The 245,615-nt window shown below is 39.8% G+C and overlaps 1 protein-coding gene across 4 annotated transcripts; it reads right to left on the bottom strand.

Annotated features, from left to right (window-relative positions):
• Positions 1-3,928: 3,928 nt before the first annotated feature.
• On the bottom strand, positions 3,929-217,029 carry SCUBE1 (signal peptide, CUB domain and EGF like domain containing 1). 4 transcript variants are annotated; one of them, XM_065673120.1, is made up of 23 exons: positions 216,887-217,029; positions 213,967-214,089; positions 182,863-182,991; positions 161,172-161,306; positions 111,799-111,924; positions 103,075-103,191; positions 100,084-100,173; positions 82,731-82,847; positions 60,752-60,874; positions 35,953-36,069; positions 33,009-33,131; positions 28,393-28,512; positions 26,684-26,776; positions 25,039-25,155; positions 22,615-22,773; positions 21,398-21,601; positions 19,841-20,002; positions 16,568-16,735; positions 15,513-15,674; positions 13,854-14,051; positions 12,813-12,965; positions 11,682-11,761; positions 3,929-10,565 (listed from the first exon to the last, which is right to left on the bottom strand). In XM_065673120.1, exons 1-23 carry the CDS (start codon positions 216,972-216,974, stop codon positions 10,413-10,415), a joined length of 3,057 nt encoding a protein of 1,018 aa, XP_065529192.1. In that variant the 5' UTR covers positions 216,975-217,029; the 3' UTR covers positions 3,929-10,412. The 4 variants fall into 4 exon arrangements, with proteins under 4 accessions (XP_065529192.1, XP_065529203.1, XP_065529211.1 ...); XM_065673131.1 differs by having other exon boundaries at positions 22,615-22,752; XM_065673139.1 differs by lacking the exon at positions 100,084-100,173.
• Between the last annotated feature and the right edge of the window lie 28,586 nt (positions 217,030-245,615).

Raw genomic sequence — 245,615 nt, 5'->3', positions numbered from 1 at the left:
CAGGCAGGTTCTAGACATAGGAATTTAGGGTCAGTAGCTGGTCAGAAAGCCTCAGATTCATGGAGTGCTGGCAGTGGAGGATGTACATGAATACCATGTTGAAGAAATACCTTCTTTCTCACTGCTCTGTCTTGTCTTGCTGAACTGGTGTCCAAGTAACTATCCAGAGCAGCAATCCCTCTCTCCACAAAGTCACAGTTAGCAGGAGGAGGGTCAAAAGCTGCAGTAGCTTGGCCAGGCGCAGGGAAAGTAGAGATTAAAAACAATGCCTACGTGCTGTAATGATACATTGGCGTTCTGCAGCTGAAGATCTAGCATGATCCTCAGGCTGGGGATCTGAATGGTAAATGCAAGCAAATCTTCCTCTTTGCCTGAGACTGTATCTGCCTCACCATGTGCTGTGTTCCCTCACTCCCCAGCATAAAGGCTTTACTGGGTTGTCACTGAGGAGTCCTCCATGATCAAACAGCAGCAGATCAAAAAACAGGTGTATTTCCAGTGCTTCTTGATGGGGCTCCATGCTCTGAGCCTGAGGATGGTTTTGCTAATATCGTGGTTTGGAAGAAGGGGATGCCTGTGGTGGTGATCTTGCACAGGTATTACAAAATGCAGATACTAGATGACTTAGCAGTCCTCACGGGGACCTTACTTACTGAAAAGGTTCCCAGAGACACCCTTCCCTCATTTCTGTCTTTGCCATAGACTGGTACATGTCAGCATGTTATGTATGCACATAACATGATGTGGTTCTACATAGCCTGTATCGAGTATAGCAAGTTACACGACTTGCTTTTTTTTGCATAGATTTTGTTCACCACGCAAAACATTGTCTCGACCCGGGAGAGTTGATTACTGCTAATTTGAACTGGTTGGTTGTTTGCTTCCTTTGTTTTACCAGGTGACTTTATAAAAATGAGAGAGTTCCCAGAAGATACATAATAATGGTTCTATAGTTAAGTCAAACTTTTAATTACCTAAAGAAGTCAATCACTTTTCCCTCAAGAGACCAAGTAAGAGAGGTGGGATGTATTTTCATGTCTTTGTTGTGCAGAGCCATAGTGATCATGCCCTGTCCAGAGGCAAGGGGAACGTGATCCTGCTCCAACATGAGATTTACATAATTCTTGTTCTCACCAAGTGCAGGCAGGTGTTTTCCCACTGCTTGTTTGCACTTCCACCTCACCTTGGTAGGAGTTCTGGCCACCGGCCAGCTGTCTGTGGTTACAGGCTGTTTGGGTGAGCTTGCAGGACTGGGGGAAAGCTGCACTGCTGCTGATAAACTCCAAGTAGTAATAGAACAGTCAGAATCACCAGGGTTAAGAGTAGGTAAGACTGACACTCAGAAGCCACAGTAAGTGGGCTGTTCCCTGACTTTGTCAAAGAGATGCCTAATACATTTTTACTCAGCTGCTGTCCTTGGCAGCTTACCCTACTCTTTTGCTGGTTTTCCACAGCAGGAGTAATTCCTGGAGCAGAGGGTGGATCCCAGTACTCACCACTCCTGTCACAGCTTCAACCACCAGCTACACAGTGAGGCTTTCAGGAGCAGTCATTCCTACTGTGTGGTGTAGATGACCTGTGATGCCAGAACCATAGCCCAGAGATACCACTGTCAGCCTCTCATTATGAAAGCAGGTATTTGTGGATAATCTTTGTAAAGAAAAAATCACCCCAGTATATTATTCTGATTGTTTTCTGAGGAAGAGTGACTAATTTACTAGTGCCGGAACAATGCAGTCCTTACTCAGGCAAAGTGCTTGTTAAATTTAATGGGTTACTTTACATAGGTATTTGTGGAGAATGCAAAAGATTCTCAGCAAGGCTGAGCTTACTTAATGCTACCCTGGGCTATAATAAGAAGATATACCCATCTGGCACTATCTGTAGGGGGCCAACCCATACAGTTGTTGTGCGTCTTTGTCATGGCAGTCCCAATGACTTATCCACCATGACCTCCTTTAGTTCCCACCTTGTATCAGAAGTTTATCACGAGTTAGCGTTATGTGAAGCTGCACTTGCCCCCAGCAAACACAACTGGAGTTTTACAAAGTTTTGTGAGCCTGGCACTTTCTGGCTTTATTCCAAATGCTTATGGCTATTTGATCCTGATAGATCTGATAAGCATTCCCTACTTCATTTTCCTGTTGTTTCATGTTAGAACCTTCCTCTTTGGCAGCATGTCATGAAAACCTTCTATCAAAGAGAGGTTGGGATGTAAAGAGCAGGAGAGACCTAACAATAAAAAGGAGATGAGGGAACATATTTCTGGTGTCTTTTACAGTAAATGCTGTAATATGCTCTCAAATAAACCATTTGCTGAACTTTTAATGGCTTTTGCTATTGCACACAGATACTTCATTAGCAGTAATTAACTTGACTTCCAGTGACTTTTGAGGTCAGCTTTTCCCTGCTGGGAAGGAGGTAGGAAAGTCAGCAGGAGCTGACTTTTCCTGTTACTCCTTTAAAGCTTTGAAGTGATAAAGGCAGCTGAGTGTCATCTCACATGGCACATCTGTATTCCGATTAAAGTGATGCTGTATCTTCTTGGAGTGCAATGAGGATAACTGGCTGTATTACTTGAGTGAGGTGCTACTAGCTGAGAAAGGCAGTAATTGATTTTTTTGTAGCCAGTCAGAATTTATCTCTCTCTTTATACCTTTCAAACCTGCCAGTGACAGGTCATCAGTCATACAGACAGTATTTATATAATTTGCAACATATATAAAATCAGCAGAGCATACTGTCATATGATAAATGTTTTCTCTTAATAAGATAAACTACTTACATGAGAGTATCAGCAGAACACCATGTTGGTAGATGAGCTCTCCTGCCTGTTCTGCAGTAGGTGGCTGCTGTAGTGTTAATAATGCTTGACAGGCTGTGCTCACTTCTGAGCAAGCACTGCTGAGTGGCAAACCTGTTACCAGGTGCTAGTAATTTAATTAACAACACCCATGCTTTTTGTCTGGTCTAGCATGCTGTGTATCCTTAGTGGCAACTTGTACTTCTTGTAGTACAAAAGATGACTTAAATCAGATCTAATTGACCTATGATAGTCTGTTTCCTGTCAGTTTGTCATCATCCATTTTCATCACTGCCAGCATCACTTAGGCCACTGGTTGTACGATTTCTGCTTGCTTCGTAATCTTGGACTGTGAAAATTTATCATTGTAAAATTCAGCAGCAAGGAAGGCCTGGGCAAATACATTTTTACTATGGCAGGGCTAGAGGGAGAAAGGACACTTTTGATCTCTTTTTAAATCATTGGTTCAAACTGCAAGTGTAGTTTCCTTTCAGTTTAGTCCTCAGTGGAACAAGCAGCAGGTGAGTTTGGAAGTCAGGGGTCTTTTCATAGGCAGTTTGTGGTAGGAATAGCCCATCAGGCCACCAGCAGAAGAAAGCTTCCTTCCTCTTTCCTTTGAGGCTGCTTCTCAAGGGAAGGGTGTGGGAAAGGGCACTTGCAGGAGATACAGTAGTAAAATCAGAGTTATTTTAAGAGATGTTAACGGTCCTGAAGGGAGAAGCTTTGGGTGACATGGTTCAGTGTGAGGTCTCCCTGCCCATGGCAGGGGGGTTGGAACTAGATGATCTTAAGGTCCTTTCCAACCCTAACTATTCTATGATTCTATGATGTTGGTGATGCAAGGCTTTGCTGTGGTTAGGGTTTCTTCTTGCTCTGAAAAACTCTCCTTGAAGTCTGTTTGGAAGGCACTTAACTCTGTGCCCCAGGACTCACAAACTCCAGTTGTTTGGTGAGGAAGAGCAATCTCTCTGTTGCGTCAAGATGAAAATCAGACCGGAATATGTGAATGCTATCAAAAGGCGAAGTTCTCTTCTGATTTCTGACTGCATTATCCTGGCGTATGGATGCTTTTACATGTACACAAATAAATGTCAGGCAGGGGCATCCATTCCATTTTACGTTTATTATGAAAGCAATTTTAACAAAAATTTTATTACATGCTTCATTCTTAGCTTTGACATGGAAATCAAAGCTATTAATATACAGAGGCAAAAGGAAATGTATTTTCTCATAAGGTACATTTACAACAACGTTTTCTACTACAAATCTGACAGTATTGTTAAAATACTGGTAAGGCTTAGACCACTGTGTTTTATTTTCTAAGTATCAAATTTTGTACAGTTATTCACTATCTTTGCCCTAAACTACCATGGTACATTTCATATGGAAATAGCTGTTTGTACATAATTTACACTGGTAATAAAGCTTCCGAGTCCCAGCAGCATCTACAAGCATTTAGTTCAAAATGTCACTCTTGCCCAGTGAGTCACACGGAGCAAATCAGTATAGGAACCAATATTACACTCCAGGTATTCTCCCCCAAAACCTAATTACCAGAAATCCCTGCTTAACTGATGATGGATGTGATCATAGTGGATTTTATATAGGTGAAGCTACCACAGACCTCAGTGGCAGTTTTGCCTAAAAAAGGCTCTATGATCTGATCCAGTATGAGGTTTTATCACTTCCACTGCTAGCTGGAAGCACACAGATGCCCTACTTTTCTTTGTCTTTACACTATACTTGGGCATCATCCTTTGGATTCCCTTTTATTTCTGACTTTTGTGTTGTTTCTTATTGTAACAATGGAAGAAGAACTAGTACTAACTTTAAGATATTCTTTATATGTTATGAAAATGATAAGCACTTCAGAATGACACTTGATAGTTCTCTGAAAATCAGCAGGTTAAACTGCCCCATAAAACTCTTCCTATGATGCCAGTGTGACTGCAGAAATAATGAGAGCAGTAACCTGGAAGGATGAATCTGGCTGCTCACCACATCCACCCCAGTCTCCTACAGTACCTTTTTCATCGTTGTGCTCAGTATCTGCTGCTGTCAATGCCAATTAATGGCCTTTCTAAGGTATAAAACATAGAAAACAATATTTACAAAATAATTTTAATTAAAAAGTAACAAAAAAAAACCTCTAAAAAAGATATTTTCACAATCACTAAAATAAGCTTTAATTAAGCAAAGCCACTTCTTTTTCTAGATATTGAGAAATTCAGCTAAAATCGAACTGCAGTCGTTTGTGTGTCTTTAAGCTTGTTATGTCCGCTTTCTGAATACAGATGGTTTAAATTATTACATCTAAAGGTACTTCTGTACATTTTACTCTTGTATATTACATATTAATTTTATAGATTAAAAGCTTAGTGATGAAAAAGAATAAATAAATGAAAGAACAAACTGTAACTGCATATATTCAGATACTTAGATGACAGGTTTTTGACATTCGGAGTTCATCTCCCATTCTGTTTCTATTCAGATGAAAAACGTTATGGTAAAACATGAGACTTCTCTCTGAATCCAAGTCTCAAATTGAGGAATAAGTTCCTACTACCTTACAGAAATTTACTTTCTTCTGTAAATTCTTACTGAAGACAAAAGTCTCCCCCTCCCTGCCAAGTGCTTACAACAGTCTTGCATCCTAGAAAACAGTTTCATTAAAGTCTCAAAGTACTGAGAGTCTACAGAACTTCTCCGGTTAGTACCATCCCTGTCAATCAGTGGTTTTAAACTATGACAAAAATGCAGCTACTTGAACTCATGACACAGGTACAAGTAACTGTGTGTGTTGCTCATTCCCATCACTGGAAAAGGGAAAATCCAGACTCCTGAGGTGGCTGAGAATTCACCACTGGATTCACTTGCTGAAGATTTCATTCCAGCTTCTTTTTTAAGAGCGCTCAAAGGTATTTAAAGTCCAGGCATGGGAACTGTCACAGAGCAGCTGGGTTTTGCTGGCAAATACCAGTCAGCAGTTCTTATGTAAGAATTAAACCAGTGCTTTTGCTCCTGAAGCTCATAACTTGTTATCTGCAAGATTAAAACTGGACTGTTCATATGGATAAGATTAACCTGAGAAATCTGGATCAGTTGGGGGTGCTTACCGGCAGGAGGTGGGGTTTGGCTTTCCTCTTTGAATGTTTAATGCATGTAAGCACGTCCCTTATTCATGTGGCTGTATCTTTGCATTCTGCTTACAGACACAGGGCTGCAGGTGGGCAGCTGACAACTCAGAATGCAGACTCTGAAAACTCTGTGACCAAGCCTGTATGTTTTTAAGATAGTGTAAAATGATACTCACTAAACTAAACCTAGCTTACTAGGTAAGCTAGCTTTAAGTAAGCTTACTTACTTTTAAGTATACACTAGTATGAAGCTAATATATAGGAAAGATAAGTCTAAATCTTTAGCAGTTATATTGTACTGTAATTTAACTTTATCCTATGGGGGAGGCACAACGAGGAAATATGTCTCTTTTGAAAAGTTGGTCTTTAGGTAAAAATCTAATGTTTGCTGGGGGAAGGAAGGCAGGGCAAGAAAATGAGCTGAAAGAAGACTTCAACAGCTTTAAATCCAATTTTGGTGAGCAAAATCATCAGGCAGAATAAATCTTGCTATTGCAAGGTGCAGGTGGCAATGCTGATGGTTCCTGTACTCAAAGGACACACACAGGCACTTTGCCACAGCAGTCACACAGGACTTAGGGCTTGATTAGCAACTTCTGATTGCTGCAGTCTCCTGGCCCACAGCAGGTGTGCAGGCAGTGAGTTGGTGGCACAGGAGAATGTTTAGGGATGATTCACCACCACCTCACTAAAAGTAAGTGCAGTATTTAAAGCAGGAGGAGAGGCTTAAAATTCTAAGTGCTACAGGTGCAGCTTTTAAGCATACAGGCATTTGCAAACTGAAAATGAAAAGCTCATTTTATGATGTGGAATTGGGCAATCACAAATGGACACTTCTTCAGCCTTCCTGTAGTAACACATAAATGTGCTGTTGCACCTATCTGGCACACAACATGTAATTCTGTAAGAGCAGATACAGGGCTGTATTTATTGAATATTTTTAAATGCAATATTTCATGTTTAGGTTAAAAGCCAGAATTTTGTACTCTGTGATGTGTTGATTCATTTCACAAAGCTGGTTTTCTTAAAGGCACCTATATTTCTCCCTCTATGGTTTTTTGATTCCCAAATGTGTCTAGGCTTTCTCCACTGAAGAGGACATTCCTTGTTATACTGTTGTTTTATAGTAGCAACATGTTCTCTTCTGACAATGAAGGCACTCTATACCTACATTAACAAGTGAAGAGCTGAGCTCACCTTCTACTTGGTGACTACCAGTTGCTGTTAACTGTAAATCTAGTGTGAAAGTAAAAGCACTTTTAGCTTTTAGAGCTGGTGTAAAAACACTGTGGTGTTGTAGAGATCAGCTGAAGTCAGTTCAGGCAGTATTACAGACCACCTGTTGTTAATTATTTCATTAGAAATTTGCACATCCATTTCTATGCAGAGCTGCAACATTCAGACCTGACTCATTTTCTAAATACATGTGAAACCCCTGTATATTCTGAAACATTTCACTTTGATGGCCAGATTATTCTCTTTCTTTTACTGATTTCAGCAACACAAAGTCTGCACTTGCTACAGAAATCCTCTAGTGCCCTGTCCTGACTATGTACTCCATGCCCTGATATGGCTCCGGGGAATATGAGCTAACACACACTCTGAGGATGTCTGTCAGGATGAACTAATGTGTTGTAAGTAAGGGCAAGTGGTACCAGAGCTAGATCCCTCCTGTGTTCACCTCTCACAGCTCTACCGAAGCCCCATTAACAGGGGCCATGACCAGGACATGTCCCTCTTGTAGTCGCTAACACTGGGTTCCAATGTAGCTAAAGAACCTGGAAAATGTTAGTGGTTTCAGGATTCGTAATGCAATGACTTTCAGCCCCACTTCAGAGAGGAGGTTTGTTCAGCTTGGCACCAGTGTCATACCGTGGTATTATGTCCAAATATGTGGGCTGTTAAGCAAAAATTTAACAAGGATTTTACTAAACTCACTACACATCAGGTTCCGAAGTTCACTTACTAAAGTTTGAAATACTAATGATTACTGCAAACCATTCAGCAAATGAGTAAGTTATTTTTCTCCATATCTTTCCTATCTTTTCCTTCATATCTTTCAGTAGAGCGGCTGCACTCCTGACCCATTCTGATCATTCTGAACAACCTATCAGACTTTTTGTTCAGCTTAAGTATTTTTTTAGCTATGCACTTTTACATAATTGAGTACCTAAAAAGATCTGTTGCCTTTTTAATTATTTTCTACAAATAACTCCTGTTAAAGAAAAAAATACATACAACTTTCTTTTCATTCCAGACATGCACTGAGTCTAGGACTGCTGAGATGTACTCCTTCAAATGTCCACCCATAGTAACCCATGATGAATACTTAATAAAAATAGTTTCAACATCCTCATAAAAGGTCAGGTTTAACAGCCTTTAACAAAGGACTTTTATGGAGATATTACATTTTAAAATGAGGGTTAATATATGACTATATATATACTAAAGAGAAATTTGTCAAAGACCTAAGATCCATGAGTGGAAAAGATGAGTTGTTAGACCCTAAGTTGAAACTATTCAGGCACAGAAAGAAAAAACCATACTCCTCAACAGAAAAGGAAAGAAGGCAAGCAAAATTACAAGATGGCTAAGTAGGAAACCTCAACAGAATACTTAAGAAATGGAATATTCAACCACTTGTAGCCAACAGAAACCAGATTTGTAAATTTAAACAGTACTTGATCAAAGACAAATATGTAACAAGTTAATCGTAACCACCCTTAATATATGTCTGAGAGCATTCAATCGTATGTTAAACTAAAGGGTAGATAGATATGCAGAAAAACCCCTAAACCCAACAGTGAAGCAAAATGGTGTGCTAGTCTCTTTCTGAGAGTACGCTAATGTGATATTTACTCCATGTAATAAACTTGTAGGATCAAAAGGGAAAGTGATACACAAAAGGAAGGGACTTTAAAGAGGATGAAATAGTATTAAAAAAAGGCCACTCTCTCGTTGAAATTATCTCCTGTGCTAGAAAACACAGGATTTATCATCCTCTCAACCCACCAGTATGTGTCACTCCGTAAGGAAGGCCCGACCACGAGGCTAATGCTCTCTTGCAGTCCCTGTGGCTCCCCTGGTTGCAATTCTGTGACAAAAGGGAGCGCCAGGTCTCTGAAGGCTGCAGGGCCTGCTTCCATCTGCAAAACTGCGTCCTGTTCACCCCTCACCTCCACGGAGCCTGGCCCTGTGACACAGGTCTGTTCCCAGCATTTCAGAGGTGGCAGGTCCAACAGAAATTCCTCCTCAGTGAGGAGTTCCACCTCTATGCGTGGTTAACTTTGTTGGTCTGCATATGAAGGGTGCCCAAAGAAGAGACAACAGCTGACCCCTTACTGGACAGCAGTTGCATCTTAACTGATGTTATTTCTCCTGGAATAATATATGTCAAAAGAGATTGTCCCAGAGCAAACCATTATCCAGTATTACAAAACTCCAAAAGGCTTCAGTTTGTTGTAAACGGAAGTGACAAGTACTTGGAGAAGTCATTTAATCATCTAAGCAAAGTTACAAATAGATATGGGTAAATAGGGTGAGTGGGATTTAAGATTTAAGCATGAATAATATTTACAGTAACTAAAGATAACATTACCAATGTACCCACAAATAGAAGTATATATTTATATATTTATATATTGTAATTAATTAGATGCTCTATTAACAGAAAGAAAAACAAGACTACTACTGTTGTTCATTTCTCACCTATCCTATTGTAAATGCCTTCAAAGGGACCAATTGGTGTATGGAAATCCAGAGCTAAATCTGTTTCAGTGAAGTAACTGATAGTGGAAAACCTCTGAAGAAGTTTAGCAGAGGACAGATAAAAACATTAGGAGACCGCGTCAAGGAACTCAATCTCATGTAAGTCACAAAACAAAATTACACATCTGTGGTTTTTTTTTCCTTTTTTTTTTTTTTCTTTTTCCCCTTTTGATGTCTACCTGGACAGAGGTTCCACTCAGCCACAAAGGAGAGATAGCAAAATTTAGATAGTTTTCTTTTCTTCTAGAGATTCAAATATAAACTTCAAGTGCAATTCAAAATGCAAATATTATTTATACTACATACTTCTTTCTACAACAGAACTTATCTGCAGGTAGTTTAATGCAATTTGAAGAAATTCCTTCTTTGCTTGATGAAAGTTATTGTTGATGAAAAAGAAAAAAGCTAGAAAGAATACTTTCTATCTCATGTAATTTCAAATGGGAAGTGAAGATACACTAGTGCAGACACAAATTTGGATTTTCAACTAGATGTGCTCAAGGATGCACATTTTTTTTCTTTTGTAGTAAAAATCACATTCAGAACATTGGCTTTGAATGCTTATAAAACATTATAGGTATTCTTCAATATACAACTGAAAACAAAGACTGCAAAAAAGAGCCTTCAATTTAGCAAATGTTTCTACTACGGAAAGACAATATTTGACAGGAATGCAAAATAACCAACAACTGAATACCACTGGACTACTTGTATGGTCGTAGAAATCTGGAAACTTTTGATCGCAGTAGCTTTATAAATGATCTTGGAAACATCTCTTTTGACTCTTGTGCTGTGTACTTGAAATAGTTTTGTGGGTGTGCCAGTACATCAAAGAGAGCTTTAATCAGTTTCTTGTCCTGTGGGAGACAACATATATATTAGATAAAATTAGGGTCTGGATTTAGTGCCTGCACAGCTTTCAACGTTAATGAACAACAATCAGGGTTTTTTTGCAAAACTTGATTCTGGGTACAGCACTGTAGGGCAACTACTCCATGTTGCTGTGGAGTTTTATACTGATAAATCTTTCTGCTGTGCTGGATAGTTTTTTTGCAATTAGCATTCCTGGAAGGCCCTGAAAGGGCAGCAGCTAGGTTAACCACAAACTGGTTGCAAAAGTTAGGCATTAGGATTGTAGACGGCCTCTGGCTGCCCTTCCAGCCTGCTCCATGCTGTTGTCCCTTCCCTTCTCAAGCAAGAGAGAAGGCTGGCCTTCCAGTGATGCTCAGCTCCTCTCCCGTACATTGGTAAAGCCTTGGTTCAGAGCCTCAGCTGAGCCTGTGCCTGACCATATGTATCCACTGCAGCTGGGACCTCAGCAACCTCAAAGCTCTAGAGGAAGAATACTGGCAGGGCTGACCAGGGGAGCTGGCTGACACTCAGCTCCTGTCCTTCCAAGCTGGATATTTACATGGCTGAATTTTGCTACCTGAACAGCTTTTTTTTCAATTTGAATTAGTTAATTGTTAGAGGTGGCAGCCTAGCAGCCTTCCTCCACAATTCTCTCCAATGCGTTGCTTGAACCTTTGGAAAACCATTTCATGGACAGCTTACAATGGGACATTATGGTTATGTCTTGTTGAGACAGGTTGGTGATTTAGGCAAATACATTTTTTAAAGCACAGGAAATGCCAACTTAATGACTCATTTAAACACATGCCAGAAGGCAGGTCTTCAAACAATAGTTTCTTTATTCTTGGTTGACTAATTTTTCTAACATACAATCATGTTAGCGTACCTTTACTTTAGTTCCTGATCCAGCAAAGGATTTAAGCCCATGCTCAGCCCAGCTGAGCTACTGAGTTTGTGGTGCTCCAAATACAGGCATAAACTTCGGAAGGCAGAGAATTTAATTTGGGGTCACATTAAAGCTTTAAATATTGTGACCCTGTCAGGGTAATGAGAAGTATCTTGGGAAAATATTTAGTAAAGGGAGTTCTTGCTTAGCCTTGGATAAAGCAGAACTTTCTCACCTTTAGAATTTCTTGATGATTTTCTGATGCATATAATCGTCCATCTCGAACAATGTCTTCTATTAGTTGTTGGTAATCCTCTGAAAAATAAAGATCAGATGAGTGACTGTTTGTGACATCCTTTGGAAGTGTAATAGCCAGACATTAGTTAGAACTTCTCTTCAAGACAGAGTGGGAAAATTTAGTATCCAGTTAATTATTTAGTGTCTCTCAAGCTGCTGTAGTCTAATCTAAACACATTGAAATTTTGTACTGCTTTAGAACACTAATTTTGAATTATCCATATAAATACTAACTTAGCCCCAGAACACTACTCCCTTCAGATAATGTTTTACTATCTACGTTCTAGAGATGAAGAAACAGGACAAGGGATATGAAATAACTGTCAGAGGTTATATGTGAAGTCAGCAGTACAGCCAGAAACAGATCCAGATTTCTGCCCTGAGAACAGCTCTTATTTTGATTTCAGAATGACCAACTTAATCCAGGTTTTCTCACCATTCACAAAATTTCACTGGTGTTTGGAAAAGAGAAGAACTAACAGCTGCCAAAGGTACCACAGAAAAGTCTTTGTTTCATTAAAAGAGAAATCATCCCAAAGTCCAAAATACACAGTTTAATACGTAATTTATGTGACAAACCAGGGTGTTTTAAAATGTGGATTTATGAGAGTGGTTACTGAAAGGATATTTCTTTTTGTATCATTGTCTTTTTTCTTTCTCAGTTGGATTTGTGATTTTATTAATTTATAATTTTCAAAACTGGTTGTGTTACCAATAGGATTGATGAAGGGGCTTCCCAAAATGCACAGCAAATGTTATTCTCATTACGCATATGATAAATGTCAATTAAAAAGAGTCTTATTTAATTCAGTGACATAAGGATTAAGCTTAAAGCATTCTGTGTAATGTGCTGTCCATCCTTAAAGTATTAGGAAAAGTAACAAAAATAAAAGTAGGTATTATTTCAAAGTCTTTGGAAGTAGTTTTAATGTGATTCTCTGGACTAAGAATGAGTTACATCAAGTTTTTCCTCTTTCTCTCTCCCTGTAATCAGTGTATGAGATGTTCTACAAGACGATTTTCTGTAATTCAGATATAACACAATGGTGGAAAACAATGCCCTTCTCACCATCGTAAGTCACGTAGGGGACCTGAAATCCTTTGCCACTGTTTCCTTCATTTGACTTGAACTGAATCCAGAGTTTCCTTGATCTTGAGGTAAATGCAATAGGTCTCTCATAAGTCTGACATGTTTCATATGTGGTAATTGAAGTAGGAGAAGCTAGAAAGAAGGTTAAATAAATAAATGTTCTTTATAAAATAACTTTTTTGCAACCTTCTTGAGAAGTGACAAATGTCAAATTGACACTATGCTTCTCAGCTGACACTGAGAGCAGAAGTTTCTTGTGATAGAAGGGACAGAAGAATCTTGGAGATTCAGCAACAGATCAGCAGCAGCTGGATGCCTGAACATGACTGAAGAAGGAGTGCATCTCATTGGTGCCTTATATTCAGAAGTTGTTGAATTAACTTCCTAAAGACACAACACATAGAATCATAGAATCATAGAATAGTTAGGGTTGGAAAGGGCCTTAAGATCATCTAGTTCCAACCCCCCTGCCATGGGCAGGGACACCTCACACTAAACCATGTCACCCAAGGCTCTGTCCAGCCTGGCCTTGACCACCGCCAGAGATGGAGCATTCACAACTTCCCCACTCCTCATAAAATTGGGAAAACTTTGGATTTCCTGTGGGTGTCAGGTGTACCAACCTGTGTCACTGCCCAGATTCAGCAGTAACTGCAGTGTACACATACTTGCAAAGGCTATGTTAGAGTACAGCTTGTACAGATGACTGGAGATAGCTCTCCCAATATAACTTAGCATAGCTTTGTTGACTTCAGTAATGGCAGTGATTTATCCCATGTCATAACTGGCCCAGACAGAAGCCCATTAACTGCTCTGTGATTCAGCCAAGACACTTGAATAATTAATATAAGTCTGTTAATTGTTATTGGTATACTGTTCTGTTTTAACTTGCTGTGCCAAGTTCATTCAACAATCCTTTTAAAAACACTGGATAAATGAAGAGAGTTCTCCCTTCAGTATGAACTTTCCACTCAGCCAGTTCACAGTTAATATTTCTATGACCCATGTCTGGCAACTTACCACTTTTTCTCATTACTAAAACGTCACCACATTCATCTTCAATTGGGAGAAATATCTCAGGTACTACGATGAGTATTCTCCTCTTTGGGGGTGGGTTTATATTCCAAATGCATTCAACATTAGCTGGGTAGTCTCCAGGATAGTTGGGCGATTCAATGTAGCCAGTATAATCACCAAGTTCTCCTCCACAGTGCTGGTCTGTGGAGAAACATGAATTAGCATTTGTGTTAGCCCATTAGCTAATTTGGGGTGTTCTTCTAGATCTGTCAAGAGCTAGTCTAAACGATTCCTTGTGGCTTTAGAAATGCATACATTCTCCAACTGCCTCTTTGTTTAGCATGGAAAGCCTTTAAAGGAATACGTGATCTGCAGGGCTGTTCCAACTGATTTGCAAAACCTTAATCTCCAGTGTATAGGCTGATTCAACACGTCATCCAGGCTGCTTTAACACTTGATTAAGAAATGAACACAGGTAAGTGAACATGATACCACTGTGGAGTTGCTCACAGAGTGGTTGCCACTGAGACCATCCTGAAATGCAGAAGGTATTCTGGTTTAACTTCACTTGTTTTTTAAGCTGATATAGCTGAATGAGTGTGATGATCTTAATAGCCAACCTGATCTTAATTAAAGATTTGCCTGGCTTTATTTTAGATTAAACAAGTTAATAAAGAATCTCCACTGCTGGGTCAGTTTCACTTTCTGAGTTTTCAAATCTCCTATTGAATTTGCCACAGAAACCTGATTTGGTAAGTTACTTAACCTTGATCTCTCCAGGCCTAGTTATAAAACTAGATACATGTTCAAATATTTTGCTTAATCCAAACCTCAGAGATGATACAAGATCAGAAACTGACTTGCAAACAGGGAATATCTAAGACAGCAAAGTGACAAGGGTGGTTATATTTTATAGGAAAATCATCAAACTCTTCAAATCCCTTACAAATATCTAATATATTCAAATTACATTAGAAATGATGAAGGGCTTCAAAGACATGTGGGACATAATCAGAATAAAAACTTATGACAGACTTGCACATGAATAGTTTGTTTAAATGATGCTACCTAATTATTATAGACACCTTCTCTTAAATTAGCATGGTAGAGATGAAAAAAATTGCTTGCCTAAAAGAATCATTCACAAAGATCAAACAAAATTGCACTGGAATCTTTGGGGATGTTTAAAATGGTAATTGAAGATAGGAGGCTGAGTACTGCAGAAATGCCTGCGAGAGGATTTCACTGTCATAAGCGATTAGCTGGCAGTTGCAGTATGCATGACCATCTCTCCCCGTATTTTATAATTATTATAAAATGGCAGTTGCTTGATAGAAGATACTGTGCTCTGCAGAGACATGGAGGAATATGCATCACTGCAAGATCACTTACAAGATCTGGGAACCCAAAAGTTCTCTACCTTTAACTTGTTGCTGGCACTGTGCCAAATTACATTAAAGCTCAATCAGTCATATGCATCAGGTGGTACTTTTCCAGGCTTTCTTCTCATTGTTTTCCCAATTTTTACTATTCCTTCTGACAGTAGGTGAATGCTAACTAGGAATTAGAGAATTGAAGTCCAGCCTGACAGCTGGAACCTTCAAGCTGCAGTTCAGATCTGAAGATATGCTTCATCTCACAACTTATATAAAAGTAACTTACTTTTGCAATGCGTAACATTAGTGGAACCATCAAAATCTGTACTTGTGTTCCCAGGGCAGGTGATGCAGTAGTTTTGACCAAACTCAGGCTGGTATGTTCCCATAGGGCATCGGATACATCTGTGTGTTGTGGAGTTGTAGTAGTGCCCAGGAGAACAATGAACTGTAAGGTATGAGATGCATTATTTTCAGAAAGTAGCGATCTTCAATGCACAGAAAACTTTCTTCTACCCTGGATATACCTCACAGTCCCAGATCTGCAATATACTTATTAGGCCAGAAAAGGCAAAAGAAGACAACAGCTCCCTGTGTTTCGCATTACAAAGGACCTTCTAACTAGAATTATGTTCCAAAGACTAGAGCTAAACCCTTAGAAACTAGTAACACATGCTACATTTGTCTCTCACTGTATTTAATACAGTGGTTTCCAGTAAGTTTGTAATAAATGGAAGCTGATACGTACCTGCCTAAGCAATAAAAATGCCTTTCACACTAGCAGGAGAGATGTTTCTATCAGTGTCTGTTTGCCAGAGCCACCATGTCATTCCAGTAACTACACCAACATGCATTTGAGCAGATTCCTTCTTCAGCCTTTGCATTGGAAGTTGACATTATGGAACACACAACGTGTTGCGCGCTTACAGTTTCTAGCCCATTAATAATCAGTCCTTAACTTCATGTAACTTCTGTAGTGTTTAGTTTTTCTCATTTGATAAATAAAAATACACAGGATGTGAAAGCTAAAGCATTATCTAATGCAAGTTTGTCTTATTTCTTGCCATGCAGTGGGGCTGATTCACTCACCAGTTGCCATGCTGACCCTGTACCTGCCCATGATAATTCCAAAGAAAGCCATAAAGCCAGTTCAGTCTGTGCAACCTCAGGAAATCATTCATAGTTGACAGATTTCCCAACCATTTATTTTACTTACACACTGTGTTTTCACATGCAGTGACTATGTTTGGTTTGGGACCTTTCAAAGCCCCTTGGTATTGAAGATTACAAACAAAAGGGCAAGCAGCAGGAATATGAATTGTGGAAAGATTTCAAATTCACCTTTGGTTTCACAGTCTTGAAAGGAAACAGCACCTTCATACTTGGTCACAAGCCCACCGCCACACGGAAAGCAGAGGGTCCTTCCTGGTTCAGGCTGGTATGTACCAAGAGGACAGACTCTACAAGGTTTAAAACCATCTGAGGAATAGTGCCCAGGAGAACACTGCCCTAGAAATTGAAAATGATCATCTGTATCAGTGAGCCAACTTTTCTGGACAAAGCATAAAACCCACCAGTAGTTAGCAAAGCTTCCTTTAACTTAAACACATGAGAGCAAGACACCTGCAGATCAGATTCTAATCTTACCTGCTGGTTTTGTATTCTTCCTGTAGCTGCTTCGTAAAACCAGCACCAGTAAATACCACTGGTAGCTCTTTGCTACCTATGTTTCTGTTTGCCTTTTTTTTGGCTTTTTAGCAAGGGCTTTATAAAGACATTAGAACTTTGTGCTTTCACCAAGTCTCTCATCTGAGAATTTCAAAGCACTTTGTAGGAAAAAATTAAATTTTGCACCATATCTATGAAGCAAGTAATTGTTGGTTTTTTTTTTTTTTTTTTTTTTAATCTCCATTTTATAGCTATAGAAGCAGTAGATCATGGGATTTACCAGACTGGATGGGACCAGTCCAGCAGTCTGCCTATGAGAACAGCTGACATCAGCAGCTTTCCAGGTAGCTGTGAAAACCAGTGCTTGTCAGAAGCTCTGGGCTGTGTAAAGCAAAACACTTTATGAATGAGTCTACTGACAGATACGACCTGGTTTCCAAATTTGCTCTCCAAGCAGTTTCTGATAGTCATTTGTTTGGTTTGGTTCTTGCTAGCTTAAGTACTTTACTCCTTAACAGCCTACCTGAGAATCAGGATGTCAAGTTTTTTAAGATTATGGCATTAATGCCTATCTGGGAGTCCAGCACTTTGAGATGTTTGGTGTTCCCCAAGGTTGCCTAATCCCAAATCTGTAATTTAGCTTCCCTGAGAACTGAACAGCAGGTGGAAACAACTGGCTTGAAAACCTGAAAGTTCTGAGAGCTGTAGTTGGGGTTGGGTTCTCTTAAGAACCCTGATACTTGCTGGGAGATAAATGCTGGGGCATCTAGTAACTGGGGTAACTTGCCACTTTAGATGAACTAGAACTCTTGAACAAAAGCAAAGTTCAAGTTCTGTTCCCACAAAAAGGTCAAACTGCTATGGACGCCTCTGGGATTTAGCTGCACTTCCATCCCAGCTGGCTGGAATATGACTGTACAAGCTGGCTGTTGTGACACAGACCTCTGAGAAATACTGTGATACTGATTTGAAGACAGTTCTGCTATTGTTTTTGTAGCAAGACTGATCCACCTGGTTTGGTCCAGTTTGTCACTGGGCTTTTAACATGAAGGCAGCTAATGAAGTGTGGATTTGGATCTCGATTTTAGTGTGAACATAAAGCATCTATGAGGTGTGGCTTACAGACATCCTTTTAAAGAAGAGGTACAGTTGGGTTTTAGAACTGCTAAATACCTGATGCTTTCAACATGAATATGTCTCAGTCTTTACCTGTACATCAGAGTGAGCTAACTTGCTCCCTTCTTGCTTTCTGTATTGAAATTGCCAAAAAAATAGATCTGAGGGGATTTCTCTGAGAAATGCCCCAAATGGCTAGGTTTCATATTGTGTCTGGCCTTGGACCTACGTGGATGGCATGTATATTAACTACCACAGCATGTTATTCGCTTGCAGCTCCAACACACAGTTCTACACAACAGGCACTTAAAAACTTTTTCCATACTTCTTGTATGTGCCTCACCTGTAGGGGTGAGGATTTCAGTCATACCTTATTTGTTACCACACAGGCATTACTGCTCCAGAAGATATGATGCAAAAACACTATTGCTTACATGTGGTGAGTACATTTCTAACAATATCTGTGTTCACCAAAATACACTGTTTCATCACGTATGCTGACGCATTTTATGGAGACATACTAATTTTGATAAAATCTTTTTGACAGGGAGGTTTATGAAGTCCAAAGCATATTGGACTTCTTCCCTTGCCACTTTCAGAGAAAGAGAAAAGCAGAGAGTTGAGCAGAAAACCAGACTGTTGTGATCTGACAGCAAACATTTTGAGACAGATCCACTCTGCAAAAATAATCAGATGGGTTTCTTTTTGTTGTTGTGCAGAACAGTAATTCAAATGCAAGCCTTGAAACAAACCAGTCTTTTTCCTGCAGTTGACATGCCACTTTGGTCAGTATACTATAGTCAACTTTTAGAAACTCAGATTTGATTTTGGTAACCTATTCTTGTTGGATTTTGGATAAATACAAATCAACATAACAAAGATGCACTGGCATTTCAACAACTTTCCTGTAATAGTTCCTTCATACAGCAAATCAGCTAAAGCTACCGTATGTTTGGAGTGGAGACTATTTTTTATGCAGTGGATGGGGAAAAAGTGGCAGTTTCTCAAGTGACATTCATTGTATGTTCACTGTAGATATCCTTGAAGAAAGCATTAATGTAAACTACATGGATGAATTTTAAAGTTAGATCTTGCATGGCAGATAGGACAGATTTCTTTCAAAGTCAAATTATCTGCTATAAATTACATTTTGCTCATTTGTAATGAAATAAAATAATTAACAGTTGTGTCTTAAAACCTTATCTTGATCAAGTTATAACAGAAGCACAGCTCACTTCTGAAACCAGGTATTATCATCATTATAATCTCATTTATGCATCATGAAATAGAGTCAGAGATACTACATCACTTGCCAAAAGCTACAGTGAATTCAAGCAGCACTGAAACTTGCAGTCATTAGCTCTGAGTCCAGGTTATAGATCCCTGCAGCATAAATATCTCAAAATTATGATTGCTGCTGATTAGACCAGGTAAATTGCATCTCATGCAAAACATTAAATCAACAGGTTCATTAGACTCACCAATACCAGTCCAAAGTAATCCATCCCTTTGGCTCACAGTATATACCTGACGAGTCCTTACAAGTCGAGGTATGGCCAGATTCCATACCTGACTTGAAGCAAAGTGCTTTGCTTGGCTTGCTCATTTCCATACCATAATTCACATTGCTGTAGCAGGTCCCATCTTCTTGTCAGCAATGTCAGTGGATTGAACAAGCCAAAACATTTGGCGTGTCGCTTGTAAGTGCACAGAGATTTCTTCTGTTACCTTTACAAGACAGAAGTGTGGAAGGCTCTCCCCTCTTTTAGCCTCCATGCCTCACATGGTGTGTGGCAACACCTAACCCTTTTATAATCAGATGAAACTTGCCTCCACATTCTGACACATTCCGGGCGCCCGCTATGCCCTGTCCATCATTACTTGGGCAGGGCTCACAGGTAAGTTGACCTTCTGTGTCTTGGTATGTTCCTGGTGAGCAAGGAACGCACTGATTATGTTCTCCGCTATAAAAGGTGCCCGTGCTGCAGGTAACTGAGAAAAGAAAAGGGGAATCTACATAAGGACTTCCATTTTGATCACATTATTTGCCTTTATATCAAACATTTAGAGAAGATGGATCTCTTTGGCCTCAGTATTACAGTGGCATATGTTGTGCATATGTTAGTCCAGGATCCTCACTTAATGTAAACAGGCCCATCTCCACTGTGATCTAGGTCAGTTTACATCAGGGCTTGGTCCTTCTATTGTTTAAGCTATTAAATGGCATTGTACTGCATTGAAGTGTTCATCAGAAATATGTTGTTAATAAAGCTGATGCGGTCTAAAAACCTTGCAGTTTAATTAAAAGAGCGGTGCATAACACATGGGAAGTGATGTGAATTTACATGTTGTTTTTATGGCAGATGACTACAAGAAGTCTGTCTCCTGAGGTCCAGTCTAGAGATTTCTCTGATGGCAATGTATCCCATGTAATATTTTATGTCTCTTGACACTCAAATACCCCATCTGGAAAGTGTTTTAAATACAGATATGAATACACATGCTTTTCTTGCTGAAACAGGGCACATAACTCGATTAAACATTTTTCTCTGCTGGATACAGGTAGTTAAAATGTACAGGTATCTAGACACTAATAGCAACTCTTTCAATAGCTTCTGAATCACTGTTCCTCTGTAATGAAAACAGCCTCTGAACCAACTCATTAAAGGCACCTATCAGATCTGCACTCAACTGTTTCTGTGTGCTTGTAAATAACTTGGAGTTTAAAAGCAGCTGGGAAAATAGATACGCTGATTTTGAAAAGATGATTCTGAGTGATAAGGTAGCTAGCCATACTGAGAGCGCCATTAATAGGTTTGCACTAGCACCTTGCCCCTGGTTGCCTTTGCACTAGCACCTTTACCTCTAGTAAAGCACTAGAGCCTGATAATCTGGGAAAAACGTAAAGAAATTAGGTATTTTACATAAAGTTAAAACAGATTCTTTTTTTTTAATTGGACCTCTTGAGTGTTAAATACAAATATATCCATGGGTCACAGATTACTTGGTGGTGAGGAGTGTGAGAGAGGTGACCATGGCATCTGGGTAAAGACCATATTATTGTTCTATAGAATTGTAATTATGTTTTCATAAGATGCTGGGAACAACTGGGAACTAATTGCCAACATTGCCTTGTGGTAAGCCTTGATACATACCAGCTGACAGCATGGGAATGTAGCCACAGACATGTTTCTTTTCTTTTCCTACAATCATTTCATGAACTCCCTTCAAAGTCTTATTAACTGCCAGTGGTTCATGCCTGTATGTTGAGTGATACTGATCTAAATCATCTGTTATCTCACAGATTTCCTGCCTGGCTCACTAGGAACAAGCTCATTTTGGATTGCTTATTTTGGGGGAAATGCTGAATAGGTTATTGGGACTTACCACATTTTCCATCCTGCAGCACTTGCCCTGTACTGCAAGCTTCATGCCCTTCAGTAGCTTTAGCTGGCTTCTGAGCCACTTCATATTCTGTCCCAGAAAACTGAATGTAAAATTGCTGTTTATTAATAGATTTCCTCAATGTTTTGATTGCAGTTTGCAGCTTCTGCTCCATCCTTTTCCGAACACAGTCAATGTTACAGGTGTCTAGATGGGAAATGATAACAAAACTAGAAGCAATTGAGATTCATGTTTAAAATAAGGTGCTTAACAAAAAGCTGAGCCTGCATCACACTATGACACCTCTATTTGTTTCACTGTCTTCTCCGTATCAATTGTAGAAGCAGCTGACTGTATTCAAAATCAGGCCTTTTAAAGGGACAAGACAGTAGCTGAGGTCCATCACACTGAGTTTCATGGCCTTATAAGTGCACACTGAGTGCTGGCATCTTATCGTTAGCATTAAAAAATCTGGGTACACTGAGTGCATGCACAGGAAAAGGGCTGCAGCAAGCATCCATCTCTCTGTGTTGTACTTCCAGATAATGCGTTCAGTTTGCCCACTACTGTTTCTGAATTTGCTCAGGAATCTTTCACATTTCTCTAACAAAGAAAGATACTTTCTGGCATGATTACTCTTTGAATCACTTGGCTAGTGAGGTACCCCTCAGGGTTAACAAACCTGCCTTTGAGGACTGATGTGTTTATAGAATTCAGCCCACATTTTCTTTGGCTGGAGTTTATAGCATAATATTACAGCCCATGAATAACTTGAAGCTATTTCTTTTTCTTTCTGCAGTTTGTTATAAAAACACGAGTTTTCCAAATGTGTGATAAAAATGTTTGATTCTCAGACTGAAGTTTCAGCAACATACATTTTGAAGCCTATTTTTATCGTTGTTGCAGAACTTCTACCTAGTCCTTACATTCTCTGTGCAGCAATTAGCACTTCTGTTTAAGGAAATCAGACTAAATTAAAGTACATGACTTAAGGCTTTGAAGGAATTTTGCTGCAGGTTCAATCTTTGTTCCTTCATCTTAATTTCATACCTGATTCCTTTCAATTAAATCTGTGAAAATTTGAGTTTGGAAAGGCTGCTGAATGAGGCTTATGCTAAAAAGTTTGCATGGTAGATTGATGAAATAGCATCAAAGAGATTCTAACGACACACAAAGGAACTGAATTCTGATTTCTCTCCACAGACAGATCTTTCACAAACCTGAAACTTCTTCCGACTTCATCTCCACTTCAAACTCTGCGGTGATGTGGGATACCTCTTTTGATGGGGACTTACGGCCTCGACGTTTTTTCTTGGAGGAATCACACTTGAGATTCACAAAGGTCACCTGGCAGTTGTCTGTACAAGGGAATTGACCTCCTTTGCATAAGAGAAGCAACACAGAAAAGAAATCAAGTAGCAAAGTAGTAAGTGACAGGCTAATAAGTGATATCTCAGCTGGGTTATCATGAGTGCAGTGACAAGCTTCACAGCATTTCATGCACATTGTGAGACACCTCCTTCTCTGTGCAATTTTGGGTTTGCTAGTGAATGCAGGGCATGAAAACACAGTGTGGTGGTGCTCAGCTGCACAGTGGTACCTCTAATGCCTACAACTGCCTGTCCCTTTTCTGCATAAGAGTTAGAAAGTTCTTTACAGAAATTCTCTAAGATCAACAGTACTATGTATTTGATGGTTAAACAAAGCAAGACAGTCAATTTTCATAAATTAATGAGAGTGGCAGGCCTAGGCCTCTAGAAAATACCAGCTGGTATTCCATCTCTTTCATCAATCGCCAGATAGCGAATGTTTTAAATCATTTGATTGGGAGGTTATGAAACTATATTGGAAGGCTTTATCTGAGGGGAAGTTATAGAATCATTTTGGTTGGAAAAGACCCTCAAGATCATTTAGTCCAACCATTAACCTAATACTGCCAAGTCCATCACTAAACCATGTCCCTAAGTGCCACATCTATACATCTTTTAAATACCCTCAGGGGTGGGGACTCCACCACTTTCCTGGGCAGCCTGTTGCAGTGCTTGAGAACCCTTTTGATGAAGGCTTTTTTCTTAATATCCAATCTAAACCTCCCCTGGCACAACTTGCGGCTGTTTCATCTTATCAGAAACCAGAGGAACTGAACGCTGTCGCCAATTATGTGGAAAACGCCACAGTCCGCTGGGGCATAATCACATGAGCATTCTTTCCCTATATAAAGAAATCTTAGTGAAAAACATCCTTTTTCTGATAGGCAATGGACCTTCCAGGTCAGGAAGAAATTTCTAGCAGGCAGGCCACGCGGAGGATTTCATTTCAAGCGTGTGGTTGTATTATGTAATCTTTCTGTTAGACTCAAAAGTTTAGATGACATAATAAAAACAAAGCAAAGCAAAGGACAAGCAAATGAATCCACAAAATACGTTCCCATGGTGACTGCATGACTTTAAAAATGAGTCTGAAAATCAAATCTTATTAAAAGAAGACAATCCCTAAAGACAAGGTAAGCATCTTGACAACTAAGACTTGTTTTAAGTGGGTACTTGGAAAATTAGAGTCATAGATGTCTAGATTTCAGGGTGAAGATAAAATACAAGTCTAAATTTAAAACATAAAATCTTCAAACCATTAGCATTTTTTAGGATAGCTATTTTTTACTCTCCTCTATTCAGGGCTCATATATGACTCCCTACTCTCTAGCAAAAGTGGTGGTAAGGCAGAGTCACAACAGAGAATGTATCACCAGTAGAAGTTTGCTGTATGCTGTTACGTTGCAATATGAGCTGTTGCAATTACACCAACACTGTGTATTAAAATCTGGAAAATTCTGAGTTAATATTAAATTTAAGTGAACTCCAAATACTTTTAAGCTGTGGAAAAGCACAGCAGTAACACCCAAACACTCTTTAACTGTCCCTGTCATAGTATCAAGGGGATAGAGGACAAGAAATAAATGTCATGAAGATCGTTCAATACACATAACTTTTCAAGTATCTTTTTTATCCGACTGCAAAAATGATGTTAGAAAACAATAAAACCACATGCTCACTCATACTGAATTTCAAGAACATTTGATTACTTTGATTCATCCTCACATAAACTTTTTTTAATTTCAGAGTTTTGGTAATTATGTCTGAATCTCTTAAAATTTTTTCCTAACATTATAACTACTCACTCCAACATAAGAAAAGATCTAAGGCTGCATAGCACCAATACTACAGATACTAATCCAGAATAAAGCAAGTAACATCTTTTGTTTTCTTTCATAAACCACACTTGGGAAAACTGAACCAAAGCAAACAGGCATTGTTTCACACAACTTCACATAGGTCACAGCTTTTTGCCTCAGGATATTTCTTCTATTACCAGTGCTAGAAAAAGGCTCAGCTGAATTCCAAACTCATGTACTAGTGAACAAAGATTTTTCAAAGCACCTGATGACATTTCAATACTGTCAGATCCAAACCCAAGGCAACGTTCAGCTAGTATGTGAACCTTGACCTGAACTTAAATTCAGATCCAAATATGACAAACATTGTTATGTTTTTTTTTCCTGTCTGCAGTATGAAAACAAAATAGGCAAACAAGCAAGCAAGCAAACGGAAAATTAGAGTGCTGCTTACATGTTAGAAGAAACCACATACCTAAACCAGCTTGCTTCCCAGAATCTTTCGTTTTTTCTTTGCTGCGAGGCCGTAAATGGCATTTTGCATCCTTAATTTTAAAACGAGCTTTCTGCTTGATTGGAGGGGCTAATGAATCTGTTGACGTAAAATAAAAAAGCTATCATTTGGGATGCAGATGAAATGAAATCTGGAACTCATTTTTAAAAACAGACTCAGAAGTCTTCTAGTGACAAAGAAAAGACACAGCCCAAGAGTTACACACTTTGTACAAGAACATCTGTCTCCATAAGTTCATTTTTTTTCGCATAAGCACTTATTCTTGAGGCCATGAAGATCAATGAGCTTGCTGGTGTCACACATGCACTGCACATAGGCTTCCCCTCCAGCAGGCCTGCACATCTCTGTGAAATTTGTGCGAATTTGTCTGCTACTATGAAAAAGAATAATTCCTGCCTTTTTTTTTCCTGAATCTGTCTGTGACTTCCCATGTTACTTGGCTATAGTTCTGCTGTTGTTAATGCCAACCAGGAATAAGATTAATTTAGTGGAGCTACACTGTTGGCAGTTGAAAACCATCCAAAGGAAACATCTTTATTTGACTGCGGTCTATGGCTTGCAAGCTTTATTCTTCAGCTTTAAATCCAAGCCAGTTATGTCTTGTGACTTTAAAGGCTGTTATATAGCCATGCACCACTTAGGAAGTGTGGCTGCTGGCTGACTCCCTTGCAGAGTCCATGGTGGAAAAGGCTGGACCTGGCCCATCACCTGCCAGCTGCTGTGGGCTGCACATGGGACCTGGAGCAGGTGGAGGGGTGGCTGCAGGTAAGTGCTGCAGTGTGGGTCCCTCTTTTCTTGGGAGGGCTTTGCCACAGGCAGACACATCTGCTGCCCTGTTACTGCACTCCTCTGCATCGCACCTCCTCACGCATTTCAAATATATAAGAAATACATGGTTAGAGATCTGGCAAACTGGAGAGAAGTACAGCAGATAATGATACATAAAGTGAGATGACACTTCCCACTGCTGGGTGCTGTTCAAGGTGCTTCTAATTTTGCCAGACCTCAACCATTTTGAGCTGAACTTTATTTTATGCTGAGTATCAGCTTTAAGACACATTTTGAAATGTCTCTGCAAACATAATCCAGTCATTTCTGAGAACAAGATAAAGGAAACAGTATGTGCTCATAAAGTCTCATAACCTTTTTATTGGGAATCCCCAGTAGGAGGATCTATGGTCCTAAGGAAGGGCTTTGCAGGCAAGGCTTAGACCCCACAGTAGCCTTCTGCTCTTGTGCTGATGGGCCCCTCTGGCTCACTTCCAAGTCGGGGAAGAAATGCCATTTTGATATGCTTGCTATTGCCTTGCTGAACTATGGAAAGTAAATTATTCTAAATATCTGTCACTACTGAATACATCTCAAACATCCACCACTGCTATACTGACCTACCAACACATGCCACACCGGAAGGCAACTGTGTACTCTCCGCCCCTCAAGGAGAGGATGCAGAAAAGCAAGTGTGCATGTGACGGAACACAGGATACCTTAATTCTCGTCTTGTGTAACTTGAGTGCTGTAGGACTTGCAACTCCCAAATGGTCTGGAGGACCTCCATGGCCTACCTCCCAGACACCGAGGCCCAGGCGAGCAGGAGAGCACCTACCTGCGCAGCTGGGCAGGGTTGCATTGCGTTTCGGCTGAGCTTTGCCTTGCTGGACAGGAACACCACAGCTTAGCGTGTAGCTGTTCTCCGAATCTGCAGGGCAGAACACAGTGTCAGCACGTGTGGCAACAGCCTCTCAAAGCATTTGCTCTCTCGTCACCCCCCAGCATTAATCTTCAACAAACTGATTAATACTGCTAAAGAAGGAGGCGTTTTAAGTGCTGAACTTGGATTTTAAATGGCTGAAATAGCTTGCCAGAGGCTATGCGTCACTGTTGACTGCAAGTTCTGTTTCTTCCTGCACTGAAATGTTATATTTTATAAACAATTTGGCAGGCGGTTAGCTGCAAATAATTCCATGCTGCCCAAGTAGAAAATAGTTTCTGTTTGTCCGTGGCACAGTCCTTGCGCTTTGATCATCTCTTTAATTTAAAAAATAAACCATGTACTTTCATAATAATTCTAGCTCCCGACTCTGACAGAACTTATTGGCAGAAACAAGAACTAATGTACTTAGAACCATAACAGGGTTTACATATTGCACAGATAAAACTGTGTATCGGTGCATACAAATTAGATAAATGCATGGTTCCACTAATCCCTGCTAAACTGAAAATAAAGTGTGAACAGCTCTACTTCACATAATGCCAGGACTAATAGTCCTTAGACTATTAGTACTAAAAGTAGAGATATTCTTGTGGAAAATAATCCTTTGTCTGAACCAGAACATGTATGAAACAGCAGTATCCAAAAAACCAATCCCCTTCCCCACCTGCCCTGCAAAACTGTAGATGAAAATTACCTGGAGCAAATAATACAAAGCGGGGAGAAGACGAAATGCATGAGTTTCTATAAATAACACTCTGCTAAACTGCTACCAGGAAAATGTATTAAAACTCAGCAACCACAGCAGATAATACTGAGAGATTCTTTTTGCCATAATATAATATAGCCTCCTGAGACAGATTTAGTTGCATCCATTTTGTATGAGACAGTAAGACTGTTTTAAAGGTGTTGCTAGGTCATCCTTTGCTCCACGGTGCCCCTGGCTGAGCTGATAGAAGTTTTATGTCACCCTGGCTGCTCTGGGAGCCTGATCATGTACTGTGGCAGCCACAGCATTAAATTTCCCAGTGTGTCCTACTGGTCCTTTCCTGCCCCTGCCTCAGAGTGTGCTCACCAAGATGAGTTCCTCCCACGGGACTCTCTGCTTTGGGACGCATTTCTGCTCCTGCTCAGTCACACCATTATAGGGTATTTCAGGCCATGATGCAAAGCTCATTTTAAACAGATGGGCACAGGGGACTTGACTCAAAGCTGAGAAACCTGGTACTGAAAATCAGCAGGAATCCACTGAAATCAACTGTCATTTTTTTTTCTCCCTCGCTTTTGACACAGCAGTTCAATACGTTAAAATTCTTCTTTTGCACCTTCCTGGCTAAGGTAGACATGTCTCAGGTTTTTGTTAGAAATTTCTCACCCCTCCAAATGACACCTCAAATTAAATAATGAAGGGCCAAAACTCTAAGTGGTAATCAGCTCTTCTATTTAGTGATGTACTTACCTGGCCCAGTTCAAGCTATAATGATGTTTTTGCTCATTTACAATTGTCCAGAACAAAAACTGAACGTAAGAACTGCAAAGACATTGGCAGAGGAAAATCATCAAGTCACATTCTAGACTTAGGAGCACAAACGTTTTGTACAAACCTGGAACAAAAAGAGTATTGGATGGGCATGACAGGAAGCAGCTTTCTATGCCTCCTGTCTTACTACACACTAGCTGAGCCTTGGGAACTGGTTTGGCATTCGGAAGACATTTCACCATCTCTGAGGAGACAAAAAAGAGAAATGAAAAAAAATCAGACACTGCCCAACCCAGATCCTTGTGCATCCACTTGCATACAGTGCTGAGGAAAGGAAAGTGGAAACAAAGCAAAATCACAAGCTCAGTTAGGGAGAAAGTATCTGGATCTTCAGCTTAGACTTGAAAATTAAACTCCCTCACAGTTTTTGACCTAAACTCTTGATCAATCTTTCCCTCCTATCCTTCACTTAAGGACTGTTCAGCTCCAGGATCTGCATTCTGGAAGGCACGTATCTCTTAAGTACAAGGACAATTCTGTGCCATGCCCAGGATGTAATGGAGAGTTACCCTGGAAGGGCTAGTTCACTGCAGGGTTGGACTAGGTATCGGTCGGTGCTTGGTCGGGTTGGGTGGGGCGAGTTATCGGTCGACTGGTGTTGAGGTGTTGTATTCTCCTCCCTTGTTATTTCCTTTATCATTATCATCATTGGTGGTAGCAGTAGTGATTTGTGTTATACCTTAGTTACTAAACTGTTCTTATCTCAACCCATGGGAGTTGCATTGTTTCCGATTCTCCTCTCTGTCCCTCTGGGAGTACGGGGAGGGCAAGAAGGGGGGGAGTGAGAGAGCGACTGCGTGATTTATGGCTGACTTTATTTAAACCACGACACCAATTACCAACCATGCACAGGAGTCACCCTCACAAGGATCTGTTTATTTAGATGACTGCAAAAGTGGTATTTTTCACTTCTCTAACTCTCAAAGACTTTCTACTTTTAGCTCCATGTTGTAGCCTCGGAAGTAGAAAACTTCCCAGCCAGGCAGGGATGAGGCGGGAGATGCCGGGATGGAGATGGGTAGTCCCACCAGTCATTTCAGCCACTGCTGAAATGCTTCAGGCAGTGCTAGAAGGGACAGTGACACACAGAGACATCAGCCATTTCTCATCAATGTCCACCACATGAGGCACGTTGCAGCTTGTGCAATAGAAATACCCAGCTTCTTCTCTTGGCTTCATGGCAGGATGAAGACAGTATCCTGCAAGTCTCAAACTGCTCTTATTTGGGTAAGGGACTGTTTGTGTTTTAGCTGAAACTACAGAAGGTTGCAATGAACTGTTGGACCAGTCTCTGTACTTCACCCTGAGATGATGGTATGCCACTAATAATTATAATCCTTTACTTATTTTGACATCTTTTGGGACTGAATCATTACTTAAGTACATTCTGCTCCACACAAATGACGACGTTCCTTCAGCTGGTAGGTGCCATCACTACCAGCACTGAGGCACTTCCCTCCTTTCCCCCAGAGATTTAACCTCTGCACTGACTGCAGGCCAAGTGTAGCTGGGCACAGCTTCAAGAAGGTATTTCACACTGCATCTGCTGGTTAAACCGCAGCTAGGCGTCTGTAAAACAGTTCTTGCTTCAGCCCCTTCAGCCTGTTCAGGTATATATGCTTTTTCCCTGACTGTTCCTTGCTACTTCTTCCAAACATGCTCACCTTACAAGATGGATGTGGCTGACTCTTGTTTTGCTCATGGCTGACTGTGCTACTGAAAATGTCATTTTTCCTGTCAGCTCACCACTGAACCACACCAAGGGAGACCAAAGCTGCAGCAGCCAGACTGGTTTGGATCTGTCAGCATTTGGGAAAAGCCCAGTAAGGCTGGGATGAAACAGGGCAATTCAAGTGTGGTAGCTGTAATGAGCCTTGCCTGGTTTGGCTGGAGTGCAGAGGAAGGGTCCCAGCAGCCACCAGCTGGCTTGCATTCCTGGCCTCACTGGTTAAGTATAAATACATACAAGTCCCTTAAACACACCTCATGTTCACATCTTTAATATGGGAATAATAATCCTCCACTTACTTCCCTCCTAAGGTCTTTTATGTGGCTTTGGTGATGGTTTTAAAGAATTTGTTTCTTTGGACTGAGGAAACAATGCAAGCGTAAAGCGTCATTGCTGAGCAAAAGAGGATTTTGGTACTGCAAATATCTCCAAATCATGTGGCATTCAGGATCACTAAATATTGTTCTACTTCTTTTTTGTGCTTTTATAACAATATAGAATAAAGTTACCTCTAAACAATGATGGTAATAAAGGCAAGTGATCAGCAGGGAGATGACACTCATTTTAAGCCTCACTAAATTCATCAAATAAAACAGTGTATACCAATAGTGTTCTATTTTCCATCTTCTGAGTATTACAAATAATGAAGAGAATTTTACAACTAGGAAAATATTTTCAACCAGCCTCTTACCATGGGAACAGCATTCTTAGCAGGCTGAGAGGGAATATAGCACAAAACTTTGGTCTAACTATGAGGTCTAACTGCATAGCAGACCTCAAAAAACTGTAGTCCCTCCTGTTAATTTACAAACTAATTTCCAGAGGAGTAACTGGTACATTGCAAGAGAGACCTGCTGGATAACTAAAACCCACCAGTGTTAACCATTTCTTACTCCTACAGAACTCGATTCTCTATATAATAGGGAAGGTTAATATAGATAAAGCTAAGCAGGAAAAACGAAGTACATAGTTGTGGTTAGGAGAGAAGTCAATGGCAAAGGCTGAAACCCAACCTGAGATACGTACCCACCACCCCACCCTGGCTATATATGGAAGTATATAAAAGACTGTAGTGCTTTTCTTCCATATGTGCAGAGACTCTGTTAAGTCCCTTTCTTGTTCTGTCTTGCTCCCAGTTAGGTATTAGGCCCCAAGTTTATCTATGAGAAATTACTAGTGGTTCAGCCTGGAGAAGAGAAGGCTGCGTGGAGACCTCATAGCAGCCTTCCTGTGTCTGAAGGGTATCTATAAGGATGCTGGGGAGGGACTATTCATTAGGGACTGTAGTGACAGGACAAGGGGTAATGGGTTAAAACTTGAACAGGGGAAGTTTAGATTTGATATAAGGAAAAAGTTCTTTACTGTGAGGGTGGTGAGGCACTGGAATGGGCTGCCCAGGGAAGCTGTGAATGCTCCATCCCTGGCAGTGTTCAAGACCAGGTTGGAGAGAGCCTTGGGTGGGATGGTTTAATGTGAGGTGTCCCTGCCCATGGCAGGGGGGTTGGAACTAGATGATCTTGAGGTCCTTTCCAACCCTAACTGTTCTATGATTCTATAATTCTTAAAAAGCCCTACCCAAACAAACCCCCACAACCTAAATTTGAGAGACCTCAGGTATGCCATTCCCATTAAAAATGTGAAAATGGAATTACAATCTCCCGGAAAATACTTTGAATGGCTGTAGCCACGGCCAAGATGTGTTATGCTTCAAATAAGACCCCAGAAAAGAGTCGTCTACTAGAAGGATACAGAAATTCAGATCTGTCACAAAGTGGCACTAGAAGCAAGTGCTGTAATTTGAATGGTCACAGGATTGTGCTCATTGCAAATAATACACAGCTAGTGTTAGTACTTTATATTAAGCAGGATACCTTTGGAGATAACTTGAAAAACTGGGGTATGGTGCTGTGAATGTAGATTTATTCATTAACGTGAACACTATGTCCTACTTGTAAGTGGTTACATGTTTTGAATATTCTAAATTAGTCTTAAAGGGAAAGAGTTATAGCTGGGGCCACAGAAATGGACAAAGGACAAATTAAGGATGAAAATATAAAATACATAACATAATGTCCTGGGTTCAGCAGTAGCAGTCGGTTTTTTTTCCTTGGTGGCTGGTGCAGCGCTGTATTTTTGATTTTTTGGCCTGCGAACAGTGCTGATAACGCCGAAGTTTTCAGTTGCTGCTCGAATGTTTGGTGTGGCCAAGGACTTTCTGAGCCTCATGCTCTGCCAGGGAGGAGGGGAGGCCGGGAGGCAGCAGAGACAGGACACCTGACCCAAACTGACCAAAGAGGTATTCCATACCACAGCACGTCATGCCCAGGATGTAACGGAGAGTTACCCAGAAGGGCTAGGGACTGCAGGGTTGGACGAGGTATCGGTCAGTGCTCGGTTGGGTGGGGTGGGGCGAGTTATTGGTCGGCTGGTGCTGAGGTGTTGTGTTCTTTCCTCTTGTTATTTCCTTTATCATTATTATTGGTGGTAGCAGCAGTGGTTTGTGTTATACCTTAGTTACTAAACTGTTCTTATCTCAACCCGTGGGAGTTGCATTCTTTTCTGTTCTCCTCTCTGTCCCTCCAGGAGTAGAGGGAGGGAAAGAAGGGGGGAAGTGAGTGAATGAGCTGTGTGACTTTGTTTAAACCACGACACATAATAATAATATGACTTAGATATGTGTGAACTGACTCCCAAAAAACCCCTATCTACACAAAAAAATTCCATCAGACCGCCCATTCTCTAACCCACCTGGAGTTACGTTCTAGTTTACAGACCCCACAGGATCAGGTGTTATTTGACTTTATAAAGTTAATTTGGAGATCTATCTATATTTTCACAATATCTATACTGTGAAAATGCAGCATCCCTCAGGCAAAACCATGGGCTTTTCCACCCTCCTGGAGGACAGGAGCATCACCACAGTCACCTCCGAGTCAGCTTCCCACACTTACCAACGCAGTCCTTTTTATTCCAGTGCAGTTTCTTTCCAGGTGGACAGACACATTCATAGCTCCCCATTGTATTAAGGCACCCATAGTCACAGCTACCATTGCTGATGCTGCACTCATCAATATCTGAAAATGTAATTAAAGTTGAGAAGAGTATTAACCACATGTACACATGTATACTGTGCATTAAGATAGTATGTGCATAAGGATATCTGTTTCTACTATATCTTTGATATTTAAGTCTATAGAAACATGTATAAATGCAGACAATACTCATGTCAGACAATTTTAGTGCATATTGCATGTATCTGTCCTTAGACAGATGTATAGCTCCTACCCTTTCAAGGATTTATGCATATGATACAGTTTACTTGCTAGGGCTATTATACTGAAACTCTTGGAAGTATTCACAAGATGCAAAACATGCTCAAAAGTCTGCAGCATCTGGACAATAGTGTATATTGCATTATATGGAAAAATGTCAAAGGCATAAACTTCTGTTAGATTAGATCTCTTTTGTATAACAGGGAGATAAATTCTCCACAGTGATTCAGAGTTTGCTTTTAGAAATTATTCAGATGGAGAAAGAAACTGCATATTTGATAGGAACCTAGCAGCTGAAGTGTAGTTTATTTAGTCTTCTATTCTTCAAACGAAAACGAAAGGTAAAAGCTTGCAGGAAGGTAAAGCAATTACTGGATATGTTATCACTGATATTCCACATAAAATCTTTCAACTTTTGCTACATTAGAAAAGTATTTTGTCAATGTGAGGTGCACTCTTTTAGTCTATGCAACCAGCATTTATATACTTGTGCTGACATGGCCACTCTCTCATCTCTCTTCCCACAGCCAGAAATGGTGTTTATCCATCATGCTCAACAGGAGTTGTGATGCCATGTACTTGCTTCTGGATCACGCTTAGATGGCACAGGCCAAAACTGTCACATGGCACCAGCGAACTATCAGTTGCACATTGCTGCTCCAGAGTCTTTAATTCACTAATACAGCCATAACCTAAAAGCCCTTGTTATGAACTACAGTCCCATTATTTTAGGCACTACACTAACCTCAATGACAAACGGTTTTTGCCCTTTGAACGCAGCTATGTTCATCTGCTTGCTGAAACAGTAGCATTACTGTAATACTTTTACAAGGCACATAGGTTGTGCCGTTTGACATAAGCTGAAATGAACTAGAATGACATCAAATCAGCGGGAGATAGATACACTGAATTTCTAATACTCTGGCTTAATGGTAGGCCTCAAAATGTAACTGCAGAGGAAAACCATCAGTGTGTCTGGCCATAAATGCTCCCAGGCTGAGTGTCTAACTACTTTTACAAACCATGCCTAGAGTCCAGGCTTGACCTCTGACTGCCGTGTGCTTGGCACTGTGTGAATCCATATTGCACGAACACAGCCGAAGTTCAAGCCAGTTCTCTCCAGGCCCCAGTGTTCCAGCCCAGTGACCCCACCTGAAGCCAGAGTGTGAGGTACAGGTAGGAGGTAGGACTGATGAGTGATTGGCTCAAGCCCTGCATGGTTAACAAATGCACATCCATACACATCAGGCAAGTTTTCCTCTGGCATCTTGGGGCATTTGATGGGAACATGGGAGTATTTACTGGGGTAGCTGCTGGAATCTAGAAATGTCTTTCTTCTTCTGATGCAAGCTTTTAGCCCATGTGGTTAAGTAAAAATCTAGAAAATAGGGAGTATATGCAAAAAATAAACTGAGAAAGACACCCATATATGACAGGCACGTTTCTGGACAATGTTATGATTTTTGGGTCAGAGTCAGAACTTCTGCAGGTCCTGGGTCAGCAGTTCCAAAAATGGACAAGAGAGATAGCCCCAGAAAAAAGCTTTTTTCTGCGAAATTTCGTACATAGAGATGAGGTTTATGCCGAGTGTTCTCTACTTTGAAACACAGATTTAGCCCACAGTGCTCATGTCACTGAACTCTGGCTGAACTGTTTAAACCCAAGCTCTTGCTGTCAGGTACCTCAGCCCAGAACCAAGCTCCTGAAGCAGCAGCCAAATTCCCCAAGGCATTGGATAGCCCTGCAGATTCTACTGACTTTCCTAAGGTCACTTAACAAGGCAATTTATACTGAAAGTAGGGCTTTACATCAACAGGTGGTGTAAGTGCTAGCACTGTCCTAAAAGTTTCCCTTATGACACATGATTTTTACTACAAGAGATGCCATGAAGAAGACACCAGACTGCAACAGGAGCTGTCCTTCAGCATGAAGGCCCAGAACAAGGACATTGCCACATAGTTTATTAATTACTAACAAAGTGGAAGCGAGATGGAGAGAAAGCTTACTAAGAGGTAAGCTTGCACCAAACTTTTTTGAAGGTTCTCATTATTTCTCCCTAGTTTTGACTTCTGCTCAGTGCCACATAGATGGCAGCCAGGGTAAGTTAGTTCTTCCACTATAAACATCACTCTGCAGGGGCTGCCTAAAAGTAATGACAGGCCTGAGCACCAAAGCTCGGGGTGGATTCAGAGCAGTGACTTGGATCTGCCCATTAAGGAAAAAAGCAGGCAGTTTGGATCCGGTCATGTTTTTGTCAGTGGTTCAGCACTGAGCACTTCCAGTTAAGAGTTTTGGTCCTAATTCATTCTTATTTAAAAGACTGAAGCTGAAGCTAGGCTGAATATTATTTAAAGCCTGAGGCTGAACCACAGATGTTGAGGCTTTTCCTAAATTAAGACATATATTAAATCATTAAGGAATTAACAGTGAAACTGAAAATCAGTCTCTCATACCCTGCATAGCACAGGTCCCCAAAACCTCCAGACTCTGCTTTTGCTTTCAGAATTGCCCTTAAGTGGAGTCTTTTCCCAAACTCTTTCCTCAGGTGAACTCCTATTTCTCTTCCTGCCTGCCTCTACTATACAGTGAATTCTTGGTTTCCAAAAAAACTTGGTTTCCAAACCTCCGCAGTGCGTCAGTCCATACAAGGTGTAGCCTTTATGGCAGAGACATTCAAAGCTTCCAGGGTAGTTGATGCAGGTGTGATCACAGGTCCTTTCAAAGGAACACTCGTCGATATCTACATTCACAGAAAAAGCATTAGGAAATTAAAATTCAGTCAAACTGAATGGCTGGAATTTCACATTCAGTTGCAACATCTTGTTACTGATAAAACATCACATATCACCCCGTGTAAAATCTGAGCAAAATATCATTTTCATTCCTCTAGTGCCTTATAAGGAAAGGACTTGCAGGTACATGGAGAAGGGTAAGAAAAGAGAACATAAACAAAACCATGAACACCATATTATACACATTCACCATTAGATGGCAACCTTTAACTTCTGATCATCGTTACCCAGCTGGGCAACGGGGGTATGAAGGTTTTGAGGGGTTAGTGGCACAATGGAAAAAAGTTTCGGGTTGGATCAAGTCCCTCCCTCTTTCACTGACCATTCCTCTGTCATCCTGCCCACCATGACAGGGAGCCTGCTCTGCCTGCACAGAGTACACACAGACTGTACGCAAGGTTGCACATCTACAAGGGGTTAGCACAACATCATCTGAGAACATGCCAGCATCAGGAATGGTCAGGCTGCACCTAAAACACAGGAAATCTTAGTCCAAAGTCACATTCTACCTAATTCAAGAAAATTTGACCTCTTCCCCTTAAGAAAGCCAGGCATCTCTAATTATCACTGCTCACTAATGCAAGACCCTTATTTACATAGTCTCTTCCATCCAGCAGCCTATGAAGAAAGCAATTAACAGCACACTGCTTCAAAGGTAGTACAAAGGTTTTGCTGAGCAGGAGGACATAAAAGCTTTACTTGACAGCTGTCATGATGTAATGGACTTGCTGTAAACCGTTACATTAAAGGTACCTTAGATAGCAATGCATGCAAAACAACACTTTTGAGTGAATTTCATCCTAAAACAATTGTTTGTTAAAAAATCCTCTTCAGTGATTAATTTTTCCATTAAAAGGCCAGAAATATTAATACAATGGCATTATTTGAGAGTGATAATTTCAACCAATCTCACTCCTCCAATATTCCTGAGGTATAAATGAATGAAACAGCATTTTTCTAATAGCTTGCACACTTTCTAAAGTAGCTTATTAAGAACATAATCTGAGCGACACCATTACTATGTATAATTCAGACTTTCATATTGTATATGCTTAGAAAGCTGTGGGTGCTTGAAAAAACCACAAAACTCACCAATACTTAGGGGTGTGCTACCCAATTCCTAGATCCAAGTATTATTTATATAGTTTTGATGTTTAATGAAACATTCTAGAGCTCATCCTGCTGTTATAAATGCAAATACATAACTTCAAGAACTAGAGAAATAAGATTTTGTGTATGTGTACCCAAACCCAAAATCTGTGTGAGTTTCTGCACAAATTTAGAATGTTGTAAACAGCTGTAATTATATGATCTCCAATTTTAAGTGTTTCAAAACATTCATGCAAAAGAGAATTCACAATGTGGAAACCAACTGTTCAGGCAAATGCGTAACATAAAATGAAATGCAAATTATGAACAAAAATCTATGCTATCCAGCTTTATGCGTGCACCACAATCACTTGTTATGATTAAGTAGCTAAAAGAGGAAAAAGATTTTCTCTTTTTTACATCTATTTAATTTTTAATGCATTTTTCTACGCATTTAAAAATCCTGAGTTCTGAAAGTAATTTCTTTTTAAGATTTCCTTTATAGCCTTGGAAATATGCAGCTTTTGAATACATATCAATGGCAAACTGTTTCAGTTTTCTCTAAATAAATACATAAAGTAAAATCATTCTGGAATGAACACTGTAGTTATGCTTTTAAAAGATTTTTAATGCCTAAGAAGCCAAATCATACAACATCGTTTCATTCACGTGTAACCTTGTGCCCTGTATGGTATTGCAGGAAATTTACAAAAGCTGTTAATTTTCTGGCCTCTGACTTACCTCGGAAGGCTCTTTTTCAAAAATAATTTAAGATTTCTCAATAGTGATTTTATCCTGCACTAGTTTAGGCAGTGGGGTTTATGCGTTGCTTTCACACATACCACTTTGTGTTGTTACATATTACAGCTTAGGTTGTTACAGGTTTTTCTTTGCATTAAGAAGGATGCCTCTTTGCCTGTGGAAACAAAGGTCTGCCTATATAACATCACCAGTCATCTGCTTGCCACATAACAGACCCTCAGAATAGACAAATGCATTTCTATTGCACAAAGTATCAGCTACTCATAAACTTATATTGCTTACAGTGGCTGACAGAGACACAGAAACAAAACACTTTTATGATAATACAAAGACTGCTATTAAAAGCTTTTTCACCATGTAAGCCCCTCATCCCACCTCCTGCTGCTGTTCTCATAAATTCAACTCAATAAATTCTCCTGAATTTAGAATCTTGCTTTGGCTGATAGAATGCGGAAAGCCTCCGTGCAGATTCTTCCTTGCTTAACACCAAAGCCCCTTGCCTCCTCTCCTCCTTGCCTGTGGATGGTAGCGCGCGGCTCTGCCCAAGGGACAGAGCTTTCCACAGCGCCCTATCCGCAGAATCACCAGTCCCCTGAGGAATTCAGCACTGGTCATAGAAAAGGGAAAAATATGCACCACATACTCTTCACTAGAAGAAACGGTGGTGTGATACAGGATGCTGAAATACTCTCACTTTGTTTTCTTCTCTAAATCTGTGCTCTGGGCGCTGTTATACCCTGGCTCCCAGAAACTTTGAAGTTGGCCCTTGCACCTTTGTGGTGCTCCACAGTATTTCTGCATATTTACCCTGAAAGGATGTCCTTTTTATCAACAGGACAAGGAGTAATGGTTTTAAACTGACAGAGGGTAGATTTAGACTAGATATAAGGAAGAAATTCTTCACTATGAGGGTGGTGAAACACTGGCACGGGTTGCCCAGAGAAGCTGTGGCTGCCCCATCCCTGGTAGTGCTCAAGGCCACGTCTGACGGAGCTTGGAACACCCTGGTCTAGTGGAAGGTGTCCCTGCCTGTGGTAGGGGGGTTGGTCTTTAAGGTCGCTTCCAACCCAACTATTCTATGATACTTTTTCCCACCACCCTTCAAGATACAGCTATATTGTGTAAAAGATGAAGGAGCAAGAATTTAAACCTGGTTTCACCTACCCAGCACTGGGCTTCAAATCCATACTCAAATTATGGGCTTACCACGTAACTGAGAAGGAAAACAGGTATTTAAATCTTGTCTCCTCTGCACAAACAACACTACACACAATCTACTACACACACATTATCTACTTAAAAAAAGCAAAAAAACCCAAACCCAAACAAACCCAACAGCAGAGATGTGACAGGTTATAGACAGAGAACTGAGAACAAATAATTCCTCTTCCAGTTTTGTGGTCAATCCCCCACCCAACACATGCACACAAACACACACACAGAGTTTTTATTGGGTTGCTCTGAATTCCCCCCCTCCCAAACACCAAAATAAATACAGAGAAATTAACTTTCTGGGTCTGAGGCACTCTTAATTTAAATAACTTTAAATTGGTTTAAGTTTTTAAACTGTTTGAACATGAAAAGTCAAAATGTTCTGTTTTTGAGGAACTTCAGGGGAAAGCTGCAACCTGAGGTTGAAGTTTTATTCTGCTTTTAGCTGAATTTGGCATGAATTCATGAATAGTCCAAGCTGTCTCAGAACATTTCAGATTTGCTAATGCACTTACTTGACATCAAACACATTCTTTTTACTTTCACTTAGTCAAAAATTCGTATCACATTCACTACTGTAATCATCGTATGTGACTGTGTCGTTTCAGCATATTAAGAGATAGATATCTTCACAGTTTAACTATTAGAAGCTTACAAGAAATCTGAGGCTAAATGCATCTCTCGTAGTACATGATTAGCTTCTTACCAGAGGCAGGTTTTTTCATCATTACTAACGGTGCCATATAAATTCTAAGATAAGGACCTCTCTATCTCACAGCAGATGACCCAGTGAAGTGCCTAGTTCAGGGGCTGGAGCAGATGAACTTCAGAGGACCCTTCCAACCTCCACCACTGATTCATATGCACACTGGCAGTCCCAGCCCTCTCTAAAGGCACTCTCCTTATGGGTTTCTGTGCCGCTAAGAGCTCTCCTTCCAGTCGCTGTTTCCATGACATCAATAAAGCCCAACATTTCTTCTACCAATCTATGTTTTCATTTCTAAAGAGAATGTTTCAACAGCGGAATCACTCCTTTATTTTTGCCTAGAATGGATTCTACTCAAAGAGATTGTTCAATGGTTTAATAAAAGAGCAGAATTTCCCTGTGTTTTTCAGAGAAGCAATTATTGCCAGCAGTGGTCATGCTTGATAATATTTGTTTGGCTCTGTTCCTCTAATGTCAAGTCAGCATTTGGATTTTATTGTTGATTTTTCAACCATACTTAGGATTTTTTTTTTCATTTCATGCTTTCATATATTAAATGATCCCATAAAGACCTTTATTTTTCTTGAATATAATGCTTATTAGTGGGAGTCAGATTGTCAGTACTGGGAAGTAAAATCTTCCATCTATCTCCAGACGGGAGCTACCACAGATCAAATTTCTTCTAAGTTTCCTCAAACAGATGTCTCTCAAAGATGACCTGAGGGAGCAGGGAGAAAGCAGCTCATTTCCCTAATCATTCAAATCCCTGTCCTTCCCACTGATGCTGCCAGTAGACTCCCAATTACAGTAGCACCAATTGTTCTCGTGGTTTATGTGATGTGGACACTGACTCACTTGTGGACGTAGGGCACAGGGCACGAAGAAGCCATCACACAGTAATGATTTTTGCTAAGTCTGAAACTGAGCTGGATTGCTACCAGCAGCTCCGAAGAGAAAGGCTCCTTTCTGTACTCTGTTCCTAGTCTTCAAACGCAGACCCCTGTGTTCTTGATGGCCATTGCTTTCTTCTCTAAAATAAATTTCAGAGTAATTAAAATAAACCAATGACCAGGAAATTAAAGTGTAATGCAGGGCATTTCCAAAAAGCATTGGCCTTGCAAGCAAGCAGCTCAACACTAAATATATGCAGATGAGGCTGGTAAATAATAGCACTGGATTTCAAGATATTTGATGACTGCAAGCTGATGTAGACACTGCTGTGACTCCCTGACAGAATGTACACATGCAAAATGCGCTTGCAAAGCGGTACACCTGTGTTTTGGGGGTTGTGATTACAGAACTGAACAATTCAATGCCCAGTTTGCCCAACCTCACATTAAAATATTACTGCAAAAGAAAGGATTTCCCCCTCTCTTTCTTCCTTAGTATCATTTTGTTTGCTAATAACAAGCAAAAAAATTGGTTAGAGAAAACTAATGGTCACCACAACAGCTTTTCTCTGAGACATACATTACTAGGTTAATTCATGAAACTGAGAGCCTCCTTCCAAAACACAGGCCACATGTTAATGGAATAAAAGCTGAGTCTTGCTGCTTGGAGTACTTTTTATGTGGTTTGAAAATAAACATGACCAAGGGGAGATCACTGTTATTTGATGGTGCTATTTATGCTACAGAGAATGTGACAGGAGGAGCTCAAAGACAATCAATAAAAGCTGTAACAGGGATGTGGGACAGAGTGCAGGCTGTAATGGTTCTGGACACTATAAGCAAAGAACCTACCTTGCATTTGATTTGTCTGTGTTCAATGAGGCAAGACATGAAGTATACACTAGACCATTGCATATGCACAAAAAATATACACTAAATTTAAATATACTATTTCAAATAGAAATAAAATAGAAAATAAATACTTTGTGCTTATAAATACAAAGTAAAATAAAATGAAATATCTACCTCTACTATTAATTCCTTCATCAACAGAAGTGACTCATGACACTGAATCCCTTCAAAAATGGTCACAGTATTACAGTAATACTTAGAGATGCTATCACAGTCATGAGTCCATACATGTGCAATCCTCCCAGTTAGCTTAAGTATACCTTCATCATGGCAGCAAAGATTTATATATATATATATCTATCTCCTAATTGCTAGCCAGGATACTGTGAAGAACATCAGCATGGAATCTGTGGTTATCAGATTCACGTGTTAGTAGCGTTTGACCCCAGGCTGGAAACAATGGCCCAGGTATCCCACCGCACTGTGCACAGCAATGCCACTGCTCAATACAGTGGGGTTATCTCCTCATGTGGCCACACCCTCCTAATGTACAATTCCATACTAGATAGTTCTGTTCTGTCTGTCTCGCATAACCTTGGCTTATTTTTAACCCCCAGGCCAAACGCAGACTCAGTGTGGAGTACCCCATTCAACCGATCATGCACACAAGCCAAACCCAAGGCTAGTTAGAATGTTTTGTGTTCGTATTTTTCAGTTTCCAAGTTATCGGCTCCTCTGAGAGAAACAGAGCCTTTCCTTTTTCTCATTCATTAAGCACACATACATAGAAACCCTAAAGGAGTGTTACATGATGTTTTTAAAATAAACACTAATGCTTTTTAATATGTATTTTGGCTGAATGTTATTTTCTGTCTACCCTCCTCCCCTCTGATTTCTGCAGGGAACTGATACCACCCATGTAATGGTGCTCACCTTACAGCCTAGCCAGTGTGGTTCCCAAAAATATTTGACAGACATTAGGGAAACCACAGATCTTAATCTGAGTGGCTGCTGGACCATAGGGAATCATGATTCAAGCTATGTTCTCCAACAAATGCTGATTTAAATTCACTATTGGGAAAGGTATTATTTTGCTACAGCAGCCATATGATGGGGTTTCCACCACATCTCATGTTTTCTGATCCACAGTGACTGACCCCTGTTCACAGTAAGTAAAAATGCATCCTCCATCCGAGAACATAACTCAAATACACATCCAACACTGACCAGAAGGAATGGCTTACAGCTAACTTCTCCTTATGTTTCAAAGTCTACAATAATAAAACCAACAAAGAGGAAGCACGGAAAGATGTAGTAATGTACAAACCTTTTACTTCATTACCTTCCCACTGAGTGCTTCTGGAGCAGGCTAACAAAAAAAGAAGCCATAACCGCAAACCTTTAAAAGTAATTGAAAAACCACTCCCATTTAGACTTACCACTGCATTACTGACTTGCAATCAAGTCAACTTGTTACTGAGACTTAACGATTAATAACATACTAATGACCTGCAGAAAAACAGATCTGGTATTAACTGCTATACTTTTAATGTGAATGTAAGTGCCTAAATGGAACAGTCACATCTTGCATTTCAGAAATTTAAGTGGGAAACTGTCCATTATAACTAATGTTGACTCGGACCAGAGCATTTATTTATTTAAGAACTTTATTGCTCACAGTTAACTATGTGATTAGTGAAGGCCAAATGTAGCACACTAATCAGGGAATGAAAGACTTCTGAAGGAAATTGATTCTGCTTGCAAGGAAATGTGTTTTTTATTAGAGATGATTTGTTCTTAGAATGCAAAGTGGTAATAAAAGAAATAAATGTATATAAACTGCAGTAGAAACCTGCAAAATATACTTGAGACAGAGGCAATAAATAATTGGAAACCTGTGACTTATTATGCAAGCATCCAACAGAGGAGGTATTTTAAGGATTTAGCAGTACGAAATGAAATTACTATTACTCAGCTTCAGGGACAGGCACACAGTAGCAGTTAGTGACAAATTCTGCAGAATCTTTGCTTCCTACTCATTCTAATATAGGTAACACCACTGTTCCATGCATTATTTAAACATGCTGCCACAGTTCAGTTCAGAAACAGAAATTTGCTTGTAACACATTAGAGCTAACCTAGTTTCCCCAGACCAGACAAAGCATTTATTTGTACCCTTGATTCACTCATTCCAGACAGTATGTCTCTGATCTCTAGCAAAGATTTGGGCCGTAATGCTACAAGCAGGTCCATGTCTCGTTCCATGTGGAATCATGGAAATCAGTGAGGACCTGCAGTGGCACCAGTGTCATGCAGATGTGCCTCCAGTCGCATTCTCACTGAAGGAATTTAGGCTCAATTTTGCTTCTGCTCTGCAACCCACAGAAGGTACTTGTTGCCCTGGAGAGCAATACTTTCTAGCTAGCAGTGGCTTAACATGGACTTCAGTAATTGCAACCCATTCCTTCCCCAGGGTTCAACGCACTGAAAAGCCTGCTTTCTTGCAAGCTGCTTAGCAGCCTGAGCTTCTGCCACAGCAACAGGAGTCTCCATGGACCTTGCGCCTGTCAGCTCTTTTCCCATCTGGCTAAGCAAGAAGTGCTCTGCCAAACAGGCAAATGCCCTGAAAGATGCATCTAGGCCACTGATTTCTCCTCTCTCTGTGTGCTCTCACACTTCTGCCACATGTCTGAAGTTGAATTATATCTTCAAAGTTTTAGAAGTGTGGATAGAAACTGGATGTTTATTTTGATAGAATATTTAACACCAACAACATGACTGTACTCATTTAGTCTGACCTCCTGCAATTAAGCAGCCTTTAGCATTTTGCTTGGTAACCTCCAAAAACATCTGTTCCAGAAAGGATTGTCTAGGTGTCTCCTTGGACTGATCTCCAAGTCTTCTCCGTCACTTTATTTTGTAGAGGTCAAATTGGTGTGATCCTTTTTAATTGCCAAATTTGGTACAGGCTGAATAATTTCGCTTAAAAGAGTGTAATGTATATCTGATCCTTCCAGGAATCAGCAAGTACCTCTTGATATATTTCTCATTTATTTTGTTGGGTCTGAGGTTACACACAAGAAAGCAGGATTCCAAGTAAGTAGTTCCCTTGGGCTGGCTGGCTGGCTTTATTAATTGCTCTTGCTGGAGCAGCTCAGTTCAGAAGGCAGTAATCTTTCATTGGCCCCTTCAGTGGTTAGAAGTACTGCAGTAGTCAGACCCTTCTTCGATGCTACGCACCAAGGGGACAACTCTTAACCCAGCAAACTCATCACCCTCATTAACATCAGAGCAACTGATTCCCCACTGTTTACCTAGAAGTTACAGCAAACGGAACTGCCCTTGAGAAGAACAAGACAGTATATTTGGTAGAGTCTTTAAAAGTAAATGGTGGCTCATTTTCTTTATCTCTGCTATCAGACATTATTAAAACAGACCAGTTGCACTTTCTGGGAACCACTGTGCTATCTCTGGGATTTGAAAACAGAAGGAAAGCAGGTTAAAAAATGAGACTTGGTAATAAAATTGTAGGCTGAAACTGTTTGCTCCCTCTCCAGAGTAAACACAATTCCTTCTTTAGGAACTCTTCCAAGGGAGTTTTATGTGATCTCAAGTACCAACAGATTAATTTTCCCTTCTCTTTTCAGTTTCTCTCAAAGATTCCCTATTTAATTTTCTTCCACACAAAGTTCACAAGCTCATTCTCTTCCACAAGCTTCCCTCAGGGCTTCCTCAGAGTCTGCAGATATGGGGCTGCAGAATGAGATCTTAACGCACTAAATACCTATTCCCTATGTGTTCCCTGTGTGTTAACATGTGCCAGGACAACTGACCACCATACATACCTATTCCTGTCAGCACTGCAGAGCCAATTCTGCTCCCAGTCAGTATGGTTTTGTTCTGCCTCATGCATCAGCCACAGAAGTATTTGCTTGCTTTCAGATCACCAAAAGCTTTGCCTGAGGGGCTGGGGAGATTAATGGCTTTGGATGGAAACTGGAGAATTTGGCAATGTCAGCTGTGCAAAAGTTAGTGGTTAACTCTGGGGTCTTTGGGGGTATCTTTGACTATAGTTGGTGGGGTTTGGCCCAAGGGTTTTTACATTTCTATAATGAAATACATCATCATCACCATTATTATTACCTTATTATTTCTCTGCTGTTGTGCAAAGAAAAAGGTTTCCAACATTCTTCCCTGCAGTATTATGAAGGACCCCACCACCTTCTTTTTTTTTTGTTAGCAGCACCAAACTAAAAAACCGAATAATGGAGAGAATTACCTGATAAATTCCCTTTTGGCAGGTAATAATTTCTTCTAAGTTTTTAAACATGGTTGTGCAAAACTACTTGTTAAATCTCAGTACTGCAAGGAGAGCTGGAGAACAGCAGTGGCAGCTTTTGTCCATGGGACTGCTGAGGAGGAAGAGGTGCCAAGCTTCCCTCTTCCTCCATTGCTTCAGCTGAGCTGAACTGCTCAGCATTTCTGAATTTGATCAGCTGTTCTAGCAGAGAGAGGAATGAGAAAATCAGTGCTGGGTCCAGAGGCTTTCTAAGGGGCAGGCAGCAGTACATTTCGTATCTAATGAGGTAAGTTCACTTTATCACTCACACCAGGAAACACATCCAGGACTCTCCCTAGCCTAATGCTCCCTGATCCCTTTCAGCATATTTCAACCAACCCTGCTATGCCTTCTCCCCTAGTTTGTGAAATCACTTGACAGAAAAACTTAGTCAACCTGGTGCTCAATTTAATGACCAGCAGCATCGGATGTATGAGCTTCTGGAGGTGCAGAGAGGCCACAGATTCGTGCTGCAGCTGAGGGCAGATCACCTCCTGTAAGGCTGCACTCCAAGGCACCTATGTATTTGGCTATGCAGCACCCTCTGTACATCCTTTCTCTACAGATACCCGCAGACCGAGTATCCATGTACTCCAAGAGAAGAAACCATGTACTCTCAGATAGCGGAAGGGGGCAGAAAGGCAGAAGAAATCTCAGCTAGGGGAGTCTCTGCAGAGGGTTTGCACAGAGACATGCCAATCATCAGTGACAGCTCTGCAAATACTTTCAAATAGAAAAGTTAAAAAGAGAAAGGAATTTTTATTTTGCAGGTAATAAAGTTTGCTGGATCTTCCATGGAACACCTCCCCCCCCCCCCCCCAGTAACTAGACACAACAGTATTAAATTAGTAAGTCTGCCCAAGGTCACAGACACAAAGGGAGCCAAGGGAGGTGTTCTATAAAGACACTTGGAAAAGAACATTAAAATTGTTACTCGTATTTGGTATCAAGCACATCACTCTTAGCCTCACTATAAGTTCCTGGCAATTGCTCTCATCTTATTTTTTCTCTGTGTTTTTATCCTTGTGAGTAACAATTTTTACAGAATTTCTAAAGGATTTTAAAAGGATTTTTAAAAGATTTAAAATGCACTGTAGGGATCTGAACCTGAGTAAAGCACCACTATCTTCTAAATACAATAAAAATAATAGTACAAAAAGAAGCCTACATACATTTAACAATATTGCGCATTTTTAGAACCTATTACTCTTAGAATCAATAGAAAATTAGTTGAGCTAAGCACTTTGTCAGATCACAGCTTCTTCCTAAGAGCTACAAAATCTATTCACTATTGCATCAGGAAGGGCAGGAACTGCCTGGTGAAAGGCCATGTGCCAAAGAAAGTCTAAGTACATTTGCAACTTCCCAGTGCTAGCAAATCAAAGAAAAGGTCAGCACAGCTGTGATACATGAGACCGACTTAAAAATGTACCTCTGAATGCTCATCATGGATAATGAAAGTGCAGCTACAGTCAGTGGTATTCATGGTAAGTCAAATCTGTTACGAATGCTAGTACCAACAAAGTTGTGGCACTGCATGTGCGCATGTGGATGTGTACCTCTTCTCAGTGCCCTGTATGAGCACTTCAGGCGCACACATGCGCTAACGAAAGCATTGCTGGGGAGATGTGGGGGACCACCATTCCCAACACATCTCTGACATTCACTCTATTTGCTTCATAGCCTCCCCATATTATGTACAGATTGTCACAAGATTTTGTGACAATAAAATCGAAAATAAAATCATCTTGAGCCAACTTGCTTGTATGGGAACTTCTACATGGGACAGTTGGACACAGTTGCTCAGTGGTAACAAAAGGGCCTCCAAGCTTCAAAGGCTGAATCTGCTGTGGTACAAGGCGAAAGAGATATAGAGACAAGAAAGGCAAAAGGCTAAGTTTCTGAGTGATGAAGATTTTGAAATTGGAGACTGAAGTTCTGTCACTGCTTAGACTGCCTGTAGACTTCCCAGATACTACTTTTCCCTTAGATCTATACTTACCTGCCCTAGATCTTTCCCACCCCTCTCTATTACATGAGGGCTTTGTTGTGCTCAGGTTCCTTTATTAGCCTGAGGAACCCAGTAGGAGGCAATTGGCTTTGGCTCCTATTGTGTTTATCCTCTTACCATTGTTTTGCTAGGACAATTTAAAATGCAATTAAAGTCAATAGTTTCCCAACATTTTTTAAGAAAACGAAGTACTTTCATCAAAACATTGCCAAGATTGTATAAGCAAACATGCACCCTTTTCCAAAATCAATCATTTTTCAAGGCAAAGGCAAGTTGAGTTATCTACTGCTATTATGGCAATAAACTGTGCTACTTCTTGAAGTGCTTTATGTAGGAGAAGCATGTATCAAGAGAAGTGCCTTAAAAGAAACTTCAGGTAGGTTTGTTTGTTTTCCTACAAACATAAACATGTTTAGTAGCCTGCTCTCTGCTCGAGCCACTATTTACACAGCAAGGCTGTAAGAGCAGCTTAACAGCCTGATGAGACAACATAATAAAGGTTTTTACCCTCTCTGTGTCAAGCAGAGAACAGTCCCTCTATCCTCCAATACATATCAATAATAATCCAATAATACATTTGATTTTTAGACATATTTCTGAAAAGAGGAAAATATTCTCTTTGCTAAGGTATTTGTCTCCATCACCCGTTAGTGTGAGCTGCTAGTGAGACTTCTTGAAGGAACAAGGGACTAGCCGGGGTGAAAATGTGCCTAATGCTACTTGATGGTGCTGAAAGAGTATGTACAACACAGTTTCAGTTTTCAACTGAAAACTCAGAAGTAACACTTCACCTCCCATGGACCTGACCATGTATTCCCAGCTTCCTTCAATCTCGCTGAAGTCAGTGGCCACTGAACAGATACAAGAATGACTGTTCTCTGGCTCTATTTCAAAGGCTTGCTTTAAAAATTCTGCCTAGACAGGCTGGCCTTCATGGAGTTGATGAACAGAAGGTATCCCTCCAAAAACATCAACAGAAATGTTTTGCAAATACGCATCAAAAAACCTCCAGAAGATGCTCTTCTACTCCACTACCTCTTCATATTTGAGCTTAGATTTTTGTTTTCATGTCCTAAGGCCTCATCTCAAAGTTATCAAAACAAGCAGTAGCAGTTCATAACATAGGTACTGGAAGAAAATCACACCGCTTTGCTTCAACAGGAGACTTGAAAGCCTGCTTTGAATTTGCTCTTCTTAGAGCAAAACAAAACAGTACACTTTAAAAGGCCCAGAAGGGTAGATGCAAGCGCAGGAAAATGAAACTCTTCTGAACATTTGGGATAGGGTTGTCATTTTATTGCAATTTTGTATAGCCCAGTGTAAAGGATATCTGACCTTAACCAACCCGATTAAGTAATTGGGCACAGTAATATGGCACCTCTATGTGCACCACTGCAATAGTGGAAAATACATGCACATATAGTGTTTCTCTGATTCTCTTTAAAAACAATTCCTATTGAATTACAGCTTTCAGCACTATTTATCACCAGATTATTGTTTGTGGAAGAATGCTACCTTCCTGCTCAAACTATTCCAAAGCTGACTCATATCCTGGTAATTCATTAATACATAACATGATTCTGGTCCAGTAAAATCATTTTTGCACTATACACATCATAAATCCTGCAGCATCAACTGAAAAATATATCTCAAATTCTCTTTCTAAACACTAATGGAACATTTTGCTTAGCTTCCCACACGCATCATCAAGGGGAGGGGGCCAGACAAAGCTGTAAAAAGCAATTTGATAGCAGTATACTTTATAGAGTTTAACATACAAATATAAGAGCTACCATACTGAATGAGACCTGAGGTCAAACCAATCTGCCGTCTTACAACAGTAGCCCATCTCAAAAGCTGCATGGGAAAATAGAGGTGGAATAATCTCTCCCATCTGCCCTCCCCACATTAGGTCTCATCCCATTAGAAACTGATTTAAAGCCTAGATTGTGAGGTTTAATATTCTTTTCAGGGAGCAGCAGCCAAAGAAAATTCACCTTTAACTTACGATAACACTGTGCTGCAGAAAGGAGAATTGGAGGTGGGGGTATTTATTTGTTTTCATGTTTCAGCAGACTTAATTGCTACAACCAAAAATAGGAGATACTATCACTTGGCAAACAAACTTGTACTGGCTAGAGCTGTTTTTACTACATGCCTGGGGCATTTATTGTTCCTGGGTATGATCCTGCAACCCTTTTTTTCTCACAAAGGCAGGCTGTACCACTATTCACAATCTCAGTGACACCAAGAGTAAGCACCATGTGGAACAGAAAAGATTTGAGAAGTATTCATTTTATCGACAGTGTAACATGTTGCTTCCCAGCAGAGTATTTTTTAATCTGATGCTAGAAGCAATATGGTGCTTGTCATAAGCAAGATATTTTTGTAAGGCTCAGTGACAAAGAATGCCTAAGAGAAAAGCTACATAGGGAATGAACATCATCAGTGACAGGGAAATCATCCTGAATTTTCTTCTTATGATCTAGTCTGATTTCCACAATCAGCTCCCAATATCTCTTCCAGTGCACCACCAAGTCTCACTGGTTCTTGAGCTGCACTGGGAGCTGAACCAACACTGTTGTTTATATACCAAGTGCCTACACAACTAAACATACTGGGCCAGACTCAGCTGGACTGGCTGAAAATCAGCCTATATCAAGTCAATGCATTTTATATCCTTACATCAGCACACCTATCTGATATGGATGAGTGTTTGAGTTCAGCAAGGCAAAATCATTCTCCTTCATGTGTATCACACAAATGAGTGTTGATAGAGGAATGGCTTGAGTCCCTTCAACCTGTTCTCATTAATCACTCTGCACTGACACTGACTCACTCCATTCAAGTGGTATACGAGAACAAAGACCAGCAGGTTACCTTAGTGTGACAGCACTGTAAATCTGCTGCATATAGCAGCCTTCTCTCTGATATAAATGAAACCCTGGGGATTTTCTCTGACTGCTGAAGACCTTGAATGCACATGCAAACTCAGGCAGAAGTCATTGAAAGGACTTGTAAGCCTGCTTGCACCTCACTCCAGACAGCAAACACGGTCTCTGGTATCCTTGATGCCACCTCCCTTGAAAGGACACAGGTAGCAGCACCTTAATGGTTTGCTAATGCTCTCCCCTGCAACAGTTCAGTCCTGACCATGAGGGTAGCAACATCAGTGAGAGGTTTGTGGGGGTTCAGGTAAAAATGTATTCTACATTAAGGAAAAAAACCACACAAAGCAGTAAAATTTCTGCTGCTCTCTTTATGCTCTCTTACCTGGCTGTGAAGCTGCATGTTATTGCTGCTCTAGAAGGAAGGGGAAGTCTAAATAATGTTACTTTTATTGAACATTTGGTTCTTCTATGTATTTAATTGGAGGAGAAAAGGAAGAGAGGGGTAGACCAATAACAAAAGTTTCTAATGTTTTTCAGTGGAAAGTTGGCTAAACAGTAATGTTGATGCATTGAATCTGAGGGGCCTGGGCCTCACCCATTGTCTTTTAAACTGACTTACATGAAGCATTAGTTCTAGCACTGATACGGATTAGCTGAAGGGTTTAATCGGTCTCTTTACTGCTGTATGGTGCAGCTGTACCCATTTAACATTTTTCACAGCTCACTGCCTCTAGGACTGCACTAGGCTCTACTCAGCTATAACTCAGAGGAAGAAGAGTTTGAGGAGTAGCAGTAAGGTAAAAAGATAGCTTGGCTTGGCTTGGAGAATCATGACATAAAATTCCTGTCCTGCTAGTCCAAGAAATTTCCTCAGCGTTTTAAAACTGCGACAAAGGACATGGGATTCTCCCTGTCCTCTGTTTTCAGTCTGTAATGAGAGCCAGAGGGACAGATACTCCAGCCTTGACTTCTATCCATGCATTTAGTTAAGTAATCTAAGATGGGTGACTGTGTCCTCCATGAATCAATGCAAGGGGTGTATCTTCATCCTGAGACCTTCAGCAGGTAATATGACTGGGACAAGGCCAGTTGCTTTAGAGAGTTACATGATCAAATGTGGGTGGCAGGTCACTGTCGAGTAACCCAAGGGTGCAAATCCTCTTTGTCCCCCTTTTTATTTTTTAATTTGGTCACTCTATGTCAAAGATGTCAGGGGATTCAGTGCTGCTGGTGTAGATGCACTAATTTATTTGGGATTAAACTGGTGCTGTACAGCCACATTTATCATCAATGGTTCCATAGAGAAGAGTATAGTGAGATCTTTGTAGCTAATCTTTGTGGGCTTCTTTAGGCCAAAAATAATTCCCACAAACACTTTCTATCTGTCCTTCCCTGTATGATTAATCCTCATTTCATACCCATTTTCAAACTGGAGATACCATGCTGGGAGATTCAAATCCTGCCCTTGGAAGGCTAATAGTGCGTATTTTGTACAAATAAGTGAAAAGGTGGATGTTATGAGAGGGGATTACATATCCAGTCACTATGGCAATGTTTCAAGACCAAGTCTGTAGGATCCTTGGATCATAGACAGTTACTGTATTTTTCAAGGTGCTATTTTTCTTTCTCTCATTCTGGAATGAATGAAGGCTTCTCTTGACAATTATGCATTGGGAGCCCTATGTAAAGCATCCCTTTAGCAACAGATCCATCATAGGTTCAGCTAGGTCTAGTCACATCAGATTCTCTGGAATGAAGACCTATTTGGCAGTAAAGAAAGGTCAGTCCCTCATTTAACAGTGTTACTTTAGGATTGCATGGATTATAGTTCTGTGGTGCAGCGTGTTAACACAGCAGGCCTGAGGCTGGGTTCAAATCATATTTCAGGTCACAAGTGAAAAGCAGCTGTGGATGGAAAGAGTTGGGAGGTATATCCTGTAAGACATTAGAAAGCTATCACAAAAACTGCTACACTCATCAAGTTTGCTCAGAGACAATCTGAGAAACAAAAAAACAGCTGAACAAGATTTGAGGTGTTTTGCAGGTCAGCAGTGCAATATGCTGGCAGAGTTAGTAAGAAAACCGCCTCAGTGTCTGCTCATAGTACCCTTGGCTCTAGCTATCATTTCCAATTGCTCTACACCATGAGAACTGAGGTTTTGATGAACACTTCGTCTCGAAGCGAAGCTGAGGAGAGAAGAAGCAGGGCTACAGTGGGGCAAATAAGAAACACATTTGTTTTAAAAGACAGAAAAATCCTCATACACAAATATGACAGTGGATATGCTCATGTCTTTCTCTTGAATGAGAGGAAAAAACCACCTCAAATCTGCTATATGTGGACTTCCACTGGATAGCTTTGTAGAGTTAAAAAACCCCAAACTTCTAGCAAGCTGTGCTCACAGAAAATCACTAGAGGGAAAATTCAATATATCATGAACCTACAGGAGCAAATTCTGTTTGGGATCTCCTGTTGTATAAACATGCGTCACTGAATTTCCTTTGGACAGACACTATCATTACCAACAGCAAAGTATAAGGCCCTGTGTTCCAGTGCCTAGTTATAAAAGAGTCAATCACATTTGTTTAAAATCTGGTAGGAAGCTAGTAAAGAATAATCAACAGTGCAACAGGTAATTAACCAGAGCAAATAAAAAATGCTGTCATGTACTGTGTATGAACACATGGCCTTCAAGAAGCCCCCAAAATGCCAGACAGCCCGTGCAGGTATTCCACATGCCCCAGAGTTACTTTCATCTGGTGGACAATCACCTCCTTTCACAGTGGCTGTATCAATTCATATGGTTGGTGAGAAAGCTACTTTGAGCATACTTCATTATGACTGAACATCATGTCTGTGAGATCTAGCAATCATCAAGCCCCACTTAAGCCTGTATTGGAGGCTGAATGATGCAAATGCCTTGAACTGCCCCTTGAAAAGGTTTTAATTCCTCAGTGTAGGATGATTTGGCTCTGTTTAAGACAGAGGTGGTGAGGGGCAGAGGGTGAGAGTGTAGACTTATAAGACCAAAGTATTACGTGTTGATCACTGGATGTTCCCACTAAAAGCACTTTTTTTTTTTCCATAATGTAACTTATCTTTCCAATTCTATCATTCCCTGAAGAGGTTTACCACAAATTTGTGTGCTGTCTCCCCTTGTCTTGCTTTGCAAAAGACAATTCCTATCCCAGGAAGAGAAAATTATTCATGATAGAATTTCACGCATTTTTTCTGGGTGTTTAATGAAGCCTGAACTTGAGTGGAGCAGAGAGAGTGCTTATTGTTGAATTTTTTTTGAGATCACTGCACAACAAACAGAAACTCAATAAGCAATTAAGTTAACTGGCTTTAAAACTCATATTGGCTGAGGATTAAGGTAATTATGTCTGCGCTTACACACATTCATTGCAGCTTTAAACAGTCTTACTTGCTGTTTTGTTGCTGATGTGGTTCTAAAACTAATCTGAGTTGTTGTCCTCCTGTTAATTACCTCAAAGGTTACAAACACAAGCTCTCCTTGCTATAAATATAGCTGTTATTTGTATCACATGCTCAAAAGAGATGCAGACCTCTTTTGCTAGGTTTATACAAACAGATCCAACAGTTTCTTCCTGTACCAAAGAATTTACAATATCTTAGACTTAAGGGATCTGTTAAAATAATACACAATAGATGGCTTTGGTATTGTCATACAGTGATTTCACTGTCAAAGCAGAAAAAGATCTATTTTTAAGTTTGCAGGAAAAGAGAGACTGGGAAAGCGGTATCAGTCTCCACAGTATCACTGGCAGGGGGATGTGGATTCTTCACCTTCTGGGTTACAAATAAGTTTCCTTTTAAAAGGCTGGAATGCAGGGGAGGGGAAAGGAAGGGAAACCCCCACACTCTCCTTGTCTAACAAGGAGCCACAGCGTGAGAACCACTCCCCAGCAGAAGTAATCTGTGATTGACAATGGTTTTCTTTGCAGTCAGGGCTAAAAATGGTTTAGCTGTAAACAGACAAATACAGAACATTTTGATGCCCTTCACATATGCAAAGGCTGCTTACATAAGTACTCTACATGCTGGGCGGCTATATAGTGGCACCAAGCAGGCAGCACACTTCAGAGGTCCTGAAAGTCAATGGATTTTTGTATCAGGGTATGAGCACAAGCACAGGAGAAGAAAACAAATATCTTGTAATAAGCAGATTTGCAGAGGGCAGATTCACCAAAACTGGAGGTTTATTCTCCAGGCAGTCCAGGCATTCATACGTGTGATCTTAGGCAAGCTGCTATATTTGGCTTCACCCTTCCTGCCTGAAAAACTGAGAGAAATACTTGATTCTTCACAGAGAGGATGAATGTGTGTAAGGCACTCAGTATGAAGACACTGGGAGCTCTGCAAACAACCAGGAACAAAGTCTGAGACTTTGATACAATTTCCTTTCAATCTTAAAGTCAGCTCTGAGGTCTACAATGAAAGGACATCAAGGAAATGAGGTCAGGTGGGACAACCTCAGAATTTCACGGGGAATATGAAGGACCTTTTTATTTAAACATGTAAAATTGACTTGTGCTGAAGAAAGTTAAGCAGCAACAGTTTATGTATATTTTTCAACAGTTGGAAAAATGTTGCTTAACATGAACTGTATCTCTGTGGCTTTGTTCTTCCTCACTGATTTTTTCCAGCGAATCAGACATAGTCACAGACTTATCCAGGGGTTCTGCAGGTGGTAAAAGGGCAAGATTACCAGCCTTTTCCATGGCCAATTTGCCTAAGGTTAGCAGAATCTCTTCCTTGATGTTAGCGATGAGCTCATTCGGAGATAAGCTTCCTATGCACTAAGAAGGCCACCTAAACTAAATAGGACTCGGCCCCAAAAAATGCGGACTTCTAAGGTCCTAAAAATGAGTATTTGCTAAACACGTTGATTTGTAACCAAAAGAAATCTTCCTTTTAAAAATGAAAACCAGAAAAAACAAAATGTTGACAGCAAGATCTTAAGTCACAGAAACTCTATTATGAATCAAAACAACAGATGTAACACAAACAACAGCATCTTTTATAAACACAAATTTGACTTTTCTATTTCATGCACTGGAAAAACTAATATGCCCCAAATAAATTCCCCTGAATCCCTCAGTAGTGTTCTATGGTCAGTGTTGACACGCTGTTTCCAAAAAAACCCCATGGATGATTTATATTCCAGCAGTCACTAACCCCAAACCACATATTTCTGTCAGAACTGACATTAATAACTAACTATATTATTTTTGCAGCAGAAGAAGCAAAGTGAAATCACTTGTACTTTGCTTCTTCACAGTGAACCATTAGTGATTTCTTGATCTATATTCACTTTCCTTCTTTCTTTATTAGCAGGCCTACTGACTGCATTATCACCCTAAGCACCAGAGAGAAACTGAATTACCACAGTGCTCTCTCCACAAAGCAGGCATCATACAATGTTTGCTGTAATCAGTCTCTGGGACCAAACACCTCAGATTTCAAACAGGAAATAACTTTGTCCTTCCCATTTCACAGTATGAAGAACCAGTGTTCCTGGGACCGCAGGAACTTTTCCAGGTCAAAAATTCCCTGGATTTGCACTTATCTGTTACTGCAACAGATAAGTTACAACTGATGAATCGGTCAAAGTACCTTGTAGAAGCAGACAGAGTGCCTGCCCTTGCTCACTGAAAATGGGAAAAGTAGAACAGCCATATCATGTTTACATTTCCATGTCTGATCACATGAGGGAGAGAAGAAGCTCAGCTACTGCTTCATTCCTTTCACGGTATGCCCTGTTACTGGCAACTCACTTTTCTGTGTAGCCCAGGCCCATGAAGAAACAAAAGTCCATTGAATAGCATTTACAGAGCTGCTTCTATTTCCCATTATCACGGTAGACATCTAATTATTTATAGGTAGCTTTCAAAGGCTATTACTAAGACTTTGCATAATGAACAAATAAATTTTGCACCAGCTCTAGCCTAACAGGAATGCAGGGCTTGACTTTTCTTTTGCCAGTTTTGCACTGGTGTAATTACACTTAGTCCAGTGGTGAAACCTCTGATACCACAGCGAGAGCATGTCACAACATGACATTCATGAACCAGAAAGTATCCCTAACTATCTCTAAATACATCATGAAGGGAATGCTTCTTTTTAACATTTCGTCCCTATTTTCAGCAGGTATGTCAAAACCTAACAACTTACCCTTGTCTGACATGATTCTACAATGTTATTTCTGCCTAGTCATGTGCACTAACTGTGCCATTCTCTGCTCTTCCCAGCCTGTTCCAGCTTGAAACTAACCTTGCACCGACTCCTTTGTGTCTAATCCACACTCAGGGTGGAGTAGGCTTCTCACATGATGGAAGTCAATAGAGAGTTTGTGGGTCAGGGTTAAAGGGAGAACAGCAATGGGAGACATTACTGTGGGAATCTGTTACAGACCGCCTGATCAAGAGGACTCTGGATGAAGCACTCTACAGACAGATAGGAACAGCCTCACGCTTGCAGGCCCTTGTGCTCATGGGGGACTTCAACCACCATGATACCTGTTGGAGGGACAGTACAGTCCGGCACAAGCAATCCAGGAGGTTCCTTGATTGTGTGGAAGACAGCTTCCTTCTGCAAGTAATAGAGGAGCCGACAAGGAGAGGTGCCATGCTTGACCTTGTGCTCACCAACAGGGAAGGGCTTGTTGAGAATGTGGTGCTCCAGGGCAGCCTTGGATGCAGCGATCACGAGATGGTCGAATTTGAGATCCTCAGGACAGTGAGAAGAGCGTGCAGCAAGCTCACTGCCCTGGACTTCAAGAGAGCAGACTTTGGCCTCTGCAGGAGCCTGCTTAGTAAGGTTCCATGGGATATAGCCATGGAGGGCAGGGGGGCCCAAGACTGTTGGTTGGTATTCAAGGATCACCTACTACAAGCTCAGGAGTGCTGCATCCCAACTAGAAGGAAGTGCAGCAGGAGGGCCAGGAGATTTCCTTGGATGGATAAGGAGCTGCTGAGGAAAATTCAAGGGAAAAAAGAGGCTTATAAAAGGTGGAAGCAAGGACAGGCAGCCTGGGAAGAATACAGGGATGTTGTCCGGAAAGCTAGGGACCAGGTTAGGAAAACTAAGGCCCTGTCAGAATTAAACTTGGCTACGGATGTTAAGGATAACAGGAGGGGATTCTATAGGTATGTAGTGAATAAAAAACAGACTAGGGACAACATGGGCCTTCTCCGGAAGCTCTCGGGAGAACTGGCTATCCTGGATTTGGAGAAGGCTGAGGTTCTTAATGACTTCTTAATGACTTCTTTGCCTCAGTCTTCACTGCAAATGCTCTGATCACACCACCCAAGTCTTGGAAGGCAGACACAGGGACTGTGAGAATGAAGACCTTGGACCCACTGTAGGAGAGGATCTGGTTCAAGACCATCTTAAGAACCTGAATGTGCACAGGACCTGATGAAATCCATCCGCGGGTCCTGAAGGAGCTGGCGAATGAAGTTGCTAAGCCACTGGCCATCATATTTGAAAAATCATGGCAGTCAGGTGAAGCTCCCGATGACTGGAAAAAAAGGAAATATAACCCCCATTTTCAGGGAGTGGAAAATGGAAGACCCGGGGAATTACAGACCAGTCAGTCTCACCTCTGTGTCTGGCAAAATCTTGGAGCACATTCTCCTGGAAGGCATGCTAAGGCACATGAAAAACAACAAGGTGCTTGGTGACAGCCAGCATGGCTTCACTAAGGGGAAATCCTGCCTCACCAATTTGGTGGCCTTCTATGATGGGGCTACGGAACTGATGGACAAGGATACAGCAGTTGATGTCATCTACCTGGACTTGTGCAAAGCGTTTGACACTGTCCCACACAACATCCTTGTCTCTAAATTGGGGAGACATCAGTTTGATAGATGGACCACTCTGTGGATAAAGAACTGGCTGGATGGCCGCACGCAAAGAGTTGTGGTCAATGGCTCCATGTCCAGCTGGAGACTAGTAACGAGTGGTGTCCCTCAGGGATTGGTGTTGGGACCGGTCTTAATCAACATCTCCGTTGGTGACATGGACAGTGGGATTGAGTACGCCCTCAGCAAGTTTGCTGATGACACCAAGCTGTGTGGTTCAGTTGATATGCTGGAGGGAAGGAATGCCATTCAGAGGGACCTTGACAGGCTTGTGAGGTGGGCTGATGCCAACCTCATGAAGTTTAACCAAGCCAACTGCAAGGTCCTACACCTGGGTCAGAGCAATCCCAGGCACAGCTACAGGTTGGGCAGAGAAGAGATCCAGAGCAGCCCTGCGGAGAAGGACTTGGGGGTGTTGGTCGATGAGAAAATGAACATGAGTTGGCTTTAGCGTGCGCTCGCAGCCCAGAAAGCCAACCGTATCCTGGGCTGCATCAAAAGGAGCGTGACCAGCAGGTCGAAGGAGGTGATCCTGCCCCTCTACTCTGCTCTTGTGAGACCTCACCTGGAGTATTGTGTGCAGTTCTGGTGTCCTCAACATAAAAAGGACATGGAACTGTTGGAACAAGTCCAGAGGAGGGCCACGAGGATGATCAGGGGACTGGAGCACATCCCATATGAAGACAGGCTGAGGAAGTTGGGGCTGTTCAGCCTGGAGAAGAGAAAGCTGCGTGGAGACCTCAGAGCAGCCTTCCAGTATCTGAAGGGGGGCTACAGGGATGCTGGGGAGGGACTCTTCATTAGGGACTGTAGTGACAAGACAGGGGGTAACAGGTTCAAACTCAAACAGGGGAAGTTTAGTTTGGATTTAAGGAAGAAGTTCTTCACTGTTAGGGTGGTGAGGCACTGGAATGGGTTGCCCAGGGAGGTTGTGAATGCTCCATCCCTGGCAGTGTTCAAGGCCAGGTTGGACAGAGCCTTGGGTGACATGGTTTAGTGCGAGGTGTCCCTGCCCATGGCAAGGGGTTTGGAACTGGATGATCTTAAGGTCCTTGCCAACCCTAACTATTCTATGATTCTATGATTCTAAGTACCAACGAGATGCAATGGAAAATTTTTTTTACCTTGGTTTCTCTTTTGTTGATGGACAAAGAAGCTCTAAAATACTAATGCTGTTTTGGACTACAAAACTTTTACATGTTTAAAACCCATGCAAATAATTATGTATTGATAAAGAGGCAATTCCTGAACATAATTTTAATTGAATACATCCTCCTTCCCCTTCTCTCTCTGCTGATGCATGCTCATCTCTCTAGCCTTTTCTAGGAGGCTTGTAAAGTTACAGAGCTCAAATGCCTAAAGTATCATTTCTCCAAAGGCACATGGTCAGAACTTAAGTTTGAAATGGTTATGCACTTAATTAGTCATAGAATATATAACATCACATGACTTAGATAACAAATCATGACACACAGAGCAAACAATATAAACCACACATCATTAGATTTCTCACAGAACACTTCCATTATCCCTCCATAAACAGATTCTGCCAGGCAAAGGTGGGCTCACAATTTAGACTCTTGGTTTTTTTTTCAGTTTAAATGTTGCAAATGCTCCATTCCAGTAAATTACTCTAAATGACTCTGGTGTAAGATAAGCCTCTGTCCCATTCAGATCATAGCAAATTAGAGGATCTGCACATAAGACTCTTTGCCTGAGGCTACTCCACTATACCACACAGATTTTCACGCTTCATCAAGACACTGGCATTCCTACTACTATAAACACTGAAACAAGACATTTCCAAAAATCTTCCAACCCACCTCCGAAAGTGGAAATCTAGTAAAGTTTCTAACTTTCCGTCCTATTAAATTACATACATTACGTACAATTAAAACATGTAGTACAAATGACTTAGTTAAAAAAACCCCAAATCCACTGAAAAGAACATCCTCATTATAGAAGAACTAAAAGAAATGAAGTATTACCTTGGCAGGTTCGTTCATCTGTGAGCAGTTTATAGCCTTTTTGGCAGCTGCACTCAAAGCTGCCAACTGTGTTTCGGCAGAAATGGTCACAGCCACCATTGTTTACCAGGCACTCATCAATATCTGCAAAGAATGAATGAGCAAAAATGAGTTCATGACAGGGCAGGAGCACAGAAATTTACTCAGATCCCCAAGAAGGCTGTTAGCCCTCTTAGGATTCAGGTTGGTCAGATGTACCCCTTCCCAAAGCTTTCTTGCTAATTGCAAGTTTACCAAACAGCTATGGGCTGAATTGCTCTGCAGGCAGAGAGACTTCTCTCACAACTGGAACCCCCAGATGACCCAAGTTGAGGCACTCTGATGTTAAAAAACATTTAAAGAAGCTTCTTTGTAGATGCAGCGGTCTGTTTAACAGAAGACTTCAGCCTGTATAAGATGTGAATCCCTTGCCTTGCACAGGAACTATCAAAACCCAAGAACACATGAAAAACTGAAATAACAACAAAGTAAAACATATATGAATTCTGAAAATACTTCCATTATCCCTATATAAACAAATGTAGGAATATAATTTTTTTTTAATTAGCATTATATGCTGTTTTTTCCATTATGAATACAAAGTCACTAAATACCCATCTTCATGTGTCTTGCTTTCTTGATTTGGTATAATAGAAGAGCAACTGCAAGTGCATGTGAAATGTTGCTTTTTCAGTTGTTCTGAAGCCTATATATATATATATATATACGCATGAAGGATGAGATCAACGGCTCTTACTTTACAGAATGATTATGAAGAGCATTGATGACCTTGGTAAGACCTCTGTTCTGAATTTCAGACTGCTGATTCTGCTTCCTCCATCTTATAACTTCTCCCAAAGCTGTTGAAGAACTGGAATGATCAGTCCCTTTTCCGATCAAGAAAAGCTTGCGCAATAAGTATATAACAGGTCACAGAACCTCATTTAAAATATAGGGCATCTTTCCACCCTCCCTTATAAAACCATGGATGCACATTCGTTTGAAAGAGAAAAAAATGTGGTTGGCTTCTTTTTTAAGAATTTTTTTCTTTTTTTGTATGTGTGGGTTTTTTTGTCCTGTTTTGGAGTTTTGTTTTGTTTTTTTTTTTTTTTTTATATTAGGAGTAGGACAGTGCAAAAATAGCTCTTTTTAGGGGTGCACACAGTGAAGAAGTAACATGATATAGAGCCTTGTCGGCCCACTTCTGAGGTGAAAACAGGATCTTTCAGAAAACCAAGTGGAGAGTGATATTTCCTATTGAAAAGCCTCTTGCTATAATGGCTTTGAAACTTTGAGGTAACAGCTGGCCATATAAAAAGCAAAGCTTACAAAATGCAAATCTAGGTGCCAAAAGAGCTAATATGAAGAGACGGAAATTTATCAAACACAGCATGATGCTGGTGAATGAAGGGTGCATTTAAAAACTATTTGAATTTAGGATTACTTTTAGTGGATGTCATTCGTTCATTTTTGAAAACATATTATTACTGACATGGGAGAGTAGTATGGCTCTTACCATGTTTCTGCATGTAAAATATAAACAGAAGCAGGAGGAGCGAGGAGGTAAATCTAGACATTCAATAGCTAAAAGGCAAATTCAGCCATCTTTTCTAAAAGGCACTTTGCTTCACTGACATTGACAGAAATATCCTCAGGAGACCATACTACTCAAATAAGCAAGAACAATGCATATTGTTACAAAGGTTTGCTTATGAGTTGCATATGTGCAAAGAGAAAGCAAATTTGCTCTGAGACTCTCTGAACTAATACTAATCCTTATTACTTTTGTGTCTAGCTCTGCAGAGGAGTGGCTTTTGCACACAGTCCTATTAAAAGCATGAGGGTAAAACGGTAGGTAGCAGCTGTGGTGGTATTCTGCCTTGAGTGCTTTGCACAAAGACAGCTGAAATCTTTATGTCTCGGGTAACAAAGTTCTCAAAGTGATCTGAAACCAGCACTTGTGTTTGTTGTCTGGTCCTCAGTTTTGGTGATCAAGCTAGCCAAGAACAGATAACCTTAGGCTCTCAATCTCATAAATCTGATGAAGAGCACACTGAGGGCTGCTATACATCATACCATGAGACTTGAGGGAGCAACCTATTTGGTTTCAGCTGTGACCACCAGCACAGATCTTGACCTGTCAGTGGCTTCAGACACAAGACTTTGCCTAGTCCTGCAGGCTGGTATTTCCATTGGTAGAAGTGATTCCTCCCAGCCCCAGTACTTGCAACTGGCACAGTGCTGCAGGTCTTCTGATGGATTACAACAGTCCCATGCTTTTGCACAGTGCAGCTGTACCTAACTACCTGACAAAACTGCTGGACAAATGAAATTGTGAATTAAAATTACTAATATATTATGCATCATAAACATGCAGAGCAGTCATCCATCATGAAGAAGATATCTTTTACCCATGATAAAAACAACATGACCTTTGGGCTACTCTGCTGCCTGAGACTGCTTGAAGCAGAAATTACTTGTAGCCTGTCAAACACCATTCTGAAGTAAGGATTGATGTTTTAAATGATGGCTCCTGGATTTCACACATTAAATGCAAAATTCCAGTCTAACTTTCTTTTCAGGGTGTCTGAAGACCATAAGGGACAAAAATGAAACCCTCCTGGCTTCAGAGGGTAGATTTGAAGCTATTATCATTGTTATTCCATTGACAAGGCAGCGCATCAGTTCTACACCAGCAATTCTTTGCAATATTTTGAACCAGGAATATTCTGAACTGGGTAGAAGTTGGGAGAGTCCACAGGAAAAGAAAGTATTGATTCATTTCTTCTAGCTGGAAAACATGATGTGGCCTTTTGAAACCAGGACCATCAAAACAGAATAGAGGTCAAAACTGTTAGCTGCAAAAACATTCTAAATAACACAAACAGTGCCAACGTCTCTCCTTTCACTGTATTTCTTTCCACGGCCACAGTGAGACTGACAAGGCATGTAAAAATTATTTCACTCTATGGAGAGCAGTGCATCGCTGCATTTCACTTGGAAGAGAGCAGTATCCAACCGTATCATGTCTAACTGGTTCTTATAAATTGCACCAAGTCTATATCCCCACTATTTTTCTTTCCACAGCTATAAATAATCCTTGTTATGAGCCATGTGAAAATAAATGATTGCACTGTGTGAGAAGGTGAGGCCCCATTTATCTTTAAACTGACTGGTACCCAACTTCATCAAGTGCCTGTTTGAACTTCACAGAGAGTATGTATGTTTGCCTATCATATAGGGAAGAAAAACACAGTGGAAACCATCATGGTATCTCTTCCAGCTTTGAATGATTTAGTCAAATATCCCTGTACTATTATCAGGATTGTCTGTGGAAGAGATGTAAACTTGATGTCTTAAAACACAGTTCTCAAGTGGCTCCTTTTCAACTGATGATGCAAGCTGCAGAAGAATGGCTCAAACTTTCCACACTGCTCTGCTTCCCTGAATCCCCAGAAATGCAAAAGTATATGAAGAACTGTATGTCTCCATGGGGGATTGCAAATAAAATGTCCTGGTCATAAGTGTTCAGACAATGTGCAGGTCATTTCAGACCAAGAGGTCTGATGGGCTTTCAGTGCATTAGCAATGAAATCCCAAAGGGTTTCTCTTAATGCAATAATCAATATTGTTAAATGATAACTTGCTCATACAAGCTGCCTATCTGGCACAAATACCAACTGATGTGCCCAGCACAAATGGGACACATGCAGAAATGAAAAACACAGGCCAATGAAAAAACACAGAAGCATTAAAATGTACTAGTCAAAATAGCAGGTGAAGGCAACTAAGCACTTAAGCCTCCCATTCCTCCAGAAAATGGTTCACTCCTCGACATACAATTGAAAAAAACCCAAAAGCAAACATAGGATTTGCACAAAAGTACCTAAACCTTCTTACATTTTTTATATTTTGCGGAAAAAAGCAATTGCAAATATTAGTCTGGAGATGGAACTCAGCAACACCATCACAAAAGCTGTGGGTCCATCTGAACCCAGAAACAAACCCTGACTTGCTGTTCACAAAGAGTGGAGAGGTTCCACTCCAGCTTCTGTGACTAGCTGTCATCTCTATGTGCATTGTTAAATGTAAGTCCAGGCTTGCAGCAAATACTGTAAGCAAAGGCCTGGCATCAAGACAGTCACTGTGGTGAAGTTAAGCACAACTACTCTCTGGATCTGCTTATGTTGACTCTAGAGCCTTGTGGAATTTGCTAGTAAGTCACAGTTGTGGCACACAGATCCAAGTACTCTTTTTAAATATCCTTTCTTTGTAGTTATTTTGCAAAGCTCTCCATATTCTTTTTGACACTCAAAAGCTAATTTTTGAAGAATGGAATGGGCAATAATTTTAGAAGAATGAAGGAGGAATAAATAAAATGTTTCTGAAATAAGTTATGCTAAGTTTTCTGAGCATCTCAAAATATGAGGGAGGCAGTGGAATCAGTGTAAAATACAACTTCTCAGCTTTAAATAAAGGAACAGACACTCAGTTGCTTTATGATACGTTGTATAGCCACAATCTGACTAGAAGAAACAGGCAGTCCATTATTTTTCTTTTCACGTCCTTGTGAATATTAATGGGAATGACTGTTCCTGTTCCACTTGTAGATATTTAAGCACTGCTCAGAATAATTCACGTTTGGAAGAACCTGGTTCTGATCAGGGGTGTGTGACCACATGTGTGTGCATGTACGCACATAAATTCACAAAGATTTGCCTTGCCGCATACAAGTCAGAAAACAAATTAAGAAGTAGGGATTTTAGGCAACTTAGAACTTAACATTTCACATAAGCTGCTTAAAGGCAGCTGCAAGGTTAATCAGCCTGCAATCTTCACTTAGCTGTTGAACAATGATGGATATGGAGATTTCCAAAGCCTCATCACAGGCGGAAGTGAGGCTTCTCCTTTCAATGGCTGGACAAATATTTGAACTGATTGCGTCTGTCTAATCCCTTTCAGTTTTAAAATGCTACCTAGCTCCAGGAAAATAATATACACACAGATCAACCTGAAATAATTACAGAAACTTCATACCCTTCTTGTTTGTATTAATGACAGCATGTTAGCATTAATAATGCTATTACCAGCATAGGCTGGACATCTTGTTTTCTACAAAGTGGGCTAGTCTGCTAGCTCTTATTCCCTTCTTTCACAGTTTTCCTTTTCTTTCCTTCTCTTTTCTCATACTTCTACAAACCACCACTGTCCCCTAAACCTTGTAACTAGTGTTGCCTTGTTGACACAGGTATTAGTGTCCTACATGCAGACTACAGAGTGCTTTATAAAGCAGCCACAAAACTTTTTAACCCCACATCAGCAATGGGGAAATAAAGGCACAGAAAAACAATGTGGATTCATCCACACTTGAATCAAAGCCCAGTGCACAACCAGCCAGCTACCTTGCTTAGATAGTGTGTCACTCAGCACAGCCTTGCTCAAAACACGTTATTCTACATGTTGCTCTACACGTTACAAATATTACCAGAGCCACCAATGCTAAGACTGCAATTAGTTTTTAATAGTTGCCTGCTGCCTTGTACTAAATCTTGAAATATATTGAGTAACAGGATTAACATAGCCATAACGTACTGGGCTACACTTGCAATGCTCTAGGTAACATTTTCCATAGAATCTTAATGCATGCCAGGGGTAACCTATTAATGTATCATTTCATATCCTTAGACTCAGGATTCAGTGCCACTGTGAGAAAATATAAATCAAAATAGAACTTAGGTTCTGCTGTTTCCTCCAGAAAACATCAAGCCAGCTGCTGTCTGGTACTTTACAGGGAGTTATAAGTCCTAGTTCCAGTTTTACAACCAGTTTACCTAGTAGTTTGGGCAAATTGCAACATTTCTCTGCTTTACTTCATCTGCACAGTGGGGTATTGGTAATTATCACTTGATATTTTCAGGAACAATGCTTTAAAATGGATTATTATAATTAAACAAAGCATTACAAATTAAAGCCATTTACCATCAGATTTTTTCACTCAAATTACATTTTCTTTTAATTTGTGGTCTGGGCTTCTGAATGGTTTGAGACAGCAGCACGGTCCATGCTGGTTGTGTTTTGCCCTGGAACATTTTGTGAATATGTGCAGAACTGTATGTCGGTCTTTACTTCAGGAAGTACATCCGCTGTTCCACCCCTCTACCTGTAACTGCACAGCTCATTGCCTCCAACATGCTTTGCATGCTTCAGGGAGAAATAATTCTATTTATGCAGTGTCTTCTACTTAAGGATTTCAAAGGCCAACAGCTTATCAACTTCATTACATTAAACCTACACAAAACTTCTGCAGGAGAGATATGTTTAATTAATTCTCCTTTAACAAATGTGAAACTAAGGCAGGTAGGTTAGCGTGTGACTTCCCTGCATCAGATAGCTGCAAAATGAAATAAAGCATATATTACAGCACCTCTAATTTGAGTTTTGCACTTCAGCGACATCCTCATTTTCCCTCCCACAGTGCTAATTAACTGTAATGTATGATAAGCATTACTGAAGTCCCACTAAGTAGCAAATGAAGGTTCTCTGTTTAATTAGCTTTATGGCTAGGTTGTGGGGCAAGGCATTTCCCTAATTAACAGAATTAAAACTAGACTGGGCAGACAGGAATGAATGTAATTAAAAGTTAATCTCCCTCATCCTGAAAACAAGCTGCCCACAAAATAGAGCGCTTTGTGTAAATGCTCTTAGAGCATGGAAAGGTTGAGGCAGGTTTCAACACATTTCCCTCATGTCACTTTCTCCATTTTCACCTGTTATCTTTGCAATTTCACGAAGAAACCTGTCTTCCAACACAGATGGTAATCTGTCACATATGGATTTAGGTGTCAGCTATTCTCCTCCAGGACATATCCACTCTGACATTATCCACCAACCAATCAATAAAAGAGTCTGCCAGGCTGCCAAGAGATCAATCACCTTGTAAAACAAACATTATGTCCTATTATTTTCTTATTACAGTTAATTAGATTTATAAAACACAAAAAGCTTCGAAAGTGAAAAACTTCTAAATGCTGTCAGAATAGGTTAGGCCCTGATTTCTCATTTGTGAAAGGGAAGGGATTTACTAAATCTAATGTGAAAAGAAAGGATTTTCATTTAAAATTTTTGCTGAACACTGAATTCTTTTTAAAACTTACAAACATGTTAGTGCAATGCCACGAACCTAAACACTGCAAGCTGACTTTGGCTGTGACACTAGTGTGAAGTGGACCGGAGACATAAAGAAATGGACTGATAGAGTCTTTTGCTATCTATGCTGAGCTAAATGCAAAGCTAGTACACCCCCTGTCCAAGTCATAGGAATCCCAGAAAATAGTTTTCCTCCTACTGTAACTTCTGATCAATCAAAATGCTTTTTATAAACACTGGTGAGGGAGAAATAAGTGTGCAGTTGAGACTCCCATATGTACTCAGGGACAACAAATAATGTCTCTGTTTTCCAAAGCATGTGGAAAGTACAGTACATCAGATGCTGGGAACCTCAGACAGCAACAGTGACCATGTAAGCATGCACAGACCTGGATGGTGACTGTGGTTAAAATGGTGGTACAGAACTGGGCAGATATAATTGGCTGACTACTTATCTACTTTAATTGTTCACACAGCCACTATGACCACAATAATTCTACGTTTAATGTTTCTGCATTTTATGCAGGAGGAGCTGAGACAGAATAACTATTGGGTTTGGTGAAGGTTACACACATTAGCAACAGTAGTTACAGTAAAGGAGTTGAGTGTTTCTTGAGGTATAAATCTGGGGAGCTGACATCCCAAGGCATCTTCTCTGTACTAGATCTCACTAAAAAAACACGTCCTTGCTCTTACAATCTTCAAATTTTCTGTGTAATCTCAAGGAAGAGCACAGGGGCATGTACACAAGATGTACACTACTGGATGTGCACTACTGAACTAAGGTACAAGAAGTCCCAGACTTGGCATATTAACTCAATTTACCTTTTACTCATAGTTGTTTTCATTTCTCCTACTTGGAACTATTATCTGCTCAGGAAAGCTCTGTGCTTACTCCAAGGATCTCAGTTTGCTTTTGAATGTTTTGTTTAATTAAGCAGAAATTAAAAATAAAATTGGTATTAAGGACAGTTGAAGATACTGATGCTCCCACTAAAATCCAATTGACACTATGCTACCTTTTCCTGTCAAAAAGCTACTCCTGCTGATAAGGGCATCTGAATACAATTAGCCCACGATCATTCAAATGCCTCATAGCTGATAATGAACCAATGAAATCTGGCTGAAGAGTAAAAGTTAACCCTCCAAAACTTTTTAAAGACATGATTTCAACCAACTAGGGATCTGTTCTGTACCAGGGAAGCCAAATAATACTTCACTGAGAGCAGGATCTAGCCATATAAAACACAAGCTGTATTTTATGATGAAAAAAAGCAATAATAAGAGAATAAAAAAATACTGTAAGCTCTGAATATTGGTAGCTACGATTATGTGAGTAGTCAACTCCCAAATTAGAGAAAGCACAGCACACTTTTATATAATAAACTGTGGTTGCTGATCCTCAGGGAGCTTTATATTGTTGAATAAATGCAATGTCTTTTCAACAACTGAAATGCAAAATATGACCCTCCCAAGCATTAATTTAAAGGATTTGGCATTTTCAAAGGGGAGGCTCACAAAGACAAATAACAACTGCAAGTTTCCAGGGAACAGGGATATTGCCTAGTCATGAAAAAAACCTAACTTGGTACACATGAATTTATTTTGTGGGGATAGATGGAACCCTTGGGAGAGAATGAAACTCAGTGAGTTATATGGCAGCTGACCCAAGTCTGCAATTTTTTAATGGAAGATAATCTGTTATATTATATTTGTCTGTCGTGAACAAGTCTACAGCAGACAAATGAACTGTATGTCTTTAACCTAAAAACAAAATAAAAGGCAATCCTCCCCATAATAGGGAAGGGGTAGTGAAAGTTCCACACAGATTCTGGATGAGATAAATCTGCAGCAATGATTAGAAGGCAGATGCTATGCAGAGTCTTATTTCCTGGATTCTGCTCTTTACCTTCTGTATTGTTTTGTTTTCCATTCCATTTTCCTCTTTCTGACAAATTTCACCTGTGTTGGTATCTAAAATTTGCACAATCCCATGTGTTTGTAATTTCATTTTGACTCACTATGGCCTGGAACTTCAATTCTTTCTTAAAAAGTCTGGATCAAATTCTGTCTGCATCTCTAAAATTTGCCATGCTGATGCCCAGTCAACATACAGACCCATCATCGATCAGCATCCAATTGCTTATTTTTCTCATCCCCCCTTGGCTTCTGATCGCTTGCAGCCACCTACCACCAAGAGTTTTCTACCTTTTGCTCCCCTAAATCCCACACATTTTCTGCTGGTGACCAGAATCTTTCTGTCTCTCCAATATCTCATCCACCACCTATGGTTTTACCACCAAACCTACTGACCCTTTTCCTCTCTGTGCCTTCAGTCTCCTCAGTCAGATGCTGTATCATTGTAGCACAGGCCAGATTTGTCTCTGCACTGATGACAGTCAACTCCCTCTCTTGTTTAAGAAAGTGGGGGGAAAAAAAGATTCTCAATTCTGCGTTGCTTCCCAGTTTTACCTGAAACAGTTGTTTCCAGGACAGCAGCAGTGGGACAGATAGTTATGGCCCCCTCACTGGACACAGAGCTTTCTGCTGAGCTGCTGCAGCTGCCTGCCAGATGTTGTTACTGTTTTCCTCACATTGGGTTGATCTTATTTGTTCTTTGTCTTGAGACTGGATAACATTGATGTAAGCACATAAAATGACTGTGGCCTCAGCAGAGAGGCTATTGCAGCCAGACCTTAATGTTTGCTTCTTTAATCCACGTTTAGGTAGTTATTTTGAAAATGTTTTTGTAGGTATCTAGGAGCTTGTGCTCAGGTCTGATTTCCTGGTCTTACCCATCTCTTCTAAAACATGCATCTCTTTTAATAAACTGAACTTGACCATTGGTCTTCCATCAGATACTCAGCTTTCCCTCTCTAAATCCTAATCTTTATGAGGTTTTTTAGAGACACAGATGGTCTTGCATCTTGCTTAAGTCCCACCAAAACAAAAATAAGCTCAGAACTGCCTGTGTTATTTAATATTCCCAATTGGCTTTAGTGTTCCATTTGTCACTCTTATCGAATAAACTTAGAAAATTTCCTTTGCATCTTCTTCATTCATCAACTACAAGTCTACCTGTTATCTCTGCAGCATAGTACATGCCATGTGGTTGGTTCATATGCCAAAGAATTCCACATAGAAGCATTTACTGGGTTGCATCAGAACACAATCTTCACGATACTTTCCAAAGAGGTTTCAAAGTGTGTGTTCTCAGAAACTCTTGCCAGTACTGAAGCACTGAACAGGACAAAAGTCCTGACTTTCCTCTCATTTAGTGCTGGTTTTGTTACTTTTTTCTTTGGTTAGGCAGCTAGATCTATTGTTTCATAGTCCTAAATCACCCACTAGCTGCCTTTGGTTACTTCATTGGCACAAATGCCTCTATTTTCTCAATCATATGGGTTTTGTGAGAAGAGGAATATTAAGAAACGAAAGCAAGATGGAGATCCTTTGCTGCTGTTGTTGCAACATCTACCCAGGAAAACTGTTGGCTTCCATAAATCACTTAAGCAGTTTTGAGATTCACACAAATCTGCATTTACAAAGAAGTGATCTGCCTGTTTCCTGAAAATGGCATGGGATCTCATGATGCCTAAATATGCAGCAGCTTGAAAAATGGTCAGAACTTGTTGCCAGAAAGCAATTTAAAGAAAAATCAGCTATTTTAATTGACCATTTAATTGCACATTTAATCTGTGCATCACACATATATGGAAAATTACTATTTTTATTTCTCCTAAAAGCATTAGTCTAGTTGCTGGAGAACCCACATTTTCACTACCATCATTCTTCATACCAGTCTCATGTTAACTGATTTATTTAGGTGCTGACTTCTCATGAACGGCAAAGATGTTCCTCTGTCCATTCTCCATTCTGTGCCATAGAATTTTTACACATGCAAAGAGAAGAGGCTTGAGGGTTTTTTGTGGGTTTTTTTTTTTTTATTCTTGTTTTTAGGATAAAAGACAGACCAGCCATAAGATTTGTATTTGCCTTGTATTCAGCATGGAGAGGGCATAGGTATTTTTTGTTTTGATACATTACTGTAGCAGCTTGTGATTATGCCTTGACACGCTTGACAGGTGGGCCAGTGCCAACCTCATAAAGTTCAACCAAGCCAACTGAAAGGTCCTAAACCTGGGTCAGAGCAATCCCAGGCACAGCTACAGGCTGGGCAGAGAAGAGATTCAGAGCAGCCCTGCAAAGAAGGACTTGGGGGTGTTGGTCGATGAGAAAATGAACATGAGCCAGCAGCATGTGCTTGCAGCGCAGAAAGCCAACCGTATCCTGGGCTGCATCAAAAGGAGCGTGACCAGCAGGTCGAAGGAGGTGATCCTGCCCCTCTCCTCTGCTCTTGTGAGACCTCACCTGGAGTATTGTGCGCAGTTCTGGTGTCCTCAACATAAAAAGGACATGGAACTGCTGGAACAAGTCCAGAGGAGGGCCACGAGGATGATCAGGGGACTGGAGCACCTCCCGTATGAAGACAGGCTGAGAAAGTTGGGGCTTTTCAGCCTGGAGAAGAGAAGGCTGCGTGGAGACCTCATAGCAGCCTTCCAGTATCTGAAGGAGGCCTATAGGGATGCTGGGGAGGGACTCTTCATTAGGGACTGTAGTGACAGGACAAGAGGTAACAGGTTAAAACTTAAACAGGGGAAGTTCAGGTTAGATATAAGGAAGTTCTTTACTGTGAGGGTGGTGAGGCACTGACACAGGTTGCCCAAAGAAGTGGTAAATGCTCCATCCCTGGCAGAGTCCAAGGCCAGGTTGGACAGAACCATGGGTGACATAGTCAAATGCAGGGAGTCTCTGCCCATGGCAGGGAGCTGGAAGTAGATGAGCTTAAGGTCCTTTCCAACCCAAACCATTCTATGATTCCATATCTGATCTCTTCTGTTTTCTGATATCTCTTTGTTTATATGTACAGAGGAGCAAACTCAAATAACATTTATATTTAAACATGCACTTATTTCTAGTTATAAACACTGGAAGAGTAAGCTGTAGCCTGAAAGCAGAGTCATGTAAGGGGTCTGATGGAAGTACAGTTGCTGCATAATGAATTATGAAAGCTAGATCTTGATTTGAGTATTGGGAAGTTTACTCTTGGTTTAAGTTGATGAGAAACACGGAGAAAGCCATCAGGGAGAGAGAACGGCTCAAAACAAACCACTTCAGTAAACACTCAAGGGTTATTAAAAGACAACACATACTTCAATAACTAATGTCTAAAATTTTATCCTGACTCCAGACAGCTTGTGGGCTGGCTCTGACAACAGGCTATGGCCTGCTGTTGATAAAAATCAAGGAAGTCTGATTCCTCTGGAGTAGGAGGTTTTTCTGAGGGAGTGACGCAGAAGGTAGAAGGAAACCAGAGAGGGATTTGAATTTTGTCTTCCATTGGCTTTCACATGTGATTGGAGAACACAGGCCTCTTTGCACCATTTTTCTTATATTTTGTTTTTATTGTTGAGATATGAAGAGTCACTTTTTTTCCTCACTGGTCAGACTCTGAAGAGAACTGGAATTCGTAACCCAGTTCAGAGATATTTTCAAGGCAAGTAAAGTGGATACCTTATAGGCTAGGATTAGACCATTTGGATGTGCTTATGAGCATATTACTGTGATAGGATATGAATTCAGAGGGTGCCAGCTGTTCCACATTATTTCTCAATGCACATATCTTTCAGCTTGAAAAGCCAAATGATCAGGAACTACCAAGGCTGATGTGCTTATTTTTCCTTGGGGCCACCTATTCTTCTGGCCATATTCTAAAAATGGGACACTGTGGGATTCCTGAGAGAAGAAAAAGGCACAATGTCGAAAATCAAAGTTGGTGCCCACTGAGAGGTGATGCACAGAAGAGAGGACAAACATTCTAATTCAGTATCCATAGCAGGACAATACAGGACTTGCGGATCAAAGGCAGAGTAACAGAAGGTTCAATCTATACAAAGGCCTGAGGATGACAAGCTCTATTTTAAAAATGAAATAGTAATTGTCAATGCCTTTTTTTCTTTTTCTTCTGAGGTTCTTGAATTAAAATCCTACACGGACTCAATTTCCTGAAATGTCTAAGAAATTTTCCCCTAAGAAGTCTGAAGTGTATCTGGCTGATCACCTAAAAAACTTGCATCACACACCACTCCCAGGAATCATGGTTAAAATGTTCTGTCTGCTTGGGTCATTTGCTTCACAGAGGGTTTAAGCACTCAGTGTATCTCAGCCTGTTTCCATATGCAATGTTTTGCATTTTTTTCCAGTGGAGATACCAAAATAGAAAATTAAAGCCTAATGACAATAATTCTGTCTTTCTCTCCGTTACTTCTGACAGACTCTAAGGAACATGCATACTATTGCTCTGGGATATCCCAGAGCAATCCAACCCAGATAGATAGCTTTATTTATCTGCAGCAAGCAAAGAGAAGCTACTTATTAGCTCAAAAGAAAAGCTGCTCTCACTATTCACCACTGTAACTTTGACTGAGAGTAAGGCTAAGGGATGAATTTCCATGTGCTACTTTCCAAACCAAACTATGAATATAAGGCACCGTATCAGCAGAATGTTAACAGAATTTTATGTGCTATACATCAAATTACTCTGACATCAAGCAGCAATGGTATGAACCAGTATTAAAAGAGGGAGTACAACCTCTCTATTAACTACGTATATTATCATACTGTACACTACATATATTATGACATATAAGTAAATAGCTATTTCAGGCGCTGCAGTTATCGAAGGAAATGTAATCAGAAGGGAAACCAAGAAGCAGCAGGTCTCTGCCCCTTCTGGCTTTGCCAGACATCCTCTTCAAAAAAAACCACTGCTGCTTGTAATCTTGTGACTGACATTTATGCTGGCATTTGCTGGTACCACAGCAGCCTGACTGCAGTGGAGGTGATGACTGCCAGCAACTTACTTCATTTGAGTTTATTCTTTCGCACCATTTGGCTTTTTTTTTTTTTGGGGGGGGGGGGGATGTTGTTTTTTTGTTGAGGGAGAGCACTGGAAGATGTTAATGGCTTGTTATGGATAATGGCTCATATTCACAGAATCACAGAATCGTTAGGGTTGGAAGGGACCTTTGGAGATCATCCAGTCCAACCCCCTGCCAAGGCAGGGCCACCTAGAGCAGGTTATACAAGAACACATCATCCAGGCGGGTTTTGAATGTCTCCAGAGAGGGAGACTCCACAAAACCCCTGGGCAGCCCGTTCAATGCTCTGCCAACCTCAATATAAAGAAGTTCTTCCTCATGTTGAGGAAGATATGCTTATGTTCCTCAAAACCTGCATGTGTCTAATGTGGAGGAAGCTGAACTGACCTCTTCACATGTGTTAAAAAAAATCTCATGTTGCTAGAGAAAGGTGAGCTGGAAAAAGCTCTTTTTGTATGACTCAGGACCTGCTCTGGTGGCAATACAATACCTGTTGACACTAATGCTGTGTAACGTAAAGTAGGCACCAATATTCCTTTCACTGTAGAAAGTATCACAGATACACTAAAGGATAATGGTAATAGGAGATTCACAGAAAGCAAGACTGCAGATCTCAAGTAGGAGTAGTCAGGCAGTTATGAAGAGATTTGCCTCTGTAAGTGACCTCTAGAAGTTTAAACTCTTGAGGAGATGATTTAAATTCCTTCTAATTTAAAATGCTGATGTATGTGAATGAATTCAAGAGGGAACATTATTCCAGCTTTACAGCACAGTATCTTAGTGATTCTAAATGCAATATGTTCCTCAAAGTTATGCAGAAGCTAAATATCTAAATTCTGTGTCTGTGCACCTTCAAATGGAAGCTATACACTTCAGCAGGGAACTTAGATGACCTTTCAGCATGTTATTTTAGTGATCTCTTCTCTAATGGTTCTTACACATTTACAAAAAAGTCATGTACGCCTTTCGTAAAATGACGGTCTCAGATGGAAACCTTAAGAATTTTCTGTGGCAACCTAACTGAGGGAAAATTTGTACTTGGGTGACTACCTTCAAGGAGGTCTCTTTATAGCTAAAGAAGAAAACTAGAGCAGTGCCCAAGCCAAAAAATAAAGAAGTTCATTCACATGAATCCATTTCTGCCTGCCTTGAATTCGCCTCTTAGGTGAGACAAATTTTAGTTCAGAAGACCTTCTCCAAACCTACAGACTTGAACCTAAAGGCACTGAGATACCTACATGATATGAAAAAGTATGGTCATATGTGCCACTACAGTTCTATCAGCCCCAGTGTAAGCTTGGCTTGTACATATATTTTACAATATATTGTAAATACATTTGCAGAAGAATATATTTTACTGGGAAACTCTACTGGCATGTAAAACAAAATCAAGTTGATCATATTAATCAGACAAAACCTGAGTTCTTTATAGGTAATTACTCCTACTGCAAAAACTTCTCCATTTAGGCAATCAGTGAAAAAAATACAGCACTCTGAAACCTACCTAATCAAACACAGTCAAACAAAGGTAGCATCACAACTCAAGCAAGCTCATAGTTGATGTACCAGATTAACAACTGCATCTTGGTAATAATAAACAACAAAAATAACCTGCAACTCCTTCTGGTGTTCCTTTCTAAGAAAACAGGAAACATTTTCAGTTTCATATGAATTGATCGGGACTGACAAGATGCAATTCTAAAAGCTTTAGTCAATTTAATCCAATTTAGAGAAAAAAAACTAAAACAAATTTTAAGTAATTTGGGCTAATGGAATGATGGAGGAAATCATAACTGTTCACAGATATTCTGTAGCCAGGAAATGAAGCCAAATTGGCCAGCTAAACTGTTCATTGTGAGCTTTTCACTTAGGATTAGTGTGTTCTGAATGAAAAGAGAGGAAAGCCTTTGACATCTGAGTTATATTCTCATACTAAACTGATGTTAAGTATTTAAACATTTAATTTAATGAAAACTTTCATTTAATGTTTAACAAAACATGACATATTTTCCTTCATTGAAACTCATTCTGTAACAAACAAAGTCTTACAGAAATAATTCCATTTTTAAAATTTCATTCACTTTCAGGGTTTCACTTTTTTGTATCCAAAACCAATTTAAAATGCATTTTCCTGCTGAAATAGGCTGCAATTAAGAAGGATAAAAAGAGCAATTACTATGTCAACCTAATAAAGGCAATGCAAAAATACCCTTTCATTTCAATAAACTCTGATTCAGTCCTTTGACTGAAATTGTTCATTATTCTCTATGCTCCTGTTCTTTTATGGATTGCTTAATGATAAGGAAGGTTACAGAGTTCAGATACTGGACAAATCATTCACAGCTAAGGCATTTCTGATGCTCCCACTGCCGCACAGTCAAGTATTTAAGCATGTAAGTGCCACATTTCTTTGCTACATCTGAATGCAAAAGGATGGGGGCCTGTTTCAAGGAAATAGAGAGCACACCACATTACTGGGTAACCATGACAATGAGACAGCAGGAAGAAGAAATGTTTGCCTAAACAGCATCTAGTCACATAACCCCAGCGTAACACTGCTGTAGTTAAACAATATGCTGGAGGGCTAAGAAGGGCTTTCTTAGTGTTGCACAGCAGATAAAATGCACCATCTCTAGAGGGAGATGTGCAGGAACCATTCTGTTTCCTAATTATATGTCCATGAGATCAGCTAGGCTTGGCAAAGATCTATTTGTGCACATGAATTAATACTGTTGTATTTAACCCCAGCTGGTGTCAGATTATCAATGTAACATCATATTGCTAATAAAACCACTGTCATTCTAGTGCAGCTGAGTGCCTAACACCCCAAGATCCCACTGTCAAGCTTACCTGTGAAAATGATGCAAAATAGGAAGTTAGCTATACAAAATAATACACACCTTGCTATTACAAAACAATTATGGGGCACTGCGAAGTTAGGTGGCACTTTACAGATGCTTATAGAAAAGCCATATTTGAGATGTGGCTTTTGCTCCATAACCCTTAGAAATCCAGTTATGCATCTCCTTCTCCTGCTTAAAACTGGTATTTGCTTTGCCATTTGGCCCCAGGTGTTCAGCAAGTGCTGCACCCTGCACAGTTCCTCTGGCTCTATGTGTACAGTGCTGGGAAGCTGTATTATTCTGGGACAGTTTGTTAAATCACTGAGGCAGAGATGGAGCACATCAGACACACGGTCTGCACCATGCCAGAAGCCTGTGGCCCTTCCTCTTGCTCTAATCCACTTCTTAAGAGAACCTACAAAGAAAGCCCCTGTCTCTCTCTGATGTCTTTTGCAGTTATTCCCAGTTCTTCCCTGCTCTAAGTCCTGGAAGAAGAATGCTGCCTTGCTCAGCTTGTCTTCCATCCTTCTGTAGCTGCCCTTGGGCAGACCAGCCTTTCATTGTTTGATCCAGTTTGGCAGCTGGTTTTAAACAATTGTCAGAATCTGTGCTGAGTCTAATCTATTCTGACTTCACTCCTCTTGAACCCCACAAGTTTTCTGCATATGAGTCTTCTGGTTCATCAGCTATGTAAGTTGCATTTAATTCAATTAAAATGCTGAAATGATCAAGCTTCTCACTGAGGGCAGATTACAGCTGGACTCATGAAAAGGGTACTCAGCAGGAAGGGTGCATAGAAATAAACAAGCAAGGGAGCTAGGGGCCACAGAACCCCTGATAGGCACAATATACGGGATATTAAAAAGCGGGTAGGAGGCAATGAGCAACAAACATCCCAGCCCACTGTCTTTTAATCCTTTAGCTTCCCTTCTGTCTGCACTAGCTGACTTCTGTGGGATGACTGGTTAGGTATTTAAGAAAATGAATAACACTGTTTTGTCATGTGTAGAACAACAACTGAGAGCATCAAATGAACTCAGCACCAAGCTGGGATCACCCAGTTACAATGGTGGGAGAAATTAAATAGCATTAATTAGATGGAACTCTTTCTGCCTGGGGTATGTCTCATCTCTTAGCTGACAAAAGCTTCTGTGGTTTGGCTTATTCAGATCCAAGTTGATAGGAAAGCTGACGGAAAAAAAGGAGCATTGTCCACTGTCCGCCAACTCAGCGGAAGGAAGACTTGAGTTTGAGACTGTCTTCTAAAAAACAGGAGAAGCTTGAATTTTTATCCCAGACACCACTAATACACCTGAAGGTCCCTCTAACTAGACCACAGGCAGCATTTTCACTCTTATTTCACTATGAGATCAGGTAAATAATACATGTAAGGGAGAAAGAATCAGAGAGAGAAAAGATTTTTTCAGCTTTCAGAAACCAAAACGATCATTTTGCTACAGTAGACTTCCCATTGGCTCTGCAGCTACCTGTACGTACTCCATGCAAAAACTTTCTCCACAATAACTTTTTCCTATCTTATTGACATTTGATATAAACCAGACTGCACTCCATATGAACAAAAGGACCTTGATTCTTCAAGGTACAATAAACTCTCGTTTCCCACTGAGCCTATGAATGAGGCTGACATCCAAAACTGCTGAAGGTAGGTCCCTTGCATGATTTGGAAATTGCTTTCCTGCAGCCTCTGCTCTTTGATACATAGGGAAAAGGCCAGGAGAAATACCAGAGCTTCAGTAATGACTCAGTTCTGTACTCTGTGATTTGAATCCATCCCAGTTTTTATGACAGAACTACAAAATATGAATATTGCAAACAAAGTGTAGAACAATTAGTTACATTTAATAGGCTTTATTTGCTGTCATTTGGCAAATAAAGCATGTTTACGTATACTCTTTCTAAAAAAAAATGCCTTTCCTTTTGTACATATATCTGCCTTTTTCTATATTAAACAGTTAATGGAATTCAAACTACTAAATGAAAAACTGTGAACATTTTGGACAGTAAACTCCTTTTCCCACTATATGTTTATACAATGCCCAAACCAGACTAGTCCTGATTTTTTAACAGAATTTCTGTTATTAAAAAAAATTATTTCTATTTATTTCTTTGATTTAAAACAAAATAGTCTTCAATTTACCTGATTACTTCTAAAAATAAGGAAGAAAAGTAGCAATAGATTTCCATAAAATACCAGTATGATAGAATTGTGCTACTGAGGAAGTCACCTACAAGTAAACTAGAATTACATATTAATACATTACGCAATGTGTACCTTGGAGTACTTAAAAGTTCAGATGTTTTTTTGAGTCATATTTAAGCCTCTTGAATCTAAGCAACTACATAATTTCAAATAGTAGCTGCACTATGTAAAACATCTTAGAGAGGAAGATGCCAAAACGAACTGAAAAATCATAGACTTTCCAATAAAAACATTCTTTTTGGTCAACATTATTTGCTATATTCAACCTAAACATGTTAATTGTTTTGGTCAACCCACAATTGCATTTTTTGGTTAATATATCAATTATGTCTCAGCTTTTCTTACATGCCCTGTCTCTCTACTTTCCTTTAATAAATAATGACATATCTTTCTTCTGTATTTAGAAATATAACCTTAAAACGATGCTGCTATGAAAAACATCACTTGGAGATCCTGTGATACTTGATGGACTTGAAAACTTTGCCCAAGAAAGTGTGACAGCTGCATGATCCCTGAAGATGCTTTAAATGGCATCCAATAGATAAATCTAGTGCTCTTACCACACAGATGTAATGTTACAGCCAGAGGCAACAATGAACTATATATACAAGAAATTGTAGACCAGTCAAATCAATGACAGTAAAGAAAAAAAAAGCAATGGAGAAAACTTGAGCTGATAATTATTTTCTTTTGTTTCCTATAGAACTCAGAGCAAGGAATATGCACACACTGGATTTTCCCACCCCAGCCTTTTCCAGGCTTTACCTACAAGCATGAGGAGCAGAGAAGGCATCAATTTCATTCCACCAAAATGCTCACTTTTGTACTCAGAAGATGTAAATCTTAGAGAGCAGTCTGGACTAAGAGCTGCCTGTCTGTGAAAGCTGCGGAAGAAGCTTCACTGGTCAGCTTAAGTGCACGGTCCTTTGTACGCAGATTTAAATGGGAAGTTACTTTAGCTTCAGGGAAGCAGAATCTAGCCCAGAAATCTCACAGTGCAATACATTAAAGAAAAATGATTAATTATAGTTGAATTAAATGCAAAACATATATTTTACCATTTTATGATGATAAGTATTTCCTAAAATGTCAACAAAGGTTAACAGGAAACAGCCTGGTTGACTTGTTAAACCATGCAAGTTAATTTCCAGTTGCTGCTTACTTTAAGAAAGCGAGAAAGAATCTGCAGTATCATAAAAATACAGATTCTGCTTCTTGTATTTTCTTCTCATAAAAAAGAGGAAAAGAAAAAAATGTGAAAGAGCTTAGAGCTAGGGCAGTTGGTTTGAGAATCAGCTGAATATTCTTTTTGTCTGTGGCACTAATTATAGACTTGATCATTATATAAATATTGTTCCATATTAGTTCTATGGCCAAAGGTCTAAATTTAGAATCAATCTTTTTTTTTTTTAATGATGCAGTTTCTATAATAAACATTATGATCGAGTCTAGGTGTACGTTACAGTATTAAAATGCCTTCTTTTTAAGCACTCTTTGGAATCACTGTAACTGGTCTGCTATGGCTTAGCCTGTCTGTCTGTAAAAATGAAGATTTATTTTTGTGTGGCTTGAACTGAACTGACTGATTTTTGATGTGTGCTCACCCTTAGCTATTAACATTGTGTGCAATGGCAGTTTAAATGTTTTATTTTCAAATAAACAGGCAAATGGACTGTTATTTCTATAAATACTAACAGGATCATGCCCAAGCGCTGGGATTTTTCAGCCTGGAGCAAGAGGAAACCACACATTTTCTGTTTATTTTTGTGGGTTTTACTATTTTAAGCAACTTCAAACTCTGGACTGAAAATATTCCGACATTTCTGGTTAATTTGAAGGAAAAAAGTCCCAGTAGTTTCTTAGCAAGTTAGGTCAACTTAGACTAAGTCACTGAGTGATAAAAAATTATATTCTTTGTGACAACAATGTATGCAACGTCCTCCTGGATGTCCATCACCATGTCTCTTGCAATGGAGCTCAAAAGATATACATAGGAAGCTGGGAAAATGGTTGATGGAGGGCCTGGTCCTACTAGCATGTATCCAAATCTACTTATGTGCCACTAAGTGTGATTCTGCAGGATTATTTGAGAACTGTCCCTGTCTCCTTAACTGAGAACAGAGGCTGACAGTGATATCAGATGCTCTTTTCTTTCTTCCCTGACCTCAGTTTTAACACACTCATAAAGGATAAAATGACAAGGCTTTTGTGCTGTCTTTGGAACAGTAAAATCTGAGCATCAGTGTACTGTTTAGACCTGTGCAGTAGTAAATGCTGTTCTGGTTTTCCTTTGCAGCTGGCTACTTATACTTTGAAGTGACAGAAATGGACAATTGTCTGGGTTTTTCTGAGCAATACCTCTGCATCCTTTGCTTGACCTAATAGTAACCAGTTGATTATCTGCAGGTAACAAAGTACTGGTTGAGAATAGTAACTTGCTTTTTTGAACAGACAAATTCAGACACCATTAGATGACAGAAGTTTTACAAGGGTAGCAGACTATCCTTTGAAACTGGAGGCTTTTTGTAGCCAGAGTTGCTCCTCTAAATCTCTGGTCATCTTGAAACAGCTTGACCTCTATATCTCATTTCTCTGCAGTTATAAAACCCTCTAATAAATAGAGAGAAAAAATGATTGAAATGGGTAAACACAGAAAAAGTAGGTAAGGAGAAAGCTAATGAACTCACAATTGCAATCACTATGCCAGTATTGCCTTAACTTAAAAGTATTGATTAAATAACTGAATATTTACATCTTGTACTGGAACCACTGAAGGCAAATGATGCATTGCAAAGCAAACAGAGGCTGACCTTTACACGTTTTCCCATCAGGCTGCAGGGTAAATCCAACTGGGCAACTGCATCGTACCCCTGTCGCGGTATCCTTGCAAGTCCGATCACAGCCTCCATTATTGACAGCACATGTTTCTGCAGAATGAAAGAGAAAGAGAGAGAGAGAGAGGGAGAAAGGGAGTGTAATGAAATGTTCTGGGGGAGGGGAGAGGCACCGACACTTTGGGGCAATATTACAACATTACGAAAGCAATCTAAGTTTAAGCAAGCCAAATGAAGCAAGCTCTCAAGGTCATCAGGCCCCATGTACTGGTTTTGACTGGTAAATCATTTCCACAAGTCACAATTTCTTCCCCCCCGCCCCCCAAGCTGGTGTTTTTATTTATTATATTTAGTTAGTGCTTTTGAACTCTCTTAGACAATAGGATGGGTTATTACATCTGAAACAAGTTTAAAAAGAAAAAAAAAAAGTGATTCTGCCTTTAAAAGCAGAACCAAACATTGTCTGTTTTGTATCAATGTCTAGCTGAGGCTTTTTAAGGTTCATTTTCTTAAAATGATGTTGTAGGCATAATGAACTTTAAAAAGCAGTAGAAAGCAAAGCAGAGTGCTAGACTTGGAACTGAGAATTTAAAATCCTTAGTTAAGAAAGAGTTAATGGAAAATGAACTACATATATCACTTTGACAAGAATCTACATGCCCAATCTGTTCTTACTGAACTACAAGCAAAAGGCATCTGGGTTTTGTCCACTTAAAGCTTTTTGCAAATTGAAAGGAGTTTGGAGTGGGTGGGAGGGCATAATTGAGGTCACTGAACCCATTCCAAGCTGTGTCATTGAAATTTCCCAGTGCTTGTAGTATGTAGAAGGGTGGCTGGGCAAACACAGGCAAGAGAAAGCTGCAATACTTCTAAGCTTTTACAACAGTGGGCAATGGCTATTAGGTACCACCACATTAAAAAAAATCTTCAACTTCATTACAGAAAAAGCAAAAAACCCTCCCTCATTGCCATTATTTTCTGTTACTTGCGTGTGCACATGCGCACACTGTACACATACATACACACACATACCTACACACACATCCATAAAGTAGATAAAAGGCAAGTGAAATGACTAACTTTGCTTTGATCCGGCGAATAGAGTGGATGTAAGGATGCCAATTTAGCGTGTCAGTCTGAACTGTGCATTTATCTGAAAAGTATTTACTTCAGAGAGCAAGTCCTTTTAATAGCATCTTTTTCATTTGCTCTGTCTTTGATTAAATTAAAATACTTCCCTGCCCCCCGAGACTGCCATTATTCTGCTCAGCTCACCTCATTCTGGCTTTCCCTAAAGAAGCTTTGTCATTACTTGCTCAGATTTACAGACTCCTATTGCTGAATATTCACAGCCTGTGTCACAATTGTACCCTGTGGACAGGGTCTGACAATAAGCTATAGGATATGCTAATCGGGAATTGCCTTAGAACAGTACATTGATCAAAAATTATTTACACAGAACAGAAAAGGCTTTCTCTTTCCATTGACTAGTACTGAAAGATTTTATTTTAAAGTAGCCTCTGCTAATGCCCTCAAGGTGAACTCAGACTGGCTCTTTGGAGGGGCATCACTGCTTTGAAATAAGAGAATAAAAGTGTAACTGTTTTTCTTGTTTTGTTTTGCACTAGCACAGACCTCTACATCGGTTGTGGAATAAGCTGTTGGCACTTACGAACAAACCAAAAGCAAGGGGTTGGGGCACACATATACTAACAGCATGGGACAGAACTGCCATTCATATATATTCACACATGCTCTACTAGATAGATCTTAGCGCTTTTTTATGCCATGTGTGCTATGTAATAACATCATGCAGAAAAAGCAATCAGTTATATTTGCATATATCTGCCAGCAAGTACAGCTAACAAATGGATTGACATGTTTTCTGGAACAGCTTTCTGCAAATGGAGCTGAGTCTGCAACTCCTTATTTTCAGGGGGAATTCTTGCTCACCTTAGGAATGACTTGCAGGACCTGAACCTAACTGTTTAAGTAATATACTTCTGATTTTCATTTACTTCCCTGTGAAGGCCTATTTCATAGACTTAGAGGCTGAAACTGCTGCTTGAAGAATTCTGTAAATGACAGTGTTAGCATTTCATTTGTGTGTGAATATGTGTGTCCTCACAGGCCAATGTATCAAACGATTTTATGTTTCAAAGAAGGAAAAAAGTTTCAGGTCATTTAAAACTTTTCTATCAGGGTACAGTTTAATGGTAGGTTGATTTGCCATGAGTAAAAACAGTTAAGGTTAAAAAACAGGAAAAAGTGCTGAAGTTTGGCATGGCACTGCAAAGAGCAGTAAATCTTACGTTAGCAGATTAACTTTGGCATATGAAGAGTCCTTTATTGCAGTTCATCAACACGAGATGAACATAAGCAGTAATATTTCTGCTTTCTGGATGACATCCAGTGAAAATGAATAGACACAACAATTTTTTTTTCCCATGGCATGGATGACTGGATCTATAGGGTAAGGGTCATTCAGTGAACAAGAGTTATTTCTATGTATAAATAGAGTGAATCAAACCAGCTTTTCTTATTTTCACAGAGATTTAGTAACACAAACCAAAAAGGATAAATACCCTTCAACTTTCCTGGTGACTCTAATACATGACAAACCCTAAGAAAATTAAGATCCAAGCAAGCAAGAGGACATCTGACAGTACCTCTAACGTGGATAATTGGCGAGATGTATTAATGAAATTCCTTAAATTCAAGGTCATGAGAAAACACTGGTAAAAGAAAGCGAATTTGTACAGCAGAATGTGGGAAAGAGCTATTATGAGCTACATCAAATAGAATAGCTGAGGTCTATATACAACATAAACTGAAGCATGTCACCACTGTGTTTCTATTAGGAATTACTTCAACTCACCACTATCAAACTTTAGTATATATTTGAACGACAAATACAAGTTTTAGGTCTCAAAGAGCAGAAGTAAATTACTTATTTCATGCTGGAGAATCTATACTTATATGGAATGGATGTTCAAAATGGTGATCAGATCTTCATGATGGTATTGATCCTACAGACCATTTTCCACTTTTTTGTTTGGTTTTGGTTTTTTTTTTCTTCTGTGAAAGGCAACCTCAGCTTATTTTTTTTTTCTTCCATTTCACACTTTTTTCCACAATTTTTGTTCTGATGAGGTAGCAGAATAAAAACTGGAAGACACAAAGCAGTGTCATACAACTGCCATTTAGATTCCTTTCGAATTATGATAAAGCTCATCACTTCAACCTATTAGACTTTACTGTGAATTTAAAGTGATGTTTGCGGCCACATTTACATCTTTATTAAATTCCCACCAGAAACCTCAGACAGAAACAGGGATCTAACAAAAAGGACATCCCCCCAGTCTGGGACAGCTTACATTGTGTTTCTACACTGTGGACAATTCTGGAACAATGTCCCATGAATCCGCTCCCTGGGTCTGTAGACAAGAAGTAACGAAAATCATTACCAACATGCTATAGCTATGATTTCTCAATTAGGGTATTTATTACGAAAGCAGAATCTATACCAGGTGGCAATGGAGCCCGGTCACTTTCTTAAAAAGACTTCTGAGAGCAGACAGGATTTATTTGGCTTTGAATGCTATTAAATGCCTGAAACTCTGAACATGTGCCATGGGTTAGGAATATTTCTGAAAAACTAAATTGCAGCTTCTTTTATAAAACAGGTGAACACAACTGTTCAAAAGGTAAGCTTCTATTCAAATCTGGTGGGTTTTTTTTTGAAGGTGGCAAATTATATCATAAAGCCATTGAAAAACTGCCTTGAAGACAGGTGCCTCTAAAATCTGCCTCCATTTTTTTTGTGATTTCATTTGATCTCTATGATCAAAAGAACATGATGTTATTTTAAGGGTATTAATCAAAACCAGGCAAATCTTGGAATCTTTATTATTCACTTTGGCAGCCTGGGTCAATTTGAGTACTACCCAAACCAAAGGTTTAGGAACTGAGATATGGTGCAAAGCAGAACAAACTTATACAGGTCTATGGGACTAGAAGAGATACCTCTGAAGATCATACAGTAATATATGCCTCAGTGAGATCATGCTCTATAATCTTTGGTAAGTCATGAGGACATGGTAGGGTTCCTGATGACTGGACAAGGTAAACATCAAAAACGCAAAAGGAGAGATCTGGGCAACTACTGGCCAGCCAGCCTCACATCAGACCCCCGTATGTTTATGGAGCAAACCATCCTGGAAGCCATTTGAAGGCACATGAAAGACAAGAAGATGATTGGGAATGGCTAGCATCAACTTACTGAGGGCAAATCATGCCTGATTAACCTGACTGCCTTCTACAATGACATTATTTACACTATGGGTAAGGGGAGAGCTGTGGATGCTCTTCACCTTAAGTTTAGCATGTGCTTTGACATCATCTTCCATAATATCCTTATGGCCACAGTGGTGAGAGAGAGACTGGATAAGTGGATAATACAGGGAGTGGAAGATTGGCTGGACAGCTGAACTCAAAGGACTGAATCAGTGGTACAAGGTCCAACTGGCAGTCTGTCACCAGAGCTATCCCCCAGCCTCAGCTGGTGATATTAAAGTTAGTACTGCCCAATTTCTCTAACAAACTGGACTATGGAACAAATGGTACCCTCTGCAAATTTGTGGGTGATACCAAACTGGAAGAGTGATCAATACACCAGAGAGCCAGGCTGCTACTCAGAGAGGCCTTAACAGGTTGGAAGAAAAGGTCTGAGGGGAACATTAATGACCTTCAATGAAGGGAAACCCAAGTTCTGTGTAGGGGATGCAATATTCCCATACGAAAGAACAGGCTTTGAACTGACTGGCTAGAAAGCAGTGTAGAGAAAAGCCCGGAGTCACTGGTGGACAAGCTGAATGGAAATCAGAAGTATTTCCCTAAGGGAAAGAAGACCAACAGCATCCTGGCTTACATTAGTCAAAGTACAACCAGAATATCAAGAGAAGTGACCCTACCCCTCTATCTGATGCTTGGAGTAACAATATCTGGAGTGCTGTGTCCATTTCTGGGCACTCCAGTGCAAGAAAGACATGGACATACTTTTTACAGGGATAAGAGAATTTCATCTTTTCTATCCATTCTTAAATTCCTTTAGATTAGCATAAAAAGCAACAAGATTTATGGAAAAAAGCATTATATAACAGACAGGTTATGTCTCTGTTTTGCCTTAACCTCAGTCAGTCATTTTAGATTGGCTCTAATTATGATCTACTTGAAAACTTAATCACATAAGCTCTGGAATGTTTGCATATACCTGTACTTATACGCAGAACTCCCCCGGTCTCAGTCAACCTGCTAAAATATTAGGTGCATAGTTCCATGTGATAAAAATATAACATAAATTTTCAAATTATTATCTTAAAAGATAAGAAAGATTAAAAACCCATAAAGATGTTCTACATAGGTATAAGGAAAGAAATGGACAAGTAACAAAGTGATCAATTATATTTTTTAAGAAGACTTAAACAAAGATAAGCTCCTTTGGGTGGTAGGCAAGAAATTAATTTCAGAAAGATGCAAGCACCCTCTTTACACTGTAAGGGTGTAATCCTGCTGATCACACAAAAAGGCTGAGCAGGTGGCAGTCACAAAGAGCCCTCAGGAAAAGACGCTGAGTATAACATAGGCTTGTACTATTATTGTCTAAAAGCACGAATGCCATTTTGCAGTCACTGCGCCATTGTGCAGTGTATTGCTGCTGTGTTGACCTGTGCTGTTGCATCCTGAGCAAGACAGAAGACAGATGAGTGCTACTTGGACCTCTGAATGATGGAGGGTGATCTTCATGTTATGCCCAGAATGTATAAAAAGTATAGGAATATTGCACTAGTGATCAATGTCACTTTCCTTTATCTGATCAACACATATCCCTGGTCATGAAAAGCCTTTAAGCCACAAGGCATGAAAGCAAAAGCAGACCATCTAGCATCAAGGTGCTTTCTTTGGAGATAGAGAGAATTGATTCTCTGATGTTTTCTGTTACCCAGCATGGCAGTCTGCAGTCAATAGGATCCAGAAAGCCCTATTTGGTTTCCAGCTCTTGATCACAACACAATGACTGGAAAGAGAGAAGAACAACTGTAAACGAAAGAGCTATTTTTAATAATGTGTGTATAAATATGCAAAGAAGCCTTAACAGAAGACCAAAAGTGGCCAGTGGTCGTGAAAACAAAAGAATTCATATACAGCCTTAAGTGAAAATGAAGAAGGAAGCCACTTAACTCATCATCTATATTCAACTGAGTCTTGCAGCAGCTGCTGTCTTGATCTCTATCTTATAGAAAAAGCATGAGAGGAACACTTAATGGCACCTTTTCCAACAGAAAAAGTTGTTCCTGTAATAAATGAAATGAAAAAAATCTGTATAGCTAATGCTTGCCATATCCTCTGAATCAGAGAGGAAGGTTGGACTGCCCTCCTGTCTTAAGGCCTTGTGCAGAGGAAAAGGACATTTTGCAGCAACAGGTAGGCAATAAAGATTAGGTTTGGTCACATCTTCAAGTTTATGACATTAGACTCCAAAGAGTGAAATCCGTACGCTGCAAATGTGCAGCATGTTCCCTCTTTTCTTGCTAATTAACAATGATTAGCAATTGGTAACTCGTTTAAAGGCAATTGCTCTTGGAAACATGGAAAAGCAGGTTTGAGCTGATTCTCAAATTTAAAAGGCCATTGAGGTGTTTAATGTTCTCTAGAGACACAAATCTGGGCAGTGTCTGTCTCTAGGACAAAAAGGAGAAGAAATGATAGCAATCCCCAAAACAAAGAATGTTTTCTAAGTTTGCCACATATCTGTAAGCCATTTAGGTTGACATGGTAAGCAGTAAGTACAGCTGAAAGGAGGACATGAAAGGAGAAAATGCTTTTTTGCCCTGCTTACTTCCTATGATTGGCCAAATGATAACACTGACCATAGGGCAAGTTAAAGCAAACCATCAATTCAACTGCCTTTCATTTGGAATTCATTTGCAGTACCCTAAAGCTCACTGAGGTCAGCAGAAATAGGCTTGTTGGGCTTTCCTTCCAAAACCTATGCCACATTAGAGAAACTTATTTTGAGCCAATTTTTATGCCAGCCAAATAGCAATCCATGACGGAGCAGTCTGCAGCTGTGAATTTAAAGTAGCTCTCAGATCCTGTCAGTAGGTCATAGCCCAAGCAAAGTTATAATACCTATAATGAGTGTAATCCTGTCTACTTTTACACTTGGTCTGCATTTTGCACAAGATCTGACCACAGTATCTTATGCTCAGAGTAACTGTCTTAAATTTAGGGCTCAGCCACATGAATGAGTCAATCTTGATGTAACCGAAAGCTAAAGATTGCAAGAAGAATGGGAGCTTTGGAGCACTCACTGTTTTAGCCGATTACCTTAGAGCATTTTTTTCCTAATGAGGTGCCTGTAAAGTAATACTGCCACGCAACTGGAGTGGCAAAAAGGGTTAAACTATTATTAATCTCTGTTCCTCAGAAGATGTGCTGTAACTAAAAGCTATTGTAAACTGCTACCGTGTCTGAACCAGGAGACACCCTGTTTGCCTATCCTGAACACATAAAAACGAGTTGCAGTTCTCTCATTTGCTTTCTGTCCTGCACCAATTCCCAAGAAATTTTACAGTACAACTCAGTAGAAATGAACTTGCAGAACTAGTCCCAGGTGGTGCACGCAGCACATCAGTGAGTCCTATCTTAAACTGGATGTATTTTTTAAGTAAGATTTCAAAGGAAACAGCCGCTTTAAAATGGAAAAAAAGTACATACGATTGGGTTTATTTTGAGAAGACCTAATCCTAAACCATTAATTGCCATCATCTGTAATGATTCTTTGCATCACTGTAGTATTTTTGAGCCCTCCTAAGGACCAACACCAGGACTCCACCGTGCCAGCTAAAATTAAGTTACAGTTATGAAACAGTGATGATCCTAAAGCTATTAAAGCAGTCCTACATGAGGGTCAGATCCTGCCTGGCTGAGTGGCACTGGCTGCCTCAGCTTAAAGAACGTTGATATCATTCAGTTTAACACAGAAAGTATCTAGAATCAAATTAGCCCATAGCTTGTAACTCACCTCCCCTCACACCCAAAAATGCTCTTTGCTCAGTCTGGCTCAAAAGCAGCCTGTGCTGACATCTTATCTGCTTCTTTCATGCTGCTATCACAGCACTATCACAGCACAATCTCCACCAAATACAGCTCCTTCCAAACTACAGGCATACTGGGGTTGTGCATAGTACACTCCTCTTAACATTTATGCTATATAGGAGAATCTTACAGACATAATTCTTATCGCTAGCAGCATCACTGCTGAAGGAATACACAGTATGTGTAAGAAAGTAATGAGACAGAGAACACATGGTAAGACTGCTGCTGCCATCCATAAAAAGAATTTCACTGCAGGCAGCAATACATTCAGTATATGGCATGAGATCAGGGTACAAGGAGGAACCCAAGGGACAACAAACTCAAGGAGAAACTAAAACCACAACTAAAATATTTGAATTTTCAGTTAAGTGAGAACTATGTTATTCTCATGCAAATTATGCTCTGTGATGCTGAAAGGATAGAGAAAGACCATTCAGAAGAGTATAATGAAAGAAACAAATAGCTGTGAACAGATGAAGGAGAAGCTGAAAGAGCTTCATATTCAGGGAATGAAAAAGGTGAGACAGAAAGGGTAACTTGCAGGATGTGGAATTCTTCCCTCCGTTATGCTTGTCTCCTCATTTCCTTGCAATTTCATGATTTGTAGAATTTTATTTGCATGAAAATAGGATGAGAATTCTGCACTGCTACATATGGAATGTGTGAAGAAACAGCTAGGTGAATCTTGCACTGAATCATGAATCCGGCAGCTCTCATTTCAGAAAAGATCTATTCTTCAGGGAACACCACATATTTGGGGAATGTTACTTGATTTGGTATTTTATAAGCACTGGATGAGTCCAGACTGGTCCCTTAAAAACAGCAGTATTGGTTGTATTGTGGTGCTTTTTTTAAGTAGAGCAGCTGTATTAAAGAAAAACTGAAATACTCTAAACACTGCGAAGGAGCATTATCTCCTGACCTTGGACAAATCCTTTCAATTAAAATGGAAAAGCAAAACAATGGAAAGTATTTGTAGGAATTCTGGATAAGGTCAGACTCTTTATCATCAGTGAAGAAACGAAGAAAAGGGATTTTTATAGGAAATAGCACACCATTTCCAAACTCAATGAATAAAAGTGAGGATAACTCAAGATGAAAGGATCTGCCCTTGTGAGAGACAGAATGCATGAATGACCTCAGGGATTCCTTCCCCATTTTCTATAATTTCATACAGCAAAACAGAACTGACAGAAAGAGTTAGAATGAGGTCTTGGTTTCACAGTTAGTAACCGAGTTAGAGATCCCCCTGACAATACACCTGTTAATGTTTTAAATGCTTTATTGATTACAGCACAAAAAAGATTGTGATGCATACAGAGCAGCACACTCGGCTTTCTGACAGTAAGCATTTCTAAGTCAGATAAATGCCATTCATAGAAATAAAGACATATTTTAAGTAATCTGAAAGAGTCCTAGGAGGCAGTACAACGAAGCTAGGAACTAAAGTACACGCTGAAAAGGTGCTCTTGCCTTAAAGTGACCTTTAGTAGGCTGGAACTATGATAGAAGTTAATTGCTTTGGAAGAATACTTGAAAACAAACGCTAGCTTGTCCATCTCCCTCCTCTTCAAAATAGAAAACTGGGTGTAGGATCATTTGGAAACTCTCATTCCAATTTGAAAGAGACCAAAAATGAAGTCTCCAGAATCCATTTTTAATTCACATTGGAACAAAACAGCCTAAGACTTCTGAAAATTTTCTAATAGAAAGCCAGAGCTCACAATACCCTTTATTCCAATGGCTTGGTAGTTAGGCCATTACACGCCATGTTAGAAAACCACGTCCCATTTTCTATTCCTTCATGTTTATTGAAAATGAAGAATCCCAAGCTCTTATCAGGCTATCATTTATCAATGCTGTCCCCAAAGGTAGAGCACCTTCATGAGGCAATAATGACTTAGTCTGGCATTACAGCCCAACACACAAATTTACAGTGTTTCATAGAGAGAGGCAGAAGTAAAATGAAGACTGCATACTAGAGAAATTAGGTTTTTATCTCTTATTTACATACATGTTCATACAGGGCACAGATCCTTGCAAGTTAAGACCTGACATTTTTTTAGCTTTAAGATCTCAGAGCCCTGTACCATCAACTCTTCTCAACTCTGGAATCCCGGTGATTTTGAGGTGGACTAGGAGAAAGAAGGGGAGAAGGGTGGCTGACCATATGAATGTGCATGTGGACAACGCATCTTAAGTAAGCCACCTTGCTTTCTCCTCTCATGATTAACAATATAAAGTTCACACACTGGGTGTGTGCCCTCTGTAGTCCCTATTTTATACAAGCTACTTGAAGGAGAATCTTGGTTCATCAGAAACAGGGAACATAGAGGACTGCTCTGGTAAGGGCTACAAAATGCCCAGAAGGCTCTGTAAGGGGCAATTGCAGAAGCAAGGATAGTGCTTTAGATGGCCTTTCTGCCTTGAACTTGTGGTGAGCAGGTTCAGCTCACATGTGATGTTCTACCCGTTCATTAACAATCTGTCACCTGCAATGATAATCTGTGGTGGAAATAGCTGTAATTAATTACGTTCCTTCCGCTCAGGCAATCGGTGCTCCTAAAGGATCTGCTCCCAGACAAAAGTCAAAGCATGATAGATGTCCAAGGTGAATAGGGTAGCCTAATCCTTAGATAATTGTGGTTTAGGAAAAAATACCATTTGGCTGATTATTAAGCTCAGATGACTCAAGACATATAAAGCTGGGTACAACTTTGGGTTCAAATGGGTAAACTTAGCATAAAGATCAGCTCTAAAGTAAGTCTCTCTATTTGATGTCACAGATGGTAAAACGTTTGCCTTTGCTGCAAATGCAGTAAGTCATGACCATAAACTTAAATATTGGTTTTGATTTGTTTCATTTTTCTTAATATGACCGGAGCAGCTCATTAAAATTCATTGTAGGTACTGGGCTAAAAGTCTCCGGAAATGAAAACAGCTTTGGCCAGGACAGGATAAACACAGTTACTTTGGCTGATGTTTCTAAGTACCTTCAGGAGGCACAAGCCTGGGAAGAAGCGCTGACCAGCACACAGAGGAAGGAGTACTGGCTTGTCATGAAAGCAGACAAAGCAGAAACTGCACTTGTGATCTACTAGTCTGAACTGGCTCCAGCTATCTGGTGCAACATTTGAGATCCTTGGAGTTGAACTGATAGTGGAAGTACATTTTATAAAGCAAGCTCACATTAAGGCAAAAAAATAGATAATTCTGTCCCATATGACATGGAAGTACATTTTATAAAGCAAGCTCACATTAAGGCAAAAAAATAGATAATTCTGTCCCATATGACATGCAGTGATGTTCTCTGTTCTAAGCTAAACCATGGCAGAAATGCCCAAATAGCAATTTCTACAGCTCACATCTCTAGTGATAGCTGTGGAGAGCAAATGGTCTTAGTGGACTGCACACTTGTCTCTCCAGGCAGGTAGCTGGGTGGTCATTATAAATGGATGGAAGGCTACTAGAAATGGAAGAGGAGCCATCTGCAGAAGTCAAATTATTCTAGGCACAACAAGGGAAAGTACAGGAGTAGTGAAAATACTATCTTAAGTGCTGATCATGTGCCATGAGTATAGACAAACCAAAGCCCTGCATGTAAGCCACCCAGGAAATCAGGGATGGAATGTAATATATGTACACATGTAATATAGTCCAGCCTGGCAAAGGTGGTCCTTGTTGGTGTGATTTTCTAGATTACTTGAAGCACTTCCTATGTTACATAAACAAACCAGGCAGAGGTAAACTATAGCAGTAACAAAGTCCAGGACAGTTTCAATGCACTTAACAGTTTACACAAGCACTTCAATTGACAGAAAAATAATTTGTAGGGGTCCTGGGAGCCAGCATCAAGGAAAGAGAAGAGAATTACAACCCTGTATACATCCCTGTATCTTGAGGTAGGCTGCAAACAGCCTTATTGATGACTTGAGATGTCGGTGTCCAATGACAAAACCTTAAGCTGTCCTGACACACGAGTTGACCATGTCTTGTGAAGGAATGAATTTCAGGGTAGAGTTTTGGTTTCTGAAGACACATGCAGTGATGTCATTACTGCCATTTGCACCATTATCCTGGCCTTAAACAGGCAAGAGAAATTACTGCACTTCCTTGACTTCAAATGGGCTCAATGTCCTATTGTTCTTTACTACACTGAAAAGAACTTTGTAAAACTCTGTTCTTGAGACAGTAAGAAACCAACCTTTTATCTTCTGGGGCCAGAGGAAGAACATTTTATTGCCCAAATGAGCTCTTGCAAGTTTCTTCTGTAAAGAATGGAAAAGGTGGATTGAAGGTGAAGAAAATATAGCCTTTTCAGTTGTTCTGAAGTCACCTGAGCTCAAGCCCAAATGCACCTCATCCATTTGGCTACTAAAGAATGGAGGGACGGAAATGAAACATGGTGAGAAATGGGTCAGCCCACCTCTTCAAAAAGTGATGATCAGAGGATAAGAGCTAAGAAGTGCCCTGGATACAACATAATGGTTGTGTTTCTAAACCACCTTCAGGCCTGTGATTATGACAACATAAAAAGTGACTGCATTTTTAAAGACAATATAAAAAATATAAAATTGCTTGGCTTTAAGAGCTGATGCAAACAGGAGCTAGAGCAAAGCATTACCTTTGATTAGGAGATGAGAACTTCTTTACTCTTAAGACCAGAAAGTTCTGGAGTCCTGGTTCCTGAAAGAGGAGGTTTTCAGCTGCATGTTATGTCTTTGTAAGCAGTTGACTTACTTGTAGTGAGGCAGCCCACTGGCATAACCAATGCTATAATATCTATTTTTGTGTCCACAGTATCGAGTTCTACGCAAAAGAAAGTCTCAGGATACCAAAAGACAACTGCTCTATTAAAACCCTGTAGCCTTTAGAAGCAGAAGACAGCACCCAAGAAGATAAACTTGTTAATTTACAGCATGTATGATAAAGTGCTAGACTACTGGATGATGCATCATTACAGTTTGTAGACTGTGGGACTGCTGGACTTACGAATTCTGTCCAAGGCTGCAACAGCAAAAAGAGATTTGGAAACTGGATACATGAAAAGGACATGGAACTGTTGGAACAAGTCCAGAGGAGGGCCACGAGGATGATCAGGGGACTGGAGCACCTCCCGTATGAAGACAGGCTGAGAAAGTTGGGGCTGTTCAGCCTGGAGAAGAGAAGGCTGAGTGAAGACCTCATAGCAGCCTTCCAGTACCTGAAGGCGGGCTATAGGGATGCTGGGGAGGGACTCTTCATTAGGGACTGTAGTGACAGGACAAGGGGTAATGGGTTCAAACTTAAACAGGGGAAGTTTAGATTGGATGTAAGAAAGAAGTTCTTTACTGTGAGGGTGGTGAGCACTGGAATGGGTTGCCCAGGGAAGTTGTGAATGCTCCATCCCTGGCAGTGTTCAAGGCCAGGTTGGACAGAGCCTTGGGTGACACGGTCTAATGTGTGAGGTGTCCCTGTCTATGGCAGGGGGGTTGGAACTAGATGATCTTGAGGTCCTTTCCAACCCTAACTATTCTATGATTCTATGATTCTATGAGTAAGAGCAACTCCCACTGCTGAAGATGTGATACTAGACAAAAAATGTTGAGGATGTGTACTGAATGGGTGGAAATTTGGAACTTCTAAAAGTTGTGTGCTGACACTAGAATGGCTTTTATTCAGGTACGCAGGGCATGATACACAGTGTTTCAAACTGATGCTGGATTAGCACACTCCTCTCATCAAGTAGGGCAGTCTTATGCTATGATGCTATGACAGGAGAAACAGTCCTGGCAAACAGGTTCTTAAGGAAAAGAAGGTAAAGGAAAGTGAGAAGGTCTTTGTGACTGCTCCTAAGAAATACACTGAAAATATTTTCAGAAAAAAATGTGATGTACCACAAAAGCCAGAGACTTGAACATAATCTAAAGAGCTGAAGGCAGTGCTCAGCTAAGTGCAAGATAAACTATACCAGATGTTTAAGAAGACCTGAAGATATTGGTTGTGCCCTGCTGATTTATAGTAAGTGCAAGGTGTTCTGCAACAAGAGAATGCAAACTTACCTTACAGATAATGGTAAGGTTCTGGTTTTAAATACTTGGGTGTGTGCACTTCTGCAGGATGAATGTGCACTTTACTTCCTAATCTACAGAATGCACACGGCTCAATGTCCAGTTTATAATACCCACCACAGACCTCTGGCATATGGCAGAACCTGACCAGAAGCCCACCTGGAGTATAATTAAGACTGTACTCCTTTCCACTCTACAATGGCAATTGACCAAGGAGAAGTAAAGGAAATGTAAATGAGCTGTATGAACAGCAATATGGTGCAACATTGACTCCTCAGAGAAAAGTCATTCAGTGCCATTTCTTTACTAAGAGTGATCTACGCTCTGAATCCAAATGTTTTTCTCTGAACAAGGGAGATAAAGGACAGCTAGAAGCCCTCGAAGTCTTTCTGAACATTATGAAAAAGGTTGGATTCATAGGAATCATTGTATGGCTCTAAAGGAAGGTTTCTTGTAGATCATCAGAGAAGACCAATTTCTCATCTGCCCCACAAGATCTAGATAAAAAATGGATCTAATAGTACGGAAGGAAGTGTATCTTCTTTTCTATATTCAAGATTTAGCCACAAGTCACAGGCCCACACCATGATTAGAACACAGGCCCTTGTAAGAGTCAGTCTAAGCTACAGAGGTGACCAATCTTGCTGTAGCAAAATGGCTGGCATAGGCAGACATGTCTGACAGCAGTCCTGTTCTCATGCAAGCTTTTAATAGCATGCATAAAATAACAGGGGACTAGAAATTATCAGTCATCTACCTTTCCCATTCTCCCAAGTCTGCTTGCAGAAGGGTCAAAAACCACAGTCCATTAACAGAAGCTGCTAACAAAGTTTCCTGAGGAGTTTTCCAGTACTTTCTAAAATAGCTGTTTAGAAAGCATCTTAAGATACATGGAATTCCATGGTAATTAGACTCCATTAAGAAAAGAAATTGTGGATTTTCTGAGCATCAGAAATCATTAGAAATAAACAAGTAGAAAAGCCCCTGTGTAATATGCCACCCACCCAGATCTCACTAATCACATTTCTTTTCAGCTCGAGTTAATGTTTTTCCAAGGAATCAGTTGTAGAAACACAGCATGTCCATAAACTCTCAGCTCTTGGCTGACACCTGCTAATACAGAAGGTATGGAAGAGTTAAAAAATGTATTTTGGAAACTGGATTTTTAATTATCTCCCTAAACCTATTTCTAGAGTCTATGTTCAGCTTGGAACTTACAGACCTGGTATAACTTAAGAAGCTTGTTGCTAACTGTAACTAAAATTCTGTTTGCTTGGACTCTTGTAAGCAGTATGAGCTAATTTTCAGGTTGGATAATTACTTTTATCATAGGGTGAGGCAGTAACACGGTGCACTATGTTGCTTGGTCCCTCTAACCCATATTGTACATACTGCTAGTAGCTGGACAAAGTCACCATTTAGACCTAGAGTACTGGATTTTCCAGTGGTCTAAAGGTCCTTTGCACATTTGTTTTCCTAATTTCCTGTGAGACTATGGATCTTATTGAAATTACAGCTAAAAGTATTAACAGCACCTTTAGAAGCAAGATGAACTGCCTCATAGCTTTTGTTATATTAATTTAAACAGTGCAACATTAAACATTAAATTGATGTGTCACTTGCTAGTTCAGCAAACAAACTGCAAATTAATAATTGTAGATAATCTAACAATACAGGAACATATGTCCAGGTTTTCACATGAGGGAAAAAATTTTACTTCAAGGTTACCACGTAATACCATTACAGAGTTATAAGCCTGTGCCATTTCCTACACACTAGCTGCATGCTGGCCTACGGTTAAGTGAATAGTTTGTAATTGGTGGCAAGATACCAGTGATACGGAAACTTTATAAATATTGTCATTTACTGCAACTATTAGCAATCAACTAAATATTCAAAGTGAGGCTTCTGATCTCCTAAAGGTGGCCCTTCCAGACAGGTGTGGATGCTTACAGCCAGAGCTGAGCTTTCCAAGGGCTAGCAGGAGTGAGTTCGCAATGGACTCAATGGGTTTAAGACATGAAATAGTGACCAGAAGGGAAGAGAACAGAACCTTGTCCTGCCAGAATCTCTCCTGTGGATGAAGAATCCCTATCTTGTAAACATTTCATTTGGTACATTTCACCAATGCTCACTATGTTTAAAACCTAGCGGAAATAATTACACGTGGTGAGCAGGGCATCAGAATGGAAAATACAGCGTAACAAACCATCTGAAAACTTCCAAACCAATGGCATAATCCACCAATCTGGGCTACCCTGTGCTCTTTGTCACACAAAAAGAGACTGGCAGAGGTCCAGCCACTCTACACTTTCTATTCCAAAAAGTCATTTACGGCTAATGGCCACAAACGTAACATGAATTAGACAAGCACAAGGGTGCACAGTAGGTTAACTCAGAGCAACAGGTAGAGAATCATCTTTATTGTTCAATGCACTTCCTCATCTCTTCCACTCTCAGGCTCCAGCAACACAGAGAAACAAACTATGCTTCAGTCTTGAAAGAAGAACATATGGAAGCTCACTAGTCACTAAATAAAGATCTTTCAGTGGTTACTAACATAGCTGCACAAAGTGAAGAAATTAATTTCTACTCACAATATTTACATTTCAATCAAAAATATAGGAACTTTTAAGTAGGCAAACCCAGTTGTTCATTTAATACCACATTTATAATGGAACATGGTTTTACATCATCATCATCATCATCATCATCATCATCATTCACTTTAAAGCCATTAGGCAGGTCTGCAACATGAGGTTTTTCAGGAATCCTACAGCAACACATACGCACAAACACACACAAATCACATGTAAGAAGTAGCTTGCATAAGGTGAGTAAGGTTAATGGCAAAAGCTTCTTTCTATGCAGAAGAAATTGAACATTAAAGCTGCAGCGTTAGGAAAAAAAAAAGTTTAAAAACAAGAAATGAAGTTGTACAAAAGATGAGAACTTAATGAAATTGGTGACCTTTCCACACAGATGAAGTCAGGTTAAAAAAACCAAACCAAACCAAACCAAAACCAAAGGGACCAAATGAGACCAAAAGAGAACCTCCCCCCAACACACATACAGACAAAAGTGAGAGTACAACAAAGGAAGTGGAAGAAAAGTGTTACCCATAAGTAGCCGCCGTTTCACCCGCTTGTCCACATCAGCTACTGACGTGGCATTGTACTCAGAACTCTCAATTGCAGCCTCATCCTTCTCTAAAACACAAGTAAGGGACAAACATGGAGCAGTTGGTTAATCACAAGCCCAATTTTCCGCTGCCTAAGACAGTTTCTTGGCATGGCACAGCCAAAGCCAAGAAGCAAGGCATGAAAGCACTAAATCCCCGTTAGAGAGTTAATTCCCTTTGAGATCCCAGGAAAAAATTAAAGGGTGTTTAGGGAAGGGAGGAAGAAAAGAGGGGGAGAAGGAAGAATGGTCAACTATGAAGTAATTAACCACACACAGGAAGCTGGATTCCTACTGGAGAACAAGACAGCTAACATGAGTGCCCCAGAGAGGTGTTAATGATGAAAATTAAAATTCAGGGATGCTAGTTAAACCAACTACCAAAGACAAACTGCAAAGTGATTCAGGCTAATGGTGGCACCAGGATCTGAAGGTGGTAGGCAGAAGATAGAAAGAACTAGAAGAGTCCGGTGATGGATGGGCAAGGATGCACCATGGTCTTGTACACATCGACACATCGTGAGGAGAAACCAAACAACGGCATGCAAATTAAACAAAAACAACAACAAAAATAAACAAACAACAAACCAAACAAACACAAAAAAAGATCAATTTGGGCAGTGCTGGTTGCCTGCTTGTCTATGGAACACTACTAGCTAAACATTCAATGCTAGGAAAGATGTTGCAAGAACAGGGTTTAGTAATTTTATAAAGCATGCAGTAAGCAAGATGATGTCAGCAAAGGTGGTTTTACAAGGTAGTCTCTGATATCCTACATGTAAGAGCTTCATACAGCATATGAGGACTTTAGTTCAGTTATGCTTTGTTAGAAATACATAGAAACAGTCACAGGTGTGGGAAGAGTTCATCAGTATGTGAAATAAAAATAAAGATTTCTGACACAGGAAAGCAATGGAGAAGCAGCAGCTGGGTAAATAAAATGATTTATACAGAGAGGGAAATGCTTATTAGGAAAACAAAAACCAAAAAGCAGGTGGGGACTTCCACATGCAGCAAACATAAAAAAATAAAGGGATAAGTCAAGCAAACGAAGACAAAATATGTTAGACAAAGGGTCAACAAGTATTTCTCTGGCATTGCAGAAGTTTGCATTCTTGCAGTGATGCCTGGAATATGTACACCACTGAAGACAGCAAACACTAGAGTCACTGAAGTGAGGAGGAGGAGGAGGCTGGCAGGTTTTGTTTGTGGCAACACTACATGGTTGAGTGGTAGCAAGAAGTTGTTTTGCTTTGTTTTTAACAAGTTCTAGATGGGATCAGGCTGCAATAGAGGCTTTTGTTTGAGTTTTTTTATTTTGCTCTGTAAATAATTAATGAACGTCAGTTATCAGACAAGACAGGCAATCAGGAACCATCACCAGAAAGCAGGAAAAAAAATGTAAAAAATAAATAAAAGTTTAAAAGTATTCTAAGAGAAAGAACTACTTAGGAGGAAGAAATCAGCACAGGCAGTAATATGTGACTTACACCACAAGACCAAGGAATGTAAATGGAGTTGTATGCATTACATTACAAAAATGGGAAAAAAAAGTAAACAAGTGCAGTATACACAGCTTTCAAAATCAGTTTACATGCTGAACAAAAGAAAACATCAAGGATATCAGTGAGTGCTAATAAACAGAAGATCAATTATTCATTCAATAAAACCTGCTCTCAAGGCTCTCGCTCTTGTGAATTCTCTGCATCTGGAACTGCCACAGACTTCAAGGACAGTTACTTAAGCAGAGGGGCTGTATGACAAAGCCCTCTGTCTTAACCAAAAGTACTAGCTAAGAGATCCTGTAAGCTGAGACAAACCTTGAAAACTTGTGTATACAGTGCGGCAGAGTCCAGTGCTGAACTTTGTTCAGCTCTACGTCTGCCAGGAGAACCCTCACCCTACCACACAATTTGAGCAATCAGATCCATCAGAAATGAGTGACACACTGGGCAGCCACAGAGTTCCACGCCATGGATCTCACCAAGGGACCACTAAAAACTTCCATGGGTTTCAAGTGCTTTGTCTTGCAGTATTGATAAAAGAGAGAAAAGATGATAAATACATGTCCATGCTTTTTCACCTTAGGAAATTACTAGGAATTTATACCAATTTGAAATAAAATAAAAAAATAATAATAAAAAAACCACAACCCAAAAATAACAACAACAAAAAAGGCAACATGACCACAATGCTAATGAAAACCACTACGGATTTTAGGTTCTGATGTATGAGTAAGATATCTCAAATTTCAATTTGCAGTATGCAAAAATATCCTTTAGGGGAAAAAAAAAAAACACAAAAAAAACAGGAAAAAGCAGAGCAGAAAGAACTGGTGTTAAGCAGATAATGCATTTTATAATCATAAATGTTTGCATAGCATCTTCCAAGATGCTCCACCTCTTTAATGGTTTTGTCCTAATGATACTCTGAGTTAAAGCTTATTCACTACACGTGCTGTGATTTTTAGAAACATAAGGTATATAACAAGGAAGAAAGCTCATAATGATTAATTTTCCCCAGTAACAGCTTAGAAAAGAGGATCATTTTCCTCACCTTGCTTGCGCAAGGAAGTCTTGACTCATGAAAGTGAAAGGAAGAGCTGAACTTTCATTCATCATTATGAATGTTCTACACCTTTTTACTTTCAAAATTGTTAGAGTTATGAAAAGAAATAAAAGTTACACAGGAGTAACAAAGGAATACTTCATTAACAAACATTTTGACAAAACATGCACAAATGCCCTTCTCTCTGTATAGCTTGACCTTAGCTACTACAGCCAGAAACTGCTGTTGGACACATTTCTCAGCAATGGTGCTAAACGCCTGTGAGATACAAACACACACGCGCACACATACACACATACATATGTGCACATATATATTTTATGAGGAATACAAAAGAAAATGCATGACAGAGAAGTACTTACCAATGCAGGTTCGGCCATCTGAATGTAGGGCATACTTCTGATGACAACCACACACAGGACCAGTATCTGTGTCATCACAGGTGTGTTGGCAGCCTCCATTCCCATAGTTACAGGTTACTAGTTAAGCCCCAAATGAATGTGTATATATATATATATAAATAAAATGACAATGAAACCAATTAGTCTTGAGGGTCCTTTTAGAATACAGAAAAAGCAGTAACATACCAAGACATAAGGCAAGATAACATTTGTATTTGCAGTTATTTGCATTTCTTATTCTTTCTGCCACATCTTCCCCTCCTTATCTTGGCCATGCTCCTCTTATACCCTACTCTCAGTCCATGCAGTGAAGAATAAAAGAGAAAGGAAAAAAAAGAAGCATGCTACTTTTCCCCCAGTCTATTTGTATTCATCATTTTAGTATGAGTGGTTAGCCAACTCCATCCTTTCATAAAAGCTGTATGCTTTATATCCATGATGTAAATGGCATGAAGAAATGAGTGGTGTACTAATATGGATGTGTATTTTCAAGTCTATAGACAGCATTTCTCTTTTCCTTCCCCTTCATTTTCTAAGTGGAGGAAGCAGAGACCAGACAGCAAAACCAGAACCCCGTCAGTCTTGAAATCCATTTTTTCATGTACTGGTCCTCTTAAAGCACAAGATTGTTTAAATATAAAACAAGGAAATGTGGTTTGGTGGGTTTTGTTTTTTTTTGTTTTGTTTTCTTCTGTGAAACAAAAAATACATGGTCGTTATGTTCCTGTAGTGCACTGGCCTCAACTAGGAAGGAAACACTGGAGATGTCACTTTAACTTCCAAGCATACAGTGCAAAATGGCTTAGAGCAATTAAAATGTCCTCTGGTGAAAAAAATACTAAAAATACATTAAACATTTTTCATGACAGGTAGTGTTTTAAAGTTTACATGAATTAACAGATCAGATACAATTTCCTTTGTCACATAATGGATTTAATTTCTAACTAATGAGACAAACCAGACAAATATTAAGCTGGCTAGTGATATAAACAGTGCCTCTCATTTGCCCCTGTTCCATTTTATCATTTGTAGTTACATAGCTTAATGCTACACAGCACAATTCTGATCTGATTCTGAATCTGACTGAATTCTGAGCTCAACTGACTATCTTACACACAGGTAATTTGGACCAATTTCTTTACTGATATATGCATACTGGCAGACACAGGAGAAATCCAATATACCATTATTCAGTTGAATTATAATTTCAGAAGACATAATTTCAAAACTTAGTTTTTAAATGTTACAGTAATCTAAATACTGACTCCTACTAATCAGAAGGAACCTGCTCACATTGGTTTTAGCAGAATCTCCCTTCTAGATAAGAGACTATAAAAAAAGTCAGGGTAGTATATTGCAATATAGAATAAAACTATGATGATTGTTAACAGGATTTTATAACCATATATCTAAATCTAAATTGAGGTTCTATCTAGTCCAGCAGGGCCAAGCTCATATAATTTCCCACTGACCTCAGTGTCTCCGCTTTACCACTAGCTTCTTGAAATGGGAGCGGACTGGAATTTGCAGTCACAGTAACTAGCTCTTAAATATCCCACCTCCGGTGTGAGTGTCCCAGTGCTGAACAGCCATACCACTCACAGTAATCACTGAAGTGTTTAGCTTAAAATGGATCAGTTCTAAGAAAAGCAACTGAGGGAGACCCATCACAGCATACCCAACAGATTTCCCACTAAAACCTCCTGCCAGTGTGGGAACTGCAATTTACACCCGCAGTCCCTGAAATCTGGCAGAGATCACAACAGGACTTGTTCATCTCCAGCGTACAGACCAGAGGCCACTACAGGTGCAAGCACCATTGGTCCTTCACATTGCACACTTTGAATAAAATCTCTGCGTTATTCAGAGATCCAGAGGAAACAGTCTTGTGGCCTACTGGTAAGAACATTCCCCAAGAAGAGTGCCCGCCCGGATTCCCACCTCTCCTCCAACTGTTCTATCCAATTGGAAAGAATGCCAGTGAGTAAGATGGAGAGCAGCCTGATCCACATGTCCCTCTTGGAGCAAGACAGCTAGGGCCCTAGGCTGGAAAACGGGAATTGAGGGCTTAGTCTCACCAGACAGAGGAGGGAATTGAATTCATCCCCCAAATCATACGAATCCTAAACTTCCAAGGTATTACATTAAAAAAGCCCCTTAAACAACAATCACCCTCAGGCATTCTTTTTCCTTCTCTAGTTATATAACTTAAATATTAATTTGTTTTTGTGAAAAAATACATGAAGCTAACCATTCTGCTTTGCATCAAATGGAAGCAACATTTCATTCCCTTCAGCACACATTAATATTTTAGCTTTTTTTTCTTTTGATGCAAAACAAACGAATTAAAATTTTATGTCAATTCTCCATTCTTAAACCTCCTACCCCAGGGAGGTGTTCACTCAGACTGAAAAATAATTCTTCTGCTCAACACTAAGCCTGATCTTATTCGCTTCTTTTTGCCCAGTTCTTTGTCTTGCAATTTTGGGGGTTAATCTTTTCCTTGTGGCTGTTTTTCTATGCCATGTTATGTGTCCAGCAGTTACTTCTTGGTTAGCCTGGAGGTGGATGAAATACTGGTTTGCAGCTTAGCTGAGAACTAAAGGAATAGATAGAGGTTGTTTGAATTGGCTGGGTGTAGCCTGATGGCAAACATGAGCTCTCTTCTCCCAGCTGTGCCTGGGATGTGATCAAGCAGGACCAGTAAGTGGTACAGAAAGCAGCTGCTTGCAATATCCACAGTACTGGGCAGAGCTAATCCAGGACACAGTAATTTCTGCTTACCTATCCTCCCCTACTTCTTGACCCCGTGTGGCTCTTGGACTATGTGGAGGTTCATTCAATGTTTCTAGCCCTGTTGGACTGCAGTGCCATCACAAATTAACTTAAAGGTGTTGTTTATGCAAGATGTTTAAATACATTTCTAGCCAACAGTATTTTTATTGTGGATTTTAAAGTGCAATCAGCAACAAAGTGAGTATTTTAAATAACTAGACTGCAGTGGTTATTTTTGGCATTCCTTGCTGAAAGCCTCTGCTGGCAGAGATGAAAATACCTTAACACGGTCACTCCTATCCACGTAATATGAGGGACTTTTCCTTACTATATTTGTCTATAAAAATCACACTAGATTGATGGGGTTTATAGTAAATCCTGTAGAATCACACACTCCTTTTACAGTTTCCCTGTACACTAAAGTTGCTGGATCCTGTTATATACCTAGTCAATTAACACAGATGTAGGTCAGTTCCTTTTCCTGTCTCATACAAATATTAGTAAATCACATTTTTGAAGGATTTGAATTACTGTCTAGACTACAATTTATTTATTTTAAGCAACTTGAGCCAAAATTCTGGAGCTTGACAGCTCTGCAGGTGAAATTGGTACAAAATCCAGTTGTGAAATATATCATTTCAATTTGCTTTCAGCCTCAATTCTGTGGCAGTTACACAGTGAGTAGTTTCTCTTAGAGGAAGAAAACCAAAATTATTCAGAAGCAAACGGACATCCAGATCTACTCCATTTTTGTCAGAAAGCATTAAAGTAATGAAAAATCTCAAAGTGCTCTTTTAAAAATCATTTCTGATACATTTGGACTCTACAGCTTTGCAGAAGACTGTGTGCTCATTCAGAGTCTGTGGCATTAAAGGGGCAAGAGGCAAAATGGTAAATTCTGACACACATCACCTTCAACTATTATAAATCATTTTATAATGAAGGAGATGGAAAATAGTATTTTTTTTCCCAACAAAGGAGAATATATACATGTCTGTTAGAACTCAGATATATTTATCCCCAACATAGCAGACTTAAAACAGAGTAACAGTATTGCTTTTGACACTGCTTCAGCATTAGTGCATGTCTTAAGTGCAATCAAAATTCTGGGCTCTTCCCCATAGTGGGAGAAATACCACAGTACAACTGGCTAAAAACAATGTCTCATAGAGAAGGCTTTGCTTGTGTTGGCTACAAACATAAGTAGGAACAGCACATAAGCCCTACAAAGATGCACACCAGCTGTGTAATGCTGGTGGCCAAGTTACCAGTGTGTTTTCCCAATGCTGCTTCTGCTGTGAATGAAGAGCTATGGGGGGATCACCCTGAGCTGAATCCCTAACACTGGTGCTTCAAAGCATCTTCAGACTGGATTAATTCTTTTCATTGACTATAATGCTGAGGCTCTTGAACTGGAGAGCTCCCTTTCAGGGCCTGCAGGCTGGCAGCATGGCATGATCTCCCTAACTGTCCACCTGCTCATCCTGTAAGCAGCAGCATCTGTACAATTTCACTGGGCTGAGCTAAACACTCCTAAGAGACAGCTTTGCATGTGGGCCAGTGCTTACATCCATAGAAATATAACGACTAATCTTGAAATGACATTTTGCTGATGAAAGACAAGAAATAACTGTCTGGAAAACGAATGACATCTCAAAGAACAAAATCAATTTTAATGTAAGTATTCCACTAAATAATTATAGTGATAGTCCAGAAGACAGAAAATACCAGAATGCAGCCTCACTCTGCAGCCTAAATCCTGCTGTCAGTGTTTCTCTCAACTTTCATATAATCGTTTTTCTGGTTTCTTCCATCCCACATGCCCATAAGAAGGAGTATTTGAAAACATATGGCCAATTATTAAATCCAGTACGTAGTACCTACCTACTCAAAAAACCTCTAAAAACAGTGACGTCCTGCTCTTGTCTGCATGTGAACTGGAATACGTACTGTGGCTCAGATGCCACGGAATTTGCAACAAGACAGATCTTTTTTTTTTTGTAGCATGGCTTTCTGCGATACTTTAAACCAGCACGTTGTAATTCCAGAGAAATTTAAAACTGCACTACTTTTTTAACTAAATAGTACATTAAATATATAATTTGTATAAATATATAGGCATTTATTTCAATGTTATAAAGCTGTGCACACAGTATTGCTTGCATTATTCATTCTACTATGGTCTTACATTTTTAACATTCTGGAGATCTTCATTCTGAGAGCAAACGGTTGCATGAGAACACTGAATGCAGGAGCTGAAAAGCTACCACTTGGCATAGGTGGGACAGAATTTTCTTATAAACTTGTCAGGACTTTTAGAATTGCTTAGCACTAGCCCTCTGGCTCATTTGAACCATCATTATCAGAGGGGTCAGGTAGAAATAGTTGTAGTTAAGCTTATCTAGCATTTTCATTAAAAGATTCAGCTTTTACTCCTTTATAACTCTTTTAGGTTGCAATTTGCAGGTATGCATATCTGCTTTAGCTTTCCCCTTACTTTTCCATTTTTCAGCTAAATTGGTCCAGCTAATACTGAGATTAACAAAAAATGTCTTGGTTTTGTCTTGGCTTGTTTATGTTTGTGGAAAAAAAAATTCAGCATATAAAAAAATTTCTAATGCAATCATGCTCAGCGGTAGGATCTGAAAATCTTATACAGATATAGAAAAAAGAAGGTTATTTCCCCTGTTTTTCCACTATAATCTGGAACCAAATTCACTATGCCTAAGTCTCTTCTTTCTGCTGCCACCAAGTATCTATGAAAATCACTGGCAAAGCATATTCTTCTAATGGCTTGTGTACACAGAAGATGGTGGTTTGCCACTACTTTTGATCTAAAGGATGCAGCTCTTCTCAGAAACTGTGTATGGATCTATATGATTCTGCTTGGTGTATTTCTAGATGACCTCTTGAGGTCCTTTCCAGCCTCAACGCTGGCATGGTGGGCCATGTGAGGGTGCATATTTAAAAATTACACTAAGAAACCTTTAAGGCTGAAAAATTAAGCACTCAAAAGCTACAAAATACCAGACTTTCAGTACACAGACTTATTGTACCAGGATAACCATCCTTAATGACAAATGCAGAAAATACTCCTGTCTGAATGCACAGTGGAGTTGGGGAATGTCAGGTCTGTGGAAACAGGTGGAGAATCTTGTCTCATTTGCTACAGAATGAGTAGCAAATCAGAAAGGGACTGCCAAGACTGGATGCTCTTGTTCAGATACTGAACACAGCCATAAAAATTCTTATACAGTTTTGCCCTGCTACAGAATTCCTATTAGGGCTTCGCAAGTCACTTGAATAACATCTATTACAGGTTACGAATATTATAGTCCTTTCTTCATGGCATTTGCAACTACAGCTGGAGCTACTGAAAGCTTGGCTTTGATCATACTAAAGTGCTATAAATGCTGAGCTGGGTTCTGAGTGTTTCTCATTAATGATTTATCACTACTAAATGACTTTGACATCAACATCTTTATATTCATTTTCCATTTGTAAGATAGGCAAACTAACACTTTTTAACTTGACAAGAATGTTCTGAAAATACATTACCAATGCCTACAAAGCACTTTGATATTAATGAGTATCATGGGAAAATCCAGGAGGAAATTTACACTTTTATGTTCACAATAGGGTTTAAATACTGTGCAGCAGGAAAGGCATGACACTGAATTATGGAGAGGAAGCTAATGAACAAAAGCCTGTTTAACGAGCACTGACCATGGTATATAGTGAAGGAAGCAAGACACCAATAGTGACTGCCTTATTAGCATGCAAGAATACGATCGGGTGATGTGGGATCATGTAATTAGGATGTAATCATAGAATCATAGAATAGTTAGGGTTGGAAAAGACCTTAAGATCATCGACAATCTTCTAATGCATGCATAGAAAGTAGGGAGTCTCCCTCCAATTTTTCATGCTTTCTAACTTACATTAAGATCTTTTTTTCCTTTCAGGAGCATGTCTTATTACTAGTGAACTTGGGACAATATGTCTGAAAACCTCACCCAGTATTCTGATTCAGTTGCAAACTGGCTGATAAAAATTCACTAGTGAGGTATTGTTTTTTTGCCACTTGTTCACATGAGAAAACAGAGAAGCAAGATCTGACAAACCCTGAAAGGCACAGTCTCCTGGAAGGACCATGATAAATCAAAAAAACTGAAAGGGATACAGGGATACCGATATATCAAACCCTACCAGTCCCTGGTATACAGGGCTACAGACCTAGTCCAGGCTGACAAAGGGCAAGTGACTCTTCAGCTCTCTGGCAGAGTTCTACTCAGTCCTTACAAAGCTGCAGCTCAAGATTTAAGCCAATTCCACTGAAACAGTTAGCTGTGAAAAAGCTTTTTTTTTAAAGTCAAGATTTTGTTTCAGAACTAGACCTTTCTAAATAGCTTGCAGTAATCTCACAATTACCGTCCCAGGCTATTCGGCTACAGCGTTGTATTTCTTTGCATTTGGAAGGGCTAGAAGCACACTTATTTTAAATAAGACTGTGGAACATATTTGTGAATGTGCTATGGGTTTAGGTGTACTCTGCAGCCTTGAAAAACTCACCATCCCTACTTACAGGTCTGCCAGCAAAAGTTCATTATACTTCCACTATAATTTAAACACCACAGGGCACAGGATAAATTCAAGTTTTTCATTCTATTAAACCTTGAGGCATTTAGAAACATTGCTCTAGGAAAAACTCTAATCCTCCTGTCACCATCTCATTATGAAAAAGGGTAATATAATTCCTAAGGAATGTTCGAGTTTGTGGAAACAAATAATAAACAGCATAAATAAACATCCTCTCCCACTTTACCGATGCAGCTGATCTTGCATTGCAATTAACAACACACAATGTTCACTTCTAATAAACACTGAGAATGAAAATTACCATAAAGGCATTTTTTCTCTGTGCTTTTGCCTTTGGCTTTGTGTAGCCTCTTAAAACTGAGGAGCAATCAGGCCATACAATATCCTGTGGCATTTCTTGATGATACTCAGAGATGATTCTTTTGACCTTGTACTTGGGAACTGATATCACCTAAGCATGTTTACACAGATCTAATGAATTAAAAAACTGAAGTGGAAGAAAAACTATCACAAAAATACTGGCCCTATGGAAAGCACAAAACATGTTTCATGTCATTTAATGCACTTCCTTTTCTTTTTTTTTTTTTTCTGTCTGTCTCAAAGCTACCAAGCAGGAAAGCAAGATACCAGAGTCAGATCTAACACTCACTGAAGCCATGAGAAAGACATGCTTCTTCCTTTGTAATCAGTGCTAAGTTACAAAGAGTCAATTATTTTAACCTGCATAGAACAATTTCCAATTTTGTGGGCTAATGAGTAACTACAACTTCATCATCCGAGCTTTGAGTATACATCACTGAAGGTTTTCCTTTGAAGACACCGCTGCCTGTTTTCCAAGTAATAGAAAAAAAGTAGTCTGTGGGCAGCAGAATCAGGACTAGAGCAAACATTTCTATTCTTTAAAAAAGAGGAATTCACATTCTTAATTTGATAGCTTTAGTGGGTTTATCATTAGATCCATTACTAGATTCATCAATGGATCTCTTATTGTGGACCTTCGAAATACTGCAAGCCAGGATCCTCTATGCTTTATTTGTTTTGATTTTACAAGGAAAGCCTGGCTCCCCTCACTTTTCTGCATTCATAGGAAGGTAGAAAAGTTGCTATCATTGCCAACAGAGTCACAGCCAACATTCTATTATTCAGTCCCTCTTACCCATCCCAAGTGCACTTTCTACAGCAAACCCACACTACTAAAATTACAAATCACCTTTGGGCAAAACAAAGTTGATTTCTTGTTTCTGGAAAATAACAACAATGAAGAAAATAAGACATTTTGGGGCATTTGAAATTTAATCTTCATCTACCTACATTTGCAGTCCTTCTGGTTTTTGGCAAGTTCAAAGCCAGGCCTACATTCACAGGCAACCCCACCTTTGGGCGTCTCCCGGCAGATGTGTGCACACCCATGATCTTTATTCATACAGTTCATACCCTCTGTAAGAAAAAAAGAAAGAGAAATGGAAAACATCAGTACTGAAATAAAATTATAAAATAATTATACGCATCCAGTTCTCCAGTAATTTTAATTTTAATTTTTATTTTGCCTCTGGATTGTGTTCCACAAGCCAAAAGAATGTAGCTGAAAAGAGGTATACAATCAACAAAAGAGTGTAATAAAGGACAAACCTCTTCAGGGCCAAATGCAATGAGTACTACTGTGGAAGAGTGTCTCTGCTGCTTCTAGAAACCCAGGACTTGTGATTTTCCTACCCTATATCCATATTCTAATCTTTCACAAAAACATCATGGATTTAAAGGATACCCCAGGAAGTTATCTGCCCCACAGGTAATTATCAGAGTTGAATAACTGACCTCACTGTTATTTTTACCTTGTATAAATTTAATCGTTACTGTCTGGTGCATTTTCATCTGCCTGTTAATGTGTTTTGTATTTTCTAATACACAGAATCTACTAAAGATCACATCCTAGCATTTTTGCTTGGATCTGTTTCTTTGCTATTTGTTATATATCTCAATTATCTGTGTCATACACTGTTAGTGTAGCCCATCTCCGACAAACCTACCACTTTTCTCTTTCAGTATTTTAAAGAAAGTGTAAGAGCTGTTCAACAAACGTTCAAGTGCAATAGGTGGATTCCTGCTACTGTTTATGCCAAGGCATAGTATCAACCAGGTCTCTCTTGATCATCATAGGGCCAATTTTAGCTTTCCAAACCATGTAAGTGATTTAGATACTGAATGCGCCTTATGCTCTTAGAGACTTTCATTACTGAGTTAATTCAAACCCCACATATTCACAGAAATCTTGAACTCAGTCCTTATGGGTCAGCATCTAGCATTCCTTGTGTGAACGAAGGCAAGCCAGATTTGCATTACAAAGCCTCCTCAGACTTCCCTTTGGATATCTGACCTGGAAAGGAGAGACAAATTCTCTAAGAGTACACTGACAGAGAATTCACAGTGTAACTTGGCTTACTACTGTGAAAACAGCGTGTATTCTCCAAAACGGGGGTGCATGCAACATCAGTATGGACTCAGCAACTCATTTGTCACTTTGGAACATGGCTACTGCTACCTATTCTGGATAATTTCTCAAAACAGCTCCGGTGTAGAATGTTCACCTTAAACCTGCAGTGACAATGAACTGTAAAGAAATGTTTTCTTCAGGGCTGCTGCAAAGGTTTTGCTTCCAAAGGTAAAAACAATCACTGCCATCCATTTTTATTCTTACAGAAACAGGAACATACCTGCCACCCTGGCATCTACACAAACTGCCTTTAGGATGAGGCTGGTCTCACATTGAACAAAAGTTTCTCTGGATACAAAATAATTTTTAATTGAACACAAGTTAGTGTGTAAATCAGCTACTAAGAAGCTTTGGGTAGAAACTTCTGAGGAGGAAATGCTACAGAAAGTCAGCCAGAGATTCCCTCAGGTTGACAGAAGCTAAAAGCTTCAGGAGTTATTTGCACTGCTCAACTTACCTCAGAAAGGTTTATATTAGCAAAGCAATGAAAAACACACATTACCAAGGTATTTTTGCTCATTTCTCCTACCAAAAATATCAGGATCTCAAATCTCACTGCCTTTGAAAACCAACATTATATTGGTTGTCTAAACACATGCATGTCTGTCTTCTAAATTCTCCTCTGTATTGGCCTTGATGAGTTTAAAAATTTGCCAAAGCACAAAATAACATTATTCTCTGTAAACTGCAACATGGACAACAGATGTTACTGGAAGATACAATACATACTACACACTATAAACTATACACTATACCATAGATTGAAGTGAGGTATTTATGTTTTGTTTGGCTGAACAGACATAAGAAACCTGGGAACGGCCTTATTGAATGTTTTGAGGCATTTTATAATCTCTTTCTCTCCACTTCTCCCAACAAAGGATTTCAGACACAATGTGTTTGACAAACTGCATTCCTGCACACTACACCATGTTCAGAACAGGATCTGGGAAAGATAACACATGGCTGATTGAGTCACACTGCTGAGGTAATGAGAAGAGAGGAATTAGATGAAAGAAGATATTTAAAGGCCCAGAAGTGTAACGAAGCAAGTGATTTTCAGCATTTACTTAAAGATACTGAATATCTGCCATTGTTAAAATCACTTGGAAGACAGAATCTGTGCACTGCTAAAAATAATCAGGAGAAATCAAAGATCACAATTACTGCATTTTGAAGCAAAAGTCAAAGATAAAGCTGAATGTTATGCTGGTATTTGTGTGTAAGAGCACTGTATTTCAGTTATTGTATTAATCATCTCAGTTATTGTATCCATTAAGCAGTTGGAGCTGTAGAAAAAAATATTTGAGTTCCATGTTTAGCTGGAGAAGAACACCATAAAAATCTCCTACACCTGAAAACCATTATTTCAGTAAACATCAGTTTTCTGGTGAAATTAAAGACCATTATTTATCAGACAAGAGCAGGAGCTCATCCACAACAAAACCTCTCATTTTTATTTTAGTATTTTTCCAAATCCCTAAGAATTACAAAAAAGATCCTGAACAAAGTTTTGTTTAAGCCTGAAAAAATATTTAGATAAAAATGCAGCCAATACATATTTTGGCTTGTTTTAAAAATGTTTAATAACAAATTTATGCTAATTTGTAAATAGTTTTAATAATTTGAAATTTTAATTTTTCAGCAAATGCAACAGTTGGCCAGACATCCCTGTATCAATCTACATATATAAATGATTTATGAATCATATACTTTTTTTCAAGCTGTCTCTTCAGATGATACTGAACCTTTTAGGATATATATAAATAGGAGAGACAAATACTCCTAAAATTAATTTTTGCAGTAGTCTCTTTAGTAGGATATGGTCCAAAATGGCACAATCAAAGCCAAAGAGATTGCTATGTAGAAATGGCTGAAAATCGAGTAATTCAAGTAAAAAACACGATCATGGAAAAATTGTTTGGGATTCTTCTGCTCATTTAAATATGTTTGAAGTTTTTCTCTTAATCACCATAAGACCCAATTCAGCAGAGGGGCCCCAGCACCAAGCAGACTGCCCTGTGCTTCACATGTTGCTCCTTCCTAGAGCTGACCAATGTAACGCAGAACCAGGGAAGAGAGGGGAAGCACAGCCCACACAAAATATCAGGCAATGGATCTTCCATCTAAGCCTTAGCCAGGAAGTATTTGCAGAACTACATTTTTTACTGCACTGACTTGTGGCCCCCACTCTCTCTCCCATCATGACTGCAATGACAACACTGGTTTTGAACACAAGAATTTGCCTCTAGCTGCTTCTCTTGATTTCTGCAGTGATATGTGTGTCGCAGCTTCTAGAACTGATGTGACTATGAGTCAAATGAAAACCATAGTTCCTAAATCAAGTGAAATACTAAATGTTGATAAAAGTGAAGTCTGTGCACCAAAAAATCCTTACTTTATTGTCATGACACTAAAATGTCCACCGTTGAAAGGTTCTAGGATTTTTATGTTAGATGTTACTATATGCTGCTACTCAAGGTAGTCTCTAAGGCCAGCACAAAAATGGGTGCATATTCTCTTTGGCGGGGCTGGCAGGCAGCAAAAGAAACTTTTCAAACAAAGACGCATTCTCAGCAAATTCACCTAATAAAAAGAGAGCAAACCAGAATCCAATGGAAAATATAAACAGAAAGAGAAATGCCACTTAAGAAAGGAAAACACGAATCTAATTAGCTTAAATCCTCTCTCAGTGTTTTAGATATGACTCAAGAAACTCTCTCCTATTGCATTCCTGGATTTTCTCTTACTTTCACTTACAAAAGATTGCTCATGGAAGAATGGCAGACATTGTTACATGACCCACAATTCACATTCATTTTTGTTCCTGGGCTAGGAGAGATTTGGGTGTAAGTCTACCACATTAGCCCAGTCTGCCATCTAGTTATCACAAATCTCTTAATAGTGCTGTTCTGCAAAATGTTCAGCCTGATACAATGACCCCTCCATTGTATTATGCTCTAAAAAATGTTTTCAGCTCAGTGGCTCTGAAAGTGCTTAAATCAGGCTGACTGTGACAACTGATGTACTGATGAGCCTTTATTTTTCATTAAGACTGCCTGTTCTCATCTTAATTAAGACTTCTAGCAATTATTTTACTCTGTGTTTCTTCATTTATGCTTACACTATCCACTATGTTGTCATAATTTCACTCTGTATTGATATTGCTATTTTTTATAACTTCCAAATAAAGATGATGATTGCAAACACTATCTGAAAAAGACTCTTTACATTGCACTAAAGATATAATACAGTAATAACTTTTAGAATATTGTCAGACATATATGTGGTTGAATGTGGTAAGAAAATACAAGAATTCTTGAACTTGACACATATATGCACACTTATGCTCAATCCTCAAAACTACATAATTGGATTTTCTTTTTTGTTGATGTTAATTTTAGCACCAGGTACACAGTGAAATCTCTTATTACAGTTGCATTCTTACTTAACAAAAAAGCAAGCTGTATAAAAAATAATCTAAAAAGTTGCAAATATGATTTAGGAAATTCATATATTGCACATTATTTGCATGATTCTGTTCCAAAAACATCCAGAAGAGTTAAAAGACATTAAATATAAGTTATACACATGTCACTGAATTGCTGGACTTAGATAAGCCACAGTGTTTAATTATTTATGAACTGCTTTACACACTTTTAATGAACATACCTTGTATGTAAAGTAAAGCATAAATCTTTATATAAAACAAACAACAAGCAATTGTTGTGGTTAGTTTCTCTCCATCGATTTTAGTTATAGGGATAAACACTTCTGCTTGAGCAGGGGATCCATGTGGTGCTATGAAACTGCTACTGGTAATATTCAGGAATTTCAGGACTTTTCTCTTTTGGAGAACTACCAATTTAAGAAATGGTAGAGTTCAACTGTATCAGGATCAACTGATACAGTTAACTGTGTCAATATGTATTATATGCTATAGCAAAATACAATCATATCAAATATATTTTAATTATAATAGCTATAAAGTAAGAAACAGAATATGGCATGTCTTTAGATCACCTGATTGTCACTTACAGTCATTCTCTCAATGCCCAGTGCTAGAAAGAGGGGAATATATCTTCAGCAGCAGAGAGAGGAAAGAATAGCAGAGGAGACAAGGTTTCTCATTTTAGTTGTTTACTATACTATTAACATGGTGGGGTTTTTTTCAGTTTGTTTTCTTTTTAAAAATTCATGTGAAAAACTACAGTGCTACAATAAAACACACTGCTCAATGACCAAGCAATTTAGAAGACTGACAGAGACAACTCCTCTCCCAGAGTTTTTGTTTTACTCTGTTAGGAATGGAAGCCAAGCCAAACATAACTAAGTTTCTGACGGAGACAGAAACATGATGTTAGCGAAAGTACAAAATGGCTGTTTTAAGCCAAATGTTACATTCTGCACATAAATTTTTGGTCATATAAATGCAGTAGGATAGTGGACTATCAAAAAAACCCCATACTAATTAATTTTTTGGCTGGCTTGTGAAAAGCAGCTCCCCATCTATACCTGTAAGTGTCCCTGCTCTGGCCTACTTCCAGCATCTTGCGTGCTTCACAAGAGTAATAAAATTCAACATTTGGCTAAAGAACCCAGTTATAGTCAACAAATACATATGGACAGATCTTGGCTTCACTGAAGCCAAAGGATTGTTTTCCAGCATCCTGGACCTTTACGCTGCACAGTTGCATCAGATCTTCTGGATGTTTCTGGCTTAATATTAAGGGCCCAATTCTGCGACATGAAGAATGTGTGGGTGAGCTCTGCTCCCCACTGAGAGCCTAAGAAGCTTTCATCTCAAAACTAAGTATGCCCTTATACGAGGATAAAAAAAAACCACCACCAAAAAGTGCTCTCTTCAGTAAGAAAATGAAGGATGAAACTAACTGATTTGAGGCAGCTACCCTTCCTCAGCTGATCACAATGTCATAGGTACAAAGCATCCACCTAGGAAGAGACTCCCATTGGGTATGCTGGAAATGTAATAATCTATGTCATGGTCCACTGCTTTTGGTATGGTTAACTGAATGAACACCAGGTTTTCTCTCCATCCTAACTCCTGAAATAAGTTGCTTGGTTCTGCATAAACCTTTAGGAAAATGCAGGTTTTTTAGTGACTACAACTCACCCCAACAGAGACTGACAAGAAAAGAAAACAAATAGAGCAGGCAAACTGACCCAAGGAAGCAGAAATCTACACTATCAGTAGGGCTGGCTGGAGAAATCCTGGACATCATGCAAGGAAACAGCTGCTGGTATATTACAAAATAAACAAATTCAAGTTTGTTTAGCAATTACATGTGTTTTCAGTTTGGATATAAAATGTGCTTAGGGACAGCATCTTTAGCAGACAGGCTTGCAGTCTGATCTCTGACAAGATGTTCCCCCTCTGAGTGGCAGCCAGAAAACCACGTGTCATCCAGCCCTGTAAAGGGGTTTTGTCTTTAAGATTCAGAAATAGGCATGTGTCAGAAATATAACTTCATTCTGTCAGCAGTAAAAGCAAAGATTTCCAATTCTGCAAAGGTATTGCAATTTCAGAAAAGAGGATAGAAAGACAAAGTGAATGATAGCAGTGAATGGATTAAGTTTAATTTAGCAGAAAACCATGCAGGTAGGGAAAAGAAAAAAATTCAGAAATTTCCAGAAAATGGCAGCAACTCATGGGGGATCAAGAATAGAGAATAAGAAAGACTGGCTGCAATCCAGTCTAGGTTGGTTGCCACTGACTTGGGATTGTGTGATGGCTTTTTGGTGGACCACATGATCTGGCAATCTCAGTCTGTTTCCCACGTTGCAGAGATAACAACAGAAGCTGGTGCACACTGAAACCCCTTCCAAAAGGCTGTGCTACCTTCTCAGACACAGATACGGTTTCTCTTAAACAGAATTCAGCAAGATAGCCCAGGGAACCCGTGCTGCTGCTGCTCTGGCAAAATTTAAGGCTGTCAGTCTCTGCCGGTATCTACTTGGCACCTGACATTACCACTGATTTCACACAAAAGGAAATAAATGGCAAGGGAAGAGAAAAGAAGGACAAGAAAGAAAAGCAAACCAAAACATACCCAACTCTACCACAATTTTGTTTTATCTTTGAATTGCAATTCCTCAAACACTAAAACAAAGCAAAAGAAGTCTGGGTTTTGGGGAGTCACTGTCACACAAAGTTCCCTGAGAGATGGAGGTGACTCTTAGGGCAGACAAGGGCATGCATGAGGCATAGATGAGCAATGAGCTTTCTCCATTTTTGAGTCTTCATCACTGCTGTCCTATTTCTTGGTAGCTTGGTAGGAGCTAATAAATCTCGAGTACTGAGGACCCGGCCCCCAGAGATGTGGTGCTACAGCAGACCTAGCGAATCATCAAGGCATGCTCAAATACCCTCAGAGGGGCAGGAGTTCAGTAACTATAAAGAAGTCCCAAGTTCTCATAAAAATGAGAAACTCCCAGGTTGTTTTTGAAAACACTAGGCCTCTGGGCCTCATAGCATACTCAGAGACACAAAAACCTGGCTCGCTCTTTTCTGAAAGGTTCTCTCTAGGGATAAAAAGTACCTATGTATAACATGGGAAAATGGTAAAGCATTAGACCAGACAATAGCAAGAAAACGTCTTTCCTCCCTGATCAGAGGAAAACTCAGTATTTAAACATACTTCACTTCTACCAGGTGAAACTTCTCATAAACATGTTGCAAAGTTTTTAGTCCTCCAATAAAAAGACTTAAAATAATCTCGGAAGGCAGACACTTTCCACAAATATAAATAATTTAATTGAACATATGGTGGCTTTTCATTAGTGTTTCATGAGAAGGTTTTGAACTGAGTCTAACCAGAGTTTAAATCATTACAGTATCATTTGTGTAAAGATAAGGCAGGAGATGGCATGATGGGATTAAAAAAAGAATACTAAAATCTTGTCTTTCTTTCCTTCTTCTGTAATATGCACAGCTGACATGAGACAGCCTTGGTTTCCAGAAAGAAATATTTCTAATAAAATATTTTAAAAATAAATATTTCTAGAGCACTTTTTCAAACTCATAGAGTATATTCAAAACCAGATAGAGTAACAGTAAATATTTCAACAACACTTTGCTTTGCAGGAACTCCTTCACATCCCAAACTCTTCCCAGGAAAATTTCATAACTTCTTGCAACATCACGTAATTAAACATAAAATGAGTATGTGCTTGATCGGCATCTTTGGAAGCAAGAAGGGACATTTAGATTTTAGGTTTTAGGATACTTAGGTTTACTTTCTGAGCTGCATAGTAAGTAAACTTTGCAAAACAGCAGGATGAAACAGATTCTTCTTTTGCATTCCTATTCAGCTTTAACTGAGACACTTCGTTCCTCATGGAACCAACCAATGATGAAGGGCCCTGGATGTGTGCAAGGGTTTACTTTCAAGCTCCAAGTGGAACACCGACCTCAGCAATGCCTATTCTGCATTGGGAATATTCTTGCAACTCTCAAATTCTTTTTCAGGGAAGTAACAGTCTGCTGCGGCCTTGAGTTATGGCACTACCTTTCTAAGGCATAACTCAGCCCAACTCAGTTGTCTGAAGAAATCTGATACCAATTTTGCTATTCTAGTAGGATTATTTTATTACCATGAACACAACATGTAAAGACATTTCTAAGTGTTTAAGTATGGAAAAAGTGCATGCAACAGACTTTTTCCTATTTTCTTTTTTACATAAACAGAAAATACACTGTAGGACTAATTCGCAAAATGATATATGATATGACATTATATATAATTGTATATATTTTATACTGTTATAGATATTTGTATCATTAGATATGCACTCATTTTTATATATATTGAATATTCATAATTATATACAATGCTAAATGTACTGGTGCATATATAAGCTATTTAAACTCAAAAATACATTTTGCAAGAAATGAAGGCTGTCTGCTGTTCTACAGGTAAAGAAGAAGCACAGATCAAATTATTATGTTCCATCAGGCTTACCATTTTTGTAAGGCTAAACATGACTAAGATTCAAAGCTCAGCCTCTTATTTTGTTCCTTACAAAATAAAACACTGACCAAGATGCTAAGGAATTCGCAGAGTTGCCCCTGTGCAGGAAGGACCATGTAGCACAAAGCTGGTCATGTTTCTCAGGGATATGGGACAAAGCAGTAGAGATTCTAGCCTCCTGTTTTGAGTTTTCTTGGCTTTGTGGTTGTTTCAGCTCTAAAAGCTGAATGTGAAGGAACATTCATATGTAGCTGTGCTACAGGCCCCAGAGCTTCACATTTCCATTAACACTTTGACAGTAGAAAAGTCCAATGCTCTAAGTTTTTGTCCACCAACTAAACAGCTGTGGTGACCTTCAGAAAAATCATATACAACCTGGAACCAAAATCTATCAGTGTATTTGGAGCTACTGAGTCAAATATAGTTGCTCTCAAAATATAAGATTCTGGGTATACTTAAGTAGTATGTCTGCACACAATACAAGTTCTTTTTAGGTGCAAAGCCTTCTTGAGTTCAAACCTCAAGGTTTGTACAGCCCACTTTCATGCACCATTGGTGTGCAGGAAATACTTTGTCCCCTGGCGAAGTCAAGCTGTGACGTGCAAACTTGCATGCCAGAAACAGCATGACAGAGTGCAGAGTGCAGAATGGATTTCAAACTCTTCCCAATTTCAATAGATACCATTCCCCCCCCCCCTTTTTTTTTTAAGAAAAACAGATATATTTCACTGACAAGTATCAGAGAAATGGAGTAATCCAACTCAGAACTGCAGCGGAGTGAAAAAAAAATGAAATAATACCATACTAGAAAATGCTATCGCTTCTAAAATGTTACTCTAGCAACTGTCACTACCTGAGGACAATAGAAAATTGAGTATGAAAGGCAAAATATATGTTTGTGAACTGCCTTGTGAATGAGCAATTCAATTTCCTATCAAAATGTTTTATGGCGTGGGTAGTGGCTGGGGTAAAAGCTATGTCATCTGGAGTATCGTCATAACTAAATACTTTAATAAGCTCTGAGTGTTTGGCTCCTCCATTGTCTTCTGTCTCCTGCTTGATTATTTAGTGGGTCGGGTGCTAGAGCTCATAAATTTCAAAATTCTTTCAAGGTTTTTTTGCACTTCTGATCAAAGAAATGTTTGTGTATCCTTCCCATACTGTGTCTCTTTAAACCACTGGCTTTTTCAAAGTGCCTTTTTTTTTTTTTTAACACCATAATGTGATGTACACAGAGAGGTAAATGATGTCAGAATCCTTTCTGCCCCAAACCAGTCTGTAAATCTTCAGAAAAGCAAAGTTCATGGGTGCATTTAAAAGGGGCACAATCTGTTTGTGCTTAAAAGACAGTCCCCCTTTTTTTTGTGTGTGCAGAATAACAATGCCAGAATGCGTTATTCCAAAGAACTGTTGCCATGGTGATGCCATCAATAACATCATTTTCTGCATCCTTGTCCTTTAAACACATAATGAACGCAACAAGCATTGGTAAATGTGAAAAAAGAACAATTACTTTTTCTCTCTCAATAGCAGAGGAAGCCTTTTTTTCACCTCATCAATAGAAAATTATGTAGAAAGGAATAATAAAGACTGCTACAAGAAGCACCAAGAAGCCTATTAGTGACAAAGGCGCCTTTTTTTTTTTTTTCCCCATGAATAATTACAGCTCTTCAAGAAGAAATCAGCCCAGGCTAAGGACCCTTTGCAAGCTTTAGATGGTAAAACAAACATTTGACTATACAAGGATTTCCCTTTCATGTACCTTTCCAAGGAAAAACAACTAAAATCCAGAGTGAAATGGGAGAGAGAAAACCCAGAGAAACATCTGCTGCAATTAAAGAACCCTGCACATTCACCTAAGAGACTCATATCAAAAGCAACTAGATTAGTGACATAATCAATATAAATTTCAAGCCACCAGGTTAAACTTGTCTGTGGTGGGAAAGTTTGGCTTTTTAAGTAGTATAATAACAGGAAGCTATTCTGATTCTATATGAACAGGGGAAACAGGATTTCAATACTAGATGATTGCCAAAGAGTTGTAAAACATGGTTAAGTTTAAAAGCTCAAAAGACCAAGGCAAAATGGTACATACACTTACTACACAAAGTCAGTTCATAAAGAATGCAACCTTTACCAAAGCAAGATTTGACTGCAGCGACTTTCAAGAGTCATGTAACATGCAATTAGGGAGCCCTTCTGAAACATTAGGCCTTTGTCCTGACTGATGGGTGATGTGCATATGGGAGCTCTGAATGTACTGCTTGGGGTTTTCTACACAAAGTGAAGGTCAGCCTGTTGTGCAATGATTTGTTTATATCTTTGGGCCTTTCCCTACATACCTATAGCCAGAGACTGAGGATGATGGGGAAAAAATGCTTCCTCGTCATTGCCTCTTGGTAGTAAAATGAACTTAAGTAAGAGAAAAGTGCAGAGGGAAGGAAGAAAGGAGGGACAAATTTTAAAGGTGGTTGGAGCATGTGAGTTGGAGATGAGTCTAGGAGTCGGTAATCTCAGACACATATGTCCTATAGTGAGATAAAAGGGCTGTTAGGGTTAACGACAGCAAAGACACAGCAGAAAACTTTAATCAGGTTTAAAGCGGTAAAATGAATTTATTAAGATGAGGCAATTCCAATCTTTAGCTGAGAGTGGTCTATGAGTAAAAGATAACAACTTAACCATATGGCTGCATTTACAATAGAAAGTCTGATCTAAGTTAGGAAGGGGAATTCAAGATGTTCAAATACTTTTCCTGAACACACTATTGTCTTGCATTGTCCTTTGATTTCTCACCACTTCTGTCGCTCCACCTCTAAAGTGAGAGATAATGCTTGCTCATTTTGGATAGCTCCTTCAGTTCTCCACTTGTTACTGTGGAAATCCTAAAGGAATTGTGAGCCAGTAAAGATGAACAACATATGGAGATGGCGGGAACCAATTCTTTTCCTTTCTGTTTCAGAGCCTCTGCAATGTTTCAAAGTACTCACTATTCAACTCAGTTTAAATGCTAACACAGACTGGGTTCTCTTTCATGGAAAAAAAGCTTCCATGCTCTGTCTAGATTTCAACACATTTAAGAATTGTTTAGAAAGCTCTGTTGAAAGGCTTTAATAGGGCAGCTAATAAGCTAATTCAGCTTATCTGAGGGGCTATTCACCAAATTCCCCACAAAACAAAAATTGGCGAAATCTGTTTCCCAGTATCCAAACATCACCCTTTATCTCTCAAGCTGAAGGAATAAAAGACAAATTCTTGGAAGGAAATGTTATGATTCCCTTCCCTTCTGGTTTGTCTGAGACTTGGAAAGAAAATGTCTACTTCTGTAACTTCTTAGCTGGACTCAAGAGGCTGAAAGCTGAATGGCAATTCCCAGTTTACCGGTCCCTCAGATCAACACTTCTGCATGGCTGTCAACAAAACAAACCAATGGTTTTGATGAATTGGTGAGAATCTCCTGAGATGCTTTAAAGGCCACTGGAAGTTTATATGCTCAATTTATGGAGTAAGTATTAAAAGTGAACTGTGTTTTGTTAAGCAACAGTTTCTTAACTCTGTTGGACTCTGTGACTGGAAGGATGCTCAGTAATTTCAATTGCTTAGGGGTTGCCTCAGAATGAGTGCAATACATAAGGGTCACTTCAATGTGAACACATTCTTGCACAGATCTTTTGAGAAAATAATATTTTATTTTTTTTTATGAAGAGAGAAAAAGGCTTCTGAGATGAAAAATTTTAAAAAGCTATGCCACTGCTTACAATATTATTCTCTTTCATCAGTAATAATAACTTAAAAAAATTAAATTCCTTACAATTAACAGGCATTAGCTAAATCGTGCTCTTTTTCTGTCTCCTGAATCCTCAGAAGGAATTCCCTCCACTTGATCATGTAAAATTATACCATTTTTCGATGAAAACGCAGAAGGAATGATGACAAAATTTAAACTCCCCTATGCCAACACATTCTGAATACTAATGGTGCTTCTCAAAAGTGAACGATCTTTCCATTTTAGGGATGCTTGCAGAATAGAAATCTGAACATGAACCCAGAAGTGTGTCTTTGTGGCTATTTCGAATTCATAAAATTTCCACTGTAGCAGAAGCAAACTATCACAAAATAACAAACTGCATCATGCCATATCCCAATTAAAACTTCAGTTGTTTTCATGGCCTCTGCAAGAATGCATCCAGCTCTACATCACCACCATTTCTACTTCATGGGTGCATTTCCCCTACACTTAAATCCTAAGAGTATTTTTGAAATATTCTCAAAGATAGCACTGAAAAGCTTTAGTGACATATTTCTGGCCACAACCTGCACAACAAAAGCTAGCAAGTACGTCATACAGCTGCGCTTTTATCACCACATAGGTGACTTATTGTGACACAGGGTAGACTTTTTGAGACATATCTTTGCTAAGAAACTTGCAGATCCTTGGCTAAGAGAAAAATGAAAGTTGTGAGTGTGTAGGCATTGCTCAGATGGAGAAAGCAAATGAGAGATAGGTCCTGTGGAAGAAGCAAAATAAGGAGATGAAGGAGGCTAGAGAGGAATGAAAGGTCAGCTAGTCATTGCCACTGAGTCAGAGGATTTGGACAGAGGCCTGTAGAGGATATGAGTAATGATGCTGGCAAACAGAACATAAGCAATCAGGAGAGAGGGTCTTCAGTCACAGTCCCGTAATGGAGAAAAAAAGGGTAGTCCCATAAAGGGGAGGAAAGCAAAGCTAGTTTTGATGAAGTCCTGGAAGTGATCTAGTGTGGATATGGGATAGAGAAGGAAGCATGCCGAAAAGACTTGCAAGTTAAATTCCGTGGACCTAGAATAACAGGAAAAAAAAATAACATGGAAAAAGTGGAATAATGAAGAAATGAATGGAAAGGACGTCAGACAGAAGGAATTGATGACTATAGTCTTCAGGCTTACCAGTCAAAGGTGTACCACTCAGTTTTCTTCCATGTTCCCTCAATGACATATCACAATTGCTTGCATGCCACTAATGTTCTTGGCTTGAGAATATGCATGTTTTTCAGCATTTTTAATGGAGTTTTGTGGGAAGGCTTGATTTCCTCTACTACAGTCTTTTTCACCACAGCTCTATCTAACCAGGCTGCTTGTGGGGTGACATCAGACCAAAGAAATATTATGAGCATTCCTCTCTGCCATTGGCATAAGTACCATCATTATCAATATCCAGCAAGCTTAACAGCAGAAACTCTGTATGTTCAGAAGCAAAGTACTGGCCAGTCTATGATACAAACAAGAGTTTCAGTCTCCAGGTGCTATACTGGATGAGCTTAGCATTCTTGAGTACTTATGAAGTTAAGTTTTTTGGCTGTTTATAATAGGTGCCTTATTAAAAAAAAAACCCAAACAACAACAACAAAAAAAGCCACAGCAAAAAAGCCCAACCAACCAACCAAAAAAAAAAAAAAACAACACCAAAACCAAAAACCTGTAATTAGCTGTGTTATTGCCATCCTTTAGAATTCCCTGAGAATAATTTGTGGACCTGGAAAGCTGCCACAGGCTGTGAGTTGTATTCTGCTTTAACATATGTCGCATGTTGGTTTTGGGTATCACGCATTTTTTCTACAGTCGTTGAAACAATAAAGGAAACAAGGAACGTGCACTTAGGGCTGACTTCAAATATAAAAATCTAGTCTGAGGGCAATCCACATCCTTAAAAATTACAGGGTACTCTAATCTGAATTAAACCCAACATATGCACAAACTCCAGCTACCTCACTTGGCCAGCCAAGGAAGGGAACACAATGCATGTTCACAGGATTGGAAGCACTATCCTCCCTTTTTGTGTAGAACTTGTTCTGCCACAATTAATGAAGATAGGCCAAATGCTGGGTGCCAGAAAGCCAAACTGGGACAACACCCTCCAAGCCCCTCAGAGACACTACAGGGAGCATTTCTCCTTTCCCTAATGCCTGCAATTCTTCTGTGAAGCTGCATTTACAACTCGCCTTCACTGCTCAGACACACAAATTCATAAGTCTGGCACATCTGCAAAATACGATTTGTACTACCCCAGCCTAACAACAGTGAGCTTCCCAGCACTAGGAAGCCATTCTACATTATTTATAATGTTGCTGCTCCACGCTGATGCTGCTGAGTTTCCAAATTCAACTTCATGGCATTAGCAAAAGGACAGATATTTTCCTTCCATCTACTGTTGTGAAACCCTATGGACAGCCACTCTGTTTTTTTTCTCCATGATGGTAATTGCCATATTTCATAAGTACTGAGAAGGTTGCTATGTTACTTCTGACCCAGACTTTCGTCTTCCAGGTCTTCTCTCTTGCATGCAAGAGTTATTAACATCAACAGCTTAAGAAATAATAAGGAATCAGACTAATGTTAAGAAAAACTACATAATCTTTTAAATAAATAGTACTTTGTAAGAGCCTTTGCAGTAATGTGTTTTTCTAAGATGACATTTGCAGTTACAGTCCTGCAAAATTGTTGCTTCTTTTTTTTAATGAAACATTGAGTAATCTAAGATTGATAATTTGGAAGAGTCATTGCTCTTCGCATGGAATTTATGATGTTGCAAGAGCTGTCATATCCAAAAGCTATAGTACAGCACAATAATAACAGACAATTATTTTACTCAATACGCAGCCACCACCTTATTTCCTTATTGAAGGAATGGCTAGGAAGGACTCTCCATTTGATCAGAAAAAACTGTCACTGACTTGGTTACCCTAGGGGCTCCAAGCCACTGATGTTAGAACAAAAATTAAACTGTTTGGAAAATGGGTTTGTGGTCATTGTTCAGAACCCATCCTGGAAGTTCCCGAGGAAACTGTGTGAAAGGACTTTGAAATGGCACTGGCTGTCTGGATAGGAAATTATACAGGTTCCTTCTTCTAAGATGATGCAAACTAAACATGCTATCTGCTGGCTGAATGACTACTGCAGCTATTGCTGCTATGTGAATGATATGATGGATTAATTTCTTGTCCTGCTGTATAAATTGCCATTGTTGCTGTTACTGAAAATTATGCAACAGGGACTTTGATAACCTGGCATGGCTTAGTTAGCACAAATTGTGAAAGCTAGTTTTTTCGCAAACTGTGAAGGTTAGTTTTTTAATTATGACCTCTGCATAGGTACCATTTAAAGAGAAACAAGTTGTGGACAGACCTGTCAGGAACAGAAAGTATTATATTTAGTTTAATATCGACAACTTCTTTCATTCTATAACAACTATTCTGAGTTGACAACTGAAGAAGTTTAGTAATCTGTCACCCGCTCAGACAAGGTCAAAGGCCTCAAGTGCTAAACTTAATTTTCTAGGAGTAAGGCTAAATTAATGTGCGTTCCTATGCTACTCAGTGACATGAAGAATCAGTGTTATAGGAACAGTGTCAAGGAGAAAACCCAAAATAGGAAACATAATTTAGCCAGAGTTTTCTAGCATTGAGATTGCTTCATGATAATTACTCCTGGTTTCAACACCTTCAAAAGCTTTCCAAAGATAATAAAGAAGTCTGAAGAAAATTAAGCAGCATTGTTCTCATGGTAAGGCCAGTTAAGCCAACAATTTTAAACGCTGCTTCTCACAGCAAAAATACTGCTTCCCAGAAATCTCTAAATCAACTGCTTCTTACATGAACAAACAATAAACCCACATTTGAGACTACTTAGATTCAGACTCTAGATTATTGTGTTCAACTTCAGTTAAACTAGGATATTCTTGTCCTGTGCAATGTTAAGACTGAAGAAACCTGGTTTCTGAGAAAATCTGAAATGCAGTAAAGGGAACAAAGATGTCCAGACTACTTCTAATGAAAATAAAAATTTCTAAGTGTAATATACTGGCACAGTGGAACAAAAGGCTGATTAGCAAAAGACTTAGCACCTAGACCTACAAACTACAAAACACAGCAGAAAAGCTGACAAATCTATTTCACTCAGAAAGTGCAAAAACTATCTCCAGAGAATCTATCAATGTCTTCTCACAAACTTTACTTTCATCCTATTATTCTCTGCCTCCCTTGCCATCAGTATCACTGGTGACCATTTATGCCATGGTTGTGCCTCAACTTTACATGTTCCCATCAGTCTATGCAAGTACCAAGAAATATAGGTACCAATCACTTCTTAAAGCTGTTGTCTTTCTTCTTGGAGATGCATAGAACCTTCCTTCCACTTTAGCCACTGCACTTTATTACAACAAGCAGGCTTTATTTCTGAGCTGCCACATGCAAACTTAACGAAAATTGGAAATGTAGTACTGAGGATGTCAGGTTTGCTGCTTCAACTGGCTGTTTTCCACAAGGACTGCAGACCAGAAGCATATAATACTAGAGAAAACAAAGTGATTAGAACTACCTGCATGTTGAAGGAAGTGAAAGACAGGAAGATGGATGGCATGGAAGGTTTTTGACCCTTCCCTCAGGATTCTCCTGTGTGAGAAGTGGGCTGAGCCCTTCCTTGGGCAGCTCCAATAAGGATGCAATAGGAAACATGAGCTAAAAACTCAACAAATAGAAGAATTCCAGGAGAAAAACCATGACAAAAGGTAACAGTAATACTTTACATGGAGAGAATGAGCACAGAGTCCTGATGCATATTTAACTTACATGGTAACTATACCAGTAAATATCATAGGTGGGCCTTCACAATAATTACATGTCCTTGCAGCTCACCTGATAATTACTTTCAAATGGACCCCCAAGTATTTACCATGTATCTGCACTGTGGCTTAGCAGATGAGATAGTTATATAAATTCATGGTATTTTTCAGGGCTAAACCCTACTATTACATGGTGCTGTACTTACCACGAGTCATCACCAGTATGGTCTACACAGATGGTGGTTCTGAGCAATACAATCCTGAGTTCGAACACAATAGCTATTTCTTTTTTTTTCTTTTTTAATGTCCAATGCACATTAGAATTTTAAAAGAAATGCCCTTGAATGTTGCATTCTCTTTCTAGGCATGTTTTCAATGAATTTCACACAAATAATTTGCTGGCAAAAGCATCTGCTGAAACAGCGAATTTTAAACTGGAATTACACATTACTTAAGAAAAGAAGTATTTTGAGTGTATGTGAGTAAGAATTCACACCTAAGCTCTGATTTTCAGAAATCCACCTGCCCACCAATGGAAAAGTTTTTTCTTTATGATATGTACTTTTAATCAGAAATCCATTTTAAATATAAAGAAATTGCAAACAGCTGCCAACAAAATAATGCTGCAGATGCAGTAGTATTCAGATAAAGTTGTGCCTTCAAAGGCTGCTTTACTGGACTGAGTACAGGACTACCACTCAGGAAGCCCAATCTCTTGTAATGCTCGAAGGAAATTCACTTAAACTCCCATGCCTCTGTTTCCCTCTTCAGTCCCTTCTGCCTACTTAGATCTTTTGGTCTTTGCTTCAGATCTGTGCTTGCTCACTGCCTGAATGAATGGGGCCAGCTACACAGATGTAGGAAGAGACCCACCACTGCTAGTCATCCTAATAATATAAATCATGAGGATAGGAATTCTAATGGAGCATGTACATATGGACAGAAAAATCTGCTTTAATCTAATAGTCTATGAATGAAGGTTCTGAGCTGTAACTACGGGAGAGACTAAGCCTCCTCTTTGGCGCTACTACAGCACTTGAGGTCCCATAAAGTACTTCTACTAATCATTATTACTACTGGATTACAGCTGGGCCACTGAATTCAATAAAGATCAACTTCATTTCAGTACCCATAATCTACAACCAGAGAAAGAATACCTGCCAATGAGTTTAGTACAGATGATCAGAAATATCCGTCTATGATTTCTGGGGGGTGTGAGACAAATCCTTCCAAATGCTATCCCCTCCAAGCGCATGTGAATTTGCTTTCAGGACACGGCAGTGATTCTTTTAGCCTGGAGATAGTGTTTTGAAGCAAAATCTTGTACATTTGAAGGCAGCTTATTCTTTGTTTGGGAATCTAGTGCCCAACACTGACACACCAAAGTGAGTCCAGAGAGCTGCTATGAATATGATTAAGGTGTTGGAGCGTTTCACATATGAGGAGAAGGGAAGACAGCTGGGTTCATTTAGCCTCAAGAACAGAAGGCTCAGGGGAACTTATCGATGTTTATAAACACCTGACGGGGAAGTAAAGGAGACAGAGCCAGATTCTTCTCAGTGGTGCCCTGTGACAGGACAATAGGCACAAACTGAAATACAGGAAATTTCACTGAAACATAAGAAATGCCATTTTTACTGTGGGATGATCAAACACTGGCACAGGTTATATAGACAGGATGCGGAGTCTTCATCCTTGGGGATATTCAGGACCTGACTGGCCACAGCCCTGAACAACCTACTCTAGCTAATCCTGCTTTAAGCAAAGAGAGGTTGGACCAGATGATCTCCAGAGCTGCCTTCCGACCTTAACTATTCAGTGATTCTGTGAAAATTAAGAGATCCTATTGCCAAGCAGAACTCATGGAACTTGTGTTATGCTTTACTGACATGCATGTGCAAGTCTGCTGAAACAGATATTCAAATAATAATATGTTTGGATTACAGATCTTTGGTGGAAAAAGAAAAAAAAAAGACTTCTGAAGGACGACCTGAAATGAACACATTTAATGTAATATAGATCAAGCAAAATAACCCGCTGTGCATAAGGCTGCACTACAGACTGACTGTATCTATATATTTCTACACATTCTTATGTAGGAAAAATGCACAGTGCATTTTCTTCTTTCCTAATAAGCCCTTGTCACAGTATGACATGCTTGAAATATTTCAATCTTTCAGCTAAGACTGGAAGGGCTGGAAAAGGGTTATGGCCGACTCACTGCCTCTGGATTTAAGGCAGAAAGGAATGGGTCCCTGGGATGCAGTATCTAAGGTATAGGCTGTGCAGTTTTCCAAGTGAAAAGCCACTTGTGGAGAGTTTCAAAATAATATGTATGCTACTTCAGAATTTGTTTTGTAAATAAAATTAGTGAAAGGGAGTGGAAAAGAACTGCTCATGGCACCCTCGTCTGGGAATGTAAAGGAGAATGCATACTGAGAATTCTTACCTTCTCTCTTTATATCCTCCCCTGAACTAATAACTGATCATTGTATGTGGTGACTCCACTGTAAGAGTTTTTAAACAAATTTACCCTAATTCCTGAGCAAGAAACTGAGCTCGAAGGCCACTGGGGAACAGTTTCAGTGTCATGCAGCCAGAGATGATTTTTTTCCATATTCATTCAGGGGCAATTTTAGAAGCACTTACACAGGTGCCTCCAAACAATTTAAAAAAAAGTTTGTCATCTTTTTTTCTCCCCCAGTGCTTCTCCAAAAAGTGACAAATACGGAGAGAAAAGCACATCACATTATTCTGACTTTGCTCTACACATTCATTTTGAGCTACTCCTGAGGTTACGATTGCAACAGAGATACAGAGAACACTCTTCTAGCCCAACCATTTCACACATCTCTCTACATACATACTTACCATCATATCATGAGAACACCAATTATAGTAAACCCTGCTGTCATAAAATTATTGAATAATTTAGATTGGAAAGTGCCTTTAAAGATCACTTGCTCAAAGATTCAAAGTTAGACTGGCTCTTGCATTGCTGGATTTTCCTTTGTTTAAGGTACCTATTTCTTAGCACAGCAACTATGAACCATGCTACGATGAAACTGGTGAAACTGCTTTTTAAAACATCTGAAAATAAATTCCGAGGATTTTTATAATAAAATTGTCAGCCATTTATTATGCAGTTACTGCTGGGCTCATGCTGGTGATATTTGTCACTTGTACTTTTGCCACATTAGCAATATGCTTTTATAAAATAAAAGTAACACAATAAACCAAGTTATCTGCATGGAGAAGATACTGAAACAGTATCACCTGAAGAACAATTACCAGTGTGTCCTCCCCTTCTTTTTCCTCTTTTCTCCCACTGGAGGTAATGACCTTATCACCCTTTCTTCCCCTGATCACTACAGCAAGTGTTTCCCTTGGTGCATCTAGTCAAACATGGAACAATTGTGCTCAGTTCATATTTACTTTTGAACATTCCTGTTTCTGTTCCAGACCTGACGACTTTACATGCTCAAAGCTTGCCAGATCTTCCATGTCTATAGAGTGAGTCTGAAAAAATACTCTCTCTGCTGACAATCCCTAACTTTCTTATGCAATTACATGATCCTAGCTATGACTGCCTTACTATTCTAACAAGACATCTGCTTCACACTGTGAAGTCCTCCGCAGTTTGGGTAAATCCTCAGCTTTAAGACAATGTCAAAATTTGTTGAAAGTTCAATATAACCAAGTTTTTACTGTTGACACTATTTTAAATCCTCCCTATATTTTGCTTAGGAAAAGGATGGAGAGATTCAACATCTGACTCAAGCCAGCTCCTGTTTCTGCAAGCTAGGACATGGCCTTCAGATGCCTTGAAATCTGCCAAAGCAGCTGTCATCGGGGGAGAGTTCAAGTGCCCCTTGCCTATGATTAAGCTCTGCTTGTAGGGTGATGAGAGTTGTAAGAGATCTCCTGGTGCAAAAGAAAAAATATTTTCAACTGATCATCCTAACTTAAGCATTATATCTACACTTCTCTAACCCTGATGCTGCACTGGATTTAAAGCCAGTAAAAAGTCCTATCACCAAAAACCAAAATGCTGTTCTTTGAACCAAAATGAGGTACTTTTCTATGTTTTATCTATTTGTGGGATATTCACTTTCAATTTTTTCATTTAATCTGTTCCAAACACTAGGTCAAATCTATGTGCATCTGACAAGACACTTCCAGCAAGTGAATGTACGCTGTGGTAAGAGCTTTTTCCATCTATTGTTTACATGGTAGAAGAATGTATATGTATATATGCATATACAGATTTATAAAAAGACAGTATTTCTCTGTGCATATGTGGCTAGGTATTTAGGCATGTACAGAACTGGCTTACTGGGAAACTTTTCCTTTATGACCACATAAATCTTTTTCACTAAAATCAGAGTTATTTACGCCTAGGACTACCTGTGCTTGCACCAGACCTGGTGGGCCAGGAGAAAACCCTGCCAAGACCACAGACGAACCTGGGTCTCCAGGGATTCCTAGCCTGCCATAAGGAGTGGCTTAAGAAAGCAGTTTCTGAAGTAAGGTTATGAGTCCCTGTGGGGCCCCTGCTTATTTTATAAAGGAAAAACTCATGCTACCTCTTTACCATACAACCCAACACCCATACACAAGATGAAATACTCTGAGAAATTCACAGGAACTTATCTTTGAAAACTGCAGAATCTTGTACACCTTACTCATGCTTCTGCATGTCCATTAAACAAAAGACAACTCCCTAATATTCTGTGCTGAACAGTATCATTCTAGGAATGAAATACAACAGTAGACATTGAAAATACAACATCCATAAAACCCTGAGCAAATATTTGTGCTAATGAAGGTTAAGGAGTTGGCAGTCCTGAAAACTGTAGTCCTCTATTTATCGACAGCCTAATTTCAATGCAGGCAGCTGGAGTGGAAGCTTCCCTACACTGGCCTGCCAATGCTTTCAACCCTGACCTAAAGAGACCCTCTCTAGAAGCAAGAAATAATTCATTCTTTATGCTTGTTTGGCCCTGGATTTATTTCAAGCAAAGGCTGCCAATTCCACTGAATCTGTACACAGTGGTTTTATAATATGGTCTACAGTCAACTGGGATCTGAACTGAGACCACCTAAGTCATTCCATTAAAACAACATACTGTAGTAGAAATAGAGAGCTGGGAGCAAAAGGCCAGAGCTGTCATCCACTTCAGCTTATTTTTGTGATTGGAAGGTGGTTGCAAAGGAAGAGAAAGCAAGCTGAATCACACCTAATAGCTTTGAAAACTGCATAATAAAAATTAAGAGGAAAGGTCAGAGAAAACTAGAAAATAGTTTGGACCTTTTTATAGTTGCATCACTTATTCTTTTAAACAGAAATATTCCCTGTTGCTTTTATGAAATGAAGTGCATTCTTCTTGATATCAGCATTCACTTGTTATAGGCGTGTTGAGTCTGAGGCAGCATCCATTAGTAATAAGCAGAAGTATTCCCACTGACTGAGACAGTGACTTATCCACTCCCTTTTTATTTAGGCCGGCTTTCAGAAATGGGTATGTCAGTATTTCAGGATCTAACTTTTGGTTTCTGCTTAAGGAGTATGATTTTCAGAAATTACTAAGCACTCTCCTGAAAATTAGCCCATTTAAAGCCAGGCTGTAGCCAACCAGACTTACAGGCACACCTGTCACTTCTGAAGAGCAGAAATTCAAATGGCTCCAATCTGAAGCACAACCCTGCTTTCTTTTGAAGCTGTTAGCAATACTGCTCAGTAAAAGATAGTGCCAAAAGGCCTGCATTAGATAAACAGTATTTGCGTCAGTCCCCAGTACAGCCTTTAATTTATTCTTCTTTAGGTATGCATAGAAACAGAAACTTTCCACTGTTCAGAAGGGTGAAGAATTTACTTGCATTATGCCCATGCATTCTGCTTTAGGAACACACCTGCTACTCCAAAATGTCAGCTGACAACACAGTTCTGTTTTATGAGACTGATTCCTCCTGTAGTTAAAAGCTAATTCCACTGCTGACATGTGCGAAGCACAGGCTCATTTAATGATATAACTAGAAGGGGAAAGAATGAGGTGGTACAACAAAAAAAAGAAGGACAAAAAAAGACATTTGCAAAAAATGGTTTATCGATATAATTCATAGCAAGACCTATTGCTTTCAGAAGCATGCTCATCATAACTTACTAACTCTAACTAAATTATATGACACGATTTTGCAAAGCAAGGCAGGCAACACCCCCTTCCAGTAGAATAGCATGAAAAACTCCTGGGAACTAAAACCCCTCAGTGGTTATGTGTTCAATCCTGCTAAATTCAACTTAAATATGTATTGATATTAGTAGTGTTGGATTAATGCAATAACTGTTTTTACTTGTTCAGAAATATACAGGTCAGATGTAATTCTTTTTTTAAAAAAAAAAAAAAAAAAAAGACAAATTTTCTTTTTTTGTTTTCCATATAATTTCCGTAGCTCCTTTCTTCAGAACTGATTAAGTGCATGACAGAGGCCTTAATACTATCTAGAACACAAGCTACTACTACAGTCAGAACATGACTCCATTAATTTTCTTTTCTATGGATTTAGTTCCTAGAAAGACAACAGACAACTGTGCCAACTTTGAGCAAAGAATCACATTGACATCACATTAAATCATCTTTATGGAGTACAAGTCAGTATGCTTCTAAAAGTCTGCAAGATTGGACCTAAAGTAATGGCTTAATAAAAGGATAATTGAAATTTATTTCTGTAATTCAAACAAAGGAGCGAACAACACCCCAACAAGGCATTTTTAACAACGTATTTCCACCCCTGTTCCCTGGTATTCAAATATCCTGACACAGTTAACAAGTTCTGCTACTTGTATTTTCCACCTGGTATCAGTATAGAGCTGGAGCTTTGATACTCAGTCTAATTGCTTCCTCTTGGCTGAGCCCACACCTGTATCCACTTAATGTCTCAGGAAAGCAATGGAACTGTAGAGTACACTACAGAAAATGATGCACTTAGATTGAAAACAAAACTGTAATATCAGATATATCAGATAGTCTGAAGCACTTGGAAGGAAGAATTACCAGCTGAAAGGTGCCCGAAAGTACCAAAGCACTATGCCTGCCTGGTTAGCAGTACTCAGGCAGAAACCAGCACTGTATCTCTTGAGAAAGTGAGAAAAAGTGACCTTTCTGTACTACCAAGTGCAACAAAAATAATCCTTCTCAATCACAAGCCACCCACATGAAACAGAACTTCATGTCAATTAGTCTGAGAGGGAAATATAGTCACAGGTGGGTTTTTTTTCAGCTACATTCAGTATTTACTTTGAAACATATTTGATGTTTTTGCTAAACAAGTCCTGTTTCAACTACTCAGAAATTTTTCTAATGCTTCATATTTTGTGTGGGTTTCCTTTACTATTTTTTTCAAATACAGAATACCATGTAATATTTAAGCAAGCAAACTCTTCATTATTTCTCATGGCTCTTTCATGCACACCAACATGAATCTCCATTGTTCTAAATTCATCCTAACAAAGGTGGAATCAAAATTAGAAAGAAGTATCCATTTTACCCCTTATAATACATCTGGGCTGACTTATACATGCTATAAAGTTTAAGCCATACATTTCACCTCCTGAGGAAAAAAAACTGAACTACTGAAAGAAAACCTCAATGGACCTCACTTTCCCTTCCTTACGTGGATCCCCTACTTCAAACCCACAGCTAGTAGCAAAACCTCACTGCATTCCTGCATTCTGATAACCACTGGTTAGATATGGGGGGCAAATGGCATCACATGCAAGTAAAATAATCTCCTCTATTTCACTGTTGGCTAGATTTCCAGGTTGAGAATTAGTGAAGCTGCTGATTAATTCAGGTCAGACTAAGCTAACAGCAAAATCATGCAGTATTGTATGCTCACAAGATCATCTTCCACCAGAAGCAATCTGCCCGGTTTTGCATGCTCGGTTGTTCATAAAGTTGACTGTACCTGAGCTAACTTCTGCAGGGACACTCGCAAATCTTTGTACTCAACTTGTGATTGCTCTGGAAGGGTTTTCGGGCTTGTGCACATCATGGTGTGAATGTACAGGGTAGCCCAAGCAGCTCACCTGAGCCTGGAGGACCTGGTAAAGCAACTTCCTTGTTACTAAAGAGAGAATAGCAGGCAAGTTGGACCAATACTTGGAACAGGTACCACCGTTCTTGCTAAGAAGAATGGTGGTACCTGTCCGTTAAGCATGTTCCCTATGGCCTACATACTCTGGGGTTTTGTTGGGTTCTTTTTTTTTCCTATTATTAACAGATTATTCCATTCCACAGTTTTCCTGGATAAATAATTATTTTACTCATAAGGCAGATGAGGTATTTCTTAAGCACTTTCCTTTTTAGCCTTTCTGCTGCTAGTTCTGCTGTTACTTTACAGAAGTAAACTAGCAAGTAAGCACCAGAAGCCACACTTTCATATTTGACTCCCTTTTATCGAACAGCTTTCTGAACTGAAAATGAGACCATTTCTCTAGATCATTAAGGGTGGACTAGACTTATAACGCAGAATACAAAGTTAGGTGTGTATAATGGAAAATACTGGCAAACATTTTTTTAAAGGCTAAGTTGTGAAAGTTTAAAATAATTTGCAACAATTTCCTACCATATAAAATAAAATTTGGGGTGCCATGGACTTTTATATCAGAATTTAAAGGAAAATCTCTTTTCAGTTTTCTCACTGGGGGTTTAATTGCCACTGAGACAAATGTTACATGCATGCTATATATTTTACACATCTATGCATTCTGCTTATATCTGTAATACTGGTGGAATAAATCCTGCTCCTTGCTGCCTTAGTAGACAGATACTAGGATGTAACTGGCTTCTTCTTTTTAACGTAGAAGTAGGCTCATCTTCACAGTTTTGATATTGCATTACAGAATTGAACTCGTATCAAATTCAAAGACAGAAGGATGTATTTGCACTGTTAACTTTAGACATATAATACCAATGTTCCTGTTGTCCTTCTGGAGATGCTTTCTGCTCTCCAGAGAGAGCCTCATCTCCTAAACTCAAGTGGTCTGAATCACTTCTTGGTTAGAGTTCATAGTCATCCTTATTACTCACTTTGGCTGAATGCCGAACAGTCAAAATATGCTTTTTAATCTGCAACTATTTCAGGTATTTTAGCCTTTTTCCGCCCCTAAAATCTAAATGAGATATATGTGCATTTTATTTCCAGATATTGTTTCTCTGCCTGAATAACTTAATCTGATTTCTCTGTGAATTTGCTTATCATTCTACATTACGTAAACATGATTTTTCAACTCATGAGCAGTTTATCTGTGAAAAATTACCCAACACCAGAAGTGAAAGCTAGAAATCTAGTGGGCTAGAAATCAGGAGGCAGCATTCTCTCCCTAGGAAGCCCAACTGAACACCATGCTTCTCTGTCTGTAAAGTAGGGATACACATCTTTTGTCTTGTCTGAATGGCAAGGGGGAGTCTCAACCTCTCAGTCTCTGTGTATAGAGTGCAGAGCAGTTGACACGATAGACCCTGACCTAAAAGCTACTGTAATACAAATTAATACTAGTTTTCCACAAGCACTTCAGTAATGCTGCCTAAATACATTTTTTGGCCACGGTAGCATTTACAAAACAAATGCACTGCATTACAGATTTTCACCACTTGTACTGCAGTTACCACAGAGAAGTAAATCTTTAAAGAATCTTAGCAGTATGAAAAGAAAATAGCATCATCATGTTCAATGCCAGCTCTTCTGCTCAAATATTCATCACTAAAATGATAGTTACATGCTTTTCCAAAGTGCAAAATGTGCAAACTTTGCCACTGACAAACAATGTTTTTAGTGTGTTTAAACCTGTGTAGAACAACCATAATTATTAAGCATGGATGGCCAACAATTACAATAAATAAGACAGCATATATTTTCATTCAAGTTATGTATAGAACTTTAAAGAAAGAAAATTAAGAAAATCTCAGAACTGAGATATGCAAGCCTGGACATCTGACCTTTTCCATTAGCTATTACTTTAAAATAAAATGCAGCTACAATTACGAAATAAATTGACTTATATTTGTTGTTATTACCTGTTACTATTGGTACAGTTCGTTATTATTAATGGACATTTTTCATTATTTTTGTTTACACAGAAATGATGCTCATGCAACTGTGCTGTCTGTCCGTCAACCTTTCCATTTAGTCACTTTTGAACACACTGGCAATCCCAACTCACCTAGCTAGAGGGTAGAGGTATCACAGATAATTACATTCCTACAAGTTCTGAGAAGAGAATTAGATTGGTATTGCTAGCTGGGAAAGACAGCAAGGTTAGTGCAAGAGTTACCTGTTTCACCTGGCATACCACCCGCTCAGTCAGCATGCAGCTAAAAAGTAGGACTTATTGATAAAATCACAGCTGAAAACCCGCCACAGCACACATGGCTTCTGTCTTCACAGGAGACTCGGGACATAGGAAGGGCATGGTTGGGGTCAAAGTCATAAAGGAGACAGAAGTAATAGGTGTTCTTGCAGTAAATAGTGTGTGGTCATGGGTAGGGACAAAGTGTTCCACTGACATGAGACAACAGGTCCTAAACCACAGTTATTTTCTGACTACTGATTCATTCTTCTTGATAACAGAACCATAATGAAGTTCCTTTCTGGACATAACCTGAGCAGTTCCACACAGGAAATCTGAGGAAAAAAGTCAGCAGAGTCCTTCACTAGATGAACTCCTGGATCAAGCAAAAAGTTATAGCAATTTCTGAAAATAAAAGTTGATGAGCAGAACTTGGGAGTGTGTCGTATTAGATAAAAGGACTAATTTCAAACAAGGCATTGTTACATCCTCCTTGGTCATTCTGTTTCTGTAAAGGAGGTAGAATATATCTTAGCAGAATCACCAGTCTTTTGGTATTTGTCTTTCTTATAAAGCCTGTTACTCACTCTGCTGCTTCCAATGATGCAGCAGTTAAGGGTTCAAGTGTCATCAGACGCCCCACACAAACCAAGGTAAAGCGAAGCTGATGAAATTAATGCGCAATTTTCCCTTGAAAGGGCACTGACTTCATACGCTGCCATTTGTGCTCCTGCCAAGAAATCCTGCTCATTTCAGGCCAATGCTCTAGAGATGCAGCGGGTCGAAACCTTGTGGCTTCAAGATACAGTTGCAAGTGTTTCATGAGATCTAATGACATCCAAACGACTCTGCACCTTTCTGCAAAATTGGCTTAGCTCCATTCTGCTCAGGCACTTTGTCCTGAATCCCACTATCTGTACAGGCTGGGTTCTAGGAATTCTCTGAGGCATGTTATAAAACTCCTGGCTTTGCTTGGATATGTAGGAAACAGAGCTTGTGATTCGGTAAGAACATGAAGAATACCATTTAGACTGCATAGGTTTTATTGGTGTTACAATAAATACTCAAAGCACCTGCCAGTGTTTATTGGTACTCTTAATTTTTGACAATGAGGTTTAGGAACTTACTGTAGGTCAGTTCAACAATGGTCATTCTGGATCTACTGTCTTTTATAACTGGGTGCCATTAGAACACTAGGGTTATCTGAGAATTTCATGTATGTTCCCCATGACTCCAAGTGTCTGAGGACCTGGCAATAGCTTGGGTTTTTTTTCTTTTCCTAACTGTGGTAAATTACAGTTGTGGCTTTTGGGGTTCTACTGTAAGTTTTTAATTTATTTTGCTGACAAGCATTTTGTGGCTTGTGGTATTTAATTGCATCTGGAATAGCTGTTTTCTGAACCCTTTGAACTACGTATCTCTTGCAACTGACTTCAGCTGATGGAACTCGTAGTCTTTCCTAGACATATATTGCTATATTCCTGTTATTTGTTGACTGAAGTTGCTCAGACACCACCAGTTCAATGAGGCGTCATGCTACAGAAATCCCTGGAATTAAAAAAAAAAATAAATCTAAAAGCTTTGTAAGAATAAAAGGATCATTGTGTATACTAAAGAACTGAAAATGGTAGCTACAACAGTAGCTAAACATGAATAACTAGTTGTTAAGCAACTGTATTTTTGCAAGTATATTTTCCCTTTTAAATTTTCTAATCAGGCGATAAATGCAAAAATTACTTAAGACTGAATTTGTGCTAAAAAGAACCCAAACCAGCAAACCCAGAGCCTTGATCTGAATAAAATTTTAGCTCTATATGATTTTTATTTTATTTCAAAGTATCTTGCTCTGAGACCTATGAAAACACTCATTATTTCAAGGCACAATGTTTGATGTTTGTAAAGCGTATTAGACAGATACTTACATGCTATATATTAAAAAAGCAATGATTGGCTTCACAAAGAACCATACAAATACCTTTTTAATTGAAATCTTTCCATCTCCACTACTTCCAAGTCTCCAAAGGTACCAAGCTATGAATTTCAATGAGGGCTTTGCAAAAGAGTATTTAATTAGTGCTTTTCTGTCAGCCTTTCTTCCATCACTCACCTAACCATTCTTGCTTCTACACTGACAAGTAACAGCAATTTAATATCATACAAAAGGCGCAACATTCTCTAACAGATAACAAGAGTCTGAAACATATCAATTTAACCTAGTTTTGGTATAGCTGTTTTTCAGACTCATATGGAATAGTGTCTGGTTTTATTATGGAAGTAGCAGATGTTAATTCATTAAAAAAAAAAAAAACTTATTTTGTACCTGAGAGAACCAAAGGCCTAAACACAGAGCTACAAAGCATAATCTGAAAAATCTGAAAATAAATCCCTTGTAGAAATGCATTGCTGAGTAGTTCCTGGTAATTGAAGCAGTCTGTTCTATTGTTATTGCATTTCAGCTAGCAATCTAAAAGTATCACTATGAAAAACTGTGACTTCCAAACAATGCAGCTGGACAAGGATAGTATTTTGACTAGCTTGCAGATATTCTGCAGTCATTTGGTTGAATGTTAACTGGTTGATTCTATCCCTAGCTGAAGAAGCCTCTTGCATTCCTTACCAAGAAAACCCTAACACAGCAAGGCTCACAATTAGCACCTTCTATACCTTCTGGCTAAAAAGGAGACTAGCCACTAACCCTGGTTTCAGTAATTCATGTTGTTCTTCTCTTTCAACAAGGTAATACACGCAGGCTCAAAACCATCAGTGCTTAGGAAATGCTAGTGCTACACTACAAAAAACTGCAGTGCATTACCTAGATTAGGCACAAAAACCATCTCCTCCGTCTTCTATACTGGCTTGCCACCAAAGTGTTATCAAATTTTTGTTTCTTATCTTAAATGATTTCTGCACCTAGTTTCTCATTATCTTCAAAGATGATGAATGGCCCAGTTAAAAACTCACTTATTCATTGAGCTGTAATTCTCCTTGAGAAAAGTAAAGTAGGTTTATGACAGAAACACATCATTCCTGGATGGGAATGGGAAAAGAGGAAATGAATTATGAGATCCTGTACATGCATCTCATGGAAAAGATGAGAATACAAATAAGCAATACACAATAGAAGTAACTGCTACTGATGATGCAGCATAATAGTGCAGTGTTTTTTATGAAGATGATTAGGATACGGCAGAATATATGCAATAGAATAGCATCACACCAGACTAATACAGCTTGATCTACACCCTGGAAATGTAAGTTCAATTCTTGAAGTAAACTGTAGAAAGGGACCATTCAGGTGAGTGTTCCCATACAAAGTCTTTAATTTCAGCACGACTGACAATTTCTTGTTCAGGCAAGGGGTCAGAAATGGAGTAAAAGGGATGCTACCAGCAAATAAGAATAAAGAATTTTGAAAGGTGTGATGAAAAGTAATTATTTATACTATTCCTATCTTTTCATAATATTTCTCTTTTCAAATATCTTCTAAACATTACACTAAACACATTCAGAAACCATATTAAAGTATAAAATATTTTTCAACATCTGATGGTAGACAGATTTGGGAAAAGATATGACAGTATCCAAACAAGAATAAGACCCATGTGGAGCTGACAGTATCACATGAATTGCTCACTACAGTATACCTTTCTCTTTAAGGGAGTCCATCTGCTGTTCAGTCTTTGATCCTGGTTGCTTGTTAGCATACCCACTCTATGGAACATCAAACTTAGGTTTTTTGCCTCCACCTGGAGGCTTTTGCATCCATTTGTCCTTATGCCCTATTACTTGATGAGTTCCACTTGATCTTCAGGGAGATGGTGAAAGCGAAACAATCCCTGCTCCTCCTCCTGTTCACTAGATTCTAGTGTTCATCACTACTGGCAGTATTATGGTTTTCTTCCAGTAAAACCCAGAGCACACTGTATGTCCATCCCACAGTGCCCATGTCTATGAGCATCTTTGCTCAGAGGCAACGGCATTTCATGGGATCACATCTGTAAAGTGCCCTGTCCTTAGTCTTGGCTACAACTTGTGAGTCAGTATCAAGACACAAATTTTGGTATAAAGAGAGGAGAGAAACTGAAATTAGCAGTAAAAGCCACAAGGCACCACAGGAGGGTGCTACACACAGTCACTATTAATCTATCAGGAACAGTGGAAGGCAGCATGACTTTATGCTTTCCATGGAGTCTGAAAGCAGGAATAAGTCCTTTTCCCTCATAGCATCTCAGAGTGAATCCATTTACTTTAGTCAGAGACTCAATACATAAGGGCAACAGTAGTGTTAGCCTGAGATCTGTGTTGGTGGTAACAACACTGCCAACGAGGCTTGTTGCTAACATTATAAGGAGAATTAACTTATCAAATGACCAAACCAATGCAGAGTTTAACACCTGTATAAATATTTCACTGTGCTTACACTGTGTTAGAGAATATCTCCTCTTTAATTCAAAACATCAACAGTTATTCTTCACATGCTTAATATCAATACATCTTCAGAAAACTCTAGGATTCTTAGAATGACATTGCTGTGCGAAGGGATATACACTTTTATGAATCAGCATATAAGAATACACTGACTGTCTATAAGTACAGACGTATTTTACCGTGCACAGATATGTTTTGTTTCACACTTCCCACTTACTCTTCAGTGGATAAACAAACCCACAGCACTGTACTGTATGCTATGCAGTTACCACTACTTTTTTCTGAGGCTGTTTGCAGCAATTTAAAAGACTAATTTAGAACTACTCATCCCCTTCCCTGCTCAGCAGATGAAAGTCAAGTTGTACAGAAGTTAATGAATATAAGAGGGATGGAAAGGACACCAAGAGATTTTTTCCTAACTTTCCAGAGTATAAGTAACTCCCTTCTATATCCCAATGAAGGTAATAGAGCTCACCACAGTGATCGGGTGCATCTTGCAAGTCCCTGGAAATACAAAAATTGCATATACTTTCTTAAAGTATCTTCTAGCATTATGGAGGGTCTGTTGTCCAACTGCCCAAACAAGTGCAACATATCCTGGCAAGGATTGCCCCATCTCAGTGGGGCTTATGTTCAGAGGCCTTGGGTACGTAAAAAAGGGTAAGGTGCACTGAAAGCTGAACTACTTGCCTCCGCTTATGAAGCAAAAGGGAAGATAATGCTAGGGAGACTTCCAAACAGGGATCTGGAATTCTTTCTCTTCCTGCTTATTCCTTTAATATCAAGCATCCTGTTCTCTTCTGTCATTCTCTGACCCCAGTCTAGTTAGATCTCCCTGAGGTGTCTTCTCTCTGTTGTATGGGTTTGTCTTTTTTTTCCTAACACCCTTAATTATAGACTTACATGTCGAGTTGAAAGGAATCCACGAGGATCATTGAATCCACCTCTCAAATTAATGTAACACTGGCCAACAGCTAAAGCCCTGCCAGCTTTCTTCCGTCATAACATCTTTTACAAGTTACCACTTCGATTTTACCTAGAAAGTAGCCAGACAGTAGCTACCACTTACAACTTTGCTGTCTCTATAACAACCCCACCCTGCCCTCCCTGGTCCTTATTTCTATGTTGGAGGAGCTATCACTCTTCAAGGAGTCCATCTACTGTTCAGTCTTTGACCCTGGTTGCTTGTTAGCATACTCACTCTATGGAACATCAAACTTAGGTTTTTTGCCTTCACCTGGAGGCTTTTGCATCCACTTATCTCTATGGCCTATTACTTGACAAGTCCCACTTGATTTTCAGGGAGATGGTGAAGGGAAAACAATCCCTACTCCTCTTCCAGTTCACTTGATTCTAGTGTTCATCACTACTGGCAGTATTACAGTTTGCTTCCAGTAAAGCCCAGAGCACGCGGTACTTCCATCTCACAATGACCATGTCTTCGAGCATCTTTGCTCAGAGGTAATGGCATTTCATGGGATCACATCTGTAAAGCACCCTGGAATACTTCAGGATGAAAGGTGCTCTGTTATAAAACAGCTATCTCAGAACTAGCACTGTGAGAAAACAACACATATCAATGCCTTAAAATTACTGCGTCTACTAGGCTGCTAGTCCACACAGGAACTAAAAGTTAACACAACCAAGCACTGGAGACGGTATCACAGTGCATGAAAGAAAAAGGCCTAGCAGGCTAGGAAATAGTGTTGAGATGCAAGATAAGATGCAGTCAGTAGCATTGCTTCCTGTAAGGTGGAACTCTGGTGCTTTTAGCTTTACAGGGGCATGACCTTCCTTTGAGAAAGCCAGAAAATATTAACCAAAAGTGGAATCCAGTACCCAACACGTGTGTGACACAAAAGGGCTGGTGACTTGACAGCACATGCCACACAAGGCAAAGGAAAAAACTGACAATGAGATGCACAACTACTCTCCCAATCTCCAAGTTGGAAGCAGAGAATTAGACAAATGGTTTTACAGAAGCTTCTATCAGCCTGCACTGAATACCTGTTGCCACTATCACTCTAATTATTTGGAAGTTAAATTCTGTTTCTAACACTGTCTGGGACATACCATGAGAAAAATACGTTCATACATTGCCACTTTTTTAGAAGAAAGTATGGCAACAACGGTCACTACGTACACTTTTGGTAACAGAGTTTGGATGGGAAGAAGAGGGGAAGATAATTCATCTATCAGAAGGCAATGCAGAAATACTAACTACTGAGAAGACATTTTTACATAAAATTTAATAAATAAAGAAAACAGGCTGCTGGTCACCCTATATCCTACACAAATACTGGAAATGTAAACTGTCTGGAAAGAAGAAATAGAATGCTATACCCTGGTATGTGCACTAATTCATTAACTGCTCTGTGGCTCCAATCCAGCAAAACACTTAAGCACATGAATAGTCCCAACAACAAAGGCCTGAAAGCCTGCCCACACATTAAAGTAAAATGCAGTGTAGGCACAAGCCTCTCCCTTGCTTTCACAAAAACCTACAAAACTCAAAGAACAAAATCAATGCTCCCTCCCTTGGGTATAGGAAGCAAAGAGTGGGGTCATAGTAGCCACATTCAAGGACAGCTTAGGAAATGGTATTTGCAAAATGCATATGTATTTGTATATACAAATTTTAAATACACATACATTGGTGGTATTACATATTGTTTTCTAAAAGTTGTAAGAGTCCAGCATATCTGCAATACAAAAGGGCCATTTAGCTATGAAAAAACTTCCAAACTTTCTAATGAGTTTGTTTCTATGGGAAGACAGTTTGCCATTTTGTGGAAATTCTGCTCTGTTTTCCTTAAGTTTTCCTCTGAGAAGGAATCTGAATAAAATATCAGTTAGAGACAGGCAGCAGTCCTTGCTTACACAAATCACAAATCAAATGTCAGGGTTCAAGCAAGCATGATGATAACGTTTGGTGGGGGCACAAGGGAAAGAGATGCATGATTCACAGTCTGGAAGGTGACATCACAGGGTCTAGGTCAGGGTAAAAGTGAGAGCTGCTCAGGAAGGATGGGCGTGAAACGGAGATGATGAATATATTGCTATTTGATAAAAGTTACCTGCTATCAAGATTTGCCCAGATGGCACCAAGAAGACATTCAAAAAACATTTTCTGGTGACCTCAGGCAGCAAAATCCTTTGTTATCTGAGCAAGAATATTACCAAGAGGACCATCTGAAGCACAGTTATAATTTCTCCTCCTCCTATCATTAATATTTATATTCACCAAAATAATCTTCTTGCTTTTCTGTTCAACTGGTACAACCAGCACCAAACTCAGACACACAGCGGGTATGCAGGCAAACGCATTTTCCACACAGCAGCAAATTCGATTCCATTCCTGTCACAAACAGTTAATTTTTTCCTAGGCACACAGCATCAGATTTCATGTGGAGGCACCTGAAATAGCAGTCCTATGTTATTAGGCATTTAAGACCAAATGCTATCACCAACACAGTAAGTGGAAGCCTAATCTGCAAGCTGTACTTCAGAAATGAATGAAATGTTTATAGGGCAACAGTGGTGTGAAAGTGGAAGAACCTGCTTCTCTCAGAAGTCTATATGCTCTGCTGGCACATTCAGGGTGAGAAACATTCTGTGTGTACACAAACCACTGTTACTCTCGTATCATTGCTCTTTTTCTATGGATTGAGGCTTATTTGTCATTGCAGAACAGTTTCTTCAGCTTAAAAATAGCAGGCTCTTCTGTTCCAAAGTCACCTCTCAGCACCTGCTTATTGCTCTGCTACAGTGTGTACTGACTTCTTACCACAGTAACAATCACTAGTAGTGTCTGGGATTAGTAGACTATGTAATTGCCTTGCAAGCATATTCTTCAGTACTGAGCTGCCTTTAATCTACTTATCACCTATTGGTTTCTTTCTGGCACCTTTTACTCTCTCAAAGTTCTGTGTAGGTCCTAGACACTTCTGTCCTATAGATCATTGAAATGATTCGCTACGGTTTTCTGCATGAAACGTTTACGATGGTAGTACAGTTATTCACAGCTTTCTTTACCCGTGTAATGGTGTAACCCAAAGAAATAATCACAGTTTGCATCACCTTGTGATTCAATCTCTGTTGTTAACAGATGTTCATAGTCTCATTATACCGATTCAAATCCTACTGAAACTGCTGGGAGTTTGTGGACTTCCGAATTGGTTTGATCTCATCTCCAATTCAGAGAGAACACAACAGCTGAGACTGGAGTAGTCTTTAGCCTCTACAGACTTCATGATCTAACAAAGCTGTATTATTTCAACCTAGTTGCCATGTATACATGCAACTGGGGTATACATGGCATAAAAGAGCAAGGAGGTGGAAGGATAGGATAACTGAAGATGAAAATACATTGGCAGAGCTGCACATGGAAATAAGCATGACACCTGCTAGCAGCATATCTGATTTGTAGACATCCTCAGCTGTAACCATTTCAGAAAGGTGAAGAAAATCCTTTGGCAGCCATGAGCTGTTTACAAGAAGTCAACAAGACTCTGAGGTAGTAAACAGAGTGCAGTCAGTATTACTGTGCAAAGTTGGACATGGAAAGAAGGAATTCTTGAGAAGCAGCTCTGTCTGATTTCTGCACTTTGATGAAAAGCATCAGCTAAACACTGAATATGGATTTTAATTTGGGCAGTACTCGGTGGTGGTCAAGGTAAGCAAAAAAAAAAATGGAAGTGTTTCTCCTGCTGTCGGGTCCTACTGGAAAGGAAGGAAATCCTGTTTCTGCCTATAGACTCTGTAAGTCTGAGAGAATAAACAGGGAACAGGAAAAATCAGATGTCATTCAAAACAGCCACACTTCCGATCACAGTGCTGCTTTTGAGACAGCTCAGCTTAGTGTAACTCAGCACAGAAGTTTCTCCATGAAGTGAGTCATAATAAACACTAAGAGAAAATGAGGCCTTTACAGGTGTGTTTAGAAGAAACAATGAAAGAAAACAACCCCATAAAATATTTAACCAAATGACACATAAATAAACTTTGAGAGCTTGGAGATACATTTACATTCTGGGTTTGGGCACTTGATAGCTAATAGCAAAAAGTGAATTTGATGAACACTCAGAAGTGGCATTATTTACGCTAGGTCTTGAAAGCCTCAGAGCTCGGAATAACATATCCACAGCCTAGACAACAAGAAAATTCCTTTAGCTACCTAATGTCCCCCTTGCATGAAACTAATAGCAACATAAAAACTCAAAGAGACTTCTCTACTCCAACCAAGGCTGTACTTTTGAAGGATCTAACTACTGAAAATTACCACCCGTGTCCTTCAGTTTATTGTTTTTCTGGCATTTTGCTCTAGCACAGGGCTGTTTCATGAAGCATTTCAATGAGCTCCTGACAAGTAATCCTCCAGATTAATTCAGAGTTCATTTGGCTGATAAGTGGTCAGTTTCTCTGAGAGATAGCATGGGAATGACAGCTCACTATCTCTTTCTGTGAATGCTTGGAAGATTGAACAGGACAAGGTATTTTCAACTAATGCCAAATGCTAAAAAGTCATGTTAAGATCTACAGAAAAAGCCTTCTCAAAATAAATCTCCACGTAAGACTACCATTCAGGATTCAAGAGAGCTTAGATTAGGCTAGGAAAGTGTTGCTCACCAAATCCTGGTTTAAAATGGCTTATTACAGGCTTTTTTTTAATGATACGGTTTTCAGACTCCAATTAGAGCAGAGTAATTAACTGTCCATTAAGGAGGCACTTAGGCCAAATGACAGCTTTTCCTGGAAAGCTTAGAGGGGAGTCTGAAAGCATTTTGGCTGGAGAGAGGAGGAGCAGAAACACAGTACTGGGGAAGAGCATGCAGACATGCAGTTGTTCATAAGGGCAGAGTAGATCAGTCTCACCTCAAGCCCAGCTTATATGCTGCCCTTTGACAGACCTAGCAGGACCCTTTTTTAGTTTGGTTTGCCCTTTTCCTGGAAAGCTCCTCAACATCACTGAAATATTTCACCTTTAAAACGGAAGAGGCAACTCGGGAATGCTACCAGGAATACGCTCCTTCATCTGGCAAATGAGGCTTCATGTTTGAGCTGTTTCTTGCAGTAAGCACCCGATCTCTCCTCTGAATAAGTGAGCTTCATGCTTATAGAGGGAGACAAGGCTGCCTAGCCACCACTACCATAGACTGTCACGGAAAATACCTCTAGGTCTAGATGTTTCAAAGTTTTAATGTTTGGTTTTATTGTTTGATTTTTGGTTGTGGTTTTTTTGTTTGTTTGGTTGGTTTGTTTTTTTGTTTTGTTCGTTTTTCCTGTAAGGTCTTTTTTCTTTATGTAAGTATTATTATTATTATTCCAAGAAAAGCAGCTAGTTCAGAGAACAAAATTTGGTTTAGTGGAAGAATATACTTCCTTCAAAAATAACATTGACAACATTTGGTTGACCTGTTCAGGTAGTTGTTTCCACCTCACTTTCCAGAACCTACAAATTCCCAACTTCAATTTCCCAGTACAAGGACATGGTGCAAAGTCATCAGGCATCGTGAATTTCTGTAAGAAGTCAAGCTGCCTGACACCATCTGAAATTGTTCTATTTACGACAGCAAGCCAATAGAGAACAAACAGAATGAAAAGCATAGGGAGGAAAGGACAGGAGAGGACAGGATTTGCAAAATGCACTGTTATCCACCCAGCTCCCTGTGCTACACTTTGATCTCTGAACATGTACGTGCAATTCATCAATCACTGATGTTAAAACGCACTATGGATGAAAGAAGGGAATTAAATAACAGATCAAAAGAATGGGGCTCAGGGTATCTGCATTCTTTTCCTAGTAGGAGCATACACAAAAACAAATACTCAGTTTTACAAAACAAATTTGGTGAAATCCACACAGTATTGATTAAACTGCATGCTCTTGCCAAATGCTTCCTTAACAGCTTTTCTGGAAGGATCTTGGGATTTCTACAGACTTTCTGTATAACTCTAGGAAAATTATTTTACTTTTCTGCCTCCTGTACATGTACCTTACAGCACATGGCAGAATAGCTTCTATCTCAGAGGGGGTTTAGAGTCCTGAGGTAGTTTTTGTAGACTCCTGCAATATCCTCTAGTGAATTAGTGATTAGAAAAGCAAATAACTAGAAGTTCACTTCTGAAGCAGGCAGAACAAGAAATGCATGACATAAGAACAATTCACATTGCTGCTTCCCCATCTTGGCATTTGTAGTATTCCAAACAAATGTCAGTTTAAATAACCAATTCTGATTACACTAAATACTGAAATGCCAACACTGATCATGTGAATTTCTGTCAAAAATTAATATTTGAGTACAGAGGCTCTTAGTTTTGGCCTGTCTAGTACTTTGCAGTTTGATATAGATTGAAGATAGCAGCTATTATATTATCCTCCGCCCATGTTAACTATAGAAAGAAAACCTGCCAACTCTGGTAAATCACCAATGTAACACAACGCTTGCAGCACACTGTACTGGATACTATTGACTTACATTGCATGTGGAGTGATTTACTCAGCTATAAACACAGAGAAGAACTTTTAAAGGAGCTGTTCCGTATCAAAGAGAGACAAAAGTGCTGTTGCTTTTATTCAAAGGTGAATGAATGCTTTATGTTGGAACAGGAGAAAAAAAGATTTATTTGCAGCTTCTCAGCACTGGTAAGTCAGGCAAAGCCTTCTGAAAATGCTCAATTATACTACACATCATGCACTAAAGGCAGGTAAACTCATTCACTGCACAAGCTCAATGATCTTACCAATGGTGAACACAGTTTAGAGAGTAACTCCAAACCACACACAATGCTTGTCTCTCTGTTAATGCCTCCGTTTCTGCATTTCCTGACTACTGGGAGCAGCAAAGGAGTTGAACCCTTGCAAAGGTATCCTGATGACTTGTGCATGATTGCAGGTTGGGTTTGAAATCTCAGCACACGACCCATTCCACACAGAAAACCATCAGTTTTCAAAGACATTGCTGCAGCTTGATTATACTACGATGGTACTGTGGTTTATACAGGAGAGGACTTACTTAAAGGGAAAGAGAACTATAAGGGAGAAGATACTCAAAAGAAATGGCATCAGCAAGTCTGGGAGTTAAAAAGACAGAGAAGAAGTACAGATTTTGCCTTGTGCTGTTTCACACCTATCTTTTCTTCTTCGGTCTATTGTCCTCCACTTCGTCTCATTCCCACCCGGCTGGCTGTCTCTCTCCCTCCTTCTCTTACTTTCTGTTTATGTGACATACCCTTGTCTCATTCCCTTATTCCTTTGTGCCCCCTCTTAAAAATATCTCATGGTACTACTACAGTGTTTCTGCCAGGAAAGAATTCACAGTGAGTATGTGTTTTGTGCTGTCCTCTGCCCTATGTTTTCTTTGTTTACTTAAGCTGTAAATCTTCCCAGTTTGTACGAGGTCTCTTGAAATCTGGCCCCATTCTTGACTGGTGCTCAAGCAAAAAATTATTAAAATACCATCAAGAATAGTAAAAATCCCAACATTTTTACAACTCAGGTATTTCTAAGATATAAAGCTTAACAGAGTGTGCAAGTAGTCTTACACTTGAAAACATACACCGCTATTAAATACAAGCAGCTTCTTATTTCCATTAACTCCTAAATTATTTCAGAATAGCTCAAAGCAACCTCAAACATAATTACCTGGAATTGAATAATTAACAAAACTCACTAAACGCATAATATGCATACCATATACACGGGAGGATAACGGTATATATAAACAGGTATTTGGCATTCTTATCTTGAATTCCTACCGGTTTCTAGCCAAAAAAACATTGCGGTACCAGCCCTTAGAGAGCTACTGCTGGACCACATCTCTGGTTTGTCATGAATAGCAGGAAAAAGGAACAGTGTCTGAAACATGGGCTGTGGTCGATTTCTCTGCATAATGAAAAATATGAGACATACATGGAGAGACCCACAGTGACTACAGTAGGTATGAAAGATGCTGGCTATCTTCACACGGTATTCAGAGCAGTCCCTGAATTCAGCATTGTATTCCTGATGGCATGAGAGAGACACATCATGACAGATATGACGTATGGTATACCTAAAACACAGACCATTTGTTGTGTGCATGCGTGAATACAAGCTTTTTTCCAGTACATTCTGGCTTAATATACTTCCCAGATCTTTCTCACCTGATGTTTCAGTCAACTGGATGCTAGAGGCCTTTAAAAAACATGTCAGTTCTTTTATTTAGTATAATCCTGCTATATCCAGGGCAGACAGTATGAACAGAACATTGGTTCACTTCCAATGCTATTGAATGATTGAGTGTGAAAGCCCCCTTTGCATATTTTCTCTCTTTCACTTTTTTTCTCAATGTACTACTTTCCAGTGTGTTTTCCCATTCGTGCGTATAACTTTCCCATCTTGTCAGCACTGCCCGTCAGTCAGTTGCTGGGCTACAAACTGTTCATTGCACTTCCTGTCACACAGGTGTGGAGAGATTTTTGATCTGACTTACAAATTCCCTGCTCCCCCTGGCAAGCTGGCTGGCTGTCATGCTGCTGCAGGGTGTTTCAAACAGCTGCTCTTTCCAAGACACACTTTTTTTGCATCTCCAGCTTCATTATTTCGTACACACTTCTTTTCCCCCTTTTGTTTCATCCTTTTCATACCAAAAGGCATTGGCAATGGAGCCATGCAGAAATAACTACCATGCCACTAACTATTTCAGTTTCTGGCTCATTGAGGAATAATCTGCATGTCCTAGTTTCCCATGTAGTTAGTCATGTTCACCTGTGCATCTACTTTTACTACTGTTCAAGCTCTATATGCAAGCTACACATGTGACTTCCAGATTATTTACCAGTTGATGTTTTCTGGGGTTTAAATTTTTAGTATAATTCTCTTTTTCCTTTTTAAAATAGTTATGTCTGTTCTGATCAGTATACGTAAATCTGGGACCTGTTACAGGACACCTTCTGCACAACAGTCTTGGAATACAATTATAGATTTTGGCAAAATCTGGCAATCTGCTATTGTTTCTGAGGTTTGGAAGATTTCTCCTTTGAGTTTCAATGAACTCACCACCACTGCATCCTGCTAAGCAGTTGGTTTACTGCAGCATTCAATCTCACCTGAAGCAAAGCAGCAGTTGGTATTGATTGCTCTACAATTCTTTCTGAATTAAACCTCATTCAAAGTCACAGAAAATTCTGAAGCACAAGATTTTTTTCCTTCAGAAGAGCTATAAAACTAAGGTTGAATATGTAGAGACGTCATCATATTTTGTTGAGTCTAAGTTTGACATGGGTTTGAATTGGTCCCTGGGAACTCAGCAAGGGCTTGCAATCAACTTTACCTGGCTGTATTCAACTCTGCAACTTGGGACATACTGAAAATTTATCTCGATTTCATATCCTATATAATTTCCTCACATCCTGGTTTCTGCCAGGACTGCAGCTGCTCTAATGGAGTGAATCTGCCCTGCAGTTCAAACACAGTCACGAGAGTTTTAGAAAAGACTGTACCATTTACACCTTAATTTTCTTCTTATCTATAAAAGGCAGATTGCAGCCTCAGGTTTCAGATGCGTTTAACATTTTTATAAGCCAAAAGTGACATGCTTTTGCCTCCAACTCTAATGGTCACCATTTAAGCTGACATTTATCGAAGGCCTTAATGTGAAAAGCTGAGGGGAAAAAAACACAGTAACAAAAAACACTGACTATTTTGATACTTAAAACTCTGCTTTTGCAGTTTTATTTGGATAGACTGAGTTTTATGTGGATAGCAAAGAGCAGCTACAAAGAGGATGGAGGCTTTCTTTTCACAGAAGCCACATAAAGAAGAAAAAGGGCAATGGGTACAAGTTGCACTGAGAAGTGTTTTCTTGACATAGAAAGAAATTCACTGGAACAGCCTCCCCAGGGACATAGTAAAGTCCCCATCGTGGATGGTTTTCAAGATGCAATTAGACAGGTCACTCAACAGTCTCATCCAGGCTCCCTGTCCCACAGAAGGTTGGACCACATGATCTGTCAAGGTTTCTTCCAACCCAGGCTGTTCCATGATTCAATCAGACAATTTACCGCCACATCTACTCTTAAACTTTCATTTATTATGATTATATAGTTACTGCTTCCCCTCACAGCTGAACTTGAGTCAGATTAAACCAGTTTCATACCAGCGTAACTTTACTAGTCCTAATCACGATACACCACTGATACATAAGAGAAGGGAGATCAGGTCTAACAGATTTTTCTTTTTTTCACTCATACCATGTGCTTTCACCTGTTGTGTTTTCCCTTCAGACAAATTACAGACTCTCTCCATTTGAGAGGAATAGAGAAAGCCAGTGTAAGTTGCCCTTCACACAGACTGCTGGAGCAAATAAAAATCCCAGAAACCAATTTTGATGGGTTATACACAGCTTTAAAAGGTTACACACTTCTAAAAGGGCACAATATTTCAAATGGTTTATTAAGCCCTTTTTCCTGAATACATTTGGTATCCTATATTCTATGAAAAATAATCAATTGAGCTATTTATTCAAAATGTATGAACAGACAACTTTCTATTACACTTAGGTCATACTGTGTGCAGTTTTAAGAGAAAGCTTCCAAGTTCATAGTATATTTGTCTAGGTAAAACTTGATGCTGCCTGAAAGGTTTTTGTACTATGTTATCCAAAAGCACATTAACAAATTTCCTTAAAACCTGCTTTACGTATATTCCTCTACTTTACAATCATATTAGGATTCCAATTCAAAAAGACAAATAGGACTGTTCTGCTCCAGTGAATGGGATGCCTGTACTCGGGATAGCTATGGCAAAGTATAGTCAAGTAATGAAGTAATTTAACCGGTTACATCACCACGAAAGAGCTTTCATAGTTGAGATGAGAAACCTTTTACTTCATGAAGTCTGGAACAGTGCTGGCAACACTTAATTATTTAAAGTAACCCTTCCACATTAATCTAAATATGAATAGATTATTGTGCTTTCTGTAGAAAAAGCACCTCTGTCCTCTAAAGTGCTTTGCAGAAATTCTGAGTCACAGTAACCTTCTTGCCCAGAGTCCCACAAGGCATCAGTACCAGAAATGGGAATAAAGTTCAGAATCCCAACCTGTAACCTTTTCTGCACTGATTGGGGGTTGTGCTTCCTCCCAAGGATACCTAACACATTATTCTACCACTATAAAATTGCACTGAACTAAGAAAACAGGTAAGAAATAAAAGTAAATCATGGAAAGTAGGAATGAAAAAATTGAACAAAGTGGGATTATAAATCCTCAGAACAAGAAGAAATTTGATAGTTTGCTGTCAGTTTACCAAAGGCGTCCAATGCTACTACTGCAGAATTAACAAGGATTTTAAAATATAATCAAGTTTAACAAGTTACTATGCATCAGTACAAGCCTGGTAAGCCATTTTATAATACCACTTACCCATGACAAATGCCAGACAACTTGGCTAAGCATTTCACTTTCCCCTGGGACTAAACTGTTACACTCCTAGTGTAGAAAGAGAAAAGCTAGTTTTGAGACTGTCTGTAGCACAGTAATTTGCTAAGTTGTGGTAGCTTGACTTTATGTCAGACTTCCTAATTCTGCTAAGAACATAAGGCTAATGGGATAGGGGGAAGTGAAAAAGCCTTGCCAAATGTTTTTTTTAACAGGCTTGAAAATGATAGTGACAACTGTGTAAAAAGCTTTGCCATCATTTGACAACACCGTTGTCATTGCCAGTCTTCTATAGCCTGGTACTTCTCCTCTTCTTGTTCCACTTACAATTGCCACTCGTAATTGTACCTGCCTTTTTAGTTTACTTGGCAATAGCTCAATAAAAACATTGACACTGAATGATTAGCAGATATAAAACCATTAATGTAACTATGTTTTAGATAGACATTCAGGGGATAGAATTTAAAATGACGAATTCTTCCTAGCCACAGAACTGAAGTATCTTGCTTGTAAGCAAACAACCTTTGTGTTTTAAGAGACTTGCCCTCTGGAGGTGGGACAGCAAGAGCTTTCCATAACGCTTCAGCTGAGAATTTTGGTGGTCTGTAGCCAAGACTCCTGATCACAGTACCTTTTGTATTTGTAATGCAAATGTGACATATCATAGCTTTCATTCTGATCACTATGAACTTCAGTGGAGATAGAATCATAGAATCATAGAATAGTTAGGGTTGGAAAGGACCTCAAGATCATCTAGTTCCAACCCTCCTGCCATGGACAGGGACACCTCACACTAAAATGCAGGTATACAGCTGAATTCTGTCTATTTTGAGCTTTTTATGCCCAATTCACATTTTTTACCAACTTTGCTATCACTAGGACTTTAAGGATGTGCCCAGAGGCTTTGCTGAATTGGGGCTTTTGGCTTATCATCAAATTAAGGGAAAAAGTGCTGTAACCCAGTCACCTAACACAGTCACAGCTGTAATGTACCACACTAATCCCCACATTTATTAAACACATGCTCCCTCTGGAGCTGGAGATGATACAGTAACAGCTGCTTTATTCTGGTTTCTTTTTAAGTCATGAGGAAACAAATACAAACGTGCCTGGTATAATTCACCATGTTCACACCTACTATTGCAATTAAGGTGCATCAAGATAAACAACTGTTACGTTCTCCCTAGTTTTTACAATCCATCCCCCTTCCGTTCTTTCTTCCTGTTGCTGCCATCATTACTATGAGTAAACCAGTTCAAAATCTGACTCAGTGAAGGGAAATTAAGTTTTATGCAAAAATAAATGAGGTACGTTGTACTTGGCATAGTATCTTCCCAAAAAGATACTGAGACTAAACATAAGAAATCAAAAGGGCTATAATGAAGACAGTGAAATAAAGCAAATACTGGGAAACCAGGGTTTGCCCTGACTTTAGTGTCAGCCTGGCCTTCCATGGGTATAAAATTTGTATTTCTTTGTGGATCATTAATTTTTCTTGTCCACAGGAAACAACAAGAACAATTCTACATGGCAAGCAAATATCATTTGGGACACAAAGATGACATTAAAAGCCCCTACCATGAACTCTGGTGTGGCTTTTTACCACAGCTTGTGGGTAGGAGCACGATGGTACAATACACCCCTGAAACACTGGCACAGGCACAGGGCATCTCTCGAAGCTGAGGAAATTCACAAAGCAGCCAACAGTTTTTAGGAGGGTACCTCATATGAAAAAACACCTTTCTCGTGGCTGGTTAGTGCAAAAAGGGAGATATTCCTTCCTCTGCTCAACCCCCAAGAGAATATGGAATGCTCTTTTCGATCTCTGAAACTACCACACCATTTGAACGTGTTGATAAGTTTGAAGCATGTGATCAGCACCAGCCATACTGGTGGCTGAGGCAGGTGAGCTGGGCCTGCAGACAGGACATTGCTGAGGCTTGGTACCGCTCCCTTCGTCGTAAACTCATCCCCACTCTGAGTACGTCCTACTTACACCTTGCAATGCTTCCCCACTTTTCCCAAGGCATTTGAAAACAGAGGGGAAAAGGTGGCAGGAAAAGTGCATGAATAACCTTGTGGTTGATTGTTTTAGACTAGCTGAGTCCTTGAAGAGACTTTAGGTAATGTCAAGGACACCAAGATTATGTGACTGCACATGTATTTTTCAGACAGAAAAGTAATCCCACTGCAATTAATGGATCTTATTATGCTCAAAGTCAACAAGCTTGCTAAAGGGCTTTGGTCAGTCAGCACCTCTGTGTTTGGATTGCAGTGCTGGCTGTGTGGTGTGCCTTTGCCTATTTCAGCCTTGTTTACCAACAGAGGTATAGACACAGTCTAGCCCTAGGCACAATTCTGCCTAAATACTTTTGTGTATTTCTGTGTTCCAACAGTTTCTGTAGAGGCACTTAGATGCAAGTCAGATGAAAGTGAGTAAACACAGATATTAAAAAAGCCATTTACTTTCTCACCATGCATGTTTCCTACTTGCAGTTCAGTCACGTCCGACAACTGAAAGAGATCATTTAACCTTATTTCCTTCCTCCAGCATACTCACTCAATATATTTCTGTGGGGCAGCATGGCACTACAGTGTACTGTTTGCTATTACTGCAAATTGGCACTTTATTTTTGAAAAGCTACAAACCGTTTGTTCATAAAACACTTTGCAATCGTCACTGTTCTACTTGGCAGGCTGCTTGGGGTTTTTCAGAGCTAAAATAATTTGATGTTGGTTCAAATTAAATATCCGTGTCTATATGGCATTTTCTTTGTAAACAAGTTAACATAAATATCTGATTCCCATGCATATTTATTATGCGCATATAGCAGTTAGCCTTCAGATCTACTCCCCCAGTCTTTCTGGCAAACTAGGAATCCTCTTTCCCATAAAAAATTACCCTCTCTCACAAATAACCTATTCCTTAGAAGAAGCTTTTGCCTTTACAGTCTCATTTTTCATTTATTTTATTAGTTTCCATCTCAGATAACTAAATTCTCTTTTATTAGACCTGGGAATTTTTACAATGTGCAAATTGAAATAATGATTGTATCACAGTACTCTGCAAGTGGTTTTCATTAAGCCTCCAGCTACTATTCCTTGCTCTGTTGGATATCTTTGTGTCACGGTTACTTTATGCTGCACAGAAATTTGAACAATTTATGTTGAAAAGAATGACTAAAAACCTATTATATAATAACCTTTAAACCACACTGGTTGATAGAGCTTAATTGTATATTCTTGTCTGAATCAAAATACCTCAGTTGCTTAAAACGTAATAATCATGCTAAAGAGTGGAATGTATTCTGGAGATTCACACTTCTGAAAATTAAAATTACTACATTCTGCTTACACAGAATTATGATTCTTTGTAAGCAGACACACAGTGCCAGAAATGTATTTACATTTCTGAGATGCTACACTACGACGTTTTGCTTTCTTGTCAACAGAGTGACTAAATTCATGCTCTTGTGCTCAAGTAGGATTTTCTGGTTAATTCTTGGGACTTAAAATAGTTCAGAACCATTTGTGTGGCTTGCTGAAATTTACAGCGTGCTTACATTGTTGATCACCAGACTCATCTTGCTACTTTGTCATTCTGTATTGCCTGTTAGTAAATGAGTTTGCTAGCATATATTCCCATTGCTGCCAGGGTCACCAGAAGTCTGAATGAATACAGAAAAGAGTCCACTTAATTGCAAAGATTTATAGCTATGCTGTTTTCTTTTCTCCCTTTCCACTCAAACTTGTCTTCCATGTCTGACATGTATAGAAAAGGGAGAGCTGGTTTTTTCTAGTCAAAATCAGCAGCAGACAAGGATCACAGATTTGCAGGGATTCCTTATTTCTACTGCTACTTGCATAGGCAACAGAGAAGCAGTTTTCTAATCCACCCTAGACAGGGTACTGAACCAAAGAAAAATGTTGTGTCAATATAATATCAGCCATCATCAGTCTGCAACGAAGCAGTAAGTTACATGACTGGCAGAAAACCATAACCTGCATAACTTCCAGAAAAAACAAGCTGTTTGTTTTGATTGAAGATACCATGCTCTCTAAGGTAGAAGACAGGTGAACTATTATACAATAAACAGATGAGAAAATTTTAAGTCTTGGAAACTCAGAAGCAGAAAGTTACCATTTGAAAATCTGCCTCTGCCTGTCCAAAGAACCTGCTGTTTGAACCAAGTACAATTTCTATGTCAAACTGAAGTCTTTCCCCCCCATCTTATTTACGGCTCTACTACAAGTTTGGGTAGCAGAAGAATCAACCAATTCCAGCCAACCAGTGAAACAATCTTTCTTGGGAACTCTGGCGATCAAAAAAAAAAAAAAAAAACCAAACAGTTTCTGCATTTCTGATTGAACACAGGTATTCTAAAAAATCACAATTTACACACTGAAAACTTACCAATGGAGCGATGAATGCAGGTATGCTGGTTATCACTCAGAAAAAAGCCCTCTTTGCACTGACATTCATAGCTGCCCATAGTATTTACACAAATCTGCTGGCATCCTCCATTGTTATCCTGACACTCATCAACATCTAGAAGAGAGAAAGAAAAAGAAATGCAAGGTAATGTACAGACTTGGAATATACATCTAGAAGAGCAAGGAATCCATGAAAAGGCACACTGTAAATTAAGTGAATGAAAACTACACAAACCCCATCAGAGTTAATCCAAATTAATCCATCTAATTCTTTTTCTTGCATTCTAGGTTTAAAGTTAACATAAAAAAACAGTGGGGAGGGAAGTCCAGCTAAGACTCCATGCATTCTGAGCCACAAATTGATTTCCAATGCACAATGAATGTTAACGTCCTAAAAAGGCTGTGACCCCATCTGCCAAGTGTGGTGTTGCACTCTGTCATTCCCACTCCACTTGGAAAGACATACTTCAGGCCTACAGTAATTTCTAGCAGGGGTAGCAGGCAAACACAAAGGGCATTACTGGGTGAAAAGAGTCTTTATAGAGTTCTGGTCTTGAACAGAACAGCATGTTTCAATTACTGGAGTCATAACCCCCTACTTTGTCAGTTTGTTTAATGTTGTTTAACGAAAAGAAGGCTTCTTAAATCTAAATGTTCCATGTCTGCATTGTCATTTTAATAGGCAAATATATAAAACCACAAAGGCAGCATTAGCTACTGGCTGTTTTGAGGGTCTCTGCCTATCCCCTATCACCCCTCTTTGGCATAAAGTATAAAAAAGGTTTTTATGCTGTTGTGTTTAACAGAGACATACTCCAGCATTGGGAATCCACTGCCACTGAAAGATGTCTGACCCACATTCAACCTTGCAACTCTCCTGTTTTGCAATAAAAGGTGTATCATACACATTTTCTGTTTTTTCTTTGGATAAAAGCAACCTGCCACCTGAAAACTCCATGCTTTCCTTTTTTACGGAGACTGCAACCAGCTAGTTATTTCACAGGATGTGCCAACAAGTAAGTAAATGAGTTGGTATGTGTTTTGCTTTCATTTTATTTTTGGAGGGTGGGAAAAACACAACAAAGATAAATGACCCACAACAGTCAAAACCTCAGAAGAGCTGGCACAGCTCCTGCAAAACTTAATTCCCCCAAGACTTTTCACAATACGCTAAGGTAAAACCAAGCTGCTTTTGCCAATACCCTTGCAGGCAAGGCCAGGAATCTCTGAAATAATGCAGAAACTCAGCCAGTAACCAATGCAGGAGCTCTGGCTAGTTCTGACAGCTTGCTCAGCTAAGACAGCTATTGCTGTTTGTGCTGATGTGCTGCCTGCACTTCATATGACAGAAACTGTAGGTCTTTCTCACAGAGAAATAAAGCTTGAAGGTAGTTACAGAATTACCCAGGGAAACCAGGCAGCCTCCTCCCGTCTTGAACTACAAGGCAAGGAAACTAAGCATTATTGCCTCCAAATTTCTGTATCAAACCCCTCCCTGTGCTCAGTTCTTACTCTTTCCAGATTTGAACCTTTTCATAACCCATCAGAGCAGTTTGGAAGCACACTGGAAAAAGGGAAGTGAAGACTTTCCTACTGCAGTATAAAAAGGAAAGCCATACAAGACGACTTTGTGAGACCCTTCCTCTGAGAGTCAGCAGGCCTTGCTGTCCTATTAGTGCCATGTTGTTCCTTCAAAACAGCACAGTGGAATATAGATCCTCCTCTCTGGAAAATTATTTGAACTGAAGGAAAAAGTCTTAGTTAATACATGCACAAACCCCAAAATTTCACCACAAAGTACACAGCCTTCTCTGTTTATAGTATCACAAAGTAACTCCAACCATTGCCTTCCAGCTCTGATGAATAATCTGAAACAAATGCAATGATTTATAAACATTATTTTTCTACTCTTCATAGCAACTGCTGGTGATTTACCACTTCTATAAAGAGAGAACTCAATTTACCACCAAGCCCCAGATCCATATGCTGAAATAAAAGTTACTACAATTTAAACTCTTTTAAAAGTTTTACTATGAGGAATTTCTTTCAATTGTTTTCAATTAGTTGACTCAAAATTATTTTAACATGTATTTATGAACAGAGGGAGTTAAGAAAGGCTGCAGCTGAGATCTACGACTACTACAGCCCTATCTCCATATTACATACCTTCCAATAAAACTTGACCTGGTGCTGAAGGCTTAACATTTTCTCTTCTCAGGCCTCAATCCTGGATCAGGCTTTTCAGAGCATTTTGTGTTACTGCAGTCTTAAAAGGCAGTATTGCTTATTAACCACCACACCAAGCAATCTATCAGGCATGGGTGCCTAGAAAATACTTACTGAATTATTTACTTGGCAAACTTTCTTTCCAATAAAGATATTTTATAATCACCCTATTATGACCCAGTTTAGAGGATGGAGTGAAAAACTCTGCCGTTAGGAGAGAGAACTCCAATGATTCCAATGAGTTTGAGCTTTGGCAGATCTAGCAGAATAATTCCTATCTGATTTTGTTCAAAGCTCATGAACTAAACAGCTGCCAAAGGGGCTTTTTTACTTTCATTGTTTGTGCAACTCTTGTTCAATGAAGCTCAAGTTGCACAGCTGAACATGTAAACATCAGTAATGCCGCATATGTGAGATTGCATTTTGGACCAGTTTTTCTAGAGATTAAGTTCCACATAAACACCCACATAAGTAGCCAGGTTTTCAGTAAAACAATTCCGGCTCCAGTTTTGGAGGCTATACATGTCAAATTCAGCTGTTAACTGTTTTGAAAAACTGAGGGTGGATCATCAAGAGCTTTAATTGTTACCACTCCATGTGGCACCTGCTGGAGACCTGTGCCCCAGCACATAACTCTAGATATAGTCACTTAGGATGTAAAACCCCTTCACTCAAACATCTACTGTAAGCCCCAACTAAACCCATTTTAAAAACTTTCAAATTTATTGAGCACAAATGCAAAACTTATTTTATTTATTACTCTACTCTTTATAAAAAGTAATTTTTTTCTTTTTCTAGAGCCAACAGAGATGTCTTTGGCAATCTGTTATACAAAATCATCTACCACTGGTCATCTTATCCAGGACCAGGGTTGCCTCCCCGAGGACAGCAGCCACAAGACAGCAGGTGCAGCCTCCCTTCCTTTAAACTGGTATATGGAAACTCACATCCATTTCCTAGGCTCCTTATCTGGCAAAGTTCTTTCATCCAGGTTAGCCTCACCACCTGACACAGTGTGTTGATTCCTAGAGTACATTATTCACTGCTCATGGGAGAACTGAGCCTCAAAATTCTACTGATGATCCCAAGGTGGAAGCTGGAGCAAGGCTGCAGCAAACCTACACAATCCAAACTCACAGAAGGATGGAAAAAGGTTCTCACCTGAGCTGAGCTCAGATGGTTATCCCACATGGCTGCTCCAACCCTCATTCTCAAAAGAGGAGGAAAAACTAGGAGAAAGTGAATATATGTCCTTAAGCCATTCTGTGTAACATTCACCAAAGTACTGTTCTGTGATCATGTTTACCAAAGACAATACCTGATGAAGGCATTTAGAAATAACTCAGTTTCCACAGCTCTTAACTACTCCTTACCAGTGCAAATAAATAGCTAAGGTGACAATCAACGCAAGAGCTAAATTACTTATACAGAATTTAGTACAGAGTGACAAACCTATGTTTTCAGGGAGATGAGGGCCTGGACTTCAAATTGGCCAGTCATCATCAAGGACAAGAAATAAGGGAAGTGCCAGCTCAGGGAGAGGCTGGGAAAGGAGAAGTATCTTTCAAAAGAGAAGGGAGAGATAAAGGATGCATATATACATACATATATAGATATATCTACAGATCAGAAACATTAGGCAAATTAATGCATATCTGAATTTGCGTAAGACCTCTAGCTTTTTGGCCCACTGCCTTCATATAATTAAACTCGTATTCTGCATCTTGGTAAAATGAGATCCTCTAGAGAGCAGTATTGCGGAACAGTATCAAAGGGTATGAAACATTACAGTTGGTAAAGATGGATGTTTTATTTATTAAATAAACAAATGCTTTTAGTTTATCATTTAATTTATCTGATGAACTTTTCAAACTAGCTCCACTGGAATTTCACTCTGATCTGGCTCAGAGCTTCCTGCAGTATTTGGCCTGAAGAAGTTATTCTGATTGAGTCCTGTTTGGATACCACTGAGACAGAAAGGTCTGCTAAGGGTATCTGAAACCAAAGCCACAAGCAGGAAGATATAAAAGTGGAAACGCTACACAGAGTCAATATCAAGAACAGTTTGTCCACCATCCACTTCCTCCCATGAGCTTCCCTTCCTTCCTTCTGACATTTTTCTTTCATGTCAGCTTTTTCATAAGCACTTAAGCCCTTGGAAATCTGAGTCTCATCTTCAAAATCTCCGAAACACTAGGGAGCCACAGTACAATTCACTCATTATAGCATTAAGATTCTTTGGAGGCTTCTGAAAACAGGACTTTGACTTACGATCCAAGGAGCTGATCCTGCTAGTTTTTCTCTAAGGTAATCTTTGAAAATTTTGGAAGATTTCTCTAAGATGCCTTTTGGACCAGTGCAGAACATAGTGATAAACAGAGGAACTACTGATAACAATACTGCAGACTGTCCTCAAATGGTAGCAACAATACACCACAGAGCATATCTGGTATTCATAAGAGAAATTATTAGCAATGGGAAACTCAAGAGAATCTAAAAGCCTGATTCTGTAATTTTCAAATCATTATATTCTGAATATGAGGCTGAAAGCCTCATTAAAAAATTCTTAAAAAAAAAAAAAAAATCACATTCCTGGGTTTACTACATAGTTATTCTTACACCAGGAGAACATCTAGCCCAGCATGCTCTCTTTGACACTGCCCTGTAGATGACACTCAGGAGAAGACGGTAGAGATGGGACAGAACCACTGCTGGCAGGTTCTTACAGCTTTCAGCAGTCACGTACCTATTAACCTTCCTAAATTACTTGCTAGTCCATTGTCCTGCTGGATCTTTCCTCTACTGATTTCTCTAATCCCCAGTATGATGGAACAGTTATTTCTGCAATTTAATTAGGAGTTACCTAAAAAAGCCATACTTCTGTTTTATTTCAAACGTGCTGCTTCATAGTCTGAATGAATCCCCCCTCATTCCATTATTGTAAGAAACAGTAAATATTCATTTCCTACTTGCCTTTTCTGCATCTTTCTTGATCTTACAGATTCCCCTCATCTATTTTGAGTCCTGAAGCACAGCAATACACAAATATGGTAACTAGAGACAATCTGAATTACCTCAGTGTATCATGTTTAATACAGAAAGTCACCATTTCTAGAAGTAAAACTTAATGACAGCAACATTTAGCACATATTCCTCTCACTTCTTTGTTCCATTCCCTCTAAGCACCATAATGCACTATTGGAATGGGTGTCTTAGAAGATCTGATTTCAAGATACCTGTGGAAGCCCAAAGAGTAAATCTGGCATGTAGGAGTGGAGCAAGTGATACCAGTTTAGAGGCTGTAGGCAGGTGTTCCTGCTGGAATGGTCATACAAGTAGTGACATGCTGTCAAAGTAGGGAGGGTGATACACTGCCTCAGCTGAGGGGGCCATAGAAACAGGAATCATTGCTAACTGAAGTAAAAGCTAAACCATCTTTCTTAGACCAACTTTATATGAACATGCAAAGGGAAATATTAGAAGAGACACCAGTATCTATGTACACAGCATCTGTACCTTCATGAGATCTGAAATCAGACCTCACCAAGAATTTAAAGGCAGGGCCCAAATTTTCTACTATTTGCACATAAGGCTGGAATTCTGCTTTTTATCCTCTTCTTTCAGAAACTGAAAAATCTGGTGAAGAAAGGCAAAAAGAACACCACACCCCTGAATCCAGTAGTTCAGTAGCAGTTTCCAGCTGCAGAAACCTTCATTACAGCCGTTGCTAATGAAAGATCCACTTGCAGAAAAAGAGATCCTGCAGCAGTGAATTCTCACTGGAACACATGTTAAACACAAAACAAAGCAACAAGAAGAGTGAAAGAATTACCTTTCCCTGAAGAATAAAGAATATTTTACAGAAGAGAAATGTAAAGTGCTAATCACAAGGATGCTACTGGGTGATGAACACTAAAATAACTCTAAAATAATCAAAGCATTGACCTCCAAAACCACTCGTCTCTCACATAGAAGGATACAATATCTAAAATGATGCCCATGGTCTGTTCCTGAGAATCCAGTTTCTTAATAGGCTACAATCACCTATCACCTCCACACCCACCAACTAGGCTTCTTGTTTTTCTACACAGTTATAGATGTGTGCACACTGAAAAAGAATACTTAAAATCTTTTTTTCTGTTGCTATTTTGTGACACACAGTGGAAGTCTTTAAATTTCACACTACACAGTGTAGATGTGGCTGCAACAGTCATCTTTGCTGTATGTAGCATAGGAAATATTCACTTAATGCAAGGGCTTAATTCTGCTGCATGTGATGCCTGCCCATTTGCTGAGCTGAAGTAAACAGCCCCACAGACATTGCATGAATGTTGCATCTGAGTTCAAGTCTCTTGGCGTCACTTGTTTATTCCTTTCTTAAACAGCTGGGCACCACTGTCTGTCCTTTTAAGACACCAAAACCCTTTTCACAGCTTCTAGCATTTTCAAAATAAACATCCAAGCCCCTTAATGTGATGTCTTAGTTGCAGCTTCTATCCTCTCATATTTGTTTTTTAGACAGACACATACACATGGTGGCTTCCTTACAGCAGTGCCTAATACAACAAAGTTCAAAATCAATTCTTTTTTAATACATTATTTGTTCTTCTAACAGAGGGCTTTAAAACAAATTTATATGAAGTTTATCCTGCTTTGTTTCATCTGCAGTGCCACTGTCCAGGGAATGCCAGCAGCCTCCAGCTTGACATGAGGCTCAGCCAGCCACAGCCCCATCAGCAATAAGCTTGCAGTTCCTAAAGATATTTAGCTGTGTGTAGGGCACACGAAGATGCAATGCTGGATTAACAATCCTCCATAAACTAAAAGGAGGGAAGTTAATTACAGATGCAAACAAGCAGCAGTCCTGATCAACTGAAGGAAAAATCTGGGACAAACTGAGTAAATTATCAGCCTATTATCATAATGCCCTTAACTCTGTCTTGCCCCTGGGCTTTCTCTGGAGCATCATTAACTGCTGCAGGCTCAAGTGAAGCAATATTCTCTATCCTCCTTCCAGGATAACTACTGCTTACACCTGCTTCCTTTTACACCTACTTAAAGACACTGCCAGGATCAGAAAAATCTGGTTTGGGCTAACTCAAAACTGCTCCTTTGGCTGGTTTGTTTTTTTTCCCTCACAAAAATACAAAAGACTTTGCTGTTTTGTCGAAGTTTTGTCAAACTTGACATACAACTTGACCTGAAAAACTAAACAGTATTTTTGTCTCAAGTTGATAACATTTTCCAGGCCTATGCAACATGATGCATTTTTTTCCTGAGCTCTGGTAATAAAAGCCATGGAAATGGCTAGATTAATGATTTTCTCTGTTACCTATCAGTAACACAGTTAGGGGACTCCCTAGATCCATGTGAGGGATTAACCCAAGCAAATTTCTCTTTAGTGAAAATGTTCTTTTCTTAAGATGGTTTGAAAAAGCTTTAGCGTGATGCTCATTTCTGCTTCTGTCCTACAGCACAATACCATGTGTCATACCAGCCTTATTCATTCAACAATATATTTCAATTGTTTCCAAACATTTCTTTCCATATCCCATATGGTCTTTTAATGATATATTTTGCTTAATCCTAAACCTCCCAAATTCTCTAAATAATCATTCTTCTAAAGTATGTGAAGTGTCTTTTTAATTAATATTTTAATTAATGAGTTATTGCTATTACTATTTAGACATAACCTACAGTCATCACAAAGTCATATTAAAATATGCTACTAACAACTAGTCCATGTTCCTTCCTGCCCCTCTTTTATGCAAAACTACATTTTGTCCTCTGATACAATTCCAGTAAGGAATGTGTACACAGGGAATATATTGAGATACTTGAGAAAGATCTGTACTGAAGTCTGCAGAAGGCAATGTAAGGGCAAAAAATAATCTTCCATTTTAGTTTTGTAGTTTGATTCAAACATTTAAGTCTGCACATTACACACGTAAGTTGAAAGGATAATGTCAAGACGCAGAAATTCATGCAAAGTATTACCAAAAGCAGGGCACTACAGCAAGTTGAGACCCTGGAATCTACTTAACCAGGAAATTTCACTAGCAAACTTTCATCTGGTACCCATCCATACTGGAAAACAGTTTTGTTTTATTTTCTAATACAGTAAGCAACTATGCAGCAGCTATTCTTTTCAATGACTATTTGACTGTATAAATCATAATGTTCATCATAAATCAGTATGACCAAGAATGGATTGTGTTCTAAGCATAGTATGACGACAGCAACTACAGTTGAAACTGGACACCTGATGACTTTGCCGCTCTCCACATTGTCTGATGTCTTTGTGTAATCTATATGAATTCAGTGTTTTAAATGGATCTATGTAATTTCTAGGATAGACAAAACATCATTCCATGAGGAAAGGTGTGAATGTCATCATATACATATGACTGGTAAGCACACCTATTATATGCTGAAATCCTGCACCCTCTGGTGAATACACATTCTCCCTGATTTTAAGTAAGCGCTAAACTCAGTGTGGCTGTCTATAACATTTGATGATGCTATAGTTTGTCTCTTCAGATGTTCATCAAAATGGACCACACTGGCTTAGAAACTTGCTATTATGAAAAACTTTAAATAAAGCAGTAAGGATGCATAATAAATAATGCGGAATAAACGCTGACTATGCTGAACTGATATGGCTAATATCTACAGCCATATGAGACCAAATAAGAGCATCCATATGGGATTTAACTGATTTAACTTATACATACTAACTTCACACTCCAAGCTGATTATTCTTTACTTTCCCAAGTGTTCCACGTAGAGAAATCTTTACTGTGATTGATTACCTCCTCCAGGGAGTAAGTATTTAAAAAAATAAAAAGACTCAGACAACAAGATGACTTGCAGAAACAAGAGACTGAGATTGATGCTGCTGTCACATAGCTCCCAGCTTCTTAATTTATTATGACAGTCTGAGAATCTAACTTCACAGTTGACAGCAACCAAGATTTATTCTACACTCTTGATTATTTCCCCATACCTAACGAAAAACATTAGGACTATGCTGATTTATAACCTCACTTGTTCTGGTACTTTTTAGATCACATTGGCTTAAGAAAGCAAACATAAGGCAAACTAACATGTAAAGAAAGTTATATCTCACTTGAACTCAGAAGATTAATGTGGGGTGACCAAACATTAGGGTACTTTTGAGGGGGAAAACTCAGATACAGAAATAGAAAAAGCAGGATAAGAATAGCAGTGTGCTCAGAACCCAGCTTCAGAGACAGCTGGATATCAGAGGCCATTCCATCACTCAAAATGAGAATTCCATGTTATTGTTGGATTTCCAGAGTGAAGATGGACATAGTTTCAAAATCAGTCTCCAATTTAGGGCTCCAAACTTCTGATAACAACAGTCTTTTATTTTCAAAGGTGTTAACTGAAGTCTATGGGACTGTACCCATGAAAAAACAGGGAGCAGTTAGCTACAGTAAAGAGATGCTTTAGGGTAGTGGCAGTCACATAAACAAAACACCTATCCCTCTCTAATGACTCCAAGGTGAATACAGATACATGGCTTATAAGCAGACATTTACACTCCATCAGCTGAAGCACAGACTACAACTTTTAAAGCGATTCTTGAGGGCTTCATAAACTTTATAGAAATGTAGGGTCTGACTTCTTATTTGTTAAATGTTTTTCAGATTTGTGTGCAAACACCGTAATAATGATTCTCATCTGCCTATCATGGAATCTGCAGGAAAAGAGGAGGCGGCTCAGAGTCTGGAAATTTCTATAGGTGCCATAAAATTAAATCTGAAGTTTAGGAGAGGAAGATCATCTGAACTAACACATTACAATCCCCTCTTGAAAGAGTGATTTAACTTATTTCTACAATTCTCTACCACTTGCACCACAAACTCACAAGATGAAGGCAACCAAGTAACAAAAGTAAACACAGGTACACAGAAGTTATACGTAAACTTTTACAGAAGTCTGTAGAACATTTACTTATCCTCCTAGCTATTCATGTTTCCTCAGCACCTACTCATCGGTTAGCGGAAGGCTACAGTGAAATAGTAGTACATGTTACAAAATCTGATGCATGCCACTGCACCACAAAGACTGGATACTTTAAATTGCTGTGATGAATCACCGCTGTTATCATTAATCTAATGTACAGGCCAAGCAAGACTGATAGAAGATCTGAAAACAGTAATGTAGCAAAAATCAGTTTGCTGAAGAAACATATCAGAATGATAGAACAGAATGATAGAATGGAACTTTCTGTTTCATTTAGGTTTGTATATGAAAAACAAAGAGCTTTAAAAAATGCACTCAAGTTTTTCATCCTGAAAGAAAGCATTCATCACTAAAATTCAGTTGTCTATGCAATTTGCAGTCTGGTTCTTTTGTGTATGTACCCACTGCAGCTTGTCTCAGGGAGGCTCGGCAGCTTAATACATCTGTGCCCCCATTTGCAGGGTTCCTCTAATCCCAAGGTTCTTACTACACAGAAATACAGAACACATAAAAGTTTAAAACATACAGATACATCTATTGTTCAAACTTACATTTCAACACTTTCCATCCTATCTGTAAATATATATTAAATGGTGCCCAATTTCCCTTCTTGTGCTTCGTCCCTTCACATTTAGAGCAGATCCCTGCTACTCAACCACTGAGCCCTGATTTGGGAGTCTGGTCACCTTCTCTTAAACCAACTGCCAAGTCCCGAAGTTCTGCTCAAGCAAAACTTTCACTAGAATCATTGGAAATGAGCAAGAACTTCCAAGATCTAGATTAATAATTTTTCTCTACAAAAATACCATAATTTTACATGTGTTTTAATAAAATTGAAGAATTATGAAAAGGCTATTGGGTGTATTCAACCCTCCTCCGTCTGCAAAGGACGTTAAGATTAGCAACCATGAAAATCTGGAAGAGAGTTTATGACTGATTATATTATCAGAGGCCCAGGTAATGTGCTAGAAGGGGACAATACTTAACCATTGGCTCACCCAATAGTTTCCTGGGATTAGGAAAAAAGGGCAAGACAAACTGGCAGGCCACAAAGAAAATGGACCATTTTTCATAGTTTTACTAAATATTTGTTTTTATGAAACTAAAACCAACTTTCCAGGAGATGTATAGTTTTATATTAAAAATATTCACATTTTAAAAAATGTCTGTTTGAACTGTTGCGAAACGTGAAGAAAAATAAAGATCAGCAGCAGATGCATTTTTCTGGAGTTCAAGCAAGCAACACACTGTGCACAGCTGTCTGGAGAAGAATTAAAATAAAGCTAAACTAAAAGGAAGACACTGGTCTTTTTAATCATACCAGTGATTATGCAATCCTAAATGAGTTATGTACCACTTCTTGACATATGACATCTGGGACCTGTAGAAATGATTCCTCATACACTTGCAACTCTCCTCCCACTTCATGTTGACAGGCAGAACAGGCCATAATCCCCCATCCTAGTGTATACATCGTCACAAACAGAAGGGTAGGAATAGGTTGCTTTTGGGTTCTAACTGTTTGGGTTTTGTTTTGCATTTGTTTAGAAAATAAAACACAGAACACTGGAAAATTCACTGAAAGGGGATGAATGATATGATGTAATACACATACACATGTGTATAAATTTGTTCATCATCTGTGTCAGATTGTAGACTACTACTACCCAATTTGGAATTAAGCCTACATGTCAGGGTTAAAATCTCTCCTCTCTTAAAATCATAGAATAGTTAAGGTTGAAAGGACCTTAAGATCATCTAGTTCCAACACCCTTGCCATGGGCAGAGATTCGTCACCCTAGACCATGTTGCCCAAGGCTCTGTCCAGCCTGGCCTTGAACACTGCCAGGGATGGAGCATTCACAACTTCCTTGGGCAACCTGCTCCAGTGCCTTACCACCCTCACAGTAAAAAACTGCTTCCTTATATCTAACCTGAACTTCCCCTGTTTAAGTTTTAACCCTGGGATTTAAAGCCTGGGATTGCTCCAACCCAGGTGTAGGACCTTGCACTTGTCATGGTTAAACTTCATAAGGTTGGCATCAGCCCACCTCACAAGCGTGTCAAGGTCACCCTGGATGGCATTCCTTCCCTCCAGCATATCAACCAACCCACACAGCTTACTCTCATCAGAAAACCTGCTCAGGGTGCACTCAATCCCACTGTCCATGTCATCAACAAAGATGTTGAACAGGATCAGTCCCAACACCAACCCCTGAGGGACAGCACTCGTTACTGGTCTCCAGCTGGACATCGAGCCATTGACCACAACTCTCTGTGTGCAGACATCCAGCCAATTCCTTATCCACTGAGTGGTCCATCCATCAAATTTGTATCTCTCCAGTTTAGAGACAAGGATGTCATGTGGGAACAAAAGAAAATAAACCAACAGATTTTGAAGGAGCACTGAAAGACAGTAACTTGGGTTTATATCCTAACCTCAGACTTCAGAAGAAAAGAAATTGTGTGATTTCGAACATGAACCTCATTTTTATACTGATTTGGGATCCCAAAGCAAATTTTATAACAGGCAGATGTTACTTCAAGGCCTGTGACCATCTGATCCTTGTTTGTCTCAGAAGTTTCTCCTTTAGTTGCAGACTCACAAATGCCTTATTGCAATTGTTGTTCTGCTCCACCTACCAGAGCTGGCAGACTAGTACCACTCCTGGAGCAAGTTCAGCTGCTCCATGGAAAGTTCCACGCCTCCTCTCCCACAGGGACTTCCATGTGACTTAAGTCACTTTGTCAAGAAATGTAAAACAGCATCTGAGAACAGACAAAACAGGAATGCCCTTTTTCAGGCTGGAAAATAAGGCCTCCAGGCCAAAGCACACCTTCACGATTATGACATAACCAGGACTTTGCTATTCAATTCTTTGCTAAAGAATTAACAGCTGACACTGTGCTTGCATTTTTATCTACTGTACTGCACATTCAGCTCTTGCAGAGACCTCCATGGAATCTATAATGCACACTAGTAATTGCATTTCTGGCTTGATTTATAATCATAAGTTCACTCTGCTTCCTGTGACTTTCTTCAATCAGACACAGGATCAGCTGCTGAAGAACCATGAACTATACTGCATCATCAAAACCTACTTCTATAGTTATTTTCAGGAGGTCTGACATCCAAAATAATTAATTGAGATATCATATTATAAATGTCAGTGACATCAGGACAGTGAGAAGATCGTGCAGCAAGCTCACTGCCCTGGACTTCAAGAGAGCAGACTTCGGCCTCTTCAGGAACCTGCTTAGTAAGGTTCCATGGGATATAGCCATGGAGGGCAGGGGGGCCCAAGACTGTTGGTTGATATTCAAGGATCACCTGTGTATATATCACCTGTATATAGCTCAGGAGTGTTGAGTCCCAACTAGAAGGAAGTGCAGCAGGAGGGCCAGGAAACCTCCTTGGATGGATAAGGAGCTGCTGAGAAAAATTCAAGGGAAAAAAGAGGCTTATAAAAGGTGGAAGCAAGGACAGGTGGGAAGAATACAGGGACGTTGTCCAGGAAGCTAGGGACCAGGTTAGGAAAGCTAAGCCCGGTTAGAATTAAACTTGGCTAGGGATGTGAAAGATAACAGGAAGGGATTCTATAGGTACATTGCAAATAAAAGACAGACTAGGGACAACATGGGCCCTCTCTGGAAGCTCTCAGGAGAACTGGCTACCCTGGATTTGGAGAAGGCTGAGGTTCTTAATGACTTCTTTGCCTCGGTCTTCATTGGCAAATGCTCTGACAACACCATTCAAGTCCTGGAAGGCAGATGCAGGGACTGAAGACCTTGGGGCCACTGTAGGAGAGGATCTGATTTGAGACCATCTTAAGAACCTGAATGTACACAAGTCCATGGGACCTGATGAAACCATTTGCGGGTCCTGAAGGAGCTGGCAAATGAAGTTGCTACGCCACTGGTCATCATATTTGAAAAATCATGGCAGTCAGGTGAAGTTCCCAACAACTGGAAAAAGGGAAATATAACCCCCATTTTCAAGAAGGGGAAAATGGATGACCTGGGGAATTACAGACCAGTCAGTCTTACCTCTCTGCCTGGCAAAATCTTGGAGCACATTCTCCTGGGAGGCATGCTAAGGCACGTGAAAAACAAGGTGCTTGGTGACAGCCAGCATGGCTTCACTAAGGGGAAATCCTGCCTGACCAATTTGGTGGCCTTCTATGATGGGGCTACGGAACTGATGGACAGGGGTAGAGCACCTGACATCATCTACCTGGACTTGTGCAAAGCGTTTGACACTGTCCCACACAACATCCTTCTCTCTAAATTGGAGAGACATCAGTTTGATAGATGGACCACTCGGTGGATAAAGAACTGGCTGGATGGCCGCATGCAAAGAGCTTTGGTCAACGGCTCAATAGCTGGAGACCGGTAACAAGTGGTGTCCCTCAGGGAACGGTGTTGGGGCCGGTCTTGTTCAACATCTTCATTGGTGACATGGACAGTGGGATTGAGTGCGCCCTCAGCAAGTTTGCTGATGACACCAAGCTGTGTGGGTAGGTTGATACGTTGGAGGGAAGGAATGCCATTCAGAGGGACCTTGACACGCTTGTGAGGTGGGCTGATGCCAACCTCATGAAGTTTAACCATGACAAATGCAAGGTCCTACATCTGGGTTGGAGCAATCCCAGGCACAGCTACAGGTTGGGCAGAGAAGAGATTCAGAGCAGCCCTGTGCAGAAGGACTTGGGGGTGCTGGTTGATGAGAAAATGAACATGAGCCGGCTTCAGTGTGTGCTCGCAGCCCAGAAAGCCAACCGTATCCTGGGCTGAATCAAAAGGAGCATGACCAGCAGGTCGAAGGAGGTGATCCTGCCCCTCTACTCTGCTCTTGTGAGACCTCACCTGGAATATTGTGTGCAGTTCTGGTGCCCTCAACATAAAAAGGACGTGGAACTGCTGGAACAAGTCCAGAGGAGGGCCACGAGGATGATCAGGGGACTGGAGCACCTCCCGTATGAAGACAGGCTGAGAAAGTTGGGGCTGTTCAGCCTGGAGAAGAGAAGGCTGCGTGGAGACCTCATAGCAGCCTTCCAGTATCTGAAGGCCAGCTTATAGGGATGCTGGGGAGGGACTCTTCATTAGGGACTGTAGTGACAGGACAAGGGGTAACGGCTTAAAACTTAAACAGGGGAAGTTTAGATTGGATATAAGGAGGAAGTTCTTTACTGTAAAGGTGGTGAGGCACTGGAATGGGTTGCCCAGGGAAGTTGTGAATGCTCCATCCCTGGCGGTGTTCAAAGAAGGGTTGGACAGAGCCTTGGGTGACGTGGTCTAATGTGGGAGGTGTCCCTGCCCAGGGCAGTGCGTTAGAACGAGATGTTGTTAAGGACCTTTCTAACCCTAACTATTCTATGATTTTATGTCCAAATTTAGTAATTGTTATTTTTTGTAAGAGAAACCAAATTTACACTGAATATTTGAAAGATGAATGTGTAAGCAGAGATTCAGAAGGATAAGGGATTCTATTCTTGGCTATGCTGCATACATCCAGATAGTCTGTGTGAAAACTGAGAAGTAACTTAACCTGTTTGCCCAAATTACTCATCTATAAAACAATTAAAATTATGCTTCATTTCCTTACAGGATTTTGTGAGGACAAATCTACTAGTATTTACAAGGTGTTCATGTATGTTTCTATATCACAACTGAAATAACAGAAAAGCCTATAAATAAAATAAATACATCTCTGAATACATTATGATAAATCTTTTGTCCGGGTTCCTTTATATCTTTTTTGATGATTTCTAAGAAGAGTTTAGGACTTTCTTGAGCACACTTATTATTTATAGAAATTATGAAGAGAAATTATGAATTACAGAAATTATGAATACAAAAGTTCCTTTGTATCTTTTTCGATGTTTTCTAAGAAGAGTTTACAACTTTCTTGAGCTCTCTTGTTATTCATAGAAATTATGAAGAGCAGAGGACTTCATGAAACCCATGTTAATCTTTAGAAGAAAGAAGAGTTAAGATGAGTACAACCTGAAAGCAAGAAGTGTTTCTGCAAAACAAAGCAATTCTTGCTCCCTATTCGAAAGGGACAATCACAAATCAGAGCTAAAAAGCAAACAAAAAGAAACCCACACAAAATAGAGATGAGTGGTACTTCATAGCTATTCATATTTGTATTTGAATAGATAAGCAAAAGAAAATCATCAGTCCATGCAATATTATTCTTTAACCCAAAATATCTTTCACACTAGATTTGGTTTGACAAACAAACCAATGAATTGTGTACATTTTCAGAAAGAATTCCGTAACTGTATGTATACAAAAGTCTGCCCCCAGGAAAAAAAAGATAAAAGAGCAGAATTACATGGCTTTCTCAAGTAAGAACCAATGACAGCCAGCTTTTCTTACTACATATTTTTCTTGTGCACTCTTTAATTCCTCTTTTTTTTCACATTCTGATCAGAGATAGGTGAATTACAAAAGACTTGGAACAGCTGGAGTATCAGCTGATATGTGAGTCCTTTGGCAAGGAAATTTTGTGAAGTAGGGCACTCTGCTTTCTCATCTGAATAGTTATGGAACTCGTTTCCACCTTCTATTGGCAGATGCTGAATAAATTTGTAATACTTAGTCAGGAATACCAGCAAGAGCTGCTTTCACCAAGGTTTCTAGCAAGCTTTTCCTGGGTAAATCCCAAGGTTAGTAATCCATGATAAGCTTCAGAACTCTCTTTGCTGGTGATGATTCAGACCAACACAGCCCATAATACTCTCCCAGGAAGCTTACATTTTTATACAGTAGGAGAGAGAGTAATGGAAGATAATAGTACTCCACATGAGAGTCCTTCAGGAGAAGTGAAAAACAATTCGACACTCTTTCTGATTTTCCCAAGTGGAGTAAGCAAATACTCCTGTACTACCTCATTCACTTCTGCAGGGATATAAAACCAAACAGTAAAAATGTAATTCTTCACAGCAGCCTTGTTTTTTGGTTTTTTTTTTTTTTTTTTTTTTTTTTTAATTATTTGATGAGTATTGTATCTTCTTGTTCATCTTCTCTTCTCTAGAATAAAACTATACTTTTCTTTCCTTCTTCTGGCGTTAGCCATGTTAGACTTTACGATCCTTCGGGTCACTTCCAATTCAAGATATTCTGTGCTTTATATTTTCTAGATCACTCACTGTTCTCATTGCTCTCTTCTGACTTCATCCAAGTGCAATGCCCTGAATTGCAGTCCTCCACTAGCTGAAGTCTCACTGCTGCTGAAAGAGCAGGGAGTTTCTTTCCATACACCAATTCTTATCCCAAAGCCTATCCCCACCTTGAAACTAAACTAAAACCCTCAGGAAATTCTCTTTTACCTTCCTGGGTACATTCTGGAGTGACCATAGCGGCAACCATGCCAAGCTTCCTTGAAATTCTCACTAAAAAGGAAGACAAATTCTCAAGCCTTCTCTCTGGTATCCCTATCCATCACATCACATCTCGCTCTGTGTAGAACACCCAGGCTTACAACTCCAGGTGCAATCTACCTCCTCTGTTCTCTGTCCTACTGAAAACCTCCAAGAGAACATGAAGACATAGTACAAGGATACCCAACTGCCAAAGAGGCCTCAAATCAATAATGCACTTACACATACACAGAAGTTCAGTCTTCTTACTTTAAATGACATGCTGGATAAGAGCAGGGAGCATGTTTTGAATGACTAGTTTTAAAGTCTTATCCACTGACACTCTGTAGTATGGATTCACAGATTTTAGCAGATACCTGAGTAGATACTCTGATTTACTATAAATGAGATGGGTAAAGCATTCAGCACTAACAGGAAGCATGCCATAATCTCTCCTAAAGACAAGAGAGAATGGAAATGTATAGCATGCTTCAAAACGTGGAAGACACGAAGAAGGAAAAATCAATTTATTAGTAGTATCATGGAGAAAAAAATGAAACCAGGAAAGAACATCTGGATCAGTGAGCTAACTGCTTATTAAAAGGAAACCCCAGACTGGTATTTCGTATGTTAGAGAGGAAAACATATTTCATGACTGGTTTCAAATGAAGGATAAAGAACACCTATTGCATGAGACCAAATATTAGTCTTGCAGCCACTGAGCAGAATTTAGAGCAATTTTGAAAAAGAAATAGTGCTATTTCAAGTGATTACAGTGCTAAAATATTTTCATCCAGACAAGGACCTCATAAGAGTTTGAATTCCCTGTGGTGTCATTTCACGTTATATTTGAAAAATTCCTCAATAAAAATGTCGAATAGAGAGCAAGTTGAGTTCCCCTGAGGATAGTTTTGGACATTTTCCAGTACAAATTTTAACCAGCAATTCTTAACCGAACACCTTCTCCCAACAAATAAATAAATAAGAAATTTCACCTGATTAGAAAGAATGTTGAAACAAGAACTCAGAAAAAAACAACCTGTCGACTGCAGCTGATCTAATTAGTCATGAATACTCAAAATTTGCTATTTATAATGAAGATTTTAATCATCTTGCTATGCTGATATTATTAGAAAGACATCCAGTGAAGATTTAAGAAGTAATATAAACCCTGATAAGATATCCTTGTTTCAGAAAGGATAGAGTTAATTCTCTTCCTAGAGATGGCTTAAGATTTTGCATAGACTACAGTAAAATGTAGATGCAATCCCGATATAACAGTCTTATCAATTACAACTTGTTTCCTAGATGTCCTAAAGAACTATCAGTGAACTATCATGGGGTCCCATCCCTCGGCCTTCTATCTAAAACCATTAGACAAAGATTTCTAGTGATGTGTGACAAAATGCAGTCCAAGACACTGAGAGAGCAATTCAGGCATCTAAACATTGGAGTCAGATGCCATTTTAGATTCCTAATATTAAGTCTATCTAGCATCCATCTCACTCCAGCTCTACTCCTGTAGTTCTCCGGACTCAATGATCCTTACGGGTCCCTTTCAACTTGAGATATTCTATGATTCTATAACCTCAGAATCACATCTGCCAGCTCCAGCGTGTTCTCAGTGTCATGAGGCTCCTATGTGTGGGCAGTCAAATTGTCCCCTAAGAGTTCTTGCTCTGTGGCTCCCTGTGTGCTGACAAAATGGACCCAAAAGTAGTACCTGGAAGGCCAAAGGATGAGAGAGAAGTAGGAATAGTGTAGTCTGATATTGGGCCACCCCTACCAAGTCTTCTGTCCATGAACACACACATCCACAGTGCTATTTGAGAAGGAGGTTCAGGCAGGTTTTTCAAAACCGACCTGCCCTAAGTTTTATAGGCTCATCTACAAATCCCATGGAAATGACATAATTCTATACAAGATCCACTACAGCCTTACTTAACGTGAATACAAGTTTAATTTCAGCATGTTAATCAATTACAGGCCTTTTCTAGGAGGAGCATCAACTTGATACATAGAATATATGATACGGTATCTAACTCGGCAGTCTTCATTTTGACGGTTCTGTAAAATCCTCATAAAGGTTGGGGAAACAGAGTGAGGAGGGGGAAGGGATTAAAAAAAAAACACAGCAGCAGAATGCATTGAAAGGTGAAAAACATTGTCACTAAGCTTGTGAAGTATACTTTGTCTCCTTATAATCCATGAAAAATAAGTGGTCTCTAAAAGAGCAAGAACATGGGGAAATCAGTGGACTCATCAAAACTTTAATTCTTTCAATGTCTAATTTCCTCACGGGAAAACAAATACTTTGAATAAATTAAACAAGTTTTACATTCTGGGACAATTTTGCAAGAGGTTATGGAAATCCCAATTTAAACGTGCAAATATGAGATCTGTTTCTGATTTGAGATCTCACTGCATCCTCTTAAAAACTGCCAGCTGCATTTACATATTTCTGGTACCCTAAGTGAAAGAGAATGTAACTAGTCCAGACGGGAAAAGACTAGAAATGTCTCCCTTTTCAAAACTGATACTGTGCTAATGGGAACAAACAGGGTATCCCAGCAGTTAGTATAACTGATGTTATGAGAGTCAGCTCACAGTAGACTATGAATATGGGCAGACACGGATTGTACAAAACCTGAAAGATCTCTTGGCAAGCTTTGGATCAATAATTTCAACTGTAGCCACCTGCTTATATTATTATAGGCCTTTCCCCCTCCAAAAAAAAAGAAAAAAACCAAGTGGCTGAACAGTAATTAATGCAAAGAAAATTAGAGATTTGGCTATCTCTGTAGATCCAGCCTGCATGTTTCATGACCAGAGAGGAAAGTCACAGGGCACAGGGGGCCAAAAAAACCTCACAGATCTCCTTTATCTTCCTTTATCAGGTCGCTCCTTTTCCTGTTCATACTTGCTAACTTACTTTTCCCCACTACCATGGGAATCATCTGGAAAGAAAGTTGAAAATAGCAAGTCGTTTGTAACAATGTACATGCACTGTTATTTGAATTCCAAATAGTTGAACTATTTGAACTATTTGATTTGTGTCCTGTTTCATTAAGAGACATTTACGGACACTAGTACAAATAGTTTTTCTTTCTTTTTCAAATGAATGGCGGGCTGCTCTTTGTGTAAGAAATACCTCTTGCACAATTAATCTTTTGACCACCTCAGGCTGAGGCAAATAAATCTATTCAGTCTGTTCTGTAACAAACAAAATTTGAAGTTGAGTCAAAAGCCTGACAATGGTTCCATCTGAACAAACAGTACTCAATTTGAAAATGAACGCAGTAGGAAACACATCTACTGAAAGGCTAACCAAATCCTTGCTGAGAAATTCTAGTTCCATAGCTTCAAAGACTGAAGGCTTGTATTAGTGGACTTCATAATTTCTGGTTCACTACCTGATTTCTTGCCTTTTATTGCAAAGAATCTCAGTTTTTACCACAGTAAAGGTGCTGCATGTCACAGAAAAAAAAACCCACCAAAAACCCAAACCTCCCTCTCCACACAGTTTTATAAACATCACACTGAAATTGATTTGGGACTGTACCAAACACTGGTCATTGCGTTTGCATTGGGAATACTGAGAAAGATATTCCAAATATTCCTTCACTGCACTTGCACTTTTAGCATTCTGTAATTTATGTTCAAAGAGCACATACTAGAACTATGTTAACCTAAAAGAGAAAAAAAGGGAAGGGGCAGCTCTAAGGACATAACTGGAACTACAGAAGTTGGAAGAAACAGACAAAATATATTTAAGTGAACATGACAGATTACTTTCCTTAAAATAGAATCCCAAACATCCAGCACATCCTTACGGGGTGGGGAGCGGGGAGTGAAAGTTTAGCAATGTTAAAGATGGGCAAACTGATCTGAGTCAGCATTAAGAATGCCAATTTTAAGAGTCTAGTCTAAACCACACTAGAGTCAATGGATAGGTTTGAACTTACTCAGTGTGATCTGTATCACATTTTTACTGAAAACATACCAGACGACAAAATGCAGCAAGGGGGTGAGGCCTTCTTACCACAGCCATGAAATGAAAAACTCATGTCAACATTCACTACTTACCAAGACAGTTGTGGCCATCATGGGCTAACATGAACCCATCATAGCATGTACACCTGTAGTTGCCTGGAATGTTGATACACTCGTGGACACAACCCCCATTGTAGAAGTCATTTTCACACTCGTCAATATCTAAAACACAAGAGGAAGAAAAAGAAGCTTTTATAAAAAGAGAAAACTAAGAATACAGAAAAGTTTTTCCAAATGAGCATGGTCTTTGAATATATGCATATTCCTAAAATTTCTATATAATCGTATTGCATATTTAATCCAAAAGATGTCTCAGGGAATTACATCATGATCAGAGTGATAAATACATCAGGGTCATGTGACCAAAAAGCATCAAGCCAATGTATAGAAATCTCCTTCCCCAAATAATAGTGGTATCATCACATTAAGCAACGATATGTTGTCAAAAATTAAGAAGAAACACCTCTTTCGGATTATTTTTAATTTTAATATTTAAAATGTAGGTTTGAAGGTTAGCCTTTAAAATTTTCAAGCAGACGATAAGATAAACCTTTGACTTCGCTGTCACAGCTACTTGAAGTGTGCTATTAACATGGCATAAGAACAAAGTATGCCCTGATTAATAAAAAATTGTTTTCCCCTCAAAATAAACCCTATTTTCATTTTCTGTATTAATTCATGTACAGCAACAATAACAGCAGTAACAAGTCCAATGCTTTATTCTTAGAAGGTATGCTAGAATTATTTTTGTACATTGGCCTGTATGAAAGAGTACCATGAATTACGAGATGCATTTCACTTCAACTACGAACGACCCTATTATGATCTTCCCTCCTTCATACAAAACAAAATTCACTTCTTCACTCATTCTAGAAAGTGCAAACTTTCTTCTTTTTACAGACTGTATCTTGGCTTACACATGGAATGTCAGCATCACAGTCCCTGCTGTGAATGATTCAGTGGTGTGTATCAACCAACTCAAAATGCATTAATAATTATAGACAGCCTCACAGCTTGATAACTATCAGCTCTTTATCTGTGGTGTGCTAGAGCAAAAACCCCAGCTACTGTGCCTTAGACAGCACACGATAAAAGGAAAAGTAACCTTTTAAAAGATCACCTATTAGTACATCAGAGCTATCCTGGCAGCGCATTTCAAACATGCCTTCCATTGCAGAGGGAGTTGAAGTATTTCTGAACTAGGTTCATATTCATACAGCCTTTTTATTTTTTTACTTTTCCAGGAAAAGCTTTGCTATCTGGTATCATACCCAGATGCAATCTCAAGACAGCAAGGTAGTCTGGCAAAACTATATTCTTTGGAAAAGCCACTGAGACTCAGTCACTCAATGCTTTCAGTATTTTTGGCCCTTGGATGGAGTCAGGCTAGGTTTGTCCCTCCTTGCACAATCCCCTGATAAGACTGATCTCTCAGAGCAAGCACAGGTTCTCCCAAGTGTTTTTGCAACCCTTCCCCCTCAGGCTGGTCCCTCCCAAAAACTTACCTTGAACTCAGAATAGCCCAGGTCTCCATTCACCTCCCTCAAACAGCTCTGAAGCCCCCTTTCTACAATCTCCTCAGAAGCTTGAAATGGGAGCTACAAATTTATCTGCAACACTGACGAGGTTTTTTGTATTCAGCACCACAAAAATGCTGGAAATAAGCAGGAGAAAGGAACTTCCTAGCAAAAATACTACCTGTTGTTTGAGATAAATTTCCTAGTATTTCAGCCACTGCTCTATTTCAGAAAGTTCCCATCCTTTACTAATCCATTAGTTGTAAAAGTGCCAAGTCAGGGCAATCTGTTTTGTCAGGACAGATGTGCTCTAACTTATGGAGCACAGTATGACAACAAAAAGATATGGCTGTGATTTTTGCTGAAAACAATAAGCAGCAAATCCATTACAGTGTATTGGGCTCATTCTGAACACACTGCAGGGCAGTGCAAAGCCCCCAAGAAGTTTCCTCCTTTATTTACAGCCCAGTGTGCCTGGGTGCACACTGCCGAAGTGTTCCAGTAAGGTTTCCACTTAGCAGTTATTTGCAGCTTTCATAACCATTTATTAATTGTTCAGAAAATCCCTGTCATCTGCAGGTTACAGGGACAAAAATAGAGCTCTACAGAAACGCCACATTTAAACAGGCCACTCATAATCAAAAAGCATGTAACATGATTTTGATGTCAGATGCGCTGGGCATTCCCTCAGGACACTCAGGAAAAATGGTAACATCATTTTAAGATTTGTCCATAACTTTTATCCAGCACCAAGTTTCTTCACAACAGGGAATTCAGAAGAAACTGTTATCAGTTGTTATGTTACTCAGCACTGGCTGACCAATTCATTCCCTTTTTTCAATGAACCAAATAGGACTATCTGTTTAAATAAGCAATGTGAGAGCCTTCAAAAGGGACGAAAATCAAAGACACATGAAGCCTTTCTAATGTCTGCCTCTTATACTTGATTCTAAAAAGCTGTACTGTGATTAGCAGTTCAAGGTGCTGATGTAATACAGATACTTAAATTCCAGAAAAGGTAATCTAACAGATACATAAACCAGAAAAATGACAAAAGGAACAGATTCTTTTCATCTCTCTCAAGGAGTTCCAGTTACATTAAATTTTGCAAAAGGATTAGAAGATTACTTCTCCCTTTTGTATCCCAACAGCTGTACAAAACTAGGAGCTGAGTCAACCATTCTACCTGATTTTGACAGCTATGTTGTAGGGTTTTTTTGGTGCTTCTTTCCCCTCCAAAACCACACTGCTATTTAAGAAGACTTCGCCTGGCAGGAAGGCTGGAATTTCTATCTCCAGTATTGCTAATAAAACACCAAGTGATAAGACTGCTAAATTTAACACTTTATTTTTTAAAATAAAACCAAACAATCAAACCAAAAGCATACACAAAGGCTGCAATATCCAAATGTTGAACTGTTTTCAAACTCCAGCTGCATCAAGAGAAAAGCAGAATATGTGCCTGCAAACACTTGTGAACATTACCCCATCCTCTCTTTGCACATACCTGGAGGAGGACATTCTTTAAAGAACGCCTCCGTGAAAGTGCTGAACAACTATAATTTACAGGTAGAATATTACACCTGACATGGCAGGATATGGCTTCCTTAGTAAGCTTAATATACTGATAAAAGCAAACACATGAAACCTGCAGTCTTGCTCTTCATTTTATCTATTGTAAAACTCAAAATTTGCAGAGGCCAGCTGTGCTTATTCCCTTTTGGTTAGATCATATCCTACTATTTGTTTTTTCCTGTAATTGGTAGAATTGGGCTCTATCAAAATCAAACAGAACCAATCTTCTGACTCCAAACACCTCTAACTCAGAAAGACAACTCTTCCCACTCATTTTGTAGCTTCAACCATCCATAACATTTTTACTGTTCGATCACTTAAAATTGTCTTTCGCCATGAAAGAATTACCGTAACACAAGAAAGAAACAAGAAAAACAGAGAAATGCTGCCATCTGACCACAAAATTGCTGTGCCGTATGCTGGTGAATACACTGTCGAATTAGCAAGGTTTACCACAGGCTAGCTCTCAACAGGAAACCTAAATTTTTATCTATCCTGGAAAAATATTTACAAGTTTTCACTCCAGTAAAATCTGGCTGTGCAGACAGGCATATCTTGGGGTGTTTAGTCAAGAAAACACCTTAAAAAAAGTATTGCTATTTCCTCTCTAAGAGGAATTCAGTTCATAAGATATTACAATGGCAGCAATTACAGGAGCCCTGGAAAAAAAATGAAATGCATCACAATGATTAAGAAGGCGTAAGGCCATTTATAATAGTGACAGTCTGCCAGGAACCTATCTGGTCTTACTATGTTCAAATGAGACCACAGCTCCCAGCGCCAGACCTGGATGTATGCAACCACATCCCTTACCTGCTGGCAAGATAATTTTGACCACCTCTTTCTGGAACTGGTTTGGGAAATCTCAAAAATCCACTGCTTGTTTCAAAAGTCTTAAAGGAAAAAGTTATTGGGGGAATTAAAAAAAGAGATAAAAAGAAGCTTGCTTACTTGGGTGTACTAGTAACTGTACCGGTTCAGCTATTAGCCAAGGTGAAAGAAGCTTGGAAATCAAATCGTAATTCCTTACGGAAAGCAGAGGTGAATCTTTTGTTACAGCCTGGAAATAACTCTTTCAGCAGCCCGAAGGAACATAGCACTGCCATGTTTTGCTGTTGTCTTCCTCAATGAGCAGTAGTGTTACTTAAAGATTACATACTGTATGAGACTGCAATTATTATTTAAGCATCCAATAACTTTTTTAAAAACCTAGACACATATCCGGGAAAAAATCAAGCATTTGCTACCACATGGAAGTGCTGTTAGTTTACAATCACTATTTCAGTTATAGGAAAAGAATGTCAAATGTCTTAAGTGACCTAATTCTTTTTAGTCTGAGCGGACCTGTATCTACCTCATACATAACTGGGGCTGATTCTTCTTTCATTATCACAAGTAAGAATGACACTATCCCAGAGATTTGTTGCATTTGTATATTCTGCAACAAAGGTATGGCACTCTCATAAGTATCACAAGGGCACCCTGCAGAGATGCAGATGTTCTAGGAGCACATACAACCTGACTAAGAAATGTTCAAAATAAAACAATCTGTCTCTTCTGCTTCCAGTACCACAGCATTTCAGCTTTCTGTTTCAGCAGAGAAGACACATCAGCATGAAATAACTAACATCCAAAAGACAAACCAAACTGTAAAACAGGGTAAGGAAAATGCTAGTCCCCGTTCTGTCTAAACACTTTCAGCAGCAGAAACCGACTGCAGGCTAACCATCTTTTTCCAAGCACTAACAATCTTTGCTAGAAGGTGGCATAGACTATAAGCCAGGAAGGTACAAAATTTACCTCCAGCAAAATCCATTCCCACTCTTCATTATACCAGTTGCCATTCATGAAGTTCCTAAATGTTCCAAAATCATTACAACACATAAAACAAAATTTATTTGTCAACACAGCTACAGATCTTTATGGGGAAACTTACTGAAACCAAAGCAAACATCTGCATGGAGTTGATGAATTTTGGATGAGCGTCACTGCTAAACTGCCACAGAAGCCTTATGGATTTTAACATGCAAAAGGAAGAATGGCTGAGGCCTGAAAGTCAATGAGCCAAATTCAGCTTTTAGTGTTGAATTCCAAAGTTTTCTAGAGAATAAGGGGAAGTGTGCATTGGCACAACCTTTATCTTGGCATCTGCCAAGGCCACATATCCCAACATTTACAGTGCAGCAGAAAATGTTCAAAATAGGAGTAGGATTTGGTAAAATCTGTGGTAATTTTGAAGTATTTCTTGACTACTAATACAACGAAAAGATCTGGAATTAATTTACTGAACACAAATTTCAATTGACTTTGAAAGGAATAATTTATGTGCTTGGACATTTTAAAATAAATAGCCAAAGGAAGCTGTCTGCCCACATCAATTTCTTCTAATTCAGAGAACCACAAACAGAACTTAGCATAACGGTGTATTATGCAGATGTGAACTATTTCTTAAAAGAGATGGATCCATAAAGTAGCTAGAAAAATAAATATTAAAGCCTTTGTAATTGTATCTTGACAAACAAATCCACTTATTCATTCAGTATCTGAAAAAAAAATTATTTTGGCATTCATATTCATCTATTCATCTAGCTGCTTTAACCAAAATACTCCGAAGAGGCATTACAGAGACAGTTAGTACCATTGTCCTTATAAACTTGCCAGCAAAGAAACTGTTTTTACCTTCCTGCTCCATGAGAGGTTGCTGCCAGCTCCCTACAGAGGACAAAGCACACCTCTTGCAGAATTCTCTCAGTTGTCTTCTGCTAAAAAAAAAAGTCACACAACAGTTCTGCTATTGCAACATGTTGCCTGCTTATCCAGAACTGGTACGCAGTAAAAGACATTGTAAAATGCTGGAACACCTATTTCCATGTGTAGTATTTTGCACTTTTATGGCTTCCCTCTTGAAAGCTTTCAAAAATTTTTACTGATAGTTTACTGAGTTTTGGTCACTGTTCCTCCTAGGACTAATGCAATATCCTGATTTCTAAAGAAAAATACAGAAGAGCCCTACCCTAGGTTCAAAATCCTACATAATTAAGAATAGAGCTATAGTATGAACAGAGCTGTCTTCATCACTGTATAGTTTTATGCAACTTTGATGTCAGACGCTAGGGAAAGAAGTGGCCTTGTAATACCCAAAGGTAAATCCTACAAACTCCAAGAGGCATTTTTGCCACTGGCTTTATGGAGCCAGGAAGACAAGTTTCCTGGGTCTCACAATAAGGAGATACGCAAGACAAGATCAGCATTTCAATTTCTTGTTCCCACTTCCAATAGAACAAGCAGCAGTGAGGCATCAACACCATTACTTCTAAGGAAACAGGCAGAAACGAAGTAACATGCACACTGACAAGAACACAAACACAAGTCCTGCATCATAATCAGATCAGCATTTTATTCTTTTTAATTAATGGATGTGGGGACTGTGAAAGCCATTAAAATAAATAAAACCAATATGGGAATATTTATATATACTCTTTGGTAGATTCTACATCTAATGTACTTTCAGCAGTTATACACACACACATTGGATAACCTGAACCTAAGGCATTTGTATTTCTAATATCAAGTTGCACTTTGTTAAGAAGGGAACCAGCTCCAGATCTAAAGGCCAGAAAGAAACCCTCATGCACAGGTTGAAGACTGTTTTGGTTAAGTGCAGAGCAAATTTGCCAAAATCTCAGCTCTCTGGAATGCATTCAGCCCCAGCAAGAATAGTAAAATTATCAGATTCTCCAGAGGAATTTAGCATCAGCACATTTCCACATGTTCAAAATTATTTGAAGCCCACTCAGTTTTGCTATGAAAATTTTCAAGAGTTGACCCAGCTAGATGTGTAAAGAATCAGCTGAGAAAATGTCATCAGTTCCACTCAACCTCATCTGCTAAAATGCTGCTTCCCTCTGAGTTTTGTGATTGCAGAATCTGAGTCCAAATTTTGTGAAGAAAATATTGACATAAAGATTAATTCCATTTTTTTCCTACTCCAAATGAAACCCTGACCTTCACCTCAGAGTAAAGTCCATTTCTGAAAATCCTTTTCCATGAAAAGTTTTATCCCTTTTTCTATGAGAAAAAATCTATCATTTGATATACCTGTTTTTCCTAAGGTACTTTGGGTTTTGACTCATAAACATTAACACTTTTATTCTTTAGATGCTATGACCTTGGAAATGTTACAATTTAATGAATCAGAGGAACACACAGGGCAGCTTTTACAGCTTGCATGTCATCATGATGTTTTCAAGATGCCTGAGCCCAAGAAAACTGTAAAATTTGATAGGCATTAGGACAACTCTGGAAGCCAAGGTCAACGGTGAGCAGGCTGGCAACAGGGTAAAATCATAAAAAGCAGCCTGATGTTTCTTGGTGGAGAAAGGAAAAAAAGCAAGTATAACAGGTTGTTTAGCATTAAGAGTTTATTCAGTGCAAATTTCCCAAGAGCCCTTCCACTGTGGGTACTGCCCCCCCATTAACTCATTCACAAATAAAAAATAAAATTAAGTTTTACAGCTTCCGTCCAAGATGTCATAATCCCCTATTTTCCATTATTAAAACAGCAATAAAATGAAAATAACATGCCAACTTAGTGAAGATGATTTGGATGCAAACTATGATATTGTTGGGGTGTTTTTCTGGGAGCCATTTCATTCAGTTTCCAGAAAACATCAAGTACTCTGTAGCAGCTTTGTTTCCTTTTCTTCTGTGACAGCTGAGCACAAAGTTCATCATGCTATAATTTATACCTTGATACCATGCTTTATACTTATTTGAAAAAAGGAAAGGAGGTGTGTGTGGGGAAACGGAACACAAACCAAACTATGTAGAGGTATATCCAGCTGCTTAAACAGCAAATATGAAGTGTGAACAGATTCATATTTAGAACTGGCATTCCTAAAAATATTTATGATGCATTTAGAAGGGAAGTGAGGCATCATCCCACTTATCCCTGGCTGCAGAATGGGACTTCTTTACTTTCTATTTGTTTAATATCTTTCGTTTGACCACAATTATTACGTCCTAATTTTCAAGAAAGCAGAGAGACCTATTGCAGATGCTTATTTTGTCTTGTGTCTGAATTTCCTATTATTACACTGCTCACAACAAGCATGAATCAAATCTTTGAGTCACACAAAGTAAGGATGTCCTTGTAAGAGTCACCTTTGCTGCTTGGGGAAAAAAAAAAAAAAAAGACAAACTTTCACACACACCTGTTCCAGTTTCTCTTCAAGCTCAGAACAAAGAATTTCTTCTTAATGTCTAATCTGTATCTCTGTCAGTTTCAGTTTAAAGCCACTCCCCCCTGTCCTGTCACTACATGTCCTTGTAAAACATCCCTCTCCAGATTTCTTGTAGGTCCCATCCTTCTCTTCTCCAGGCTGAACAAGAGCAACTCTCTCACCCTGTCAAATCTAGACTCTGAAGACTCCCTTCCTTACATTTTTCCTAAATTCACCTTCCCATCCTCACCTCCCTGTCTGTTCTTTCCTGTTCATTTCCCTCCTTGCTTAAACTCCTAGTTCAAAGACTCAGAAGAGCATTTTTAATGTCTGGACATTGATACCTCAATCAAACTGATAACAGAAAAGAACCTAAATGTTTGATTCACTCTCTCAGGATGCCTGCAGTTCGAGGCAGACATCACTGCTTCATTGTTTATGCACTTTGGCAATGTACTTATCCCTGAAGTACAGGGGAATATAAGAATGTTTAAAAATATAAAAAAACCTACAAAAACGGAAAAGCTGAGATTCTGCATGAAGTTGGTGCAATTTTCCAGCCTCCTAAATACTCTCTATGGTTGTGAACACTCCAGGAGCAGGAATGGAGAGATGATCAAATAAATGACATGGAACACTCCTCATTTAGGACCTTACAGAGTTTTAGACTGCTTAATTGACAGTTCTTCCTATTGCCTTAACAACAGGTTTATAAAGCATTTTTTACCTAGAGTTCTTTTTGAGGGTCTACAATTTTGGAGCTGCAATCATTTATGGAAAAAAACTAAGCAGAATTCTTTCCCTGTGGAAGAGTATATTTTGTTTGTATGTGTGAATATTATCACTATGTGACACTTTCCATCTCAACCAGCACAATGGAAACTCTGGGACCATTGCAGTTTCGTTTATGGTTAATACAGTATTTTAAACCAAATAAAACCCAAATTACTGTTATCCTGCATTACACATCTTGAAGCCTTGATTAGAGTTTTTTGTGGTCTGACATTTTTCTCAATTGGTATTTAAACAGATTGGCAACAAGTTCTTTGAACTGCAAGTGAGATACCCAAATAAAGATGGATACCTGCAGAGCCCATAACAGTTTTAGAGCCTGTCTTTATTTAGTAGCTGCCATGCCCGGCAAGCTCAAGCAGAGAGATTTCCTGTTCACAAGCTGTTATGAATGTGAAACATGACATTTGACAGCATTTTTCCCACCACTTCTAAATCACAGCTATTTTTACCACAATTCCCTCTTTTAATTTAATGGGAAATGTTTGATTCCACATCTGATCTTGTGAGTTCTTGAAGATCTAATGGGAGAATATTTCTGTGTGCCTTACGGCCACAACTGGCACTCATACATCCTGATGATCATCATTTCAGTTAGTCATGGTAGAAGATTATTCCTAGATCTTTAAAATGAAATAATGCATCTAGAAATTTTGAGGGAGAGGTTTAAGACAGTGAAAACAGATCACTGATACAGACACCATTCACATACTTTTTTTCCCAACCTGCATAGGTATCTCCCTCATTCTCAGATTGTGTACTTCCAACCTTCCTTTGCATTTAAGTTTTTAAACTTCTGTCCATTGACAAAACAATCCCAAGCTTCAATTATGAAATAAATTTCCTTATTACCTGTCAGTGGATGAATATTAACTTATTTTCTGTAGCCCTTCAAGTGGGAGAACAGAAGGTGTCTATTCCTTCTTGCTCATTTCAGAACATATCAGTGGCATGAACGCGGGATCACATACTGTAAAAAGGAAGATTTCTTAATATCATACAGCACATACTTCATTAGTCCCTGGCAGACTAATACTGCTGTAGTTTCAGGCTGAGACAGTTAAGGCCACAAGCAGTATGAGAGGCTCTACAGCAGCAGTTTTCGTCCTTCTTGGATATGAGAAACTGCTATGTTTTCCAGCAGAGGTGCAAATCCCTGTATTGCAAATCTATGTCTTCTGACAGCAGGCTTACATTTTCAAACTATTTTTGCCACATGTGCTTTATCAGTATTCCTTGGGTTACTGCAGACTCCTGGCTGAGAACTGCTCTGCTGTGCTGGTTAATCACTTGGGAAATATAATTTATATCACGTAGGATTTGTAAAATGTAGAGCTTCCTGTCATCCTGCATTATTTGGTCAAACTCCCGACTTTGTATGGAACACATATCAGACATTAATTTAACCAGCCTACAGAAACTCCCTGTGAATGTTATATAATCTATCTATGAGCAGAGCAACTCTGTATTATGTATGCTATTGTGCACTGCCATGAGAGAATCATTGCGTATACTCAAAAGGCCTGTTCAGGGCTGCTTTTCATTTCAACATTTACTGAAGTCATGTGGCTCCTTCTAAACATGATACATGGGGATCCATGGATTTGTCTCTACTGGCAATGCCAGACCTAATAGTTACGAAGCACAAGAAACCAACTGTGCTATTATTTTGTCACCTGTTCCCCAAATGCAGGCAAATTCATACAGTTCCCCAATAACATTCTTTATGAAGAGAAGGCCTCCTGGCATTTTGGTTTGCAGCGAACAGCAAAGAGCAGCCTATAAGGGCTGATACTTTAAGTCATTCACAAGTATGGAGACTACAGCTCCTCACCTAATAAACAGCAGCTGACGGAAGGATAACTTGGATCATCAAAGCACAGATCTATCTGTCTGCTTCAGAATCATTACATTTATTTTTGCTGTAAACAGCTTTTCCAACTACAGAAGTGTTTACCTGGACTAGGAAGCTCCACGTGATGGTACAGCAGCAAAAACACACATAGAATGTACTGAAAAATCAAAGAGAAACCCCCTGTCCTACTGATACAAACTGACAATTCTAAAATTTTATTCACAAAGAATGTTCATCAGTTATGATGTACGCTCTTCTTAGCCTTCCAAAAAGCCACACAGAAATTGGGAGCTCTATTTATCACCAAAGACAAATAATAATAGAGCAAACGTGAAAACCAGTGGGGTTTGGCCTGTGGATGTGCAACTGTCCAGCAGAAACATAGATCTACAGATGGCAAACACCAGCATGCCACCCATCATTACATTTTATACTCCAAAACATTGCCTGGAGTCTTTGGCCACTAGAGAAGTAAACAAGAGTAGGGGCTCTCTGAAGAGGAACTAAAGAAGTTACACACACCTCTGCCTGGCACACAGGGGTAAAGGTTTGATGAGGCCAGGGCAGGATGTACAAAACACCTATTTCATAGTTAAGAAAATAAAGAAAAAGTGGTAAGAATGAAATTTAAAATTCAAACATTAAAAACACCACTGCTGTCCTGTGAATCATCAAATACTTTCAATTAAAAACTGTGCTCACACCTGATGATTGGACAAGAAAGAGCAAATAGATGCAATCTTGGATTTGCCAAGAAATTAGATATTTCTGCTCCAGTGTTTAAATATCGTATACTAGAAAGCACACAAAGCTTCCAACACCCTTAATGCTATTCAGTGAAAAAAGAATGAAATTGCAGATATGGAAAATGTAACATGGCCATTTGGTGAAATCTGAAGAGAGCTCATATTCATAGCCTGGAAGTTTTCCTTTGGTAATTTTATGTAATTGTATCTGTTTGTTATGTTTGGGAAAACATTAGGTAGAAAGAACCAAAGAATGCCTACAACTTCTGTGCAGTATTCAAATAATAATATTCATCTGACAGAATTTACAACAGAAAGCCAGTCTAATTGTACCACCCTCCTCCCCACTAGTAAAGGGATAAAAGTGGGTAAGTTTATATAAATATTTGTTTAGTCCTGTAGAGTCGTTCCCAATATTCTCATTTAGATAATTTCTCATGAGATGCCTTTTGCAGCAATACTATTTCATTATGCACAGTTAAGCAAAATGCAGCAATCTCTTGACTAAAGATTTCATAAACAGGTGTTCAGGGTTTTTTCTTTTCTTCTCTTTTAATTGGATAGTACATCCAATATAAAACTAGACGTAAGAGATAATGTTCATGATGACTTTTCCATTCTTACCCTTCCTCCTTCCCATCTTTCTAGACAAACCCTTTTGTAAGGCTATATTTTGTATATATGCATAGTATTTCCAAGAGACATGAAACAAGTCCAGGAGAAAACACAATACAACGTTCTTGGTTATCCACTGAATACAGGACACCAAGGCCTGACAACTTATCTCACTCATAATTAATACAGAACTTCACCCTCAGCATAAGGCTCAAACCAAAATGACAGGGTTCTGGGTGTTTATCCAAGGCACCTGATTTAACAACGTAACCATCTGAAGTTACACTAAACATCCAGGTAAGCTTTTCAAAGTACCTATTCATTTTTCGCAACTGACTTGAGACTCTCCTTACTGAAGTCTCATTTTCAGGTGTCATGGTTTAAGCCCAGCCAGTGCCTCAGCACCACACAGCCGCTCGCTCACCCCTGGCTTCTCCCCTTTCTGAGGTGGGATGGGGAGAAACAAAAGTATGTAAAACCCATTTTGGGTTGAGAAAAGAACAGTTTAATAACTAAAGTAATATAGTGATAATAATATAAATAATACCAAGAATAATAATAGGAAACAACAAGAGAAGAAATGCAAGCTCAGTAAACACAACTGCTGCACAATACAATTGCTCACCACCCACTGACCAATACCCAGCCTGACCCAAGCAGCAACTGGTCCCTTCTGGGTGACTCCCCCCAGTTTATATACCTGGCATGACATGCTGTGGCATGGAATACCCCTTTGGCTAGTTGGGGTCAAGTGTCCTGTCTCTACTTCCTCCTGGCTGCTTGTGTCCTTCCTCACTGGCAGAGCATGAAAGACCGAAAAGCCCTTTATCAGGTAAGTGCTACTGAGCAACAACTAAAACACCGGTGTGTTACCAGCACTGTTCTCAGACTGAAGCCAAAACACAGCAGTGCACCAGCTACTAGGAAGGTAAATAACTGTTACAGCTGAAACCAGGACATCAGGAAAGCAGAAAGGGGAGCCATTCTGAAGATGTTAGCTGCCAAGTCAGAAATTAATGTCTGGTTTTGTAGAGTTTGGCCAAGTAGAGAAATATGATGTAACACTCATGGTAAACAACAGTTGATGGGAGGCTGAAAAGAGGCAGGTGAATACAATCAAATATTCCTGCACAATTCCTTTACAGTCAGTATACTGAGCATGGCTAATCACTTACCTACCAGCTGTGAGTTTTGCCAAACACCTGCACAAACATACTCATTTTCCATTTCTATTCTGAAGACACCATTAAACACAGTAATTTGTATAAAACTTCCAGTTCAAGAAGTCTCTAAATCTCTTATATTTGTAGCATAAAAAAATAATCTACCCTAAGCAATCACTGATGGCCACTGTCAGAGACGGCACATCAAGCTAGACAGACCTTCAGTCAGCCTGGCCAGTTTGCACACGAATATGTCAGTATGTAGGATAGGCAGGGATCAGAGTTTGAACCCATTGTAAAGAGCCCCAGGTTTACCTTCCTGTAACGGGTATAATTTAACAACCTTTGTATACTCCATCAGCACAGAACATAAAACAAACTGGATGCTGGGGAGGGACTCTTCATCAGGGACTGTAGTGACAGGACAAGGGGTAACGAGTTAAAACTTAAACAGGGGAAGTTTAGATTGGATATGAGGAAATTCTTTCCTGTTAGGGTGGTGAGGCACTGGAATTGGTTGCCCAGAGAGGCTGTGAGTGCTCCATCCCTGGCGGTGTTCAAGGCCAGGTTGGATGAAGCCTTGTGTGGGATGGTTTAGTGTGAGGCGTCCCTGTCCATGGCAGGGGGGTTGGAACTAGATGATCTTGAGGTCCTTTCCAACCCTAACTGTTCTATGATTCTATGATTCTATGAATAAGGAGATATTTTTAAAAATGCTTAAGGGGTATTCCAAAGATCTGATAACTAAGCAAATGATACTTCAATCAAGAAGATCTGTCCAACTCCATAACTGGCACAAGTGACTTTTCACAGAAGTTACTTCTAAGTGCATGTAAAGGTCTAGCAGGCTTAGTGTAAATGACTCTTAATTTCAGTTTAGTTTATGCAAGCTGGAAACTCAGCTACTGGAATTAAAAGCAATGCAAGTTAAACAAATGTATGATCACATGGCCTAGCAGGGCTTCCTGAGTAGGATGCATCAAGAAAAATCTTAAAGCTGCGTTCTAAGATAACACAATTTAAAAGTCAGCTTTTTTCCTAAAATGAAGTTCTGGACACTCGTTTTGTTTAGGTTTTTTAGTTTGGTTTGGGTTTTTTTTTTTTTTGTGTTGTTTGGTCGTTTTTTTTAATTATATGTCAGTGCTAAAGAGGTGGGGCCTATTTTAAATTAAAGAATACAAATGTAAAGCTGAGACTGGAAGGATGAATTTCCTAATGACCAAATGATATCCCCTGTCCTGGTTAAATTCAAAGCACAATTAAACACAGAATATCTTCCATTAATTTCAATAAACTTTGACGGCATAGCTGCAGGCTCTTTGGCCCAGATACACCTCATCCAACTTTATATACCTACACTGTAGATGTCCACATGTGTGTTAGAACTGTTATTTTCAGGACATGTTTGATCTATTTTTGTCTCCATTAATACAAGGCAGACTGCACCAAGGAAATTCCTGTTTCTCTCCATCAGCTACATATGGAAAGCAAGGCAAACATCTTAGGTTTATTGAACCGTACTACTGAAATCCAAATTTGGACAGATGAAGTCCACCCCTTCTCCTCTTCAGATACCTCTGAAATGAACAGAAACTCTCTGAGTATACCAAATAGCCAGGGCCTCCCGCCCAAAGTAAGTCGTACAGAAGTTAGGCCTCAGGAAGGAGTGTAATGTAAAGCCCATAACCAACTGTCTGAACACAGTTTAAATGTTAAACTGAATGACAGGATGTATTATTAATGGTTGTAAGCGACTGGCAAGCGTTCACTTGAGGATAGGAAGCTAATGTTTGGATTGATTCACATGTTAATTTTGTAACTCATGACCCCAGAAAACTTTAAAAACAAATGGCAGCAACATGTTTTCAAATTACCACAGGAAAAGTAAAGTAATCCCACCCCCACACCAGTCAAACAATTTTACAGCCAGCAGAAGGCACAAAACCACATGGAGGAGATATTTTTAATTAAGTGCAATAGAAGGAGAATAACGGTTACTCATATTCAGTCCAAACAATTATTATCAAAAGTGCCTTATCATTTTAAAAGAAGCAATTTAAGAAAGGCTTACTGTTTTAACCATAAGCTGTTTCTGATTATAAAGTAGAGCTTTCAATTAAGATTAGTAAGGCCCAATTCAAGCTATAATTTGGTTCCTTTACTTAGCAAATGTCTATTAAAACTGAGCAATTAAGGTTAAATGGGTTGAAGCACTTAAGCACTCCCTCCTGCTTTAAGTACTATTACAGAAAAGGCTATGTGAGTGACTAATTCAGACCAGAAGACATGTATTTCCTTTAAGTTTTATACTTCCTTGTTGATCATAAAGTTTACTAAAGAAGAATCCATTGGGAAACTAGATTTTCAGTGGACTATGACATTGTTATATGTTTGCAAGCTACAGCTTATTGTGCATAATTTAAAAAACAAAACAAAGTACAAATTCTATAATTTTATAAATATAGTATAAGGTTTGCTCCTGTTATGGCTCTTCACCCTTAATTGTATATAGCTCAATAACAAAAATATGCAATAAACTTCCCAACAGCATATTTTTCCCATTGGCTAGTTGGATTCATACTTGGCATAATGGTCTTACTGTGTGTGTACTTCTGACAGGTAAAGAAAGAAGTATACTACGATCTGTATTACTTACATAAACCATCTTTCAAAGCATTCTCACCTTCCCTTCTGTTTCCCATTTTCACAGCTTCCTCAAAGACTGAAATTCTGAATGCTTGGTCTCACCTTTGAGATCAAGTTATTTTAGCAAGTTCAAGCAAAATCAGCTGAGCAAGCCTGAGGACTGTATGACTGAGGGCATTACACATAAACAGACATACCCCTTCCCAGCTGGGCAGAGCCCTTCACCCAACAGGGCCCTCTGTTAATACACCCAAACAGCAAACCTCTCATACGTTTTCTGGATTCCTTAGGACTCCCTCACAAGCACACAAATCTTGCCTATATAAATCAAATAACGTGATCAAGACACTAGGCTACCCTTTTCATTAGGCACAAGACCTACAGAATACGCAGTGTACAAAGAGGACTTCACAATTACAAACGGTGGGACTTTTCCTCAATGAATGGCAACATTATCAAAAACACACCAGTCCTTCTGGAAAGCATCCTTTTCATGCCTCCATCCCTTGAAGCCATCCTCTTGCTTACTCAGGCAATTATATAACACAGTCCTACTCAGGATAAGGACTGATATTTTCTTCCCATTGCGGACTAGGCTACAGCAATTGCCTCTTACCTTCCATACAGATTGCCAAAATACCTGTCTTAAAAATATCTAAAAGACGCCACCAGTGCTTAATCATAACATCAAAATGGTAATGACTAAAAGCATTCCAGGATAAGCAGTACAGGAACATACTGTAGTAGCTCTGTTCTACTCAAGATACAGGCTGACATGCACATTTTCAAGTTCGAACTCAACAAGATACTCAAAGATATTATGATACACTATAACAAAGGTTTTCTGAAGGACTGTGGACACACACACAGGTATTCATATATACATATGCATTCACCTTGTGCAACGAATCCAGTGAAAGCACTCAGAAATGTACATTGGGAACTCTGGTATTAAAGTAAATTATACCAATGAGCTGTTTTAGAGAACGGATACAATTGCTGATCCTATCCTGAACTGATTTGTGTGTATTCTCTATTCAGAATAAATGCTAAAGCTTTTGTTGGTTTGTTTTTTTTTTTCACAAGACCACTTGTGATGCAGTTAAAAGATTTTTTATTTTTTTCTTTTCATAATGTAGTTCTCACATTTTCCTCAAGGAAAAGAATGTTAAAAAGATCTCAAAATAAAACAGTGAAAGGATGGAAAGTGCCAGAAGCATGAAGAAATCCTTTTTATATAGGTTTAGAAGTGACTGTTAACATAAAACTTCAGTGACAACACCTTGGATTTTATACATACCACAAAAAAAAAGTTGTTTCCTAGTCAATTGGAATGGTTAATCATACTATAAACTATTTGAAGGGGTTATTTTCATTCTTAAAGCTTTTCAGAGAACTGTAATAGAAAGTTCTTCCATTCTGAAGCCATAATCTTCTTAAATGTAAAACTGTTTACATACAGAATAAGCTACTTCCATTTTCACATAATGAAACAGTGTATACCTAATGAAACAGACTATACCCAACCAAATCATTTTAGTCTTCAGGTTTTTATTTTGGCAAATCAGGAAAACAGGATGAGGTTCCCTATTCCTGCCTTTTACTTACTCCCTGGCTCACTCTTAGGAGTCAGAACAGTCACAGGTCAGAGCAATTCTGTCAACTCTCCTTCCCTCATTTATTCCATGCACTCTGAATACATCTACACCCTCCAGTCTTGAACAGAGGTAAATTCGCTTTCCTAGGAGTTCAAGCCAGAGGGCTCCACTTGTGTCAGCCCTCTAGTAGCCAAATAGTTCACAGTTAGTCTCCCTAGTGAAGCAGCCTCGTGGCTGTGGGTCAGTCTGCAACACAGGCCAAACAAGACTGTCTGTCCTCACTATACCCATGCACACAAAGCCACTATGAGAGCCTCTGGGAAAATACTCTTGCAGTTAGAAGGAGCAATCAGTTCAGAGCACCTGCCTTCCCAGTGTGTGGTATAGTAAGGCCACTATTAAGGATCAGATGAACTGTATCGCTGTGCAAGCAGTGACTGGGCTAGTTTAAGAGAAAAGTGTCATGTGGAGGGAAGGATGTGGAAAGAGCAACTTTGATCATATTTGTCTTTAGAAAGGTTGGAATGCACCAGAAAAATTGAAACTTCTAAATAAAGTCAGATCTCAGTGCTTTGTAGTTAGATAAAATACAGACATTTCTCCAAGCCATAGTTCTAATGAATCCTTTCCCAAGAAATTTTAGCAAACATAAAAATGCAAGAAGAATAAAGACACAACTCTACTCAATAAAGACACTAACATCTCTAGAGGTATAAATTCAGGTAAAAAAATTCCTCCTACACTCACGACGCCAAACAATTTAGATATGCATTACCTACACTCCCCATTCAGCAAAGGAGCTACCCACTTACTTCAATAACTTTTGCACTGGAACAGGAAGACAACTTCCATATTTTTTTTTCCTATACTTTGGTCACTGAAGGAAGAGCTGTCATCTTCTACAGCTCCAGAGAAGAAGCTTCATAAAGTAAAATAAGAGAGTATCTTCAATTTAATAAAGCACTTAAACAGAATTACTTTAAAGGGTAACAGCTTCTTAAGATTCAGCACATGCTCAGGTACTTTGATGATTCAAGGCATTTGAACAAAACTCTTGAAAATATAATGTAAGTGTATTCCTTTTGCTGAGCATCTTAAATGTGTAGAAAAGTCCTGAAATTTCTAGGGGGTCAGACCCTATCTTCAGTTTCTTATAACTCCGCCAAACATTTATGTATGGGCTAGAATTTTTCATGCAAGGTATCTGCTTTAAAACAGGGTTTTGGTTGGTTGTTTTTTTTTTTTTTTTCCCAGCTGAAATTTAAAACGAATACATACATACTAAAGCCAACAATGAAAAAAAAACCCCAGAATTTTTTTTTTTTCCTAAACTGATTATACTGAAAATTCACCATTTTGCTATGTTAAAAAAAAATCTCCCCCAAATACTTGGACAGATTTAACACTCTCAGATTTTGATTCCTGTAAGGGTGCAGGGAGTTACCTTTTGTAGATTTCTTGGGACAGAAAGAGCTGGCTCAGAAACAGCTGAGCACTCACCAAACAGAAAACAGCCAATAAAAAAATATCATTAAGAGAAAAAAAATACAACAAAACACAAAACCACAATCAAATAAATTCACAAGCTCAGCAGGCATCTGTTGAAATTTAGGTAGCTAAAGTTTCCAAAATGTTCTTCTTGGTTGGTGTTTTTACAGCCCTAGGCTGTGGTTTCACAACACAGTATCTCCAGAAACTAAACCACGTTACGAAATATATTCACCTTGCCCACTACCACCTTCTCCTGTCATGTTTCAGCCTCTGTATCCCCGTTCATTGCCTTTCCATTGTAGAACAGCTTATAGGGCCATGCTGTAATCCACTGTTTTTTCTTCCACTTTTGGGGGGATTTATTCCAGTGATATTCTTCACAGTATAGCCTCACATCAAGTGCCCGTGCGCAAAAAACCCAGCATGATCAAGCAAACAGCAACTTCCTAAATCAGTGCTCTGAGAGAGTATCATGCTTTTTCAGCCAGACTCTACACACATTATTTCTACAACTTCCTGCCATACGTCCTCCATTCAAAGGCTACCTGAAGCTTGGTCAAACTTGCCCTGCAGTTAGTTGCACAGGTATCCTGGTCTAGAACAGCATTTGACTAGTACTATGGGTACAGAAACTATATGCATCATCCTCTTCCACAGGTATGGAGACTGTACCCACCATCCGTCATTCCCATTACCATCACAGTGTCCTAACAGCATCACAGTGAATGCTTCCTGCCTCAAATGCAGAGCAGACAAAAGCCACCTTAGTGGAGTTTATTTAGCAAGGCTTAGGGAAGTAGCAGATCACATTCCTCAACTCCTCTGCCAACAGCCAACCAGAGGCTCCCTGACCACATAATGGATCACCTCACATTTAGCCTCAGAACACACAATGCGTAGAATGTTCATCTGCACACACATGAATACAGTCCCCATAATCAAATGGAAGCTAACAAATAATAGCAAAGAGCCATGCAAAGATGTCTTTCCAGCCAGACACCCGAGGAAAGAGCCATGGCTCTGCAGCAGTGGGAACAGCGGGAATGTGCTGAGGGACAGCTGAACTCTGAACTGGTGGTGGGTGCCAGGAAACAGGTAGGGAAAAAGGAAGGAAAAGGGACAACTGAGATGTAGTAGGAGCTGTTCTGATTTGAAAACAGAAGTCAAGGAAGGTAAAAGGGTCCTCAGAGCTTGCACCAGTCCCAGAGGTCTTGCTGTGCGACACTGGCTCTCAGAATAATACAGCTGTAACTGCAATAAGCCACTGAGAGAGGACAAGGGAAGAAAAAAAATGAATAAAATAAAACAGAAGCTGGTGAAAATATACTAGGAGATGACAAAAGAAAGAGAAGTAGAATTTGCTGTAGGGAAATGACAACGTTTAGAGACAGCTGACTAACAGAACATACAAGACAACATCATGAAGACTGCAAGGAAAGATGCACCAGAAGTAAAGGTGACAGATGGGAAAATGAGGAAAACCAGATAGTGTCTGTCAGATGTAGAAAGAATGAAGGCAAAAGAAGAACAGACTCTTACATATTGAGCTTAGTATATTCTATTTGTGCTCCTTTTTTAATTACAATTTATTTTATTAGAATTTTCCTGTCAGATAATTTACACTGTATATTTTGTGGAAAGAAGTTCCTTCTAAATACCAAGTTTACATCACCACAAGAGGCCACCCTGGGTTCTGCAGCTTAGTAACTGCTAAGACTGGTGAAATTTTATATATATTTATAAGTTCCCAGAGTACCCATAGACCATCCAGTGGACAGGGAGCTTATCAACTATTTAAAGAAGTGTCCTTGGAAAAACACATATTTTGTCCGAATTGAGAATTACACGTAATGCTGTCAAAGAATGAGGCCATATTTCTAGCAGCATGGTATTTGTCTATGCAAAATACAGTGATATTTGTATCCAAGAAGCATTTATGGAGAAAAGAAGAAAAGGGAAGGGAAGGGATTCGGAGAAAACTCCAGGAACAAAACTTTGTTGGCAAGTTTGTTCCTGGAGTTTTTCCGAATTGGAAGGGAAGGGAAGCGAAGGGGTTCGGAGAAAACTCCAGGAACAAAACTTTGTTGGCAAGTTTGTTCCTGGAGTTTTCTCTGAATCAGAAGGAAATGGAAAAAGGGAGGAGAGGAGAGGAGAGGAGAGGAGAGGAGAGGAGAGGAGAGGAGAGGAGAGGAGAGGAGAGGAGAGGAGAGGAGAGGAGAGGAGAGGAGAGGAGAGGAGAGGAGAGGAGAGGAGAGGAGAGGAGAGGAGAGGAGAGGAGAGGAGAGGAGAGGAGAGGAGAGGAGAGGAGAGGAGAGGAGAGGAGAGGAGAGGAGAGGAGAGGAGAGGAGAGGAGAGGAGAGGAGAGGAGAGGAGAGGAGAGGAGAGGAGAGAGAGAGAAGAGAAGAGAAGAGAAGAGAAGAGAAGAGAAGAGAAGAGAAGAGAAGAGAAGAGAAGAGAAGAGAAGAGAAGAGAAGAGAAGAGAAGAGAAGAGAAGAGAAGAGAAGAGGAGAGAAGAGAAGAGGAGAGAAGAGAAAAAAAAAAAAGGAAAGGAAAGAGAAAGGTAAAGGGAAAGGTAAAGGTAAAGGGAAAGGAAAAGAGGAAGGGAAGGGAAGGGAAGGGAAAGGAAAAAGGAAAGGAAAAGGGAAAGGGAAAGGGAAAGGGAAAGAGGAAAAGAAAAGGAAAAGGAAAAGAGGAACGGAAAGGAAAGGAAAGGAAAGGAAAGGAAAGGAAAGGAAAGGAAAGGAAAGGAAAGGAAAGGAAAGGAAAGGAAAGGAAAGGAAAGGAAAGGAAAGGAAAGGAAAGGAAAGGAAAGGAAAGGAAAGGAAAGGAAAGGAAAGGAAAGGAAAGGAAAGGAAAGGAAAGGAAAGGAAAGGAAAGGAGGAAAAGGAAAAGAGGAAAAGAAAGGAAAAGAAAAGAAAGGAAAAGAAAAGAAAGGAAAAGAGAAAAGAAAAGAAAAGAAAAGAAAAGAAAAGAAAAGAAAAGAAAAGAAAAGAAAAGAAAAGAAAAGAAAAGAAAAGAAAAGAAAAGAAAAGAAAAGAAAAGAAAAGAAAAGAAAAGAAAAGAAAAGAAAAGAAAAGAAAAGAAAAGAGGAGAAAAGTTGGAGCAACTGTTCTTTTTCTACTTAAAAATGGAATATTTCCAAACTGGACCACCAGGGAAATTGGTCAGTAAAGGAGTATTTTGGGCTGCCAGGAAGCAGCTCTGAGAGATAAGACAGGGTACAGAAGAAAAGGGAGAGGAGAAAACAACAGGGTGTGTGACACATCAGACCGATGGTACTGTGAGCAGGTAAATGGGCCATGTCATCCCAACTAAGGGATATTCTGGTTTTATTGGATAAACTGCTAAACAAAGTCAGAAAAAGTAAAGCAATCAGTAAGTAAAACACAAAACAAATTCAAGGCCTGATCAAAAGAAAAGCCCTATCCAAGGAACAGAAGAAGCATGAAGGAGGGAAAGAAAAAAATAGTTATTATAATATGTTAATTCACTTTGGCTGTAATAAAACCATCTTCTATTACAGTGTTCTCAGGAGTATTTTCTTGCTTGCTATTTCTTCATTCCCTAAGAAACTCCATTCCCTGATGTAATTCAGAAAACTGGCAAGCTAGGAATTAAGTATTAAATGGTACCAGACAATTAAAAATAATAATAAAAAAAAAAAAGCAGAGATATAAAAGACCTCAGAACTGGATTTTGAGAAACACTTTTACCAGCCTAAACCAAAAAGATGCATCAAGTTAACTAGTCAAATAAGTAGGATTTACAGAGAAAGGAAGAAAAAAAAAAGGAGTTACTAGCTCAAACCGAAGAAGCCAGTTTACATTCTCTCTCTTCCAGTTTTTGACAACATCTGCTGCTTCATTCTGGAAGCCATTCAGTGAAATTAGCACAATGGCTCACCCAGAGCAAAGCTATAATCTGTGTGAATAAAACTGGAAGGAAATTTGACCCTGAAATAAAACCCACCACAAAACTGGGAGTGGGAGGTGGCAGAGTGTTTCTTTCTATTGTCTCCTGCAAGCCAACAGGTCAAAACCAGCATCACGTACTTGTAGCAACAGATCCCATCCAAAACCACAGTCATTATGAGAGGGTGACATGAAGTTCAACACATGACATTAATGACATCTGTTCAGAAATTACAACTGTAAAACTAGAAAGTACAGCAGTTTCAATACCTAATATTCACTACAGACCTCAAGAATACTACAGAACCTGTTCAAAAGTAGTAAGACTAATGTCAAAGCCTCAAGCACTGAACTGAGATCAAGTCTCAAGATGGTTATACAAAATAACAAAATTAAAATAAGGATAACAACAAAGGATGAAACAATATTTAGGAAACATATTCACATTCCATCTTCCTGTAGCTTTTCAGAACAGGCAGACAAAGGGTGTAGATATTTGAGGTGTTTTCAGGGAATCCTTAAAGGAATGAATCCACCTTCTATTGCAATTAGAAGAATCATCAATTAGGAAGAAGTCACTTAAGCTGCCTTGTTCAGTTATTCAGCAGAGAGAGACAGACAGATAGCACAAGCCTGATACCACTAGAATTGTGCAAGCATCAAGATGCCCAGGTTTCAGAAATGAAATGACACCCAACAGTGTTCATTTACTCTCACACACCACCACTGATAAAGATGGTCCACTTAAAGAATTGCTGAGACGGGACTGACAGGACGCCTTGGAGCTCTTAGAAGAAATGGGATCATTGTTCCATTTGAAAGACACCCAGAAGCCCCAGACTTACTTAGCTCTGAAGATAAGAGAAGGCTTCGGTGTGAGATACTGGGAAATGTGAGCTCTGAAACGATCTGTGCTCTCTCCAGGTTGACTGATTCAGAGCAACCCTGTCACAATATTTGGATTCATTTTTGAAGACGATGAGAAGAACACAGCAGATATTCGAAAAACCACAGTAAAATTAAAAAGAAGTCACACCAGCTTCTTAAGAAAACAAAAGATAAAAAAGGTGAACAAGATTAAAATTTTGACAAGAATATTAAGTCAAGCCTGGAGAAACAAAAATTGCTATTCAAATGAAAATGAGCAGGAGATAAACTTCCTGTATGTTTTTCCAATTCCTATGATTTAATATCCTTTAAAAAAAAGATCTAACAAGTAGGTATAAGAAGAAACTTGGCCTCACCCCCATAAAACTTCTGAAGATGATACTGAGTGGTTTATCTATACCATTCCTGATTCATTGTAAATGCAATGAACTCTCATTTTAAACGTTAGTGTATTGCTGCAAACACAGTGAGTAGTTGAAAATTTGGCTTGGGGACATTACTGCACCTGCAGCATGAAGACGGAATTACATGATAGACTCGAGCCTCAAACATTTGCCAAAGGACGAAATTCACTATCCTGTTGTTTCCACAAAATTAGAATTCCTAGTTTAGAAAATGGCTTTTAGCTAACAATTTAGAGATGATATGTAGAGCACTCTGTGCTTTTCTATCTGCAGCAACAGACAATGTCAGAGACAAAGCCAGATGTCACAGAATATGAGTGGAAATAAAATCTAGGTATATCAATGCCAGTATTTTTCCAGATAGCATATTGACTGTTTCCATCCACTGTACACAGACATCAGGAACTATGGCAGAAGTTATGATGAACAGCATCAGCCCCAGATTAGGAGATGCCTTGGTAGCTTGTTTGGTTGTACATTTTCCAGCTAAGCAGACCTTAGATGAGCCCTGGGGTTCAGAAAGGACAATTAGTCTGTTTCTAAATGGACGTACGCAGAATATAACCTGCTGTACGTCTGAATATACCCGTGATTGAGGCCGGAATGGTTTATCTTATTTTGAAGTTGTATCATGCCTAAAACCAGTGAGGTGCTATTAAGAACAAAAGCCCCCTTTGCAGATTTCCATGCCCTGTTTATCTGGAATGGTCATTTACAATAGGAAAAGGTCTGCATGTACATCAACATAGGACAAATTTACACCACTAGCACTGCACAGGCCTGCTCAGCTAGCAGTCAAGCAGAACTGCTGTTGATAGAGCACAAATTTCCAACATGAGCATAAACCTGAAACTCACCCTCTCAAGGCAGATTCTGCTAGGATAGTTTGCCATGGTACAGGTATGTTGCCCTCAGTGAGAAATCCATCAACATTATGAAGCTTTGCAGCAGGAATAAAAAAATAAATTAAAAGTACAGATGAAAGTTGTGAGCATCTGTAGAGAGTTCAAGAAATGTGACAATAACTGCATGAGGCCAATTAATAAAACTCAAGAATTGTTATGCCAGTACTATGAAAGACAGACAAAAAAACGGCACAAAGAGGGAAATCTTATTCTATATGGAAAAATACAGAGCAGAGTTTTGCAACCCAAAAGCAACAGATCCCAGCAAACACAACTTAATGAAAAAATACCTGCCCAGTCACATTCTCTACAAACTACAGAGAAAGACTACTACAAGTAAGGTATCATCCAAAAGATAAACTACAGCTAGAGCAGCTCACTGAAAATACAATTACACTGGAGATAAAAAGTAGCCTGAGGGGAAAAGAATGTTTAAATAAATTGAACACACTAACTGGATATAAAATAGACACAAATAAAGATCAACCAGAAATTATACAATGCATTTTAACAATTAACGGTGTGAGGATTGTAACAGCCTGAGAAGTAGTACCGACAAAAAAATGTTAACCAGGTTTGAGAGCTAAACACCTTCATAAACTGTTCAATGCCAGAGTACCCTACAACAGCATACACCCAACACAGGCATCAGGGACAAAGGAGGCTCTGTCAAGGCCTAGGAAACCTCAGGACTTGGAATCCTTTTGAACCCTTTGGAATTTCCATTACTTTGACAAAATTCTCCAGCTAACAATTTAACTGGACTTGTGCAAAGTGTCAGACACTGTCCCGCATGACATCCTTGTCTCTAAGTTGAAGAGACATCAATTTGATAGGTGGACCACTCAGTGGATAAAGAACTGGCTGGATGGCTGCACACAGAGTTGTGGTCAATTGCTCCATGTCCAGCTGAAGACCAGTAACGAGTGGTGTCCCTCAGGAATCGGTGTAGGGACCAGTCTTATTCAACATCTTTGTCAGTGACATGGACAGTGGGATTGAGTGCGCCCTCAGCAAGTTTGACAATAACACCAAGCTGTGTGGTTTGGTTGATATGCTGGAGGGAAGGAATGCCATCCAGAAAGATCTTGACATGCTTGTGAGGTGGGCTGATGCCAAGTGCAAAGTCCTACAACTGGGTTGGAGCAACCCAGGCACAGCTACAGGTTGAGCAGAGAAGAGATTCAGAACAGCCCTGTGCAAAAGGACTTGGGGGTGTTGATTGATGAGAAAATGAACATGAGCCGGCTTCAGTGTGTGCTCGCAGCCCAGAAAGCCAACTGTATCCTGGGCTGAATCAAAAGGAGCGTGACCAGCAGCTCGAAGGAGGTGATCCTGCTCCTCTACTCTGCTCTCATGAGACCTCACCTGGAGTATTGTGTGCAGTTCTGGTGTCCTCAACATAAAAAGGACATGGAACTGTTGGAACAAGTCCAGAGGAGGGCCACGAGGATGATCAGGGGATTGGAGCACCTCCCGTATGAAGACAGGCTGAGAAAGTTGGGGCTGTTCAGCCTGGAGAAGAGAAGGCTGAGTGGAGACCTCATAGCTGCCTTTCAGTATCTGAAGGGGGCCTATAAGGATGCTGGGGAGGGACTCTTCATTAGGGACTGTAGTGACAGGACAAGGGGTAATGGGTTAAAACTTATACAGGGGAAGTTTAGATTGGATATAACGAAGAAGTTCTTTAGTGTGAGAGTGGTGAGGCACTGGAATGGGTTGCCCAGGGAGGTTGTGAATGCTCCATCCCTGGTGGTGTTCAAGGCCAGGTTGGACAGAGTCTTGGGTGACATGGTCTAATGTGGGAGGTGTCCCTGCCCATGGCAGGGGGGGTGGAACTAGATGATCCTGAGGTACTTTCCAACCCTAACTGTTGTATGATTCTATGATTGAGATATCAGCCTGTGAGGAGATTACCAACCTGTAGTGAGACCGAAAATCAATACAGAGAAGGTAAAGACAAGAAGACAAAAAACACGGGAACATGAAAGAGTTGAATGCAGGTCACTGCATTTGATACACTGACTAAAATCACAGTAAGAAAGATTTCCATTTAATAGTAATCTGCCAGGGCAACTGAATCAGTTTTTGATTAATAGTTTTTGTATATTTAATAGAAATGGACATATGAAAATGCTAGCTAGAAAATTTGTGGTCAAAGCCTATTGATATGTGGTGTTACATGGGGAAATACCATCACAGCAATGCTGACCATATGGCTTGACAAAGCATAGCAGATAGTTGGTTGAAGAAAAACATGGTGAACTGAAATCTACAGAAGGAAGCAGGAGACAGGACACAGAAAGAACAGCTCTTCTGTCTGGATAAATAACCGTGCTCTGTGGAAAGAAACAGGTCAGCTGGTGCAGGCAAGAAGGCTACCCATGAAAAAAAAAAAAGGTACGGTAGATGTGCGAACCGAGAATTCAGCTCAAATCCTCCGAAACTCTGGAGAAACCCAATCCAAAAGACATTTTGGGAGAAAATAAAAGTTCAGAAACAAACTCCCTGCTCAAGGAATTTAAAAGGCTGTCAAGAAAATGTTTTATTTCAGTAGAATTGCTCCTAGAGCTCTCTACATGTGCTTAAAGGAACGTTTCTGTCTTACGTATTTCTCCCCGCCCTTTAGGTCAGAGCAGCAAAACATGCACAAAATCCTACACAAGTGACTGGGCTCCACATTTACTGCACTAGCCCAAAGATCCAATTTTTCAAATAATGTTCTTTGATTAAAAAAATATAAACAATTATACAAAGGTACACAAATACCTATTCACATACTGCACACATCTGTACAAGTATGTCCTCCACTGCTCTTATAAAACTTAAGAATCAACCAAATCATGCTGGTTCCCACACTCTATCCCGTTCTCTAAAAATGTATTTTAAGTGAATGAAAGCAATATTTAAGACTGATATTTAAAATAAATTAACAACCACAAGCTTCTGAATCAATTCTAATGCCCCAGTATAACCCAAACTAGCAGCTCACTAAAATTTATTCAAATAAATTTTATCATATAGGATCATTTCTTTAAGCTCACTGTACTAAACAAATTGCAATTCTGCTTATTTAGTGAAATCTGGCCCTATAAAAGAGCCTGCATTGTAAGGGAGTTACTTATGCTTTAATAAATGTTCTTTAGACATGAAGCAATACAGGTAGAGTGCTACAAACTTCAAGAGAAAAGACACAAAATGTGTACAAAAGACAAGCTTTTCTCATAGGTAACTGGTTTCAGTTGTCAAAAAAGCTTATTTAAAAAAGCTCAGTTATAAAGACTGAGAATTGTTTAACGACCCAGCTTTGTTTTTGGCACAACAAAAAACATTTGGTGTATTTCATGTTTGTTATTACAAGCACAGTAACTTTTATCTTAAAAGGTAATTTTTAATGGCTGATTACCAGTGTTGTCCTGTGACAGAACATTAAATACCAATCAATATTGCTAGTCTGTTTATTTCTGTAGGTTTTGAATACTTGACCTCAGGGTGCAAAATAAACCCACTCTATGTGAACAACAGACATCAGGCAGATCTTAGGTCTGACTTGTATGACCCTTCCTTCACCTCTCTAGTTTTGAGTTTACTCACTTACAGAAAGAACATAATGATATCTGCCTGTCACTGGAGGTACATAATTTCAGTAACAAAGTTTCAAAGTACTCTGGGATCAAATTAAGAGATACTATTTAAGTAATCTAAAATAAGCTTCAGAAAGGAAGCATCTGAAAAAATTTCAAGCTTTCTGCTCATCTCAAAGTTTGATATTAATTATAAATTTAAGGTACAGAGCTGATGCAAAATCTTTCAAACTCTTATTGTAACAGTGTAAAAAAAAAAAAAATATCATGGATAGTAGTACCTGGTTTAGACACTTCATGTCCATTTACCTAACACTGAACAATTAACACCCATGCAGAATGCACTGCAGTCCGCCCCAGCTTACTTTACTTATCAAGCTTGCCAGATACTAAACTTCATTAGATACAAATTTTACATCAACCACAGAAATTCCATGATTCTGTATGTTAATCCGTAGAGAGATCTACTGATCTACTTTTTTACTCCTTACTGAGCTCTCTTTTTTATTGAGCCAACGTAAGTCAGGTAAAGAGAAATATGGGTATTAAATAAGCATGAGTATCAGCCAGGTCTACCATGAAACAGATCAACAGCTAAAACATGAATAGTTAAAGCTTTCAGGAAACTTCAATGTGGAAACCCAACACAAGTGCCACCAATTCTGAGAATGCTGTAGTGTCCACAGCTGTGGCCCTGAGTACATTTTCTCTGCACAGAGCTCTTTCCCTAGAAAGGATGAATAGGGAAAGAAGTGGTGCTGAATGATTATTCTGTTTGCCAGAAAAAATATCTGGCTTTCAAATGAACAGCAGCTAAGAGACACTAGAGCACCAACAGATGGACAGTAGAAATTTGTCGATTTAAGCCCAAGACACAAAAATATGACAACCGCAAAAATGTTTTATGAAGGCACTTGAACAAACACTTTGGAAGTCCATGGAGAATAATACGCGGTTTCAAACTTTTTGAGACTTCAGCAAAGTAATTTCTAGGTCTCTACTCTTTTTAACGGACTGACAATATAGACTTTGAAAAAGTTTCGGACTGCCATAGAGAGACTTGGAAACAGAATTTTTATAGCTGCTAAGCATCTACAAGTAGGAAAAAGAAAAATAATCTTGCATCTTTTATTTGTAAGGCCTTCTGCTGTGATTACAGTATTTGTTCTTTTCACCAGAGAACAATCTCTCTGCTGAAGTCCAATAGCAAGATGGAGTTCATAAAATCTGAAATGAGTGTACACAGCACCTAATAACTCATGCTAGGTCTTTTTCAGCTGCAAGGATTGATGCAAGGACATACAGAATTCAAACAACTTATGTCTATGTAAGTACAATAATCTGAAATAGTTCTTTTAAAAATAATGTTCCGCAGACTAAAATTGGATGACCATGACACATGCAAACTGTCAAAATAAAACAAGCTCCAGTGTCCTATTCAAGTTGACACTGAAAAATATCGACTGTAAATGGCTCAGGGGTGATGAGACCCTCACTGGGAGAGAGGAGTGATGGTAAATCACAAGATAGCCAGGCAGAGGGTGCAAGCTTCCGTGTGCCTCACCGTAATCTATAGAGAGCGACTGGTGCAGCCCGCAACACTGTGCTGGGCCAGGATGGAGAGGCCGCAGACCCCGAGCCGGCAGGCGCGGCCCCACGGCAGAGGGCGGCGGCCCAGTTCCCCGCAGCCCCTCTGACTGGTGCGGCTGCGGGAGAAGGCATGAGGCCACTCCGGGCGCCTGCAGCCGAGGAACAGCCCCACGCAAGCAGGTCCAGCCTACTCACGGCTGCCCGGCCCGCCCTGTGGCTAGGACCGAGTCAGGGGCTCCATCCCAGACCGGGCCGGCCCAGCCCCACGGGCGCGCCCCGGCGGGGCTGAGCCACGTGCTCGGCGCGACGCTTCGAGCCCCCACGGGCAGCGTGCTCAGCGCCGCCAGGGACAAGCTGGTGGGGATCCACGGGTCGCCTCCTCCGTGGGGAACGTCGCGTCTTACCACACTTTATTTTTTGGTTTTAACATCAGGCTCGCGGACAAGGCGTCTGATGCCGGACAATTAGCAAAAGCAGCAGGGGGATGCTTGCCAATAAACACCGAGATTTGAGGTCAAGCAGCTGTAAATCTGCATTAATCGTTTCAGGAATTCAGCTATTTACAAAAGCTTTTAAAGACCAAACAAATAAGAGAAGGGAGGGGAGGAGAGATAGAGGAGCCGAGCTGTACTTACCTTCACATTGTTTCCCCTCGCCTTTATAGCCCGGCTTGCAGATGCATTTGTAGGATTTCGGCGTGTTTTGGCAGATCGCATCGATGTGACAGTCATCCGTAGCTTCTGCGCACTCGTCAACATCTGGAAGTACAGAAGGAACCCCAAGGGGACAGATAAGAATGGAGATCTGAGACACACAAAACCGCCACGAATAGATAGCCCACTTGAAGAAGCTGTTTGCTTGTCTGCCTTCTGAGTGCCGTCCTGGAAATGAGAACATCTGACATTAAGTAACTGAACAAACCAGCGTTATTCCCTTTAAGTCATTTATAAGCACTGCTCCGCCAAGCTGGAGGGACTTGGTCCCACGTTTCTGCATTAGGAAATCATAAGACATACTAAAAATTAGCTCCTGCTCTATAGGTGTGGTGCTGGAGACCCACATCTTAAAAAAGCAAGAAAGCACTTAAATTACCTATAAGAAAAGGGGGGAGGGGGGAAGCTCATTTGCATGTTCTAGCAAAGAGATTTTCTTAAGTTAGAAAGACAGACCCCAGTTTAAATAAACTGTGCTGGCAGGGGAATGAGAAAAAGAAATATTTGAACAGCAAACCCACATTAATCCTTTTTATTAAGAGGAAAAAAAAAAAGTGAAGACCATATTAAACTGAGTAAGTTAGCATGGAGAAAAGCAACCTGCAACAACATCCTCTCCACGAAGCAAAACTCATTTAGAAGGCAGAAGTCCGAGCAGTCCCCCCAGGCCCTGCTCAGGCGGGTGCCGCACTGGTGAGACAGACAGGGGCAGGGGGGACGCAGACCGCTTTCCTTGCTTTCAGGATAGGAAGCCTTTACAAACATTTCAGTGACGGGCAGTCGTTTTCTCCCCCGGATTTAAAGAGGATGGGGGAGGGCGGGGGATGAGAGAGAGTCGAGATTTGGTAGTCGTGGGAATGTTAATGAAGTGAACATAGAAGAAAAAGAAGAAAAAAAAAAAAAAAAGCTCCGACCTATTCAGGGATGGGGTGTGCAGTTAACATGGGAACATTTAAAGCCCTGCCTAACCGGCCCTGCCCCCCGCGCTCCCCACAGATGGTCCCGGCCACCCCAGTCACCCGCAGCCCCCTACGCAAGGGGCTGCGGCGGGGCCGCTGCTGCCAGAGGCCGGCACTGCCTCGGGGAGTCCGGCCGGGCCGGGGCAAGCCGCCGCTGTCAGCCGCGGCCGTCGTGTCAGTAACGCACCTAGCAATGATTTCCTCACATCTGGGGGTCGCAGGAGAGGGCAGGGAGGGGAGCGCTCTGCCCAGAAGGGGCGGGCTAGCAGCCGGTAACAACGAGCAGAGCAGCACACAGCACAGCCTCCGTTTTACTTTTAGGAAGTATCGAGGAGAGAGGGGTACTGCGGAGGGGGAAGGAAGGAGGGCAGAGAGAAAAGGGGGCATCCATTGAGAGACGTGCAGTTGGTTTCATGCCAATTAGATTAACAGATCCTCAAAAAAAGGGGCACCAAAGTGAAAACAGTTTTATTGTTAGCTTGAAATCCCAACGCTAATTGTTTCAGAAGTGCTCACTCAGCCATCTCCAGTGATAACACCCGGATCCTTCAAAGTCACCGGGGACTGGAGGAGGCTATTTAAAGAGAGGAGAATAATCAGACACGGTGCCATGGCACACAGCAGAGGACTGCTCAGAGAGGTGCAGACCAGGACGGCCCCGAAGGGGGCACCTCAAGGACCCCACCAAGAGAGCTGCCTGCATTCTGTATTGTTGTTACATATATATATATATATATATATACATGATTTTTTAAATTTTTTTTTTTTTTTTTTTTAAAGCAAGAGGGGTACTGAACGCAGGGCGTCATATTTTTTGGAGAAACGCAGGGCTGCTGTAATGTTTCCTCCTTTCTTTCCCGTTTATTTTAACCTCTGCGCCGGTTCAGGTCTAGCTATGATTTACACGAATTAGTTTAGGGGCCCGCGGGTGTTGCCCGGATCAGACACAGATCCAGTCAAGCACAAAAAGAAAAGGTTTGAGGTTTGTGGGTTTTTTTTTTTATGTTTTGGTTTATACTTTCGACTCATTAAACCCGCACCCATCTCCCATCAAGATCAGCGAAAGTGACAGCTGGACTCTTTATAATGCCGTCAAAAATTCAAACTACATTGAGCCAAGGGGGACATTTCACAGCAACCAGAGGATGCCTGGGAGTCAGACGTGAATGCCAATGAGTCAAATGAAAGGGCAAAACCAAATATGAGCCCCTGCTCTGCTCCACATCTCACACTGCATTGCTTAGACTTCAAGAACTTCTACGCTGACCTTGTTCATTTTGTTGCATTTAAACTCATGTATCTGAGGGAAAGAGATTTTCCACCGCCCCCTTTTCCCCCCACCTCCCACCACTACTTTACCTTAAAGAATTTCTTCTAGCACAACTTCAGAGACTGCATACACATCTTTAAGAAATTACTTTGGGCTTACAAAATTCCTAGACAGATGGGGGCTTGGGGGGTGTTGGTCTGTTTGTTTGGGTTTTTTTTTTTTCTTAAATACCGTAGCAAAGACTTAATACCATTACTGCTATGTAAGAGATAGGAGCGCGGCTGTGAAGAAACGCCAGTGCTTTAGGTTAATGCGCAGACAGGGAAAACCTGTGAAGATAGAACAGCCAACGCTTCCCCTGCGGAGTCTCTGGGATTCAGCACACATAGTATCTCCTGGGCACTCAAGGAAAGTAACTTTTCTTTCCCCGTCTCTCCCTCCAGACGTCCCTTGGCTCCGGTAGTGTCAAACACGCGAGAAAACGCCGCCCCACCACAACTTCCAACACCCCCAGCGCTACCAGCAGCAAGAAGTAACCTCCCCCTCGGCACCTTACACCCGGGAGAGGAGAGCGGGCAAACACGCTGCCCCCCGGAGAGAAGTCCCCTCTTACCTGCGCCCCCGCTGCCTCCTGCCAACCTGCCGGCCCAGGCGAGAGCAAAGAGCAAACAGCAGCGCCGCGAAAAGCAAACAGTGCCCATGATAAAGATGCGATCCCCGGCCCCCGGTGCCTGTCTGCGATAAGGGACGCGCTCGGGGCCGGCCGCGCGGAGCCGCCGGCGCTGACGCCCTGACAGCGCCCCGCTGATTCGCCGGGGCTCCCGCGGCGGAGGCGGGCCGGGGCGGGCCGAGCCGTCCCCACCGCCCCCGAGACTGCCCCTGAGCCGCGCCGCCGCCGGCGTGGGGGCGGTGGGTGAGGCGGTCGAGCTCTTACCGCCCCAAGAGATGTCTGTTAGGTGCCTACCGGCGTGGCGCCCGCGCCCCCCTTACATCTCCCAGCAGGTAGGAAGCCCGCGGAGCGGCGTCACCGGGCTTCGGCCCCGCCGCCCTCGGCGGCTCCGCTTTGCTGCCCTCAGGCACCGGGGCGCGCGTGCGGACCGTTAACGCTTTCCCCCTACCCCGGCGGGCGCCCCCCCGCGGCCGGGAGCGGCTCTGGGCGGCAGGAGGAGTCGCATCTCCTTCGCAGGGGGCCGCGAGGAAATGGCTCCCCCCCGCTCCGAGGGCAGACAGTCCGGCCGCCCCGGCCGCCCATCTCCTTGACAACCGCTGAGAGGGATTTCTCACCCTCACTAGGCTCAGACTAAAGGAAAACTCCCCCCCCCCACCCCCGACCCGTCCCCCGCCTTCCTCTCAGCCTTAACTAACTCCTAGGAGCGCGGCCGTCCGCGCTCCCCCCGCATCCTGACTAGGCGCCCGGCTGCGGGAGGTGCTTGCCCTAGCCAGAGCCTTCCCCAAGTGGTGCTCCTCCAAACCCTGCTGCACCCGAGTCTCCGCCCGTGACCGTGTGGCCTGGCCTGGGCCAGGCGGTCTCCCCACAATCATCACGGAAGCTGTAAAGTGCTCTTGCTGCAGATGCGAGTTTACGAGTGTGAAAGTCACCACCACTCTGAAGCAGAAATATGTTACTGTTTTAAGCCCAAACATGAACATTTGTCCCCTCAGAGACCAATTTCATCACCCTGAAGTCCTGCAGACTGATGCTTTTTAAAGCACTGACATAGCTTGCAGGCATTCCTCATTATGACTTTGCACCCCTATTCACTTTACACTTTTCATAGATGCCCACCCTCTGATATTACACAATCAACTTGATTGGAAGAGGCCTTTAAGATCATCAAGTCCACCCATGACCCCAGGACTGCTAAGACTACCACTGAACCGTAAGGCCCATAGTGACACCTACATGGGTTTTGAACACTTCCAGGGACTGTGATTCAATACCTGATCACCCTTTTGGTGAAGAAGTTTTCCCTAACACCCAGTCTAAACCTCCCCTGACACAGCTTGAGACCATTGCCTCTTGTCCTTTAGGTTATTTTAACTCCTAACTCCACAGTGAGACTGTATGATGCACTTGTCATCTGGGTGATACATCCCACCATAGCCTTAGATGCCTCCTTTTGTCAAGTTCTTCCCCAAAGTTTGCCTGTTTCAGTACGACACACTTGCCCAGAGAGTAGCACTATTCATTACATTTCAGCCGGAAGGGAAGGGAAGGAAATGTAAAGGAAGTTGCTCAGCCCAGCTGCTTGGTCAGTGAAAGTACATGCCACTCTTTTTCCTTCCTAGAGCTAAGGAACTAGCGCACAGTGCAGAAGCTGTTTGCTTTCTGAATGTTTACACCTCTGCTTTGAGCATTCCCGTTCTTAATCCTCCAGTGGTGGGGCAGGGGTATTATTATTTTAATTCCCGTCCCATATTTTTGTGTGACTACGCTGAGGTGCACTGTGAATTCCATGCTTGAGCCCTCCCATAGATACACTGAGCGTTTCCCCCATGTGGGTCCCCAGAGAGATTACCTGGTACCTTAGAGCTCCACCTAGTGAGTTTTGTGGCATGCTGTAGCAGAGCGACGGGCATCTCCATAGTTGTATCCCCTGGCACCGCGATCTTTAACCTTGTTAAGACCACACGCCGACCTTTCTGGAAAGGCTTCTTTTCAAAGGCTTTAGGTGAAAAATAAGGCTAAGCCTTCTTCCTATTTTTTTTTAATATATATTTCATAATTTGCCTTGACATTCCATTTAATGAAATCATCCTGCAATTTACCATGGGATAATTTGTCCAAAAAGTTTATTTTCCATAAAGGAACTCACTAGAAATGTCTAAAAATGAACTATCTCAACCTTTTTAAAAAGTCACAATGTAATAAAAAGGTTTGCTGAGGCACCAAAACACTCAAACTGCCTTGGAGAGCTGCTCTTTAGAATAAACTGTGGCATGTTAATTGCATCTGTTACGTTACTCTTAGAGAAATCACTACACTTGTGCTTTTTGTCTTCCCTGATTCTATGCATTTATTATCAGCACAGTACTAATACTATCTGTATGACACTTCAAGAAAGGGAGTCACCTTGATTCAAATAACACAGTCTATATATGCCCTTGAGTACTCCAAGGGTGGCATGTAACTGAAAGCTAAAGACTCTTTACATCAGGTGCCCATCTTCTAGCAAGCTCACTTTTCTAAAACCAAGATTCTGACTGACAGAACACGAAGAAATACAGTAGTACAATGTTTTCCAAAAGAGGGCCTGAACCTGAATCAGGATCATCACAGAGAGGAAGGAATATGATCGTCAGTAGCAGGCTGAATATTTCCAGAGGGTCTTTTCAACAGTTGTTCTTGCCAAGGGCTATGTCTTAGAAAATGGATCATTGCAGACTTTCACATTTTCTACTTGTGATTATGCTTCTGTGTTTGCTTATCATCATCTAACGTCATTCCTACATCAATTGCACAGATGCTTCCATGAAAATTTAATATTGGAACTAATGACCAAGCAGCATCTGGTAATGTGGAAACTAAGAGCCAGAGTCATGACTGTAAACCTGCTCTGTATAACCGGGGTAAGTAAGAGCTACTTGAATTGAAGGCAGAGGAGCTGCCTGGGAACCACCGCTGTTATTTTAGCTCTCTGCCAATGTACCTGAACTCTGCTTGAAAACCTCCGGGCGTCCTGCAGCAACATCCTGCATGTTAATGGATTGCATGGGCTTTAAATGTTCTTCCATACCAATGTCTTTAAAGCTTTCAGGAAATATTCCAATAAAATAATAATGCGTTTATTAGGACCATCTCTTTACAGAATAGAAAGTCTGTGATCACCTGCATATCGGGAAGACCAAGGATATAAGTAGAAGCATGGCTGCAGAACAATAGCCTCACCTTCAGAACACCTCTGACAGACATGCACCATTCCAAAAATACTTTGAGAAGACAGAACACCATCTGCAGAGTTATTTGGTTTCCCAGTTTGCTGTTTATGAATACCAATGATGCCTCAGGAGACAATAAAAGCTACAGACAGGGCTAGGAGTCACAGCAATCACTGGTCAGGCTGTGCAAACTTGAGTAAACTGCTGTACCTCTGTGTTTCTGCTTCCCTTTCTTCCTTCTGTCCATCTTGCCCATGTACAGGGCAAGCCCACCATAGCAGAGCCTGCCTATCACTGTATTAATACAGCACCTTACAAAATAACATACTAAACTTATTTCATCTCTCTCCCCAGTTAGGGTGTTCATGAGGCCAGTAAGATATAAACCCTAACAGGAGAATCCTTTTATTTAAGTTCTTCTCTTTTTCTGAAGTATAGTATGAAAAAGTAGTGAGTAGTGAGTGAAAGCAAGTAAAACCTGGCTCCACTGGATAGGGGACAAGAAGGCCATATGACAGAATTTGTGCAGGGAGCATGTATACTTTGAACTTTAAACTGTGTATCTCCAAACTTTATTTAAATATTTTCTATAAAGATGAAAGAAGCAATGTAAAAACAGCTCTTCAAAGCAATATATACTATTTTGAATTGCTGCACATACTTAGGGGAAGCTTTTGAAACTAGAGGCAGTGGAGATGCACAGCACCACATGCTCAATGCTATGTTACTTCTTTCCAGCATCTAAGTTTCCCAGAAGTTAAGTAGCTGCATGCAGCCGAAGAATTTCAATGATACTTGGGAAAAAGAAAAGAACAACAACAAAGTCATCTACCATAATCCATAATAGAAGCTTTGTACAAGAAAACTTGGTGTCTGGGAGGAGGAGGAGAGTTTTTCTTTTTCCTCAGAATGGATGGGGAATTACATAGCAGTGGCTGTTAACAGTTAAGAGGGGGTATTTATCAAATAGCTTTGGTGAGATTAGGCATGTTTTACCAGGATGAAGGTTACATCTCAAAGAGGTGAAGGAGGACTTGATGCATAGAGTTGGGTAAAACTTCATGACCTGCATTATGCAGAAGACTGGTTACAGCAGTCTCCCGTAAAATAAGGGACACCTGTAAAAGCTGCAAGAGAAATTGCACAAAACTATCTGTCATGAGATTACACCACAATAGATGGAGAAAAAGGACAAGGACCTGAGGAAACATGCAGCTGAAAAATATACCTTTCTTAAAGTCCTGTTTAACTCTGTTGCCAAAATGCTTTTAGAGGTGGTGATGTGTGTTTATGTTCAAAGGAGATGAGCAGCAGCATTCTGAAACGGATTGGTTTTAGGAAGTGAAGGCATAGGGAAGCCAAAAGGAAAATATCAAAGCAAAAAAACCCACAAACACCCAAATAAACCAAAGCAACAACAAAACCCCCAAACCAACCCCTCTCCCAACAAAGAAACAAAAATAAAAAAGGAAGACTAAGCAAAGGGCAACTACACCTTCAATTTCTGTGCCAGTAGATGTTATAGAGAAAGAGATCACCACCCCATCTATACCAGCTGACGGAAGTTAAGCCACTGTGTATTTACCTGAACTTCACAGAAAGATGTAGGAGGTGCTAAAAATGCTGCCATTGAATCCTATCCTGACTACAAAGGGGATGAAATGAGCAGGATCTAATTACTCTTTGTTGATCCACTAACTTTAGATCAGAGTATGATCAGAATCTTAACTCAGTAACTCCTCCACAGAAGCCTTCAAAACAGTGAATTTATGCTAGTACAAGTTCTGGCTCCTGATCTGGTACCAAGTACTTACCATTATATTCTTATCATTGGCAGCTCGGTTACTCTCCTAATGAATTTCACTAATTATTATGATTGCAAACAAATGTCTGTAGCTGCTGCTTAACACGCTATCCTCTTGAACTCCCAAGTTTGCACAGTCTAAAAATATCAAGAAACTCCAAATAAAGTGCTGTCTTGGGTATTTTAGGCTTATGCCAGTCACTTCTAATGCTAAATACTGTATAGTCATTTACTGTTGTGACTGCACAGAACAGCAACAAGAATTGTAGCAACCCAACAGATAAGAAAGCTTTTGGGTTGTTTTAGGAGACATAAGCAGCTTTTTAAAAGTGAACCTGTCCTTCAAAAATAGCTACATCTGGCTCTGATTTCTTCTTCAAAGCCCTGATTAAGGCATTCAAACAGAGGCACTTTCTGCTGTTCCCTTTCGTACTGCTACCCACGAGCAGTAGTCAGTTATCTGTGTGCTTTCCCAGTCTAATCAAGGCTCTGAACATGCAAGGTACACAGAAGCATGTACATACTCATCAGCATGACTATACCCACATAGAGACTTCTGCAAAGACTGTCTCATCAGGCTCAGAATCGTATATTGCAAGATAAAGAGAAGGGGCCATAGCCTCTACTCACAAGTCCCTTTATCCTTCAACTTAGCTTGAAACCAGATGTGGGGAATAACATGGCTCTAATCCACATTGGCAAAACTCTGCTTTATAGAACATACCATGACAGCAGTTCAGAGAAAAAAGCTGATTCAACTTCACACAGGATTTAATATTGTGAATTTTTTTATTTTTTTTTCCTCAATTCAGAGCCCTGCCTACTCCACAAATAAAACCCGACCATTCCAAGACTTCCAGAGGCTGCAAATTTCAACTGCAGCCTGGCAGACCAGTTGTAGAGGTGGGTGAGTTGGCAGGACACCTTGACAAGGCATGGTAAGATCCATTAAGACCCCTGCATCAGTTCTTTCGAACCTTTCCTGAACCCAAAATATTTCAGTTTAAACATTAACAGTAGCAAGAAGACTCTAGGAAAATTCCAACAAAATTTCTTTAATCAAAATCTTTCCTGACTCCACAAACAATATAAGATTGTTTCTCAGGACATCTTCATGCAGACAGGAAAGGAAAATATCTGTAATGCAGCCACCTATCTTGCCACTGAGAGCTAGAGGGAGATTTCTGTACCAACTTGTAATTCTGTGTTGTTCAGAGAAGCCCACAGTGCCAAAGCTACTCTCAAGACTCTAACTTGCTGTACTACAACAAGGGTCCAATGCTGCTGAAATGACAATTTTGTACTGCAGCATCCATTCAATATATTACAATATACTGCAGGGAGAAAAACTCTTCTATCAGAAAGATCTGGAAGGACCAAGGACCAGATCAGGGCATCAATCTCTTTACCAACTCAAGTCCTAGCTAGCTATGTAGTGGGGAGCTACATAGTGGTGGAGACTTCCATACAGATTTTCTAAAACCAATATGCTTGTATCCTGGTTTCAGGTGGAAAGTGACCTTTTTCCAATTCTCCTCCCCATCCCACAGTGAGCAGCAGTGAGTGGCTGCTTGGTACTTAGTTGATGGCTGGGGTTAAATTACAACAGCTTATTTTAGTGCAAGTGCATATATGTAATTATTACCTTGTTTAGCTGCAATCTTTAGTACACATTATATGATCCATATCATAAAAGCCCATTGCCACAGATCAAGCCCTGACTTTATCTAGCAAGCCTGGTCTATTACCAAGAACAACTTCTATACTAGACAAAATCTGTGTTGACCAAGCAGAGTTTTATTTGAAAGTAGGTGCCTGTATTGAAATATATGTAATTCTTCGTTCTGCAATTAAATACATTTTAATCCAGTTATCCTGTTAATCTAACACAGCTGGACTGAGATCGGCATTGGTCAGGGAGCCTGCATCTCCCCTGTTTTTACTGTAGCCTAGGCTCCTGCAGCTGTGATAAATGAATATAAAATACCCCAGCTGTCACCTGGAAAGAAAAGTGAGCATCAGATAGATGGCCATGGAAAATTAGGCCAATAGTCTTGCAGCATGACAACTGTGGTGTTCACCTGATGAGGAAAGACTAGCAGAGCAGCACTACAAGATGATCAAAGGTTCAAAATGAGAACAGCAAATTCTGCTACAATCCTGTAGTAAGCAACTCTGTTGCCATCTCTAGCTATGCTCAGATAAACCAAGGATTGACACAGATAAGAAGTTTCAACCACTTCCCAGTAAACAAAATAGTGCTTCTGAAGAGAGAAGTGCTCAAACCAGGGAGAAGATATTTCTTACTGTCCTTCAAAAGAGAAGGGAAAAAAAAAAAGATACTTTTTAATCTCACAATAGGATTTTTAAAATACTTGGATGAAGCTTCTTTAACTACCAGAATATCATTTAAGAAAATTGAGCAGATTCTTTCATGGAAGGACAAGCTGCATTCCCCACATTTTTCAATATTTAAACATAGGATGCTGAGCACTATTGTGACCATTACAAAGGGAAGTTGAGCATGTTTTAGTCTGAAAGATTAGCCAAAGTAAACAAGAAAGTTAGACCTAAGAATAACGAGTAACAAGTGGTGTCCCTCAGGGATCGGTGTTCGGACCAGTCTTGTTCAACATCTTTGTCACTGACATGGACAGTGGGATTGAGTGCGCCCTCGGCAAGTTTGACAATGACACCAAGCTGTGTGGTTCAGTTGATATGCTGGAGGGAAGGGATGCCATCCAGAGGGACCTCAACATGCTTGTGAGGTGGGCAGATGCCAACCTTATGAAGTTCAACCATGCCAAGTGCAAAGTCCTACACCTGGGTTGGAGCAACCCAGGCACAGCTACAGGTTGGGCAGAGAAGAGATTCAGAGCAGCCCTGTGCAAAAGGACTTGGGGGTGTTGATTGATGAGAAAATGAACATGAGCCGGCTTCAGTGTGTGCTCGCAGCCCAGAAAGCCAACCGTATCCTGGGCTGCATCAAAAGGAGTGTGACCAGCAGGGCAAAGGAGGTGATCCTGCCCCTCTACTCTGCTCTTGTGAGACTTCACCTGGAGTATTGTGTGCAGTTCTGGTGTCCTCAACATAAAAAGGACATGGAACTGCTGGAACAAGTCCAGAGGAGGGCCACGAGGATGATCAGGGGACTGGAGCACCTCCCGTATGAAGACAGACTGAGGAAGTTGGGGCTGTTCAGCCTGGAGAAGAGAAGGCTACGTGGAGGCCTCATAGAAATCTTCCAGTACCTGAAGGGGGCCTATGATGATGCTGGGGAGGGACTCTTCATTAGGGACTGTAGTGATAGGACAAGGGGTAATGGGTTAAAACTTAAACAGGGGAAGTTTATACTGGATAGAAGGAAGACGTTCTTTACTGTGACGGTGGTGAGGCACTGGAATGGGTTGCCCAGGGAAGCTGTGAATGCTCCATCCCTGGTGGTGTTCAAGGCCAGGTTGGACAGAGCCTTGGGTGACATGGTCTAATGAGGGAGGTGTCCCTGCCCATGGCAGGGGGGTTGGAACTAGATGATCTTAAGGTCCTTTCCAACCCTGACTGTTCTATGATTCTGTTCTATACAGTTGTGTGTGTATGGGTACACTACAAGCAAAATTCAGTTCCCACAGAACTATGCCGCAACAGGCAAAAAGCATGTTTGGAGTAGAACCATCCTGTGCTTCTCAACACACCAGACAAATTGCATGGCATGCAACTAGTATGATCATTGTGGTTTAAGAGAAACTTCCAGAGAAAAATATCACAGAAAATACCCGAGCTCAAATTATTGTCTCACACTTTTAAACAACATTAACCAATGCCTCCTCCTCCTCAAAAAAAAAAAAAAAAAATTAGAAAATTCTATACAGCCCTGGGTGTTGATATTTGCAGATCCTATAGCCTGAGTCTGAAGAGCGTTTATCAAAACAAAAGGTCAGCAAATTTTCATTCCTTCTACGACATTTTCCCCAAGTTCCAAGACTGTATTTCAGAGTCATACTCTGACTGCAGGTGCAATTGGAGTTGCTGTCAGGGAGTCCAGGGCTCATGGGCCATGCTCATCAGCCCCTTTTCCCAATACTGCTGTGAAGGACATAACAGTAATCCCTCTCCATCATAGAAAGTGAACATCTCTCCACAAACCCTCATACTGAAAGCTTGCTGCTTCTCTGTGGTAGAATGGTTATCTCACACTTACATGTTTTCCCAGTAACTATCTTTAAAGGAACCAGGAGTTATGGTCACCCAGTAGCCTACTTCATCCTTAAAGCACACCCTGCTTGGTTACATACTTGCAGGGGCTTTTAAAATACATCATCCTATCCAAATATACAGTGACAGTTTCAGAACCATTTAGAAAACCCAATTATCATTTTCTGCTAAATGAGTTCTTCTCCCTAAGGGCTCTCCAGAGAAGCCAGCGCTTTAGTGCACTAAGCTACCTACGAGAAAGCTGAAGCTCAGACTAACTAAATTCCTGAAAGGCAGCTGCAGTTTCAGGTGGTGTGAAATGGCAAATAAAAGAGAAGATTATGAAATAGAATTAAATGCAGCATCCTCAGGAGGCTTTGATATAGAAAGGGTAAAATTCCACTCACCTTAATCCTGCATATTATCCTGTTCAACCAAACAGGCCTAGCTATATGAATATATATGGCAGGATTTGGTCTCATATGCTTACTGCTTCTCTTTTCAAACAATATAAAATGCACAGTTTGGACCCATTAATAATGTTGCAGGTTGTTAGCATTCTTACATCATTAGAGATGGATTGGATTAACACAGGTATACTAAATTACAGTGAAAGAAGCTTACAGAATAGAGCAGGATGGTAAGTGGTTCACAAAGGTGTGCTCAGAAAGCTCATGAAATCAGGAAAACATGCATATCCTCATCAAGTGAAAATACAGGAAGCAGAAACTACTGGCTGTTTGAAGAAGTCCCAGACAGACTCTCATCATATTTCAACTGATCATGCTTTAATTACACATCTAAAATAATTTTAAATTAATTTCAATAAAATACCTACAGTAGAAGCAGAAATCAATACTCATCCCACCAATTACCAAGTGAATGTAAACAAGTGAATGTAAACAACCATTGGACTCCAAAAAGGGCAGATTAGGTGTATGTAGGTATCTATATGGGTCAAGACCAAGACTGCAGATAGCATATATAAGACCTTGTTGATGTTCAGAACATTCTTTAAGCACAGCATCTCAGGTTTCTCTCTTTACACCTAGAAACAGACAACTTAATCTACATGTTTATTGACCTGGCACTGAACATGGCAATATCTGCCTTCTACGGCTTTCCCTGTACATTTGGCCTTCAGCTAGCAGGTGATTAAATGTTCAGAACAAGGTCTCAATTCTCATCTGCTTTCTACCTCTGCACATCCAACCCCACAACTCAGAAAACTGTACAGCTTCCTACTGACTTTATTCAGCCTTCAGTTATACACTCAGGTTTGCATCAAGGGTGTCCAAACCCTGCCAGATCTAACCAGCAAGATGAACAACTCTGCAGAGTGCATACCAGTAGTGCAAAACGGTAGTGTCAGCCCTGTGAGAAGCTTGCATTGCATGTCCTAGTTCAAATTGCACACAGTGGAGGTGTAGTAGAGCCCACAGAACTGTACCTGTAGATGAAGGATACCACAAGCAGCCAGGCAACAACTGCAGGCACTTCCAGCTGTGCCAGCCAGTCATCTGTCCATCACTTCATGTTCCCATTGCTTGCCAGCCACAGCTTGTCAGCCTAGGACTGCCTACACTGTTTGGGAAAGAAGCACAATAGGAAGCTCCTCTCTAGACACCAAAGTCACAAAAAGTTCTACACAAGGAACTAGCAGGATACAGCTCAAGAATGGCTCATACAAAGCTATAGAAACTCCAGCAGGTTTCCAATTTGCAATTTCAAAAATTATTTATGAAGAGTCCAGTACTATACAACTCTTTTCTGCACAAAGACATTGATAAATACTCATGAATTAGGTTTCATAACACAGTAAAGGGGAGTATTATGATTCCCCAGTAAAGATAAGGGAACATACAGAGCAGTTAAACAACTCCGAGGTTCATATGGGAAATTTGGAAACTCAAATAGCTTCAGAGCTGAGACTTCCAAATGAATTTCAGGTGTCTCCATTATACAACTCAGAGTGGCTTAAGACAGCAACTGTAAGGTCTACACATGGTTGGTATCAGGCTACCCAAGAGTGTCCACAATCAGGTAACTATTGCTACTAATGACCTTGGCAAAACTGAGTCCATACTCTTGACTCCTGCTCCAGTTTTCAGTGCTGCAAAACACTGTCCTACCAAGATATGGTGGGAGCTAATTGAAGACTGTAACTTCTCCTTAGCCACCCGAAAACTAAAGGTCCATGTTGATTAAGCAGTTTTGTTTTCTAATCTGTTCAAAGGAGCTTAAATAGGTTATTTTTAGACTAGAAATTTGGGATAAGTCCTGGGGTTTGTAGAATAGTTATGCTCCAAGAAATACTTTCACTCAAAAATAGATGATTACAACAGTTTCTATAAATATAAATTGTTTGACAAAGACAGACATTACAGTTTGTTCTAGTTTTCACTGAAATTAAGCCAGCAAATTTCTCATGCCAGTACTGTAACAATAATCATGCTGATAGTGTTATTTCAGTTTACCAATGACAAAATCCAAAATGCTACAAATTAGATCAAGCATCAAATAAAATTAAGCAGAAGATAAGCAATGCTAAAGGAAATGAATACTAATAAAAATGAAACGTTTACATTTCTGTGTTCAGATACAAGCTCGACATATACGAGCAATCTTACATTGAACTATAGCTTTATTCCCCCCCGCCTTTTTTTTATTTAAAGGCAGACTTTGCAGACAAGAATATTACGAGAGCGCACATTTTGCTTGTAAGGATATTCATTTTAGGACAGGGGAAGGCAAACAGGGCTCAAACCAATGAAAAGCTTTAAAGAAGGGCAAATCAATTAAAAATGCCAGAGGGCAGACATTGCTTAGAAAGAGAAGAGACTTTGACAAATTTCAAATAGCTATGCCATTATGAACTACAAGGTTCATAATGGCAAACAAAAGTAAGTTGCATTCATACCCACAAATATTCATGGGAGAATAAGGCATCTGATACATCATGGATAATATAGATCTATGCCTTCACAGGCTGAATAAACAAGCCACATGACTGAGTTAGTGTTTGGTGGGTACTTTGAAGATGAAAAGCAATGCATAAAATGTGAGGTGTTATTCTTAAGACACCCAAGGCAGCCAGCCTTCAAACTCAGCTGCTGAATTATTAGTCTTATTGATCTGGCATTGCATTATTTTTTGCACCACAAACCCCATTAGTTTTCAGTAGAAGGCAGGCACTGAAAAGACAATACTCATAAAAAGGTTTGTAATTTGGGAGTTCAAAAAACTATATTCCAATTTTGGCAACTCACTAGGAATAAGAACCAACACTGCTATTGCTGAATGTATCCTTTGACTGTAACTATAATTTAAAAGCATTGTCCAATGTAATTTCTTTTTTTTCCACACAGTGATTCCAGGCCAATTATTTATCCCCCCTTTTCTCCCCCCCTTAAGAATAGTGTTTTGAAGTCAGCCAATGAAACATGTTTTATTTAAGGACTATATTCCTAGAGCAATGGAATGGATTCTTTGGAGACCTAAAGGTTGCAGAGCACTTCATTAGTTCCACATAATGAAAGAATGGTGCAATTGAAGGAGGTCTCTAAGGGAGAATGGTGTGAAAATTAGAGACCCGTCTGCTCACTTAGAGAAAAAAAAAAATTAAAAAAAAATTGAGAACAAGGAAAAAAGGGAAAAGGGAGGAAACAAAACAAAAAAAAAAAAAAAAAGAGAAAAGGAAAAAAATTAAAAAAACCCGTAGATTTTCTAAATAAAGCGCACCATCTCCATTCAGTCCACAGAGAAAGGGTGCCTACTCAATCCTCTTACCATTGACAATATAATAAAACCAGAGGAACTTTTTTGAAGTAGATCTGCACATTCCACATTTGGATTGAGGGGCAATGGACTGTTTAAATTGCTATTTACATTTCCAGCTGTTTTACCAGTGATTTGCCCAACTTAATAGCTCTTTAAGCTTTTAAACAAGAAAATAGCTATTCTCACGACTCAAAGAAGAAACCATGGTTATTTCAGACTGCCTCTATTGTAAAAGGCTTAGACCCCTCTGTCTTTATAGATGCCCTTCCCTTTATAGTACTTCCCTTTTCCATCTCCTCCTACTTTCTAAATCTTCTTCAATATTTTTAGTTCACTTTTTATATTATATACTTTTAGCAAGGTAACACATCTTTGCCAATACTCCTGATTCAGGGAAAATGCTTGCAGGCAGCCACCAAGTTTCCCAAGAGAGACTTAAGTTAGCAAGAAAATTAGATTTGCATGTATAATCTTCTGCTAGTTATTGGGGACTTAGCCAATGTCAAGCAAATGCTCTACAACTGTTAAAAAAAAAAATGTGTATTTGTTTATCTACTTTCCTCTGGGGATGTATTAAAAAATTCCTAGAAATGTGTACACCCTTAACATAAACTGTGTTTTCTGCTTGTTTTTCAGGCGAAGTGGAAGAGGAGGGCAAAGGGGCAGTCCACAGATAAGAATGAGACTAAGATGAAAGGTTAAAAAGGGGAGGGGGGGATATTTCATAGTCACTCTATAAACCACTGCAATTATTTTGTTATAATTTGAAGCCATTAGCTTGTTTAACCTGGTGCTAATAAACTGTAAAATCATGAAGAAGAAATTGAAAACCAAACCCCACCTCCTGCTTTTCCCTGATCAAAGCTTCAATGTTTTCCTTTTGTTAACTCTAAATGTTCCATGCTCACAGATGATTGCAACACTGGTCAGTTAGTAGGGCAAACAATCAAATCCAAACCTTGCAGGAAGTGGTAGCAGCAGCTGTGATTAAAATGCTTGAAATTAATACAGTTCATTAAAGGATATTGTATTAATGGTTGGAAAAATGCAAGCTCTTTGCTTTTAAGATTGTACCCTAACTTAAATATTTTTAGAGAAAGGAATTGCAACTGGTATAACGCTAACCAGCTGTGATTTTGTTTTAAAGGTAACACTTCATATTTAACAGTCAATATAACCTAAACTAAAATTGCCATTTTTTTGCAAGGCTTGCAAAAGGTAGTTTATTATCCCCAAACTCCCATATTAGCTGCTGCTGAGAAAACGTCTGTCCTGGTGTCATGCACTGGCACGTCACTGACAACGTAAGCTTCACTAAGCAAGATGAGACCAAGAATCAACGTATATTTGAAATACTGTGGTTATAAGACAATTGGCTTGTAACTGGAATATTTGTTCCTTTCAAAAAGGAAGGGGAAAAAAACCCACACACCTGAGTCACTGAATGGTGACAAAGTTCTAGAGAAAGCAGATTTAAGGGTAAATCAGGCGCTGTTATTCCTGGCAAAGAAAAAAAAGATTCTCAAACAGCACAAACCCCAGGGTCCAGCAGGAGCTAGAAGAAGCTAGAAAAACATCCAAAAAGTCTCAGTAAAACTACACTTTGCACTTTGTTAGTGAAAAGAAATTCTATTGACTTCTAGCACTCTGCAGGAGGGCTGAAAACAAGCAGCATTTGGCAGATTATTTTTTTCTGAAAAACTACTTAGATTTAGAAAATTCTGAGGCAGCTCTCCTGTTAATGCCAAAAAGAAAACAAATATACGGAGAGGGGGTGGGGAAAGGAGATTTTGTAAACCCCTAATGTAACAAATCTAGGCCTGCTCAGGAGCACTGGTGAAAAAAAGAGCACCGTCGAAATATACGGTATAAGAACACATGAAAATTCTGAAAGAATGGCTTGAAAGGGAATTCTTTAGAGCAGGCACTCCTCTTGCAGCACTCAGTTCTAAGAAAATTGAAGCTTTCCTATACAAGACAGATTTTTGGTTATACATAAAATAACTCTTGTTTCTACCATGTTTCTGTTTGTGTTCTGTAACAGTAAGAAAGGAATACTGCAAATCAGATCTCGTTCTGTGCCAAATTGTTGCTCTATGAATTTAGAGTACATTAAGTATATTCCCTTACCTAGCCTTGTTTTCAACAACTAAAAAAAAAGCATCAAGATCAGGCTTCATGGAAGTTCCTAACAGAGCAAGAGGAGGAAGGCTACTGTGTACAAGGTGAAAAGAATTAGCGTATGGTCCAAAGCCTATTAATAGCCAAACCTGTGCAGTAGAGTAGCCACAGGAAGTCACACTTGGAGTAAGAAAATGTTTGAAAGTAGAACTTTCCAGCACTGGACAAGATTAACAGCAGATGCGCTCCTGTGAGCAGCTCCACTGAAAACAATTGTTTACAATAATGAATATAGGTACAATCACAGCTGCAGGATCAAGACCCATTCTGAGCCACAGGAGCCCTGTATTAGAAAATGCATTTGTATTAAATTAATGTGACTACTTCGTCATAAACATGGAAGTTTTACTGCCAAGGGAATCATAGTAAAAGGCCAATGACTCAACCCAAGGGCTCTGCAGCATAGAACAGTTGCACATTTTATGCAGCGTTCAGCTGCCACAGACACCAGAGCTCAGTAATGCCTCCTAGCAAATCTTATTAGGCTTCTTCCTGCTCCATTAAGATCACTGGAGCTTGAAAACAAGGATCAAACCTACCTTCTGATGCCTGATGATGCAGATCCTCAGGTACAGGTCTTTATACTCACCTTTGTACTCACACAAGTAAGACTCAGCCCAGAGATTAGTTTCTCTAAGAATCTGCATAATACAGATAGCTCTTGGTTCCCACAAGGTAGAAATAAACCCAACACAAGCATGTTGTAAATTTGGATTAACGCACACCTTAGATGCCTAAAAGGCACAGCAACCCTGAAAGCAAACATGAGACTGTCATGTCATCCTCACATCTGATTTTCAATCTCACAGTCTGCCTTCACCACTCCAAAAAACCCCCAACAACAAACCCCACCAACCCAGACTCCCACAGACAAGCAGAGGCTCTACCTTTATTCTCCCAGCAGGGCTGCTTTGCAGCCTCCTGCAGACAGCTTCCCTAAGCATTTCCAGCTGCTTGTTAATACACAGGGTGTGGCTGATGCCACTCACCTTTGCTTCTGCAGACTCTCCCTGGTGTGACTGGGCTTACCCACCTGCAGCCTCTTTTTCCATCAGAGTCCCTGAAAGTGACTGGGCTGGGAGTGAAGGTGGCTATGCCTATGCAGGTTATACAAATGCAGCACCAGAGGCTGTAAGAAATGACTGATTATTTATTGTAGATATTTTCACGTTGGAGTTGTCTTCCCCAAATGATGTTATGTGCACAGAAAGTAATTTACAACTTCTGAAATTGTGTTGCAAACAGAAAAGTTTAGAAACAAAGGATTTACTTTAATCTTTATTGCAGGTTGTTACATTTCCAAAGCCTCACAGGTTACTGGGGGATTGTCTGGAGATGAGGCATTGTTTGGTTAGATACACCCAGGGAGCCAACACTCTCAGCCTGCAAGAGATGCTCTGAGGTCTGAGCACATGAGCAAACCACTTCCCCTGGGTACTAGAGAGAGGACCAGGTCATTGTGAGGCTCACTAGGGAGGAGTTGGTCTCTGGGCATGGCTAATTTCCAGCGCTTGAGATGAACTAAGCAAACATGAGCCCAGAGTACATCTGGCTAATTGTATAGTGGGAGAAAAAAATCTTTCCTGACCCCAGTGGTTACCTAGCTAAACCCCTGAAGCACAAGCTTTTATTAGAACCATTATCTTTATGCAAATGATGATCATGCTGAGGACCTATTCTGCCTGTTACATATGAAGGAAAGAGGTGAACGAATGATACGCTCTGGACAGATTCCTTGACCAGAAGGGACCATTCAAGCCAAAGCCAGTTTGAAAGAATAACTTTTAGAAAGATACCCAAACCGCCTCTTAAGACTCTGAGTGATGTTGATCATGCTACCCCCTTCATCTATTGTTGTAATGTTCAGTTACCCTCCCCACTAGGACACTATCTGAAATCAATGTAAAATTTATCTAGCATGAGCTCTTCCCCATCAAACCAGTTTCTGCAAGCCTGAAAAGTAGTGATAAACTGCTTGGTGGCATTGCTTTGTTAACACGCCTGCTGATGGCAGTTTTATAAAGAGCTCTACTAGCCCTGAACTGCTCTATTTCAGCTTCGGTGGGATTCATAAGGTGTCTGGGAAATTCTCTCTCAGATGCCAAAAGTTCTGCAAGGGAACTGGGCAAAACCATGGTTTGTTTTCTTGGATGGAAAAACCAGACAGACATACCAGAAGCAAAGAAGCAAAATGAAAATGACTCGTTTACAAGCTATGGCAAGAGCATACATAGCTGCAAGGCAAAGTCTTTTATCCCTGCTCATGCTTCTGTCTATTCCAGTAATGGCCACACACAAAAGGGCTGCTTGATTTCAGCCTACCAAAACAGACCCTGGAGAAAGCACAAGCAGGGAGAGAAAAAACAACTAGTGCAACAGTAAGTGGGATCCTGAGACAGCAGGATGTTTCACACAGCTATTGCCACAGACTCAGTGTGATGGCTCAGAGCTCTGAGTGCTAGAAAGGCACAAACCATTAATCTAATTGCAATGGATAAAATATGGGTCCTTGCCAGCTGGAGATACTGCAACCCAAGCATAGTAGAGGCCATCTTAGTCCATGTCTTCTTGTTCCAGGAATGTCCAAGACAACGGAGAAGAGCAATCATCTGGCATTATGGAGAAAACAGCTCCTTGGCAGCTCTGGGCTGTGCTCAATCAATAGTTGGAAAATACTATTTGGTTGAACATTGAGTAGTAGCAGGTGCACCGGCTATGCAGTTATTAAAATGCCTGTTCCCCCAATCGATCCCTTACACAGATAACTCCTTGGCCTACAGATGTATCAGTTTTCAAAAGCTCTGTCACTTAAGGCTTCTCTTATCTGGCTCTGTTGCTGCCACCCCTGCAGTCACACAAGCATGTGTACTTAGGTTAATCACTCTGCTTCCTGCAGAACATGCTTCATTTTTGCTGGGTGGCACACACATGAATGCAGCTTCCTGGCTGTGTCTGGTGCCCTTCTGAACTCATTTGCCTGTGACCTTTACTCACTTCAGATTGAACAGGTAAAGTATTTGCCATTCACACAGCCACCTTTCACCTGCTGCCTTACGGGGTGCACATCCTTTCAACTGCAAATAACAGCCCCATAGCTAACAAAGAATTGACTGAAAACTGTTTCTATTCCTGCTGCCTTGCTGGTGTCTGACTCATGTGTTGAAGTCAGTCTAAGTACAGTACACAGGAACTGAAAAATATTTTAGTCCCTGAGGTCGGGAGCGCAGTAAAATTTATTTGTGTTCCTTCACAGCAGCCCACCCAACATTACTGCTGAAAGCCCTATGCTGAGAGTCCAAAATATGAGCATATGCAGAAAGATCCTCTCCTAATCCTTTTTAGGAGGCTCAGAGATGGGAAGAGTTAGCGGAATAAAGATGCCAGGCAAAGTGAAGACTTCAGACTGAATAATCTGAAGACTTCACACTGCACAGTATCATTTGGTATGATTTTGCTGAGTTTCTTTTTTAGAGCATGAGCTTCAGTCACTGAAGATACACAATGTATTTCTGCATGAACAGCTTAAGCATCTTCAAAAGCTCTATGCCTTAACATACCTCGTGCTGGCATGTGGAAGTCTTTCACAATTTGATTCCTAGACTGTAAGTTCTGATAATTTGTAAATATGCAAAAATGTTCAGAAAATATGTAGACATATAAAAGTACTCAACACTAGACTCCTGGAATGCTCCATTATATGAATGTAAATATAGCCAGGACTCTGGTCCTCCCTGCAGGGAAAAGTCCTGCATTTGCTGCATTCAAAGAACCTCAGCCTCAGAAGCCAAATTCACATAACCAAACTGTTCCACTAGCTGCACAGGGGGGAAGAAGCACAACAAGCTGTGAGATATAGGTGAAGCCTTGGGAGGCTGAGAACCAGAAGGAACGTCAGAGCTTGTGGAGCACATCTATGTAGATGTTGCGGCATCCTGGTACATGTGCGCTATGGTTCTTTGGAGCAATTGGCAGCAAAGTTTGTTCTCTGCCAGAATCTCTCTTAGCAGAGTCACTACAGCACATTTCCAAGGCTGAACAGCTTCTCTGGGGTCTGGTATTAACATTTTGGCAGAGAGTCCTTTATGCTGTTTGTGAGCACTTATGTTCTGAGGCTGGTATATATATGTGGTATATATGGCACTGAGACTAAATTTCTCATCACTACTTTCCCTTCTGGTGGGAAGTTAACATATGCTATTGCTCAGCAAAGGACAACATTACATTGTAGTTCCCTTATTTAAAACAATAACAACTGTCTCCTGCATAGAAAACTAATAGGCCCTGTCCCCAGATGGTGTAAATTAGCATGGCACCACTCATGTCTGATTTATAACAACTGAAGATCCAGCCTTCCCAATATACCACATGATTAAGCATGCACTTTACAAGCCTGGAAATGTCTTGAGGGCCATGTAATTGTGTGGTAATGAACTAAACTTTTAATTAAGTTCTCATTTTGAATTAGAATCAATAAGTCAATAAATAGCCTTCACTTGATTTAGATGATAAATATGCCAGCTGAGGCTGCACTCTGTGTTCTCCCTACTTTTCATGCTCTCCTTTCTTCTCCATATGTCAGAATCTAATGAAGGAGCTCTGAAGTATGGTCCTAATATATTATTGTCACACATGGTGATAATACTGGTAGAGTTAGGAGACAGCCAGGTTTCTATTATAAATCCAGTTCCCAAGGTTTTATAGCATGTGTGTTTCAAACTGCAGTCAGCAAAGTTGTTTTTACAAGGAGCTGTCAGCCCCAGCTTGAATTTTTGTCAAAATAAAATTAAAAATGGATTTGATTGATTCAATCTGTCAATTTTTCAGGAATTCTGAAGCTATTTTTGTTAACCTCCAGCATAATATGGCTTAGATTTGAAAAATGCAGTTTCATACCAAGCTACATGACTAATTACTGATTTTTGTTGGGAGGAGAGAAAGGGCAAATGGGTTTGTACGGTGGTATGACTCTTATATTTTAAGACTGGACAAGACCTTTCTGACCATCAAGTCTGACCCTTTGAATAGCTAGGTCACAGAATTTCACCCAGTAATTAACACATCTGTCCCAGTAACTTCCAGGTTGAATTACAGCAGATCTTTAGAAAGCTATTACTTCTCACTGTAGGGAATGTCACAGGCAAACTATATAACCCAGTACTTGGAACGGCACAGCAGAAGTTATCACTCGAGACTTCTACTCTTCACTCCGATTCTGACTCACTGTGTGGTCTTAGGAAAGCAACTTAATTTTTCTGATTTCTCCATTTTTCCATCTTCTGCAATGAGGAAAATAATATTTAAAAGCCTCAGAGAGGGGGTGGTGAGATGTAATAAATTATTTGAGGAATGCTTTGAACTACTCAGATAAAAAATGATATTCTGTAAAAGTAAAGAAAGCCAGGACAATGTATTCAAATTTGAAAAATGATTACTTTTCAGAATGTGCTCGCTCTTTGCATTTGTGTCAAGTTAACAGCTACTGCAGAACAAATCTGGTTAGGTGAAAGACTGAATCCCATAGTCCATTGTATTGAATACTTTAGAAAGAGATAGTTTGAAAGTCGGCTTGGATATTTTCACTCCACTTGTGATTTTTTTGCTAATAGAATGGGTGGTTTTCATTACGACCAGATTTTGTATTCATTTCCACTGGGCAAAGCACGTTTCAGTAGGATTTTCTCAGGGTCACAAAAACTGTCCCTTTCTTGACTGTCCAAACTACTGGTAGAAAACTGGGTTCTGGAGAGCAATTGTTACTTTTGTGAAATTAATAGGGCAGTTTGCATTCTGGACTTCCACTGCGGCCGGACACTGAAAAAACAGACGGTTTCATCTTCAAGACCATGATAGTACTGCTTGGCACTGGCATGAGCAAAAATTCAGACCATTATTCCTTAAAAAATATCAGTATCAACTGGAATATCCAGGACCTTTTCAAGAGACTTTTACAATTAAGTTCCAATAATAATCCTTACCATTTAGTGGCTCTATATACCCTGCTAAACACATCTGCTTTAAAAAGTGATTCTTGGCACTTAGGTTAGTGACACAGAATGACCTGAACACACACTGGGTATCCTGCTGCTCCAAACTGGCACCTTTGTGTCCCTAAGAGACGATGATGATGATGATGATGATGATGATGATGATGATGATGATGATGATGATGATGATGAGAGAAGGCTCAGGGGGAGTTATTGCTCTCAGAGTTGTTATTGCTCTTTACAACTACCTGAAAGGAGGATGGAGTAAGAAATCGGTTGGTGATAGTAACAAGTGACAAGTGATAGGACAAGAGTCCTCAAGCTGCACCAGGGAAGGTTTAGATTGGGTATTAGGAAAAAGTTCTCCACCAAAAGGGTGATCAGGTATTGAACAGGCTGCATGGGGAAGTGGTGGAATCATTGTTCCTGGAAGCATTAAAAAAACATGTAGAGGAGGCCCTTAATGACATGGTTTAGCGGTGTACTTGGAAATCCAGAGGTAAAGCTTGGGCTTGATGATCTAAAAGGTCTTTTCCAACCTGGCTAATTCTATGATTATTATTATTCTTATGTTGCAGCTTTATCATTCAAAGCGTCCAAAAAACAAGTAGGACAGTGAGGTGGCTAAGGTCCACACTGATTAGCCAAGCAAAACTACTTACTAGGCCCACTGAACGAACACATAACAATGAAAACCTCAAAGGCATGTGCTGGGGACATCGGCTCTGCACACCTCAGCTCCTGGCCCTTCACTGTTCACCATCACTACGCAAGAGACTACAGCTGGAGCATAATGACTCCAGGAGCAGTGTCCCAGTGGAAAACACAGAAGAGAGATGAGGAATACACTGAAGCAGTCATTGCTGCAGTGTGGTCAACCACTACTATACACGGTGGATTTCTTCCAAGACAAAAAGTGTAGGGGGGATTCTCCCAAAATAACAGTAAAACTTTAGACCTACAGAAGTGGTACGTTTGCCTCAATGTAGCTATGTAGCTGATCTTGTTTTTTAAGGTCTGTACAGCTAGGTGCTTTAGAAATACAATGTCTATAGTAAGAACCTGTGTTCTTTGCCTCTGTGTTTTTCCGGATCAGTTGAATTAGAAATTCAGCACCAGTTTAGAGTCCTCAAAACCTATGTAGGACTCAAGAGAAATGTGTGTGATGTTTTGGGAAGCCTCTGAATCTTGGTAATGGAGAAGAACACTAGACTGAAATCTAAGTCCAGGGACATACCCTAAGCTCCCAAAGTCAAAAGTAGTGACCAGTCTCTGCCCTATCTGGGTGGGCTGACCTAACACTACAGAGGAATAGTGGACTAGACTGTAGAAGTAGCCCTGACAGCCTGATACAGCTCTACTAATGTCAGCCTTCAACAGCAGAAACTCTGATTCTTCATCTACAAACAGAAGAGAGAAAACAGAAGAGAAAAAGGTGTTTAAATTTTACTTTGACTGGAAATCCTTTAGCAAGTACAAGAAACGGTTAGCTTTCTAATTGCATTCACTGGTGCTTCAACCCTTACAGCAGTTCTGCCTGACAACAGCTTTAGGAGAGTGGAGGGGCAGGGTGAAAGCCATTAGTAACTATTCTGAGAGTTTAAATAAGCACAAGTAGCATTAAAGGGCTACTGTGATCAATATCTCTATGAAGGAGATAATGATGCATCCTGGTTCTGTCTGGAATGTGCTGAACAAAATCTCTGGGCAGCAGGAGCTAGATGAAAAATGTGATTTTTTTTTTTACGGTTGAAGATCAGGTCTTCAGCAAAATCAAAATTCTTGCAGGAATGATGTGCTTGCTGCAATCATTTCCCATTTCTACCTGAAAAACCCAAAGCTGAAATCTTTTAAGTAAATGTCTAAAAAAGTGGGGTTTCAATTGTATTCAGTCATTTGCTGGGTACTGACAGTGTCCACAGAAGATAAAATAACTAAATGAGACACTCACCATCCAAGCTGAACTTGTGTCTGCTTTCTCCCCTCCACCCCCCACCATCTCTCTTGCTCTCTGTCCCACTGCTGTCAAGGGCAGAGTCACAACTTCAGCAGTAGTTTATAAGGTGCTCTGTCTGCAAAAAATATCTGGAAGACAACAGTTTCTCTTCTTATTAGGAAAAAGAAAAGATCTGCCCTCAAAAAATACCGAAACCTGAATTATTAAAGAGAACAGAATCAAACATGAGAGGTAGCATGAGACCTGCTACGTAGGTATTTGCCACAACCTCCTCAATATCCTGTACTTTGTCACAGAACTTGCTTATTGCATAATCTTTACTTCACTGCAGTGCTTGCTTTGCATATTGAAATTATATCTGCCTGGTGAGAATAACCAGCTTCTCTGCACAGGTTCTGACCTGGCTGGAGAGGAGCATCCCTGGTTCAGAAGCTGGGCTGGCATAGCTTTGCATTCTGCCAAGTTTACATTGCCTCATGGCAAAACCTTCAGGGTGGTGATTATTTCACAGATGTTTGTATGAAACTCAGCAGGGCTGGTTTTGTTTGGCCTTGCTAGCTTCAACTACACAAAAATAACAGATAATATGGTTTTGTTCACACACAGTTTCAATGTCTTTCTGAAGGTTAAATGTGGTTGTTATTACCAGAGACCAAAAAAAAGAGTTGGGAAAAGGCTTCCAAAAAGAGCGCATTAGCAATGAAAACTTCTTCAGCTGGGGAAAGTTTAGATTCAGGACAATGTTAAACACAGGATTATACAGCCTACATACTCTTGACTTCAGCAACCACTTAGATACAATATACCAAATTCTTTCCCGCTTTATAGTATTACAGTGGGGTTGTACCCAGAGGTGAATTTAACATGCTGACACTCTTCAGTGCACAATGCATACAAGCACAAGTAAGCATCGTGAAAGCACTTACGGTTTCATTTCTCAGTATGTTTTCCTCTCCCTTTGGGCATCAGTGGTGTCCAGAAGTACATTGGTACAGAGCTGGTCAGCAAAGGCTACATGGGTAAGAATACAGAGGAAGAAGAACCTGAAGATGTTCCTTCAAGTGAGCAACACTATTCTGTCACAACTATGTTCAAATATCTACAGTCCAGAGTAGTTCTGAGTGTAAAAATTACCAGAATCACCTTCTCTGTGAGATGAAGCTCGCATTTGTCACTGATAATTCAAAAGTATAAATTGCCACGTTATACTTATTTATTGCTGGCTCACTATTGGGCCAACATCATTTCCCTGTAGAGTTGAACAGTTTGTGAACAGGGTGATACAGACTGTAGTGTTGGGATAGGACTGTAAACAGAAAAGGAATGAGAACCAAAGGGTCAGACAGTTTCCTGATCTACCTCTTAAGTCCACAGCTGGCAGCTGCTCATACTTCAGAGTATGCCAAGAAAAAGCCCTTATACGTGTTCTGATACAGAGGATGATAGTGGCCTTCCTGGAGCCCCCTCTTTCACTGTTGGCAGACACAGGGTTCCTGCAAACATCAGCTTAAGCAGCTTTTGCTCCCACTGCCAGGAGCCGAGGTTAGTCAATAGCTTCTGTGCAGGCAGAACCACACTATTAATCACACATTTGTCTAAGCAGGGAAGCACCATACTTACAGGTCACAGCTTGGAAAACTGAATTTTACTCTCTTCTGGGTTACAAATATGGGGTTTATTGTTGCTATCCTCCTTCCAATAGCCTTCATATTGAAACTAGTGTTGAAAGAAGACCATCCCATGTATTATACCTAAACGTGAGGTGCAAGGAGATTCAGATCACAGTAAGATTCTTTGCTGTGATGTGTCACATTAACCAATACACAGAAAACATATCCAAACAAATTGCTGGCTAGCAGCTACTACTGATGGAATTTTTACTTTTTCATGTATCCAGGCTTCTGGGTAGGTGTCCTCCACACCTTTGCACTAATGCTAGTTCCCTTAAAATGTGAAATAGATCCTTTTTCTCATTTACCAATGTGCAGCAGCCGGAGACCAGAAGTAAGTGGGAATCTTCAGGGCAGCCATGCAGGACTAGATACAAAGAAATATAGGAAGGTGACTGGACAGATAAAAAGATGTGGTAGCACAGACAAAATTAGATCGGTACTCAACAGTATTTATTCCAGTGACAGTACTACTAATCTCAACAGAATTAAAAACTCCAGAGCATTTTGTCAATGATGTATGGCAAGGATTTCTTTGTACTAATGGAGCTGACTTTCCACCAGCATAAACCACCCATGTAGACAAGCCCACTGTGAACACATAGGGTGTTTACAGCGGTCACGCAGATTAAGTCTGAGCTGGAGCTGCCAATTGTTTTGATCTCCTGGCAGCATGCAGGGCAGATGGAATATTAATCTTCTGAAATATCATGCCATGCAATTTATAATAATCAGGGGACTGATGAGAAAAATCCAGACTGATATTATGGAAAATGGGCCATTTAATAATCTGATGTTGGCAGACTTAGAAAAATGGGTAAGAGATTCATTCCAAATATATTTGAAGATTTCGAAGGCACCAAGGAAATAATACATTTAATTCAAAGAAAGTCCGGTCTGGAATTGCCTCATTTGCAGCCAGCTTGACATTTGCTGAAATTTTTGGTGCCAGTACAACTAAATCACTTTCTCAGTATAATTAAAACAGTAACATACTATTGAATGAGACATCCAGTGTCTGACTAAACTTCTTGTCTCAAAACCACTGACATAAAACATTTTAGCATAATGGGACATGAGAATTCAGTAGTGACATTTGAATGCAGAGACTAGTCAGGACTCTACCTCTTAAGAGGCTCTACCATTCCAGGCTGGGTCTCCTTGTATTATAGGATGTGACTCCTGCTATCCTTTGACAATTTCAAAATTACACTTTCATAATGTTCTTGTTTCATAGAATCATAGAATAGTTCGGGTTGGAAAGGACATCTAGTTCCAACCCCCCTGCCATGGGCAGGGACACCTCACACTAAACCATGTCACCCAAGGCTCTGTACAACCTGGCCTTGAACACTGCCAGGGATGGAGCATTCACAACCTCCCTGGGCAACCCATTCCAGTGCCTCACCACCCTCACAGTAAAGAACTTCTTCCTTATATCCAATCTAAACCTCCCCTGTTTAAGTTTAAACCCGTTGCCCCTTGTCCTATCACTACAGTCCCTAATGAAGAGTCAAGCCCCAGCATCCCTATAGGCCCCCTTCAGGTACTGGAAGATTTCTATGAGGTCTCCACGTAGCCTTCTCTTCTCCAGGCTGAACAGCCCCAACTTTCTCAGCCTAGCCCAGCTTTCTCAGCCTAAGCCCCAACTTTCTCAGCCTAAAGAAAATCTTGTTTTGCATATTATTTTATCATTAGTATTATTTTCCCTACCTTTTCTGTCCTATTAAACTGTCTCTATTTCAACCCACAAGTTTTACCTTTTTCCAGTTCTCTCCCCCATCACCCTTGGGGGAATGAGTGAGTAGCTCTGTGGTACTTTGTTGCTGGCTGGGCTTAAACCATAACAGTCCTCTTTTTTGGTGCCCAACACGGGTCATGAAGGATTGAGATAATGACAGATCTGACCAGAGAGTGTTGAAACACATTTGTTATAAGCATTCACTGTATTGGTTTAATAGTTCCTGGTCATCGTGTTGATTTATTTGCTCTCAGAGTTGTTGCATATGTTCTCAGACTTGTGTTATGCAGCACCTGGCTTGCTGTAAATGTTCCCTGTTGTGCTGTTTACCATCTCTGGGGATTGGGTTAAGGTTATAATTTTTCTATACTCGCTTATGATATGATAAATTACTGGTCATGAGACTAATCTGGTATTTGTACTCAGCACTGCCATTATCTCTGTACTTTGGGAACCATCTATTGGAAAATGTTAATAAGTACACTCTTTACCTTTTCTACTTGAAGAGCCAGTCTATGTGGGAGACAGTGGAGGACACCTTTCCCTACTCCCTTACCTTTCCCTTCTCCTCCAGGTGAGTTAAAATAGCTCTTGAGAATTTTGAATACCCTTGGGATGTACAAATCAGCTTGTTCCTATTGCTATGTATTCTGAATGTGCTTCAGGTCTTGAAGTTAAACAACTATCTAAGAATAGCATCCAGAGATATGTCCTGAGGCTGGATAGTTATGAGTGGCAGGGTGCATGGGATAGTATGGGCAAGTATGTAGGAGGGTGGGCATCTCCAGTGCTTTGGAACTTCACCCTGAACAAGCACAGGATCCTGAAACACCAGTAAAATATTTGGAAGAAGTACTCTTGACACCCTGGCAATCCTAGAGAAACACAGATCACTGTAATGTGCTGGGACTTGGACCATGCCTATCAGCCCTATTCAACACTATTCAGTACCCTCATGGGAAAGAGAAGGTCTCTGGATCTGACACCAAAATGACAGGCACTGCAGCTTCTCCAACCCCAGCAACAGGCACTGCAGCTGAACCAGAGCACCAAAACCCATGCCAGTATCATACCCCTATACGTAAGAAGAAATATTGGATGTGAAGACTTTTTTAGTAACTCCTACTAGGAAGGGGAAGAACAAAGAAGTGGAGAAGACATCCAGAAGCTGATGCATCAGTCAGCGGGTGATGAGCAAGCACATTGTGCCTCACTTGTTTTGCATATTCTTTAATAATTATTATTATTTTCCCTTCCTTTTCTGTCCTATTAAAAAGTTTTTATCTCAACCCGTGAGCTTTACCTGTTTTCCAGTTCTCTCCCCCATCCCTCTGGTGGGAAGTGAGCAAATGGCTGTGTTGTGTTTAGCTGTGGGCCATGCTAAACTATGACAAAAAAATTTCAATTCACAGTGTTAGGGTTTTTTTGTTTTGTTCTGTTTTTTCTCATCTGGATCACTACTGACACACTGTGACAACTCTGTCCAGAATGGAATCTTGTTAGCTACATCATAAATTACATTACCAGAGAAGCAGGTGGCCTGTGGGTGCACATCACTTTCTACATGCTGCAGCTCCCTATGGAGTGGCTGACTGCAAGGCTGAACTGTACCACAATACTAAACCACCAAACTAACATTTATGAACATATTTGTCTCCCTAGACAAATGGGTATAACCCAACTTCATGTTTCCACTGACGGAATGCATCCTCCAACTGGACATCTTAAAGCAATGACACAGGTCTTATTCAACAGTTAATACTGTAAAAATCCCTGTAAGAAAGCAGTCACAGTCCATAGCTAATAAAGGTTAAGAGGTTAGCATCTAATGCAAGCACAAAGACAAATGGCATATTCCTCTCTTCCCCGTTCAAAGCAATGGAGAAAAATATCTTGTCAGTTCAGGCTGTCAGTGCTCTGCAAGAACTGCCCATGAACTGACATCCTAATGTGACTAACTGGTGCTGTACAGAACATTGACTGCACAGAACAATTTGCTTGGTTTTGCATGATGTAGTGCTTTCACATTAATTTCTCAGTGAAACTCACCTGTGAAATTGAAAGACAAATCAGTATCAGTAAAGAAATTACAGAGCCTGTGAAGTGCAACATCAGGGCTACTTGGCATTTCAGGTAAAAGGAATACACTGAATAA

Source organism: Lathamus discolor, chromosome 1 (genome assembly GCF_037157495.1).
Source record: "Lathamus discolor isolate bLatDis1 chromosome 1, bLatDis1.hap1, whole genome shotgun sequence".
NCBI lineage: Eukaryota > Metazoa > Chordata > Aves > Psittaciformes > Psittacidae > Lathamus > Lathamus discolor.
The sequence above is the reverse complement of the archived record's forward strand: the minus strand, read 5'-3'. Positions and strand labels throughout refer to the sequence as shown.

Excerpts from the sequence above, each read along its gene's own strand:
- SCUBE1 (XM_065673120.1), bottom strand. The coding sequence starts at position 216,974 with ATGGGCACTGTTTGCTTTTCGCGGCGCTGCTGTTTGCTCTTTGCTCTC. Across the intron at positions 60,875-82,730 it reads TGATGGGAAAACGTGTAAAG|ATATTGATGAGTGCCTGGTA; the intron begins GTCAGCCTCTGT and ends CATTCTTTGCAG. Across the intron at positions 36,070-60,751 it reads AGATGAACGAACCTGCCAAG|ATATCGACGAGTGTTCCTTT; the intron begins GTAATACTTCAT and ends CTGTGAATGTAG.